The following is a 288,358-nucleotide window of genomic DNA, read 5'->3' on the forward strand; positions in this document are numbered from 1 at the left end:
TGTAATTAAAAGTTTTTATTTATTTTAATTTATTTGAAGGGGGGGAGAGAGGGAGAGGAGAGAATGGGCATGGCAGGGCCTTCAGCCACAGAAAACAAATTCCAAATGGCATGTGCCACTTTGTGCATCTGGTTTATGTGGGTCTTGGGAAATTGAACCTTGGTTCTTTGGCTTTGCAGGCAAATGCCTTAACTGCTAAGCCATCTCTGCAGCATTTTTTGTAATTTATTTATTTATTTTTTATGAAAGAAAGAGTGAGAGGGAGACTGAGAGAGAATGAGAGACTCGGCATGCCAGGGTCTCCAGCCAGGGCAATGGAGTTCCAGACATGTGCGCCCCCTTGTGCACATGTGCGACCTTGCACATGCATCACCTTGTGCGTCTGGCTTATATGGGTCCTTAGACTTCGCAGGCAACCGCCTTCACTGTTAAGCCATCTCTCCCGCCCAGCAAGCTGACTCTCGCTGCTTCCTCCCAGATGATGAGACAAGAGGGGAAACCCTGCTGTTTGTTCTGCTGTGCCTTCCCTGAAATGATGAACCGACTCCTAGAGACTGTAATCCAAAATAAACCATTTCCTTCCATAAACTGCTTCTGGTCAGGCTCTTGGTGCCAGCAACCAGAAGGTAAGTGCTATAGGCTCATACAGGCTTCCGCCAAAGAGAGAAATAATTCCTTTGTCACTGTTTGTAGAGGATTGTTTCGAAAACTTTCACTGGATCTGGAATCTCTCATAGAGAGGGAACCCCAGTGATCAAGTTCCAGTTGGTTTTACATGTTTGTGTTGAAGGCGGTTGTTTGGGATTGTAACACAATTGAAATAAAAAAAAAATAGTGCTCTGAAAGATGTCCCCAGTGTGTGTCACAGTCTGGCAACCAGGTGCCCTTGTTTTGATAAGGTACCCCGATGAATACCTGATGTCTTAATGCGATAGCAAATTACAATGCTCTGTTTTTTCCTACACAAGAGTGAGAATCAGTTCCAAGAAAGGCAACCTGAACTTTCCTCTGACTTTAAATCTCTACTTCAAATGTCAGCAAAGTGACATAAGATGAGCTATTGGCCATTCTCTGTGTCACCAGCTCTACTGTCCCACATGCACCCTGCTTGCCGTCTTGGACAGTCATCTTTATGGACAGCGTGAGTGTGTTCTTGACCACTGCCTTGCGGAGTTGGTCAGGGCAAGGCAGTGGCACAGGTCAGAAGGAAGAACTTTCAGGCTGCATTCCGCTGTGCTTCTCACCTAATCTAAGGGGTTCTGAGCGCTAGCTCTTTCTCTCTCCTAATACTTTGTGTTATAGTTACCTTCTGTTTCTGCGGAAAAAAACACCCAACAAAAGCAGCTTCATGAGAGGAAAGGTTTTATTTCAGCTTGCAGTTTTTTAAGTGTTCTTTTTATATTTTATTTATTTATTTAATTTATTTGAGAGAGAGAGAGAGAGAGAGAGAGAGAGAGAGAGAGAGAGAGAGGGAGGAATGGGCACACCAGGGCCTCTAACCACTATACATAAATTTGAGATACATGCTCCACTCTGTGCACCTGGCTTTATGTGGGTACTGAGGAATTGAACCTGGCCCTTTGGCTTTTCAGGCAACACTTTAACTGCTAAGCCATATCTCCAGTCCAGCTTAGAGTTAAAAATTTTTTAAAAATATTTTATTTTTATTTATTTATCTGAGAGAGGGAAAGGGGGGGAGACTGAGTGAGAGAGAGAGAGAGAGAGAGAGAGAGAGGGAGGGAGAAGGAAAGAGAGAAAGAGAATGGGCATGCCAGGGCTTCTAGCCCTGAACTTCAGAAACACGCACCACCTTGTGCATCTGGCTTATGTGGGTGCTGGGGAATCAAACTGAGGTCCTCTGGCTTTGCAGGCAAATGCCTTAACCGCTAAGCCATTTCTCCCGCTCCCCTGTTAAAAGTGGTTTATTTATTTATTTATTTTTATTTGAGAGAAGGGGTGAGAGGAGAGAGATGGGGGGTGTTCCTGCCAGCTGCGAGCCCCACTTTGTACATCTGGCTTATGTGAGTCCTAGGGAATCAAACCTGGGTCCTTCAGCTTTGCAGGCAAGAACCTTAACTGCTGAGCCATCTCCCCAGCCCTCCGTTTACAGTTTTGAGGGGAAGTTTCATCATGGAGGAGGTAAGCATGGTATGAGCAGGAAGCTGGCTCACATTGTCACATATCAGCAGCAGAAAGGAAGCAGCATGAATAAGCTGAGCTTGCAGCTGGGCTATATTAGCCCAATCCCCCCTCACAATATCACACCTCCTCCAGTAAGACTCCACTTTATTTTTTTAAATATTTTATTTTTATTTATTTATTTGAGAGAGGGGAAGAGATAGAGAGAGAAAGAATGGGTGCGCCAGGGCCTCCAGCCACTGCAAAGGAATTCCAGATGCATGTACCACCTTGTGCATCTGGCTTACATGCATCCTGGAGAATTGAACCAAGGTCCTTTGGCTTTTCAGGCAAACACCTTAACTGCTAGGCCATCTCTCCAGCCTCAAGACTCTACCTTAAAAGGCTCTACAAAGTTGCCACCAGCTGGGGACCAAATATTCAAAACATGTGATGCTCTTGGGGACATTTCATTCAAGCCACCGTACAGCTCTCCTAAAACTTAATAAAATCCTTTCTCAATTCAGTACTACTGCAACGTGGTGGCCTTGCCTATTGCCCTTTGAATATCAGTGTCAATTTGAGTCACAACTGTCTGGAAGGAAAAGAAAACTTTGAAAATCATTTCCATATGCTGTTAAAAATGAAATTAAGGGCTGGAGAGCTGGCTTAGTGGCTAAGGTGCTTGCCTGTGAAGCCTAAGACCTTTTGATCGAATTTCCAGGCCCCATGTAGCAAGAGGCAAAGTGACACAAGCATGCAATGTTGCCCATGTGCACAAGTGGGCACACACATCTGGAGTTCATTCACAGTGGTTGAAAGGCCCTTGCACAACCATATTTTTTTTCTCTCTCTCTGTCTCTCTGCCTCTTTCTCTCTCTCAAAAACAAAATAATAATAATAAATGAAATTAATTTATAACCTTGCTGTTTTATTGACAGAAACTATTTTCATTTAAAAGTATTTTAAAATTTCTTATGTGATTTCCTTTTTGATTTTATTGATTTTTCTGTCAATAATTAAAATAATTTATTTTTTGGTGGTAGGGTCTTGCTCTAGCCCAGGATGACCTGGAATTTACTATGAAGTCAAAGGCTGGCCTTGAATTGTTTTGAGCCGGGCATGGTGGTGCACGCCTTTAATCCTAGTACTTGGGAGACAGAGGTAGGAGGACCACAGTGAGTTCAAGACCACCCTGAGACTACATAGTAAATTTCAGGTCAGCCTGGGCTAGAGTGAGACCCTACCTCAAAACAAAACAAAAAAATGTTTTGCTAGGTGATTAGTGTTACTACAATAATATGAGTGTAAGGGAAGAGAAAAATGAGAGAGAGAGAAAGAGATTCAGTAAGTGAGTAATTATTTTTGTACATCAAAAGTATAATTTTAGGGCTGGAGAGATGGATTATCAGTTAAGGTGCTTGCTTGTGAATCCTAAGGACTCAGGTTCAATTCCCCAGTACCTATGTAAGCACAAGAGGGCACAAGCATCTGGAGTTTGCAGTGGCTAGAGGCCCTGGTATGCCTATTCTCTCTCTCTCTCTCTCTCATAAACAAACAAGTAAATGAATGCATAATTATATATTAGTTCTTTAGGTCTTATTATTTCTTTGGCTTTTTTTTGCCATGTGCACATTTGCATTTTGCATATGTGTGGGCACATGTGTGAGTGCTTACATACATGCACATGTGTGCATTGAGTGTGGAGGCAAGAAGACATTCCTCAGTTACACTGCCCACTTCAAGACAGGGCTTATCACTGGCCTGGAGCTCTCTGATCAGGCTACCCTAGTGTGGTGGTTTGATTCGGGTGTCCCCCATAAACTTAGGTGTTCTGAATGCTAGGTTCCCAGCTGATGGATATTTGGGAATTAATGCCTTCTGGAGGGAGTGTATTGTTGGAGGCGGGCTTATGGGTTTTATAGCCAGTTTCCCCATGCCAGCGTTTGGCACACTCTCCTGTTGCTATTGTCCAGATTATGTTAGCCAGGGGGGTGATGTCCACCTCTGCTCATGCCATCATTTCCCCCTGCCATCGTGGAGCTTCCCTTTGAGTCTGTAAGCCAAAATAAATTTCTTTTTCCCAGAAGCTGCTCTTGGTTGGGTGATTTCTACCAGCAATGCGACCCGGACTGCAGCACCCAGTGAGCCAGTGAGTTCCAAGCAATCCACCGGCCGACACTCCCAGCGCTGGGATAACAGGTGCAGGCTGCCTCGCCTGGCCTTTTACATGGGTGCTGGGAACTGAGCTCAGGTCCTCAGGCTTGTGAGGCAAGTGCTCTACCAAGTGAGCATCTCCCCAGCCTGGCTTATTGGCTCTTAGCGTTGTCCCTTAAATACAGCCAAGACATGGGGTGGAGTTTCAGGATTAATTACCCACTATGTAAGTTATTGAATTTCTTTTTTTGCCCTTGTCCCTTTTTTATTTTAAATCTATTAACATCGCTACAGTGGCTGAACTGTAGAAAATGATGCCATAAGAAACACTAGTTAACAGCAATCACTAACATCTCTGACAGAGCTGTACATGGAAAGATGACTAGAAAAGGTCTGATTCTTTGCAGTCTTGCTCCTGCCTTCTTGTTCTGTGCACATGGGGTGGACAGCCACATCTAAATCTTAGAAGGACCATCCATTTGCTAAAGAGAATTTGAAATTCTCTTCTATGGGATTCCTGGATTCCTTGGACAGTCCTCAAAGAATTTCTGGGAATTAATATATCTGCTTGTTTATTCAACAGATACTCGCCGAGTGTTGGCCAGATGTCTGGCACTGAGATCAGTCTGCCAAGTTTCTGCCCCTCACTCCTTCAACTAGCTAGGCCTGCCCATTCTGTGCAAAGGAGTTGTGCTGCTTAAGTAGAGTTTGAAATCTTCTGGAACATATGGAATGTCCCAGTACAAAAGAAGTTTTTATTAAGCAAAGCTATTTTGGGGCGGTGTTCTAATAGATGTTGGTGAATTATATACCAGCATGCTGATGACACATACTGGACATGTATTCAGTGAGGCTGTAATAAATGATCCCCAAAGCTCAGTGACTTTTCACATGAAAGACATAGCTCTTGCTCATAGTTAAGGTTTAAGTGTTTGATAGCACCAAAACTCAAGCTGAAACTTACTCACAATTCTAGCAGTGTTTATACATACTGTGGCAAATAGCATGAGTGATGGTCAGTAACGTCCATTTCAAATGGCTTGATTGGCTGTTGATAATACCCTTTTTAAAATTTGTTGTTTAAAGATTTATTTATATATTTGCAAGTAGAGAGAGACAGAGAGAGAGAGAGAGAGAGAGAAACTCTAGACACATGCAGCACTTTGTGCATCTGACTGTACTGGGGAATCAAACCCAGGCCTCCAAACTTTGCAAGCAAGTGCCTTTAACTGCTGAGCCATCTCCCCAGACTGAAAATACCCTTTTAAAACCATTTTTATTTGCTAGGGAAGAGAGAGAGAGAGAGAAGAGAGAGAAGAGAGACAGAGAAGATGGGCACACCGGGGCCTCCAGCCACTGCAAACAGACTCCAAATGCATGCACCACCTTATGCATTTGGCTTTATGTAGGTCCTGGGAAATTGAACTCAATTTGTTAGGCTTTGCAGACAAGTAAGGGCCTTAAATGCCAAGCTTTCTTCCTCTAGCCTTTTCAAGAATTATTTAATTTATTTATTTATTTTCAAGGAGAGAGAGAGAAAAAAAATTAGAGAGCCTTTAAGGAGTGATGATGCCGTGGGGGAATCCACCTTTAAGCCATTATTGGGGAAAAGAGAGTGGCTTATTGGAAAGTGAGTTTTGCCCCTCACCCTTTGCAGGTGCCTGCACCCCCCTCCCCACTATGGGATGATGTATCTCCAAGGCTCTCCCCAGATGTGACCCTCTGATCTTAGACTTCCCAGCCTTTAGACCATGAGCTAAAGAAATTTATGATTGTGGCAGTCTGGTTTGCTTTGCTGGTAGAAATCACCCAGCCAAGAGCAGCTTGTGGGAAGAAAAAAAAAACAAAACAAAACCTGAGGTTTATTTTGGCTTACAGGCTTAAGTGGAAGCTCCACGATGGCACAGGAAAACGATGGCATGAGCAGAGGGTGGATATCACCCCCTGGCCAATATCAGGTGGCATAGCAGCAGAAGAGTGTGCCAAACACTGGCAAGGGGACACTGGCTATAACACCCATAAGCCCGCCCCCAACAATACACCACCTCCAGGAGGCATTAATTCCCAAATCTCCACCAGCTGGGAACCTAGCATTCAGAACACCTAAGTTTATGGGGGACACCTGAATCAAACCTCCACACTGATCATCCTCAGTTCTCTTCTAGTTACAGAAAAGAGACTACATCACTCATATTCTGTGTCCGTTGTGCATTTTCTGTGGCTTTGCCTCATGGATCGCCCTACTCTGGGACGTGGAGTCAAGAACACCATCAGTCCTTGGCAGGGATGAGAGAAGGACCCAGTGAACTTTACATTGGCTCTTACAATTTCTTCCGCACGTTACATGTGTCAATGCTGTTGATTCCTCAATGGATAAACAAGTGGCTTCCCCTGATGCCATTGGCACATGAATGTGTATAATCTTTCCATAGGGATAGGCAGCAAATATTTGGGTACAATAATTCAAAGTGCCATAGTACTTAGTAAATATTTGCTGAATGAAAATCTCTGCACAATCCGTAACTATGTTCTAGCACGTTATCAGATTGAAACTCTCTAAACCAAGCTCTCAGAGAAGTCCGTGACTGTGAGCTATTTGCATGGCAGGGAGCTCTAAAATAAGCTTGAAATAGTCTAAGGTTTTTCTTGCCATATCTAAGACTTTCCAGCATTGGATAAGGAAACCACAACCCCCATTCCTCAACACCACATCTATGCTGCTTTTTGAAACATATTATCAAATGTTAGAAGGAGAAAAGTCTGGGACATCTAAGGATTACAAAGAAATTCACATCAGCAGAATGCCAGGCTGTACGGCCTCCCCCAGGAGTGGGAGAGCTTAGTTCCAGAGCCAGATTGTATAAAACAGGGCTTTAAAAGTAATCTGGAGCCGTCCTATGTAAAACAAATTTGAGGCCAGCAGGAAGCCTCTAAGGGGGGTGCAGAGGAAGGAATGAGATGGATTCCAGACTAGCATGAGGATTTTCTTGATTGAAACAAGACCAACTTACAGAATCATGCTCTGCGTGAGCTCATGGTTTCCTTTTTTTTCTGCAAAAAAGAAAAAAAAAAAAAAGTGACAGAAAGCATAAAGAATTTTTGGAGTAGCTGGGCTCCGTGGAGGAGAGCTGCTGCTCTGTGAAAGCTGTGGAGGCCTCTTGAGAGTGAGAGGCAGAAACTTCACCCCAACTAACCTTTACCAAAACTAACAACACCCAGAGGTGGACTGTGACTTTAGACATGGCTGCATCCAGGGTCTCAGGGAGTATCACCTGGACTCTCTTGCAGCCTATTTCGGTTTGATTTCTTCTACAGGCTGGGTGGACTCCACTGGACTTTTCTTCACCACGGCTTGAGAGTTGCCTGATCACACCTGCCTTGGATGAGCTTTCAGCTTTGCAGAGCTTCCTGCAAAGGAACCGAGTCTCGAGCCTGTTTCTGGTACACATAGCCTTTGCCCCCCACCCCCAGTGGATTGGCATATCTGTGTGAGCCCCACCCATGTCTTCTGCTTTTCACCCTGGGCCATTTACTGCCAGTGATCAGCTATGAGGCTCCCAGGATGTTTCTGTAGAGTGTCAGCCAGCCAGCGCTGCTCAGCCAGTGCTGTGGTCTTGCTAGGCTCTCTTCCCCCTGGGTTTACCAGATGCCCACATCAAGGCACCTGCCGTCACGGTCCCGTGGACCAGATAGTCTTCTCAGTCTCCCACAGGTAAGTCTTCAGCAGATGAGCCATGGCTTGTGACAAGGGTTAGGTTTGCTCTACTTTCTGCCCCAGACATCATCCTTTTTGTCCACTGGGCTGTATTAAAGGAGTCAACTGTATGTAAATCAGCCATAGATTCCGGTGTTTCTCTCTCTGTCTGTCTCATTCCACAAAAGCCTATGCATCTCCCTAAGGAGCAGGCATCAGATCTTGAGAAGAATGGAGTTAAGGTTGGGGGGAAGGGTTTTTAACTGATATATAGTCAAAAGAAGGCTCTTCCAGAATTCTAGGGAGTCCCTGAGCTAATGCTGGCTATCAGAGGGGGTCTTGTTTCCAAGCAGGATGAGCTATATAATTTTTAGTGCCAAGTGAAAAGCAAATATTCAGGATTCCTTATAAAATTATTATCAAAACATTCCATCAAAAATTATATCAAGACAGTGATAGCAGATATAGCATTCAACACAACAACACAGCATCCTTGTGATTTTAGGGACTGTATATCTGCATAGATCTGTTGGGCTGTAGAGTTGGGTGTGGGCTGAATCATTGCTTGGGGGCAGCCATTGGGAAGTGTGACCTCAGTGCCACATGGTGATGGACTTCAGAGCCCAACAGCCAGGTTCTCATGGACTCCAGACATGAAAAAATATTTTGTGGTTTTTGCTTTTCTTCTCTTAAGAAAGTTAAGGATAAGCATGTTATTCTCTATTTCTAGTTTGAAGGCAGGGCATGGTGGCGCATGACTTTAATCCCAGCACTCTGGACGCAGAGATAGGAGGATTGTGGTGAGTCCGAGGCCACCCTGAGACTCCACAGTGAATTCCAGGTCAGCCTGGGCTAGAGTGAGACCTTACCTCGAAACCCCTCCCCCCCCCAAAAAAAGTTTGAAGGCTTTGATCCTGGTAGAATTGATTTGTATGGATGATGTGATGTGAGGATTAACCTCAGTTGATAATCAAAATCCCTTCTGATTTAGATGCCCATTGTGTCAACTATCAGATCCTGAGTTGGTTTGAATCAGATCTTCCCCCATAGACTCATGTGTTCTGACTGCTTGGTCTCCAGCTGGTGGTAACTGGAGAGGTGGAGCCTTGCTGGAGAAGATGTGTTGCTAGGAGTGGGCTTTGGGAGTATTATTAAACAGCTTCTCCCTGCCACAGCTCAGCTCATCTTGCTGCTATCTCTCACCTGCTGTGGCAAGATGTAATGCCCCGTGTAGCTGACAGTCTCACATTGCAGGGAGGAACCTCCAGACCAGGCACAGTTATGGAGGAAGGGAATTTATATGAAGCTTACAGATCCAGAGGAAGTTCCACAGTGGCAGAAGACGCTGGCCTGCTTTCCTAGGTCCAAGGAGGGAGGGAAGGAGGGAGAGAGAGAGAGACGGAGAGAGAGGGAGAGAGAGAGAGAGAGGCCTCAAGCTACACCAGCACCACAAGCAAGCACACTTAGAAACTCCAGGCAAAGCTCAGGTACGATGCATATATTTAGATTAGAATTACAAACCTACCCCACACCTTAGGGCTAAACCCCAGGATCTGCCTACAGTGACACCTCCTCCAGCCGGGCGGCTACAGATCTAAATTACAAACTGTCATAAAATCTTGAATATATTGGGAACCATCCGTTCAAGCTACCACACCCTGCCTCTACTCTACCATCCTTCCAAATCACGATGGAGCTTCCTCTTTCCAGCAACTTTTGGTCAGGTGGTTTTTTCCCAGCACTGTGAAGGTAAGGTAACCACAACAGATTCCACAGACATCCACATGCCAGGAAGAGACAAGAGAACTGCTTTGGTCAGATGTCAGGTGAATTCACCAAAGCATCAAACGTCTTGCTCACACTCTGTGTGGAAGACCCAAAAGGGACTGGAAAGAGGGGTGCCTCAAGGTGGCTTTTGCGGGGTGGAGAGAGTGCTCAGCGATCGGAGCACTTCCTCTGCAAACACGAGGACCTGAGGCAGTTTGTGCGAGTGCTGGAGCTCAATCCTCCGCGCCCACAAAAGCATGGGTGTGGCCATGGACCTCTGTAACCTCAATCCCATAGAAAGGCAGAGACCCAAGAACTGCCAGAGTTTGTGCAATTTGTTCCAGGATTGGGAAGAGACTCCCCCGCTCAAGTAAGAACACCCAGAAGATCAGTGGAGTGGAAGGCTCCACATTCAGCTCCAGCACACCCCACGGCAGCTGAGTGCATGGCTCATTGCATGGGCACACACCAGTGCATCACACACACACACATCATGCACAAGCAAAAATTGGGAGAGAATGATGGCTTCTGTGGTGCCTAACCCACAGGTAGAAGAGCTAGGAGTGGAGTCACAGGACGATTTTCCTTAAAGAGTTACAGGTGAGTTCTGAGCTCTCCCACCCTCAAATCTGGCTGGTTACTTGCTACTCCTCCCAGACCTAAGGAAAGGGGCTCCTATAGGATCACCCAGGGAACCACTGTTTCCATTTCACAGTTGGGGATGCTGTCACCTAGTCTTTAGCTCATGCTAGAAAACCCCTAAGTTCAAAAATTTAAGGTTGTTCTATACACAAGGGCAGGCAGCTGTGGTCCTCAGTTGACCCCTGTCCATCCCAGCGATACCTTCATCATTCTTCATCTGCACTGGGCTTCACAAGGGCCTAACATCACAGTATCACCAGCTTAGAACCCTGTGCTCTGACTACACACTGGGAGGCCACAGCCAGAAGTGAGGCGGATGTAGAGACAAGTTGGAACATTCACCCTGCTGGCTGCCTCCCTCCAGGCACTTTGTGAGACAGCTGCTGGTTTCTCCCTGTGGCCGCTAATAGTGGGCCTGCTCTGCCTCCTTGGTTTCCCTACGATCCAGGTACAAGGCCCTCTCCATCCTTGTTAGCTTCAGCCTTGGCCCCCAAACTTTTATTAGTAGTCCTTCCTTCATTGACCTATCTCCCGTTTCTCATTCCAAGGGTGCCGTCTGTTCCCAATGGGTAGGAACATCTTTTATAAGACGATATTCTGGCCTTTCCTTTTTACCCCTGAATGCAAACTGATCTAATATACGATCACTTATGAAAAGTTAGAAATTACAGGCTCACTGCAGAAGAGTTGCAGGTCTTATCCAGATTTTTCTTTCCTTTTCTCTGCTAATTCTTAATACCTAGATGGTCCCATGTAGTCCCAGAACTTCAAATCTATTTGTATATCTGTATGATATGGAATCCTACATTGATATTGTATCCAGTCTTCTCTTCTGAGTCCCAATTTTGTATGTTCTATTCAATTTTGTATGTATTATCTCTAGTATTATTTTCAGTGTTGGTGGTTTATATTTATGTCCCCCCAATAGACTCAAGAGGTTATTTGTTTTTTGTTTTCTTTGCTCAGGCTGACCTGGAATTCACTATGTAGTCTCAGGGTGGCCTTTAACTTGTGATAATCCTCCTACTTCTGCCTCCTGAGTGCTGGGATTAAAGGCATGTGCCACCATTCTCAGCTGACTCAGGGTTTTATTAAAGCTTGTAACTTGGATTTCTAGCCACCTGGATAGAAGTGGTGTCACTGGGGGGTGATCCTGGGTTCCAGCCCAAAGGTGTGTTTGGGGGTGGATCTGATTACCAGCCTCAAGGTGTGCAGAGTGCTTGAGCTCTACCTGGGGCCCTGGTGCTGGATGTTTGGTTGTGTCTCTGCTTGGATCTGTGAACATGGGGACATCTTCTTTTGCTGTCAGTGGAACCTCCCCCTCCCCACCCCGATCTGTAAGTTTTAAATAAATCCCCACTTCCTGTAAACTGTGTCTTGTTTGGAGGTTCATCCCAGTAGCATGGAGCTGACTACAACAGAAATTGGTACCATAGAGTGTGGTTTTTCTGTGTCCCTGTGGATTTTGGTCTTTTGGATCTTTTGCACTGGAGGAATGAGGCAGAACTTGGTACTTGCAAATAAAGATACCTTCCAGACTGGTAAGCCAAGTTTTGTGGACTGCTTTGATGAGAGTTTGAAACTTCTAAGTGCAGAGAGAATTGTTTTTGGAGGCTTTTCTTATGAACTTTCAAGGAGTAAGGGAAGATTACAAGGAACATTGTCGGAACTGGGATACTGGCATAAGGGCTGGCTGCATTCTGCTGCCCATGCCCTGAGAGTTTGATCAGGGTTGCATTTGGAAGTAATGATGTGGCTGGTGGAAGATATAGAACTGATAAATTTAAGATTTAAAATTGGAGAAATTCAAACAAGTTTAAAATTTTCAGGCACACAGACTGGTGTTTACTGAAGCTGCTGTTGTTAAACACATTAGCAATCTTCAAATGAATCCCTCACTCCCATAAACTGTGTCTGGTTTAGGGGTTCATCCCAGCAGCGTGCCGCTGACTACAACAGGGATCAAACAGTGCATCTCAGGTAAGTACTCTCCCACTACCTGCAGGCTTCTCACTGTGTCGCCAAGGCAACCCTGGGGCTCCCTTTCATCACTTGCAGCAGGATAGTATGCCACATCACCAGAGATTGGTACTGATTTTATAATCTTAAGGAGCGGGTGTGGATGTATGTATGCAGGTTTGTACATGTGTGGGCATATGTGTGTGGAGAATAGAAGTCAGATGTCTTCCTCTTTTGTATCTTTTGTTTTTCTTATATTTATTTATTTGAGAAATGGAAAGAGGCAGAGAGAGAGGGAGAGAGAGAGAGAGAGGGAGAGAAAGGGCACACCAGGGCTTTCAGCCACTGCAAACGAACTCCAGATGCATGTCACACCTTGTGCATCTGGCTTATGTGGGTCCTGGGGAATCAAACCAAGGTCCTTTTGTTTTGCAGGCAAATGCCTTATCTGCTAAGCCATCTCTCCAGCTTTTTTTTTTTTTTTTTTTGGCTTTTTGAGATAGGGTCTCACTTTGGTCCAGGCTGACCTGAAATTCAGAGTGGCCTTGAACTCATGGCGATCCTCCTACCTCTGCCTCCCAAGTGCTGGGATTAAAGGCATGCACCACCATGTCCAGCTCTCCAGGTTTTTAAAATTTAATTTTATTTTATATATTTTATTTTTATTTATTTATTTACGAGAGGGTAAGAGGCAGAGAGAGACAGAAAGAGAGAGAGAGAGAGAGAGAGAGAGAGAGAGAGAGAGATTTTTGAGGTAGGGTTTTACTCTAGCTTAGGCTGACCTGGAATTCACTATGTAGTTTCAGGGTGTCCTTGAACTCATGGCCATCATCCTACCTCCCAAATGCTGGGATTAAAGGCATGTGCCACCATGCCTGGCACTCTTCAGCTTATTTTTATGAGATAGTGTCTCTCACTGGTCTAAGAATTCTCCAATTCTACTAGACAAGCCATTAAATCCTGGGGTGAGAGATAGGGTTTCTCCTGTTTCTGAGAGTGCAGGTGTGCACTGCCATACCTGGTTTTTTATGTGGGTGCTGAGGATCCAAACTTGGGTCTTCAGGTATTCCACATCACTCCTCCCCATCCCCTGGATCCTACGTTCTTTCTTCACCCTCTTCTGAAATGTTCCCTGAGCCTGGCGGGGAGGGCAGGGGGAGGATGATAGTGATGTCTCCTTCAGTGTTGAGCACTCAATAGTAAGTCACCTATTTTCAAGACTTTGGCGAGTCCTGAGTCTCCCCAGTGATCATTGTCAATGGCGAACAGAAGCTTCTTTGACTAAAGGTGAGAGCAGCATTAATCTATGAGCACAAATAGAGGGAAATTTGCTGGGCACAATGTATCCATTAAACCTAAACAACAGTAGTAGCTTCCCTCCTAGGGTCAATGATGATCTCTTTTCCTCTCTCATATTATCTTATTGTGCTATATTTGCCTTTCTTGTGATGATATGAGATGGCACAATGCTTATTATACCAGGAGGTAAATTTAGGTACGTGACATTGGCGAATGATGTAAGGTTAGGCTGCCCCGACCTTCTGACAACACATAGGATAATTTGTATTGGGGAACAGGACCCCGAAATATTTTCAGATTGTAGAGGACTATAAGAAGGTGAAACTGTAGAGAAAAGAGGACCACTTCTTCTTTTTTTTTTTTTTCCTGATTTATGTATTTTTAGTTATTTGTTAGAGACAGTGAGATTGGGCACACCAGGGCCTCTAGCCACTGCAAATGAACTCCAGATGCATGTGCCACCATGTGCATCTGGCTTATGTGGGACCTGGAGAATTGAACATGGGTCTCCTTAGGCTTCGCCGGCGAGTGCCTTAACCTCTGAGCCATATCTCCAGCCCTGAAGGAGGACCACTTCTTTGTATACATGTTTCGCACATTGAAAACTCTGTGGCATTTTGAACTTTGTTTCGTGGTGTATTAGGGATGAAATAGGGCCTTGCTCATGCTAGGCAAAGGCCCCACCGCTGTGCTACGTTCCTCTTTGCACATGCAAGAACAGATTCCTAGAACTGAAATTGCTGGGTGAAAAGAATCAGCGCATTGACAAGGTCTTTTATATATGCAGAGTCCTACAATATGATTTCCTTGTTTCTGAGCCATCCAGATTGAACATTCGATGACATTCTTCTTATAACTCTTAAACCTGATTTATTTTCTTTTAAAAATCAAGCACAAATGTATCCTTTCTTCTAAATATTTGCCCATATGATTTTTTAGCTTTGTTATAGTTGGTATTTCAATAAAAATCAGTAGTGCCTCTGTAAAAGAAATATCAGGAGGGTTTCTAAAAATATCACATTATTGCAGAAATGTTCAGATTTGAAAATGAAATGTGTCCATAGTAATTGAATCCCACTGCAAACCAATTCATCTTAGTTCCAAGGAGCAAGAACATTGCACAGTGAGAGTCGTGACTGCAGCATGTTACCCATGACTTGCAAACTTGAACAAAAACCAGGAGCCCAGAAATACAAAGAGGAAATTCAGGTTTTCTTCTCAAGATAATGATGCCATGTTGTATCTCCTGAAACATGATAGTGTTCTGTAAGTATTAATCTTGGGAGGGGTCATTTTGTCTGCTATGGTTGAGGTGAGTCCTCCAAAGGTTCACGCGATGGAATCTTTGTCTCTGTGTGGCAGTATTTAGGAAATGCAACTATTAAGAGGTGGGTCCAAGTGGGAGGTGGTTAAATCACTGGGTTCACTGGACCCTGGTTAGCTTCCATCAGAGTAAGTCATTGTAAAAAGAGTGAGCCTGGCCTCTGAGTCTCTCTTGCTGCCTGTCTGCCATCAGACTGTTTTCTCTCGCTCATGGGATCTAACCATGATGTGACATAGCAAGAAGGCTCTCAGTCTTGCCCTTTCAGCTTTCAAACTTTATAAATAAATAAACCTTTTCCTGTTACAAGGAAATGCTGCACATGCTTTGTCATAGCCACAGAAAACAGACCAAACATTATCTCTTGCATTTTTGTATAGCTATAGATGTTATGTTAATGATGGCTGTTGTACCAACACATTGCTGAATTTTTATAGTTTTGCTAAAGTTGTAAGGTAAATAAACATGTTACAATAGAATAGAATAAACTTATATTTGTAATTTATGGGTTTTGTATAGTTAAGCACTCCCTAAATTGGTCTTTTATTTTATTTTTTAAAAAGATTTATTTTTATTTATTTATTTATTAGAGACAGAGAAAGGGAGAGAGAGATAGTGAGTGAGAATGGGTGTGCCAGGGCCTCTAGCCACTGCAAATGAACTCCAGATACATGCACTACCATGTGCATCTGCCTTACATGGGACCTGGAGAATTGAACCTGGGTCCTTAGGCTTCGCAGGCATGCACCTTAACCTCTAAGCCATCTCTCCAGCCCTAAATTGGTCTTTGAAATTCTATATGTTTCAATGCTACACATTCTATATTTGGTTTTATGGCATGTAATATTTAGTCTTTCCAGTGCGTCTAACTCCTTCAATAGTATCAGGACGATGGCCTGCAAAATATCTAGGTATCTAAGGCAGGCATGGTGGCACACGCCTGTTATCCTAGCTAACGGAGACTAAGGCAGGGAGCATGATTTTGAGGCCAGCCTGGGCTATGGAGTAAGACCCTGAACCAACTAAATAAGCAAACAAACACTACCCCTACATATCTGCTTGTCTATTGGTCTATTATCTATCTATCTATCTATCTATCTATCTATCTATCTATCTATCTATCTATCTATCAATCAATCATCTTCCTACCTATCTTCCTAATCTATTGCCCTTCCATCAACCCATCCATCCATTCACCTCCAGCTCCCTATCTTCCTTGGAGTAAGTGACAGTGAATCAGTAGCAAAGTCTTCAGGTGACTAGACCAAAACAGGGCGATTTGCATCAGTTTTCCTCACCAGCGGAAGCAGACTGCCATCCTGGAGCAGAGTTTATCTTCAGTGACTTGAACCACATTAATCAGTCAATTACTAAATTAGTGAGCAGTCATGGGATTCAAGGCCTTATCCTCTCAACCCCCCCACCCCTTTGTCTGTGTCAGCTACGTGAGCTAACAGTGCGAGGAATTATTGTTTGGAGGGAGGGCTTTCGTGACTGGCATCAAACTTGTGATCCTCTGAACTCAGCCTCCTGAGTGCTGGGAACCCATAGTCAAATACTCAAGTAGGCAAAGCTGTGGCTGAGGGCAGACTGAAACTTTGTCCAAGCATCTCTCATGGTCAGCAGGCTGGTTCCTACCCATATTCCCAGTCTGAATATGTGTACTTGTTTGAGTCAGATGTCCCCCCCTTAAACTGTGTGTTCTAAATGATTGGCTGGTGGCAATTTAGAAGGTGGAGCCTTGCTGGAGGAGATGTGTTGCTGGTGGGGGGGGGGTTGAACCTTGAGGTTTATTAGAACCTAGCTTGCCAATGGTAATGGGCTCACTCTCTTTTTTTAAAATTTATTTTTTAAATAATTTTTTTTGTTATTTTTATTTATTTGAGAGCGACAGAGAGAGAAAGATGCAGATAGATAGAGGAAGAGAGAATGGGCACGCCAGGGCTTCCAGCCACTGCAAATGAACTCCAGATGCATGCGCCCCCTTGTGCATCTGGCTAACGTGGGTCCTGGGGAATTCAGCCTCAAACCAGGAACCTTAGGCTTCAGAGGCAAGCACTTAACCGCTAAGCCATCTCTCCAGCCTTGGCTCACTCTCTTGCTGCTGTCTTCCACCTGCTGTGGCAGAGGTGATGTCCAGCCTCTGCTCATGCCAGGCTTTCCCCTGCCATCATGAAGTTTCCCCTTGAGACTATGAGCTAGAATTAAAAAAGAAAATCTCCCCTCCACTCAGCTGCTTTGGGTTGGGTGCTTTGTCCCAGCAACGCGAAGGTAACAGCAATATGTCATGTTGGGGATTAAGTTTCGACATGAACTCTGAAAGAGTGCAAACATTCAAGGTAGAGCAGCAATCTGTCATAGTCCCCTGTAAGGCCCAGAAGAACTCCCATTATCTGTCTTTCTGCTGTCTATTTTTTTAAAATAATTATTTATTTATTTATTTGAAAGCAAGGTTGAGAGAGAGAGAGAGAGAGAGAGAGAGAGAGAGAGAGAGAGAGGAGAGAGAAAGCACATCAGGGCCTCCAGCCACTGCAAAGGAACTCCAGATGCATGTGCCACCTTGTGCATCTGGCTTACGTGGGTTCTGGGGAATCGAGCCTCGAACTGGGGTCCTTAGGCTTCATAGGCCAGTGCTTAACCACTAAGCTACCTCTCCAGCCCCCTGCTGTCTGTCTTTTGATTGATGAGTTAACTCAGTGCTGGCTCTCCCAGGGCCGCAGCAGGAGGCAGCGTGGCAGAACTGGGCCCCTCGGTACTCATGGGTGTGGCTGGATCTTCAACTGACCAGAGACCAAGGTGGCAGGGCCTTAACTGCCAGAAGACAGGCAGCTGCAGTCACTGTTGATGCCAATTAAAATTGAGTGGTAGTCAGGGATCCCCCTGCATGGAACTGTGGAGATAAATAACGGGATATCTCCAGGGGCATGACAGATGGTAAGCAAACGAGGATGTCATTTCATTTCATACACCTACAAGAAGTCAAAGGCAGGTGGGCAGGAGCAGCTGTACCATCAGCAAATCCTGTCTTGAGTCTGTTCCCCACCCCACAGTACGCCAACTGAAGGAGAGGCCAGATCTTCGCGAGGGAGGGCTTGGCCAACCAATGGCATGCATGTGCTGTGAAGATGGAGGCAAGCCTTGCCCAGCGGGAGGAGCAGCCACTCGTCTGGGTAACCAAAGCAGAGGAGAAGGTGGCCGATCTTCAAGATGGACCGAGTGATCTCACTTCTAGACTCCATGCCTCTGTGTGGTCTTCTCCAATGCCAAGCAGGCCTGAACTGCTCACCAGTGAGACGTCAGGGAAGTTGAGGGGCATCTAAGGCTCTGCTACATAGGCATGATGGCTGCTGCCTCAGTCTCTCTTCAAGACACTGCCTGTGAGGACAACCAGTTGTCAGATCATAAAGACACGCGGACTACCCATTTTAGAAAGGTTCAAGTGTCAAGACCTCCTGGCAACAGGCACTTCCTGGCAGTACATCTTGGAACGAGATCATCCAGCCTCACTTACGCTTTCAGGAATGGTAGCCCCAGGCCATATCTTGACCCTTATCTTATAAGAGACCCAGAGTCAGAACAATTCTGACCTACAGAAACTCTGTGGGTATGACAGATGCTCATGACTCTGTCAGAACACCGCATTTTTGTCACAAAGGCATAATATATGGGGATTCCCAAACACTTTGGTGACTGCACAGATGTGAAGTGATACTCAGAGACCTAATGAGCCACCACCAGTGGGGGACGAGCCAAGCGAGAAAATCAGCGGTGTCTTGGCCAAGATCACTCTATCTGTGGACTCGGGAGGTGGCTGTTGCCATAGCTTCCAAATGCGCACTCTGGAAAGGACACGTTCGGCACCCACTACAACTGCTGTGTTGAACATTTGGCTTCTGGGATAAGAAATATTATACAGGGCCACAAGAAGACCCTAAAACTGAAAGACACACACACATCTGGTGAAGAAGGTTAAAGGTTAGTGCCATCCTGACAGCCCGAAAGGATGCAGGTCCAGTGGTTTCTGTTGTCTCTTTAATTCATCGGCCTGGGCCCCGCAAAACTCCCTGGATCCTAGACAATGACAGTGTACTATTGCGAAGTCCAAATGGACCAGACAGAGCCCCAATCATAGCTAGCTGTGCCTGACATTGCATTTCCCCCTAAAATAGATGAGCATAGCATTTAATAGCTGACAGGTGATCATTAATTTGGTAAATGAGTCCCCTTCCATCACTAGCAGATAAAACCTATACGCACAGACTCCCTTGGGCTATGCGTACCCGGTGGTACATTGTCTGCAGAGAACTGAACCAGCAGGACATCCTAGAGAACTTGCCCTGTTCCATCACTTCAACGTCTCATGCCAATCAGCTGGATGAGCAGGAAGCAGCAAGTGTCATGGAGGCCTTGAGGCCTGGGCAGGAGAGTATAGCAGATAAACCCTTTGCTTCAGATGAGTGACGCTTTGGCTGTGGGATTCCAGTGTTCCGAGGCACGCTGGGGACTGCACATAAGGTCACCAGCCATTGCGCAGGCGTCAAGGAGGGACCCAGGCTGTAGCGCACACGGCCCTGATGTTGGGCTTGAATAGTTTAGCAGCCTTAAGCTACTAATGATATTAACACCGGGAAAACACTTCCATGGGTAGTTTACAGTAAGTTCCGAGGGGACAGTCCTAAAGCAGACCCCTAGGGTTCTGGGACAATGCCATGTTAACTGAAGTAGAAAACATTGCACATCCTGCAGAAAGGAGACATTGGAGAGCAGCAATCTACGTAGCATGCGCTCATTTCTTCATCTTTATATATATGTCCCTGCCTGTCCCCCTCTTGGCGGGGATGGAGGACGCAGACACAGAATCCTCAGAGATGATCCCTCCAGGGTCTCTCAGCAAGGGCTGAGTCTTCTCAGACTCACCCAATAGCCAAAATAGCTTATGTTTTTGTAGCATATTTGCATTGATTTGCATCTTTTTATCCTGGAAACAGTCCTGGGACTTTAAGATAACTGAAAGAAGTTCTCCCCTTTCCCAGGAAGAAAGCTGATGTTCCTAGATGACAAGCCTCCCACTCGGTGCCACTGAGCCAGCCCTTGAGTGACGTTCTGGTTTATTTGTTCATTCTTGGTTGTCCTCTCTGCGCTGTGGAGGGAAAACAGCCGAGTTCACCAGCAGGGGGCGCCCGCCTCTTCTTGTTTGCATCTGTCCACCTGCCTGTACCAGGGAGCTTTCGGATATCAGCCTGCAGAGTGTGCTCTGGCCAATGACTGGTGAGTGGGCTCCGTGTTTTGATGCCATTCCTCTCACTGTTTCCATGCACTGGTCACATGATAGAGTTGTCTATTGTTTATGTCCACTTTGCATGTTCCCAAGGCTCTGCAGTGGTCTGTCCCCTTCCCAGTAAGATGGGTGGATAAAGTGATTTTTTTCTGTGTAAAGGTAGAGATGGAATTTGGATTCTCAGCATCTATGGAAGCGAGACAAAGGATCTTGAGGTAGAGCAAGCTGGCTGGGTAGCCTAGCAGAATCTGCAAGCTCTGGGCTCAAGTGAGAGAACCTGCCTTAATAAAAAGGGGGAGAGCGACCAAGCACAAAATCTGGTGTTAACCTCTGGCTTTCACACATACATACATGCACATGCAACCACACATGCATGCACACACACGTACACATGCAAAAGTAAAATTTAAAAAGTTGACTTTAAAAAACAAAAGAAATGGGGCTGGAGAGAAGGCTTAGCACTTAAGGCCTTTACCTGCAAAGTCAAAGGACCCAGGTTTGATTCCTCAGGACCCATGTAAGGCAGATGCACAAGGTGGTGCATGCATCTGGAGTTTGCAGTGGCTGCAGGCCCCGGGGTGCCCATTCTCTCTTTCCTTCTCTTTCTCAAATAAATAAATAAGAATAAATAAAAACTTTTTAAAAAAGAGAAATGGATAGGAGGAGGCACTCAGCTAGCTGGTCTGAAAGCAAACTCTGTGCTGATGGTGACCTCTCCCTTCCCACCATGATCCAGACATATGACATCTCATGAAGGCTTGACTCTGTGCTGGGAATGTTGATTTTTTTCACCCCGATATTAGGACGCACACTCTCTCCAGCAGGAGCCAGCTTTGTCGCTTGTCTCTTTTCTATGTTCCCATTTATTAGGGTGAATTAAAAATTCAGGGCTGGAGAGGTGGCTTAGCGGTTAAGCGCTTGCCTGTGAAGCCTAAGGACCCCGGTTCGAGGCTCTGTTCCCCAGGTCCCACGTTAGCCAGATGCACAAGGGGGCGCACACGTCTGGAGTTCGTTTGCAGGGGCTGGAAGCCCTGGCGCGCCCATTCTCTCTCTCTCCCTCTATCTGTCTTTCTCTCTGTGTCTGTTGCTCTCAAAATAAATAAATAAATAAAATAAAAAACAAACAAACAAACAAAAAAAATTCATCCAAACAGCTCACCTTTGGCTTGCCTCTCCCAGGAGCCAGGTTCCATGAACAGAGCACTTAACCATGTCCCTGCTGTGTGGTGCCAGCGTTCTAGAAGCGAAGATGAGCAGTGAGCAAACTAATAAGGACACTACATGAAAGCGAATACAACAGAAAGAGGGGCTAGGGTGTGGGGTGCAGAGCGATGGGGCGATGTCCAGGATTTTGTATTGTATTGTATTTTCTTTAAAAAGGTCACAGAAAAGGCACACAGTCAGTCTTGCATTTCCAGGTCTCTAGAACTGTGAGAAGTGCTTTGTCGTATTTGGTTATTGGACCTGGAACTGACTGAAGTGTGGACGGAAGCAGCGAGGGTTAAACACTCTGAAGTAGGGAGGTGCTTAGTACCATGCGGAAGAGCGCAGGGCAGGGGGGCAGTTCTTAGGACGGGGGATATTGTGGAGAGAGGCAGGGACCATTGGGATGAAACATTTGAGCCATCTTTTCTGAAGGGGTTCACTGAATAGACTGGGGGCTAGGGTGTGATATGAGGAGTCCCATTTTTGTATACATAGATCAGGAGGTGAGGGGGTGGTGGCTGGAATACGATGACAAAGATGAGAGTCGTCAGTGGTCATAGGTGGGTCATGGCTTAAGGCAGAGCCCATAGGATTGGATGAGGTTAGATAAGAGTCAGGAAGGAGAGGAAGAAAGGAATGGCTGCTGGATGCTTGAGTGGACTTGAATGAAGCCTAGGAAAAGAGAATGGAGGATTGTGGGTAGATGGTGGTCTCGGGTAAAGTCTGTTATCCCGTCAGACTTCCTGGTGAAATGAACAGGTGGGGCACAGGACTCTGGATTGAGGGAAAGAGTCCAACCTGGAGGTCATGCCTGTGATGGACAGATGACAAGGACGTTTGTTTGTGGACTTCTGGGCTATTCTTGGCTGACTTCTCTTTGTGCTGTGATGACACTGATGGTAGGAGGGAACTTTAATTGACACATCTATAATGTGCCAGACACAGAGCTAAATGCTGTACGTACACATTCTCACTCCCAAATCCCTAAATAGTGCAACTTTTTTTTTTTTTATCTATTAAGTAAACTGAGGTACAGAGAGGTGAATTGTCACATTCAGTTTTGACAAATGGTCATTGTCATTTGACAAATTGTCATACTTGTGACAGCCTGCTCCCCAACATGTTAGGCTGCCCAAGTACACCAGACTGAGGAACTCTTTCTCTCACTGAACCCATTCGAAAGCTGACTGTGTGACAAGCATCAGCGTCCACACACTCTGGGGACATGGGCTCAAGTCAAGAGTCTATTATTCACTGGATGCTTTGCTTGGGGAGATGAACATGCAGTTTTCTCGGATGGCTTCCAGGCGATGTTTTTCCACGCCTTCTGCCTTTGTCTTACTGTTTCTTCTTCAGCTACCAGGCAGCCTGTGCCAGCCTCACCCCCTTCTATCCAACTCTCATTTCCTGGCTGTGCCAGCCTGATGACTTCTCAGTGTCTCCGACTGCTTCCGGCTGGTCTTGGAGCTGCCATCTGTGGAAGTGCAGACCATCTCTCAGCCATGTGGAAGGAGGAGAAGAGGAAACAGAAGGAAGCGGCTGTCACAAGCGAACAGAAGCAGCCGTCCTAGGCTCTCTTGCCCGCTGATGCTTCCGAAAGGGTAAAGTCACCCCAGTTAGAGAATGGCTCTTCTTTGACCAATAATTTGATTTGTTGATTTCCACAAAGGCCATAAGCAACTTAACTACAAAATGCCTTTAGAAAATCATTGGGGACCGACCTCGCCCCTAAGAGAGATGGGGGGCTCTTGCTGTGGGAACAATAAAACTTGAGAATCAGTGTTCTCAAGTTCATTCATTCACTTGGTCACCAAAAATTGATTTAGTCAAGTATTGCACTGGAGGGCAAATTAAAAGAGAACCAGACACAGCCCCTGCTGTCATTGATTCTGAAAGAGAAGAGAAGCACTCTTAGTAACTAACACGGAAGACTGGGAAGAACAAATGCGAAATGACTCTATGTAGAGACAAAGGAGGGGAGATTAGCTTCTCAGAGCTCATTTTCTGGGAAGGACTCCTCAGGACAGAGAACACTGGTGCTAGATGGAAATGGGTCAGAAACACCCATGTGGAGGTGACTGTGGCCTAGGTGCATGTGGGGATGAACTAGAAGAACAAACTGTGGGAATGAACTATGCAATATGGGAATGCATTGTGGCAAAGAACCGTGGGATATTTCTCATGGAGCTTACAAATCATCGTTGTGATATCATTGCTGCAAAATGCTAACTTCTTTACTTGTAACTTGTTCTAAAAATTATAACTGTGTAATTCACCTTTTTTTAAAAAATTTTTTTGTTTATTTATTTATTTATTTGAGAGTGACAGAGAGGAGGAGGAGAGAGAGACTGAGAGAGAGAGAGAGAGAGAGAGACAGAGAGAGACAAAGAATGGGCACGCCAGGGCTTCCAGCCACTGCAAACGAACTCCAGACGCGTGTGCCCCCTTGTGCATCTGGCTAATGTGGGTCCTGGGAAATTGAGCCTCGAACCCGGGTCCTTAGGCTTCACAGGCAAGTGCTTAACCGCTAAGCCATCTCTCCAGCCCTAATTCGCCTTCTTAAAACAATGTGACTAGGTTCCCTCTGCCTTGGTGTACCTTTGGCCTGAGCAGCGCAGATGACCAATATAGACAAGCACTGTTCAGAGATGCTGATCTTGAGCTATGCTCTTTGCCCAATATCTTCAGAGGCCTGGTTAGACCGACTCTCAAATCAGAGCAAACATACGTGAGTAAGAAGTGCTGATCACAGTGTCAGTAACTAAGGGCCCACAGATCTGTTGAACACAATGGGTGGGCTTATTGTGATAGCTCTTGTGATCATTGTGTGTGTGTGTGTGTGTGTGTGTGTGTGTGTGTTCTGGATCAGCAGAACCCAGCAGGTCATACCCCAAATCCCTTCCTTTGACAAATCTTTAAGGATTATCCAAGGTTGAAAGTTCCTTGCCCTTTGCTCATACAACGTAGTAGTTGTTCAAATATTTCTTACTGGTTTTTCACTGCTCAATAAAAAGTGCCAACGAGTACCCGTGGACAAGAGGGGAAGCCCCAGCCGCAGCAACGTCGGAGCAGCAGTGACAGCAGACGCAGCAGGTTTACTAGTGTCTGAAACTAAACTTCTCGTCCGTTTCCTTTTTTCCTCAAGGCTGCTGCTGGAGGAAGCTAGCCCACTCCTGGGATGGAGGTCCTAGGAATTAGCTCTCCCACCTCTCAGGCTCTGCTCCTAGAAGCAGTTAGCCCACTTCTGGATAGGAAAATTCCAGAGGTTAGTCCCTAAATTCAGGGCTGTGCCCCCCAAATAGGGCAGGTGAAGGTGTGAAAACAGGGAAGCTGAACCTAGAGGCAGATAGCTGTAATGAAAAGGCCGGAGAGACACGCAGGAAGATGAGTTTGGGCTAGCTCATCAGATAATTCCAGAATATCTAGCATGAGGGTTATATAATATAATGTTTTATATGCTAATTTGTCATATAGAACAAAGGTTCTGAAGTCATTCTTTCTTCTTTAACATATTTTATATTTATTTATTTTAGAGAGAGAGAGAGAGAGAGAGAGAGAGAGAGAGAGAGAGAGAGAGAGAATGGGTGCACCAGGGCCTGTAGACATTGCAAACAAACTCCAGATACATACACCACCTTGTGCATCTGGCTTATGAGGGTACTGGGGAATCAAGCCAGGGTCCTTAGGCTTCACAGGCAAGTGCCTTAACAACTGAGTCATCTCTTCAGCCCAAGTCATTCCTTCCTAAACAAAACCGTTTTCAGAGAACAGAGCCTGAATTCAAATGACAGCCACCAGGCCAGGCAGGGGTAGGATGTGAACTTTCTCTTGGCATCCACTCCCACTGATGGAACCAGCAGCAAGCCTCAATCAGACTCAGGCAACGGGCTTGAAGAAGATTTAGTGAGTCTGCCTTTTCTCTTCTTATCCTTTCCCTGACCTCGACCCTGAGAGGATAACTAAAACATTAAAAGGAAAGCAAGTTTCTACTTCCTTGTCTTCCACCACTTGTGGGGAGTGTTTTTTTTTTAATCTCTATAAAGCTACCTGTATGCACAATCTCTGAGATCTACCTTAGCCCGTAATGAACAAATCTCTCTAAATTGCCACAGTAGCTAATATCCTAATTTTTAAAAAATGCATCATTGGGAAACCATGATCCTCACTCATCAACCACTGGCTGATCTCTTCCTCCGCTGACACCCTCTTGGCTGCCACCTCTCTCTCTCTCTCTCATATTACTCTCATATTATCCTTTTAACATTTGATTGCTGAATTAAAAAAAAAAAACAAAAAGACATGAAAGTGATTGGATGAGCTCTGCAGAAGTTGTAGAAGCAAGGAGGTCCCTTACACATGCCAAGAAATCAAATGAAAGGTTATCTTTTTTTTTTTTTTTTTCCCAGGTAGGGTCTCGCTCTAGCACAGGCTGACCTGGAAATCACTTGCTAGTCTCAGGGTGGCCTCGAACTCACGGCGATCCTCCTACCTCTGCCTCCCGAGTGCTGGGATTAAAGGCGTGCGCCACCATGCCCCGGCAAAAGGCTACCTTTAATATGTGACGGCTACAGCAAGGAGCCACCAACAGAAGGCACCAGTCCTAACAGGACTACTTGTGGCATCTGAGTGGTTCAGCCTAGCATAATCAAAATTGCAGTTATTTAAGCTTGAAACCAGGCTTTTCTTGCCTTACTTTTCAGGTAGGTCAGACAGAACTCCCCACAAGACCCGGTGAATGGCAGTTGTATAGCAAATTCCTCTCCCCCGCCTCCCACACACCGCAAAGCACCAACGTGGATGTTGCTTGTTTTCCGAGGCATAAACAATGAAAGGAACTTTGTGCGGGAAGGAATCCTCCCTTCCAGCTCCGACGAAGCGTGATCGGAAGGTGAATTCTGCATTAGATTAGGGCACCTCAACAGGTAGCAGTTTTGTCAAGGCCGTTTCAGCTACCTTCCCTCTGGCTTCTCCCTGGGAGGATTCGCCTTTCTCGAAGGGGGTCGCGGAGAGGGTCCCTGCTGCCAGAGCAGCTGTAGCTGTAAGTGTTTATGCGAGATGAGTGCAGCCGCCACAGCGCTCTCAGAACAAAAGCAAGGGGAGCGGCCAGCGCCCGCCCGGTGCGTCCCGCAATCACGGGCGCTGGAAGGGAGAGAAGAAGGTATCAGCGTCCACGCAGAGGCAGTACGCTTCCCTCATTGTAACCAGCTAGCTACTATGATAGTGGCGGCTGTTTCTCTAACACAGCAATCGGGTCTGCACACTAGCCCATGCCTACTGCCTGATTATCACCCACCCACCCATCCATCCATCCATCCATCCATCATCCATGGTCCAGGCTCCCTACCGTGTGTCACCATCTGGGGTAAGCACCTAACCCGCTCACAGTTCAAGGGGCTCAAGAGCTTCTCCCTTCCCCCCTTCCCCTCCCCTTCCCCAGGTGGGTGAGCCTGGTGAGGGCATTCACTTCTTAAAGGTCCACAAAGCTCCAGCCGCGGACCGAGCGCACGAGCCACGCACGGCACGCCTCGGAGGCGGCGCAGAGTCCCCGCGTCTGGCGCTCAGGTGGCTCCCCGCCGCGCCCCGCCCCGCCGCCGCGAGGGTCGAGCCTGGCTGCCGCGCGCGGGGAGGGAAGGAGGGGCTACGAGGGATTTGAAAGTGCTCGGGCTGCCGAGTGGGAGCTCGCCTCTGTTCCCGCCGCCCGCGGTCGGATTAAATTTCTGCCAATTCAAACTGAATGGGGCTTTCTTCTGCTGCCTTCCAGAGGGCGCCTGCGGCAGCTCTCGGCGCGCAGCTCTCGGGCGGGAGCCGACACCGCGGTGCACGGCTAGGAACCGACGAGCCGGACCTGAGCCCCAGCCCCAGGGCCAGACGCCGGTGACCAGGGCGGAGGCACCGGAGGGTTCGAGACTCCCCATCCCCCTCAACCTCCGTCTCCCCGGACAACCCCACCGTGCCACCGGACCGCGCGCCCCTCGTGGGTCGGCGCCGTTCCCCGCGCGCTGTATATCCCGGTGACTGTCACCGGCTTTCCCGGGACCGGACCTTGGGCGCGATCTGTGACCGGAGAGGGAGGACACAGCCCACCCCCCCCCCCCGTCAATCCAAGCGAGCGTCTGTGAACGAACTTCTTGGGGGCGGGTCCCCAGTCTCCGGGTCGCCAGGGCGGTCCCTATTGTCTGCGCGCCTCGATCGGTTGGCGCGTGGGGGGCGGGGGGCGTGAACGGCGGCGGCGGCGGCGGCGGGAGACCCGGGCCAGGCGGGGCCGAGCGAGCGCACCGCGGCGGCGGCGGCGGCGGCCGGGAGGAGCCGTGAGCGCGCGGGAGCCCGAGCCGGAGCCGGAGCCGGAGCCTGTCGCGGGCCTCGGGAGAGCGAGATGCCGGCGGCGGCCGGGGACGGGCTCCTGGGAGAGCCGGCTGCGCCCGGGGGAGGCGGCGGCACCGAAGACGCGGCCAGACCCGCGGCGGCCGCAGACGCAAGTTTCCTGCCGGCCTGGGTGAGCGGCGTGTCCCGGGAGCGCCTCCGGGACTTCCAGCATCACAAGCGCGTGGGCAACTACCTCATCGGCAGCAGGAAGTTGGGCGAGGGCTCCTTCGCCAAGGTGCGCGAGGGGCTGCACGTGCTCACCGGGGAGAAGGTGAGTCACCCCCCCCTCCCCCCGACTCCCGGAGGAGAGATGAGGGGGGACACCCGGCGGGCCTCGGGGACCTGCAGAGAGCCCTGGTTCTTCCCCCCCACCCTCCCAACCGTTCCCTCGAGAGCCATCCAAGCGGGGTCCCACCTCCCCCTGTAGGGCTTTCCCATGGGATCTAGCCCCGCGCGCGCGCGCGCTCAGAAGCCCCCCATCGCCCAGGGTCTTCGGGGCTCAGGGTCTCCCAGGATGGGGCGGGGGGACACCAGGACCCGCGAAGCTGTCCCGCACGGCCGGTCTGTGGGCAGGGCGCCGTCTGGCGGACACCGGAGGAAGGGGTGGGGGCGTATGTGTGTTGGGGGGGGGTCTGCTTTCTCTGACCACTGGGGCCGCAGATCCGTGGAGAAGCTGACACCAGAGCTAGAGGGGACCAGCTCTATGTCTGGGGCGATGTGTGTGTGTGTGTGTGTGTGTGTGTGTGTGTGTGTGAGAGAGAGAGAGAGAGAGAGAGAGAGAGAAAGGGGGGGGGCGCTGGGTAGTCCATTAGCCAGTCTCTGGTGGCTTCTTAGTGTTTGACCCCTTCCTGAATTCCTGGGAGGATGTTGAGGGACGCTTGAGAACCCTACAGGTTACCCCTTCCTTACCACCTGTGGACTGAGGACTTTCTGTACAGACTTCCCCCAACCCCCACAGTCCACTAGTCCCCCCTGCCCCCTCAGTGGGCACTTCTCTCTGTCCACCTACCCCTCCCACATCTGCTATCCCCCACCGTTCCCACCCCCAACTTCTTTCTTCTCTCCACCCCCACGCCCCCAGCCCATTGCAGCTCTGTGTGGGAGCTGCGGTGAACACCCCGCTTTGGAGAGGGCCAGAACGACACAGTTGTCCTCCGCGCTTGAGGGGTTTGGAGATTAATGACTTCTTATCTTTCTGGAGGAGAGGCTGAGGGCAACGGATGCCCCTCCTCCACCCCCAGGACTTGGAGGGGCATCTCTCCTTTCCCCTAATTAGAAGTTTGAGAGCACGAACCCTTGGCCAGGCCAGGTGCAGGCAGCTATCCAAGTGTAACTTAGATGTGTGAGAAGAAACCCAAGAAAAGATGACTTACTTTGGAGGCTCAAGCAGGGAGTGACCCCAGGCTACCAAACCGGCCTCACCTCCCTCCCAGGGTGAGGCTTGCTCGCCCTGGAGGGGGAACAGCCTCTTTTTGAAGGAGAAGGGGAACTTAGAGATCCAAGTGGAAGGAATAGCAGGCAAACCCTGCTACCCATGGGTCCTCCGTCCAGCTGGCGGCCCTTGGCAGGGATGTGTTGTGAGAACTCGGGTGGTGGAGCCAAACCGTCCTGCCCACCTATCATTGGGCGTTTAGTTTTGTTTCTCCGGTGTTGTCCTAGAGACCCTTGCATTTGAGCCTTGGGCTCCAGTCATTCCTGGAACGTGTGGTCTCTTTCTATAAACTTTCTGAGCTGGGTACCTCTTTATTTTGGTAAGCAGGGTTACAGCCCGTCATTTAAAAATAAATTTTGTTTATTTTTATTTATTTATTTGAGAGCAACAGACAGAAAAAGAGGCAGAGAGAAAGAGAGAGAGAGAGAGGGAGAGAGAGAGAGAGAGAGAGAGAGGGAGAGAGAGAGAGAGAGAGAGAGAGAGAATGAGAATGGGCGCGCCAGGGCTACCAGCCACTGCAAACGAACTCCAGAGGCGTGCACCCCCTTGTGCATCTGGCTAATGTGGGTCCTGGGGAATCGAGTCTTGAACAGGGGTCCTTAGGCTTCACAGGCAAACGCTTAACCGCTAAGCCATCTCTCCAGCCTGAGCCCGTCATTTTTAAGAGTTCCTCTTGCCTGAATCTCCACGCAATAAAAAAGCTGGGGGGGGGGGGAGCTTTCAGTATGAACTGACTTGAGTAGTTCTTCAAAGGAGGGTAAAACTCCAAATCTCATTCCAGTCCAAGGGGAGAAAGCTTAATCTTTGATGGGCGTTGGGCTGCCTGCCTTACCTATTATGTCCACATATGGGCATGCAAATCCATGCAAATCGCTTCTCCTGTCTCTGTGGAAGTGGGGGACAGAAGTTCATTTTCATCTGAAGCTCATAGGATTGATTCAGTCTGGTCTTGTGGATTTCAACTGTAAAGACGTGAATCTTTGTGCTGACAACGTAGTTGCTGGAGCCCTCTTCCCTTCTACCTGCTCTGCCCACGGCTAATCCACCTGCTCTGCCCACGACTTTTAGCCTCTTGCCACTTTCTGCTGGATTGGGCCTTGGTTCCTCACAGGTGCATTTTAGCTTCAGAGCATAAAGCTTTTGGACTTGTGTGAACTGCATGGGGATGTATTTGGGTGTCAGCACCCAGAGCTCAGTGCCGGCTACCCGGCCAGTACACCATGGCTTTAGTTCAGGAGCCAAGCCCCACACCCCTTCTGTGTGTGTGAGTGTTGGGGGGAGGGCTCTCATAAAATGCAGGGAATTACTACCCTACAGTGGTCCAGGTGAGAGTTCCCATCTACCCCCATCCCCTTTCCCTCCCATCTTGCCTGTGTTTATTTATTTACATTTTGCTTGTGTGTGCACTATGTATATGTTTCTGTGTACGCGTGGGCATGTGTGTGGGGTCCAGAGGACAACCTCAGGTGTTATCCTTAGGAATCCTGGCCTCCTGTGTTTAAGATAGGATATTTCATTGGCCGGAAATTCACCAGTCAGTCTAGGTTGGCTAGCTGGCAATCTCCAGGGAGTCTCCGCTCTCCTCTTCCCCAGTGCCGGGATTATAGGCTCATGTGGCATTGGGGATCAAACTCAGATTGTCATGCCTGCAAGGCCAGTACTTGACTCATGGAACTAGCTCCTCAGCTTCCTTTCTTTAAAAAAAAAAAATTTTTTTTTGTTCATTTTTATTTATTTATTTGAGAGTGATAGAGAAAGAGGCAGATAGAGAGAGAGAGAGAATGGGCGCACCAGGGCCTCCAGTTACTGCAAACGAACTCCAGATATGTACGCCCCCTTGTGCATCTAACGTGGAACCTGGAGAATCAAGCCTGGAACTGGGGTCCTTAGGCTTCACAGGCAAGCGCTTAACCGCTAAGCCATCTCTCCAGCCCCTCAGCATCCTTTCTTAGGTCATGGCTCTCACTTCGTCACTTCGGGGAAGAGCGATTCACTGGATGTGTCAAAAACCATTTAAGTTAAAGTTCCTGGTTCTTGGTGAGGTGGGAGTGGGAAAGGGGTCTTCCCGTTGAAAGCGTGTCTCTTCCCGCTGTACTTTTCTCTCCCCAGGATGGTCTGGGCTCCGGGGACTGCAGAGCATCCTGGGAAATCTGGAGTTTAGCTCACTCAATTGCCAGCTTTAAAGTAACAATGGTGTCATTGATAGCATTTATCTCCCCAGTCCAGCGCCTTTAATGCTTAACTAATAGATGTGGGTTTAGCAGATTGTAGAGATTAAAGTGTGTGTGTGTGTGTGTGTGTGTGTGTGTGTGTTCGTGACTCTGCTTGGGAAGGATCAGGGAGTTCATGAACTCCCAGCCCCACTCTGGTTTTGGGTACTGCCTTAATGAGCAAGGCCAAAAGAAAGATGAAGGCTGCCTTGGGCTGCTTGCAAGCTAAATTCTTTGATGAAGGCTGTTTCATGGGGAAATGACTTCAAGCGTGTTGAGGAGGGACACATGCTTGTGCCCTCTGTTACTCTCTCCTTTCTTGGGATGCATGTCTCTTCTCTCCTCTCCTTAACTTATTATTGTTGTTATTATTTTGGTTTTTTGAAGTAGAGTCTCTCTTTAGTCCAGGCTGACCTGGAATTCCTTCTCTATATAGTCTCAGGCTGGTCTTGAACTCACAGCAATTCCCCTATGTATCCTATAGTATGTATGTACAGTGCATATGTGTGTGTGTGTATGTAGTATGTGTGGCATGATGTGTGCATGTATACTGCATGCACATGTGTGTATGTATAGTCTAGGCATGTGTGTGCATGCAGGATGTGTAGCATGGTGGATGTATGATGTGTGCATGTGTGCCTGTCGTATGTATAGCATGTGTGTATGTATAATGTAGGACTGTGTGTATATGCAGTATTGTGGCATGGTGTGTGTGTATAGTGTATGTGCAGATGCATATGCCTTGGTGCATGTACATTACATGTCCTCCTCCATCACTCTTCCTGTTTTATCCTTGACTGTGAGTCTTTCACTGAATCTGGATCTGTAGGCTTTAAGAAAAAATCATTTATTTATTTGTTTGTTTATTTATTTATTTACATGAGAGAGAGAGAGAGAGAGAGAGAGAGAGAGAGAGAGAGGGAGAAAATAGGTGCTCCAGGGCCTCCAGCCATTGCAAACGAATTCCAGACACATATGCCCCCTTGTGCATTTGACTTATGTGGGTCCTGGGGAATCGAACTGGGGTCCTTTGGCTTTGCAGGCAAACACCTTAACCTCTAAGCCATCTCCCCAGCCCAGGCTTTTCTTTTCATCCATCTGGATGACTTGGGGGTCCTCTGAGGCAGGAGGGTGTGGATATGTGTAGCTTTTTTACATGGGTTCTGGAGGACCGTATGCCAGTTAGGATCTCTTGTATCTTCATGCTTGCATAGTGCTCTTACCCTGAGCTTTTCTGGGAATGGTGGCACTCAGCTTTGTGTGTGTGTGTGTGAGACACACACACACACACACACACACACACACACACAGAGAGAGAGAGAGAGAGAGAGAGAGAGAGAGAGAGAGAGAGAGAGAATTGGTGTGCCAGTGCCTCCAGCCACTGCAAACTCCAGACATGTGCAATCCCTTGTGTGCATGTGTGACCTTGCACATGCATCATGTTATGCATCTGGTTTATGTGGGATCTGGAGAGTTGAACATGGGTCCTTAGGCTTCACAGGCATGTGCATTAATTGCTAAACCATCTCTCCAGTACCCCCCAGCCCTTTTGAAAAATAGATACAGACTTAAATTGTTTATGAAGTCAGATAGTGAGAAGCAGATGTGGCTTCCCCAGACCACCCTGTGTAGGATTTGGGGTAACTTATCTTGGAAATCAGTTCAGGATGGAGGAAGAGAAGCCAAGGGACACAGCATAGGCTGTGTTTTGGACCCGCCTATCAAAGTCTGCACTGTGTGGGCACTTGAAGGCATATTTGGGGCCACGTATTCCGCCGTTTTGCCTTGGTGTACCATTTCCAAAATGCTCTGGGCGCAGTCCTCTAGGCTTTGCTGGGACTTCCTGTGTGCGTCTGGATGACAAAAGGACCCCTTTCCCCTGACTTCCATTTCCAGTTAATCCTATCTCATTGAGAGTCTCCTTTTGCTACCATTAGCTGCAGGGCAGGGCAGTGGGTTACCCACTTGGCCTCTGAAGTTGTTTGTTTGGAAGTAATCCAAATCTAGATGGACCTTTTATGGCCTGAAAACAAAGGAAGGCTTGGGCTGAGACCTAGTTTTGCCCTCCTTTGACTTCAAGTGAATGCGATCTCTGAAAATCTGCCTTTCAGGACAGTCACTTGTCATGTGACCTTCTTAATTGGTACCTCTCAGTCGTGGCTGAACTAAGTTGATGCTGGGACCAGGGAAAAATGATCTGAGCATCAGATTCTGATGAGCGTCACTTGCCCGCTGTGATCCTGAGACAGGACGAAGCTGCTGGGTAGGAGCGCCGACTAATGGCTTCAAGAGACTGAGGGAAGTTGGGCTTGCTGCCCGAGCGTGGTTCTTGGATAGCTATGAAATGTCCAGTCTGTGGCCCATAAGATGCTATGATTGGGCTGGAGAGATGGCTTAGCGGTTAAGCGCTTGCCTGTGAAGCCTAAGGACCCCGGTTCGAGGCTTGGTTCCCCAGGTCCCACGTTAGCCAGATGCACAAGGGGGCGCACGCGTCTGGAGTTCATTTGCAGAGGCCGGAAGCCCTGGCGCGCCCATTCTCTCTCTCTCCCTCTACCTGTCTTTCTCTCTGTGTCTGTCGCTCTCAAATAAATAAATAAATAAAAATTAAAAAAAAAAAGATGCTATGATTACATTTTGAAACATGGATCTAATACAGCTGGAAAGGTGGCGTGAGAACAGTTTAAGCATATCTCAGACTGAATTGGTTTGGTAGGCAAACTCAGCTGAGTCCTCCATGCCAACCTGCTCATGCCACTGTTAACCTTCTTTTGTGATTAAGAGGCAAAGTTGAGTACATAAACCATTGGTTAAGATGTGTAAATATCTTGTTCCAAGTCAGTTAAAAAGAAACCCAGTTTACCACTTTCACTAAAACTATTTCTGGGCTAAAAATAAGGGTCGCCTGCTTAGTAAGTAGCCGATAATCATGCACCAAGCGCCACGGTGCTGGTACCTGGAGTGGAGGAGTTACTAAAAATACCTTTTACTATGTTTTACTCAACAGGAAATATGACTAATTTTAGAGGTGGCCTTTTGACAGATCTGTTTTTAGCAAGTATTTCTGAAACAAACAGGTGCTAAGTCCTGAATTTCTGTGTGCTAAAAATTTCCGAGTACGAGCTCTGAGGAACAAGAAATACTTAGAGAACTGGAAATTCCTCTTAATCGCCAGCAAGGCTGCTCGGCAAGATGAGGCATTTGCAGAGGCACCTGCTCTGGGTGTCCTGTGTGACAAGGCAGTGTCTATAATTTTTGCAGAGTGCAGGCCACGCAGTTGCGGGCACATGCTTTTGAACTTCCTGCCCTGCCTCATCTTTTTGAAGTACAATTGGCACGTAGGTCCTGCTGCTCCGTGTTCAGTGATACAGGCCCTGAAGACTTCAAAGGGTGCTGTGAGTCAACACCACCATGCCGAATGGCGCCCACACGAGAGGTGCAACCCCGTATTTGCTCTGCGGGTGTGGAGTCCTCGTTGGACATAACCTGTCTGACTCAGGTCTGCAAGACCGTGGCCTTCTGCCTGCTGCTGGCTGTTCCTGGGAAGGGTGGCGATCATGAGTCACGGTGGTCATCCCTCCAGAAGGAGTGGGGAGGGGTACCCATGTCCTCCCAAAGAGATGGGCTGGTTGGGTGCTTTTGCAGGGAAGGTAAAGCCTGATTTATTGATTGATTTTTTTTTTTTTATTAAAAAAATGTGTTTTGAGGGGCTGGGGAAATGGCTCAGTTGTTAAAAGTGCTCGCTGAGCAATCCAGAGGTAGCAACCCCAGCGATCATATAAAGACAGATGCAAAGCCGGGCATGGTGGTACACACCTTTAATCCTAGCACTGGGGAGGCAGAGGTAGGAGGATCACTGTGAGTCTAAGGCCACCCGGAGAATACATAGTGAATTCCAGGTCAGTCTTGGCTAGAGTGGGACCCTACGTTGAAAAAAAAAAAAAAAAAAGACAGATGCAATTTAGCACAAGCTGCTTTAAGCCCACAGTCACCCAAGGCATGGGAAGTGGGGACTGGGGCCTCCTGAAGCTCCCAGGCCAGTTAGTGTGACATTTGCAGCCTACCGTTTTGCTAACCATTGCAGTCTCCTCCTCTACTCAGTCCAGGCTCTGATCATGTCCAAGTGGGAGTCTGAATTGGATTTCGTGCCTTCTGATGGGGCTGTTGCTGGATGGCAGATTGCCAGGGGCAGCGGGCATGAGCCAAGGACCAGGCTCTTCTGTGCTGCCGCCTGTAGCAGCCTGCCTGAGGAGTTCCTTTCAGAATTTTACTAGGGGTGATGTGGAGATTCTTGTCACAGGAAAGAGTTTCAGGATGAGCCAGTGAGAAGTAGAGTTGGAGTTTGTTTAAGAAGAGATTTTTTTGTTTTGAGGCAAACCCAACAGACTGGCCTTTTATTTTTTTATGAGAGAATATGAATTGGTGCACCAGGGCCTCCAGCCACTGTAATTGAACTCCAGATGCATGTGTCACCATGGGCATCTGGCTTACATGGGATCTGGAGTGTCGAATATTAGTCCTTAGGCTTTGCGGGTAAGCACCTTAACCACTAAGCCATCTCTCCAGCCCAGGAAGAGATTTTAATGTAGAGTTAAGCAGGGGGCTTCATCAGAAAAAAGGTGCTCAGGAAAAGGACATGACACACCCAACTGTTGATATGGCCTTTCAAGGGAGAGGTGCTCTTCAGCATCATAGCATCTGCCACATATATCATTTTGGGAGTGGTGGCGCATGCCTCTAATCCCAGCACTCGGGAGGCAGAGGTAGAAGGATCGCCATGAGTTCGAGGCCAGCCTAAGACTATATAGTAAATTCCAGGCCTGGGCTAGAGTGAAACCCTACCTCGAGAAACCAAAACCAAAAATAAAAGGAGGGCAATTGAGGAAGACACCTAAATTCAGTTTCTGTCCTCCACATGCACACACATGTTCATGGACTATCCCCCCACATTTGCCCACATGTATGTACACATGAGCACATGCATGCACATGCAACAACAACAAAAAAGAAGAAGAGGAGGAGGAGGAGGAGGAGGAGGAGGAGGAGGAGGAGGAGGAGGAGGAGGGAGGCCTTGTCTCCAAATAAGGCTTCATTCTGAGGTATGGAGACTTAGGCCTCCAACTTATGAATGTGAAAGGGGCACAATGGACTGTTATTGGCACCTGACCCTTGTATATGCTTATGAGCTGGTGAGCTTGTCCACTCCCCACTAGATCACACGCTCCATGAGGAGTGAACCACTGCTTTGCCCACAGTGCCCTGAGTGGCCCCTGGCACATACAGGTATTCACTAAAGAGTCTTAGAATGGATCAAAGAAAGCTTTGATCTCCCTAAACATGGGGCAGCCTTCTGAGCGGTAATGCGCAGGTTGACCGGCTGGGCATCGTAGGCTTTTTCTGTGATTCTTCCTCACTCCCTGCTGCTACTTCTGTTTCTCCTGGGGAAGCCTGAGGTTGAGCTGGTTACCGAGAAAGCCCTAGAGATAGTGGCGCTTTTTACAGGGACTTGTGAAGGTGGACTCCGAGGCTCCTGAGAACCAGAGCAGACACATATTTTGCGGTGTCACAGGACTGCTAATGGACCCCTCAGCTTTCCCGAGAAAATGTACCAACACTGCGGCAGATGGAGAATTTGCTATTTGCAAACATACATTTTTTTTTTTTTTTTTGGACGTCTACCATGGAGATATATGTAGCTTTGGAGTCTGTCTCTTTGACTGTAATCCCCCCCTCCCATAAGTTATTAGTCTCCTAACCCAAATTCCTGCCAAGACATTCTGTAATCCTGCAGCCTTCTGCAAGAAAATCCTTGCCCATTTTGTGAGCCATTCAGTATATCTTAGTCTCCTGCCCTGCATTATCTCTGCCATGCTCACCCCCTGCTTATGGCTTATTGCTAAGTTGACAGGGCACCCTTCAACTGCTGCTCGAACACACACACACTCCCTCTCTGTGTCAGTGTACGTGTGGTGTGGTGTGTGGCATATGCACGTGTGTGTACAGATGCGCGCACCCATGTGGACACGTGCAGAGGCCAGAGGCTAACACTGGGTTCTTCCATCTCTCATCCTCATGTTTTCTCGAGCCGGACTCTCTCCCTCACCTTGTAGCTGCCACTTTTGGTTAGTGAACCCCAGTGATGCTACAGTCTCCTCCTGAATAAGAATGTGGTTACACACATGCGTGACCACACCCAGCTTTTTTTTTTCTTTTGGTTTTCAAGGTAGAGTCTCACTCTAGCCCAGGCTGACCTGGAATTCACTATGGAGTCTCAGGGATGGCCTTGAACTCACTGCGATCCTCCTACCTCTGCTTCCCGAGTGCCGGGATTAAAGGCGTGCGCCACCATGCCCGGCTCTTGGTAGCTGCTTTTGTAACTGTCCTGGTAGGACATTTTAAAGGGAGACTTGTGGGGCTGGAGGGATAGCCTCGCAAAGCAAGAAGACCCGAGTTTGAATCCAACTATCCATGTAAAAACGTGGGGCGTGGTGGCTTAGTCTTGTTATCCAGTGACAGAGGCAGAGACGGGGGGGCGTCCTGGGGCTTTCTGGCCAGCCAGTCTAGCTTAATTTAATTAGTGAGTCCTAGGCCAATGAGAGATTATGACTCAAAAAGAGGACATTATTGAGGGTAATGTCTGGGGTTGTCCTCTGGCCTGTATACAAAACTGCATGCAAGTGCACAAAAATGCACGCATGCATCAAAACAAGAGAAACTATCAAAAAAAAAAACAATAAAAAAGTGCTTGGTGGGCTGGAGAGATGACTTAGCGGTTAAGGAGCTTGCCTGTGAAGCCTGAGGACCTGGTTCGATTCTCTAGGTCCCACGTAAGCCAGATGCATGTGGTGGTGCACGTGTCTGGAGTTCATTTGCAGTGGCTGGAGGCCCTGAGCTCTCTCTCTCTCTTTCTCTCACTCTCTTTCTCTCTGTCTTTAATAAGTAAATAAAAATAAAATGAAATTTAAAAAAAAGGTGCTTGGCCTCTTCCTTCAGTTGGCAGACTATTGAAAACAATGGACACCAAAGATGTAAATGTTCCCATGGGATCCCATGCTGGGAGAAGGGGAGCTCTAAAGCCCTGGTACCAACCAGAGGAATCCTTGCTTCCCTGGGACAGTTCTGACAATTTCTCAGACCACCGATGAGGACAGACCTGAGCTGAGACAATGATAGGGCAATATGGGCGGGACCACACCTTGCCCAGGGATGCTTAAGTATGCATACCTCGTGCCCTCTATTTAAGCCTCTTGTGAGGACGCAGAAAATGGGCCTGGGCTTCACTGAACTCTGTGATTTACTCTCTTCCCAGCATAGGCCACACTGAATGAATCTCTGTGGCTGGAACCCAGGCTTTGATCTTCAAACTTCAGTGACACTCGGAGCAGCTAAAGTCAGCAATCTGTCTGTTGGTTTCAGTACTTTTTGTTTGCCTGGGAGGGGGACACTCTTGGGAGCGGAGAAGGCCGTCAATCAATAGTAGCGCTCTAAGCACATGTCTTGTGTAGGAGTCCCTGGTCGAGCCATTCTTCTATTTATTCCAAACAAGGTTGAACAAGCAGGACCTTTGCCTGGTGCATTATGCACAGCAGCAGTATGGCAGCTTCCCCAAGCTTTGCACAGCCCCTTCAGGGAGAGGGGACATGGAGGCCATGGAATGAGGAACTGCCTGGGGTGGAAGTGAACTGGCCCTGGGATCAGCAGGGTTTAGCATTTTATCTGAGCTTCAGTGGAAACAAATGGAGAAAGATAAGTGTTATCACTTATGCAATCGGGCTTTTGCTTTCGGTTGGCGGTACTGCCTCTGGGATGCAGAAGTGGAGGTTTCTAAGTGCAGTCTTTATTCCAGGTTAAAAATTTAATTAGAGAAACTGTTCTATGACTCAGTTCTCAGTTGAACATTTACGTTTAATAATGCTAATAAAGAAAGCTTGTTTTGAAAACATCAGTGCAGGTTTGTGAAGTGTCATTCCCATAGGATGACATTTTATTCTATTAAAAACTAACATTTGTGAGCAGTGGTTGCAATTTCAAGGCCAATTTGATGTAATAAAATGAGAATTTCCCTCTGGAGGGAAAGCGCTATGTGGTGAATGTACTCCCACAGAATTCAGCACTCTTGAGTTGCTTCTAGACCAGCACTGAGTGCTGTTACTACATCCCATCCTCTCTTCTTCCCTCCCTCCCTTCCTTTCTCTTTTCTTTCTTTCTCTCTTTTCATTTTTAAAAAATTTATTTATTTAAGAGAGAAAGAGGAAAGAAAGAGGCAGATAGAGAGAGAAAGAATGGTCACGCCAAGGCCTTCAGCTGCTGTAAAGGAACTCCAGATGCATGGGCCACTTTGTGCATCTGGCTTAACATGGGCAATGTGAATCGAACAGGTCCTTAGGCTTTACTGGCAAGTGCCTTAACAGCTGAGTCATCTCTCCAACCCCCTTCCTTCCCTTCCCTTCCCTTCCCTTCCCTTCCCTTCCCTTCCCTTCCCTTCCCTTCCCTTCCCTTCCCTTCCCTTCCCTTCCCTTCCCTTCCCTTCCCCTCCCCTCCCCTCCCCTCCCCTCCCCTCCCTCCCCTCCCCTCCCCTCCCCTCCCCTCCCCTCCCCTCCCCTCCCCTCCCCTCCCCTCCCTCCCTCCCTCCCTCCCTCCCTTCCTCCCTCCCTTCCTTCCTTCCTTCCTTCCTTCCTTCCTCCCCTTCCTTGTTCCAGTGTTGTCCTTCAACTATTTAAATGCCTTTAATCCCAGCACTGGGGAGGCAGAGGTAGGAAGATCGTTGTGAGTTCGAGGTCACCCTGAGACTCCATGGTGAATTCCAGGTCAGCCTGAGCTAGTAGAGTGAGACCCTACCTCAAGAATAAAAAATGTGTAAAAGTATTTTGGAGCCTAGACAGATGCTCAGTGTGTAAAGCAGTGGCCTTGCAAACATGAGTAGCCGTGTTTGGATCCCAGACCCATGGGCCAAGCCTAAAACTGTGATCCCAGCATCCCAGCATACCCGTGACCAGATGGAAGGCAGGGACAGGAGAATTTCCCAGAGGCTTGTGGACCAGCCAACTCGGTGTACCAAGTTGTGAACAATGAGAGACCCTCAAAGGAGGTGGGAGAGGAGGACTGACACCCCAAAGTTGTCTTTTTTTTTTTTTTTTTTTCCGAGGTAGGGTCTCACTCTGGTCCAGGCTGACCTGGAATTAACTCTGCCATCTCAGGGTGGCCTTGAACTCATGGTGATCCTCCTACCTCTGCCTCCCGAGTGCTGGGGTTAAAGGCGCGCGCCACTACGCCCGGCCCAAAGTTGTCTTTTGACCACCACACGCACCATGGCACTGCTCACATCCTCTTGTATGCACACAACACACACGTGCCAAAATACATTTTAAAAATATTTTTTGTTCATTTTTATTTATTTATTTGACAGTGACAGAGAGAGAAAGAGGCGGGGGGGGGGAGGGAGAGAATGGGCACACCAGGGCCTCCAGCCACTGCAAACAAATTCCAGATGCATGTGCCCCCTTGTGCATCTGGCTAATGTGGGTCCTGGGGAATCGAGCCTCGAACCGGGGTCCTTAGGCTTCACAGGCAAGTGCTTAACTGCTAAGCCATCTCTCCAGCCCCCAAAATGTGTTTTTGACTAAGTGCTTAGTATTTAAAATTTCCCGAAATCAGTCACATGCACGCTGTAGAAACTTTGAGGTATTAACGCATCCAAACACGTGTTGTGTTAACCCTGAGTGATTGCTCTTTGTTTTGCTTAAGCGGCCGCTCAGGCAGGCAGTCTGCGCTGGTAAGGCGGCCACTGGCTGTGATGTCAGACTTCATCATCCACGCCCCCTCTGTTTTGGAGCACGAAGTTTCTTTTCTGCTGAATTAAACATGACTCCCTCCCCAACTTTCCTTGGGGAACGCAGCAGACACCACCATCAGAAAAGAGTCACACAGTCCCATGACAATCCATGCGACTATTTAGAAGGGTCAGTTACACGTAATGCAGATGTGTCCGGGGCTGACTTTTGGATTACATGTATCATAAAGTTGAGATATACTGTTCACACTGGGTTGTCATTACTCTTATTTTGTTAAATATTTGTCTAAAATTTGATGGTTGCTGAGGTGTAATATTCCATTATTTGGAGTTAGTGCAATTGTGAAAACTGGTTTCCAGTTATTAGACATTACATTGGTTCAAAGTCTCCCCGCATGAATGATGTTCCCGGGACCGCCCTTGTGTGCACATCTCAGGGCCACTCCTTGCAATTAGTATTGAAAATGCTTTCGCCATATTGGCAATTTGCGCTTTAGCAGGATCCTGTCACATGACACATTGTATGAAACTGGCTTTTTAAAGATGTATTTTGATAATTAAATAGAATCCGTTGTAACTTGAGTAATTTATACTTGGTTAAAATGTATGCTTTTATAAAATATGGTTAGTGATTTCTCACTATTTCCTCCTACTTATCTTACTGGCTTTTTTAGGAATTTGTTATGGCTGTTGCACTTATTGTCTTTTATTTGGTCTTTTGCCTTTTGAATTATTTTATAGCTTTTTGTTTTTGTAAAGCAGAGGGAGACACACAGAAAGTGCTTTTTCTACTCAACCAATGAATCTTTTTTTTTTCCTGTACTTTCCTCATATTTTTTTCTTCCCTCATATTTTTTTTTTTTAAAGTTTTTTGGTTCATTTTTTATTTATTTATTTGAGAGCGACAGACATAGAGAGAAAGACACATAGAGGGAAAGAGAGAGAATGGGCGCGCCAGGGCTTCCAGCCACTGCAAACGAACTCCAGACGCGTGCGCCCCCTTGTGCATCTGGCTAACGTGGGACCTGGGGAACCGAGCCTCGAACCGGGGTCCTTAGGCTTCACAGGCAAGCGCTTAACCGCTAAGCCATCTCTCCAGCCCCTTCCCTCATATTTTTATCTTATGTAATGACTGTGTTTGTTGTTGGGGGCTTTGTAGGAAAGTGCAGTGCTGGCGTGGGGGCTTGTGACTCCCCCCCCCCCACCGTTGGATAATGGTGTCCTCCAGGCTTTGGAGGCTGATAGCTTTGTGCTTCCAGTTTTCTGCTACTCCGTACTGGAGAAGTCTTGGACCATGTATTGGGGCCCTTTTATCTTCAACTTCTCTGTCTGTGAATAGTGAAAATGACACCTTTTGGATATGTATTGGGGCTCATGTGCATACCCATATGTACACATATATGCCGTGTGTGTGTGTGTGTGTGTGTGTGTGTGTGTGTGTGTGTGTGTTGAGCTTGACCACGTACTCATCACCCTGTTGGAGAACAGATGCAGTGGGCTCTTCCCTTATTTAGACTCTCACACCTGTTTTAAAACTTAAGGTAGGTGGAGATTTAGACTCTCTCAGCCGGCAAGGCACAGACGCCCACTTTTTGTCTGGATGGGGGGGGGAGTTTCACTCTGAGGGTAAAAGGGAGGGGCAGGAGATTGGTGGAACTTCTGCCATGCAGTCACCTTCCCAGGACAGGAATGCCCCTGGGACGCATGGGGGGGGGCAGGGGGTCACATGCGTCCACATTTCTCACATTCCATTCCCCTTCTGTCTGCCTCTGTGACCCTCCCCCCCCCCCGCCCCCGCCCCCGCTTGGCAGCTTTCCTGCCTTACCAGGGGCTTCTCTGTCTCCTGGTTTTTATTTTTTGCTCTTTCTAGGCATGACTGGGCTTCCTTCCGTCTTTAGGAGTGATGACACTGTGCTAGGGCTGATCTTTGAGCCCTTACTGGCCTCACCTCCTTGTCACCTCTTGGCATTGTACATCCTCTAACAGCCAAGGCTCATTTTCAAAATGGAAGGAAAAAGAAAATACCACTGCTTTTCCATGAGCCACCGGACCAGCAAGGCTTGGAAAAGCTTGTTGGACAATTTAGTTCCCCATGTTATTCTTTTTATTTATTCATTTATTTATTTTGTTTTCTAATTTGGTAGCTCTTTTTTCCTTAACATGCAGTGAAACATGTTTCTTTTGGGAGTACCTACCTGCATCCCTCATGACCTTTTGCCAGAAGTCTCTGTCATCGCCTGTAATCTAAGAGTTCTGTTTAGAATATGGGGCTGGGTTTAGAGCATTTTGTTTTGCACTACTTCAGAATTTTTTGTTTCTAGTTCCCACAGTGCTCTGGTCTTTCTTCCCTCAAGGCTACTTTATTCTTTTTTTTATTTTATTTTTTTATTTTCATTTTTATTTTTTTTTTAATTTTTATTAACATTTTCCATGATTATAAAATATATCCCATGGTAATTCCCTCCCTCCCCACCCCCACACTTTCCCGTTTGAAATTCCATTCTCCATCATATTACCTCCCCATTACAATCATTGTAATTACATATATACTATTCTTTTTTTAAAAAAAATTTATCTTATTTTTTTATTTTAGAGAGAGAGAGAATGAATTGGTATGCCAGGGCTTCAGCCAATCGAACTCCAGACACTTGTGCCACCCTAGTGGGCATATGTGACCTTGTGCTTGCCTCACCTTTGTGCGTCTGGCTTACGTGGGATCTGTAGAGTCGTATATGAGTCCTTAGGCTTCGCAGGCAGGCGCCTTAACCACGAAACCCTCTCTCCAGCCCAAGGCTACTTTATTCTTGTACCGTTCCAGCCCCACATGGTTGCCAGTTGTCCTAGGCCGGAGAATAGGATATTGATTGTTTCCGTTTCCTGTTGCCTGTGGCACAGGAATGCTTCTTGAATTAGAGCTAAATTTGGAGTATAAAGTATTAAATGTCAAATTTGAAAGAGAACATGTCTAAGACTTCTTTGTTGTAGAAAAGAGGGCTATGCAAGGTCCAGGAGAAGGGAGAGGAAGAAAGAAATGAGGGGAAAGAAAATGATCAGTGACTTCTCCCTTTTCCAAACCTCTAAGATCTAATTTTGCACGTGTGTGTGTGTGTGCATATATGATGCATGTTTGTATATGTACGGGTGCATATGTGTGCGCAGGTGCATGTGGAGGCCAAAGGTCAACGTCAGGTGTCTTCCTCAGTTGTTCTCCACGTTTTTTTTTTTTTTTTTTTAATTTGAGAGCGACAGACACAGAGAGAAAGACAGATAGAGGGAGAGAGAGAGATTGGGCGCGCCAGGGCTTCCAGCCTCTGCAAACGAACTCCAGACACGTGCGCCCCCTTGTGCATCTGGCTAACGTGGGACCTGGGGAACTGAGCCTCGAACCGGGGTCCTTAGGCTTCACAGGCAAGCACTTAACCGCTAAGCCATCTCTCCAGCCCTGTTCTCCATGTTTTTTAACTTTTATTTTTATTTTTTGGTCTTTTGAGGTAGGGTTTCACTCTAGCTGAGTCTGACCTGGCATTCACTTGTACTCTCAGGGTGGCCTCGAACTCACGGTGATCCTCCTACCTCTGCCTCCCGAATGCTGGGATTAAAAGCGTGTGCCACCACTCCTGGCTCTTCCACATTATTTAAAAAAAATATTATTTATTTATTTGCAAGCAGAAAGAGATAAAGAAGAAAGACAGACAGAGAGAGAATGGATGTGCCAGGTCCTCCAACCAGATGAACTCCAGATGCACATGCTACTGTGTGCATCTGGCTTTATGTGGGCACTAGGAATTGAACCCCTAGGCTTTGCAGACCAGTGCCTTAACCTCTGAGCCATTTTTCCAGCCCCACCTTACTTTTTGAAACAGCGTTTCTCACTGAACCTGAAGCTTCACCAGTTTGGTTAGATTGGCTAGCTATCCAGCCCTAGTGATCCCCTGCTCTCTGCCTCTCCCGTGCTGGGTTTACAGCTATATGCCATCATGCCTGGCATTGTAAGTGGATGTTAGGAATCTGAATTCAGGTTCTCATGCCTCCATGGCAAGCACTTTACTCACGAGCCAAGTCCAGGACCTACTTCTAGTTGTAAAGTCATTTGCTGGGTGGACTGTGAGGTCAGCATGCTCTCTGGTGGGGAAATTTCCCAATTGAAACTACTTAAAAACAAAATAATGACAAAAATATGACCTTTACACAGAAGTGACCTTTTTTAAAACCATGCAAACATCAGTTTATCACGTTATTGCAGAGCTGCTAATCATCCCTTTGGACTTTTGTACCAATTAAAAAAGCTATTCCAAGACACACCAATAAGAAAAGACATCACTTGGGACAGACCAATTGGAAAAAACCAGCATCTTCTGAATGGGCTAACTTAAAAAAACAAAACAAAATAAACCAAAAACAGCCTATCCTTAAGCGGACCAGTTGGCAGTGTTAGGTTTCCTGGTTCACACTGGAGGGCTAAGATGGGCAGTTTCTTGGATCTAAGACTTTATTGTAATGGGGGAGAGGGAGAAAGAGAGAGGGAGAGAAGAAAAGAAGAGGAAAGGAGAGGAAGAGAGAGAGAGAACGTGAGAAAAAAGGGCTTTCACACACCTGTAGCAGGAGAGCCAAAATGAGAAGGAGGGAGCTGTTTTTCTTGTGGGGGGGGGGGAGGCGAGAAACTGCTCTGTGAGGGAGGGACCTTGGGTGGTGTGCACAGGTGTGGGTCGTGGGAAGGTGGCCTTCCCTCTTAGCTCAGAGGTACACTTAATTACCATACTAGAAGCAGTTCCCAAGTCCCATGGTTAATACGGTCAGGTGGTAGGCGAAAGACCGGGTAGAGAATTCTGAGACCCTTAGCGGATAGATCAGTTGAAAAAAATGTCTCATGCTGAGCAGAAGCAGCTGCTTGGTGCCGAGTCCTCCAAGTAGCCAATGTTTTTAAGAGGCAGATTATTCCCTTCCCTCCAGGGCACAGAGGGTGGCAAGCGCAGTGGGGTCTGGATTATTGCCCACAGTGCACCTTTCCCACGGGAGACTGCTACCCAAGACACCAAAGGGCATCGTGAACCTGCCCGAGAATCAGATCTGCCAACAGTGAGCTGCCTTCTAGGCCCGGAACTGAGCTGCTACAAGCAAAGCCACACTGGAGCTGTTACAATGTAAAAGAAAATGTTGCTAGAGTACTGGACACCCCAGGGCTCTAGTGAATTGCAGGTAAAAATCAACAGAATCCTTCCTAGTCCCTTTTGGCTTTAGCAGAAATCTTTGTTATTGTTGCTTTCTTTCTTTCTTTCCTTTTTTTAAAATTTTTATTTATTTATTTGAGTGACAGACACAGAGAGAAAGACAGATAGAGGGAGAGAGAGAGAATGGGCGCGCCAAGGCTTCCAGCCTCTGCAAATGAACTCCAGACGCGTGCGCCCCCTTGTGCATCTGGCTAACGTGGGACCTGGGGAACTGAGTCTCGAACCGGGGTCCTTAGGCTTCACAGGCAAGCACTTAACCGCTAAACCATCTCTCCAGCCCTGTTGCTTTCCTGATAAGAGAAAGTGAGGTACATTGCAGCATTTGGATGAGAAGGAAGTTAAATGTGCTTGTGGAGTTCACTGCTGAGAAGACACATGTGAGCAAGCGGGGTTCTGAAGTCAATGCCCTGGACCCTCAAGATCTATAACCTTCAGTCTCCGGAGTCTTCTCTCAGCCAGATACAAAGCTCAGACTTCCTGTGTGCTAAGAGCAGAAACAGCTGTTGAACCCGAGTCCGGGAGACCCCAGTCTACAAGTTTGCAGAAGGACGATGTGAAAGATCAGCTCCCGCTCCTGCACAGTTCCTTGCACGGACGAGGAAATGGTGTGACAATTTAATAAGGGGCCTGTGACAATTACAGGCAAGTGAGGAGAATAGAAAGCCAGAGTCTCAAAAACCAAAACAAAATAGGGATTTTTGTTTTCTATTTCTCTGGGAAAGGAACGTGGTGGTTTTGGGTTTCCTTGTAGGTAATCAGAGAGGCTCATTCATCTCTGTGTCATGGAAGAAAATCCCAGTGTCAGGAAAGACCCTGCAGAATTATCACTGACAGCTGGGTGGGCATGCATGCCTCACCGGTGCGCAGATAGACAGAAGCGACTTTTTTTTTTTTTTTTTCGAGGTAAGGTCTCACTCTAGCCCAGGCTGACCTGGAATTCACTATATAGTCTCAGGGTGGCCTCAAACTCACAGAGATCCTCCTACCTCTGTCTCCCAAGTGTGAGTGCTGGGATTAAAGGTGTGCGCCACCATGCCTAGCCGAGTTTTCTTTTTAATCTTTTTTTAAACATTTTTTAGTTTATTTTTATTTATTTATTTGACAGTGACAGACAGAGAGAGAAAGAGGCAGAGAGTGAGAGAGAGACAGAGAATGGGCATGGCAGGGCTTCCAGCCACTGCAAACGAACTCCAGGCACGTGCGCCCCCTTGTGTATCTGGCTAATGTGGGTCCTGGGGAACCGAACCTCGAACCCGAGTCCTTAGGCTTCACAGGCAAGCGCTTAACCGCTAAGCTATCTCTCCAGCCCTTAAAAAAAAATTTTTAAGATATAGTTTATTTATTTATTTATGAGAGAGAGAGAGAATGGCCACACTGGGGCCTCTAGCCACCACAAACGAACTCCAGACGCATGTGCCACATATGCATGTGGCTTATGTGGGACCTGGAGAATTGAACCTGGGTCCTTAGGCTTCGCAGGCATGTGCCTTCACTGCTAAGTCATCTCTCTAGCCCAGAAGAGACCTTTTAAATAGAGTTGCTTGGTGTGGCTTCTGCCTCCCCAAAGGCTTGTGAGCCTTAGCTCTGCTCACTGTAGTGGCCCTTGGGTCCTGGGAGCCTGAGCCCACACACAGGGAAGCTGAAGGTGGGGTTTCCCTACCATTCCTTTGTTCAAGTCCCAACTGCCTGGATCTGGGAACATCACTAGGTTGGAAGATAAAGTCTTTCAAGAGGTAATTAAGGTGTAGAGACGTCATAGTGCATGGACCATCATCCAATATGACTTGTGTTCTTAGAAAAGATGGCATTTCAATACAGGCATGTGCACACACAAGAAAAGACCACGTGAATTCACATGCATAAGCCCAGGGAGCGAGGCCTCAGGAGACACCGGCTGGGACAGAACCATGGGCTTCTTGGCCTCCAAACCATGAGCAAATACATTTCTGCCGTCGCAGCTGCCCAGCCTGTGGGGCACTGCCGAGGTGACGTTAGCGGACCAATTCTGTGCTTATGTTCTGGGCTTGTTCATGGGGTGATGGGACCCTCTTTCTTCTCCATGAGCTTCTTCCTGTGGGAAGGAAGCTGGGCTGTCCCTCATACCCCTTGCCTTACTGGATTCTGCTCTGTGGTAAACGCCATATGCAAGCGCCACGGTAAAGCTGCATGTAGATCTGTGGTGGAGTGCCCCAGGCTGTCTGCTTGGGTGGAGGGAGGGGAAAGTTCCTCTTCGAAAAAGCTTCAGTCCCTTTGGTGACTTCTTGTTTTCTCTGGCTAATTTGTACACCCATCAGATGAGTCACAGAGGCTGGGGAGATGGCTCTGTGGGAGCAGCGCTTGCCAACCAAGCACGAGGACCTCCATTTGGATCCCCAGAACCCCTGGATAAAGCCGGGCCTAATAGTGTACACCTGCAATTGCAGTGCCGGGAGGTGGGGACTTGATGGCTAGCTAGTCCCGCCGAGTTGGTGAGCTCTGGGTTCAGTGAGAGGTCCAGTCTTAAAAATAAAGGTGGATGGGCTGGAGAGATGGCTTAGAGGTTAAGGCGCTTGTCTATGAAGCCTAAGGACCCAGGTTTGACTCCCCAGAACCCACATAAGCCAAATGTACAAGGTGACGCATGCACACAAGGTGGCTCATACTCCTGGAGTTTGATTGCAGTTGATAGAGGTCCTGGCACACCAATTCTCTCTTCTCTCTCTCTCTCTCTTTTTCTTGCTTGCTGTCTCAAAAATAAGATGGGGATGGGCTGGAAAAGTGGCTCAGTGGTTAAAGCACTTGCCTGAGAAGACTAAGGACCCAGGTTCGACTCCCCAATACCACATAAGGCAGATGTACAAGATGGTACACGTATCAGGAGTTGTTTTGCAGTGGCTAGAGGCCCTGGCATGCCCATTCTCTCTGTGTTACCTTTTTCTCTCTCAAATAAATATTAAAAAAAAAAAAAGCAATAAGGTGGAGAGTCATTAAGGAAATCTCCTGATGTTGACCTCTGTCCTTCATACACACATGCATACAAAAACACGCACATCACCCACACATGTGCACACAAAAGAAAAGAATGAAAGAATGACAAGAGACTGAAGCAGAAGGATTGCTCTGAGTTCTAGGCCAGTCTGGCCTATGTGGGGAGTTCCAACCAACATGAGCTACAACATGATGATGCACGCCTTTAATCCCAGCCCTCGGGAGGCAGAGTTAGGAGGATCGCTGTGAGTTCAAGGCCACCCTGAGATTACATAGTGAAGTCCAGGTCATCCTGAGCTAGAGTGAGACCTGACCTTGAAAAACCAAAAACCAAAAAATATAAAAATGTATAAAAAGAAGAATGAACCATATTAAGTTCTAATTAGGGATACACACAGATATATTCCATTTTGAGGAGGCTCCAGAAAAGCATCTATGCTTGCTTACAGTCACTTCTGTGTGACTTGTAATGACTTGTAAGTTACATAGGATTTGTGTGGACCTGAATGAAGGGCTGTTCTATGTGGTGCCTAAGGCACTCACAGTGGAAATGTTGTTCCTGTTAACGGGTGTTGTGTGCACTCCTTTCCTGGGGCTGTACCACTGAGGAGCAGAGCTTAAACAACAGACAAGAGATTGCTCCTGGCTGTCAAGGCAGTGCCATCTGAGGACGGGAAGGGAGGGTCATTCTAGGCCACTCTCCCAGCTGCTGGCAGCCTCCGGTGTCCCTTGACCCTTTTCTTGAGTACATTGTCTCCCCTTTGTGTGTGTGTGTCATGTGTCCAGATGTCCCCTTGTATATCATTGCATTGAATTAGGGCTCATCCTAATGACCTCATCTTGATTATCATCAGCAGAGACCCCTTAAAGTCAAGGTCATATCCACAGATACTAGGGTTTAGGATTCCAACATCTTTTTGGGTGGGGGCATACTATTCAACTGTGGCATTGTTATGATTTTTATCTTCTTAGTCCTCCCAAAGGACTTGGGCTTCTTACAGCAAAGAGACAGGCAAGGGTCAAAGGGATGGGGAGGAGGTGTCTGCCAAGATTTATTTCAGGTTCTTGTCCCCCCACCCCCCAAAACTCTTCTGATGCTTAATGTGCAGTAAAATATTGCAGTATTTGCATATAATCTATGCAAATCCTCCGGTCTCCTCCCAGTCTCTCCCGATTACTTATAATGCCTAATACAGTGCAAATGCTATATGTAAATAGCTGTGATACGTGTTGCTTAAGGAACCATGACAAGGAGAACGCCTGTGCAAGTCTAGTACAGATGCAGTTTTTCCTCTGAGTATTGTTCATCCGCCATTATGCTCATGAGAGCAGAACCATGGACGTGGGAGGCTTTGCTGGAAGAGCTCTTTCTGGTTTCCTGGATAGCTGTCTTGCCTCTGTCCTGTGTTCCAGCCTTTGAAATCCACACTGTATTCATACTTCCTTTATCACTGAAACAATTTAAGGGGGGGGTTTATTTTGCTCGTGGGTTAGGAGGACACAGCACGATCATGGGGAAAGAAAGGCCGTGGGCATGGCTTGTGGCTGCAGCAGCTGGAGGAAGAGGCAGCTTGTTTATGTAGACCAGTTGACCAGGAATCTGGAGTGCTCACTTGGGGCAGAACTGGGCTATGCTAAAACCTTTTATTTGGGCTGGAGGGATGGCGTAGCCATTAAAGCGCTTGCCTATGAACCCTGGGGTCTCAGGTTCGATTCCCCAGTACTCACATAAGCCAGATGCACAGGGTGGCACATACATCGGGAGTTCATTTGCAGTGGCTGGAGGCCCTGGGGCACCCATTCTCTTTGTCTCTCTCTGATAAATGAATGAATAGATAAAATATGAAAAAAAACCCTTTTATCTAAGGCCCCACCTCTAAAAGACTACTTAAAGCAATGCTATCATGTAGGGACTAAGTGTTCCAACACATGAGGCTTTGAGGAACATTTCACATCCAAACATAACAGCCACTTGGGAATGTTCACTGTTAATGAGCTCATGGGGCAGTGGTAGAGTTGAGAGAGAAAGGGCGAGTGTGTGAGGAGGAGAGAGGTGCGGTGGAGGCAAGGGCGGTCATGGCACCTTCTGCTGTGTGGACACTGGAAGCACAGCAGAGCTGTGGACCCTTCGGCTGATGTGGATCCCCGGGAAGGGCAGAGAGATGAGCGACGCCGGGCAGCATTGCTCAGCATCACCCTTCGCCCACGTGCCCTGCAATGAGTTCCCAGCTGGCAAAACCATTGTGTGTGTTGTAGTTATTATTAGGACAGGCTTTATACTTTGTGGTTTGAAAATTAGGGCAAGAATAGCTGTGTTGAATATGTTACTTGCAGTTTATTATTTTTTTTTTCTAGACTCTGAAGGTCTCTTTCTCTCTCTTTTGTGTGTATGTGTGTGTTGGGGGGTGGGTGGGCATGCATGTGTGCAGGTATGTTAGAGCATGCAAGTAGAAGCCAGAGGTCAATACTGGGCATCTTCCTCAGTCACACTCCACTTTTTTTTGTTTGTTTGTTTTTGAGATGGGGTCTCGAGCTCACTGATTTGGCTGCACTAATTAACCAGCAAGTTCTAGGGACCCTCCTGTTTCTGCCTCTCCAGCATTGGGGTTACAGGGCACACACCACTTCACCTGGCTTTTAAGTGGGTGCTGGGGACCCAAACTCAGTTCCTAATGCTTACATGGGAAGCACCTTACCCACTTGACTACCTTTCCAGCTTCACAGATTTTTCTACTGTTTATTTATTTATTTTTTTCCTCCAGTGCTGAGGGTTGAATTCAGGGTCTCATGGATGTTGGGCAAGTGCTTCCTCAGTGAGCTACACCTCCCAGACTCATTTCTTGACCAACCCTCCCACCCCATTTATGTTATTTTTTAAAATTTTTTAATTTTTTTCTCCCACCCCATTTTGATCATTCTTCTTATCTGAGGTGCAGCTGGATGGGAATGGGGTAGAAGCTTCTGGGAGTATGCAGGGGAGGATGGCTGTCAGGCCAGCTGAATGAGTCTTGGAAGTTGGAGGTGAAGGAATTGATCCTAAGCCAGTTAATATGAGAGCAATGCCTTTGAGATCCACAAAGCGCCTGCCGGAGCTGCAGGGCCAGTTTGTTAGGAGCCCCCTTTCTGGACTTCATTTGTTGGGGCTGGAGAGATGGCTCAGCAGTTAAGACTTGCTGCCCCTGTGCCTTGAGGCTCAGAGACCCCTTGAATCTGATTTGCTGTCACATAAAAATCTGGGCATGGCAGTAAGTTAAAAAGGAGACATAAAGGGAAGAGAAAGGAAGGGAAGAGGGTACTTAATAGGTTGATATTGTATATATGTAAGTACAATGATTGTGATGGGGAGGTAATATGATGGAGAATGGAATTTCAAAAGGGAAAGTGTGTCGGGGGGGAGGGAGGGAATTAACATGGGATTTTTTATAATCATGAAAAATGCTAATAAAAATTAAAAAAAAAATCTGGGCATGGCTATGTGTGTCCATTGTTCCAGCTCTATAGGACAGTGGAGACTGGAAAATCACTGGGACTTGCTGACTGAAAAAAAAAAAAATCATAGTGAAAAGGCAGCTCCAGGTTGAATAAGAGACTCAATCTCGAGGAAATGGGCAGATGAGCAAAGAATGATGGGCATCTGACATTCTCCTCTGACGCATGCCCCAAGGGTGTGTACGGCTGCACACATGTGCACACACACCACACACGCCATCACATCACACACCACACCATACAAACCAAAAAGTTGAATTGAAAAAAAAGAGAGCCCGGGTATGGTATTGCACACCTTTAATCCCAGCACTCAGGAGGCAGAGGTAGGAGGATCGCCAAGAGTTCAAGCCCACCCTGAGGCAACATAGCATTAGTCAATCCCCAGGTTGACTAATTTCCAGGTCAGCCTGGACAACCTCAATAAACAACAACAAAAAGTCAGAAGAAGGGCTGGAGAGATGGCTTAGCGGTTAAGCGCTTGCCTGTGAAGCCTAAGGACCCCGGTTCGAGGCTCGGTTCCCCAGGTCCCACGTTAGCCAGATGCACAAGGGGGCGCACGCGTCTGGAGTTCGTTTGCAGAGGCTGGAAGCCCTGGCGCGCCCATTCTCTCTCTCTCCCTCTATCTGTCTTTCTCTCTATGTCTGTCGCTCTCAAATAAATAAATAAATAAAATTAAAAAAAAAAAGTCAGAAGAAACGAATCCAGTTGTGGGCTGCTTGTCTTTTGTGGCTTAGGGTTGCAAACGTCTGTAATGTGTGCTGCCGAAGTGGTTGAGATGGCCCCGTGGTGCGCCCATGGTACCCCCTCTTGGGCTGTTCTCTGCAGGCGGAGGTATGCAGTAGGGGAGCCTACTCTGTGCGCAGAAGCAGAGGAAAGGGTTTTAAGAGCCAGGTTCCAGCCACACTAACCTGACTTCGATCTGCCCTTCTTTCATTTTGGGTTGGCTTCCTGGGGCCATTGTGAGAAAGCGCCACAAACCAGAGGCAACAGAAAGTCATTCTCACCTCAGCGGGAAATCCCTGTGTCTGCCACCCTGACCTCCCTGTGAAACCTGTAGGGGAGACACTTCTTTGGACTTTGTGTTAGCTTCTAGTGGGTGCCCACAATGCTTGGCATTCTGTGGCTTTTAACTACATGCTGCAGTTTGGATAAGTCCTCTGGCATTCATACATTGAAACGTTCGCCCCAATGTGGCAGTAGGGACCTGTTGGCAGTGTTAAGAGGTACTGAGGTCGAGGGGGGCCCCACCCTCATGAATGGACTAATGCTATTCTCACAGAACTGGATTAGCGCTGGGGAGGCAGAGGTAGGAGATCACTGTGAGTTTGAGGCCAGCCTGAGACTACAGAGTGAGTTCCAGATCAGCTTGGGCTAGAGTGAGACCCTAGCTCAGCAAAACCAAACCAATAATAATAATAATAATAATAACAACTGGATCAGTTACCAGGAAAGCAGAGTGTTATAAAGTGAGGCTGAGGGCTGGAGATGTAGCCCAGTGGTAGAGTGCTTGCATTGCATGCACAAGGCCCTGGGTTCAATCCCCAGCAGCATACAACACACACACACACACACACACACACACACACACACACGCACACACACACGCCATTATCATCATGTGAAGCTCTCCTTTGCGCTTTCTGTCTGCCCATGTTCTTTACCCCTTCTGCATTTCTGCAATGTCATGGCATATAGCAACCCTTACCAGAAACCAAGCAGATGTCAGCCAGCTCTGTTCTCTTGAACTTCCCAGCTTCCAGACCACGAGTTAAAATAACTTCTTTCTTTTATGAATTATTCCGTCTGTGGTATTTTGTTACAGCCACAGAAAGCAGACTAAAGCTGCATCACTCATATTTCTGCCTCCAGCTTCCCACGGCCTTTCCTCTGTGTGTCTCTTACTCCTCCTCTTGCAAAGACACCAGTCATATTAGGTTAAGGGGTCCGCCTAAATGGCCTTATTTTAACTAATTACACCTGCAGTGACCTTATCTTCAAGGGAGGTCTCTTCCACCCTCTTTGTCCTGTTGGGTTATTTGGCACCCGTGAGTTCTATCTCTGGGTTGTGTCTCAATTTCTTTCCTACTGATCAATGTTTTCTCATGGCACAATCCATTCTGTCTACAAAAAAATTCAAATCAGGTCCCAGTTGTGCTGAAAAAAACTTGATTATCCACAGGAGAGGCTTTTCTGTTGGTTCTGTGCCCAACTGTGGTAGTGCCCTGGAATAAAGACGCTGACTTCTGGAGACATTTAAGACCAAGAAAGAGGCAGGTGTGGTGGCGCACGCCTTTAATCCCAGCACTTATGAGGCAGAGGTAGGAGGATCATCTTGAGTTCAAGGTCACTCTGAGACTACCTAGTGAATTCCAGGTAAGCCTGGGTTGGAGTGAGAGCCTTGAAAAACAAAAGCAAACATAAAAGTAAGCAAGCAAACAAACAAAAAAGACAGAGCCTGCTGCTGCTTCTGCTCTGCTAGAGCTTCTGCTGGCTGGCACTCATCGGTTGTATTTATTGCAGAACATCAGCGAGGGGCTCAGGAACTTTGATTTAAAAACATTTCTTGGGCTGGAAGGATGGCTTAGTGGTTAAGCACTTGCCTGTGATGCCTAAGGACCCCGGTTCAAGGCTCGGTTCCCCAGGTCCCACGTTAGCCAGATGCACAAGGGGGCGCATGCATCTGGAGTTCGTTTGCAGAGGCTGGAAGCCCTGGCGCGCCCATTCTCTCTCTCTCCCTCTATCTGTCTTTCTCTCTGTGTCTGTTGCTCTCAAATAAATGAATAAAAAATTAAAAAAAAAACATTTCTTGCATTGTTGCTCAAAGAAAGGGACTGAGGGACAGGACCTGTGAACTCTGCTGACCCAGAACACACATACACACCATTCACATGTTATCACTCTAAGCCAAACCTGTTGCTTTCAACATTCTTGTGGTCAATTTGTTACTTTTTTTAATTTTATTTTTCGAGGTAGGTCTCACTGTGGCCCAGGCTGAATTGGAACTCATTATGTAGTCTCAGGGTGGCCTTGAATGGTGATCCTCCTACCTCTGCCTCCCGAGTGCTGGGATTGAAGGTGTGCGCCACCACGGCCGGCTTCAATTCGTTACTTTTAATGTTCATTGCTTTAAAGGTGATCAGTACATCTCATGAAAACACACACACACACACACACACACACCTGTTTTTCTGGGTCAGGAGTACAACCAGGTCACTGAGGAGGTAGGGCAAAAAGCATGGCATAAGGTCAGGCCAGCATGCCCATCATTCCTTGTTAATACTGGTCACCTGTGATATTCAGGGCAAATGTGGCCTTGTTCTAAGCAGGCTGATTACATGGTTGTAAGATTCACTTCAGCACTTAGTCACAGTAAAGGACACGAATTTTTAACAGAAAAAGGTGCCTCATAGAAATGGTCCTAAAAAGTTACCTGTAAGGTCCCTAAGAAATATCCCACAGTTGTATGAGTTGCCTGGGTGGGGCGCTGCCCGGCTGCCCTCTGCTTTCTACTAGTGCCCATGCCATGTGGACCCTTATAGGCTGTAGAAATTCATCCCAAGAGCCTGATCATCATCTGTCCAGCTCAAGCAGTTTTCCCCACCTCTTTGCCATGACTCTGCGTCACCTCTCATATTGCATGTGGCATTCTCATTCTTTCATCCTTCCAGCATTAATGAACATTATTAGCTTCTTCATCAAATTGTGATATTTAGGGTAGAACTGGGTCATTAGCATTTTAAAAATATGCTATTTTGTGCCCATCATATTTTTTTTTTTTCTCAAAGAATAGGAACAAAGATATGCTCCATAAAACAAAGGTGCCTGTGGGAAGCTCTGGCTGACTTCTGAGGCTCTGTCATGGTCCAAAGGTTTCCTCTTTGGAGGCGGCGGGCGCAGGGACGGCCAGGTTAATCAGTGTCTAGAAGTCAGCCTTTCTCCACAGGCAGTGTGGGTGAATGGTGGCTAATGTTTTAACTTTGATGGTCGGACGCATAGCGGTTGGAGAGAATTCCCAGAGGACTTTGAGACAGAACCTTTGAGAACTGTGTTAGGTTCCTGGAACTGCCAGATGACGTATCGTGAGTGGGTGGCCTGGAGCAGCAGAAGCGCACTGTCCCTCAGTTCTGGAGGCTGGGAGGCTGAGGTCAGGGTGTTGAGAGGACCATGAGGCATCTGAAGGTATTAGAGAAGGCTCAGTTCCAGGTCTTGCTCCTGGCTGCCAGTGGCTCTGTGGCTCATGGCAGTGTAATTCGTCTTCATGTAGGACTCCCTCCTCTGTGGCCTGTGTCTGGATTTCTTCTTTCTATAAGGACAACAGTCATATTGTATAGGGGTCCACCCTGTGAACCTCATCTTAACCTATTATATCCACAACAGCTCTGATGTCAAGGACGGTGTCATTCTGAAGCTGTTTTGAGGAGATTCATCTCAGTCCTTAACCAGTGGGACCCCGGGCTCTCTTACATAGCCTGCACTGTGTCTGCTGGGTGAGGCACTGGAATTTGTCAGGTTGAAATGATCGATCCTAAAGGTGAGGGCCTGGGGAGCAGGGTGAGCGCCATCTCCATCTGCTCTGACTCCCCCTAGTCCCTGGGATCGCTTTAGGTTTGTACATTGGTGTGTTGCTGACAGCTCTCTGACTAGTGGACAACAGCATCTGGCCTGGGCTGAGCATGCAGGCGGTGGTTAGGTCAGTCCTGCTCAGCCTGTGGTAGGGACTAGGGGCCCTCTCAAAGTGAGCTTTTAAAAAAAGTTACTTATTTGTTAGAGAGAGAGAGAAAGGAGAAGAAGGAGGGGGAGGAGGAGGAGGAGGAGGAGGAGGAGGGGCTGGAGAGACGGCTTAGCGGTTAAGCGCTTGCCTGTGAAGCCTGAGGACCCCGGTTCGAGGCTCGATTCCCCAGGACCCACGTTGGCCAGATGCACAAGGGGGCGCATGCATCTGGAGTTCATTTGCAGTGGCTGGAAGCCCTGGCACACTCATTCTCCCCTCCCCTCTCTATCTGCTTCTTTCTCTGTCTGTCACTCTCAAATAAAAAAAAAAAAGAAGAAGAGGAGGAAGAAGAAAGAGAGAATGGGTGTGTCAGGGCCTCCAGCCACTGCAAAGGAACTCTAGACACGTGGGCCACCTTGTACATCTGTCTTTACTTGGATACTGGGGAATTGAACATCTGTCCTTAGGCTTTACAGGCAAGCATCTTAACCACTAAGCCATCTCTCCAGCCCCCCAGGGTGAGCTTTAGAAGTCCGGGTTGAGGACTAGTGTTAGTCACAGCTGTGTATAGCTAATGCTTAAAATTGCCAACTACCCTTGTCTGTTGGTTTAGCACCGCCCATACTGTTCCTTCCCTCGTGCACTGAGTTCTAATGATCACAAATGACTAAGTTCTCACAGTCACCAATGGATTTCTCTTGGTGGCTGAGTTCTGATTGATGACAATGTTCTGAGGGTCCATGACTGAGTTCTGATGAGCTACGACTCACTTCCGATGGCTGGCAACTGCATTCTGATTGGTGACAGAGTTCTGGTGATCAGTGGCTAAGTCCTGGTGGTGGGTGGCTGGGTTCTGATGTTCCGTTTCTGAGGTATCATGATGAGTGATTAAGTTCTAATGGTGGGTGGCTGGGTTCTGATGTTCCATGACTGAGGTATCATGATCAACGATCAAGTCCTGATGGTTGTAATTGAATTCTGCTGGTTGGTGACCAAGTTTCGATGCTCAATGATCAGGTTCTCACGATCTGTGACTGAATCCTGAAGACCAGATTGTTCCCTTCCCCTCTGTGGAGACACATAGCAGAGGCTATCTCCTTAAGAGATCAGTGGTGGGAAGATCTGAGAGTTACATTTACAATTATTTTTTCTTGCTTTTTAAAGAATATATTTTATTTATTTATTTATTTATTTGAGAGAGTCAAAGAGAGAGAGAGAGAAAGAAAGAGAGAGACCGAGACAAAGAGACAATGGGCGTGCCAGGGCCTCTAGCCACTGCAAATGACCTCCAGATGCATGCCCCCCCTTGTGCATCTGGCTTACATGGGTCCTGGGGAATCGAACCCGGATCCTTTGTCTTTGCAGGCAAATGCCTTAACCGCTAAGCCATCCCTCCGGTCCTTTCTTGCTTTTTGAAGCAGAGACTCTCTCACCCTGGCCCAGGCTGACCTTTAACTCACAGTGATCTTCGTACCTCAGCTTCTCGAATGCTGGGATTAAAGGCATGTACAAACGACCATGCTTGGTTCAGGAATTGTACTTCTGAAGTTGCTAATTTGGATAATAAGGTGTTATTCTTTTCCTTGCTCTCCTTGGCTTGCCAGGTGCTGTAAGCCCCTGCTTAGGCCCAGTACAGGTCATATCTCCCCTGTGCGTCAAGAAGCAGTTTAGATGTGAGAGCCAAATTGCAGCCCTACCATGCCCCAAGTAGAGGACTCCGGGGGCAATTTTCTTTTTTTTTTCTCCTTTTAATTTAATGCGTGTGTGCGTGAGTGTGTGTATATACACGCACGTGCACGCATGCGTGAGCCTATATGCCGGGGACACATGCATCACTTTGCATCCAGCTTAACAGCTTAACTGGGGAATTGAATCTGGGCTGGCAGTCTTTGCCAGCAAGCATCTTTAATCCCCATGTCTGGTTCCTCGTCTTCTTATTCTGAGTAAACCAAGAGCATCTCACTGTAAAGAAGCCAAGAGCTTGTTTCTCCCCTAGAAGGGTGGAGTGTGACGTGAGGCACAGACGGGGCCTTGCTTGCCAAGTGCCCCACGAATGGGACTGACCGGCCCCACCTTGGAGGGCCGCGTGGCTGCACGCTGCGCTCTCTGCGTGCGCCTTTTTCACATTGTGCAGCTGATGAAGCTGTGGGATTGTTCACATCAGTTTTTTTTTTTTTCTTGCTGATTGACAGCTCAACTGAATAATTTAGACCAGTTTGAATAGTTATTCCTCTGTATCCATGGGGGGACTGGTTCCAGGACCCCTCAAAGATACCAGACTCCGAGAATACTCAATCAAATCTCTTACATAACACGGCATAGCATTGGCAATGACCTCCATGCATCTTCTGTATGCATTCAGCCATCTTCAGGTTACTTATGACGCCTGACTCCACGGAAATGCTCTGCAGACAGGTGCTTTATTAGGTTGTTTAGGGAATAAGGACAGAACGCCAGAAGTCTGCCTATGTTGAATACAGCGCAGCAAGCCACAGGCCTCCTTATATATATGGGAATAAGACTCCAGGTGACTGATGCTCCTTCGAGTTCTAGAGAGAGACTGAGCGTCCGTGAAGTGACAGGAGGCGACAGCACTGTGTGCCCACGTGTCACTTCATGCAAGTTTTTTTCTTTCCTTTTCTCCCTCACTTCCCCCCCTTTCTTTTTAAAAAAGAAATATTTATTTGAGAGAGAACGAGAAATAGAGAGGGAGGGAAGAGGAGGAAGAGAGAAAAAGAGAAAGAGAGAGAGAGAGATTGATTGATTGAGAATGGGTGCACCAAAGCCTCTAGCCACTGCAGAAAACTCCAGTCGCATATGCCACCTTGTGCATATCTGGCTTTACGTAGGCACTGGAGAATTGAAGCTGGGTCGTTAGGCTTTGCAGGTGAGTACCTTAACCACCGAGCCATCCCTCAAGGCCCTTTCCCGTCCTTTTTGAGACAGAGCCTCACCATATAGCCCTGACTGGCACGGTACTTACAGCAGTCTTCTTGCCTCAGCCTCCCAAGTCTGGGGTCATGGTTGTGTACCACTATGCCAATCATTTCCTTAATCTTTTCCATTTGAGATCGGTGGAGCCTTTGGATGCAGACTCATGGATATGGAGGGATAAACATACTTATGAAGCTAATCAGACAGTTGCTTACATTCACAGATTGATTGATCTGGGCTGCAGAACTCTGCTCTCTGTTACTTAATTATAAGCCGACACACAGTTTGTCTTTCCTTTGTGTGATGATAATAAATGCTCACTATAATGATATCTGCACTACTGATCAGTTGTTGAAAGTATGATAATGAGCAAAGTATCTATCTTTTTTGGAGGAGGCGGGGAGGTTGGAGTTACAGCCATTACATCTTATTCCCCACGAAACTAAGCATTAAGATCCTTCCAGCCTGATTTGACATAACAAACCTGAAATAATTGGGATGAAAAAAATAGATAACTGGTGGTTGACCCAAATTCGCAGTCTGGGACCCAATAGGATAGGAGTTCATACACTGAGAGTAATAACTGCGATCGCAGCTACCGGCTACTTAAAAATAAGACATCGCAGAATTTAAAGTGCATTTTCCTACTTGGTGATTATATTCTTTTATTTGGAAACATCCCTTTGAAGTCTATGATAGCCTCCTTTCTGGAAGTGATTCTTTAAAAAAAATATTTTTATTTAGGTATTTGCAAGTAGAGAGAGTGAGAAGAGAGACACAGAATGGGCACTTCAGGGCCCTCAGCCTCTGTAAACGAACCCCATGACACGTCACCTGTGCATCTGGCTTTATGTGGGTATTGGGGAATTGAACCCGAGTCGTTAGGCTTTGCAGACACAAGCACCTTAACCACTGGGCCATCTCTCCAGCCCAAACTGGTGTTTCTTAAACAGACTCAGGTTGGACAATATTAGTTCAAAATGGTTGGTTTCCTCCTTTTGGTTTTGCATGTGTGTCCATGTTTGCCAGCCAGCGCCTTCACCGCTAAGCCATCTCTCCAGGCCCCCTGCCCACCTTTTGGTGTTTGATGACTGGTTTAGACGCTACTATACTTCAGTCAAGATACCATGAAGAAAATGAAATAAAAACAAGTGGAAAAAGTAGTTCATTTGGAGGGTCTGTGAACTTACCATTGGACAGTTTGTCACTGTAAGAGCTTTAAAAACTTCTTGCTGGGATACCGTGCCAGTCATTGCTTTTTCCTAGAATCAGCTCCGCTTTCCAGTAAACTCAACAATCAGTCACAGCTCTCTGCCCACTGGGCACATACGGGCCATTGATCACACTGGATCTTTAGGCTCCAATGTGGAGGTCTCGGATGAGTTTTGGCATGGATTTGTTTTAGGAAGTCCTATTTGGGTGTGCGGGTGGGGTCTGCTCTTTGGTCTGTTTATGTCTCTATTTTTTTGCTGTACTTTAAACAGTTGAAGGTAGAAAATAATTTTAGTTTCCTTCTGTGTGTGATGTGGTGTGTGTGTCTCGGGGGAGGTGCGTCTGTGTGTGTCTGGGCTCGTGTGGGGCACCCTGCACTCACCTGTGGTGGGATCTGCTCACCTGCGGTGGCTGGAACTTCGGATGTTCGGCTCCATCTCTATTCTGCCCACTTGTATTTGAGCCAGAGTCTCTTACTTACCTTGGAGTTTGCTGGTTTTTTTTTTTTTTTTTTTTATGAGCTCTGACAATTCTGGGGTCCCTGCTGCCCTATGAGACCAGGGTTGCAAACACACAAGGCCAGACCCAGTTGCTCATGTGTGTCTTGGGGATTGACTTAGCAGTCTCTCAGGCTTCCTCAGAGGGCTTGCGCAGGAAGTGCTCCTAACTGCTGAGCCATCTCTTCAGCCCAGAAAGGATTTTAAAGCCTGGTGAGGACTGTGGAGATGACTCGGCTGGTCCACTGCTTATGGTGCAAGCTTGGCGACCCAAATTCGGATCTTTAGCACTCATGTAAAAGCTGTGAGTGGAGGTAAATGTCAGTGCCGGGGAGACGGAGACAGGAGGATCCCTAGGGTTTGCTAGTCTAGCTGAATTAATGAGCTACAGGTTTGGAAAGGCCCTGCCTTGTAAAAATTAGGTTGTGAGTGACTGGGAAAGTTACTGGAGACACATTACTAATGGCAGCTGAAAAGAGAAAATTCAAGGCAACAAGCACAGAGTGGTGTACTGAAATCCCAGCTGGGAAAACATGGGGTAGAGAGGCAAGAAAGTTAAGGTATCGTGTTTGCTGGAAGATGTCTGGGTCTGGGGTTTGATTGGGTTCTTGATTCTCAGAGGCTTGGGCTCCTGAAGATCTGTCTCTTCCCTCCCTCCCTCCCTCCCTCCCTCCCTCCCTCCCTCCCTCCCTCCCTCCCTCCCTCCTTCCTTCCTTCCTTCCTTCCTTCATTTTTTGTTTTGTTTTCTGAGGCAGGGTCTCACTCTAGCTCAGGCTGTCCTGGAATTCACTATGTAGTCTCAGGATGGCCCAAACTCACGACAATCCTCCTACCTCTGCCTCCCGAGTGGAGTGCTGAGATAAAAGGTGGGTGCCACCGATCCTGGCTTGTCACTTTCTTTCTTACCACTGACATTTGTGAAAAGTTTCATTGACTATTATTTTGTCTCCCCACCCCTGACCCTCAAATTCATAGTCAAAGCCTTTACTCCCAGTACCATGGAGCGTGGCTATATTTGCAAACAGTGTCTTTAAGAGGAGTAGAAGTGACATCCTTAGAATGAGTCCTGTTCCAATTTGACTGGTGTCTTTATAAGAGGAGGAAGTTTATACACCGACACGTCGAGGAAAGACGCGCATAGCAGTTACCTTCCCATTGCTGGGACAACACTCTTGACTAGAAACAGCTTACCTGAGGGCTTATTTCAATAGGCTTACAGTTTCGAGGGGAAATTTCAGCACGGTGGATGGAGAATGTATGGCAACCAGCTCTCATCCTCATATATCAGCTAGAAAGGGAGAGAGGGAATGAGAATGCAGTAAGAGTGAGGCAGCTCTGAACACCCATTGGGCTGAACTAATAAACATTAAGGCCCACCCTGAATTACACACCTCCTCCAGCAAGGCTCCACCCACCAAAGGCTTTTCACCAGCTGGGGACTGAACAGGAAACTTAATCAGAAGCACTTGAGACTGTGGGAGACATTTACATTCAAACCACCACAGCGTGTGACAACGCAGTGACAAGACGCTATCTACCAGCTCAGGAAGGAGGCATCACAAGATGCTGCCTCGGTTTGCGCTTTGATCTCCAGCTTCTGGCCTTCAGAGTCATCCACAACAGATGTCAGTGGCTTGAGCCACCCGATGTGTGGCAGCCTGGGAAATATTCATGGAAGCAGCTGAGTGAACAAAACATGTTTAAGAGAAATGAAGAAAGAATAGAGATCCGAGTCTTAGGGCCTCAGTCGGGCCTTTCTCCCACACAACCCTACCCTGATCATGCCGGTGTGCAAACACACGCCCACCTCCCACCAAGTTCCCCTGTCTTCTGGTTGTGGATTCCGTGCCCTTCCTCGCCATGATCCACCCTCGGTGGGGGCAGAGCATTTAGTCTTTCATCCAGCCAAAGGAGACCAGGAGGATTTATGGAGGCCTCCCAGAAACACAAATTCTGCTTTATTCAGACCGACACCATAAATGCACATGAATAATAAATCAGAGCAGAGCGCGGGAAAAGCCTACTTTTCTCTTTCTAACCGGGGTTGCCCCCCACCCCCGCCATCGACAGGGTGTGATTTAGGTGGAGAGGAAGGAAGCCCCCTGCAGAGGGGTGTCCGGGACCTCATGGGAATGTGTGTCCAGCAGCCTGGGGAGTGACATGAGAGGGACGGAAGGACTTCTGTGTTCACAGGACACAGCTGTCAGTTCAACTGTCCTTTCCTGCCGCTGTGTAGGTCATTTGTGGGCTTTTCTCCTCCTCCCACCTCCTGTGCTGACTTCTCTGTCCCCCCCCCCCCCCGCACCACACCGGCCACTGTCCACCGGGTACCATTGTCACTTTGTTGTCACTGCTGCTTACTCAGCTGTAACCACGGGGATGGATTCTCACTGTGTGGCACTGTGTGGTCTGATGATAAACATTGGCCATCATTACTGTCCCTACATGACTGATGCACAAACTGGGGCTTATGGTGCTCAGGCTCCTTGCCTGGGATTCCTCAGTGTGGGGACTGTGACCTCGGCTAGGCTCTTACTGCGAGCGCTGGGTAATCTCAGTTGCCCTTTGCCAATGAGAAGCTGGAGTGTTTCTCATCTCTTTATGCCTCCTCCTTTTTGTTTTGCAAGTAGATGCGTGTGTGGTAGGGGTGTGTGCTTATGCATGTTCACGTGTGTGGGGGTGCTCTCGTCTGTGTGGATGCCCGTGCACATATGTGCGCATGCATGTGTACGCCAGAGGTTGACATCCAGGGTCTTCCTCGGTCACCGTACACCTTATTCTTTGAGACAGGAGCTCTCGCTGACCCTGGAGCTCACTAATTTAGGTAGACGAGCTAGCAAGTGAACTCCAGGGATCCTCTTGCTCTGCCTCCCAGTGCTGGGGTTATAGGTGCATAGCACTATAGCTGGCATTTTACCTGCATGCTGGGGATGTGAACTCAGGTCATGCTTGCGCAGCAAACACTTGGCCTTCTGGGCTAGTTCTCCCCAGTCTGTAACCCTTCATTCATTCCTTAGCCAGACTCTCTGGTTGAGAGCTAGGTCTTGCGCAGGCAGTGTGCTGGGGGACCTGAGCTCAGAGAGCAAGTGATTTGTGTGAAGCCACACGGTTAGAACTTCCCTGCAGCTCACAAAGTCACGTCTCACCATGAGTGGCCATGAGCACTTGAAACGATCCGGGGCGCAGACGTGCTGTAAGTATAAAACACGCAGGCATCGATGCACACAGGCTTGTGAGGGATTCAGAACAATGGTCCACATGCTGACATGGGAACAGTTCAGATAAACTGGGTTACGCAGAATATGTTAGTTTCACCTGTTGGCTGTTTCCCCCCACCCCTCCTTGGTTTGGTGAAAAAGGCTGGATTTCAGGACTTATTAACTGTCCCCATCTCCTCCCCCAAACAAGGAACTCTGCTACTTAGCTCCATCCCACAGGCCGGGCCTAGGACTCTGAGCCAAGGAGAGAGGGCTAAGATCCCAAGTGCGGGATTCGTGACTTCTGCAGGGAAGATCTCCAGTGTCCTAGAGAGGGAAGCTGGCATGTGGATTACGATTATTATTTTTTTTAGCAGCGACTATAGGATATGGCTGGCAGCGCTCGACATGTGGGTGAACTGTGGTTTCAATGCCGCCTCAGGGCCGTGGTCGGGCGCCGGGGGCTTCTCTTGTGTCATTCAGATGCCGGAGCCCTGGAAGACCAGAGTTTTGTTGCTCACAGGGACCAGTGGGTTTTCCTGGCCTGGTAATGAAAATTTGAAGATGGATTTATGTTACATGTTTTTACCACTATGAAAATAACTCTAAAGGTAGAGAGATGACTCGGTTGCAAAGCCTGACAACCCAGGTTCGATGGCCCAATACACACACAAACCGTATGCACAAGGTGGTACATGCATCTGGTGTGCATTTGCAGTGGCAAGAGGCCCTGGCGCACCCATTCCCTCTCTGTATGCAAATAAATAACAATAAAAAAATTACTTATAAAAAAACTTTGAAAAAAGAATGAGTAAAAACAAAGGAGCAAATACCTTACTATGACTTTATGTAAAGGCATTTGAAGAATGGAAACTTTATTTGAGCAAAGGCAGTGGAGGTAAACACGAATTGATTGAATATCAGCTAGTCAAAATAAAATTTCTATCAAGAAAAAAAAAAAGTGGAGGGAGGGAGCAGGGAGGAGACTGGCTCCAGTTCATGCAGATTTTTTAATTGTTTAGTAAGGAATTTGGCCTTAATAAAGATTTCTTGGCTCAGGTTGACTGAAAAAAAAAATTCTGGGACCTCAGTGTGTGAAGGAAAGGAGAGGGACAAGGGCACAAACACCGGACAGCCTTGTGGGAGGCCAACCTGCAGCAGCGGGGCTGGCCATAAGGGAACCTTCTAGAAGAGGAAACTTGGTGACTGATTGTGATGGGGAGAAAAGAGAAGAGAAGCGACTGCTTGAGGCATAGATGGAAATGACCAAGCTTCAGCCACAAGAGCTTTATCGGGGTGTAATGGGTGTAGATATGATCTTAGGGACACTGCGTCAGGATGACCTAGGTGTAGGATGCCCACCTTGGCACGTCCTTTGGGCAGCGAGGAAGCTGCCCATCTCCATGTGAATTCAATGGGCTGGGGGTGGGGGTTAGTCATGCAAAACCACCTCATTGTCCTTTGGATTTCAGATTATGTAATCCTGGGCTTCTTCTCTGTTGCCAATATGGGGCTGGACTGGAAAAACAGGGGCAGAAAGGACTGCTGGGGAATGGATGAGGATTGAAGAAAATCAGTGTTTAGTTATGGGGTATTCTGCATGTATATGTGGTGTGCATGTTTATGTGTGTACACATGTTCATGTGCATGTGTGTGCACACATGTGAAGGCCAAAGGATGCTATTAGTTGAATTCCTCCATAGCTCTCTACCTCATTTTTTTCAATTTAAAAAAAGAATTTTGTTTATTTTTATTTATTCATTTGAGAGTGACAGAGTGAGAAAGAGACAGAGAAAGAGAGAGAGAGAGAGAGAGAGAGAGAGAGGGAGAATATGGGCATGCCAGGGCCTCCAGCCACTGCAAACAAACTCCAGACGCGTGTGCTCCCTTGTGCATCTGGCTAATGTGGGTCCTGGGCAATTGAGCCTCAAACTGGGGTCCTTAGGTATCACAGGCAAGTGATTAACTGCTAAGCTATCTCTCCAGCCCTTTTTCAATTTTTTAAATTTATTTTCTTGCAAGGAAAGAGAGAGAGGGTGGGGGGAAAGGGGAGAGAGAGAAAAGTCAGGGCCTCCAGCGCTGCAAATGAACTGCAGTGCACCATTGTACCTCTGGCTTTTTGTGGGTCCTGGGAAATTGAACCCAGGTCGTTAGGCTTTGCGGGCAAGCGCCTTAACCACTCGTCTATTTCTCCAGCCCATCTATCTTTTTTTAAAAAAATTAGATATGGACATATTTAGTATGCAAACAACACATGTTGGTCCCATCTTTCCCTCTTCCCTAACCCTTTTCTGAAGAGGCCTTCCTCATTGGGGATGCAGGTCAACCCCACGGGAACTGTGGGTCATGCATTATGCGGCAGGGGGCAATGTCTCTGTGCAAAATGGTCCAACTTGTGGCCCTAACATTCCACCCCATCTTCCACAAAATTCCCCGAGCCACGCTGGGAGCATTTTAAATCTACTTCAGTGATGGGCTCTTAGGAGCCTCTGGGTTTGTGGTTTGGTAGGTGTTGAGTATCCTCAGTGTCTATCTCCTTCACCCTACCTACCTTATTTTTGAGACTCTCTCACTGAACCTGGAGCTTACTGATTTGGCTAGATGAACTAGTGAGGGAGCTCCAGGGATGCTCCTCTCTCCACGTCCCTGGTGCTAGGATTACAGCGTGCACTGCTACACCCAGCTTCATGTGGTTACTGGGAGTGTGAACTCAGAGTCTCAGGCATGCAAGGCTGTATTGACTGAGCTATCGCCCTTGCTCTGAACTTAGTATTTTAAAATATTATTTATTATTGCTGGGCATGGTGATGCATGCCTTTAATCCCAGCACTTGGGAGGCAGAGGTAGGATGATCGCCATGATTTCGAGGCCACCCTGAGACTATAAAGGTCAGCCTGGGCTAGAGTGAGACCCTACCTTAAAAAGGCAAATATATATAATTTATTATTTATGAGAGAGAGAGACAGAGAGAATGTGTGTGTATGTGCCAGGACCTCCAGCAACTGCAAACGAACTCCTGACACATGCGCCACCTTGTGCATCTGGCTTACATGGATACTGGGGAATCGAACCTGGGTCCTTGGGCTTCACAGGCAAGCACTATAAACAGTAAGCCATTTCTGCAGCCCACATGTAGTATTTTAACTGATATATTTCCAGGTTAGCTGCAGAGGTCAAGCATTGTGGGAAGTATTGGGATGAATTGCTCATGGTCTCTAGACACTTGTCTGTGCTGTAAGCTGGGCCTTTTGAACTTTCCAAAACGGAAGAGAAATGATGTTTTCATCACTATTTTCATTAGTCCTACTGTCTGGATTTTTTTTTTTTTTTAATACAGAAAATCTCCTTATCTCTCCACAAGATTCCTGAGTGTTTGTGAGCGGGTCTAGGCAGGCGTTTGAGTTTACTTAAGGTTTCTTTATCCTTGTGGCTTACAAAGGCATTTTGGCTACAAAGAAGGAAGACTGCATATTGAAGTAGACAGGCTTTTGCTAAGAATTTCAGCCACCACACAGCTGTCTGGGCCGCGCAGCAGTTGCCTTCCTATCTCAGAACGCTCCGTTTTGTATTTTTTTTTCCTGTCTTGCAGGAGCTAGTTTCTTGTTTCCCACCAGCAGGATGGGTTTCCAGGGTGATTTGTCCAGTGAACTGGAGCTGGAGTCGGTCATTCAACAAGAACTCCCCCCCCCGGAAAATTGGCTTCCAAACACCACACAGGTGGACATGGGAGGGTTCCCCAACTCCACAAGAGCTCACTTTGTTGTTGCTTTGTTTTCCTTTTTTCTTCTTAAAATAGAGTTGAGGTTCTTGCTTTTGCCCAGTGCCCCCTTGTTGCAACGATACATCCTAATGAACTCTGTTGTGTCAGCTGGGGAAGGAAGTTTCTCCCCATCCCCCATTTTCAAAAGTAGGGGAAAGAAATTCATTCCACTCATTTACAAAAAAGGTGAATTTTGGCTTTCTGCAGCAGGAGGGAGGCCGGAGGGAGAGCCGGGGGTCAGGAGCAGGTGAGCTTGGTTACATAAATAGCAGCAGTTAATGGGTCCCTGTAAAAGACAGTCATGTGTGGTTGCTGTCTAGCATCCTTTCTCCGTGAATCAGAGGAACATGAACATTAATTATAAAGCTGGCAAAAGGATATTTTCTGCTTCCTGTTAAATAAGTCTCCTCTACACAGGAGCACGTTCCACTCTGGTGCACGCACACACATCATTTCTGGGGAAGAAGGCGTGAAGCCAATTTATTTTCAAAACTCCCCACTGGGTCAGGCTAATCAGGGAAGTTTTCAGCCCTTTTACACTAAATTCGGGCTGGGGCTGGAGAGGCAGAGCCCTGGGTCACTTGTCAGTTTCGTCCTGGCTTTGTGGGATTCATTCCTTCCTTCCTTCCTTCCTTCCTTCCTTCCTTCCTTCCTTCCTTCCTTCCTTCCTTCCTTCCTTCCTTCCTTTCTTCCTTCCTTTCTTTTTCTCTTAATTCATGCAATGTGGCACTGTCCTATTATTGTGTGTAATGAGGTTTACAAGATAGGCCATGGTAGCAACTGTGCAAGTCTGCTAGGTCTCTGTGAAGAAATCCAGACATGGCGTTAGATAAATAACAAGTGGTGCCTTTCTCACAGTCCTGGAGATTCAGGTCCAACTACAAAGTGTTGGCAGATTTGGGTTTTTTTTTTTTTGTTGTTGTTGTTCTGCATATAACCTTCTTACTGTGTCCTTGCATGACCTTCTTGTGCCCTTCCTGAGAGGACTAGGGTGTTCTAAAGAGACACGCATTCCTCTGCCCTCCATGCTTGATCCCAGCCATTTGTTCTTACTGTGGGGAACCCTGTAGAAATGTAGGGTGCTCACGGAGCTGGTGTCTGCCCTGGCTTCTACGCAGATGAGCTAGGTGGCTTAAATAACACATTTATTTTCACATGGTTCCGGACACTTGAGGTCAAGATAAAGGGAGTGGGGTGCTGGAGAGATGGTTCAGTGGTTAAGGCGCTTGCCTGCAAAGCCTAACGACTCAGATTTGATTCACCAGTACCCACGTGAAGCCAGATGCACAAAGTTGGTACATGCATCTGGAGTTCGTTTGCAGAGGCTGGGGGCCCTGGTGCCCCATTCTCTCTCTGCTTGCAGATAAGAATAAATAGGTAAATAAAAAGATACAGGGAGGGTCATTTCCCCAGGGGCCGGTCACTTTGGTTTAGAGATGGCCATCTTCTTGGGTGTCCTCACGTGACATTTTTCTCATGTGTAATCAGAGAAAAAGAAGCCAAACTCACTTAGGTGACCTGAATCTGCTCCCCAGAACCCACATAAACAAAGGGCCGGCATGGTGGCATGAATGTCATCCCAGAACTGGGCAGTGGAGACAGGAGGATTCCCAGGATTCAGTAGTCAGTCAGTTCAATCTATTTGGCAAGCTCCAAGCCAATGAGAGACCCTGTATCAAAACAGGTGTATTAAAAACTAGCACCTGAGGGATGACATCCGAGGTTACCTTCTGGCTTACATGCGTGCGTGCGCGCGCGCGCACACACACACACACACACACACACACACATGCACATGCACTACACCCATAAAAGGAACCAAAGAGCTCTGGATAAAAAGTTCTTTTGGGGCCCATTTCCATGTAAAAAGAATTCAGGTGCTGGAGAGATGGCTCAACAGTTCAGAATGTTTGCTGCCCAAGCCTTGAGGGCTTCATGGGGCCTGAGTTCAATTCTCAGCACCCACATAAACAGCTAAGGGTTGTTATGTACATCTGTAACTCCACTCCTTTGGGATACAGAGAAAACCATAGCTCAGCCAGACATGGTGGTGTATGCCTTTAATACCAGTACTCAGGAGGCAGAGGTAAGAGGATCGCTGCGAGTTTGAGGCCACCCTGAGACTACATAGTAAATTCCAGGTCAGCCTGGGCTAGAATGAAACCCTACCTCAAAAAAAAAAAAAGGAAAACAAACAAACAATGTCGACAACAACAACAACAAAAATCTGTAGTTGTAAGCTCAGAGGGAGAGATTCTGTCAAGGAAATACACGGATGAACGTCAGGCAGAGAGGGCACTCGGTGCTGCCCTCTGGTCTCTGTGTGCACTCATTCTGGGGTGTACACATCGGCGCATACGCCTGTGCACGCCACACTTGCCATACCACCACACACATTATACGTGCACATGCACGCGTGCATGCGCACACACAAGAGTTCAGTTGCTCAGGACCTTCATTACCTGTGCACTGTGATTATTGAAAGCTTTAGAGCTCAAGAGGGCTTTAATGGACACACAAACTCCCTGGAATACAGCATCCAGTATATAATGTGTAGAACGTCTGTATGATGCTTTTGTTCTCTCAGCCACATGGAAGAACTGTTTTCCACCTGACTTTTCATTTTGGAGGTTCCATATATCACCAATTCTATTTATTTATTTATTTATTTACTTATTTATGTGTGTATGTGTGTGTGCGTGAGGGGGGGGGATGGGTGTGCCAGGGCCTTCACCATTGCAAACGAATTCCAGATGCATGCACCACCTTGTGCATTTGGCTTACGTGGGTCCTGGGGCACCAAACCGAGGTCCTTTGGCTTTGTAGGCAAGCACATTAACCACTAAGCCATCTCTCCAGCCGTCAATAGTTCTTTGATATGGCTCAAAGTCATGAGTTTTAAAGGCAGCGGGTGGGGGGGGGGAGTGAGAAAGCACTGAGTGTAAAATCCTGTTAACTCTGATCCCATGTCACACCGTCCACCAAGTCAACATTTAAACATGGCGACAGAGTCGATGGATAGACCACTGCCTTGGGATGAAGAAGCAACGCTCCTTCAGAGAATCCAAAACGCTAGGCGGTTCTGGCTTCTCATGTAGATTCAACGGTGGGTCAAGGAAATGCACATTTTTCACCCATTGCCTTGAGTGGAGTGCTTTTTTTGCTCTCCGCAGGTTGATTCATTGAAAGTTAAATGGTAATGATCCTAATGGAATCAATTTAAGGAGCAAGATACTGTACTAAGTGCTTCATGGACATTATCTTAGGGGCCAGCTGGTTCATGAGTGCGCACCATGTCTCCAATCATACGATTGTGTGCACCCTCTGATTGCTCTTAGCAACCTCTCCTCCAATGTACAACAAAGGCATTGCAGTGAATCTCTCTTATGTGACTCTTGGATGGGGTCTGAAAGGCAGCACCCTTTCCTCCTCTTGTCTCATGTTGGAGAGCAACAGTGCCATCCCATGCCAGCCAAAGCCCTCTGCCTGCTTCTTTGCCCTGCTTAGCACCCTCTTATCTTCCGTTTCTACCATTTAGTGGTTTTCAGATCTACTTGTTTCATCGTCCTGGGGCATTTACGTTCTTTCCTGGGAACTCACTGAGTTATTTAAAAGTTGGTCTGCTGGTCTCTTCCCTTCCTGGTGGCCATAGAGATTTGGACAGGTAAAGTGGAAGGAAGGCGGAGAGTTGCCATGTTGTGAGACATGCTGCTTCTTTTGTCTTCTGTAAATGCGCGTGTGTGTATGTTTACATGCATGTGGCAACGTGTGTGAGTGCGTGCGTGCGGGGGTGCACATACCCACGTGTGTGTGCATGAGGTGGCCAGAGGTCCACGTCGAATATCTTCCTTCATTGCTCTCTACTTTGCTTTTGAGACAGGGTCTCTTTTTGAACCCCGAGCTCACCAACGCAGCTAGACAGAGTAGCTTGAAAGCTCTGTTTTGCTCCAGTACAGGACTGGGATGCACCACCATGCTCAGCTTACACATGGGTGCCGGGGATCCAGACTCAGTCCTCGTGCTTGCTCAGGAAGCACTTTACTGACTGAACCATCTCTCCTGCCTGCTATTTCTTGTTATTGCCAAAGTTGAGGAATAACTTGGTTCATATGTTGGGGCTCTGCAAGACTTTCCTGTTTTTCTCTTTCCTTTTTATTTTTTTGAGGTAAGTTTTTACTCTAGTCCAGACTGACCTGGAACTCATGGTGGCCATGAACTCATGGTGATCCTCCTACCTCTAGCTCCCCAGTGCTGGGATTAAGGGTGTGTCCCATCACGCCCTGGCTCAACTTCCCTACTTTTCCTGGTGCAAACTTGGGGGCAATATTTGGAAATAGGGTGCTATGTAAAATTCTGGGAAGCTTTATGTGTTGGAGCCATTGAAGGGCTAAAGTCTTGGCTTCGCAGATCTCTTAGAATTGGCTTTTCTCAGTGTGCTCAAGACAGCTTCTAGGTGCAGACACTCCCCTGACCTCTACTCTCCCTAGCCACACATGCCAGCTGAGCACCTACGGGCGTACGTCCTCCCTACACACAGACCAGACTGTGATGTGCGCGCGCACACATGCGTGCGTGTGTGTGCGTGTGCGTGCGTGTGCGCGCGTGCGTGTGCACGTGCATGGGTGTTGAGTATACACAATTATGGCCAGATGTAGAGTCTTAGGCACACTTTGAGGCCGGAGGAGACTATCAAGGGTCCCCCTCCATCGCTCATCTGCATGGTTCCTTGAGACAGACTCTCCCACTGACTCTATGACTTGGTGATGCCATACCTAGCGCTTCTCTGGTCTCAGCTCCTCCCTGGCTTGGGGCTGCTGACATGCGTGGTCACACTTGTTTGTGTGAGTGCTGGCGAATTGGGCCTGGGCGCCTCAGGGCCCCTCCTGCTTGTGCTAGAAGCGCTCTTGCCTGCGGAGCCATCTCCAGCCAGCAGACCGGGTGTTCTCAGCTGGCGATGTTGCACACTGCTGCCCTGGTCTTTTCTCTCCCAGATTCGCTTATTTACTGTTGTTTGGTAACACACTCCCCTTCAAACCCTCCTGCCTAACACCCTTCCTTTATCAGTCAGAGCCCCATTCGCACCCTGCCTTTTACCCTGATAGAAGCAGTGGTTGATCTGTTTGCCGCAACTCTCTGATTACTGTCAAATTAAACTTGATGTCTCCCCTTGCCGATCACTGATTGCTTTCCCCTTAATTTCCCATTCATTTCCCCCCCATTTCGGCAGTTACACACGAGGTTGATTAAATGGTTCTGTGTAATCAGAACAGCCTTCCACTTTGCGTATTATCAACATAGAGCTTGTTCGCGCTGGGCTGAATGCAAACGAGCCAGTTCTTTAAAGATCTGGAGACAAGCTTCTCCCGCATGAGGTTGCTTAGCTCTTCAGGACGCTCTTGGAGAAGCTCTGGACCCGGGAACCAAGACCTTGAACGATGGAGCTGCTGTAACAAGTTACCTCCAACTTGGTGGCTGTGGTTGTTTGAATAGATGTCCCCCAGTTGATTCAGGAGTTTTTTAAAGCTTGTAATTTGTATCCTCAGCCACCAGGCTGGAGGACCTGAGTTACAGCCTAAGATATGCAGAGTGCTGGGGTTTTGCCTGGGGCTCCTGAAGGGGGCTTGCTCACTTTTGGTGGTGGTTGCTTTTCCCTCCCTCTCTCCCTCTCCCTCTCTCTCTCTCTCTCTCTCTCTCTCTCTCTCTCTCTCTGTCTTTCTGATTGGATCTGTAAAGGGGGAGGGGCAACTCCTTCTGCCACTATGGAACTTCCCCTGGATCTGTAAGCTTCAAATGTATACCATTCCTCCCATAAACTGTGTCTGGTTTGGAAATTCATCCCAGCAACTGTTATAGTGGCTCAACACAACAGAAAGCTATTCTCTTGTATCTCAGAGAAGTCTACAATCATCTTTTTTTTTGTTCTAAATCAAGGTGACAGAACTATGCTCCCACCATGGACTCTACAGGGGGCCTCCTTTTTTCCTGTTTTGATTTCTGGTGGCTGCTAGCATTCGCGGGATTGTGGCCACACCCATCTTTGCCTCATAGCCTGGCTTTCTGTTCTCCTCCCCCACTCCCTGCCCCCCCCCCATTTTAAAATTTTAAAAAAACTTTTGAGGTAAGCTCAACAAACTAGGCTTTTTTTATGAGAGAAAGAGAAAGAGAGAGAATTGGCACACCAGGGCCTCTAGCTGCTGTAACTGAACTCCAGCGTGTGTGCCAAGTTGTGTGCTTATGTGCGACCTTGTGTGTTTGTGCCACCTTGTGCGTCTGGCTTACGTGGGACCTGAAGAGTCAAACATGGGTCCTTAGCTTTGCAGTCAAGCGCCTTAATCTCTCCAACCCTCGTCCCCTCTTAAACTCACCTTTGATGACCTTTGGGACCACCCTGTTAATACAGGATAACTCCCCTCTCTCTTGACACCTTTAAGGTTATCACATCTACAAAGACCCTTTTCCCAACCAGGTAACATGTCCGCGTCCCCAGGCTTGGGGTGTGGACCTGTCTGTAGGGTACCAGGTTCCATCCTGCCTCTGTCTCTGTCAGGTGGCCCAAGGCCAGGGTTGAATGGATGCTGTGAGGATAGGCCCCGGGGAATGCTCTCCACTTGAGTCACACCACTGTCATGTCCTGTCACTTTTGAGACAGGGAAGAGGAAGGGTGGGAGGAAGAACAAGCAGTTGAGAGGAGCTGGGAGATGATTGGGAACTGCGGAGAGGCCCTGTTTTGGTTCAAGTTAAGGTGCTTTGACTTCGCAATTATGCAGAAGTGATCCTCATTCCATAGAAAGTCTACTTCGCTAGCTTGAATTTGTGTCATTTCTAAGCTAGCTATTTGTGGTGCTGTGCTCTTTCTTTATCTATGAGGGGACAGCCAATGTCCTAATGACATACCCTTCTGCTGAGATATGAGAGCGGGTGGATTAAGGGTGTTCCCTGTATATTTTGGGTACAGCATTCAATATACTTTGGGTTTATCAGACGCTAGCCTGTGGTAGTTTGAATGTGCGTCCCCCATAGACTCAGGTGTTTTATTAAAGCTTCTAACTTGGGTCTCGAATCACTTGGCTGCAGACAGTGTTGCTGGGGGTAGATCCTGGGGTGCAGCCCATAAGTGTGATTGGGGGTGGAGCTGAATTCCAGCCCAAAGGTCTGAACTCCGAGGATCCCGCTTGTTGCAGGCTTTGTGTTTGCTGCTTCTTGGCTGGTGGTGATTTTTCTATCCGTGCTTGGATTTCTGAATGAGAGCCAGCTTCTTCCACCATTGATGGAACTTGCCTTAGATGTGTAAGCTGAAATAAACCCATTCCTCCTGTTAACTGTGTCTGATTTGTATGTTCATCTCAGCAGTGTGAAGTTGTGTACTTCATAGGCCCATGCTACCTAAAGGAGCCTGTGTCTTGCTTTTGCTCAGCAGTAGAAAGTACTAGAAAAACCATCCAAGGAGTCCATGGAACTCTGGAGCTCAGCACGCACTTAGGATTTTGATAATCGCCGAGTTGAGATCGCACACGGGTTGTGGGAAGAGCCACCTGCCCTCTCCTTTCCACTAAAGAGGGGACTTCACTGTGCTAAGCACTTACTGGAATTTCATGGGGTCCTTCTTTGGGGTCCCATCTTGGAGGGAGAAGAATCCTCACAGGCTGGTTCGCCCGTGGGAGTGGGGCTCTTATGGGAGCTAGTGGTGACAAAATGAATTGTCAGAAGTTCCCAAGATTGCCATGAAGGGGAGGAGTGAGGAGCAGAGAGAGGCTGCAGGTAACAAGTGACATTGTCCACGAGGGACAAGGAGGGTCTCGCAGAGTCTGGAAACATACTCCCCAGAGATGACATGAAGCAAAGATTCTAGAGAGCGTATTAGTTTCTTGTGGCTACCTTAACATATTTTCACAAACTTGCCCTGTCACTTTTGAGAAGATTAACTTTCTCATAGTTATAGCTGCCAGAAGTCTAAATAAAATCAAAGTCCTGGCAGGGCTGGGAGTCCTTTAAGGTGGTTCCAGGGAAAGGATCTGCTCTTATCTCTTCTGGCGGCTGCTGGCCCGTAGTATTTTTTGGTGTGTGGGCTCATCACTCTTATGTCTACTTCCTCTGTGTGTGTGTGTGTGTTCATGTGTATAATTGCAGGAGTGTTTGTGTCATAACACACGTGGAGGTCAGAGGACAACTTCAGATGTTGCTCTTTGTCTTCTGCTTTGTTTGAGGCAGGGTCTCTCAAGTTCGTTCTTTCTCTCTCTCTCTCTTTTTTTTTTTCAAGCTAGGGTCTCACTCTAGTCCCGGATAACCCGGAATTCACTGCCATCTCAGTCTGGCTTTGACCTCATGGCGATCCTCCTACCTCTGCCTCCCCAAGTGCTGGGGTTCAAGGTCTGTGCCACCGCGCCTGGCTCTCTCCTTCTTTTTTATTCATCGCTGCCCATGCCGCGCTAGCTGGTCCGTGTGCCTCTGGGGGAGGGAAATTCTGTCTCTGCCTCCTAGCTCACCGTGAGCCTGCAGGGATTACAACAGCCTGCTACGGCTTCTGGCTTTTACACAGGGCCTGCCTGGGGATCCAAACCCCGGTACTCAGGCTCCTCCATGAAGCACCTCCCCAGCCCTCTCCTTTCTTCTGCACGTGGTCTTCTGCACTGTGCCCTTGTGTACGCATAAAATCTCCCGTCGCCGTTGTGGCAGGACATCTGTGAGGCTGTGTATGTGGCCCGCTGTGCCATTCAGGTTAATTTCAGCACAGAGCCCTTCCTTTGACCACATCTCTAGCCTCTTCCTCCCTCGCCCACCAAAGTCACGTGAATAAACCCCAGAGATGAGCACTTATTACCTTTGGGTGGTCATTATTCAACCCGATTCAAGCAATTAGCAAGCTAAGTAAGTTGTTCCAAGAATAACTTTAAAAAAGGCAGGTCATATTTCCGCGGATTTTAGACTACTGTTAATCCATGCGTTTTGAAGAGCTCATCACCGAAGGGTAGGATTTATGGAACAGAGGTGGAACTCCGTGGTACATGTCAGCACCTCTTCCCCGACCTCCCGGCAGGATAGAGACACCTGTCCTTGCCGAGAAGCCTGCTTCAGAGCTGCCAGGCCAGCGTCTGTGGAGTGAGTCCGGGCCATGCTGCAGACGAGGAGCATCGTTAGCTCCAGTGGGCTGGGGAGGGTAGATCTGACGCTGGGGTATGAGAACTGGGAGAGCACCCCTGCCCCCAGCTTGTCCCGGTCCCCTTCCTGATTGCCCTTGACCTTTTCTGTTCTTTACATCTTTGGGTTAAGAGCCCAAATATCCCCTATCAGGATGAAACTGGTTCTCCAGAAGCCATCATCCAGACTGAGATATTCACAGCCATTTTGCTCTGATGGTCTCAGTGGCTACTACACTGAATGGACTGTGATGTCCGGCCTGGCTTTAGCCATGAGCATGTCTTCCTGTTTATAATGAACTGTGAGGTGCGCACCAGCATTAGTTATGAGCATCTTCACCTCCTACATAGCTTGACGTGCAAGGATGCAGGAAGGAGGTTTAAGAGATTCCGTCTTAGCTATCTTTTTTTTTAAAGGGAGTTTTGGTTTTTTCTTTTCTTATTTAAGAGAGTGAGAGAGAAAGAGGGAGGGAGGGAGGTAGGTAGGTAGGGAGGGAGGGAGAGAGAGAGAGAGAGAGAGAGAGAGAATGAGAGAGAGGGAGAGAATGGGCATTCTAGGGCCTCCAGCCACTGCAAACGACCTCCAGACGCATGTGCCATCTTGTGTTTCTGGCTTATGTGGGTCCTGGGGAATCAAACTGAGGTACTTTGGCTTTGCAGGCAGATGCCTTAACCTCTAAGCCATCTCTCCAGCCCTGAGCCATTTTTGAGTTGAACTCTCAGGGTTGGAGGTTGGTATGGGTGGAGAGGGTGGCAGGAGCCCTTGGAGAGACTCAGAGCATGTTTCTGGGCAGCTGGGACACTGGAGATGGGCTTGACTGGGGGGGGGGCATGGTGAGGCTGGTGAGAAGTGAGGGTGTTCTGAGACAACAATGAAACCCAACGAGCTTCAGCAAGAAGCCAGGTGTCCGGTCCGCTGATTTCAAGGCAGAATGTTGATTTAATTCAAGTTTGCTTTTAGAAATCCCACTTTTGGCATGGAGAGGGCAGCTTAATGATTAAGGTACTTGCCTGCAAAGCCAAAGGACCCAGGTTCAATTCCACAGTACCCTCATGCAGCCAGATGCACAGGGTAGCACATGTGTCTGGAGTTCGTTTACAGTGGCTAGAGGCCCTGGCGTGCCCATTCTCTCTCCTCTATCTGCCTCTCTCTCAAATAAATATATAAATAAATAAGATATTAAAAATACTTAAAAAAATCTCACTTTCTTTGTTAAAAAAGGAATACTTCATTTTTGATGACATACATTTTTCCTGTGCTGCTCTTTACGTAACTAGTTCTTTCTTTATTCAGGGTTCTGGGCATGGAACCTATGGCCTTCCGCATGGGGCAGGAGCTGCGCCTCTGTGTGGCTCCCAGCCTTGCTATAGGTTTTACTCACCGTCTCTCCAGCTGTCTAGATGCACAGTGTGTCTTCCTGGAGTTCTGGAGCGAGAGGCTGAGGAGGAACCTCTGCAGGGTTCTTGGTTTTCACCAGAACTGTCATGCTCTTGCTTTTCACCTCAGGTGGCCATCAAAGTCATTGATAAGAAGAGAGCCAAGAAGGACACCTATGTCACCAAGAATCTGCGACGAGAGGGGCAGATCCAGCAGATGATCCGCCACCCCAACATCACGCAGCTGCTGGACATCTTAGAGACGGAGAACAGTTACTACCTGGTCATGGAGCTGTGCCCCGGGGGGAACCTTATGCACAAGATCTATGAGAAGAAGCGGCTGGATGAGTCCGAGGCCCGAAGATACATCCGGCAGCTCATCTCTGCCGTGGAGCACCTGCACCGGGCTGGAGTGGTCCACAGGTAAGGGCCGCGCCGCGCTGAAGAGCGCCCAGTCTGTGCTGGGTGGATGCTCTAGTCAGGGCTGAGTAATTACAGCCTCTTTTATAATGCTACATTTTTTTTTTCGTTCTATGGACTTGTTTATAAATGGGTGTATTAGTTACTTTTCTCATTGCTTTGTCAAAATACCCGAGAAGAGCAACTTAAGGGAGGAAGAGGTTATTTTGGCTCACGGTTTGAGAGGATTCAGTCCATCATGGCGGGGAAGGCGTGGCTGCAGGAACTGGAGGTGGCTGGTTGTGCCGTGTCCACAGTCAGAAAGCAGAGAGAGAGATGAATGCTGGTGTTTAGCTTGCTTTCTCTTTTTTTATTTTCAGTCTGGGACTCTAGCCTGAAACATGTACATTGTTGAAACATTTTTACATTGAGATATATAATTCATATCCTCTAAAATTTACCATGTAAACATCCTAATTCAGTGGCTCTCAGTAGATGCAGAACTTTCCAGCTGTGACCCCATCCAACTGTGGAATCATTGTCATCCTTCGGAAGAAACCCTGAGCCAGCTAGATTCACTCCCCACTCTGCTCTCCTGCCGCCTCTTAGCAACTGCTCATCTACTTCCTGTCTCTGTGGATTTGCCTATTCTGGCTCTCTCACATAGATGGAATCAGAAAATATGTACTCTTTTGTGATTTGTGTCTTGTACAGCATGATGTTTTTTCAGTTTCCTCCATGTTACACCATGCGTTGTATTTTCGTGGCCAAGTAATATTTCAGTATACATAGAACCTACCTCAATCTGTTTATCTCTTTAACAGTTTATGGACATTTGGGTTGCTTTGACTCCTTGACTACTATGAATAAATGCTGTGAAAAGTCTTCGTAGATGAAATTTTGTGTGATCAAATGTTTTTGCTTCTCCTTCTCTTAGAGAACCCCACTCTTAGGAGTACAGTTGCTATGTCATGTGACACTCCTTTGAAGAAACATGTATTTTTTTATTTTAATTTATTTATTTTAGAAAGACAGAGAGAGAAAAAGGCAGATAGGGAGAGGGAGAATTGGGCATGCCAGGACCTCCAGCCACTGCAAACAACCTCCAGACGCATGTGCTACCTTGTGCATCTGGCTTATGTGGGTTCTGGGGAGTTACCTGAGTCCTTTAGCTTTGTAGACAAGTGCCTTAATGGCTAAGCCATCTCTCCAGCCATTATTTTTAAAGTATTTTATTATTTATTTATTTAAGAGAGAGAGAGAATGACACAGGGAGTGTAAGAGAGAGAATGGGTGCACCAGGGCCTCCAGCCACTGCAAACAAACTCCAGATGTGTGTGCACCCTTGTGCATCTGGCTTACATGGGTTCTGCGGAATTGCACCTGAGTCCTTTGGCTTTGCAGGCAAGTGCCTTAATGGCTAAGCCATCTCTCTAGCCCCTGTATTTTTTTTTTAAATTCAACTTCAAATGGTATCTTTGATTTGTCTGAGAGCCATTCATATTTTTTGATTAGTAAGAACATAGCTTGGGGCTTTTACTTAATGAACTCTCTTCCCATGTAGACTGAGCTGGCTCCTCCCTGATGAGATTGGCCCACAGGATGCTCTTCCTTGTCACGTCTGAACTCAGGACCACGGCAGGGAGGTCCTGCTAGTCACTGCTTTGCTGGAACCAGCCCTGACTAGGCACCGTTCTCACCCCTCATTTCCTCCCTTTGAGACTCACTCTGTGTACATAGTTTTAGTCACGTGTATTGTCATGCAGTCACCTTTTGCCAGAACTCTTTGGGCTTAGGTAAGTAAGGAAGGGAACGTTCAGACATTCGCTGTAATATCCCAACAATACCTGTGCGCCTGTGGTGGCGGCCTGCCCTTATTAGGAAAAATGATGGCCAAAGGGTGCCTAGCTCTGTCTTTGTTTATTAAGATGACAGAAATGTCACCCGTGAATCAGCTTGGATTACGGATGCTGTGGGTCACAGCGGAAAATAGATCCAGAGGGAGGGCTGGGCTTTCTGTAGGACTGCGGGTGATTTTTCCCCCAGGGTCTTGAGCTGTCAGAAATACGAAGCACTGAGAAGCACTCTCAGGCTCTCAAGGACAACAAAGGAAAATCAAGTGAGTCCTGCACTTCGCACACAGGTCTCTCCTGTAGGAAATTCTCAGCAGCCCTTTTAAAGTCATTTTAACAAAGTCCAGCTCCTCTCAGTGCAATCATTGTCAGAATGTCCGAGGAATGAATTTAATAATGTTTCCATGGCAGAGACAGGATCTTTTCTTCCTCTTGTCTCCAGTCTTCTTCCTCCTCTTTCTTCTTGGAAATAGATTCACAATCCAGTAATAGTCAAGGCGGGGGTCCTTTAAAGTTAGAGGAGACTGGAAAGATAGGCATGGATTTAGGAGGATTTTTTTTTTAATTTTCTCTGTGAAGTCATGTTAATGTCTGTCACTGTACATGGACATAGTGGGTAGAGTCATCAAGAAATCCCATTAAAATGTTTGCTTAGTGTGTGTTCATATGGCTTTAACCAGATGTCTTGCTTTTCAGAAGTTCCTATGACTGATTATTATTATTATTATTTAGCATTTTTCATTTGGCAGCCATTAATAGTATCTTTTGAATGGTCACTTCCCAGTCTCCTTTTTACTGCTGTGGTGGAGAATTTTCTTCTTCAGGCTGCAGAGGAGTGAACCTCATCAATTCTTTTGAAGTTGTTATTTATCTTTAAGTGAGTAAGAGAGGATAGCATTTCAGAAAAACCTCCAAGTTTCTAGTGGGAAGATTTCTGAGCAGACAGATTGAACCATCCGACAGGATACAGAAAGGATGTTTCTGGCTACCTGGATGCAGTTCTGTTAAGGACTCCTGGTCCTCATGTCTAAGATTCTCTTGATACCGGCTCTTGATGAGGCTGGTGCTATGCTGTTTGGCCTCAGGAGCCTGATTTGAACAGCAAAACACTTGCTTCCAGTGATTGTAAATCTTCAACCTGAATGATATGCCCCCAAACTACTTAACTATCATTTCTTTATTAAAAAATATTTTATTTATTCATTTGACAGAGAACGGGGGTGGGGGGGGGAGAGAATGGGCATGCCAGGACCTCCAGTCACTGAAAACGAACTCCAGACTCGTGTGCCCCCTTGTGCATCTGGCTAACATGGGTCCTGGGGAATTGAACCTGAGTCCTTTTTTTTTTTTTAAATATTTTTTGTTCATTATTTATTTATTTGAGAGCGACAGACACAGAGAGAAAGACAGATAGAGGGAGAGAGAGAGAGAATGGGCATGCCAGGGCTTCCAGCCACTGCAAACGAACTCCAGACGCGTGCGCCTCCTTGTGCATCTGGCTAACGTGGGACCTGGGGAACCGAGCCTCGAACCGGGGTCCTTAGGCTTCACAGGCGAGCACTTAATCGCTAAGCCATCTCTCCAGCCCCTGAGTCCTTTTTTTGCAGGCAAATCTTAACCACTAAGCCATCCCTCCAGCCCTTAACTATCATTTCTAAGACACAACTTTAAAGATCATATAAATAAACCACAAGTAGAATTTTTAGAAAAGGAAACTAAGTTTGCAGAAAGCAGATTCCCAGGCCGGGGAGGTGGCTGAATGGTTAAAGGTGTATGCTCACAAAGCATGCTGGCCCACCTTCAGTTCCTCAGCACTGTGTAAAGCCAGATGCAAAATAAATGCCAAAAGTATGTGGTATGTATTTATAGTGGTGAGAGACCCTAGTGCACCAACACACACACACACACACACACACACACACACGTGCACACAAATAAGGGAATAACTTTTTTTGTTGTTTGGTTTTTCAGGGTAGAGACTTGCTCTAGCCCAGGCTGGCCTGGAACTCACTATGTGGTCTCAGGGTGGCCTCAAACTCACTATAGTCCTCTTACCTCTGCCTCCCAAGTGCTGGGATTAAAAGTATGTGCCACCATGCCGGGTGCTAGGTTTTTATTTTATTTTTTTAAAGAAAGCAGGTTTCCACCTTCATGAGAAACTAGTGCCTCTGTGTCTTTGACCATAATGGCGCTCATTCTGATTTTCACATAGGTTGAATACAGTCTTACTTCTCCATTACTGCACTTTACAATGGTCTGAGATACTCCCCATTTGAAATACACTGAGTTTGTTTTTATTTTTGTTCCCTCCAACATGCCCTCCCCGCGGGGTGCCAAAATCAGACGATTTATCTATTGTATACTTCCCTTGCCTTTTAGCATGAGCCCACAAGAACCCTGATTGTGCTGGGAAGCCAATTTGAGACTCACCTCTTCACTCCCAATAACAAAAGCCAATCAAAGTATATAGACACAACATTCCAGGGTAATGTCACACCACCGTCCTCAAACCGGAAGAGACAAGCCAGGACCAGAAGAAAGGGACCCATGATCAAAGGGAGCAAGAGTCTGTGCTTGGCTGTGTGTCAGGGTGTCAGGGCCTCCCCTCCCGGGGCTGTGACCTTCTTCATCCATCACTATTGGAAAGGGACCCTCTGCACTGACGTGCAGGAGAGGGGTCCTTTGTTCTCTCCAGCCCGACAAGAAGCCTGCAAACCTGTGCTGGTGGCTTATGAATTTCCTTTCATTTTCAAGTCTTAGCTCTTCTCACATCCCAAAGTCTTCTGTGGAGAGCAAGCACCTCTCTGATGGGGCTGATTTTCTCAAAGGTTGTATGTTTAAGTGAAAACTATGATGGCAAATGTGAGATTTTTTTTTTTTTTTTCAAAGCTGTGGCCCGGCCCCTTTGAGGACTGACATGTGCAGCATTAAGTGGTGGGGACCCTCGAGTCAGCTGGTCTACTGACAAGTGGTAGTCGGGCAGATGATTCACACTTGTGTCTCTTTACACCCAAAGTGTGATTGTCATGGGATTCTTCTACGAGTCAATCCATATAAAGCACTCAAAGCGCGGTCTCTGTGGGTGGGGCGGGTTTGCAGTGATTATTACAGTCCCCCTCCTTGCTGGGCTTGTTGGGGACTCACAGATCCACTTCTGTCCTCTGCTTCCACTGCCCTTGCCATTGTTGTCCGGTCCCAACGCGCCACGTCTCGCCCGTCCTCTGGATGAACATCTTGGTCATGCACGCCCATAGCACCTGCCATTTTCCTCCCAAATTACTCATCGTGTGACCAGCTTGTCTGGTCTCTGTCTTCTGCGCAGGCCATGGCTAAGCCCAGAGCCCAGCCCCACTGGCTCAGGAAGCAGAAAGAAATGAGATCAACGAGAGTTGGCTTTGGCCCTGGGGTGGGGGTTTTCTGGGAGCCAGTCCTAGGTTCTTTCTGGAACAGTCCATATTCTCTCCAAGAGTTTCCAATTTGTTTGTTTCTTTTTTTTTTTTTTAGGTCAGTATGCAGAGTGGCATATTCTATTTTTACTGATTAGCATTTTCATTTTTATAAACAAAATTTGTGTCTAGAACATTATAAGAATTCAATAAAGGTTTCTTTTTGATTAAGTAAATCGGTTCTAGGCTTAACAAATTACTTTTGTGTTTTTACTAACATGCCTGTCCTCTAAATAAATCAAAGATTTAAAATCATTTTGGTTTTAATGCAGAGCTTTTGAAGATAAGACCTAACTGAAAGACAGCTCCCTACAAAATGTCTGTTGCCTCAGGAGTTTGAAGCTTTTCTTGAACACTTTATTCTTGGCTTATTACTAAAATCCATCTTGTGGCCATCTCCACAGGCAAAACCTTCTCCCACAAATTTAATCCTGCCTGGGGTTTGCTCTAGCTGTCCCTTGACTCCATCTCTCTGACCTTTCATTTGGAGGACTGTGACCCTCACGCACTTCTTCAACTCATGAAAGAGAGAGAAAATAGTATCCTGCACAAGAGTCCTCCCTGACTCCCTCCTTCTTCACACCCATTTATCTGAGAGGACATTGTGGCCAGTCTCCACACACACACACACACACACACACACACACACGCACACTGAAAGTTTGGGTGCATGGGTGGAGGTAAAAGGAGGCACATGTGAACCTTGGCTGAGAGTTTAATAGAAATGACCTGTTCTTTGGAAAGAACCTAAAACAACACAGAACCATGGTTAGATGATGATTTCCATGCGTCCTTTCTGCACCTCTGGGCCCACGCACACCCCAGCCCCACTGCATGCATATGTCAACTCAGCATCAGGTCTAGCCCATTGGACATTCCTGTCCGGAAATGCCCAGCTGGAGGAGATGGCTCTAGAAGCCTGTTCTGTGCACCTCACCTTTTTTTTTTTTTGGTTTTTCGAGGTCCAGGCTGACCTGGAATTCACTGTGGAGTCTCAGGGTGGCCTCAAACTCACGGCGATCCTCCTACCTCTTCCTCCCCAGTGCTGGGGTTAAAGGCGTGCGCCACCACACCTGGCTTCTGTTCTGCGCCTCTTTTCGCTGTCTGGCAGCCTCTCAGCTGAGCTTTCTCCTTGTGTCTTGACCAATGGCTGCTCCAGGGGCTTCTCCTTGTTGGTACACTGGTGCTTCCTGGGTCCTGAAGACCCCACTCTCCTCGAGCTCTGTCCAAGGAAGCCCGTCACCTGGTGCTGCCTTGTATCAGGGCCCCATCCCTCTTCATGCTGTTCCTAAACCCTCATTTTTTTTTGAGTTCAAGCAAAATAAGTTTAAAAAGAAATATATTTTCATTTCTCTCTTCCTTTCAGAAAGACATTTTAGTTGACAATACTTCTGCACATTTATGCGGTATAGCGTGATGGTTTCAATAATGCACATAACGTGTAAAGGCCAAATCAGGGTAATTAGCATGTCCTCATCTCAAGCGTGATCATTTCCTTGTGCTGAGAATATTAAAATTCCCTCCTTCAAGCTGTCTTGAAATACACTCTGAATTGTTTTTAACTAGAGTCGCCCTACCTACTATTCACTAGACTTCCAATCCCGGATACATTTTGTATTGGATCACTGGCCACCCTGTACCTCCTCACTCCCCAGCCCTTCCCAGGTTCTGACAACCACCATTCTGTTGCCTGCTTACCTGCAGTCAGGCGCTCTGCCATTGAGCTCTAACCCAGAGTTTTCTGTGTATCTGAAGCCACACCATGGAATACTATTCAGCCTTAAGAAAATGATATGCTGTCATTTGTGGCAACATGGCAGACATTATGTTAAGCAAACTAAGCCTTCCTCCTCTTTGACTAAGATTGCCCATCCAAGAGACTCCCTTCTCTCTCCCTTTTGCTCCTGGTTATAAATTAGCACACCCGCCGCGGGGCGGAACTGTTGGGGTTGTAACATGGGGAGTTGCTTCTCATTCCCCCTCGCATCCAGAAAAACGAATTAATCACATCAGAGACAGCACTCTATGATTTGGTCTTCTGTATTCTCCTTTCCTTCCTCACCTGTGCCAGTACGTGGGTGGGCATTATTCTGTCCATAGGGCAAATCTGTCACATAACAGAGCAAAGCCTTTGGCCCTCGGGAAGGAGCTAGACTAAATGCCATGCTTTTGCGCGCTGGGCCATAGGAGGCTGATGGAGCCTGCTTTCTGGATAATGGTGGCCTCACAGTACTTTTTAAAAATTATGCCTTTTCATAATGAACACTAAAGTCTTGCTTCTTCCTTTCTTTTCAAGGTGTCTCTCAATTTTGTGTTCTCTTACGGTCATTGAGTAGCCGGGCAGAGGTCTGAGTGGCTCATGTGCTGAATGGATTCAGGGAATAATAACCTCAGGTGGTGGCAGATGCCCCCCAGTGAACCGTCTGAGAGAGACCCAGCATGTTCTTAGCACCGATCTCTTAGGAAGGGGAGCGTTATGAAAAAGCAGCTTTTAAAAGTGCGGAGACTAGCCAGGCGTGGAGGTGCACGTCTTTAATCCCTGCACATGGGAAGCAGAGGTAGAAGGATCACCATGAGTTAAAGGCCACCCTGAGACTACATAGTGAATTCCAGGTCAGCCTGGGCTATAGTGCAACTCTATCTTGGAAAAACCAAAATAAAAAAAAAATAAAAAAAAAATAAAATAAATAAATATGTAAAATTTAAAAAGTGCATACACAGACTGCCTGGAAACCACAGAGTTCTCATACACCTTATTTACTTCTGCCCATTTACATAACTCAGGTGAGTATGGGGTCCTTGTTTCCATTGGCCAGTCAACATGCATACATTAGTATTAACCAAGATATGTAGCTGACATTGGGGTTCACTCTGTCGTACATTTCTGTCGGGTTTTTACAAATCTGTGGTGTCATGTGTCCATGGCATCCAAGAGAGTAATTTGACCACCCTAAAAAAAAAATCACCTCTTTATTCCATCTTTCCTCCATTCCCTACCCCAACTCTAACCCTGGCTTCCACCCATCTTTTCAGCATCTCTTCAGTCTTTCACTGAGAAGCCTGAGGGAGGAGTTGTGTCTTTTCATGACACCCACCGCTCCTTTTACAGTGTATCAGTTTGTTTCTCTGTTCACCTACTAAAGGATACCCTGGCTACTTTTAGTTATGAGAAGTTGTGAAGAAAGGTGCTATTGTGGTGTGTGTGTGTGTGTGTGTGTACCCGTACCTTTTCACTCATTGGATAAAGACCGTTGTCCCTCTGTGGCTGCAGGTGACTGTTGGTCTCAGGACTTCCTGTGTACACCAAAATCCACCAGTGTCCCTTATCTACTAAAATGGCCTTGGATTTGCATATAACCTACTGTATACTTTAAGTAGTTTCTAGATTGCTCATAATTTCCAATCCGATGCAAACTTCTATACTGTACCGTTTGATCATATGCAAAGAAGTTGGCATCTATTCCCTACCCATGTAGTCTTTCTCTCTCCACTTGTATTCTGAGGCTGGCTGAATCCTGGCATGCAGGACTCATGAATACAGAGACCTGATTAGACTTAGGCAGAAGCAACTTTAAAAAATCGGACATTAAGCCAGGCATGGTGGCGCATAGGTGCGACTTCGGCCCTTAAGAGGCTGAGATAGGAAGATCATCACAAGTTCAAGATCAGCCTGGGTTACATAGGGGGTTACATACTCCCAACAAACAAAACAAAACAAAAAACAACTCCCTCCATGTAGAGTCCAGAAAGTTTTTCTCTAAAGCCATAAAGAACAGCGTTCCCATGTCCTCTGACATTTCAGATGACAGAGTGGGAGGTGGACCTGGGCTTGTCACCCGGGCAGGTCAAGATCACTCAGGACCTAAAGGAGGTTACCTTCCCCTCACTTGTCATGAGCCCTTCTGGCACTTAGGTAGTTCCCAGAAATCCCTGAGTGAGCTGTAAAAGGTAGCAATGCGGCTCAACAGCCGTGGTTGACCAGGTTCCTTCCATCCACTTTTCCCCGTGGCTGGGGTTGTTACGCTGGGATGCGGTGTGTGGGAAGACAGGCTTTGAACTGACTTCTGCCTCCTCATTTTGCCTAATAGTTATATTTTTACACTCCCTCCTCTGGTTTTATGAAATTTCCTTGATTTTTTAAAAAGTCTTCTGCTTGTGTCATTGTTCTAATCTCTGTAGCTGTAGTTCCCTAAGCTTTTGTGGCCCCAGAACCACACAGCTGAGTTTTATTCTAATCGATCGCTTTCTTTTATCTCGCCTCTTTCAGCTGCTTTTCTGTACAATATTTGTTCTGAACCAGTTGTTGTTGCTGGTTTTTGTTTTGTTTTGTTTTCTCTTTTAATGCTTTATTGTGCCTTCCATTCTTCCCTGGGTGAAGAGGCTTAATTTCGGTAGAAAAACACGCTGCGGCCTTGCTTTAGATTGCAATAGAACTTCTGCTATGTAATCAGCCCTCACACAATCACAGTGTGGGCTCTTCCCGGCGCGCTCTTCTGTGGATGCGTGCATGCATTTTGGAATGACTGTGTATGCTTGAATAGAAGTCAGGCTTCCGTTATGCCTTTCAAGCTCTTCAGACTAGAACGGGCACCTCTCAGCATCTCTGCAGATCATTTATGCTCTAGGGGTGCAGTTTCAGCTGTTTTAACTTCAACAAAATGCTAGTTGGAGAAGACACATTAACCTTGATTTGACTCACTGACAACTTTACGGGGACACCAGTGATCACCCTAGGTATGTGGTAAAAAAGTATGATGAAGACATTTGACATGGCTTTAATTATAACTCCTGGAAATATGGCCTCACAACTGAGATGGCTCTGGGATGTTTACATGTAAAATAATTCACAAATGGCTAACTTACAGAGATCTCACATGGATGTTTATGACTTGGGGTTTCAGGCAAGTGTGTCATATACAGGTTCAAACAATGCATTCTTGGGGCCAGGGGAACAGCTCTGTCAGAGAGCTTGCCTCCCAAACATGAGGACCTGAGTGTGACACCCAGTACCCATGTAAAAATGCTGGGCACGGTGATACGCACCTCTAATCCCACCACTGAGGATGCAGAGGTAGGAGGATTGCTAGAGCTTGTTAGCCAGGCAGCGTAGCCTCATAGGTGAGCTCTTGGCCAATGAGAGACTCTGTCTCCGAAAAAGGTTATCCTCTGACCTCCACATGCCTGGGCACATGTGCAGTGTGTCCACACACACATGTACTACAATACATGCATGTATTATAATACACACATGTACTACAATACACATGTGAATAAAAAGTATACATTTTAAAATATTTAATTTTATTCATTTATTAATTTATAAGAGAGAGGGGTCAGGAAAGAAAGGGTGTACCAGGGCCTCTAGTCACTGCAAACAAACTCCAGATGCATGCACCACCATGTGCATCTGGCTGACATGGGTCCTGGGGAATCAAACCTGGGTAGACAAGCATCTTAACCACTAAGCAATCTCTCCAGCCCCAAAGAGAGTCTTTCTTTTGATTCCAATGTAGGAAAATCAAAGCTAGGCCAAGAATAGGGTGTTTCAAAATAATGCAAGAGGATAAATGGATATATATATGCATCTGTACATATCCAGACACATAAACACATATTTATGGAAAAGTATTCTTACATATTAATATTCAAAATGTGTCTGAGGCAACAGTCTGCAATTTAAGACACCAGGGCTTATAGTTATTCACTTAGATGCTTTTGATTACCAAATATATTATTTTGTCAACATATGTGTTTTTTTTTTTCCTTTTGGAGGTAGGGTCTCACTCTAGCCCAGACTGACCTGGAATTCACTATGGAGTCTCAGGGTAGCCTCGAACTCACGACGATCCTCCGACCTCTGCCTCCTGAGTGCTGGGATTAAAGGTGTGCGCCACCACGCCCAGCCTCACATATGTGTTTTTGCACAAAGAAGCACTTTGTTTCTGAAATCTAAAAGGATGTCTTGGCTCAGTTTTTCTTTTTTCATTGTTGAGGTTATTGAACCTAGGCCCTCATGCATGTTGGTTAGACAAGTGTTCTACCACTGAGCCACAACCCCAACCCCAAACCATCTTGGCAATCTAGATTAGTTGTCAGTTACTCAGCACCCAGAATGTCTGGAACGTAGGAAGGTACAGTGAGGAGAAATGCAGACCTGCCCCCTGTCCTCGGGCACTATGGTCAGCTAGCCTGGGGGCCGTGGACACCTCACACAAAGCATGACCCTGAGTGCCGTTCTCCTGGTGCCTCCTGTCACCACAGGGTCAGTGACTGACATCACCAGCTCTCCTGGTGAACAATCTCCATTCCATCTGCGATCTCAATTCCCTGTCACCGTGTCATATCAGGCTAACATGTACTCAGACATAACACTGGGGATTAGGATGCTGACATCTGTAGAACCCATTATGCTACCCATGATAATATCTGTCTGTCAGACAGATTAGCCAGTTTGTGACTCCGAAGCTATAAGCATAGAGACCCTTGGAGGCCATGGGACTGGTGAATTGAATCAGCTTTCAAATTTTATTTTGTTTATTTTTAAGATCTTCCCCAGATCTCTTCCTGATCAAACCCCACCACATTCAAACCTCGTTGATTACTCAGATGGGACCTGTCTTGAGTTGCTTTCTTCCCATCTTGGCTCTGTTTTAGTTCTGGGTTCCAATTTATGTCTCACTTGTGGACACTTCTCAGACTTCTTCTGCCTTCTTTACACTGTGCCTTCTCTGAAATCCTGTTAGCTTTTATAGTTGATGGCAGTTAATTATGTCATGTCTTATAAATATTTGCTTAATGACTGAGTGGGTTTCGGCAGCAGACTTTATGGGTGGGTTGAAAGTGGCTCTAAAATACTTCATTTCCCTTCAGAAGCAAAATGTCATGCTGCTATTTCAAACGCTTATCTGAAATGTGGTTTTGTTTATTTCAGAGACTTGAAGATAGAAAATTTGCTACTAGATGAAGACAATAATATCAAGCTGATTGGTATGGCTTTTTTATTTAAGCAAAATTATCTTTTAAGTAAACTCTGAAAATTACCCATGACCTACATCTAAGCCCACAAAAACCTTCTAGATTAGCTTCTTGTACTTTTAATATTTATCAGTAGTTTTGAAAGTTAAAATTAATTTTAATAAATTTAATAATTTCTAATGTATAAATTAAACATGATTAGAAAGATAAAATATTGTCATTTGGGGTTGGAGAGAAGGCTCAGTAGTTAAAGACATTTGCTTGCAAATCCTGCCCGGGTTTCAATTCCTGAGTACCCACGTAAAGCCAGATGCACAAGGTGGTACATGCATCTGGAGTTCATTTGCAGCAACAAGAGGTCCTGGCACATCCATCCCTCTCTATCTGCCCACAAATAAATATTTTTTAAAAAAACTAGTGCCAGTTGATTGTGGAATGAATTTCACTGTCCTAAGTAAATATTTTTGGTCACACATTTCTTTGGATCTTCAAATTTCAACTTCTTAAATTCAGATGATGTCAAACTTTTTTTTTTTTTTTTTTTTTTTTAAATTTGGGCTAACAAAACTTCTTAAAACTAGTAGAAAATGTTTGGCTCAGAAATACTGCCCGTAGCTTTGTCATGGCTCAGTCCACTTTTCTGAGCATCTGAGGATGCCCAAACAAAGAAAAATGAAAGTGGCCTCTTTTCAATGTCATCTTTGTCCAAGCCCCATGGCACAGGGCTATGCAGAGGTGTGACAGAGGGACAGTGAAAGCACGGGTCCCTGTAAGTCGTTATTGGTCATGATTCAGGGTCCTAAGCACATTCACTCCGTGGCTCCTTCACTGGAAGAATGAGATGCTCGGTGTCCTGTTTTGCCTGCATGTGGTTGCCCTGGCTAGCCATTTCACTGCCAGCTGTTAGGCAGCACGGACTTCTCTTCCTATCTTTTCTTTCTATTCCTAACTCAAATACAAATAATTTCTTCGAACTTCACTGGTTTGGAAAGACTCACTGGACACCTTGGAAGGGCTAAGTTTCCTGTAAGGAACACACTCCAGGCCACAGGGACTCCAGCCCCTTGCTAGGGCACTTAAGCATCGTGGACAGGGATTGATGCATTTACCCATTAGCAGAAGGCTATCAATCAATGAAGAGCAAACCGTGGGGCTGGGATGTAGCTCAGTGGTAGAAAACTCTGCCCCCCACCCCCCACAGGCCATGGGTTCAGTCCCTGGCACCACAAACAAAACAAAATGTTGATGGTCAAAAGAAACCTGTCCCTTCCCCCAGGAATTTTAAAGGCTCTATTTTTAGCAGATTCTTAGGCCTCTGCAATGGTTTTCTTTTTGTTGTTTAGCTCTTGTCCCGAGGGCCAGCCGCAAACAGCAGCGGCAATGCAGGGAGGCCCTGCCCGGATGCCAGGTGCCCGCGATGCGGGCAGCAGGAGTCTTCCTGGTTCTGCTCTCTGGGGCCTGTCACAGAGGACAAGGGAAGGGGGGAAGGAGGTTGTTTTTTTTTTTTTTTTTTTTTTAATTTTATTTTTTAAGGCTTTTGCGGTGCCTGATCTGTAACTTGTGTTTGGAAGATGTGGAGGTGACAATGGCAGAGACTGGGACAGAGCAGGTCTGTGAGAGCCTGACTCCCACTACAGTCACGGCTAGAATCATTCCTGTCCCTCAGGTAGGCAGGCGGCGGCCCCGGGAAAGAGCAAGGCCGCTGCGGGGCTTCCAGTCCCTTGTATCACAGATTGGCAGAGGAATAAAATCTCCTAGAGGAGAGTTAGACGACGTGGAGAGGTTACAGTTCTCTCAGTCAGCATGGTGGTCACCTTTTGGAGATCTGGAACTATTTTACTCAGAACTCTTGTGTAGTCCTCAGCTCCTGGCCACTGGATTGACATTCAAGCAGGTATTTCCATATCATTTGGACTGTTAAGATCACATTACAACTGTATTTTAGACCATATGTGTCTTTACTTGTGATTCTAGAAGTGGGCAGCTGTCTTGACCAAAAATAGTTTGGATTTATGCCATGGGCAGCAGGTTATAGTTATAGCTGGAGAAAAGGAAGTGACGTACAGAAAACGGACGTGAGGTGTAGAAAATCGGATTGGTTACAGCTTGGAAGTCCCTCCTGTGAACAGACTTGGAACAGTTGGCTTTCAGCTCCTTGTTATAGGAAGAGGTGCCAGTCTGCTTACCTATCAAGGTGATTTATAGTTCACTACATGTGGAAAATAGAGTTTAGGCAACACTTCAAATGTATATAGAGGCAGCATTAGGCCAAACTTAATTTGACAAAACAAAACAGGCCCAGTCTATTGGAAAATGGCTATCAGAATGTAAGATATTCAAAATTGCTAGGAAGGAGGCTCTGATTCTTGGATTTTCATTAGAATTCTTCCATTAACTCCTGGTTCTCTCAGGTCCAGTCAAAGCTAAAGATCCTTAACTAATACTTTCAAATGAAAGATGCCTTGTTGCATTGCTTCCCTCAGTTTCGAGGGGAGAAGCCCACTGTCTTATGGGGTTTCTTGCCCTTAGGATAGGCAGTGTGAATCAGAGGTCCCCATTATTTGGGCTTACTTATTTATTTATTTAGTAACTCAAGGCTCTTTGAACCTCTTTTCTTCAAAGGAATTACCTAGTTGTTTTTCAAGGGCAATTAGAGCTATTACCATTTTTTTTTTCTTAATAGTTTTCCTTCCTTTGAAATAATTTGGTTTAAATAAGTTTACCTAAACCATGCTTCAAATTAACTGTATCTACCAGGAATAAGATTTGGAATCAATCAGAATTTTTTTCCTCAAAAAAAGAAGAAAAGCAGTTTTATGATTTATAAAGTTGAATGTATTCAAACTGTAAGAACCATAACTTGGAATGGTTTTCTGCATAATCCAAAGCAGCTCTCAGAAAAGTTGAGTGATAATTAGCTTATGTATTTACTAAATCTAATTGAGGCGGACCTATGTGACATTACTGGGAAGCAAATTTCTCTCTAGTTTTATGATACTAATTATAGGCATATGTGTAAAATTTTAAATAATCACAATTATAAATGTGAAGCATTCTGCTGATGATTTCTCTACAATGTATTTAAAGTCAAGTATTTAGGGCTAGATCAACACCCACCCGTAACTTCAAATGCAGATTTGAGACCTGTCTTCTACCCCCTTCCCCTCCCCTTCCCACACCATGCACTCCCCAAATCCTCCCCTAATTTATCTTCTTGAAATGTGCTGAAGATAAGGGCAGATTCTGCTCTCTAACTTGCCAGGGACAATGCTGGGTGCTCTGGTCTCTTATCTCAGCCTTCCCTCACCCTTCTTGACAGACCAGATGAGGGGGAGGGGAGCCTGGGAACTGAAGGAGGCCCCTTGGCTGCCCAGACAGAGCCTGCTGACCAGAGGAACACTGTCTTTGACTTTTAATCTTGGAAATTTAGAAACACTTGCTAAGATTCCCGTGACAACTTTCCTTCAAATGCTACCCTCAGAAACACCGCCATCTTTATTTTATGATATTGTCTTTCCAGTTTTCCATAGTTGGGGCCCTCAGCCACGAAGCAGCCCCTCCCCGTGCTAAGCGGGAGGGAGGTTTTTCCAGATGTAAAAATCCTTTCCCCTCTTTCAACAGCGGCAGCTTGTTGGGGAACCTGTCAGTCCTGTCATCTTGATCCATGGTGTACCGGCTGCACCCCCAGACCTCCCCTGCGCTGTGTTTCTCTCCTTCAGCTTTTGTAAGAGCCCATGCGCTGCACAGGTGGAGGCATGTCAGAGCCAAGAGTAATGAAAGGAGGTGGAAACTGTGCCCAGGGAGAAAGTATGGGGCTTGGTTCCAGCCTCGGAGCCCGTCTCTAACTTGCCCCGCAGCCTGCAGCGAGTCTTCTGTCTGGGAGTTAGTATTTACATTGAAGTTCAAAGGATGACTCTAGATCTTAATTCTGAGATCAACAGAGATTGAGGCAAGATAGCAGAGGAGGGCATGACACTAACAGCTCTTTAATTACCCTTCAGTTGCAGTATCTTTAAGATCAAAAGTAAAGGCAACACAAAATGTATAATAGACCCAAAGTAGTTGTTTGATGCAATTCCTTCAGCCTCTGAGAACAAAGCGCCGCCATGAGGTCACGTAGCGTATTTGGCATTGCCATCCTGCTGGCATTCTTTTCTTCAGCCAGTATGCAATGCCCTTTTAAATCATGGGCTCCCTGCCCCCACTCCATGTGCCTTTCAAATCGCCATACATACTGCATGCCTTTGGGAGGAATTTTTAGGGGGCTTTTATGACATGAAACATTGAACTCAAGAAGTCAGCTGTACGTGGCTGGTACATGTCACTGGGGTCAGCGGTACAAACAACCAGGCAAGGGGGTAAAAAAATCAGTCTTCATTCAGGTTCTCCCCTTGGGTCACTAGGAAGCCAGACTCCAAGCCTGCCTGTGCGTTTTCTCTTCCTGTTGTAGTCCTAGAAAGCACAGCCTCTCCTAATCCGGGGTGACTCATTTACAAGAGCTGATAGTTCCAAGTACTGTTAGCTCTAGCTGGGTTGTGCAGTGAGGACTGACTGATGGAAAACGACCCAGCTAGGCAGGGAAACCAGCGCGCTGCACGCTCGCCTCTGTCTTGAGACTCCTCAGAGGCTGTGGTCTGCAGCTGCTGGATTTCCTGTTGGATGCTAAATTATGTGTTATACTGAGAGAATGTTTCCTTTCCCATTGTCTTTTTTTTTTTTTCTTTCTTTCTTCCCTCCTCATTTCTGCAGTTTTCTAACTCAGAGCCCATGTTTGTCCTCTCTCTTGACAGACTTTGGTTTAAGCAACTGTGCAGGCATACTGGGTTACTCAGACCCATTCAGCACACAGTGTGGCAGCCCCGCCTACGCCGCTCCGGAACTGCTCGCCAGGAAGAAATATGGCCCCAAAATTGATGTCTGGTCCATGTGAGTTATTGAACATATGAAAGCCAGCGTTCCCTCCTGCTGTAGGCACCGCTCCTTTTTCATGAAAGAATTCCTCGGTATACGATGAGAATGCATTTAGCACAGGCTGTGGAATAGATCATTCGTGATGCTTGGAGCCTGGCTTTCTATTACATTTCTTTTTTAGGCTTTTCCCTCTGTGTACGCGTGTTATGTGTGTACACGTCTTCCTGTATGAGTGTGCAGGTATGTGTGTGCATGTGTGCGTACACATGCAGAGGCCAGAGGTTGATGTTTTCCTTGACCGTTCTCCTCATGTTTATTTCTTTGTGTGTGCATGTAGAGTACGTGTATGGCACATGCGTGTGTGTATGCCGGTGGACAGGCGCCCTGCGTGTACATGTGGACGCCAGAGAAGAATGTCGTGGCCTTTTCTTATTGATAAGCTCATCCATGTATTTCCTTGAGTCTGGGTCCCTCAGTTCAGACCTGCTGTCCATTAGGGAGCGCTTAGTGATTCTCTGGCGTCTCCACCCACCACCATTGCCTGCAGATATGGGTTACAAATGTGCCGGGCCTCACTCATCTTTGTACGTGGGTCTGGGAAGTTGAGCTTGGTGGTCTCGTCTGACTGACAGGTCCCTCACGGCTTAGGCAGCAAGCACTCTTACCCAGTGAGCCATCGCCCTAGCCCCACCTTATTTATTTATTTATTTTTGAAACGGAGTCTCTCACTGAACCTGGAGCTCACTGATTGGGCTAAATTGACTAGTCAGCAAGCCCCAGGGATCTGCCTGTCTCCACCTCCCACGCCCTGGGATTCCAGGTGCATAGCGCTGTGTTCAGCTCTTTCTGTGAGTTCTGGGAATCCAAACTCAAGCCCTCCTACTTGCTCAGTAAGCACTTTACCAACTGAGCTATCTCCCCAACCCCTGTCTAGGCTCTTCTCCATAAGCTGTCAAAATGGCCTTTGCCAACATTCATTGAGGTGCTGGGGAGGACAGAAATGCAAGTCCTGCCTTCATAGACTTCTTATTGGGGTGCCACTAACTCCTTGTGTCCCTACTTCAGGCCCCCCCTATAAAACTGGGCCCTGGTGGCACAAGGCTTTAATCCCAGTTCTTCAGGAGGCTCAGCCAGGAAGATTCCTGCCTGGACTACAGAGTGAGTTCAAGTTTAGCCTGAGTAACTTAGTGAGACCCTGTCTCAAAATAAAAAGGGGGAAAAAAAAAAAGGTCAAATGTTCTGTTTGGTTCAGCTTAGTGGGAAGTGTTGGCCTCACATTCTTTTTTTTTTTTGGTTTATCCAGGTAGGGTGTCACTCTACCTGACCTGGAATTCCCTGTGGAGTCTCAGGGTGGCCTCGAACTCATGGCGATCCTCCTACCTCTTCCTCCCAAGTGCTGGGATTAAAGGCGTGCGCCACCACGCCCGGCTACATTCTTGAGGCTCTTGCAAAAAGCCGAAACCAAACCAAACAACAAAATGAAAAGGGAAACCCAAACAGATCATGCCATGGCTTCTGAAACATCAGCAAAAACTTCCGTCTTGCTTTCGCCTGTTATGTGCTCACTACACCTTTTCAGACCTGCTGGCCTCCCTTCCACCTTTCCCATCTGCTATTCTTTTTTTTTTGGCTTTTTGAAGTAGGATCTCACTGCAGCCCAGGCTGACCTGGATCATCTGCTATTCTTTTGTTTGGAATTTCATCTCCAGCTCTTCCCTCATTCCTGTGTTCCACCATTTTTTCAGTTCTGCAAGCTCTTTCTACATTTCCTGTGTGAGGGCTGCCCCCCATGTTCTCTTCTCCCCGTTGTTTCCCCCTTGACGCCCACCCGGCCCTGCCTTTCATCCTGCTGCTTGAAAACCCCTCCACCACCCGTCTCCTCAGACAGAGAGTCTTGGAACAGTTGAATCCATTAATGCTAAACAGAAGCTAGGAAAGCAAGAATTTGTGTTCAATAAATAAACAAATAGGTAAATAAATACAAAGGACTGTGGGAGCCTGAGATATGAAGAGATCCTTGAAGGGTGTCCTTTGTGGTCACAGAGATGGCAGGAGACAGTCTCACCGAAGGGAAGGTGGTGTTGATAGCTGGGGAACAGGTGACACCTGGCTACTGAGGTCTTAAAGGGCCAGATAGTTCACGTGTCGTAATGATGAAGCTCAGCCTGAATACCCTTTCCAGATCATTCTGGAGAAGCAGGTGCCTCCTCCCAGTCTAGAATGCGTGAATGGGAAGGAGCCATCAGAGCCATGGGAGGCACGCAGACCCAGCATCTTGCTGAGTATCGCAGGACCCTATACTCGGCGGCATGGGACTTCTGTCACCTCCTGGTGACTGGGACACGGAAACAAGTCAGTTCCCCATCGGCAGAGATACAAAGGGAGCTAAAAACACAGGTTGCATGGAGGCTGGGCTGTGTTCTTGTTCCTTCTGCTAAATTGCTTGAGCAGGGACAGGAATTCATATGCATCAACCAGAGACACTGTGTTTCTGAATTTCAGACCTGATGATTAATGAAGGGTCCTGTTCCTCAGCGAAGGTTCTTTCCAGCCCCTCTGGCCCATGATTACCTGCTCCATCTCTATCAGGAATAAGCAGAGGTGATGTTTAAGGAGAAGGAGGGAGGCGACATCAGGCTGGGGTGTCTAGACACATCAGGACCTGCCAAGTCCCTCATTGTGGCCATGGCTATGTCCCTCCTTGGGCAGCTTCACAGCTCTATGGTAACCTCTACTTCATGGAATTAGTCTCTCCAAGAAGGTGACAAACAACCACAGGTACTCAGAGAAAGCTGAGGCCAAGTTCATAGTCTAGGTAAAATAAAATGTAATAAATAAATAATATAATATAATATAATAAAATAAATAATCATAAGAGCCCTTGGTAATATAATATAATATAATATAATATAACATAATATAATATAATAAAAGCCCTTGATAAGCAGCAGGGCACCATGTGGACTTTGGCATTTCAGTTCAAGGTAGCACATCTCCAGAGCTTATGGGGAAGGAGACACAGAAGTTAAGTAAGGGCAACGTAGATGTTCACTCACTGCGGTGAGAGTCGTCTGCAGCAGCAGGGCAATCTGTAGTACTAACTGTGGGTGGTTTAACTGTAAATGCCCCCCTCCCCACCCCCACCAGGCACAGGTGTTGGAGTACTTGATCCCCAGCTACTGGTGGTTGTGCTTTTCTGGAAGATGGTGGGACCTTTGGGAGGTGGAGCTTGCTGGAGGAAAGCAGTCACTAGGGACAGACCTTGAGGTATTCTAGCCCAGCCCTGCTTTTCTGTACTTCAACTCTGCTGATGTGATGATACAATACTGGATTTTGGCTCCTGTCAGGCTCTTCCTGCAGTAATGGATTCTACCCTCTGGAAATGTAAGCTGAAATAAACACTTTCCCTCTCAGGTATTTTGTCCCAGCAACAAGAAGATAACCAATACACTAATGTCTCACCAGGCAGCCCAACCATGTGGCCCAGCCTTGTGACTCAGGAGAGACTTTCTCACCTATAGCTAGGCATGTGGTCAGAAATTCTATCTATCTATCTATCTATTTTTTGTTTTGTTTTTTTGGTACTGTGACATACTTGCTTACTGCTGTGAACTGACTTGTTCTCACACTCTTCAATTAATATAATGAAGTCCTACTCCGGTGCAATATTTGGAGGTGAAGCCTTTGGGAACAATCAGATTTAGATGAGGTGAGGTGGGCAGGGCCCATCCTGGGACTAGTGTCCTTCTAAGAGACACCAGAAAGGTGTATTGTCTATGACCATGTGAGGTCACAGGGTGAAGGTGATTCTCTATCAGATGGCAATAGAGCCCCTCAGCAGAGAGAAGAAGAGGAGGAAGGGGCTCGAGTCACCCCCAGTCCCTTTTAAGAAGCATGCCTTCAATGACCTATGACTTTCATGTGGCCCTACTTCCTAAAGCTTCTGTCCCTACCAGTAATTTCACCTTAAGGACCAAGCCTTTGAAAGCACACGGACCTTGCCCAAACTATAGCATAGTCCAAGTTGACCAAGATGCACACCTACCTACATGACCCACCTGTGAAAATATGCGGTGTGTCTGGTGGAGCTGGGCGGCATTTATGCAGCTGGGAGAAATCAGGGAGGCTTCAGAGGAGAGTTTAACGTGCTTCTGAGAGCTGTGTGAAGTTGGCCGGGTGGCCATGAGGTAGAGAAGTTTTCCAAACAGAGGGTACAGCATGTGCAAAGGCCAGGAGGTGGCAGGCATATGATTGCCTTTGCTCGTGGTCTTGGCGAGGACACACCGGTTCAGAGCCTTCTTGGGGACATTCATTTTCTGCTGCTTTGGGGTATTGTGTGTTGGTACCCGCGGCTTTGCTGGTAGAATTGGAAATGGAAAACCCAAAGAGAATTTAATTTAAAAGATTGCTTAAGATGAGAGTGAAAATGGGACCAATTTTCTCCCTGGGTTAGACACTGTTATTATGAAATGACTTCTCTTTTGATTGTTGTGAAACATCACAATGAAGAATTCACTTCTAAAATCAAAAGCAAACTTCCCTCTACAGAGAGGTTTTAGTCTCTGCCGGGTGACAGGAAGTTGTTTCAAGACTTCTGAGACTTGGGGAGAGAGAGAGAGAACAGAGAAACAGCCTGTCATGCAAGGAATCCTTGGGGAGCTCTTCCCTTGAAATAGGATCTGGAGTGCCCCCCTAGAGAGGCAAGAATTAATGATGGAAATGGGGTTTGGGATATTCCTTATTTTTAATGGTCAGTGTTTTCAGGACCATAAACATTATTCTTAAAATCATTCACCTTCTTCCTTGCCCTCAGAAGGCTTAAGCATATACATACATATACCTCTCCAAATAAATTTTGGGATTTCAGACACAAAATCAAAATGTTCATTCTGGTACATCAAGCATTTATTACTGCTCATGGACTTTTCTTCCAAGTGGCATATAGCTAATTTAAACAAACAAACAAACAAACACTTCAATGCAGATTTTAAAATTAATTTATTATTATTATTATTATTATATTTTTGGAGGTAGGGTCTTGCTTGAGCCAAGGCTGACTTGGAATTCATTATGTAGTCTCAGGCTCGCCTTGAGCTCACAGCCTACCTTGGCCTTTTAAGTGCTGGTATTAAAGGTGTGTGCCACCACGCCCAGCAGTAATTGAAATTTTTAATTGAAAAATTTTTAATTTATTTTCAGAATATTGCAATGCTTATTTGAGAATTCCCTAAGGATACATAAAATGGGTATTAACTATTCTGTCCTTGGGTTGGGAAGATGGTTTGCATGGAGCTGTGAAGACCTGAGTTTGGATCCCCAAAACACATGTGGCAGAAATCACTTGCCCAAAAGCAGCTTTTGGGGGGAAAAAGGGGTGTTTTTTTTTTGGCTTACAGGCTCAGGGGAAGCACCATGATGGCAGGGGAAAATTATGGCATGAGCAAAGGGTGGACATCACCCCCTGGCCAACATAAGGTAGATAACAGGAACAGGAGAGTGTGCTGAACACTGGCAAGGGGACACTGTCTATAACACCCATAAGCCTGCCCCCAACAATACATTGCCTCCAAGAGGTGTTAATTCCCAAATGTCCATCAGCTGGGAACCTAGCATGCAGAACACCTAAGTTTATGGGGGACACCTGAATCAGAGCTCCACACCGTGTAAAGCTGGGCACGATCGCGTATGCCTATAATCCCAGTGCTCTTGCAACAGGATGATAGGCAGAGACAAGAGCACCCTCCCCGCCCCCCGGCCAGGCTCACAGACCAGCCAGTCCTTGCTTCAAACACAGTTGGAAGGGAAAGATCGACACCAAGGGTTGTCCTCTGACCTCTACTCTTGCACTGTGGCCTGTGCATGCTCCATATCCAAACCTAAGCCCAGAGAATTCTGTCGCCCAGGGACTGAGGAGGCAGTGGTCCCATAGAGCTGCTCTTTGATCTGTCCACAATGGCCCCTTGGGCAGGTGAGCATCTGTATGAAGAATGGAAGCTTGGTGGAGAGTCGTGGGCCAAAGCACCCTAGCTCCACCCCAACTCCCCAAGTCTGTTTTTACCAAGTGGAGGAAAATATCTGTCTATCCCCAGAGACTTTGGATAGACAGGTTGGGCAAGAGACACCATTTTATTTCCGGCCCTTCTGGCTTCACACAGAACAGGGTGTTCAGGAAGGGACAGTGAGCCACTGTAGTTTGGAAGGCAGCTGTACCGCCAGTGCCACATCAGAGCCTCTGTACTCTGGAGAAGAGTGTCAGATGCTCTTCCCTCCTGGTGAGGGTCCCATGCAGAGGGACTCTTTATTCATAATGAGGCATGGTAGAAGGAGAGGAGAAGGGAGAACTGTGCTTCTTTGGGGGCAGTTAAAAAAAGATTCCTTTGGCCTTGGAGAGTTTTGACTTTGGGTAGCTAGCACATGTATTTCAAATAGAAATAAGGAAGGGAGGAAGGAACGATGGATAGATGGATAAACAGAAGGAAAGAAGGAAGGAAGGAAGTAGAGAGAACAAATGTCTTGAGATCTACCAGAAAATAATTTCTTGCCCAAAACAGGCCATTTAATGGGAGAGGGCTGGGAGATTTTTGGATAGCATCTTGGTCAACTTGGACTATGCTATAGTTTGGGCAAGGTCCATGTGCTTTCAAAGGCTTGGTCCTTAAGGTGGAATTACTGGTAGGGATGGAAGCTTTAGGAAGTAGGGCCACGTGGAAGTCATAGGTCATTGAAGGCATGCTTCTTAAAAGGGACTGGGGGGTGACCAGATTTTGGGTGTCTTTTTCAATGGACTTCTGCCTTATTCTCTGAGACAGGGTCTCTCACTAAACCTGGAGCTGATTGGCTCCAGACTAGCTAACCAGGGACCCCAAGGGCTTTGTCTCCACCTCACTAGCACTGGGAATATGGGCGGACACCACCACCTCACCTGGCATCTTATGCGACTGCCGGAGATCTGAACCCAGGTGCTCATGCCTGTGTGCAAATCACTTTACCCCCTGAGCCATCTCCCAGCCTTATAAAGATAATTTAATGAAACCACAGATCACATACTTTGAACATTTTAATTTACATTAGGCCCAACATTCAGCTGTTTCGATAGTTTTGTTCCTTTGACCCTCATGGGGCCTGAGCAGTAGGCGCCATTATTATCCATATTTTATTTTTTTTAAATTTTTTTTTTTTATTTATTTGAGAGCGACAGACACAGAGAGAAAGACATAGAGGGAGAGAGAGAGAGAATGGGCGCGCCAGGGCTTCCAGCCTCTGCAAACGAACTCCAGACGCATGCGCCTCCTTTGCATCTGGCTAACGTGGGACCTGGGGAACCGAGCCTCGAACCGGGATCCTTAGGCTTCACAGGCAAGCGCTTAACCGCTAAGCCATCTCTCCAGCCCTATTATCCATATTTTAAAGATGAGATCATCACTTTGGGATGAGATGAGTAAAATCCTCTTCAAGGATTTGTGGCTCTTTTGAGCTGAAGTCCAGGCATCACCTTGGTAAAGTTATTGAGAATTCTTACAGGAACTGTTTTCTGGTTAATGGATAGACGATGTAAGCTCCCTGACACCATCTTTAAAACAAGCATTTTTCACCCTTATCTGTGGTGCAAGCCAGATAATGGAGAGAGGGAAAAACCAGTGTAAGAAGCAGTGACTTATGGAGATTTTTTAAAATCATCTTTGGAAGCAAATTAGTGATGAGGAGGAAAGCAATTTGGCATGTCCAAGTTTTATTTTTAAAGTTTTTGGTTTTCTTGAGGTAGGGTCTCACTCTAGCCCAGGCTGACTCGGGATTCACTATGTAGTCCCAGGCTGGCCTCGAACTCACGGCGATCCTCCTACCTCTGCCTTCCAAGTGCTGGGATTAAAGGTGTGCAGAGCCATGCCTGGCTCTCTCAAGTACTTTTGAAGAAAGAAATGCATGAAGGATTTTAAGTTGGTCTTCTTGGTCCATATAATTGCCAAATCCTTTCAGTGGGGCTCCCTCCCTGCCACCACCACAGTCCACTTCTCCTCACTAAACCATGATATTAAGTTATATTATTTGAAAAAGAAAACAAACAAACAAACAAACTTGTTTGTAGGCTGGGCATGATGATGCACGCATTTAATCCCAGCACTTGGGCGGTGGAGGAAGGAGGATCACTATGAGTTCAAGGCCAGCCTGGGACTACATAGTGAATTCCGAGTCAGCCTGGGCTACAGTGAGACCCTGCCTTGAAAAACAAAACAACAACCAAGAGCAACAACAAAAACTGTACGTGGAACTTTTGCTTACATCTTTTCATACCCTGTGGGATGTGTTCCACTGAATGCACACTAGAAACTTCTGCTCTGTGGATGCCTCTGCATAGGCCTTATTTATTCTTGTCTGCGCTTTTTAGTTTGTACAGTTTTATCACAGCCTCCTCGCTTCTAGCCAGCCCGAGGTACAAAAACTCATGTATCCAACTCTTACCTGAGAGGCCTCCCTGTCTTCATGCCCTTAAAACTGCCATGTCTTCTCTCAAGAAAAAGCAGTGAAGGTCGTCACTTTCTGGCTTCCCTTGTTCTAATCACCACTTGAAAGGGTTGTGTTTATTTGTGTGTGTGTGTGTGTGTGTGTATGTGTATGTGTGTGTGTGTGTGTGTGTGTGTGTGTGTGTGTGTGCGCGCGCGCACGCGCATGTGTGTTCATTGCTTGTTTCCCCTTCAACTCAAAATCCAAGATGGCGGCATCTTTCTCTGGCTCAGAAGACACCGCAGTGGGCAGCCCGCAAAACCCCGTGTCTAGCCGAGAGGCATCCGGCAAGAATCTGTGGAATGAATGTCGGCGTGTCTGTCTCCCTAACTCCGCTCTCAGTGCAGGGCAAGAACTGACCGTGCCTCTCCTGGGCGCATGTCTGAAATCTGAGAGTGATTTAAGAGGGAGCCATGGCCTCAGGTAGCTGTCATTGTCTGGAATGCTTTCATTCAGAGGCTCCTCCGTGGAGTTAGGCCTCAAGGGTCTTAATTTCAATCAATCTCATTGGCTTTGTTTTGACTGGAAATCCTACTGCCTGTGTTTAAAACATATCCCTCGGGGTGCTTTGGAACAGTGGAGACCTCTTGGCAGACAGGCATTTCTTCCCCTTCAGGAAATCCCATCAACATGATAGTCGGTCTGCACGGCAGGAAAAGAGAACCTCTCCCAGAAGCCCTTGCTGTGTTCTCCAGGTTGGCCTTGGATATAAGCAGTCAAGCCCCTCCGAAGTCTGTCAACCACAGCTGAGACACTAGGCCAGGGCCTGGTGGCAGAGTGTCACCGTAAATCATGAAACGAGAACTTGGACTAGGAAAGACTCTAGGGACAAGCCAGAGGGAAATTCAAGAAGACAAACGAAACACTGGCTCGGGGTGTGCGCGTTTGTTTTCAAAGACCTAAATGGTAACCTGGAAGCCTCGCTAGCCTGGGCCTGGTGCTTCCGGGTGGCAAGGCCTTGCCTCGCATCCTTTGATCTGGCCTCTTCCAGGGTCTGCCTTGTACGACATAGCAGGAAAGTCACAGGCTGGCAGGACCGTTTTTGTCATTCCTAACGACCCCCAGGTGTGTCTGGAATTCCTTGCTATTGACATCTTCCAGTACAAGTTAAATATCCCTTATCAAAAATGCTTGGAGGGCTGGAGAGATGGCGTAGCGGTTAAGTGCTTGCCTGTGAAGCCTAAGGACCCCGGTTCGAGGCTCGATTTCCCCAGGACCTACGTTAGCCAGATGCACAAGTGGGCGCATGCGTCTGGAGTTCGTTTGCAGTGGCTAGAAACCCTGGTGTACCCATTCTCTCTCTCACTCTCTATCTGCCTCTTTCTCTCTCTGTCACTGTCAAATAAATACATAAAAATCTTAAAAAAAAAATGCTTGGAGCCGGGGGCGCCTTTAATCCCAGCACTTGGGAGGCAGAGGTAGGAGGATTGTCATGAGCTCGAGGCCATCCTGAGACTACATAGTGAATTCCAGGTCAGCCTGGGCTAGAGTGGTACCCTACCTTGAAATAACCACAAAAAAAAAAAAAAAAAAAAAAAAGCTTGGGACCAAAATTGTTTTGGATTTTAAAATATTTGCATTAAATATAATGAAATCTTAGAGCTGGGACCCAAGTCTGATCACAGAACTGATTGATGTTTCGTATAGTGGTATACACATAACCTGAAGGGATTTTTATACAGCCCTTCCAGTGAGCCTGTCACATGAAGTCCAAGGTGGGATTTTCCCACTCGGAAACTGTGGCACTGTGTTGTTAATGAAAAGCCTGCAGAATGTGGGGGCATTTTTGGAGTTTTCATTTAAGGAGGCCAGGCCCGTGCCGTCTTCAGAGGGAAGACAGATCATGTTTTCTCCAGCTAGGGAGGTAGCCCTGGAAAGTGCCACTGCGTATCTCTGAGGTCCTTGCCAAGTCTTTATACTGTGTCCGCACCCAGCCTTGGAATGTCAGTGCCTTCACTGTGTCGCCAGGGTTCTAGAAAGATGCCTCTGAAGGGGGTCTGGGGAAGTCTCATGGACAGTAGCCATGTCAATCTTCTGTGTGTCTCCCTCACCCTGGGGCCTCATGCATCCGTGTGTCTCTCTTTCTAGAGGTGTGAACATGTACGCCATGCTGACCGGGACCTTGCCTTTCACGGTGGAGCCTTTCAGCCTGAGAGCGTTGTACCAGAAGATGGTGGACAAAGAAATGAACCCCCTTCCCACCCAGCTCTCCACAGGTAATACAGCTGCCGCTCTGGTCTCAGTGTTTTCAACATCCTTGTTCCGGCTGGTTTGGGGGACATTTGTGAAGCAGTATTTTGTTTTGCTGTCTTTTGAGTATAAGTTGTTTTCATTTTATTTATTTATTTAATTATTTGGGAGAGACACACAGAGAGAAAGAAAGACAGACTGAGAGTGAATGGGTACATCAAGGCCTCTAGCCTCTGCAAAGGGACTCCAGACACATGCGCCACCTTGTGCATCTGGCTTAAGTGGGTCCTGGATGATCGAACCTGGGTCCTTTGGCTTTGCAGGCAAGTGCCTTAACCGCTAAGCCATCTCTCCAGCCTGAGTATAAGTTTCTTCCCCATGGTAGTTTGGATGTGAAGTGTTCCCCGTGACCTCATATGTTTGTGATCCTCAATCCCCAGCTGGTGGAGCCTTTGGGATGTGGGCCTTGCTGGGGGAGGTTCGTCACTGGGGTGGACCTTGTATCTTACTAGTCAGTCCAGCTCTCAGCCCAGCACTTGGACTGCTTCCACCTCACTGTGTGACAAGATGTGAGCCAGTTCTCTGCTCATGCCATGCTTTCCTCCCCATGGTAAAACTTCCCCTCAAAACTACTAGCTTGAAATAAACCCTTTCTTTCATCAGCTTCTTCTGATTGGGTGCTTTCGTCTCAGCAACCAGAAGGTAACTGGCACACTCCCCTTGTTCAGTTGAAACCCACGGAGGCAGCTGGTTTCACACCCACTCACGTCACCTTTTTCCTTTGTAATTCTCAAGCCCCAATTCCCTTCTTCTTTGGCACAAAACAAATATATCAAAACAACCTTCTATTCTTTACTTGGAAAATAATTGCAGGCTCGATTGTTTTTAAACTCACCATATTACAGTGCTGGCTCGCAACGTTGGGTTCACGGGCACCTTTGTGTTTTGCTTTCTTTCGTCAGAATTCACTGTGAAGACAGATTCGTCTCATTCACGTCAGTTCTGTGATTTGTCTTGTCATGTGCGTGAACTTGTTCAAAGCTCTCAGATCCTTTCTGCAGGTCCTTTTGCTTCACTGAGCCACTGAACTTTAGCCACTTCAAGCTGTGGTAAACAGTTGTTTACTAAGGTTTTGTTTCAGATTCAGTCAGTGGAATTTGATCTTTCTTTTTGGTTGACCATTCTCACCATGCTCTGTCCTAAACTCTGAAGGTCCTTTAATCAGTCCCTCAGAATAAATCCAGCTTCACGGGGATAAGGCTTTTGAGCAAGAAAGGTTGATTATTTAACTTCCATTCATGACACGTGGTTAAAAATAAGAGCAATTTATTTCACCACGGTCAGGTGTTTTCCTCTTGGGCTTGTAAGGATCCATGAAGCTGACCTGGACTTGGCGCCTGGCTTCACACAGCTCTTGCTTTGAGCCAAGGGCCTGTGTTCCAGCCTCACACTGCTTGTTAGGGTCCTCACATCCTGACGCGACTTACTTTGACTTGTCAAGCGTGAATTTCATTTCTGTATCTGATTTTCCAACCAAGAAATCTGTGCCACACCCCCTTCCTTTACAATTGGGTTGCATAAATCTCTCTCCTGAACCAGGGCTTTAATCCTTTGAGCCAGGCTTGGGGAGATGTTTGCACAGGATGGATGCTTGGGGAATCTGTGCTGCCTGACTCAGCTGTTACAGCCCACATGTGGCCTGGGAAGGTGACCACTGTCTATGCATTTGATAACTCACGATCAGGAATTAGCCCCATGAGGATGAGGAGGGCCCAGAACCATATGCCAGCTGCTAAAGCAGCCCAGGGCATTATGGCTTGTTTATGGACTGAGCGATTTTTGGATTTGTGGGTCAGCTGCTACCCTTCTGAGCATCCTGATTGTTTTAATCCTTTCAATCCCACCAGGTTTATCTCCTCTCCTCCCATCCCCTGGGGTAGGGTCTCACTCTAGTCCAGGCTGACCTTGACCTGGAACTCACTCTGTAGTCCCAAGCCAGCCTCAAGCTCACAGTGATCCTCCTACCTCTGCCTCCCAAGTGCTGGGATGAAAGGCGTGCGCCACCACAACTGGCTTCTCTCCTTTTCAGCCAGTTGGGTCCAACTTTGTTCACTTACGATCTGATCTGCTTGCATCCTGAAATGCTAGGTGGCCAGTAGTAACAAGAGTAGTCGCTTGATATTGAATGACCAGTGTAGGTGTTTTTTTTATGTTATGTTTTCACTCAGCCATACAAGGTAAACACTATTGGTCCAGTAGTATTACTAATGAGGAAGCTGAGTCTCAAAGGGATTCAGAAGTTGGCTTGACTGAAGAGAGAGATCTGGTTTTCCTATTGCCCTATGCTGGTTCTCTTCCTGTTCTTATTTTATTGAACATGAATCCACCTTCCTCACCATTTGGATTTGGATGTCTTAACTGTTGTCTTGATGTCTTGTGTTTTAAGTAATGTCAATCCAAATTGAAAATACACCAATGTTACCATAGATCACTAGCACATTTCTGTCTTAACTTGATTCTGTTACTCTTCTTGGTAATGATTGAATTTGTTACATACTAGTATTCTTTTAGTTTAAGTTCAATATTTTTTTAAAAAGAATTTATTTATTTATTTATTTGAGAGGGAGAGAGAAAGGGAAAGAGGGGGGGGGGGAAATGGGCACACCAGGGCCTCCAGCCACTGCAAACAAACTCCAGATACATGTGCCACCTTGTACATTTGGCTTACACAGCTACTATGGAATAGAACCTATGTCCTTTGGCTTTGCAGGCAAGTGTCTTCACTGCTAAACCATCTCTCCAGTCCCCCCCCCAGTTTAAAAAAATTATTAATTTACAAGGAGAGAGAGAGAGAGAGAGAGAGAGAGGAGATATTGGGAGTACCAGGGCCCCTTGCCTCTGCAAACAAAGTCCAGATGCATGCACCACTTTGTGCATCTGGCTTTATGTGAATACTGGGCAATCGAACCCATGTTATCAGACTTTCAAGCTTTAACTGCTAAGCCATCCCTCAAGCCTTCATAGAAAAATTTTAAACGAATTTCACTTGGGGAAAAAAAGCATTATTGCCCTGGTGAATATTGTCCCAAAGACTCTGCCCCTTGTTTCTGTCACATAGTTGGAAGGCCTGGAGCGGTGGCAGCCTTTCCAGTTCTCTTCTAGACTGTTTCCGCTCTCTGCAAGTTGCCTCTTGCAGCTCACAGTCAGCGAATGCCTTTCGCAGCCCAGACGTTTTTCCGACAATTTGTTCTTTCATCACGGCAGCCCCGTAGCCAGGACGTTCATCATACATTCCGGTCAGTCACTGCCAGTTGAGAAGCTTTTGTGCCACAGATGCGCCCACATGAGGCTGAAGGGGAAGTGCTCGCACTGCTGCAGGTTTGGGGGCCAGTGGTGGCCTCAGATTTCCAAGAAGGTTGAACCACCGACTGTCAAAGAACCCTTTTAGCTGGGAGGTGACGAGGACACAGCTTTCAGCGAGGACAGGCCTCCGCTTGCACCTGGCGGGCTGCTGGAACTTGAAAAGTCAGGTGGCTTTGTCTTTTGCCCTCAGCGCTTGCCCTTGGCACCAGGTCTGGTGCTCACAGGGGCCAGTTCAGACTCGAAAAGGCTGAGAGCTTGTGAAGGAAAGAGTGTCTGCATCCCAGCCTGTTGTGTGGAGGTGACAGAGCCTGAATGGAGGGCCCAAGAGTCAGCTCACAGAGGTGGAGGGTGACATGGGACCCATGGTAGGTGTGGCTTTCTGAGACACTGAGGAATGGTTAGTCCCTCTTGCCATAGAAGCACGAGGGTTTGGTTTTTATTTTTATTTTTATTTTTATTTTTTGAGGCAGAGTCTCACTGTAACCTTGGCTGACCTGGAACTCATTTCTGTAGTCCAGGCTGGCCTCAACCCTCCTACCCCAGCCTACGAAGTGCTGGGAGTAAAGGTGCGCACTACCATGCCTGGCCTAGAAACAGACAAACTCCAGAGAACCCTAAGGATGTTCTTAAAGTCCTTTCAGGATAGTAATGTGACGTCTGTGACGTCCAAAGGCTTAATATTCGTCAGCAGAGACTTGAGCTAAAATTACTTTTACTAATCAAGCAGTTTGTGAAGATGCAGAGGGCGTGGTGGTGAAAATACAACTGAAACGCACATCCGGTATGCACTTAGATTTTTCTGGTTAATCATACTCCACGAAACCCCAGTGGGGCATTGGGGGCACTGTGCAGGTCCTATGAGAGTGAGAAACAGAGATATTGCAGAAAACACCCTAATTTGGCAATGCTCCAGTGTGCTTCCTTAAGCCCTTGTCTTTCCTTTTAACAACTGATGCCCCTAGTTAAGATCCAAGGAATTCTGGCTGTGTAGGGGGTCTGAGGACAGGGGAGGTAGCAGCCCACCACCAGGGATCTTTTCGTTAGATGTGTTTGCTTCCTGACCATTGAAGAACATTGTAGGCAAATTTTCTTTGGAGACCTAGTATAAAATCAGCAGTGTTAAATGTACCCTGTGAATATTATGGCATCCATTAAAAAAAAAAAACTTATTTATTTATTTCAGAGAGAGAGAGAGGATGGGTTGCCAGGGCCCCCAGCCATTGCAAATGAACTCCAGATGCATGTGCCACCTCCTGCATCTGTATTACATGGGTACTGGGGAATCGACCCTGGGTTCTTTGGTTTCACAGGCAAGTGTCATAACTTCTGAGCCATCTGTTCGGCCTTATACATTCATTTTTGCCCATTACATTTTTACCTGGAAATGACCTACTATGACCTCAGCTGCATGACCTCACAACTGGCCCCTCTTTGGATGGCTTCGTTTCACAGAAGGCCCAGCATGGGTCTCGGGAGATGGCTCTGGAAGTAAGGTGCTTGCTTTGCAAGCCTGAGACCTGAGTTTGATGTGCAGGAGGCTTGTAAAAAAGGCAGGCATGGTGCATGGTGGTGCATACCCACAATCCCAACAGAGTGGAAGTAGACACAGGTGGATCCCTGAGACTTGCTGGTCAGACAGCCTAGTCTACTTGGCAAGATCTAGGCCAATGAGAGAGCCTGTCTCAAAAAAGGTGGACAGCCCCTGAGAGGAATGACACCTGAGGTTGTCCTCCGACCTCTACTTGTGTGTACACACATAAAACACGCACATGCACATATGCTTGCACACACAAGTCCAGGAGACCTATCACTGCGACAAGAATAGTATCAAGATGACAGCTTAAGGCCAACGAGAAGGTGATTTTTTATGACCTCTCTTACAAAGCTTAGATTTTCTTAGATAACTAGAAAATAGTGCTAGAGACATGACTCAGTGTTTAAGGTGTTTTTTCTGCAAAGCCTAATGACTTGAGTTTGATCCCCCAGTTTCCACATAAAAGCCAGATGCACAAGGAGGTGCATGTATCTGGAGTTTGCAGTGGCTAGAGGCCCTGGCACACCCATTTCCGCTGTCTTCTTTCTCTGCTTGCAAATAATTAAATAAATACACACACACACACACACACACACATCTATACTGGGGGTGGGGTTGAGGTAGGGTCTCACTCTAGCCCAGACTGACCTGGAATTCACTATGTAGTCTCAGGGTGGCCTCGAACTCATGGAGATCCTCCTACCTCTGCCTCCGGGGTGCTGGGATTAAAGGTGTGAGCCACCTCTCTGGGCTTTTTTTTTTTTTTTTTTAAGCGAAAACTAGGAAATAGTTTTTGAGCAAAGGTGAAGAAAAGTTTGGAGTCAAAAGAAATGGAGGCTATTTCCTGAGACTTACTGTTGGCTAGGATAAAAATTGGAAAGCAACATAAAAGGATACTTTTCTATTGCAAGACATTCTAATAAGGTGCTACAGAGTAAGAAAATACCGTGGTAGCCAAACTCAGGCAAGCCGAGCACCTTCATTTAGAAGGCACCCCTGGGATTTTCTGTTTGTGGATATGATGCTGAGCAGCTCTGTAGCCTGAGCCCTTCCTGAGCATGTTTTCACACGCTTAGCTGTAGTCTCTCTTGGTAGGGTCTTAAAGGATGTGAACACTCAGCTCCCAGATGACCTAGCTTCCTGTCTCTAGTGTTTGCGTAGATCGCAGGCGTTCTGTGAATGCTTGTCCAGTGCAAGGAGACCAAGGCCCTTTGAAAAGTTACTTTTGCCTGGAGTGGAAGGAAGAGGGGTTGCTGGGGACTCGTATGCTTCTGTACACTCTGAGCTCAGCGTGACTGAAGTGACTGGGCAAAGTCTTCTGGCTAAAAGATGAGGGCAAGCTTAACTGGCATCTTCAAAAGGCAGTCCCTTTCCTCTGAGAGACAGCGCAGGGGATATCACATCATACTGCGTCGTATTGTGTCATATCATATCGTATGGGACATGCAGGGTGGTGCCTGCTGCAACTTTGCACAAACTAGGATTTGAAGACCCCAGACGGTATCATAGGCGACCTAATACTTATCTAATGCATGTGGATTTCTGGTGTCATGTCGTCCTCATCCCGATAAGCTTGGCTAGGTAGGCACAGGCCCTGTCTGGGTGCTGTATCATCTGTTCACTGAAATTTGGAGAAAACGTGAGTGGTGATAAAGCATGACTTTAGAAGAAAAGACCACTGGGGGTGCATATTCGTAATCACATATGCTCATAAGGCTGATGCAGGAGAATCACATGTTCAAGGCCTGCCTGGGCTGCAGAGCCAGAGCAAAGCTGGGTAACTTTGTTTGACCTTGTCTCAACATAAAAAATAAAAAAAAAATGGCTGGGGATGTACAGGTCCATGGTGGAGTGCTTGCCATTACATGTGAAGCTCTGGGTTCAATCCCTAGTACTGTAAGAACATAAATATTAGCAAGAACCTCCGTGGTCTTCACAGTGTCCCATCGCGCACTAGTTACCTTCTTGTTGCTCACATAAACTATCTGACGAAAATCAGTTTAAGGCGGGGCGTGGTGGCACACACCTTTAATCCCAGCACTCGGAAGGCAGAGGTAGGAGCATCGCCATGAGTTCGAGGCCACCCTGAGACTACATAGTGAATTCCAAGTCAGCCTGGGCTAGAGTGAAACTATACCTTGAAAAATCAAAAAAAAAAAAAATCACTTTAAGGGTTTCTGTCATTTTATAGCTATATGTTGTAGTCCATGAATGTGGGCAAGGTGTGGACTCAGGAGCTTGAGGCAGCTGGTCATGTTCAGCACACAGTGAGGAAGCAGAGTGGTGACTGCTGTTGCTCAGCCTGCTCTCTCTCTCTTTTTATACACTTCAGGGCCCCAGCCCAAGGGCCGGTGCTGCCCACAGGTAAGGTGGGTCTTCCCACCTCCACTAACCACTCAAGATAATCGCTCACAGGCATGCCCAGAGGCTAACCTAATCTATGCAATTCCTCACTGGTAATTCTTTTTAAAAAATATTTGTATTTATTTATTTATTTGCAAGGGGAGAGAGAGAGAGAGAAGGAGAGAGAGAGAGAATGTATGTGCTAGGGCCTCCAGCTGCTGTAAAAGAAATCTACACGCATGCAACACTATGCATCTGGCTTTACATGGGTACTGGTGAATCAAACCTGGGTCATTAGACATTACAGACAAGTGCCTTAACCCTTGAGCCATCTTTCCAGCCTGGATTAGAGATTTTATATGATTTTAATTTTTTTGACAGCTTCCATAATTACAGACAATATACCATAGTAATTCATCCCCCTCCCCACTTTGCCTTTGCAATTCCATTTTCTATCATATCCCCTCCCCCTCTCTCAATAGTCTCTCTTTCATTTTTATGTCATCATCTTTTCCTCCTGTTATGATGGATGATGGTCTTGTGCAGGTAGTGTCGGGCCATGGATATACAGGCCATTTTGTGTCTGGATGAGCATGTTGTAAGGAGTCCTACCCTTTCTTTGGCTGTTACATTCTTTCCACCACCTCTTCTGCAATGGACCCTGAGCCTTGGAAGGTGTGATGGAGATGTTTCAGTGCTGAGTACTCCTCTGTCACTTCTTCTCAGCACTGTGGTGCCTTTTGAGTCATCCCAAGGTCACTGCCATCTGAAAAGAGAAGCTTCTCTAACCAAAAGTGAGAGTAGTATTAATATTTGGGTATGAATATTAAGAGAAGTGCTTACTGGGCAGTTTGGTGAGCATAGTGTATACATTTAGCCAGACAGCAGCAGATATTACATCCCTAGGGCTTATGACTACCCCTGTTGTAGGTTTTCAGTATCAGGGATGTATTCCCTCCCATGGAGCGGGACTCCAGTTTAGTTAGAGAGCAGCTGGTTTCCGCATAACAGATGTGCCACTATTGCATCATTTGGCTCATTTGATCTGACTGGCCAAATATAAGGCTTGCAGTGTCTGCTGTTGTTTATCTCCACTGGTGATTTCTCTCTCTCCCATTGAACTGCATGCAGCATAGCTTTTTCCAGCTTTCTGTTAGCTGGTTTACACCAAGGAGGTTTTCAGCTCAGTTCCAGAAGGATTTTTCAGTGACCTGCAGCCCAAGAATGTGGAGTCTTTACCAATAGTACCTTACCATCTATTCCTGGTGGGAAACCAAGAGCCTTGGCAATGGCCTGTAATATTTTGTGGGCATCAGGGACCTTCCTGCCAACAATTCACTGGAAGGTATCCCATCCCTGGCACTGAATATTGTCTAGTAACATTGTATGGTTTCTGGGTGCACCATTGTCCAAAACAGGTTTCCATATGACTTACTCATATCCTTTCAGATTTTGATTAGCCCTCCCACCATCCTTCCTTTACTCAGTCTTTCCCCCTGACCTCATTTAGGCCTTTCCACCCCTGTTGATCTGCTCTTCTACTTACATATATGCAATACCATCCTAGTAAGTCTCCCTTTCCTACCTTTCTCTTCCCTTTCTGTCTCCTTTCTAGCTGACTGCCTCACATATAACTCATCACACGTTACCATGTTCAAGGGTCTAATTCAAGGGGTGTCATCCTTCCGACTTCTTCATAAATGCTAAGCCGTCTTCCTTAAGAGCAGGAATATTCCATTCACTTTCTGTCTCCAGGCGTGTCAATAAATCATCCCCTCGGCTCACCTCTGAGTGACAGTTAGGAGACACGGGTTGTACTGGAAGTATGTATGTGGCCCAAGGAGAACAAACTTAAAACCTCACCTTTCCAAAGGTGGGGACTGAACTCAGACTCTGTGAGCCGTGCATCCAGACCCTGCTGAGAGACCCAGAGAGAAGGTAGAAAGGAACTGACGGGGGTGGTGGGCCACTCCCTGTGGCTCTGCGCTGTCTGTGTCTGGGTTCATCCCATACCATGTTCGGAACATGTCTTCCAGGGGCCATCAGCTTCCTGCGCTCTCTCCTGGAGCCAGACCCCGTGAAGAGGCCAAATATCCAGCAAGCCCTGGCGAACCGCTGGCTGAATGAGAACCACACCGGCAAAGCGCCCTGCAACGTCACCTTTCCCAACAGGTAATCTAGTGTGCACGTCCTCTGGTGCCGTGGGCCAGTCCTGAGTCTCTTTGGACAGGAAGCAGTGCCGGAGTAAAGGCAATGCTGTGTTTTCTGCTTGCTGGCCTTGCCCTCTGCCAAAGCCTCACACCCACAGACGAGCTCATCTCACTGTGCAAGAGCTGGCATCACCAGGGCCCTCTTGTATGGTTGTGTATATGGGCCCTGAGGGTGTTTCCCTCTAAGCCTCACTCTCTCAGCATGCCTTGATCTGAGGCCACATCTTTCCTGAGGGTTACTTCCTTCCAGTCCTAACAGAGGGACCAGTTAGACAAGCTGGCCGAAGCATGGGTCTGTGTCTGTACGTCTGTGTGCCTGGATCCATGTATAAGTGTGAGTGCACGTGTGTGTGCACACATGTGTGATCCACTCATGAGCCCTCCCGTCAACAATAGTAGACACTCAGTCAAACCTGTGGAACTGAGTCAAACCACCCCTTAGACTCCATTGCTGCTTTTTTTTTTTTTTTTTAAAATATGTCTTTCAGCACTCTGCCCTCTGGTCTAAAGTATTAGGGGTAGGAAGAAGAGATGGCTGGATCATTTCCTTCAAGTGAGGGACCCATCAAAGTAATGTGGAGGTTTCTACCTATTTGTGTCCACAGGGAGGGACCTGTAAGTGCGGGTTACAGACAGAAACACTGGGGGACTTCCCATGGCCTTGCCTCTCCCTGCTGGAGTGCTGGCTACAGATCTGACAATTAGTGCAAGGGACGTTTCCTAGTGCTTTTTGACTCATTTGACATACTGTTAACCAATCTAAATGACGGAATGAGAATCCCGCCCCTTGACCACTTCGGGCACATATGGAGACCACTTGGCTCCAGCGCCTTCCAGGATAGCCCCTCTTCCTTCTCCTTCAGTCCTCGAGAGGCCTGCACAGCCAACCAAGCTTGGATAAGGACCAGAGGACCACTGATCAAAGAGGCAGATGTGAGACAGACAGGGCAGGGAGCGGATGTCCTCTGTGGTGTCATTTTCAAGTCACTGGGAAGGCCTGGAAGGAGGTACCACCATTCATCTGAGCAGAAGCACTTAGTTGTCTCGATAAGATGGGCAGCAGCGCAGAAGTTCTAGAAAAACTGATAGAGCCCAGGGGGGCATGCTTGCAGTCTGCATTTACACCGTTTGACCAAATTGACTCTCGCCCTGGCCATAGAGGAGGTGGTTTGGCCCAGTTGCCATCTAGAATTCTAACATTTGGCTCTTGGGCAGTCATTAGACAGTCTAGATTACTTAGGTTACCAAGAGAACCTGGAAATAGACACTGTTTTCCAACACATGCTCAAATTGGGCCAGGAATCTGAATCAGACACCAGAAACGTTATCCCATCATGAGATAGCAGACAGGGCCCAGGCCTTGTTACCAGTGAACAGCAACACGTGGGTTTGCTTTCTGTTACAGGAGCCACATTGCCAGCTACCAAATGAGTCTTTAAACTAACGTAATCACTGTCTAAATGAGCATGATCCATCCACCCGGCACAGCAGCTGGCGTTAGACATCCAGGGAGCCACATCTTCAGTGAGAGGCTCTGGCATTAGACATCCAGGGAGCCACGTCTTCAGAGGCTCATGATGTGCCATATTATTTTGTAGCCTTTCCAAGGTGGTTATTGATAGGTTTTGGTTGGTAGGTTAAACTTAAGTTACAATTCTTATAGTTACTTGGCTAAATTGGTAACTTTTTCATGTGTACTTGGTCAGAAACATAGAAAGTAAGCATTCAACTAATGGATGGCAAAAATCGTGAAGATCTTGTATGTTAAAGAAAGTAGAAGTTCTATGTCTTTCTTTTGAAATATTTTACTTTTATTTATTTATTTGAGAAAGAATGAAGCACACAAAGAGAGAGAGAGAGACAGACAAGGAGAGAATGGGCACGCCAGCTTTTGCAAATGAACTCCAGATGCATGCATCACTTTGTGCATCTGGCTTATGTGGAATCAAACCTAGCTCCAGTGGCTTTGCAGGCAAGCAGCTTAACTGCTGAGTCGTCTCTCCAGCCCTCATTCTATGCCTTCTGTCATATGAAGTCCACTGTTCTTTGTATGTTAAAAGACAAATCGGCATTTAATTAATAATTGCTTTCTGTCTGGGTGTATATGGGTGTGCACACGTCACAGTGTGCATGTGGAGGTCAGAGGACACCTTTGTGGGGACTTCTCTTCGACTTTACTTCAATGAGGGTCTCTTGCAGCCGCTGACAAGACCAGAGCAGCTGACCTGTGAGCTGTGGATTCTCCTGGCTCCACCTTCCATCATCGTAGGCAGGTTGGGATCACAGACACTTGAGCCACTTTGTGTCTAGCTTTATGAGGGTGCTGGGGAGCTCAGCCTTGTGTTGACAGGCTTTGCAAGCAAGTGCCTTTAACTGCTGAGCCATCACCCCAGCCAGAGTGTTCAGTTTTACGACAGGAAATCAGAATTCTAGACTACGAGGGTCGGGGAGAGTATGTCTTATTTACAGTCTTGATTTTTAAGTCAAAAATATACTTTTTGGCTTTACTTGTACATAATAAAAGAGAACGAACATGCAACCAAAGAAAGACACATTTTCCTTGTAAACTATGTTTTATAGCTCTCCAGTATCACTAGCCTGTGGTTAGATTAGTTTAGATGTTGTTAATGTTTTTTTTTTTTTTTTTTTCCTCTTTGGGAAAGTAAAGAAAATAAAGCCTCTGAGTTTTATGTCATTCCTCTGCAGAGCTTTCTTTTAGGTCATTTAGACATCCAACTTGATCTCCAAAAGGCAAGGTGGAAATAACTTTAGAAGAACATTTCTTGTTCAATAAATATTCAGGTGGTCAACACATGTTTGTTGGGTGACTGGACACAAATACTTGACAGGGTTGTCTCTGTTTACTCCTTTGTTCTCCCTGTGTATGGGGACTCAAAAACCTGCACTCTTCCAGTTAGTTCTAGACTTGGGTCAGAATCAGACCAAAAATGACATAAAAATAATTTAGTGTGAATTTACTTCATTTGAATTGTTCTTTCTTTTTAAATTTTATTTAAGCGAGAGAGAAAGAAGGGGCACACCAGGGCCTCTAGCCACTGCAAACGAACTCCAAAAGCATATATTACCATGTGCATCTGGCTTATGCGTGTACTGGTGAATTGAACCTGGGTCCTTAGGTTTCGCAGGCAAGCAGTTTAACCTCTAAGCCATCTCTCCAGCCCCTTCTCTCTATGTTTTTTTTTGTTTTTGTTGTTTTGTTATTTTTCAAGGTAGGGTCTCACTCTAGCCCAGGCTGACCTGGAATTCACTATGGAGTCTCAGGATGGCCTCGAACTCACAGCGATCCTCCTACCTCTGCCTCCCAAGTGCTGGGATTACAGGTGTGCGCTACCACACCTGGCTTCTCTCTATTTTTAATACAAGGTTTGGCTATGTAGCCATGGGTAGCCTGGTACCCACTATGTATCCCAGGTTGGCTTCAAACTCAAAACAGTCCTCCTGCTTCAGTCTCCTGACTGCTGGAGTTGCAAGTAAGGTCCATTGTGTCCAGACGTGTGGCGCTGGTATACATTCACAATAGATATTGGAGAGCACCAAATATATCCATTATTATTGGAAAATGGTTATAATGTGTGTTAACTGTCAGTCAAGAGTGGGATGACAGCCTGGTTTTAAGACGGGGTACCTGCCTCTTTGTGCCCCTCCTGTCACCCCTGTCCCACCCTCTCTTCCTCCTGGGGTGGCACCCTTTACCTTTCCAGCTTAACCTGCTGAGGCATCACACAGGCTGGAGGAGGGGGTCACAGGTGTAGCCTGATTAAAAGCTACACCTACATTGGTGGTACCAGACATTTTCACACAACTATGTCTTGTGTGTTAAGTGCTTTGGTAGCTTTAGTAAATACAAGTCTGTTTTTTGTTTGTTTGTTTGTTTGAGACAAGGTCTCCCTATGGAGCCAGGCTGCCTCAGAACTTGTTATGTAGTCTAAGCCAGCCTAGAACTTGTGATCCCTTGTCTTTGCCTCCTGAACAGCTGTGACAATAGGTCTGGATGTTCTTTGGTTTCATTTATTTATTTAGTTTTAACTTTTTAAATGTCAGCTTCTATACATTCATGTATGTGTTTTCATGTTCATGTGGAGGCTAGAAGTTGAGACCAAGTACCTTACTCAATTACTCTCAATCCTATTCTTTGAGATATGGTCTCTTGCTCAACCTAGAGCTTACCAATTGAACTAGACTAGCTAGCCAGCCAACCCTAAGGATCCACCCATGCCTGCTATTTCACGTGGGTGCTGGGGATCCAAATGCAGGACCTCTTGCTTGTGTGGCAAGCACTTTACCCACTGAGCTGTCTCCCCCAACACCCCCCCCACACACACACTGAAGTATTTAGAAGTGAAATGGCATGATGTCTGCAATTTAAAATACTTTAGCCCCCAGAACCCCATAAAAACCCAAAGATGAAGCAGGCATGGTGTTTATAAAGCCAGGGGAGGATTCATTATACAGTAATAATAGTTATTTCTCTGTGTCTGGTAGGGATCATTTCTAAGAACTTCCCCAGTGCCAAGACTGTGGATGTTCAGGTCTTTTATGTAAAATTGCATAATATTTGTATATAAGCTTAGTATAATCTTCCACATGCTTTGGATCACTTGCAGATTACTTTTGATACCTAATACAATATAAATAGCAATTCTACTGTATTACTTATTATTAGGGAATAGATATGATGGGAAAAGCCTTTATGGTCTTTATATTTAGTACAGATGCAGTTAAAAAAAAACATTTTATTTGTTTATTTATTTATTTGAGAGAGCGGCAGAGACAGAATGGGCATGTCAGGGCCTCTAGCCACTGTCAATGAACTGTAGATGCATGTGCCACCTTGTGCATCTGGCTTTACGTAGGTACTAGGGATCAAACCCAGGTCTTTAAGGCTTTGTAGGAAAGTGCCTTAACTGCTGAGCTCCAGCCCCAGATGGGATATTTTTCTGAATATTTTCCATCCGAGATTGGTTGACTCCTGCAGATGGAGAAACCCCTGAGTATATTTTGCCCACTGTGTGCCCCACCCTGCACTTTTTCTGTATCGTTGACACTTTTCACAATAAAAGATCAAGTGAAATGTTGAGTTACTGAGGGAACCTGACAGTTGCTAGGGACCAACTCTGTGCAGCTACGTCTGTGAGTTACTCCATGGAGCCGGAGAAGTGACGCACCTCGTTCTCCGTGTCTCTTCCCGGCAGGATCTCTCTGGAAGACCTGAGCCCCAGCGTGGTACTGCACATGACCGAGAAGCTGGGCTACAAGAACAGCGACGTCATCAATACGGTGCTTTCCAACCGCGCCTGCCACATCCTCGCCATCTACTTCCTCTTAAACAAGAAACTCGAGCGCTACCTGTCAGGGGTAAGTGGGGCCCCGCGGGAGGTGTCTTCCATCCAGTGCTGCCCAGTTACTGACACCTGATCCACACTGCCAGCTTCACCTAACGTGAGCCCGAGCTTCTTGAATGTGGGAAAAAATAGTAGCCAAACCTGCTTCTCAGGTAGTGCTGTGAACCTGAGATGGTTTTCAAATACTCCCCTGTAGAATTAAGCCCTGAGCAGAATTGTGAGGGGCTTAGGCCTCATTTTGTTAGTTGTCTGTTTTTATTTTTTAAATTTGTTCAAAGTATATTTTATTTGCAAGTGTGTGTGGGGGGGGGGTGAGGGGAATGGGCATGCCAGGGCCTCTAGCCACTGCCAATGAACTTCAGATGCATGTGCCACTTTGAGTATGTGGCTTTACGTGGGTCCTGCAGAACTGAATTCAGGTTGTTAGGCTTTGCAGGCAAACACCTTAACCACTGAGCCATCTCTCCAGTCCCCCAGCTGCCTGTTTTTATTGTGCTACATCTTACCGCTTTGGGTTTTCTACATTTGAGGCCTTGGGGTCTTCTCGTAAAGATTAAGAGGCATTGTTTAGCAGGGAAGGGAGGGATTCATCTCTGAAGTGTGTTCAGGAAAAAGCTACCATCATTGGCCCTCGGTACCCAAGGAGCCTGGGTCTGCAGTACTCAACAGTCTTTAGGAAAAGGTTCTATAACTGTACCGGACATTAAGACTTTTTCTTATTAGCCCTTAAATAATACTTGTATAAGACTTACATTGTATTGGGTATTGTGCGTAAGCTAGAGATTTGAAGTGTAGGGGAGGATGTGCGTAGTTTCTGTGCAGATACTGCACTATATTGTTTAAGGGACTTATACAGAGCTGGTATCTGAGGGGAGTCCTGGAACCAGCTACCACAGATTTACTTCTCCAGGAAATAGAATGTGTTTAGTTGTGGCACACAGTCTAGATGTTAGAAAGCCCACATGGTCCGTGTCACATGTGAGGTTCAGTTAGGAGACGTACCTGTCACCTTGATTCCCTTTATCATTTTGGCAGTTCATGTGTCCCTGGGAGAGGGCACTGATGTGCCTCAGTACCCATCGCTGATTAAATCATCTCTCTTCCAATGGTCAGTGACTTACTTGAAAAGAATTCTCTAAGACAATGTGGTTCTATACACCACTGATCCTGCATCTGCCCTGAAGGCTATATGTGAATCAGCTCTAACAGGAAGTCAGCCAAAGAAATTCAGGATTGGCCATTTGAAATCTGATGGAGTATTCACTTTCATGACGATGACCTTGGCTCTGTCTATACAGTGCCATAACGTCTTAGGGTGTCTATTTGTCTGAGCAAGAAAGACGTTTAGAATCTGGATGACAAGATCAAACTTCTAGATAGATTTCAGTGCTATTCAAAGTCACGGGATAGCCCAGTATGTCACAAAATCTCACCAGGTCATGGTGAGAAACCTTTTGAAGTCTCTGTATGAGAGCAAAATACATGAAAACTCTACCTTCATTCAGGGAAATTATATCCGGCCATGGCAGAAGTGACCAAAATAATATTCATAAGGCAAGATGGTCACAGTGTGTCTCTTGTCAGCAGATAGACTGGGGAGGAAGTTAGAAAACATTGTTCAGTATATGAAGACACCACCCAGGAGGTTTGTTAAGCATTCAGATGAAAGTACAGATGTTTCTAAGCTTCATTCAGCTTGGGATAGTTTTTTTTTTTAATTTTTGTTCATTTTATTTTATTTATTTATTTGAGAGTGACAGACACAGAGAGAAAGACAGACAGAGGGAGAGAGAGAGAGAATGGGCACACCAGGGCTTCCAGCCACTGCAAACGAACTCCAGAAGCGTGCGCCCCGTTGTGCATCTGGCTAACGTGGGACCTGGGGAACCGAGCCTCGAACCGCGGTCCTTAGGCTTCACAGGCGAGCGCTTAACTGCTAAACCATCTCTCCAGCCCAGCTTGGGATATTTTACTTCCACAAGAAATTATGTACAGAATTGTGTGAGTGTGTATCACTAAAGTAATGACATGTATGAAAAGAAACATTAAAAGGCTTTTCAACTAAGAATAGTTTTTATGTGTAAGCAGGGACGGGGTAGCACTTCTGATGGGGACTGGCTTGCAGGTTTGCTTTTGTGTAAAGTTCAGAAGGCGTTATTATAGCTTAGAGCTTCAGGAGGGAGAACTTCAAGAGAAGGGGACCTTATGGGAATAAAGAAAGACATAGTTCTTGTCCGGGGAAGTAACTGGGGGTTCAAGGAGCCCCAAACTTGCACTTTTGAGTCTGCATTTGAGATGGTACCACTGTGGGTATATCACTCATAGACAGGTTACTACAGGAGATAAATCAGTCCTGGAAAGATGGACCCTAGAGTCATGCTTTGATTGTGTAGGGTATGTATTAGTCTGTTTCTATTGCTATAACACAATGCCTGAGGATGGTTCCTACATAAAAAAAAGAAGCTTATGTGTCTCACAGTTTTGGAAGATGAAAGTATAAGGTTTGGCTTCTAGTGAGGATCTCAAGCAATATCAACTGTGTCACATGTCAGAGAAGAGGAAATAACTGCTTGTAGGTGAGCCAAGTGTGTAGAGTGGCCTTGCTTTATTACAACTCATTCTCTTGAGAAGTAATTCACTATGAGACTAGCATCAGTCCCTTCCAGGCATGATGCCCCTGAGAACATAATTGTCTCACATAGGCCCCCCTGCCTCTTAAAGGGCCTATCCCCTTTTTAACAGTGCCACCTTATAGACCAAGCTTCCGGCACATGAGCTTGTAGGGATCCCATAAGCCACAGCATTATATTATTAATATTTTTGTTGTGTGATAAGGAATGATTAAGAAAGTCTCTTGTACCATAGAGTGGATCTATTATCATCATGAAGTACTTAAAACACATAGGGAACTTGAGGCAGTTTTCATTTCTGTTTTGCAAGATCCTATGTCCCAAATCTCGTTCTTATCTTATCCTTTTTTTGGGGGGGGGTCTTTTTGAGGTAGGGTCTCACTCCAGCTCAGGCTGACCTGGAATTCACTATGGAGTCTCAGGGTGGCCTCAAACTCACGACAATCCTCCTACCTCTGCCTCCCAAGTGCTGGAATTAAAGGTGTGTGCCACCACGACTGGCTTCTTATTCTTTAACTTCTTATTTTATTATACATTTAATAGTCCAGATGATGTATTTGTACAGTGGAACATGAGAAACTGTAAATATGCGTATTCTTGTAGGTGCCTGCATACATTTTATTTTTCACTCATAGGAGTTCCAGGTTATGCCATTTGAGATCACCATACCATGGAGGGTAAAAGTCCAGCTTTCAAATAGTTCTCAAGCAAGAGGAGAGTGTTAACATACTGATTTTCTTTTCAAAATGATGAATGTTGCTCAAAAATTGAAAAGTGTGCTCCTGGCACTAACTGAATATAATCATGAAGCTTCACAGATTCTTAGAACATAACATGTACACAGACTCAGACATTTTCATTCTCTATGAGCTTGACCAAGTGACGCAGAGAGTGTTCATTCTGACAATAGTCTCCTATGGCTACTTCTGTGTTTACGCTTAGAAATCTTGGTCTTTGCACTCTTCTGGAACAAACGATGTAGCTCACCCCCAGCAAGAGGGGCCGTGTGTCAGGAGCTCTTCGGTTGCATCTTCCTTGGCCCTGGCATCTTGCTTTCTGCTGTTTCTGCGCCCGAGGCTTGTCTAGGGTCAGTGTTTCAAGTTTGCGGCAGAGCCGAACGTGGCTTTGACCCATCACAGGCATTCCGCGGGGCTCAGCTGACATGATGCAGCAGATAAAAGTCCTTGCTGTGCAGTCACGAGGGCCTGATTCACCGAGTTTGATTACAAGGCACCTGCGTACACAGCCAAGTGTGGCCACACACACATATCTGTGACCCCAGAGCTGAGACCCAGTGAAAAATGGGTCTCTCTGGGTTTAGTGAGAGACTCCATCTCAAGGAACCATGTGGGTGAGTGGGAAAAAAGAAACCCACAATCTCCTCTGGTCTCAGTGCACACGTACGTGGAGAGCACATATTTGTGTACACATGTGCATGCACACACATTTCTCTCTCTCTCTCTTTCTCTCTCTCTCTCTCTCTCTCTCACACATGCCTAGAAACTCAGGCCATACAGCTCTAACTGGAGAAGTGTTTTGTTTTGCTGTGTTCATATTAGCTCTCCAGTCTGGCCATATACACTCTCCAGGCAGCGGCTGTGTTTGATCTAGAGTGGACTGTTCCCTACAGGCAGACAGGAGCAGCCAATCTTCTCGGGAGTTCCAGATGCGCTAACTTAACTGCCCTGCAGACACTGTCCCAGTTTATCTCATCAGCCAGTCGCTCACAATTTGCATATGGTTTTGCAATCCAATTTTGTGAACTTAGAAATAAAACATTATATGCGGTCATTTCTTCTCCTCTCTTTTGCTTTCCTTTTTCTAAACCCAAGAAGCGTGCATTTTGAGCATTTGAAGTTGGAGAACCTATAAAGATAGTCATTCTTTTTTTTTAACTCCAAGGTAGGGTCTCACTTTAGCCCAGGCTGACCTGGTTTCACTATGTAGTCTCAGGGTGACCTCGAACTCATGGCGATCCTCTTACCCGTACCTCCTGAGCGCTGGGATTAAAGGCATTGCTTGTTGATAAACTCATCTGTCACTTAGCTTTCCTGGTCTCCAGACACAATTGCACCCCTGTCGTCTTAGGGTGATCCACCACCTTGTGTAGCCTCTGCTGTGATCTTTTCCCCTTGGGGTACTGTGCTTGCTGTGTTGAGCAAACATGCCTGGTCTATATCCTGCTTCCTGGTTATTTGAAAGACTGCGCTCGCCCCAAGCTTAACTGCTCGGTTTCTGCTTCACATGCATTGTTCAGCTGGCAGTACCTGAGGCCCAGTTGGCAGCAGAGACGGGGCCCAGGGTCATCTGACCTCTTGCGGCCAGAGTCCATCACAGGAGGAGGCTGCCTGACTCTGGGCCCAGGGTTCTCTTCGGGCTGTGCCCTGGGATAAGACTGTGTTGCAGTTTTCTGGCACTTTCTCAACCAAGCACTGGTTGAAAAATTCATGACTGCTTATTGGGCCCTGCTGTTTCCCGAGGTCACGCTTTTTCTTTCCTTTTCTGGTAGAAATCTGACATCCAGGACAGCGTCTGCTACAAGACCCAGTTTTACCAGATAGAGAAGTGCAGAGCCGCCAAGGAGCCTTATGAGGTGAGTGGCCCCGAGGCAAACCCAGGGGGCCTCTTTGTCCTTTTGGGGGAGGAGAGTGGAAAGAAAGTCAGTTACTGTGCAATACAGAAATACCAAAAGACAAACACCCTTGTAGCCGAGCACTGGAGAATTAGTTTAGAATTGAGCCACCATTGCCCATTTCCCAAACCACAGTTCCGACTGTGCTGGTCGCTCCTCGCTCACTGGGAGTATTTAAGCATGTGGGTGCCCAGGCCAGATCACAGCCAGGTGCGTTCTAGTCTCGGGAGGCAAGATTCAGTTTCAGTGGTTTTTCAGAGCTCCCTGGACGCTGCCGGTGAGCAACCAACCACAGGTGGGAACGGAAATGCGGTGGTCCAGATATAGCTGCCTGTCGTGCTGGGCCTCAGGAGGGAAAACGGCAGGCGAGGAGAGCCACAGCAGAAAGCAAGTGTTTCTAGACCACTCTACCTGGGGACCTGAGTTTCTCTACAACACACCTGAGAGAAAAAAAACACCGAGGTTCTTTGATTGCAGGGTCAAAACTAGTGTTTTACAGCAGACTGTCACAACCTTGGGACCCAAGTGCCATGTGTGAAGAGGTCTTGTTGTGTATTTCAGACCCATTGCTAGGAGCACAGGGCTTCCTGTTCCTCCCAGAGCATGTGAGCTTTGTTTGCTCAGGGCCTAGCCCATCCCTCTTGTTGAACTTGTCAAGGCCCCCTGACACTGGAACCTTCTGCAACACTCAGGAATCCCTTCACTGGAGTGAAGATCAAAAACAGGTGGATCACTGTGAGTTCAAGGCCATCCTGAGACTGTAGTGAATTTCAGGTCAGCCTAGACTAGAGAGTGAGACCCTACCTCAAAAAACAAACAAATAAAAAAGGGCTCTATCTTCGTCCTGGCCACTCCCTCTTTCCTTCCCTACTTCACATTTTCGTCCTAAGCCTCTGAGTACGCATGTCTGTAGGGACGTGTTCTCCCTGGGGTTTTCTTGTTCTAGACTTGTCGGGGACACAGCTAACTGTGAAAAGGTTGTGAGCTCAGGAAAGAGGCCAGCCCTGAGGGCCGAGGCTGGGGACAATGGCATATCTGTCCATTGTAGACAAAGCCCGAGAGCCAAGGAGGAGTGCTCTGGGAAGGGACAGGAGAGCCAAGGGGGAGGGTTGCCAAGGACACCATGGGGAAGGAGGGCACGCTGTGGGCAGAGCTCAGCAGAGAGAGCTGAGTAAGTCAGTGGTCTTGCGGAGGTGAGGTTGAGCTGCTTTGAGGACGTGGAGGAGGCTGAAGACGGAGGCCGCTCTGGGCCGATGGTGCTGGACTGAACAGAGGGAGTGCGGCCTCTGCGCGGGGAGAGGTCGGAGGATGAGATCAGAGTAGCTGTGAGGGATGTGGCCGAATTAGCCTTGGTCCCCTGTGTGGCTGCTTCTCTACTCTCGGACCAGCTACTTCATTTTAGCCTCCTTTTGCATGAGTAGAGATGTCTCAAATCTAATGCACCCTGAACTGGACACTTCCCTATCATCCCCAGGGGGCACAGGGCAGAGATCAAGCATCCTCAAAGCCCACTCTTCCTTCATGAAGCTGTGCTGTGTGACTTCTAAGCACCTCAAACCCTCTGCTCCCTGGTCCTCATCCTTCATCTTGGCTCAGTGTCTCCTTTCTTTTGGACCTCCGTTAGCCTGTTAACTGGACCCCCACTTTCCTGATGGCTACATACCTTCCCCCTTGCTCTTTCTCTCCTCTCTCTCCATGGTAGCTAGGGTGAGCCTGTCACCCTCCAATCATGTCACGATACTTCCCTGCTTGAAACCTTTGGAGGCTCTATGACGCGGTCACCTGTGTCGGTCAGTTTTGACTTGTTGCATCTGTCCCCAAAGCCACACCCAGTACCTCCAGCCCTGTTTGGCGCCCTCTTTCCTGTACCTAGCGGCTTGCTGCTCTCCCCATGCCTGCCAGGATTTTGGGGCACACTTTTCTTTCTTCTCCCTCCACCTTTTGCCCAGTCAGTGCTTATCTTCAGATCAGGAGGCAAAGTCAGTCAGTGTCCCTAATCCTGAGGCATGGCCACTTCCTTATGGACTCCTGCTGTCCCGTGACCTCTGCTACTAGTTCTCACTCCTTCCAGCTTAGCCGGTGCTTCTCTTTCCCACACGGGAGGCCAGTCTTATTAGCACTTTCTCATTGGCTTGGCGATTGCTGATAGATGACCTCCCAGTTTGGACGGTTAGTTCCATAAGAACTGAGGCAGTGTCCCTCGAGCTTGCATGGTATCCTGTGTGGTCTAAGTGCTCAATAAAGATTCACTAAGTGAACAAATGGAAGAATCTAGCGGACCTTGTTCTGAGCATCAGAAAATGAATGGAACAAGCAACTGGAGGAAGGGGAACATTCTTGGTGGGGGAGGGGGCACCTAGTTTGATGCCTGCAACATTGCATATGGGACGCATTAACATCTCCCGATGGCGTGGTAGGGTCTCTTCCGGTCACCTGCGCCGAGGGTAGTCACTCACTGGAGTTAAGGACTTGCAGACCTCACTGTTAACCTCCCTTGTCTCTTGGTTTGCATTAGATGCAAGTCGTAATGCTAACCGACCGAGTGCCCGGTGTGTGGCCCCCGTGTGGCCTTTATACCTTTTTGCTGATGCCCTTGTCACTTTGTCTGTGCCATCCTCACAACCCAGCCTTCTGTGGCTGTGTGCCTGACGGAGCCAGAACCCCAGTGGGAAAAGGCTCTATCTCTCATTCAATTTCTTTTTTTTTTCTCTCTCTCTCTCTGATAATTATTTCAGTTGGCTGGAGAACACATGGCGACGGCTTTAAACATTTGGTGAAATATTGAACAGTTAGGACTTAAATAGGAACACTAATGGGCAAACTGCTTTTCAATTTTCTGTGATCCATTTGTTCCTCCAAAGTGCAGTGGTACTTTTGCTAATTGAATTACAGACTATTACGACATTGCTCAGCTCATCTCTGTTGGGACCTAGAGAGGGAAACGGGGCTGGTTAGAAACTGCTAGGAAGGTCTGGGCGGGTCCAGCCTCACCAGTACAACCCGCCGAGCCACTGCTTGTCAGCTGCGTTTGTCACCGGCTGGCACAGGAGGGAAGATGGATACGCTACAGGGGCACGGGCGGATGGGGACAGGGAGATGTACCCAGAAGTTGCACTTTATGAGATCGCTGATGGGGACATAGCTCAAGGTCCCTGTCCTCCAGGGATGTCATGAAGCGGCCTCTTATTTCTCCATTCTAGTTCCTTTTCTTCTTAAAGACAAATGGATCAAATTAAGTTTATAGAAACCTCCCTTCTAGGATAACTGTGTTGTGGCTTTAAGGTCTATTTTACTTCTTCCCATAAAAGGCAGATAACATACTTGTAAATGCAGGAGATGCATCTCACCTGAAAACGCCAATACTTCTGTCCAAGGGACCCTGTGGGACCGTGGGCGTAGAAGGCCAGTCAACAGTTTTTAAACTATTGGAGACAACCTTGGGGCTGGGGAGATGGCTCGGTGGGTAAGGCACTTGTCTTGTAAGCATGAGGACCTCAGTCCGATCCCCCAGAACTCATGTAAAAATGCCAGGCACGGTGGTGTGCACCCGCAATCCCAGTGCTGGGCAGGTGAACACAGGAGAGGCTCCCTGAGGCTTGCCGACCAGCCAGTCTAGCCTAATTGGCAAAGTTCCAGGCCAGTGAGAGAGCCTGTCTCAAAGGAGGTGGATGGAAGTGAGGGCGATCTGGCTGTGACATCAGTCACCCCATTGACTGCCAGGGTTGATTCGGCTGAGCTGGCTGCCTAGGCGGGTGTCCCCTTCCTCCCTCACCGCTCCTTGTGCATCCCTCCCGAAGCTGCGTACTCGGTCAAAGAGGACAACCTTCCCCAAATAGAGGAGGACCCGTCTTTGGTCAAGGGTATGTGAGTAGCTGCACCCCCCTGCTAGAACCCCTAAACAAGCTCTCAAAGGAGGCCGATGGTGTTCCTAAGGATGGCACCCAAGGTTGTCCTCCGGCCTCCACACGCATGTGCACACACATGGCACCTGCGTGCACAGGAACATGCACACAGCATTCTTAATGCAAATGCACCATATGCATTAACTATTGGGACACAGGTCTGGGGTTGTTATTCCAACCTGGGTAAAAGATGGTTGTTCTTAAATCTTCCTTAAGTATTTTTACATTGTAATTAAATGGAACGATTATAGTTAATTTCTCTGCCAAATTAGGAAAGGAGAAAAATTGATTGTATTAAGCAGAAAAAAATTCTTTTAATAATGTTATATTGGCCAAAGAGGGGGGTCGGAGGGAGGAAGGCTTATTGTGCTTCTGTAGAGGAGGCCTGTTCTAGGTGTGTCTGGAGTCTATCTAATCTCGGTGTGGTTGGCCAAACCATGGCCGGCAGTCTACTTTTTTTTTTTTTTTTTTTTTGGTTTTTCAAGGTAGGGTTTCATTCTGGTCCAGGCTGACCTGAAATTCACTATGGAGTCTCAGGGTGGCCTCGACTCACGGCAATCTTCCTACCTCTGCCTCCCAAGTGCTGGGATTAAAGGCGTGCGCCACCACGCCCATCTCAGTCTAACTTCTATCACAATAAAAGTGACATTCTGAAAAGCAGAACAGGAATTGATACCAGACCTAGATTGAAAGCCTGGCCCTCCCACCACCTAGCTATGTGACCTCATTGTTGCAAGTTGTTGGCTGGCACCTATAGCAAGTGCCACTTCAGTGTCTGTTAAATAAATACAAAATCCCCCACCCCTGCAAAAAAAAAAAAAAGAAGAAAAGAAAAAGGGAAAGAAAATGACACATTTTAAAAATATTTTTTAAAGTTTTTATTTATTTATTTGAAAGCGACAGACAGAGAGAGAGAGAAAGAGGCAGATAGAGAGAGAGAGAATGGGCGCGCCAGGGCCTCCAGCCATTGCAAACGAACTCCAGATGTGTGTGCCCCCTTGTGCATCTGGCTAACGTGGGACCTGGGGAACCGAGCCTTGAACTGGGATCCTTAGGCTTCACAGGCAAGCGCTTAACCATTAAGCCATCTCTCCAGCCCAAATGATACATTTTTGTTGAAGGGCTGCTAAAGAACAGTGATTTTCTATTTTCACAGAACGTGGGAGGCTTTCTCTGCGATGCAGAGTCAGGTTGGGGTTTGAGGGCACCCTGTGCAGAGGCCAGCGGGGGACGGGCTTAGTCTCATCTGGCTCTTGTAACAAATTCCGCAGCAGGCAGAAATCTGTAAACCTCTCACGGTTTTAGAGGTCTCAGGCATTCCAGGTCAAGGTGTCTTGGGGCTGGTTCCACCTGAGGGCTAGAAGGGAGGATTGCTCCAAGCCTCCCTCAGCTTCTGGTGGCTGCCGGAGATCTGTGGCCTCCCTCGTCTTTAGAGAAATCACTGCTGCCTCTCCCACGGCATTCTGTGTGCACATCTGTATCTCAACTTCCTCTTTTCGGGAGGGCACCAGCCGTATTGCATGAGGGTCCAGCCTAGTAAGGTTATTTATAACTCTGTAAAGACACAATTCCAAATAAGGTCACCTTCTGAGGTGGGGTGGGGGGCTGGAATTTCAACACGCAAATTTTTTGTTTGTTTGTTTTGTTTTTTCGAGGCAAGGTCTCACTCTAGCCCAGGATGACCTGGAATTCACTATGTAATCTTAGGTGGCCTCGAACTCAGGGCGATCCACCTACCTCTCTGCTTCCCAAGTGCTGGGATTAAAGGCGTGCACCACCACACCCAGCTTCAACAGGCAAATTTTGAGAGAATACCGTTCAACTCAAAAAAGGGGCTGTATGTTTATAAGTAAATCTTCAAAACGTTCATTTTTATCCATGTGGTTTTCTAGAATGAAGAATGGAATCAGGTCAGTCTCTGCCGGTAGAAATTAGCATGGCACCTACTTTGGGGACAGAGAGGCTGGGAGAAGACTCTGGGAGAACTCTCCAGATGCTGTGTGGCCTCTGGATCTTGAGATGGGTACTGTTTCCACAGGTGTCTTTCCCGGGAGAGAAACACATTGAGTAGGTGGTTGTTGCTGGTCAACCACCCCTCTGTGAGGAATCTTAGCTTTTGATAAGAAGTTTAACTATTCAGCCCATGAATTAGGACATCTGCTGCCTGCTTGCACAATGATTTGGGGATTTGAATTCTTCATCTCTAAACATTGAATGAATAATTTTCAGTCAGAGCAGTGGGGGAAATCGCGGGGGGTAGAGCTTAATGAATGTGCAATAGATGCGGTTTCGTGAATTGTTGAAAACTGGTGCTTTTCCACAGGCCTCCCTGGACACCTGGACAAGAGACTTTGAGTTCCATGCTGTGCAGGTAAGAACTTGGGGGCGGGGGTCTCCAGAGGCACAGACACATCCCCTCTCTCATACACAAACATATTTACAGAAGGATGGATGATAGATGGATGGATAGATAGATTTGTAGACAGATGGAGCCCTTTGTTCTGTTTTTTTTTTCCTTTTTGCATATGTGGTGTATGTGTGTGTGTGCATATATGCATGTTTATATGGGTTTATAAGGCTATTAACTGATCTGATGGGCTCTAGCACATTAAGGAGGATAATCTACCTTACCCACCACTGGCTGACATAAATGCCAAATATACAAGAGTCATCTTTGTGGTAACATCTAGGCTTGTGTTTGACTAAACACTGGATAGCATGGCCTAGCCAGCTGACACATGGAATTAACTACTGTATGTGACCCTAAGGCCAGCCAGTCTCTGCCCCAGAAGCCGGACCCTGCACCTGCCCCTCATTTTTCTCACCCTGAATTAAAACACATGGAGTCCCATCATGAGGGAGTTGATCACAGTTCCCTCCTATAATTTTGGTTTTTTTCTGTGATCAGTTGACTGTTTGAGGGTCTTTGCTGTGACCACACACCTTTGCATTTCTGTCTCCTCCTGCATGAGAAATGGGGTGCGCAATAGTCCAGGGTTTCCTGGCTCTGTGGCCCCATATATGAATCAACCCCTCTTTTAAGAATTTATAGGTTGGTGTTCTTTCTTTCTCTCTCTTTCTCTTGTTCTTTCTTTCTTTCTTTTTCTCCAGCAAAATCAAGCTTTCCCTTTCATAATGAGTAGCTAGGAACTTAAACTAACCAAAACAAAAACAAAAAAACAAAAAAAACAAAAAACCACACCTGGCTTCTGTGCCCTCTAGGTTGGGAGTGGTTGGCACCAGCTTCTGATAACTCGGGACAGCTGCAGGAGACGACTTAATCATCAGGCTAACAAGCAAGCCCCAGAAGTGTGCCCAGTGAATGGGATTTAATGGAGTTTCCCCAAGGGAAACGGCAGCTTGGGCGGCCCTCAATTCCCAGGGCTACTCCTCTGTCAGAATCATTCTCTACCTCAGTCAATGAGGGGAGAGGCCAGTTTCCCAGGGATCAGTTCTTTCTCTTGCCTGGGGCGGTGGGGGATTGGAGCATCCATCCTTGTTAAGGCAGTGTGCTTGCTGCTCTGACAATGGAGCAGATGCAGAGGAGATTTTTGTTTATCCTCTCACAACTGGGAAGGACCCACACTTTTTAAAAAAATTTTATTTTAAAGACAGCTAGAGAGAGAGAGAGAAGAGAGAATTGTCATGCCGGGGCCTCAGCCACTGCAAGCAAACACCTAGTGGGCATGTGTGACCTTGCACTTGCCTCACCTTTGTGTGTCTGGCTTATGTGGGATCTGGAGAGTCAAACATGGGTTCTTAGGCTTCTCGGGCAAGCACCTTGGCTGCTAAACCATTTCTCCAGTTCCCTCCCTCCCTCTTTTTGATAGACTCCAAACACATGCACCAGTTTGTGCATCTGGCATATGTGGGTCCTGGGGAATCAAACCCGGGTCCTTTGGCTTTGCAGGCAACTGCCTTAACTGCTAAGCCATCTCTCTAGCCCAAGGACCCATACTTTTGGTAACAGGTAGGGACACACTTCCCTTATGGTGAAGTAAGTCGCCTAAGATCCCAACACCTTCCATTGGCCTGGCCTATTTTCTCCGAAAGAACTTTCCAAGGGAGCAGGATGCTAAATCTCCATAGGTAACGGAAAACAATCTACAGAGGGTCTAATCACCTGGCTGTCCGCAGGCAGGCACCCCATCCACCAGTGTTGCCAGGAATTGATTTTAGATCTCTCAACTGCCAGCCTACGACTATGGCTGGTGCCCCCGGGGCTCTAGGACTGTGGAGTTGTGCTGCATTGTCTGTCATATGCCCTCACTGGCACAGCCATAGGGAAGCGGTCGAAGTGTGACCAGCTCTCTGGAACTCAGAGACCAAGGACTTGGTCTACCTGTCTCACTGGCTACTGAAGTGAACAATACCTTCTTCATCCCGAGCCACTTTCTCTCTTCCATCTAATGATACAAGACATTAAGGAGTTTGGGGCAGATAATTCATTATGGAGGTCACATATATATATACATATCTATATACATATGTGTGTGTGTGTGTGTGTGTGTGTGTGTGTGTGTATATATTTGAGATGTCCAGTTTGGAGTTGTGGAGATGGTTCATCAGGTAAAGTGCTTGTTGTACAAGCTTGAGGACCTGAATTCGATTCTCTAAAAAAAGCTGGCTGTGGCACTGTGTTCTGGGAATCCCAGGGCCAGGGAGGTGGAAGCAGGAGAACCCTTAGGGCTTGCTGATTTGTTAGTCTAGCACAATTGACAGGCTCTGGGTCTCATGAGAGGCCCTGTCTCAAAAATAAGATGAAGAGTCGCGGGGCGTGGCGGCACACGCCTTTAATCCCAGCACTCGGGAAGCAGAGGTAGGAGGATTGCCGTGAGTTCCAGGCCATCCTGAGACTACATAGTGAATTCCAGGGCAGCCTGGACTAGAGTGAAACCCCCCAAAAAACAACAACAAAAAAATTAATAAAAAAAATAAGATGGAGTGCAATTGAAGAAGATACCCGACATCAATCTCTGGCCTCCACACGTGCAGACAGACATGTGCTCACACACACATAGTTTTTAATGTGAAGTTTTAAAAATTGTTCATGTGTGCCCCTACTGAGTGGAAATGCTTGAGAGAAATTAAGAGGCTGCCTGCATCTGATCTCACGTGATCCCTTCAGTGATCTGACGAGGGTGCGATACTGCACTATGAGGGTCAGGTACAAGGCAGAGGTGCGTAGAGCCGAGAACTTGAATTCCTCTACTGGGTCTTTGAGCCCTCATGCCCACTGAGAAGCCTGGCCAGGGCCAATCTAAGAAGCCATGTCTCTATGGGAGGCAGTATTGGCGGATGGGGTGCCTGCCTGCATGGAGGTGTGTGGTTAGTCTCTCTATAGATGATTTTCTTACATATGAAGTTTTAGCATCCTGCTCCCTAGGAAGAGTTCTTTTGGAGAAATTAGGCCATGCCAGTGGAAGGTGTCATTGAGCCATCATGTATATTGCGTGGCATGTACCGGAAGAGCAGAGGGGCCAGCTAGCGGAAACAGATCGCCTCAGAATGCTGGCTGCTCTGCGTGGACTGACCCAGAGTTGTCCCCTCACAGAATGGTCAGGAGGAGTTCTTGACTGCTCCCTATAAACTGATCCCTATGAAACCACGGATTCTAATCGGCCTGAGAAGCATGTTCTGGGAGGCCGAGGGGATATACTAGGATGGCTGCCTGGAATTTTTGGTTCTGTGGGTGAATTTCTCCTTTTCTTTTCCGATGGAAGGCTCTCTGCTTGTTGCCAAGGGCCCCTCCATTGATTACAGGAACATTTAGTCTTACAGGCCAACCTTGGTCTCCTTCCATAGCAAACACACATCTTATATACTTCCCTCTCTGGGGTGGCGAGCCCCAGAAATGTGGTAACTTAGTCCTTATGCTCTTGAGGCTCTAAGAAGGTTTGGATAGAAGCTGGGTTGACCTCACACTGTACCTCAGGGTCTACACTCAGCCTAGAGGAGCATTTGCTCATCATTCTTGAAAATTTGTTCTAAAAAGAAGAGTGCCATTTGATCTTCTCTATCAAGTGTTGTTTTAACATAGACCACAAAAGTGTGTTTAGTTGTTTTTTTTTTCTTATTTAAATTGTTGGTGTAGTAATGATGAGTTAGCATTAAAAACAGAGAGTGAGGAAGGAAGGGAAGTAGGGGAGGCAAAAGGAAGGAGGAGAAGGAAGGAAGGAGGAAGAGGAGGAAGGAAGGAAAACTGAACAAAAGAAAAACATTCTTTTCAGCTATACTTTTCAGCACAGACCAGACACGTCCATTGCATGCTTGGCAGGGCTGTAGTGTGGTGGTGGTGTGTGTGTGTGTGTGTGTGTGTGTGTGTGTGTGTGTGTGTGTGTGTGTGGTGTGTGTTCTCCTTTGCCTTAAAGAGGGTGGAAGATAGCCTGTTTGTGTTTCATGGAAACAAAGGCACAGAAAACAATGCAGACTTGTGACAGTCCCCTGTTCATCTTGACCAGGTGACTTGCCTGGAGCACAGGGTCCCCTGTGTAGCTGGCTGAGTGTTGGAGTGCATTTTCTGCTGCTATAATAGAATACTTGATACTGGGTAACTTGGGAGGAATAGAGATTTTCTTGTATTTCTGGATGCAGGGAAGTCTGAACAACTTGGTGCCCGCAGCTAGGGATGGCCTTTTTGCTGCCTCATAACGTGACGAGAGGCATCAAGTGGTAGAAGGCATGCTTGAGAGACAGAAAAATGTTCCCAAACTCATCCTTTTATGAGGAGCCTGTGATGACCAACCCACTCACGGGATCGTGGCGTTGGTTCATTCTGAAGACTGGTTCCTGCTGACTTAAGTCACCTCTATTTTCATAGAGACTGTGGTGACTGCTGAGGTGCCCCAGGAAAGATTGCGTGGGGGCTTCGGCTCTCTTTCCGTCTCACCTCTCCCTCCGCTGGCTGAGATCGACACACACACCCCCTTCCCCTAAAGCTGCTGGCCCGGAAGTGGCTCTGAAGGCCCAGCACCCCCACTTGCCACTTCTTCCCTGCTGCTCTTTCTGCCCCCCTCAAGAGGCGGCCCTAGTGAGCTCCTCTCCGCAAAGGCGTCGAGCCCCCTTGTTGAAAAGAGTGCCTTTCTGAAAGTGCAGTGACATGTTTCCTTGAGAAGCTTCACGGCTCACAAATGAAAAATAGATGAACTCCCTTGAATTGCAAACACTCTTCAAGTTCAAGGTAAAATGTGGAGAGCTGTGGCCTGCCTGCATTTAACAGTAAACATCAGTGCAGCCTTCAGGCCCAGAGAACAGATTTCTCCTGCAGCTGCTTAGTGGCATCACCCTTCCCAGAAACTTGAACTCAATTAATTTTAATTCAGTTCAGTTTCCACCAGCCCTCCCTCTTCCCTACCCGTAGCCATTTATTATGCCTTCTCTAAGTGCCTGGCTTGCTGCCAGAGGCTGTGGGGTTGAAGACATATTAAATAATCAAGCACACTACCACCAGAGAGATTATAATCTGGTTTTAGAAAGATAAAATCTACAGCAAAAATAATGGCTGCATACATGTGAGTTTTAGAATCCCAAGTAAGTGTCCCCATGCCTAGAGAGGGTGGAAAGGGCCAGAAATACACCCACATCTGTTCAGAGCCCTGTGGAGTTTTGTCAAGACCTCGACCTGACATAGGGGTCTAATGCCGAGCTACCCTGTCAAGTTTCAATGCCATTGTTGTGGTTGGGACCTCAGGGCAGTATTATGTTCATTTATTTTTTTCATTCACTAATTGAGTACTTTCTTGTTATTTTGAGAGAGAGGGTTTGTTAGTCAGTCAGGTTCCTTCATTGTTGGGACCCAGGAGAAACAACCTTGAGGAGCAATGATTTTGCTCACATTCTCAGAGGTTTCCTTCCCTCGTGGCGGGAAGAGCACAGCACAACAGGTCACGTGTTGGAAAGCAGAAGACTGAGTGACCGGGCGGGACCAGGGCAGAGTCTACTGCCAAGGACACCCCTGCCGCTGGCTCCTCTAACCAAGCCCCTCCTTTCACAGGCTCACCCACTGCCCATAGTCTACTCAGATTTCAAATCCCTCAATGGACTAAGCCATTGACTGGATTAGAGCAGTCATGATCTAATGACCTCTGAGTATGTCCCAGAAGTGTGCTTTACGAATCCTCTTCATGCTTCGGTCAGGTCAAGTTGAAGGGCAAGGTTAACCATCATCCCAGTCTTCCTGTGTAACTCAGGCTGGTCTTGGTGGTGAAATCTGCCTGTCTCGGCCTTGGAGCCTGGATGCCAGCCCTTTAAATGTACAGACCGTCTCCTGAAGTCCTCATTGGCTGGTTCCTCAACACCTGACCGCCCTCGCCCCCAGGGCGGACCATTTTGACACAGTACGGTGCAAGTGAACTAGGGACAGTCCAGGCCTAATGTGCTTCCAGGCAGAGGGACACGGGCTCCCCAGAGCATTGGCTGGGCCTCAGCTTTCCCCTCGTTCAACACAGTGGACAGCGCACGGCATCCAAAGGCTGGCATTTCTTTGATCAGGCTATCAGGGTGACTTTGGGAAAGGGAATTGCATGGCAGGTTCTCCTGTGTGCCTGAGTGTTTTTTTTTTTTTTTTTTTTTTTTCCTCCTGATTTGAAGGATGAGAAGCCCAAAGAGCAAGAAAAAAGAGGGGATTTTCTTCATCGACCGTTTTCTAAGAAGTTGGATAAGAACCTGCCCTCCCACAAACAGCCCTCAGCCTCCCTCATGACACACATTCAGAACACCAAGGCCCTGTTGAGAGATCGGAAGGCCTCCAAGTCAGGCTTCCCTGACAAAGGTGGGTCAGCGATGGGGGGCCTTTCGGGTAGCCACTTCTGTTGAGCTGTGCCACCCTCGCTGGGGGGCGGCTGAGTGGGCGTTAATATATGTGGGGCAAGGGGAGATGCATTAACAGTGGGATGTCAGCCACCCGTGCAGGAGGGATTTGTAAAGTCAGACGGGGTCTGGTGGCATCATTGAAGCAGATTGGGGCATACAGGATGACAGGAGCAAAGAATGGAATGCATGGGCTTGGGAGAGAAGCTGGGGTATGTGGAATTTTAGGAGCAGAGATAAGGGTGTAAGCTATTATGGGAGCATAGGTTGGGGTATGTGGTTTTGTAAGAACAGGGGCTAGGGTGTATTATATGAGCAGAAGTTGGGGTACATGGAATGGCATTATAGGAAGAGAGATTAGAATACATGGAATTTTAGTCACAGAGTTTAAAGTACACAGAACATAGCAGGAGCAGAGACGGGGGTACACGGTATTGTGGTACCAGAGACAGAGACATTAGGGTGCAAGAATAGAGATCTGGGCAGAGGACGCAGCGTACATCCGGGCATGGTTTCACTTAAGCCTTCCCTAGAAATGTGGCCCTTGTGAATGCAGAACTGGAGTGTGGCTGAGTCTGGGTTCTGGGGTGAGGCTAGGGTACTCAGACCCAAGTTCAAATACTGGTTGTTGTGAGCCAAAGATCTTCACTGGGTCTGTCAGTGGTGATAGTCTCCCTAGCTTTTGGAGCCACTGGGTGGATGAAATTAGATGTGTAGGTAGTAGGCTCCTCCCTTGATTCCAAATTGAGTCCATCATAGATAGCTGATAAATGTCAGTCTCTCCCTGGTTTGGCTCAAGTTTGACACACACTGGAGAGCTGTCAGGGGAGGGGACATGAGAGCAGGAGTGTGCTTGTCTGGAACCAGGAGGCAGACGAGAGCTCTTGTTACTGAAAGCTGTGGGAGGTCACAGCATCCAACCTCTTTGTTTGAGACCGAGGTTCTGAGAAGGCTGTGGTCATCTGAGGTGAACTCAGGCATGCTGGGTACTTGGTGACACTCCCAGATGTCAGCATTGTCCCTGCATTGCCTGAAGCACCCTGCCTTCCTCAGTGCAGAGGAACACAGCCGACCTCTGAGAGAAGGCGATGCTCACGAGCCAGCTGGAGCGCTGGAGACGTTAGCCACTAATGAAATTTTAGTTCTTTTCTGCCGTTGGATTGCAGGCATCTGCTGCCTGAGGAGATTTATTTCCATGTCTGGGTATCTATGTATGTAGGCAAAGGAGGATTCACAGTGCCCTGGCTGCTCCTGAAGTGACTTCCAACGGGCAGCAGGTTGCTTCTGCAGCTGGCCCGTGAGGAAGCCTGTGAAATGTCACACAGCGAAAGGAACCGGAGACAAAACTTATTCCACACGACCTCGGCTTCATTTCCCCCAGCTCCAGATCAGCAGGGGTTGACCCTCTCTCTTCTGGTACAGCCTGTGAACCTGGATCCTGGTCTGTGCCAGCTTGAGATGGAAACTCTGAGCACTGGCTGGTTGCCTTAACCATGTAGGCAAACTGCCCTGTTCAGAAATGGGTAAGGTCCCATTGACCTCCTGAGAGATCTTTAAAAAAAAAAAGGAACCCTGGCATCGGTGAACCTGGAGGCCCATGATGCTGAGTGAAATGACCTGGTCACCAGGGAACAGAAATGCTCTGACTCCACTTACATGACCAGATGCCTGACAGGAAGCCGCTTAAGGAAGGAAAGGTTTCACTCTGGCTTACAGTTTTTCATGGGGACACTTTCTATCGTGGCAGGGGAGCCATGGAGGCCAGCTGGTTACACTGCATCCCTAGCAAGGAAGCAGTGAGTGACCAGGAAGTGAGCCCCCAGCCATCAAATCCCAAGGCCTGCTTCCAGTGATCCACTTCCTCCAGCAAGGCTCCCTCTCCTTTTAAAGATACCCCAACTTTCCCAAGCGCCACCACCAGCTATGGGCTAAGTGTTCAAACATATGTGGCCCATTCAAACCACAACTGTGACATTGCCGCAGTGGTCAGGCTCATGGAGGTGGCAGAGAGGAGAAAGGGGCGTGAGAGACAGTCATAGCTGCAGGATGAAAATAGCTGTGCAAATTGATTGTCTAACCACACGAATATACTTGGTTGAAATATATATTGAAGAATAGTTACAGTGGTAAATTTTCTGCAATATATATATATATTTTTTCCATGATAAATTTTATTTTTAAAAAGTTCCTAAGGGACATTGCCTTTCCAGGGTCGGCAGTTGGAGGACCAGATGTATGAGTGAGTAAGTCAGACTCAATGTGCTTTCAGGAGTTTAATGGATGTCCTGTGAAGTATATGAGCCTTTTTATTCAGAGGCTCTTTGACAGTCTAGAATTTTAAGGAATTGAAGAAGAGCAGATGTTAAGCTGGGACATCTTGTCTTACCTTCTGTCCCCTGCATCTTAGAAAGATGGCCGGTCTTCTGCGGAGACGCCAGGCATGCATGGTGGCTGACTTCTCTCCCAGTCACCAGAGCCATGTGCTTCCGGTTTTCTCCTGTGACCCCCCCCCCACGTCACTGTTGCCCCCTGCGTGTCGTTCCTGGGGTCTGTCTTCACGGCTTGTTTTCTTGGCCTACAGATTCCTTCAGCTGCCGCAGCATTTTCCGCAAGACCTCCGATTCCAGTTGTGTGGCCTCGTCTTCCATGGAGTTCATCCCGGTCCCCCCTCCTCGGACCCCCAGGATTGTAAAGAAACTAGAGCCTCATCAGCAGGGGTCGGGAAGCTCCAGCATCCTCCCCAAGGAAGACCCCTTGATGCTGGACATGGTGCGCTCCTTTGAGTCCGTGGACCGTGATGACCACATAGAACTGCTCTCCCCTTCCCATCACTACAGGATCCTGAACTCCCCCGTGAGCTTGGCTCGCAGGAATTCCAGCGAGAGGACACTCTCCCCGGGGCTGCTGTCTGGAAGCACATCACCTCTCCAGACACCTCTGCATCCCACACTGGTCTCCTTTGCTCACGAAGATAAGAACAGTCCCCCCAAAGAGGAAGGCTTGTGTTCCCCACCTCCTGTTCCTAGCAACGGTCTCATACAGCCTTTGGGAAGCCCCAACTGTGTGAAGAGCAGAGGAAGGTTCCCCATGATGGGTATCGGACAGATGCTGAGAAAGCGGCACCAGAGCCTGCAGCCCTCCGCAGAGAGGGCCCTGGAGGCCAGCCTGCCCCCGCTGCCACCCGCAGCTCCCACTGGTCTCTCCTTTGACATGGCCGATGGCATCAAGGGCCAGTGTTAACCTGGGCCGGTGGAACCTGGTTCTCTGGAAGGAAAGCAGTGAAACAGAGCTCCGCACGTGCAGCAGGGCGTGAGCAGCCATTGTCGTGGGAACCTCCCGTATTGTCTCATCTACTCCTGTCATTCAGTGTCCAAGTCCACGGAAGTCTACTGACCCCAAGCCCGCACAGCTCCTCCTCCTCACTCAGAGACCCCTGAGATGCTGGGGATCACTGTGAGGCTGGCTTATGGGGGAAAGCCCTCACCTGGCCCCTCCTCATAGATCCCTGCTGGACTCAAGGCTAAAAGTCACATAGCTAGCTGCTGGGCCACTCGGGCTTAGAGATCATTACCTGACCTTTCTTCTCTCTGTGCTACGTGCGTGCTTCTCACAGACTGCTCGGTTCAGCTTTGGTCACAATCTCACAAGGTCCAACGGCCCTGCTAAAGCGTTCACCCAGGCTAGGGATTCCTCAGCAGAGGGAAACAGCCCTCCTTCTCCTAACAGTGAGTGCCTGTAGCCAAGCAGGAGTACTGGGCCCCAGGGACACTAGAGGAAGACGGGATGGGGCCTCAGACAAAGAAGGAACCACACAGTGAGGGCCCAGATGAAATATCAAAGACTGAGTGAGGTTTCGACAGAATTTTAAAAAAAATTTTTTTGGTTGAAATTTGCTGATAGTTGAATGAACTTGCTCAAAGAGATTTTTCTTTATTTTATTTTTTTTTCTGCAATGCAGGGTCTCACTAAGTAACTGGAGTCAAACTCATAATCCTCCTGCCTCAGCCTTCAAAGTGCTTGGACTACAAGTACCACCATTCCTGGATCGAAACAATAATTTTTTTTAAAAGAACGCGGATAGTCAGATAGATAAAAAACAGATGAAAGGCAGTTCTACCCAATTCATATTTTTCTGAGAGGATACATGCAGATCAGATGGCCTAAAATGCTGACCTGGATGGTATTTTTAGTGGCAGTAGACCGCAGCAGCCTGCAACAGGAGCAGGAGCCCAGCCACTCTGTGTTTATACAATCCTATCAGCAGAGCCTGGAAACTTCTGGGAGGCACCGGACATGGTTCCAGTTGGTTCTGTAGGAGGAGAGAAAGGATGGTTGGAGTAGAATTCTGGTGACAAGAAGTTGGCACTGCCTCTTGCGCAGCCTGAGGCAGGTGCTCGGGTGGTTTGCTATGAGCTGCAGACAGGCTTGCCTGCTGGGACTGTGATCCAGAACTTCCTAGGTTCTTCCACAAGGAAAGCAGTGTGCCCCAAAGCCAGGCTCTCAGCCCACATCATGTTTCCACACATTTGCCCCGAGATTGAACCAAAGATGCATTTCCAGTTTTGTGACTGTGCCGTCCCTGTGTGTGTGTTTTTTTATTTTTCGTGGAGCCCAGTGTTTTCTGACCCATGTCCAGCTAAAGCTTAATGGAGACCATCTCTTCGTGGATCTTGGATCCTGGCACTTGATAGAGGACCTGCAGAATTGTAAGAAAGGGAAGGATTGGCACAGGTTGGGTAGCAGTTTGCTTAGGAGATGGCTGATAGAATCTCCCAACTTTGCATTAATGCAGATGTGACCACAGTTGTGGTCATGGTACAGTACTCATCTTGGTCCATTCCCTTAAATTCACAAAGCCAGCCTGCACTTCCCAGAAGCCAGTGAGGGATGAGCTGCATCGACACCATTTGTATTTACCAGTGGAGACATCCTTTGGACCCTCACATCCCTGACTGAAGAAGAAGAAGAGGACACATCTTTATCTGACCCGGGACACCACTGAGGTGCCCTAGTCCAGGTTGACGTTGGCAAGACCTGGAATCACCCCAGCCCTAGGGTAGATTTAGAGGAAGGCAGTCTCCCAGCTTCTGCTGTTACTTCCTTGCGTGGCTTCTGACCAGCCCCAGAACTTAACATAAAAAACGGAACTTTTGAGGCAGAGAGGAGAATCATCTAGCAGACCTTCTCTCCATTTGATGTGACATTTGGTTTGTGATGGTTGAAGACTCCCTGTTTGAAAGATGACTTCCAACTGCAGCTGTCCCATTCTGCAAGTTGGCAGGATGCGTGCCTACGTGTTGTGATCGTTTTATAGCCCCTTCTGTCTCTCTTGCATTTCACTTTCCTCGCAAATGTGCGCGTTTCTGTGCCGCGGTTAGTTCACGGAGAACGTGTCTCCCTTTCTCTGCATGCTTCAAGGGCAGCAGCAGATGTTATACCACTAAGCTGACCATATTGCCATCAGTAACTTGACTCTGAACTCAGAGGTACGGTGGACCCAGTGAGAGGTGAAGCGGGGAAGGGAAGGGAGACAACCTGTGTTTTTGGTGTGTATGTGCAAGCACCTGACCAATTTATGAACCTGAGTGCGAAAAGAAACATTAAATTCTTTATTATTTTATTATATTTATATGGAAAACTTGACTATCCTTTTAGTAAGTACAAAGTGTATTGTCTGTTTGACCCATGACTGTCCTTCATCAGTCCATGCCTGTAATTTCAAGTCAGCCTGTAGCTACTGGCAGAGATGGCCAAACTGTCATTGTATGAAGTCCAGGAGGAAGAGTCCCTTTAGTTGTATGATCTGGCCATAGTAAGGATTATATTTATGTCACGATTATTAAATATTATGTACTTTTATAATGACTGTGAAATACACTTTTTCCTCACTACAACTGCTTCTTTTGTTGTTGTTGGTAAATCTTAGAACATGTGTGTTGTAAATAATACCATTGTTTAAACTCCTACCCCAGGAACTGATAGGGTACAAGTGAGAATTGAGTGGTGAGGGATTTGCGACCATTTTCTGCTCTAATACCCCTGCTTTTCTCACCTGTAATGGGATATTAACAAGAGTCTGAGGATGACATACTATAAATGGCAGCTCAAGATGACTCAGCACTTTTTGTGGAGTCACTTTTTCTCAGAGTCTGCATGGGTCAGATGAAGAATAATGCTAAGGGACCAGAGAGATGGCTTAGTGGTTAAGGCGCTTGTCTGAAAAGCCAAAGTACCCATGTTCGATTCCTCAGGACCCATGTAAGCCAGATGCACAAGGTGATGCATGTATCTGAAGTTCATTTGCAGCGGCTGAAGGCCCTGGCTCGCCCAATTTCTCTATATGCCTCTTTCTCTCAAATAAATTAATCAATTTAAAAAAAAAAAGCAGGGCTGCAGGGATGGCTTAGCTGTTAAGGCATTTGCCTGCAAAGCCAAAGGACCCAGGGTCGATTCTCCAGGACCCACATTAGCCAGATGCACAAGGGGGCGCATGCATCTAGAGTTTGTCTATAGTGGTTGGAGGCCTTGGTGTGCCCATTCTCTCTCTCTCTCTCTCTCTCCCTCTTTCTCTGTCAAATAAATAAACACAAATAAAATATTTTAAAAATAAGAAAAAAGACTGGGTCAGGGAAAGGGAAGAGCATGTGTATCTAGATTACAGGTACAAGTACAATGAAGTCATACAAGAGTGTGTGTATATACATTACAGGTACAGGTGTAATCTATGCATACAAGAGTGTGTGTTTCTACATTAGAGGTCCAATCTAGGCATACAAACGTGTGTGCAACTCGATTAGTTGTTTACATTACTCCAACTAGGACTTCATTCATAGCTGGCCATACAATATTTGCTGTAGATGCCACCTTGTGTCCTTTCATGGTGAAGGAACTTGGTGGGCACTGTAGGTCACATGCCTACAACATGGTGACGGCCCCGGTTCCCATACCACACACTCTCTGAACCCCGTTGCAATACAAAATTGATTTGTGGTCTTGACATTTTCTTTTTTTTTTTTTTTTTAATATCTTTTGTTTATTGGCAGGCACAGGCAGAGACAGAGAGAAAGGATCACCCCAGGGCTTCTTGCCATTGCACCCGAACCCCAGGTGCTTGTGACACTTCATACACCTGGTTTACGTGGGCACCAGGGAACTGAACCCAGGGCAGCAGCCTTTGAAAGCAAGAACCCGTAACCACCACCCTAGCTTCCTGACCCTAGTTTTGACCTTTTCTTGTAAGAATCACAGCCTTTTAGAACAAAGGAAGAAAGGAACCTCAGGTTCTCTGGTTCACCCCCAACCCCACTCAGCCTATTTTTTTCAAGTCAATGTCTCACCTAACCCAGGCTGGCCTTGAGCATACAATCGTCCTGCCTCAGCCTTCTGAGTGCTGAGATTAAAGGCATGCAGCACACACCCTACTATCCTAGCCCTTTTGGAGATAAGAAAACTGGACCCCAGCTTTAATGGTACCCAAGAGTCCCAAAGAAAGCTGGCACCAGAGCCAGTCTGGAACGTGGCTCCTTCTTCCAAGAACCAGGGATCTCAGCCTGTGGCTGCCATGATCAGAGAAACCCACTGACAGCAAGTCAAGCTGTCACTTCCACAGGTAATTTTGAGGTTCCTGGAAGGACCCAGTCTTTGTTTCTTGAGAAACTTCTTGAGAACCTGCACTTTTGTGAATAACTTTCCTAACTGGGGAGGTTCGTGAACATCATGCTCTTTCGATCACAGTTTCTACCACTTCCTTTTTGGACTTCTGTCTTCCTCAAGAGATCTTTGATGTCAGTGGCAACCCCCCGGGACTGCCTGCTTAATCTCGGCCAGCGGTTAAAGGGCTGTTGGGTTTTTATCAGGTTAAATCAATAAAACATTTTGCATAGAGACATAACCTAAAGTGAGACAAATTCAGAAAGAATGCAAGACTGATTTTTTTTTATTTTAAGGGGGAGTCCTGGAAGCCTCTGGGTTCCAGTATGTGTTTTCTGGATCCGATCCTCTGAGCCACAGGCATAGTGAGAACAATTCGGGGCAGTACTGGGAGCTGGTTCAATTTAATGTCACCACTTTTCAATGAAAGGAGTGTGTTTCCTGAGTAGTAAATGAGTGTATTATTTGTGGCAGCTCTTTTGTCAAGGGAGCTTTTCAGACATCTGGTTCCAAAGACAAATGGGGTGCATATTTGTACTTCTTTGCTGTGGACGTGTTTTAGCAACACACGGTTAGGTCGAGGACTTGGAGTCTGGACATGAGGGGATGGTGGGGGAGGGAGGCAGTTGGCTTTGACAGAGCTGGTGAGAAGAATCTGAGGTTCAGCCGCCCCCTCCCACAGGCACCCACATCTGAGCTGGTGCGCAGATGATGAGGCTTGGGGGGGGGTTGGATCCACATGTGGGAGCATAGGCTAGCTTGATCATTGCACGAGCTTGGGACCAACTGGAATTGAGCAGTTTGTGATGAAAATAGAGCTGGCACGTTACAGAGTGAGCCCCTCTGGGAGGGTTGTGTACGGGTACGGGAATGAATGGCTCTGACTTCGGGGGCCTGAGCTCCTCGCGTTCCCGACTCAGAAGATGGTCTGCTTTGAAAGGAACAGCTTTTGGTTACATCGAAACTCTGCACCGTAACCAAACTATTTGTTCTAGACTTACAGCAGCACGCACAGGGAGTAAGACATCTTGCCCAGAGCTGGATGGTGAGGGAGGCGAAGTTCATGGCAGGTCTGAGATGAAATGTCTCACCAGGATCACATCACACCCCAAACTCTCAGGGCCCTTCCACGTAAATACTGTTTTCTGTACAAGTTTCAGTGAGGCCTGCCGGTTCCGGAGCAGCCATCCTCCAAGTCACGTACGTGGCAATGGTCACGTACTACCCGGAGGAAAAGAGCTCGCGGGTGCCATGTAGTGACGCGGGAACCAGGGTGCTTCTGGCCTGTGGCTCCACCCACTTAAACTGGGTTTGCTTCTGTGGCTGCCGCATCCAGGAAGGGAAAACAAGAGCGTTTCCACCAGCCCTCGAGTGCTCTGTGAGGATCACAGCACACTCGCTTATAGCCTTGTTGGCTTGACCTAGGTTTTGGGCCATGCATGACGCTAGGAAGTGTGGCGGCATATGCCTATAGGGGATGTAGTTAATGTTTTGGCCACCATCAGAAAGGTACAGATGAAAAAAAAAAAAGCAAAGAAAAGAAAGGTATGGGTGCCAATCACTTAAAGTCCACGTTAAGCCGGGCGTGGTGGCGCACGTCTTTAATCCCAGCACTAGGGAGGATCGCCATGAGTTTGAGGCCACCCTGAGACTCCATAGTGAATTCCAGGTCAGCCCTGGGCTAGAGCAAGACCCTACCTCAAAAATACAAAACAAAACAAAACAAAAAGAAGGTCTGTGTTGCTTGACTTTTTCTGGGAGGTGTAAAGAAACATCTGTTCACCCCCAGATAGAGAAGACATTGACAGACCAAAGAAAGGCTTCTGCGCGAGCCCAGCTTTGTGAGCCAATGTGCATGTTGGTGTTACTTACAGGAGCATGGGAGACTCACACCAGCAGGAAGTTCTACTTGGTAAATTGTTTGCCTTTTAAAAATTATTTTGTTGTATGAGTGTGTAGCACGTGTAAATGTGATGTGTGTAGGCACAGTGTATGTGTGTGTGTCTGTGTACAGATATAAGCACCCTGTGCTCTCACACACAGAAGCCAGAGAACCTGTCCACCTCTGTCTATCTTCCATGTGGGTTTTTTGAGATGGAGTCCTGCCCTGAACTGGGAGCTCCTGTTTGAGGTCAGACTGCCTGCTCTAAAAGCCTCAGAGATTTTTCCAGAACCAAAGTTATGGGTGTGCATCGGTGCTGGGGATTGAACTCAGGGCGTCTCAGAGCCTCTCAGGCCCTCATGCTGGTTCAGCAGGTACTCTTACCCACTGAGCCATTTCCCCAGCCCTCTGTTCACCTTTCCTGAGCCAGTGAATGGGTCTCAGGGAGGGGTTTCATCAGCACCTTGAGAAGGGGGAGTGGCGAAGGACCTCTAGCTGCTGCAAACAAACTCCAGATGCATGTGCCTTTTCTTTTTCTTTTCTTTTTTTTTGCATCTGGCTTTAAGTGGGTACTGGGGAATCAAACCTGGGTTCTTAAGCTTTGCAGACAAGTGCCTTAACTGCTGAGCCATCTGTCCAGCATATGGGATAGTTTTTACATGGAGGTTATACAGACTACCAACTGAATTTGAACTGAATCTGGGCGATCAGTCTTGGCAGACAAGCACCTCCAACTGTGTGTCGACTAACTAAAAAAAATATTTTCTGCAAACTTTTTGGACAAATAAAGACACAGTTAATATTCTAAGTTTAGAGGGTTCCTATGCATTACTCATTTTGGTTTGGCTCTTTTAGTTGTTTTTAAAATATTTTTTATTGATTTATTTGTAAGGAGAGAGAGAAAAAGAGAGAGAGGGAGTGCATGCTCGGACCTCTAGCAGCTGCAAATGAACTCCAGATACATGTACCATCTTGCGCATCTGGCTCTATGTGGGTACTGGGGAATCAAATCCAGATCGTTACACTTTGTAGGCAAGCGCCTTAGCCACTGAACCGTCTCCCCAGCCCTCAAGTAGATCTTTTGATTGTCAGTTTTTGTTCTTATCTCACAATGGCTTAAAAATATGAAATCCATTCTTACGTGGTGTACATACAAAAAAACAGCTGACCTCAGTCCTCAGGACATAATTGACTTAATCTTCACGAGAACCCTATGAAGGCAGAAGAAACCTGTTTTATAGGTAAGTTCATTGAGCTCTGCCCTATACTCATTACCAGAACTTCTGCAAACTCCACAAATGCTTTTTAAGGCATTTGATCCTTAGAAGGTGGGGTGGGGCAGAGAAAGAGAGAGAGAGAATATGAATGACAGAGAGACTCTGACTCTCATTGTGATATCTGGGCCAGTGGACTTTCTGAGCTCCTAGTAATGTCTGTCAATAATATTAATGTATTGGTTGACAATTTGGCAAAATGTTTTAACCTAAGGGAAACCGGAGATAAGGAGAGACCCTGACTTTTCATTTTTACCATTCCTCTTTGTTTTCCTTTTGGTGCTTGTCTATTGTCTGTAATTATGACCAAGTACCTAAGGAAGAGGAGCCATACAAAGAAAGGAGGGTGACTGAGCTCTGGTTTCTGGTCTAAGGTTGAGATGACCTTGTTGTCACTTGTAAGGCATCACATTCTAAGCACATATGTAGGCCCTCAACTTCTGGTCTCCCTCTCTCTCTTCATAGCTCGCCACTAGTATTCAATGGTGGGGCTCATTCTTTCCAGAAGCCTGGCCTCAAAACACCACAGTGTGATTAGTTTCTCATGTTATTTTATTTTTAGCTTTTTTTTTTTTTTAATTGGGGTGGGTTGGAAAGATGGCTCAGCAGTTTGCTTGCTCACAAAACCTGCTGGCCTGAGTTTGATTCCTCAGTACCCACATAAAGCCAGATGTACACACACACAAAAAAAAAAAATCAGGGGGCTGGAGAGAAGGCTTAGTGGTTAAGTGCTTGCCTGTGAAGCCTAAGGACCTCGGTTCGAGGCTCAATTCCCCAGGATCCACGTTAGCCAGATGCACAAGGGGGTACATGCGTCTGGATTTCATTTGCAGTGGTGGGAAGCCCTGGCATGCCCATTCTCTCTCTCTTTCTCTCTCTCCCCCCTCTTTCTCTGTCTGTTGCTCTCAAATAAATAAATAAATTTAAAAAAATTTCAGGGAGGGCAGGCAGAGTCTCACTCTAGCCCAGGCTGGCCTGCAACTCACTCTCTAGCCCAGGCTTGCCTTGAGTCATGCTCATCCTCCTGAAAAGAGGGGTACTGTTAGTGTGACTGGACCCCTGAAGGTAAAACAAAGGCAGGAAAGTTTGCCCTTGCCAGAAATCAAAGATGATCTGACTTCTTATTTCTTGCTTAGTTCCCCAGACCTGTTTTTCCACAAACAATCTGGACCTCTCTGGGGAGGGAGGTCTTCTTTCATAGGATTTAAGCATTGTGGTTGATCAAGTTCAGCCCCTGGAACTTGGTGCCAGGGCTAGCCTCTTCCTGAGACAGCCCCTAGCCCCAACCAACCAGCTGTCCCTCTGGTTCACCCGAGTTGGAAGACAGCCCACCACTGAAAGGTTATAAATACCTTTGCAAGGGGAGGGCAGCTCTCTGACCACTTGGAAACTTCCAACTATGGGTGAGTTTTCCCCTCTGCTGGCCCTTACTCTCCTCATGGGCTCCTTGATCCCCTTGAGCTCCCCACATTGGGGGAGCTCCTTGAACTGTCTTTACTCTTTTCTTTCCACACGTTTTAACCAGGCCCTCCACAGGGGGTCTCTAGCCCTGTGGGTGCCTTGCCTTGGCTCTGTACTTCCCTCAATACATATAATAATTTAATAATTATCCTTCTCAGTCTTCTTTTTTATTCGATTCTTTGATTAAAATTAGAAATGAACCTCAGGTTTGGGGTTCAAGGATTTTCCTGGACCCCGAGCACCCCGTTACACTCCTGCCTCCTGAGTGCTGTGCTTAGTGCTATAAGCCACCCTGCCTGGCATTCCTTTTATTTTCTTTTTGACAATTTCCTATGTGCATATGATGTACTTTGGTCGTGGGCTTTACATTTCAGTGAGGTTCAGCCATATGTGAACCTCCACAGATTTGCACGCCTTTTGCCATCTATGGGTATGGAATGTTCCAGCACAGCTGTCTTGCCAACATTCTGCCATTACCATTTCGTCCCCACTCTGAGATTGATTCATTTTTAAAAACTATATCCATTTTTTTGCTAACAGAGGATGAGAGACAGAGAATGGGTGTGTCAGGGCCTCTAGACGCTGTAAATGAACTCCAGATGCACACGCCACCTTGTGCATCTGGCTTACATGGGTTCTGGGGAATCAACTGGAGTCGTTAGGCTTCACAGGTGAGTGCTTTAACTCATAAACCATCTCTCCAGTCTCATTCATTTTTTTAAAAAAATATTATTTATTTATTTATTTGTTTTCAAGCAGAGAGAGAGAGAGAAAATGACATGGGTCCTGGGGAATCGAACTTGGGTCCTTTGGCTTTGTAGGCAAGTGTCTTAACCACGAAGCCATCCCTCCAGGCCCTCTTTCTTTTTCTTCTTCTTTTTTTTTTAATTGCTTGTTTGTATATGTGATGTGGCATGTGTGGGGGCATATGCACGTCTATGTGCCCTTGTGGCGCATGGGCGCAGGGCACTGACCTGTAGTGGCCAGAGGCAAACGTCGGGTGTCCTGTTTCCTCACGTGGTTCCGCCTACTCTTCTTTGAAACTGGCGTCTCTCGCTGATACGGGGGTTTGCTGTCGTTTTCATGAGCCCGGGTCTCTGCCCCTCTCGCAGGACAAGGTTATAAGTGCGTGGCCATATCTAGCTGTTAACGTGGGATCTGGAGATTCAAAGTAGGAGAGCTTCGAGGAGGCCAAATCAAGTCGCGCTTAGTTACCCTTCTTGATGTTCCAGGCCCCCCAGGCCCTCATGCTTGCCCAGGAAGCGCACTGAACCACCGAGCCATCTCTCCAGCCCCGAGATTCAATCTTTCCTCATCTGTGCAAAAGACAGCGCAGAGCTGCTCTCCATTTCAAGCCCGTTTTCCACTTTTCTTTTGTGAATAGTCTCCTCTCAAAATTAAAAAAAAAAAAAAGGTCTCTTATTTGCATATAAAAAGGGAGTGTTTTTTCAAAGTCTCAGGGAACAAGTCTAAATGTAGGACTGAGTGTCACTGAATGATGTTCTTAGACAAATCATGACCATTACTCACAGCTGGATGATGACATGAGGCCAAGGGTTGGACAAGCATCCTGATAGTGAAAGACAAATTGTGTCAGCTGAGTCAGCATACCCAAGAGTCCATTCAACGTTCTCCCCACCCACGGCCACTTCAATTACATGAACCACTCTCTTTCAGAGCATTTAGGCCATATCTGAGGGCCTTGGAATTGACCTGCTTCTGGGCTCAGATTCTCAGAGTTGGAAGCATCACCAAGAAATGTAAATTCTAAGCAGGGCATGGTGATGCACACCTTTAATCTCAGCACTTGGAGGGGGGGTGGGGAGAGGGCAGAGGTAGGAGGAGCACTGTGAGTTCAAGGCCACCCTGAGACTGCATGGTGAATTCCAGGTCAGCTTGGGCTAGATTGAAACTTTACCTCAACAAAATAAAATAAAATAAAATAATAAAGAAAAGAAATGTAAAAAAAAAATTAGAATGAACACAGTGTGGCTGCATAGAACATAGGTTTTTGTGGGGGGTTTTGTGTGTGTGTGTGTTCAGGTTTTTTTTTAAATTTTTTTTACTGACAACTTCTATACTTACAGGCAATAAACCATGATATTTCCTTCTCCTCCCCCACTCTCCCCTTCACAATTCCGCAGTCCTTCATATCCCCTCCCTCTCTCCATTAATCTCGCTTTTATTTTGATGTCATCATCTTTTTCTCTTATTATGAGGGTTTTGTGTAGGTATTGCTAAGCACAGTGAGGTCGTGGGTATTGAGGCCAATTTCTGTCCAGATAGTTGTATTATAAGGAGTGGTACCTTTCCTTTGGCTCATGCATTCTTTCCGCCACCTCTTCCGCAATGGACCCTGGGCCTTGGAGGATGTGATAGAGATGTTTCAGTGCTGGACACTCCTCTGTCACTTCTTCTCAGCAATGTGTCACCTTTTGGGTCATCCCAGTGGTCACTGCCATCTGGAAAGAGAAGCTTCTCTAACCAGAAGTGAGAGTAGTCTTAATATATGAATATGAACATTAAGTGTATAACTCTGCTAATTTCCCAGAAAGACTTAAAACTAACGTGTCTTGCAGGCAGATACAAAATCAATGTGTATTCTGTGAGTTCAATTCTTTGTCTTGTTTGCTCTGGGGCATTCCAGGGGATCATTTTAGGAAGCAGAAGTCAGGTTCATCTTTTCTTTTGGAGGCCAAAATGGAGAAATAATGACCCGACAAACTCATGGCTTGTTGGTGGCAACGTCTGCCTCCCAGCTCAGTTCTTACGCCACAAATGCAGCCTCAGAGTGGAGGACAACAGAACACCCTGGCAGGCTTTGGGATGCCATGACATCTGGGGTTGATTTGCTCCCTTTTGCAGAATGTTGGGCCTCTGAGAAAGTGAACGTGGCAGTGATTGTAACAGAAAGAAATTGACTTCTGAGGAATGTCTGAAGGAAACGGGCCTCTGACTGAGCGCTCTGTCTTCCAAGTACGATTCGCTTCGCCCTCCTCTGAGTTCCCCTAGTTACTTGTGTCATCATCCTGAGTACACTGTGTGACAGTTGTTAAATTACATGGGACACTCTTGTACTCATCTTTCTGTCTACGTGCAGTGATTCACATGTAAGTGGGTAAATGGATGAATGGATGGAAGGTGCCTTTATTAGTTAGCTTTCTTTTTATAAAAAAAATTATTATTATTTATTTATTTGACAGAGAAAGAGGGAGGGAGGGAGAGAGAGAGAGAGAAAGAGAGAGAGAGAGAGAGAGAATGGGTGCACCAGGGCCTCCAGCCACTGCAAAGTAACTCCAGATGCATGCAAATCCCTTGTGCATCTGGTTAACGTGGGTCCTGGGGAATTGAACCTGGGTCCTTTGGCTTCGCAGGCAAATGCCTTAACCGCTAAGCCATCCCTCCAGCCCTTTCTTGTTGCTGGAACCAAATACCTGACCAAAACTAACTTTCAAATATTTATTTATTTGACACAGAGAGAGTATGTGTGTATGAATGCATCAGGACTTCTTGCCCTTGCAAACAAACTCCAGATGCATGTGCCAATTTGTGCATCTGGCTTTACATGAGTGCTATGGAATCAAGTCCAAGCCTGCAGGCTTAGCAAACAAGTGCCTTTAACTACTGAACCATCTCCCCAGCCCCCAAAATATTTTTAAAATATTTCTATTTGTTTATTGGCAAGCAGAGAGAGATAAAGAGAAGAGTGACAAACATAATGGGTCTGTTAGGGCCTTCAGCCATTGTGAACAAACTCCAGGTGCATGCATCACTTTGTGCAACTGTCTTTATGTGGCACTGGAGACTTGAACCCAGGTCCTTAGGCTTTACAGGCAAGTGCCTTAACTGCTGGGCCATCTCTCCTTCCCCCACAAATAATTTTAAATAAACCTTGAAGAAGGACTTGTTTGGGCTCAGTTTCAGAGGGTTCAGTGTTTGGTGGCATGGAGGGCATGGTGGAGCAGAACAGAGCAGTTCATATCACAGCAGAGAGGATGCCCAGAGAGAAGCGAGTGCCAGTGCACATTGGCTTTCTTCCTTTATCCAGCCTAACTGGGCCCCAAGCCCATGGCATGATGCCACCCATACTCAGAGTGAGTCCTCTCAGACACACAGAGAATTATGCTTTATTAATCTCCTAAGTGATGCCAAACACAGTCAAGTTGACAATAAGATTAACCATCCTATGGTAAGACCCTATTGCTGAAGACTCCACATACTTGAGCTGCAAGGCTACTGAAAAATCCTGCTGGAGCTAAGCCGAAAACCTTCTCCATGTAGACCAGCTGATAGAAAGCTGAAAGAGGCCATTCTGCATGCAGTTCAATGGAAGAGAGAGAAATATCACCTGTGAAGATACTCAACAGTGGACACTGCAAGCCTTATATTTGGCCAGCCAGGCCAAATGACCAAATGGTGCAATAGTGGCATGTCTATCATGGTGGAAACCAACTGCCCTCTAATTGGACTGGAGGCCCACTCCATGGGAGGGAATGCACCCCTGATTCTGAAAACCTAAAATGGGTAGTCATGAGCCCTAGGGGTATAATGTCTACTGCTGTCTGGCTAAATGTATATATTATGCTCACCAAACTGCCCAGTAAGCACTTGTCTTAATGTTCACACCCTTTTATTAATGCTACTCTTATTTTTGGTAGAGAACCTCTCTTTTCAAATGGCAGTGACCTTGGGATCACTGAGAAGGCATCATGGTGCTGGGAAGAAGTGACAGAGGAGTACTCAGCACTGCAATATCTCTGTCACACCTTCCAAGGCTCAGGGTCTAATGCAGAAGAGGTGGCAGAAAGAATGTAAGAGCCAAAGGAAGGGTAGGACTCCTTACAACGTGCTCCCCTCAGACACAAAATGGCCTGGATATCCATGACCTCACAGTGCCTGACACTACCTACACAAGACCATCATAATAGGAGGAAAAGATGATGACATCAAAATAAAAGAGAGACTGGTTGAGTTGGGAGGGGATATGATGGAGAGTGGAGTTTCAAAGGGGAAAGGGGGAGGAGGGAGGGAGGGAGGGCATAACCATGGGATATTGCTTACAATCATGGAAGTTAATAAAAAATAATAAAAATATTTTTAAAATGATTAACCATCCTAGACGTGTAGGTGGATGGATGGATGGCTAAGTAGAGGAGAGGATGTATGGGAGGGTAGATGGGTAGATAGCGGAGTGGACGGATAAAAATGTAGGGTTGAGAGTAAATGTGAACAGGAGTAGCGACTTAGATTGTTGGATTACTAGAGACTTAAGAGAAAAGAAAATCTGTGGTGAAAGATCTCAAATGTAGGTTCTTTTTTTTAAATGTCTGGGAAATAAATACCTTCTTCGGCAGTGTCCCTGGATTAGACCTGGTGTGGGTCCTTGAGTGTTGTAAGTCTTGAGATATCAGGACACAGGGCAGGGAGGGAGTAAGTATGGGAGTGGAGACTTTGAGACCACCATGGATGCGAGGAGACAGATGCACACCTGACTGCTGCAAGGAGAATGGGCCTGGGGCCAGGCTGATGGCCTAGTGGTCTCTAGCACAGACTTTCACAAACAAGCCAGAGGGACAGCTGGGGCAACCGGGAGTATGTCGCTGGCGGAGTTCTGGGGGGGGGGGTTATGAAACCTTGTTGTGACCTGCTATTTCCCCCCTCAAAGCACATGGATCATAATCATATGGATGGCTCCAAAACAGAACTCCACACTTGTACCCTGAAGCACCAAGCGTGCTTACTAATTCCCAGGCAAAGCCCGCATTCAATCCAAGATACCCAAAACTAGTGATCTCATCCCAGCAGTCCATCTCGTGCTGTGCTTCCTCGTTCCACGAAGGGGACTGCAGATTCCACCCAGCCCAAGCCCCAAACTGAGCATCGTCGTAGCCCATTCTAAATCTCGTCCACTCATCACTCCCCATCCGTTCTGTCTCCCTCACTAAGGTGGGTGCTCCAGAGAGGAAGGGCTAGCAAGGGCCCCTGGTGTAGGGCATGACACCCATTCTCTCCCTGCTCTTGTCATTGGGTGTGGCTCGGGGAAAGAGATTAAAGCAGGGACCTTCTGTACAACAGAGGCTGGATGTAACTGCCTAGGTGCAGGGATAAAAAGAGTACGTTCAAGACACTCGAACAGAGCACACGATGGCGGGACAGAAGAGTGAGCTGGTGTCCCGCGGTTGCCTTGCTGTGGTATGCTGTGCTATGGTAGAGTAAATGGGTTTGAATGCTCAACCTTGACCTGTACTAAAGAGCTACAAAGACCAGGCGTGGTGGCGCACACCTTTAATTCCAGCACTTGGGAGGCAGAGGTAGGTGGATCACCGTGAGTTCGAGGCCACCCTGAGACTACATGGTGAATTCCAGGTCAGCTTGGGCTAGAGTGAGACCCTACCTCGAAACACCAAAAAAAAAAAAAAAAACTACAAAGAAGTTGCCTTCCTTGTGTGTGTGTGTGTGTGTGTGTGTGTGTGTGTGTCCATGTGTGTGTCAGTGAGCATGTGCAGACATCAGAAGACAACTTTGAGGATGTTGGTCCTGAGTTTTCACATGTTCACAGACTAGCTGATGCACAAGCTTCCAGACCATCCTCCTGCCTCCGCCTGCCTTCTTGCCCTGGGCCCGCTTGGTCACAGACTCTAGCTCTACAGCACCCAGCTGTACGTGGGTTCCAGGGACCCAGACTCAGGAGCTTACTCTTGTGTGTCAAGTGCTTTATCCACAGAACCATCTCTCCAGGCCTTGTCACCCTCTTGAGGGACAGATTTCACACTGAAAGAACTTAAAAAAAAAACAGAATTGGAAACCAAACCAAACCAGAATTGGGCTCATCTTGGGAGACTGAACATGTTTTAGTGTCACTGGCTTGTTTTTCAAAATGCTCTTATGGGACGTTGTTCTGTTTGGGTCTTTGCTGCGGTTGGGATCTTGAATGTCCTCCAAAGGTTTATGTGTCATTATGGAAATTGATGGAACCTTTAACAGGTAAGGCTTAGTGGGGAGTTTTAGGTCAGCTGAGGCATACTCCTAAAGGACACTGAAGGACTCTGGTCTCTTCCTCTTTCTTTTCTACTTCCTGGCCATAAGGAGAGCAGTTTTGCTCTATTACATACTCCCAACGTGTTGAGTCACCATAGGCCCGAAAGAACAGGGTCATGGACTGAAGCCTTCATCATTGAGACAAGATAAACCTGCGCTACTTAAGTTGATCATCTCAAGCATTTGTAATAGCGATGCAACAAATCATCCTTTTTATTCTTTTTTGTTTTTATTTTTATTTATTTATTTGAGAGCAACAGACACAGAGAGAAAGAGGCAGATAGATAGAGAGAGGGAGATTGGGAAAATGGGTGCGCCAGGGCCTCCAGACACTGCAAATGAACTCCAAACACGTGCACCCCCTTGTGCATCTGGTTAACGTGGGTCCTGGGGAATCAAGCCTTGAACTGGGGTCCTTAGGCTTCACAGGCAAGTGCTTAACTGCTAAGCCATCTCTCCAGCCCCAAATCATCCTTTTTTTTTTTTTTTTTTTTTTTTTTTTTGGTTTTTTGAGATAGGGTCTCACTCTAGCCCAGGCTGACCTGGAATTCACTCTGTAGTCTCAGGGTGGCCTTGAGCTGTTAGCGATCCTCCTACCTCTGCCTCCCAAGTGCTGGGATTAAAGGTGTGCGCCACCATGCCTGGCTCAAATCATCCTTTTTAAAAAAGAAATAATTCTTTTAAAAAAACCAAAATCAACTTTTATTTGGGGATAAGTTTAGCTTTATAGAAAGGTTTCGAGGATGATGCAAAGAATTCTTTGTTTTTTCTTTTTAAATTTATTTGAGAGAGTGAAAGAAAGAGGCAGAGAAAGAGAGAGAGAGATAGAGAATAGGCACATCTGGGCCTCTAGTGGCTGCAAACAAACTCCAGATGCACGTGTCACCAGCCCACAAAGAATTTGTGAAGACCCTTCATTCAGTATCTACCCTTGTTAGCATCTCACACAACCATAGTACATTTGTGTGTGTGTGCGTGTGTGTGTGTGTGTGTGTGTGTGTGTGTGTGTGTGTGCATGTTCATATGTGTGTGGGCACATACGTGTGCGTGTGGAAGCCAGAGGTCAACATTGGCTGTCTTCCTGAATTACTCTCAATCTTCTTTTTTTTTTTTTTTTAAAAAAAAGAACAACTTTTTGTTTGTTTTTATTATTTGAGAGTGACAGAGAAAGAGAGAGAGAGAGAGAGAGAGAATGGGCACGCTGGGGCCTCCAGTTACTGCAGACGAACTCCAGATGTATGGGCCACCTTACATGGGTCCTGGGGAACCGCACCTCGAACTGGGGTCCTTAGGCTTCACAGGCAAGTGCTTAACTGCTAAGCCATCTCTCCAGCCCTCAACCTTACTCTTTAAGACAAGATTTCTCCTTAAACCTACAGCTCACTGATTCTGCTGGACTGGCTAGCCACTGAATTTCAGGGACTCCATGTCTTCTCATTCCTCCAGTGCTGGGACCCTGGACCTGCACTGCCATGCCCAGTATTTTACATGGACTCAGGTCCTCAGGCTTGCATGGTGAGCTCTTTACCTGAGCCGTCTCTGCTGCCCCACACCCATAGCGCATCTGTCAAAATCAAGACACTTGCGTTGGGCATGTCTATGAACTAAACTCTAGACATTAACACCAGATTTTCCAGTAATGTTCACTTTCTGGCCCAGGACCCAATTCATTGCTTTTGTTGTTACATCCTTCCATCTTTTGTAGTCCAAGACACTTGGCCCATTTTGGGGGCTGTTTATTTTGACCTTGAGAGTCTTGAAGAGAACTTGCTGGGGTCTGATGCTATGTGGTCCAGTCTGAGACTGTGTGCTTTCATCCTGGTCAAATGGAGTGATGGGTTTTCGTAAAGAATGCTGAAGAGGTGCTATGATAGTTTGAATAGATGGGCCCCAATATATTCAGTGTTTTATTAGCTTGTAGTTTGGATCTGCAGCCACATGGCTGGAGGCGGTGTTGTTGGGTGGATCTTAGGGTACAGGCCTAAGATGTGGTGGTGGGTTTGAGAATCCAATCTAAAGACACACAAAGCACCTAGACTTCCTAAAGTGTGCTATGCTGGGTGGCTTTTGGCTTTTGGCTTCTCTCTCTGCCTGGCCCTTCTGCCATTATGGAACTTCCCCTGGATCTATAAGCTTCAATAAATATACCTTCCTCCGTAACTGTACCTCGTCTGGAAGTTCATCTCAGCGAACCTGAAGCTGTCTGCTGCAGGCGGCCTGTCTGGTGGCCCCATGATAGCTCTTTGGATGTGAGCCCTCATCCTTTGGTTACGGTGGAGTTTGCGGCTTTCTCCACTGCAAGGTCTCGTTGTCTGCTTTCTCTAGTTTTGAAAGTCACTATATCTATCCCTCAAGGTGAAGGTGGGTGTGGCAGTTTGATCCCCCCCATAGACTCAGGTATTTTATTAAAACTTGGATTTCCAGCTGCCTGGCTGGAAGAGGTGTCACTGGTGGTGGGGGGGATCCTGGGTCCAGCCCTGAGATATGTTTGAGAGCAGATTGGATTTCCAGCCTAAAAGTGCGTACAGTGTTCTGAGCTCTGCCTGGGTCCTTGCTGTCTTGATTTCACTGTTGGCCGGTGATGGTTTCTCCCTGCTTGGAATTACGGAAGTAGCTTCTCCCGCCATTTGTGAAACTTCCCCTGGATCCGCAAGCTTGAAATGAACCCCTTCCTTCCATACCCTATGTGTGTTTGGAAGTTTATCCCAGCAATGTGGAGCTGACTCCAACAGTAGGCAAGATGGATCTCCTTCTCCTAAAGGGAGAGCATTAGCATATGTTACATGAAATTCCCTTCTAAAGATGATAGTCTCCGTCTCCCATTATGCTATACACACCCACAGTCACTCACTTATAGCCGTTCAGACTCATGGATGTTTATTTGATATTCTGGGTTTTCATCCAAAACTGTGTCATGCTCTGTTGTCCAAATTGTTCCAGCTTCGGCTGCTGGCAACTCTTTCAGCTGACTCCTGTCTCTTTCTCACTCTCCCCCACCCTCTCAATCTTGTGTTTGTGTGTATGAGACAGAGAGAGAAAGAGAGAGAGTTAGGATCTTTTTCTGGCCTAGGCTGACTTGGAATTCACTATGTACTTCTCTCTCTCTCTCTCTCTCTCTCTCTCTCTCTCTCTCTCTCTCTCTCTCTCTCTATATATATATATATATATATATATACATATATATATATATATATATATATAGTTTTGTTTTGTTTTGTTTTATTTTGAGTACTTCCTTGCCCTCTTGGCACTGCCAGATGCTCCAGGACCATCTAATATTTTCCTTGCCCCGGCCCTAGAATCAGCTGTTTCTCCAAGGAGCCCCAGTCCCATGTTCTTTAGATTGTCACCAAAGGTGGCAAATCTAATTCTTTTTGAGTGGTTATTTTAAAAACACATATTAACAATCAAACTCCTTTGAAATCATACCTAATGAAATAGATGGGTAATCAAGTGTATCTAAAAACATCTTCCATCATGAATCCCTTCTGAAAGTAATCCACAAGTTAACTCCTTTTTACCACTGAGGAGCAAGTCACAGCTGGACTTCTTTAAAAAGAAACAATTGACTTAACATTGACCGATTGCCTCAGTATTTGTGCATAAAACAATCGGATTGCCTCAACTTTTGTGTGATGAGCACCATTGGTGATGTGAAGGAAACAAATTAGCGTTGTCTTCCCCTTTGTTTTGAAATGGGTATTTTCCCAAGTCTCAGATAACACCAATGCTTTGCTTTGGATCATAATAGAAACACCCTGTTCCAAGATCCGTTACTATATTTTTTTCTTCTCGAAAACATGTGTGCTTTGTTAGTTTTGTTCTTTCTCAAACCTCCCTTGAAGAAATCAGAGCAAGTGCCAAGACTTCATACTTGAAGTTCATGATTCAAAGTCCTTGGCGAAATTTCACAGAAATTTCCCTGGTGTACCAAGTTCCCTTCCATGTGCACGAAACACGTCAGCCACGGTGCTTCCCGCTCGCTGACCGGCGCGGTGGCTTTGTTAGCATTTGCCCTGCTCTTGTGAGCGACAGGGCGGCTCCCTTGTGCTTGGCGGCTGAGCCATCTCTTTCCCCTTTTAAAACTTCTGTGACAGCACTGGAGCTTAGTGGTTAAGCGCTTGCCTGTGAAGCCTAAGGACCCCAGTTCGAGGCTCGGTTCCCCAGGTCCCACGTTAGCCAGATGCACAAGGGGCCACACGCGTCTCGAGTTCGTTTGCAGTGGCTGGAAGCCCTGGTGCGCCCATTCTCTCTCTCTCTCTCTCTCTCTCTCTCTCTCTCTCCTCCTCTTTCTCTCTGTGTCTGTTGCTCTCAAATAAATAAATAAAAATAAAAATAAAACTTCTGTGACAATCACTAACTTCTATCTTTGCCATCTGTCTTTGTCCTTCTCTCCAAATGTTCCTTTCTCGCGTGGCAAATGTTCTGCTTGCCCATTCTTTTACTTTCTATGAAATTTTAGACTATTTGCTCCTGTAGCTATCTTTTATTTTTTTTTCTGATTTTTATTATGTGTGAGTGTGTGTGAGTGTGTGTTCCCATGCATGTCATGGCATATGTGTGGAGCTCAGAGAAAAACCTACGGGTATTTCTCATCTCTTCCCATCTTCTTGAGAGACAGGTCTGTCTTCTCACTGCTGTGTGCACACACTTCTCGATTCTCTTGGCTTTGCTTCCTATTGGCATAGGAACATTGGATTACAGACATATGCATCACTTTGTGTCTGGTTTTATGTGGGCACTGATCGCTTAAAGTTGATGACCCATCTACTCAGCTCAAAATGGTCTTTTTCTTTTCTTTTTTTTTTTTTAATAACAAAGGCATGAAATAGTATGCTGTTGTAGACTCCAGAACTTCTTATTAAAATAACATAAGTTGGGCTGGAGAGATGGCGTAGCGGTTAAGCACTTGCCTGTGAAGCCTAAGGACCCTGGTTCGAGGCTCGGTTCCCCAGGTCCCACGTTAGCCAGATGCAAAAGGGGGCACACGCGTCTGGAGTTCGTTTGCAGAGGCTGGAAGCCCTGGCACGCCCATTCTCTCTCTCTCCCTCTACCTGTCTTTCTCTCTGTGTCTGTCGCTCTCAAATAAATAAATAAAATTAAAAAAAATAACATAAGTCATATGGAAACCTACTTTTTGGGACAATGGAACACTCAGAAGCCATAGATTGTTACTAGAAAATTTTCAGCACCAGGGAATGGGATACCTTCCAGTGAGTTGTTGGCCAGGGAGGTCCCTGATGCTCCCAAACATTACAGACCCCTGCTGAGGCTGTTGGTTTCCAACCAGGAATAGATAGGAAGACCTTATTGCTGAAGACTCCATATACTTGGGCTGCAAGATCACCGAGACATCCCTCTGGAACTGAGCTGAAAAACTCCATGTAGACCAGCTGACAGAAAGCTGGAAAAAGCCACACTGTATGCAGTTCAGCGAGAGAGAGAGAGAGAGAAATCATCAGTGGAGATACTCAGCAGTGGACACTATAAGCCTTAAATTTGGCCAGCCAGGCCAAATGAGCCAAATGGTGCAATAGTGGCATGTCTTTCAGGGAACCAACCATTTTCTAATTGGACTGGAGGTCCACTCCATGGGATAGAACACATGCCTGATACTGAAAATGTATGACAGGGGAAGTTGTGTGTCCTAGGAGTGTAATGTCTGCTGCTTCTGGCTAAATATATATACTATGCTTGCCAAACTGCCCAGTAAACATTTCTCTTAATGTTCATACCCATATATTAATGCTGTTCTCGCTTTTGGTTAGAGAAGCTTCTCTTTTCAGATGGCAGTGACCTTGGGATGACTCTGAAGGCAACCATGGCGCTGAGAAGAAGTGACAGAGGAGTGCTCAGCACTGAAATATTTCTATCACAACTTCCAAGGCTCAGGGTCTATTGCAGAAGAGGTGGCAGAAAGAATGTAAGAACCAAAGGAAGGGTAGGACTCCTTACAACATGCTCCTCCAGACACAAAATGGCCTGGATATCCATGACCTCGCAGTGCCTGACACTACCTACACAAGACCATCATAAGAGGAGGAAAAGCTGATGGTATCGAAATAAAACAGAGACTGATTGAGAGGTGGGAGGGGATATGATGGAGAGTGGAGCTTCAAAGATGAAAGTGGGAGGAGGGAGGGAACTACCATGGGATATTGTTTACAATTATGGAAATTGACAATAAAAAAATGAATTAAATAAAAAAACAATCATGCTGTTGTAGTCTCCCGAACAAGTTCTTGTTGAAATAAGCCTTTGAGGGGGTTGAAGAGGTGGCTCGGCAGTTAAGAGTGCTTCCTGCTCAGGCATAAAGTGGAGGCCGGAGGGGGGTTGAGACTGCCAAGTTCAGCTCCCCAGAATCCACACTAATAGCTGGGTGTGGTCACACGTGTCTGTAACTCTAGTTCTGCAGGGAGCACAGACCAGAGACTTGCTGGTGAAAAAAAAAAAAAAGACAATCCCGAATCAGTGGAGACAAGCAGATGAGTAGTGCAAGGGGAACACCCTACATTTCCCCATGGGCTGTGTGCTCGCTCTTGCACACACATGCACACGCTGCACACATACACACCCCGCCATGCCTATTACACACACGTGGCCACGCAAAATCAAATAAGCCTTTGCTTTCCACAAGTCTCCTTACACACTCTTTTGGAAACATGGAAATTTACTTCATGTGGATGGACAAATGTTCCTGGCACAAAGAATTCGAAAGAATATTGATTCTGTTCTGAGAAGCATTACACGCAATTAAGCAAAGAATACACACCCAGAAGTTCTCTGTGAAGCCTTATTCCATATAGCTCTCTCCAGTGACATAAGCTTCCCCAGTCCTGTTCTATTCTGACCAAAAAAAAAAAAAAATCCAACTTGAATGCGTTCTCGCTCTTCTTATCGCAATTTATAAAAGCTTCCTTGAAAATGTTGTGATTGAAACATATTGAAATAAAAATCACTTCCTGCATTTCGTAATACTGTTCAGTTCATCAATTATCGCTGCCTGCTGGATTCCTCTTCTGGCAAGTGGCACAAGCGGGGCACATACGTAAAAAGAAGTGCACTGACTCGTGGCTTTGCAAACCGAAAGTCTAAAGTCAAGGCGTGGGCAGGGTTGTCTCCTCTAGAACGCTGGGAGGGAGGCTGCCGCAGGCTCTCCTGGGTTCTGGTGGCCTTGGGTATTCCTTAGGCTTGTAGATGGCAGTCCAATTATTTCAAATCATCTTTCTTGTGTCTATATCGTACTCTGGGTCCAAATGTCTCTTTTTTTCTAAGGACCTCAGTCACAATAGATCAGGCTCTAAAGAACTCATCTTAACGTAACAACCTCTGTAATCAGACTCTTGTCTCAGTTAGCTTGGCTGTCCTAACAAAAGACCATTGCCCGTGTGGAGACTGGAGCATCTGTGATCAGGGTGTCGGCAGGGTTGACCTCTGGTGAGAGTCCTCTTCCTAGTTTTCAAATAACTGCATTATTTTTTATGAAACTTTAAAAAATATATATTTTTTTATTTATTTGAGAGAGAGAGAAGCAGATAGAGAATGGGCATGCCAGGATCTCTAGCCATGACAAACAAACTCCTGATGCATGTTCCACCTCATTATGCATCTGGCTTTATGTGGGTGCTGGGGAATTGAACCTGGGTTCTTCGGCTTTGCAGGCAAGCACCTTAATGGCTGAACCATCTCTCTAGCCCTTGAAGCTTTTTTAAAATTGACAACTTCCAGGAATATAAACAATGGAGCATGATCACAATCCCTTGCCACTACCCTTCTCCCAAATCCTGCTCGCTGAATCTGTTGTTTTTTTTTTTTCCCTCAACTAGTCTCTTTTTTTTTTTTTTTTCTATTTTGAGGTCATCATTTTCCCCCTCCTATTATGCAGGTCTTCATGGAGATAAACTATAAGAAGAAACTGTGGGAACGAACCATGGGAAAGAACTGAGACTATTTCCTATGGATCTTACAAATAGCTTTGTGATATCTTTGCTGTGGAATGCTAAATTCCTTACTTGTTCACTCTCTTTAAAGGGAATCTTACGACTATGTAATCCACCAGTTTAAGGCAGTGTCATTAGGTTTCCTCTGCACTGGTGTACCTTTGGCCTGAACAGCGCAGATGACCAATACTGACAAGCAATGCTTAGCGATGCTGACTCATCTTGAGACATGCTCTACGCTCCTTTCCTCAGAGGCCTGGTTGGATGCCCAACCCAAATGTACCTGCCCAAGAAGTACTGATCATACACTGAAGACAATGACGTCAGTAACTATGGACCCACAGATATCTTGCAGACAGCAGGTGGGCTTAATGTGATTGCTTTTGTGATCACTCGTGTGTGTGTGTGTGTGTGTGTGTGTGTGTGTGTGTGTGTGTTTTCTGGATCATCAGAGTCCAACAGGTCATACTCCTAAATCCCTTCCTTCGACAAATGTTTAAGGATGATCCAGAGCTGAAAGCTCCTTACCCTTTGCTCATGCGATACACTACTTGTCCACGTATCACAGGTTTTTGCCTGTTCAATCACAGGGCAGTGACTACCGGTATGCTGAAGGGAGGAAGCCTCAGCCACGGTGCATCAGAGCAGCCGTGGCCGCAGATGCAGCAGGCTAATGGCTGAAAGTAAACTTCTCTTCATCTTCTTATTTCCTCTGGAAGCTTCTAGAGGCAGCTAGCCTACTCCTGGGATGGGTGTACCAGGAGTTAGCTCTCCTACCTCTTAGACTATGCTTCTCGAAACAGTTTTCCCACTTCCAGATAAGAAAGTTCCAGAGGTTCATCTTCTCTAAATTCAGGGTTGTGCAACACCCTCCAGATAGGGTAGGTCCCATGTAGGTATGTCAGCCACTGTGAGGTCATGAATATCAAGGCCACTTTGTGTCTGGAAGACAGTATTATAAGCACTCCTCCCCTTCCTTTACCTCTTACGTTTGTTTTATTTTATTTTATTTATTTTTAAGGTAGGGTCTCACTGTAGCCTAGGCTGAACTGAAACTCACTCTGTAGCCCAGGGTGGCTTCCAACTCATTAGTGATTCTACTTCTAAGGCCTCCCAAGTGCTAGGATTAAAAGCGTATGCTGCCACCCCTGGGGTGGCTCTTACCTCTTTGCCCTCTTTCTCAATGGTCCCTGAGCCTTGGGGGAGTGTATCAGAGATGTGCACTTAGGGTTGACCACTACACTCACTTCTCAGCACTCTGGTGATAACTGCCTTCTTGCTATGCTCTCATTGAGAGAGAGACAGAGAGAGAGAGGGAGGGAGCACACTTTGTGTGTCTTTCTCTTCTCATAAGGATGCTAATCCCCATCTTGGGAGCCCCACCTCATGACAGGTTTGTACCTAACTTTTAAAAACATTGGGCTGGAGAGATGGCTTAGCAGTTAAGCACTTGCCTGTGAAGCCTAAGGACCCTGGTTTGAGGCTTGATTCCCCAGGACCCACGTTAGCCAGATGCACAAGGTGGCACATGCATCTGGAGTTTGTTTGCAGTGGCTGGAAGCCCTGGCGCACCCATTCTCTCTCTATCTGCCTCTTTCTCTCTCTGTCTGTCACTCTCAAATAAATAAATAAAAATAAACAAAAAAATAAAAATATATATCTACTTATTTGAGACAGAGAGAGAGAGAGAAGGCAAATGGAGTGAGTTAATGGGCACACCAGGACCTCTAGCCATTGCAAACAAACTCTCGATGCATGCACCACCTTGTGCTCCTGGCTTTACATGGGTACTAGAGAACTGAACTTGGCTTCTTAGGATTTGCAGTCAAGCATCTTAACCACTGAGCAATCTCTCCAGCCATAGTACCTAGTCTTTTCATCTTATAGTAGATTTTTCATTACTTGTAAGATACCTGGTGACAAATACCTGAGAGAAGCAGTTTGCAAGAAGGGTTACTTTGGCTCACTGTTTCAGAGGTTTCATTCTCTCCATTCCTTTGGTCTGAGGAAAGGCAAAATACGGCAGTAGGAGCAAGGTAGCACAAAGTAGCTCATCTCGCGGAAAACAGGAAGCAGAAAAACAGAAAGGTTCCAGGGACAAGATATAGCTTCCCCTTAACTTACCTACTTCCTCCAACTCAGACCCACCTCCTAACTGCACACTCGGTATGAATTCACCAGTGGGTTAAGTCCACTGAGGAAGTTAAGAGTCCTTGTGATCCAATCACCTTTCAGTAGCACCGACAGGATCACCTTGGGCCTCTAAATGTGAATTTTGGCAGAGGGAGACATGCAGACATTCAGTCCATCTCCAAAGAAGGTCTTTCATTCCTTCTCCAGAAATTACTGGGTCTGGGTTTGATGCTCTACCTTTTGTTTTCCCTTCTCTTTTTCACTTCCTCCTTCCCTCCCTTTTTTCTTTTGGCAGTGTTTCATGTAATCCAGGCGGGCCTCCAACTTGCTTTGTAGCCAAGGATGTCTTTCTTAGAACTTCTGATCTTAATGCCTTCACTTCCCTAATGCTGAGATTACAGACATGTGCCACCATGACTCATTTATTCAGGGCTGGCATCAACCAAGGGCTTTGCCCTTTACCACCTGACCCTTATTCTCAGCCCAAGAATATGCATATTTTGAATCCTTTTTAATTTTTTCTTTTTAAATTTTTTCTTCCTTCCTTCCTATCTTTCCTTCTTCCTTGCTTCCTTTCTCTCTCTCTTTATGTGTGTATAAGAGAGAGAGAGAGAGACAGAGGGAGAGAGAATGGGTGCACCAGAGCCTCCAGCCATACACAGGAACTCCAGATGCATGTACCATTGTGTGCATCTGGCTTACATGGGTACTGGGGAATCTAACCTGGGTCCTTAGGCTTCACAGGCAAGTGTTTTAACCACCACTAAGCCATCACTCCAGCCCTCTTTACTCTTTTTAATGACATACACATTTTTTTCTTTCCATCAGCTTATTGTTTATTTAACAAGCTATAATACATAATAAAAGCATTTGACATTGTCACTACACTGTCCCATGAATATTAATTTTTTCTGACAGTCCCTCAAGGGGCCATCGCCTCCTTGCCAGGACTGAACTATAAGAAGCAGAGAGATCTTAAAGTGACCTAGTGATATTCACTGTGCTTGAGACCAGCATGCCACTGGGTTTCCTGTGTCCTGAATGCCTCTCTGAACTTGATAACCTGAACTGGGGTTCCCTGTTGGGGCTCAGAGGTTTCCTGGAGTTTGCATGCAGCCAAGCCTCATTTGAAACTTATTGGTGTGATAAGGTCCCAGACTTGGAAGCACCAGGAGAGGAATCCAGCAGGCATTGCTAGTTTCTTGCGCTGAGAAGGAAAGCAGCAATCAGGGGGCTGAGGGTCAAGCTGATAAGGGCGGAGTGACTCTCCAAGGAGTGCGCTTGGCCTTGACATCAGGACATCAGGGCAGTTGGACTTGTGGGACCTCTTCAATTATTCCTGCTGAATGATTTTCTCCATGGCTGCCCAGGGTCATCCGGGCCTCTGACCCATAATCACAGATCCCTCCAGCCAGTTCCTTGTGGTTGTGACGTCAAAGTACCAGACACCAGATGGTCTGTCGGGATCGTGAGCCCACTCTCTCGTGATGTGGAGGCTGGAGGCTGAAAAGTTGTGCTCAAGGTATCCAAAGCCCGAGCTCTTGAGCCCTGGGTGAAGCATCAAATCACTCTGCCCTCACTACATACTGCAATAACACAGGCTGGTAAGAGCACGGGGGGACACTGTCGGTGCTCTGGGCAGACTTTGGGTCCCTTTTTCTACATGTTGTACCCCCGAGCCTCTTTGAAGGCCTCTCTGGACCTGCTTTGTCTGTCATGGAGTAGAAAGTGCTAAACGTTCACACAAGTTGCGTGAGTCATTGGCCTGTGGCCCAGGAATGGTCAACGCTCTTTGGAGGTGGCGAGTACTGGCCTTCTCGTGGTAGAATAGGACCTCATGGCATTTCTATCTTGGGCTTTGTAGGAAGCATGAGGGTACGAGGGTCCTTAGGTGGAATAACCAACTGGTCCCAGCTCACCTGAGATTTTCCTGCTTTCAGAACCATCCATGGGCTGCTTCCAGACAGCTTACCAAGATTCTACTGCCTGGGAAGCAGCCTTCCTGGATGCCCACCCTGCCTCTGGTATGGATGGATTGGGTTAATACGCCTGCTTACAGAGACAACAGGGAAGGTGGGAAAGCTTGGTTTGGCTGCCACAGACAAGTCTGGAGCTGTGGTGGAAGTGTTCAGGGGTCTCCTCCTCCAACCCCCTGACCCCCCATCCAGGCTACCCATTGTAGTGAGTCTATAGCCAGAAGTGTGTTTGGCAGGACACCCCAGGCATTGCCCCCCCCCCCCCCGCAACTTCAGGGTGACTGGTGGGGGGATTCCCGGAGGGATTCATGTTGGCAAAGCTCTGATGAAAGGCAGCTGCCGAGACATCATCATCTGCATCTAGGGACAGGCCTACAGCGCTGGCACCGGCCTGCCCTCATCCGTGTGGCGCCAAATAGCTCCTGGGTGGACGCAAACAGGAATTTCAAGGCAAGGCTTGCATTTGTGGTTCTCCCTGCTGGTTATCAACTCTCAGCTTGGGAGTTTTAAAGGCCTCAGGCAAAATATACCTGCTGTAAGATAAAAGCTTTGACCCGTGTTTCTATTTCACACAGTCCTGCTGTTTGGTTTAAAAGTCTTAGTGAACGTCCCCCAGAGTCACGCTATTGGCGGCCAGTTAAAAATCTGCAGACCTTCCTGTGCTTGTCCTGCCTAAACGGTGGTTGAATTACCTCTAAAGGCCATAACTCAGAAATGTTCCCTTTAGAACCATTACGTGAGGTCTGGGAATTTGAATTCAGGTACTCATTCATGCTTGCATGCGAAGTAGGTTATCAACTGAGCCATCTTCCAAGCCCCGAAATTTCATTTTATGGCACATCTTTTTAAGACACAGCAAAGATGTTACTTAGGGTGGAGTCATGCCATATTAGTTGGCTCTGATAGGCTTACAGCTGAAGTCAGCCACATAGGTGGCCAACTGCACCCACAAAGGACTGGGTGCTGAAGCTCAGGGGAGCATGTCTGGTTGGCAACACTTCATGAGTTTTGTCCCATCTGAGGGCTGTGTAATAACAATATTTTGACTCCATAAGGAGGGGACACTGGAAGCTCCTCATTGGGAACAATCCTAGATTCTGCCCTGTGTTCCCCTTCCCTCGAACTATTCTAATTTAATTTCCTCTGTAACAACCCATTGCCGCAAGCATCGCAGTGTCAGTGAGTCCTGGGAGTCCTCAGGATAGGAATGGGGCTCTCCTCAAGTTTTAAATTCATGTCAGAAGCGAGGCGGGTCTTGCGGATGGCTCCCACACCTTGCCTCTTCCCAAGCGAGATGAACAATACTGAGAAGAAGAGAAGAAGGCTGGCCTTGCTTTCTTCCTTGGGGCTAATTTTGGGCCTCCTCTGCTGGTTTTTTTTTTTTTTTTTTTGCTTCCTCTGTAATGGCATGTTAGGGGTCCAGGAAAATCCTTGAAACCTGAACCCTAGGTTTGTTTTTAATTTTTTGGATTTTTATTTATTTATTTGTGAGCAACAGACAGAGAGAGAAAGAGGCAGATAGAGAGAGAGAATGGGCACGCCAGGGCCTCCAGCCACTGAAAAGGAACTCCAGATGCGTGCGCCCCCTTGTGCATTTGGCTTACGTGGGTCCTGGAGAATTGAGCCTAGAACTTGGGTCCTTAGGCTTCACAGGCAAGCGCTTAACCGTTAAGCCATCACTCCAGCCCTTGTTTTTAATTTTAAAGAACTGAATAAAAATGAAGACTGAGGATAATTATCAAACTATTATATTTATTGAGGGAAGTACAGAGCCAAGGAAAGACACCCGTGTGGCTAGAGATCCCACGTGGAGAGCCAGAGGAAAAAAAGTGCGAAAAGAAAAGAGAAAAGAAAGTTCAAGGAGTTTCTGACATGTGGGAAGCTGGAGGGGGTAAAGGAGCCCATATGGAGAGTAAGGGCTAAGAGGCCCTTCCCGCTGAGCTTGGGCCCAGGCCAAGCCAGCCCAGACCCAGCAAAGGGTAAAACTCGCCCACAGCTGGAAGTTCTCAAGTGGTCAGACAGCCTGCCCTCTCCTTGCAGAGGTATTTATAACCTTACAGTGGTGGGCTGTCTTCTGGCTCAGGTGAACCAGAGGGACAGCCCATTGGTTAGGGCTAGGGGCTGTCTCAGGAAGAGGTTAGCCTGACACCAAGTTCCAAGGGCTGAACTTGACCAACCACAATGCTTTCATCCTATGAAAGAAGACTTCCCTCCCAGGAGAGGTTCAGGTTGTTTGTGGAAAAACAGGTCTAGGGAACTAGGCAAGAGATTAGAAGTCAGAATATCTTTGATTTCTAGCAAGTACAAAGTTTCCTGTGTTTTTCCCTTTCAGGGGTCCAGTCACCATAACTGTTTGCCTCCCCTCCCACCTCCTCATTGATCCTGAAATGGACCCTTCTGGGGCCAGATTTTCAGTTATCAGCGAAGTGAAATGATTTGCAGAGCGCTTGACTTCATGGAGCTCTGAGCATTTTTACACATGAGTCCAGGCAAGCCTTTCAGGTAACAAAAGGGGACCTAGGACAGTGGGGGTACATTAATACCTTTCCTTTGCTATAATTTTCCTTTGTTATAATTTGGCCCAAGTTGCAGAGCAAGCATCTCAAGGCTTCTATGAGGGCATCATGCCCAGACATCGTCTCACCCTGTCCGAGCTGTCCTACCTGAGCTGGGCCCAGCTCATCTCAGGCGCCCTCCATTCAGCATCTGGAATCAGAGGTGTGTGGGCTTCATTCGGTGCAGGTGTTTCATCCCAACAACAGAAATGAATGAAACAGGCCAGGCTGACCCTTTGGGAGAGGCATCAAGCGTCACCCAATGAGCACGCCGTGTTTGTAGGCCAATCTTACGTGGTTCGGCTTCATCCACACAAGTCCACTAAGAACTCCAGCAGTAGTTCTCAAGTTTGGCTACATACAAGATACACTGGGGAGCTTCAACAACAAAACAAAGGGAAAACAATGGCTAGGCCATACCCCAGAGCCATTCAACGAACATCTCCAGGTTTGGAACCCAAACAAGATTTAAAAAAAAAAAACTTCCCAAGGGGCTAGAGAGATGGCTTAGCAGTTATGCGCTTGCCTGTGAACCTAAGGACCCTGGTTCGAGGCTTGATTCCCCAGGACCCGTGTTAGCCAGATGCACAAGGGGGCACACGTATCTGGAAGCCCTGGCGTGCCCATTCTCTCTCTCTCTCTATCTGCCTCTTTCTCTCTCTGTCTGTCACTCTCAAATAAATAAAAATAAACACAAAGAAATATTAAAAAAAAAAACTCCCCAAGAGATTCCAGTGAGCCACATGGGCTGAGAATTTCTGAAGTAAAGTACGGAGTCTCTACGCACTCATCGGAAGTCCTCCTGTGGGAAGCGATGGGAGAGCTGTCTTCCTGCCTGAGCGCTGCTCCTTTCTGTCCATGCCCATGGCTCTGCACACCTGGACCTGGGACTCTGCCACTGAACAGACCAAGCAATTTCAGATAGATTGGGATAACTTCGTCATGCTTTTTCCAGCTGGTTTTTTTTTTTTTTTAGTGTGTGTGTATGGAGGCCAGAGGTCAATGCTGAGGTCCCAGGATTCTTTTGTCTCCACCCACTTCAGGACTGGGGTTACAGATGGGTGTGGTCACACACCTTTTTTAAAAAAAATTGTGAGGAGGGACAGGGACGCATTGCAGAGCCTCTTACTGCTGTAAAAGAACGTCAGATGCATGTTCCACTTTGCACATCTAGCTTTATGTGGGTACTGGGGAATCGAATCCAGGCTGATAAGCTTTGCAAGCAAGTATCTTTAATTGTTTAGCCATCTTCCTAGCTCCACACTGGCTTTTTTAAAATAAAATTTATTTATTTATTTGAGAGAGACAGACAGAGAGAGAAAGAGGCAGAGAGAGAGAGAGAGAGAAAATGAGCGCAACAGGGCATCCAGCCACTGCAAACAAACTCCAGATGCATGTGCCCCCTTGTGCATCTGGCTAACGTGGGTCCTGGGGAATCGATTCTCAAACTGGGGTCCTTAGGCTTCACAGGCAAGTGCTTAAATGCCAAACCATCTCTCCAGCCCCCACACTGGCTTTTTATGTGAGTACTGGGATTAAACACAGGCCATCTCAGAGCTTCATACTTGCAAAGCAAGTACTTGCCCCCACTGAGCTCTTAGACTAAGTTCCCAGCTGTTAGATCAAGTTTTTTCCTATGATAAAATTTAGTCTGGGGGCTGGAGAGACGGCTTAATGGTTAAGGTGTTTGCCTACAAAGCCAAAGGACCTTGGTTCCATTCCCCAGGACCCATGTAAGCCAGATGCACAAGGGGGTGCATGCATTTGCATTTCGTTTGCAGTGGCTGGAGACCCTGGCACACCCATTCTCTCTCTCCCTCTCTCTGCCTCTTTCTCTTTCTCAAATAAATAAATTAATTAAATAAAGTTTTTTTTTTAAATTATTTATTTATTTATTTATTTGAGAGCGACAGACACAGAGAGAAAGACAGATAGATAGAGAGAGAGAGAATGGGCGCGCCAGGGCTTCCAGCCTCTGCAAACGAACTCCAGACGCGTGCACCCCCTTGTGCATCTGGCTAACGTGGGACCTGGGGAACCGAGCCTCGAACCGGGGTCCTTAGGCTTCACAGGCAAGCGCTTAACCGCTAAGCCATCTCTCCAGCCCTTAAATAAAGTTTTAAAAAATTAGTCTATAAATTAGGCACCACAAGAGTACACACACATGCAAAGAAAAAGACCCTTCGTTATTCCTCTGAAAGGAAAACAAGCAGCAGGGTTTCCTCTGCACACGCGAGGAGGTGGAGCTCCGCCCTTCTAGGGAGAGGGCACGGTGAGGCTGTTTCAGAAATGAGTATGGCTTATTGAATTCTTAGGACAAAACAGCATTAGCAAGAGGAGGCACAGCCAGTCCGTTCTGTTTCAGGGGGTCGTGGAAGTGTGCAAGAAGGATGGGCATGCCTTGTCTTTTTAACCATGTCAGGTTCACACCAGACCCAGGTCCCAGTCCACGTCTCATGGCTCACGTCCTCTGCACACACTCTCCGGGTACTAGCAGGAAGCAGACAAACCCACACTGGGTGACCAGAGACCAATCTTTGCTATAAGGACTACTTGAAAAGGTGTGGCTGAAACCTGGAGTTAATAAGAGCGGAGAGTTCTTACCACCTTGCCTGAAGAGACAGATGCCCCTGACGGGAAGAGGGTAGTGACCCTCAAAGCTCTGCCACAGGATCTATGGCATCTGCCCGATGGATAACCAAAGAGACTCGGCAGAACTGAAGCGGGGAAAGAACTCTCCAGAATCCTGTGTCTCTTCCTTCTTGCTGACTGTACTGGTGCCTCTCACGGAGGCCAGAGTGGAGGAAGCTGGTCACCATCTACAGCAGGGCTGGCCTCCCGAGACACAGAGTGGGAGGGAAGAGGGTGGAGGGCAGAGGGGGAGCATCTGGCGTGCCCATCTATCCTGGCGTGGTCCAGAGGACTATATTGCAAGTGGGATTTTGAAAACTCCAGGCCTCTGAGTGCCATCCAGTGACCCATACAAGCCAGCCTCTTCACCCAGTCTCCTGTAGGTATGGGGGACGGCTGCCATCCTCCCTAGCAGACGCCACTCAAGAGTCTCCGCTGGGGAGCAAAACCCATGGAAATGTACTGGGCTCTTCTGAATTGTGTGCAGGCAGCCCCTCCCCCACCGGCCCGGTAGTACATACACACTCTCTGTGTATCCTGGGTCCACGGTGTGTGGCTTCCAGCCACACCGATCCTGTGTTTCCACCCTCCTGGGGAAGAGAGGCTCTGGTATGGGTGGAGCCCGCTGGGATGAAACAAGGGGGCTCTTTTCATCCATTCTTCTCACAGAAGCAAAGACTGCTCAGTGCCACCCGCAAGCCACCCCCTTACTTTGTCCTCTCCTTCCAACATGTACAGATAAGACCTCGGCCTGTCTTACAGGCGAGCTGGCTGCAGATTTGATGAACAGACACTCAGCAGATGGAAACAGCACTTCCCAGCACCTAAAACAGACAGGCCTCCACTGTGCTAGCCCAGTCTAGAATTTCACTTTTAGAGGCCCCACACTGCCCTTGACCCCCTGAGGAGATAGCACGATGTCATGAACACCCCCCTCCCTGTTTGTGTTTATTAGGGCCCTTGTCTCTCGGGTGGAGAGAAGACAGAGCTTGCAGCATGAGGGCTGTGGGGCCCCAACATGGGAAGAGGAGGGCCAAGGCAAAGGCTTTTCTCAGGGGCTGCTGAATTTCACCGGATGCCGGCAGTAGCTCCTAAAATTCTCACTTTAAACATGTGCTGGGGGGCAGGGAGATGGCTCGGTCAGTAAAGCGCTTGCTGTGCAAGTGTGAGGACTCGCTTTTGAATTCCCAGCACTCCTACAAAAGCCAGCGTGGCGGCGCGCACTCTGATCTCCGCACTGGGGAGGTGGAGGCAAGGCGATCCTCAGAGCTTGCTGGCCAGATTGTCTTGCCAAATCAGCGCTGGTGTGTCCGTTCTCTCTCTCGAATAGATGAAAAAGATTAGTCTTGGCTTTTCTAGTGATAAGAGGCTGTCTGTGCAGAAACTGTAGGCTAATTCAAGCACAGGATTGTCACTGTGGAAGGCTAATCATTCAGGTATATTTGTTAATCAAGATGATGTGAGGTCTAGTAGCTTAAGATTCCATCTTATCAACCAATCTTTACTTTCAAGCACGTATTTAGGCCTCACCAAAAGGAATCCAGAGAAAGCATTCCAGGCTGGGTCACTGTATGTTTGGAGGACTGTCTTGTGCATGATGAGATGTTTAGCAGTATCCTCGGCTTTCCAGTAGCACCCACTCCTCCCTGGTCAGTCATGACAACCAAAAAATATCTGCAGATATCATCCAATGTCTTTGGGGGAGGGGCATAGGAATGATCCACAATTAAGAACCATGTTATAAAGTAATTTTATTTGACAAATATGGTGTTGAATATGGCAGTTTCAATATTCAAACATGTTACTAGAACAAGAAACTGGAAAGGTTAAAAATGCACCAAATGCATCTTTGTCCTTTGGAGGCTTACAGTATATGCATGAAAACGTCCTAAAAGGGGCTGGGGAGATGGTTCAGTGGGTAGAGAGCCACACAAGCCTAAGGACCTGAGTTCAGATCCCAGCACCCATGTAAAATGCTGGGCAGGGTGGTGTGAACCCTGTAATCCCAGCACTGGGGAGGTGGATCCCCAGGGCTTGTTGGCTGTCTTGTCTGGCTCAATCAGTGAGCTCTGGGTTCAGTGGGTCCCATGCAGACTCTCCTTATGTTTCGTTGGCTAGCACCGGGTCATGAGAATTTCTAGAACAATCACTAGCCAAGTGGAAGGCAATTGCAGGTAGACTTGGCCAATTTTGCATCATCCTCAAAAGGGTATATTTTTTAAATATATGTATATATGATTGACAACTTCTATACTTACAGACAACAAACCATGTAATAAAGTAATTTTATTCCTCTCTCCTCCCCCAGTTTTCCCTCCATAACTCTGCTTTCCATCATATCCCCTCCCTCTCTCCGTAGTCTCTCTTTTAATTTGATGAAAAGGGTGTATTTTTACATGCCTACTCACCCATCTGCAAAATTGATTATTATTCTGTCAAGGAAGGAAGTAGAATGACTGCCTATGATTCAGCCCACAGTGTCTGTCACACCACGACCCAGGATCGGGTCCTCTCGACCTTCTCTCAACCCTTTGTTGTTACCTACAAACTACATCCTGCTTTTTGTAGTCACAGAAACTGACGTTTTGCAATGAGTGAGCCAAGTTTGGGTTGCCCATGACGATGTCAAGGTAGAATTTAGTTCACTGCGTTAAGAACAGAACAATGAAGACCTGAACTGGGTTCACCTCAGACTGTGTGCAGTGCATCGTGGTTACTGGGGGTGACTCATACTCTCACCAAAATGGCTTGCCAAAGCTCATCAGCCGACATCTGGGCTATTATAAAGTGCGTGCATGCACACACAGCACACACTGGCTCCATTCCATATGGACCTATGTTTTATAAAGAAAAGAGGCTTACAGAGCAAATGCCATAGCCCCACTGAAAAGGGTCCCCAGGGTGACAGGAGTCAGGGTGAGGGGATAAAAGAGTATAACCTGTTATAAGTTATATAAAATAAATTTTAAAAAAAGAAAAGAGGGTTGGAGAGATGGCGTAGCGGTTAAGCGCTTGCCTGTGAAGCCTAAGGACCCCAGTTCGAGGCTCGGTTCCCCAGGTCCCACGTTAGCCAGATGCACAAGGGGGCGCACGCGTCTGGAGTTCGTTTGCAGAGGCTGGAAGCCCTGGCGCGCCCACTCTCTCTCTCTCTGCCTCTATCTGTCTTTCTCTCTGTGTCTGTCGCTCTCAAATAAATAAATAATAAAAAAAAAGAAAAGAAGCTTGCTTGGCTCATGTTCTGGAGATTCAAGCGCACCACGTGGCAGATGGCATTATGGTGGCACCCGTACAAAATGAAGAAATCACCAAAGACCTAATTACCTCGGACTGGGCCCTGCCACCTCTCAATGCCACTTTGCTCCGACCCATCTGTGGAACATGCTCACCCCAGATCACCCCAGAGCGTGCTGTAAATGTCATCGGCAGCCACTGGGACTGGCATTGGAAGAGCTGTGGAGTGACAGTCTGGTGTCTGGTAAGAAGTGTGTCAGGTTGCTCCACCCACCGCTGGTACGTGTTAGGGTGTGCTTAATCACAGCCACCATTTATTGTATGGTTGGCATTTGTTCCCTTGTGCGCAGCATCTCATTGAGTCCCCCACAACCATCCTGGGGGGCAGACACGGTGCAAACTGATAGTCACATAACACTAACTCAGAGAGCAAGAGGTTTCCCAGTCACCTCATCGGCGTTGCGTCAGCGTGCCGGAGTATGCACAGCAGGGTGTCACTTTAGGGTGGGCACGTGAGAAACAAAATAGGCACCCTCTTAGGCTCAAGGACAGAGGTGGACATTTGGTGCTGAGGGTGGAGGACCAGTGTTCTCTCTCATCTTTCCCGGAGGTCACTTGATCCATGGAAACTTCTGGATTCTTTTGGTCCTGTCCTGTTGTTGACACCCCGACATTGCCTGATGACTCTCCTTTTCTCTGTGTGTTTACATGCCTGTGGGTGTACATGTGTGCTTGAGTATATGTACATGTATGTTGTGTTTGTGTGTGTAGGCCAGAGGCTGACGTCAGGAGCTTTTCTCAGACACTCTCAACCTTACGTACTGAAACAAACCCCCACTTAAACCTAGAGCTCACCGATTTGGCTACTCTAGCTAGCCCCCTGACCCTGGAGACCCCCTGCCTCTTCTGCCCAGTGACTTTTTTTTTTTATAAATTATTTATTTATTTTGAGAGAGAAGGAGAGAAAGAGGCAGAGGCAAAGAGAGGGGACACAGAGAGAGAGAATGCGTGTGCCAGGGCCTCGAGCCACTGCAAACAAACTCCAGACACCTGTGCCACCCTGTGCATCTGGGAAATCGAACCTGGGTCCTTAGGTTTGGCAGGCAAGCGCCTTCACCGCTGAGCCATCTCTCCAGCCCGTCTGCACAGTCTTTATGTAGGTGTTAAGCTTAGGGTCTCATGTTTGTGTAACAACTATTTCACCCACGGAGTCATCTCCTCCCCACCCCCTTGCCCGTCCTTCTCTTCTCTATGCACTGCCCAAACAAGTGGCACCAGATCCCAGCTTTGGGGCAGAGCAACCGTCAGCCTCGATCCTTTCTGCAGGGACTGCTCAAGCTTGGCTGGCCTCACCTACCTGCCTATTTTCTCACTCCCTTCAAAGGAGAGAACCCAACAGTCTACCTGGGTCGCTCTCCTTCCGGTCATTTTAAATGACTTCCTTTTGTTACTTGAATTCGTCTTACGATAGAGCTAGCTATAGAATATCTATCTTCCTCTTAACCTAGGTCATAGGTCACTCAAGAGGCAAACACCCTTATGTCCCTCCCTAATGCCTAGCAGAATGCTTTGAAGGCTAAATGTGTGTGTGTTTCATTGAATAAAGGTGAATGAATAGTGAAATGCGATTATTTCAAGTGACTAGGCTTCAAACTGGAAAGTCTGTAGACAGGCTACACATGCCTTAGTTGCATTTGGAATGTCTGGATCTTGTCTTAGCTCTTGACTGATGCTGTCCTGAAATCTTATTCTCAGTGCAGAGAAATTAGACACGTACTTAGATAATTTGGCCAAACATTCCTGATTCTCTGGTGCTCGGTGCCCCATCTGTGAAGTTCTCGTGGTCCGCTTGGCTCTTAGCAGTCACAGAATACCCCCCCCCCCACACACACACATTCCAAAGACACAGGAAAGTTTAAATCTTACTGCATGAGAAAGTTTTGCAAGAGAGAGCCATTCCTGTCTAGTTGGGATTGGATTGATTCAAGAATTTGGGGCATCTGGTAGATTAAAGGCGGTGTGAAGTGTGGTCTCAGCAGACAGTGAGACCTTGTTGGCCCCAGAGGTTAGAGTCGACTTCTATGGCGTTGAAACTTGGAGCGTAGTGATGGCCTGGAGTTTGGAACACACGGGGAAGAACGTGGTTATCAGAGGACCATCTGTTTGGCTTGAGTACAGCAAAGTAGGTTATCTTTTGTTTGTTTGTTTGAGACAAGGTCTCATTTAGCCCAAGCTTGCTTTGAATTTATAATCCTCCTGTTTCCACCGCCCAAGTGCTGGGATTCTAGGCCTGCACTACATTTGGCTTGAGGACCAGTGTTTTAAGGCAACTACAGCACGATCTACTTGAGGTGAGTAATGACATACACCATGTTTGAGTGACTTTTCTCGTCGCTGTGAAGTGTATATTAAACTTTTCCTGAGGAGATGTGAGCAAACATCTGCTCACCCCCAGAGAGGGCACAGACAACAGACCAAAGAAATGAGGACACCAGAGCCCAACTGGGCAAACAAATGAGCTTATTGGGATTACTTACAGGGAGAGAGGGTCACTTACAGGAGCGTGGGTGACTCAACGGCAGCTGCATCACTGAAAAGCCCAGCCCAGGCCGGGTGACAGCTCTCGCAAGCAGCATCTCTGGAGCGCGCTGCACTTGGCTTGCAGACAGCTTGGCTAACCGAAGAGTCTATCTTCCCAAGCAGTTTTGACTTCTTATGTGACCTTGTAGATTTGGAAACTTTCTGAGACATGGGAGGTCCTCAGCCTTGTTTATTTCTTGAATCTTAAGCCTCCCTCCAGGATGAATTGTTTCACGTCCCAAGAAATGGCTATAAAACATCTGACCAAACCAACTTAAAGCAGGAAGGGTTTATTTTGGCTGGCGGTTTAAGAAGGGAGTCAGCCCAAGAGGGGAGGGAAGGCGTGGGGTGGTCGCATTCCGTCCATCACAGTCAGGAACCAGAGGCAGGAATGCTGGGACTCAACTCACTGTCTCGTTTCTGTTCAGTTCAGGACTCCAGCCCACGGAATGTTGATGTCCACACTCGAGGGGGGTTTCTCTCCTCCCCTCCTTCCCTGTTAAAGCTCTCTGGAAATACCCTTCTAGACCCGCCCACAGGTGTGTTTCCATGGTGAATCTAAATCCAATCTGCAAAGAAAGTGTAAGAGAAAAGCGAAAGAGAACATGGGACTTGTTCTCCCCAGGCAGACTGTTGATTAAGAGGAACAGCGAGGGGCCGCAGCCTTCCCGCGGGATGAAGGCTGAAGCACTGAGCCAGGCTGGGCTTCAAGCTGATGAGGTGCATCCTAAGCAAAACAGACGTAACCAGCTGCAGGTCCGAGGGCAGATAAAGAACTGGAGTTATTGGTGTCCATGCTCAGGATAAGCTTTCTCAAGGCTGTCTGAGTTCAGGGAAGTTTATCAGCCAGGGGGGTTGTTGGGCCTGTCAGGGCTGACCGCCTCCACTGCTTCTTCATGACTCCTGTTAGGGATAGTTATTAGCTCTTTAGTTCCCTCTAGTTTTCAGGGAGAGCCATTAACCCTTCATAATCAAGCTGACAACGTAGCTTAGCTATCACGCATGGTAATCATTGTCTCATCACCGGTCTTCGCTAGTCTCCCCCTCCTGCCTTTTCCCCGTGACAGTGTGAGTGGTTGTCCTCAGAATGGAGTCTGAGTGTCAGACTCTGGCAAAGCGAGGCCAGGAAAGAGAATACGCTCATGTCCAATTTGATGATAGGAATCATCACAAGAAACCGTTCCAAACCGCAGCTGACTAAATGAGCCACCCAAGAGCAGCGGGCACGCAGGAAGCTATCGGGTATTACGCGATGCAGCAACCCAGGAACACTTTGTGTCACAAGCCCAGCCCCAGTTAAAGAGCTGACCATAGCTGCAAGATGGCAGGACCTACCTAGGAAGTGCTGTCAGCCGCCAGCTCCGCCAGGATGCCACGGGCAATAACGAACTCCTACAAGACAATGCCCATAGCTTTTCTTTTCTTCCCTCCCTCCCCACCCAGCCTTTTACTGTGTTCTTTAGACATACCGGAGCCCTGTCTGACCTGTGTGCTTCCCAAATCTTCACTCATTTGTTTTTGCTATTTCATACAACCTGATGACCTCATTATAAAACTTGCCGCTGGGGAATATTTTCCTCACTCATTCTGAGTTTCTGTAAACTGTTCAAGTTCGGCGTATAGCACAGTGTTTAAGTAGATCAAGCCATCACTGTCACACAGAAGGTTTCATATAATGAAATATTACTAGTGCATAGTAAAACAGTATACTCATCAACATGAAATGGAGTATGAAGAAACAAAACTGCAAGACTGATGTGAGTAAGGGTGAGGGTGAAGTTCTCGTGGACATGCAGAAAATCCTGGCTTTGGTCCTCAGCAAAGCATTAAAAAAAAAAAAAAAACCCAACTAGGTGCAGTGATATCTGCGGATCAGTACAAGGTCATCATCCTTGATTACACAGTGAGTTAAAGGCCAGCCTGGGCTACCTGAGATGGTCTAAAAACAAGCAATAACAACAACAAAATCACAAAAAGAGATCCTGACTAGGAGACCTCTACTTAAGTTACAAGTTACAGGTACGTTGTTATGATCCTGGACATTCAGGAATGACCCAAACCCCTCCTTTCCCAGGGAGAAGGAAGGAACTGATTGGTTATTTCTAGGGATTGTAGATTTTGTGTACTTGTAAGTAACCCTTCAATGTTACAGGAACAATAAACCTTGTGCATCTGGTGGTTGCCTAGCTTGGAAAAACTGGATGGTTAACAGTCCAAATAGTCATTTGTCTTTATTCCAATAATGAGAAATTAGTTTCTCTCACTCTACAATGAAGCAAGTTCACACAGTTCTCATTTCCCCTTTCCACTGCTGAAACATTAGCTGGAGGAACACATGCACGCTATCGAAAATTAACTCCAGGGCTGGAGGGATGGCTTAGCAATTAAAGTGCTTGCCAGGAAAGCCAAAGGTCCTAGGTTTGGTTCCCCAGTACCTACATAAAGCCAGATGCACAAAGTGGTGCGTGCACCTAGAGTTCATTTGCAGTGGCTAGAGGCCCTGGCACACCCATTCTCTCTCTATCCCTCTCAAATAGGTAAGTAAAATAGTTTAAAAAAATAAATTCAAAACACTTAAAATAACTCCGGATTAGAAACCTGACTATTCAAAATCTGTCCTGTTTTGAAAGCGATACTGAGCTGTTTAAGTGCTCCAACTCCCTGGTATTAACACTTAGGAAGCAGAATGTTCCAGCCAGTTCAGACCGGAGGCTTAGTTGCCAGCACTGACTCATGGCTGATTGTTCGGGTTCCGTCAAGTCTGCTCCACTTCCTCTAGCCGAGTTGGCTCCTGGATCCCGGAGTCCGTTCTTTGCAGCCTTTTAACTGTTGCCATGAGCATTCATTTGCATTCCCTGCTGTCTTCACAGATGTGTCCATGAATAATAAACCATGGTCACCAGCTTAGGGTTGTGCTTGCTGGAAGTTGGCAGCTCTTTCGCTTGTTAGATCAGCTTTGCTTCCATATTGCCACGTTAGGACTTGATTACCTCTGAAGTTCTTTCATATGTAAGCTTATTTATTTGAGAGAGAGAGAGGGAGGGAGAGCATGCATATTATCAGGGCCTCTGCCTGCTGTGAATGAACTCCAAACACATGTGTGGTTTTGTGTATCTGGCTTTACGTAGGTACTGAGCAGTCAAACCGGGGCTGTCAAGCTTTGCAAGCAAGCATCTCTAAACGCTGAGCCGTCTCTCCACCTTGCCACCAAGTTCCTTTATCCGCAGCCTTTTGCTTTTTGCAAAGGACTCCTCACCTGTGACATCACATGAGTTGTGTTCATGCTCCTTGGTAGTGGTGGCCTTTACTTGCTTGTTGCTGGCCAATATACCCATGCAGAAATGACTCATGGAAGGAAAGGGTTAATTTAGCCTTACAGATTTCTTAAAAATAATTTTTATCTGAAACTTTAAAGTATGAACATATTACAACTTGGTCTTATTCTCATTGGGTTCTCCTACGTCTCTTCTCTCCTGCCCTCATTCCATTCAGTGGGGTTATTGGGAATCACTGTGGAGTCATGAATGTGCCAGTCGATCCCTGTGGGGAGAACAATGCCTCACGGTATACCTGTGGATCTTCCAGTCTTTCCTCCCCCTCTTCAGCCATGATCTTTACGGGTTTCTGTGTGTGTGTGTGGTTGTTGTTGTTTTTGGTTTTTCAAGATAAGGTCTCACTCTAGCCCAGGCTGACCTGGAATTCACTATGTAGCCTCAGGGTGGCCTCGAACTCACAGCGATCCTCCTACCTCTGCTTCTCAAGTGCTGGGATTAAAGGTGTGCCCAGCTTCCTTGCAGTGTGGAGGGGAAGTTTCATCACAGTGGAGAAGTCACAGGAGCCGGGTGCCTCACCTTGTTACATCAGCAGGGAGGAAGCAGCAAGGGGGAGCTGGCCAGCCCTGGAGAGCGGGACTGGACCACAACACCCTGAGGCCTGCCTTCGGTGACCCACCTTTCAAAGGCTCCACCTTTGAAAGGTGGGGAGCAAATACAAGGCTTCATCACAAACACATGAGGCCATGAGGGACATTTTACATTCAGACCACCACACCAGCAGTGCTTAGCCGTGGTAGGTAGGTTCTTTCTTTTTTGTTTTGTCTTTAGAAAGGGTCTCAGAGTAACCCAGGCTGACCTGGAACTCACTCTGTAGCCCCAGCTGGCCTCAAACTCACTGTGATCTTCCTTTCTCAGCCTTCTAAGTGCTGGGTTTAAGTAGGCATAAGCCACCATATTTGGCTTTATGGTAGGTTCTGGTTTAAAAAGTAGATTTTATTTATTTATTTATTTATTTATTTATTTATTTATTTATTTATTTATTTATGAGAGTGAATTGGCATAGGGCTTATTGTTGTCTGGCTTTATGTGGATATACTGGTGTGGTGATTTGACTTAGGTGTCCCCATAAACTTATGTGTTCTGAATGCTAGGTCCCCAGCTGGTGGCAGTTTAGGAACTGGATCCTCCTGGAATCGGTGTATTGTTGGTGGTGTATTGTTGCTTATGGGTGTTATAGCCAAGTTTCCCCTTGCCAGTGTTTGGCACACTCTCCTGCTGCTGTTGTCCACCTGATGTTTGTCAGGAGATGATGTCCACCCTCTGCTCATGCCATCATTTCCCCCTGCCATCATGGAGCTTCCCTTTGAGTTTGTAAGGCAAAATAAACATTTTCCTCCCACAAGCTGCTCTTGGTTGAGTGTTTTCTGCCAGCGATGCGAACCTGACTGCCACAACTAGGGAATAAAACTCAGGCTGTCAGGCTTTACCAGCAAGCCCATTTGACTGCTGAGCCATCTCCCCAGCCCTATGGTTGTTTCATAAGCATCTGTATGTGTCAGGCTTTTCTGTGATGTCATCAAGCCCCAGTTTGAGTCAGGAAAGCAGCCCAATGTACGGTCTTGAAATTCGTGAAGCTGGCCTTTCACAAACTGAAACACGGGGTTTGACTTGCCCACTGTAGGCTTCCAGAAGTGCTCGTTTGAACTGGAATGTTTTATTTGCAGCATTTGGCCCATTGGGTCTTATTACTCCTCCATGATCCATGTCCAAACTTGAAAGAAGCACCTCATTTCAGAGTCCTCCATGAACTTCCAGGAGACAACGCGTTGTTTTTTTCTGGAAGTGTGAGCCACGGGGCCACAGCTTCCCAATAGCAAGGCCAGACATGACCCAACGACAAATGAGGCTGTGGTGACATCTCTTCTCTGTGGCTCCTGTCTCACTGGAAGCCTTGTCACTCTAACGGAAGTGCCACCGTTGTCGGGGCTCCAGCCCTGCCTCTCCTTCCTTGAGTTCCGTCTACTCTCTGTGTATTATTCTCATGTAAAACTCTTGTGCTTGGAGCTTCATTTCTGTGGAAATTAATATCGATAGCGGGGAGCAATGTCGTCAAAGTGTGCTTCCACTTGAGATGTTGCTCCTGAGACTCACCTATAAATAGGGGCAGTTGGAAATCTTATATATGCATGTATACATATGCCTCATAGAGAGCAACCTTACATAAAGAGAAATTCTGAGCCTGTCCCTAAGTAACAAATACAAGAACAGGACTGAGACCCGGGGTGTCTGGCTTGAGTCTGTGGCTTACATGGGATGGATCGAGGTATGGACAGTGTATTCAGTTGGGTTTGGGGGGAAGCCTTCCTTTCACAACAATTGAGCAGCTGGATAGTATATTGGGAAAAGGGGAGGATGCCAGGTTAGGTTTGCAGTTGGAATGGAGGAAGTGAGCCCTAAGAAGGGCTCTGTGCCAGGGAAGAGGTGGATCAGGGTTTGGGTATGAAGTACTCACCTGGGTAAGGTGCCATGAAGCAGAGTGCCCTACCCTTCCTTACCATCACTGCCACCCACCCACCTCCGTTCAGGCCATCGCCATCTTCCTCAGGGGCTGTTCCCCAAGTCTTCGTGATCTATACAACAGCCAGGGTGATCCCTGGGGAGCAGGGGGCTCCAGCAGTCCTGTCCTTGGGCTTCTTACCCCCCCCCGCACCCCCTCACACACCACACAGCAGGCACACTTGAACGCAATCTCACATACACACATGTGCGCACATGGCTTCCTCCATGCTGAAGACAAGCGTGGCTTGTAAAGGGCTGAGGTCAGGATCTTTCTGTGACTCACTCGGGAGCCCCCGCCCCATCCGGACCCCTCCTCCTCCCCCGACGCTTGCCGCCGCCTCCTCCAGCGCTTGCCTCTGCCTCCATTTCTTCATTGGCGTTTTTTTGCCTTCTGGGTCTCAACCCGGGAGTTGGAAAAGCACTTCCTGAGATCCAGGCTTCCAGCTGTCCTCTCTGCACCCAGAGCAGAGCCCAGCCTGTGGGAGGAGCTCCCCCAGTGTGCATTTACTGAATGAGAGAGAGAGCTAAAGAGAAGCGAAAAGTTATAATTTGCCCACTGGGGTCTTCAGGCAGCAGCAAGGCAGAGCCGAGCAAAGTGGGACAGAAGAGGAAAAGCGTGAACTCCAAAGAACAGGAATTCGAGGGGAAAACTTGATCATCTTGGTGGAAATGGCCAAGAGGAAGACTGGGGTTGGGGGGGGGGTTGGGAGGCAGGACGAGATGTCAGAGGGTTGGGGACAGCTCTGCTCTGGGGTTGCCCTGGAAAACCCCTTGCATATGGGCCCCACCAGGACAAAAAGAAACCATGGTTGGCAGAACTCTTAGGCTCTTCGATAACCTCTTTACGTGATGCCTCTGTCTCCAGCAGCAAGGAAGGCACGTGTGTATGTACGTGTGAGTATGTGAGCAAGAGAGAATCTCTGTGACTGTGCAAATGTGTGAGAATGTACAAGTGATTGAAAGGGTGTGTGGGTGTATGTGTGCATGTGTGGGAGTAAGAAAATGCGTGAACATGAACTTGCATGGGTTGTGAGACTGAGGGAGCAAGTGTGTGTGTGTGTGTGTGTGTGTGTGTGTGTGTGTGTGTGTGCCTCTGCTTGTGTTCATACGTTCGAGTGTGTGAGAGCGTAAGAGTATGTGGCTGACATTGTGTGAGTGGATGCTAGTAGGTACGTACGTGTGTGTGTTTGTGTAAGTGAACGTGAGCCTTGTGCGCTAGAGCACATGATGGGAATGTATATATTTGAGAGCATTAGTGAATGAGAGCACGTGAGTGTGGTGAATACATGTATGAACACATGTGTCTCTGGTCATGTATGAAGCCCATTTGAGCATGCTGGGCCCCTCTGCTCCCTTCTTCCATCAGGAAGTTTATTCTTCCCAAAACTCTGGAAAAAGATGTTTTCTAGCTGGGAACCCTGGAAAGGCATCCTGCCATTGTTCGTAGGATTCACTTACATTCTCCCCAGATCTGGCTGGAGAGATGGCTTAATTGTTATGGCACTGGCCTGCAAAGCCAAAGGACCCAGGTTCGGTTCCCCAGGACCTACGTAAGCCAGATGCACAAGGTGGTGCACGCATCTGGAGTTTGTTTGCAGAGGCTGAAGGCTCTGGCGCTCCCATTTTCTCTCTTACTGTTTGCCTATCGCTTGCTCTCAAATAAATGAAATTTAAAAAAAAAAAAAAAAAAAAGCACCACCCTGCTTCCTCCATTCTAGGCAAGGAGAGCGTTGAGGCCCTCACAGGATGGCACAGGATGGGCACAGACTCCCACGTGGGAGGCTGAGGGGATGAGAAAGGCAAAGTCCATCTTGCCATGGAGAAGAATGACAAATACACCATGAGTGGATGCTGGCCAAGGCATGATGGGAGTCCAGATGCTCCCCAGAGTCTCTCCTCGGGTGAGCTGGACCTCACTGACACGGTGTTTTCGGTCAGAGCACTGCTCTGGACCACAGTGAGCACCGCCCCCCCATTACTGCACTCCACACACTTGCCTGGGTTTCACACCCATCCCTCCATGGTGTCTGAGACATGAGCCCACTTGGTAACCAGCCCCTGCTAATATGTAGTAGGAAGTTTCTGGGGCTCCCTTGGGCACAGAGAGCCTGCATTGCAGTCCCCACAGCAGCACCGACTCTTCCACCCGCATGCAGGCCTCAAAGTCTGGTGTTTCTCTGTTATGGCACCCCTTCTCCAGGGGGTGGACGCTGGAGAAGTGTGCGTGCACACGCACATTTAGTTTGGGGGAAACGCTATTGAAACCCGCGTCATTACATAATCCAAGGCTTCTCCTGTGCAGGGTCTAGGGAGAGACGGGATGGCTGTGTAGTACCTGAACTTGCATTTCCAGGAGCCCATAATTTTTTTTTTTTTCTCGGCCTCTTTCTCTTGAAGGGGAAGATTTATAGATGCAGAGGGAGACTTATTTTTCTGGTTTAGAATTCCCTGAAGTGGTTTTGGGGTGGGGGGGTGGGGAAAGGTGAGAGGAAATTCCCACTGTAACTCTGAAACAGCATTGTGATGGAAACTTGCACACCCAGATGTCAACTCTGCACCCAGGCACACTGCAGTCAAGCTTCAGAAAGTCAGAGGCACCCTGAAAGACGCTGAGAGGGGGCGTTGCAGTCAGGTTCGCATTGCTGGTAGAACTCACCCAACCAAGAGCAGCTTGTGGGAAAAAGAGGTTTATTTTGGCTTACAGGCTCGAGGGGGAAGCTCCACAATGGCAGGGGAAAATGATGGCATGAGCAGAGGGTGAATGTCACCCCCTGGCCAACACAAGGTGGACAATAGCAACAGGAGAGTGTGCCAAACACTGGCAAGGTAATACTGGCTATAATATCCATAAGCCCGCCCCCAACAATACACGGCCTCCAGGAGGCATTGATTTAAATTGCCATCAGCTGCAGAGACTAGCATCCACAATGCCTAAGTTTATGGGGGACACCTGAATCAAACCACCACAGGGGGGAACAGAGCTAAGAGTTAGAGCAGACTTCTCTCAGAAGCCATGTGCGGTGGCTTGAATTCACCCCCTAGATTCCATATATGGGAAAGTTAATTCTCACATTTATATAAGCAATGGTAGTTGGGATATGAGTTCCTTTGCAGGTGAATGGCTTGGTCCCCTGTGAGTTATGGGGTGCATTGTTGTAAAAGTGAGTGCTCTCTAGTAATATTGGTTTGTCTTCCCACATGATGATGAAGATGCCAGGTGCCATGTTCTTGGACTGCCCAGCCCCCAGAAGCTTAAACCAGATTAGCCTCTGTTAGGGTATGGATGTGAAATGCCCTCTCTCAGGCTCACCGATTTGTCTACTTGGTGCCCAGCTGGTGGGGCTGTTTTGGGAGGTTGTGGGATCTTGAGCCATCTGGAGGACGTGGATTACTGTGGGCTGAGAGGTAGTTGGAGGAAGTGGATTGCTTTGGCAGGAGCGAGTATTATGGGTTGGAGCCTGAGTTCTATGCTTCCTGGCTGGCTATGGAGATGTGAGCAAGCCTTGTTGCAAGCTCTTGCTGTCATGGGAAGGAGTGGCTCCTGCCACCAAGCCTTCTCTGGGAAGCACTTATGAGCCTGAATAAATCCTTCCTCCCTTGAGTTGTTTCTTGTCAGCTATTTGGTCATGGTGATAAAATAAGTAACTAATACAACTTCTTTTCTCTATAACCTATTCAGTCTGTGGTGTTCTGTTATAGCAACAGAAAGTAGGCTAAGACTATCATGTGAGCAAGAAGAAAGGACAGTAAAATATTAAAGTGTTGCCAGAAAACCCCTCCAACCAAACTGCATTTTGTTTATTTGAAAGACAGGGGAAAGAGAGGCAGAGAGAGAGAGAGAGAATGGGTGCACCAGGGCCTCTAGTCACTGCAAACGAACTCCAGATGCGTGTGCCACCTTGTACATCTGGTTTACATGGGTACTGGGGAGTTGAGCCTTGGCCCTTAGGCTTCACAGGCAAGCATCTTAACTGCTAAGCCATCTCTCCAGCATCTGTATTCTGGTTTGGATAAATTCTGTAATGAGTGAAATTATGCTCTAAAAAATGGAGGAAGAAAGGCTTTCTCAGGTAAACATAAACTGAAGAAATATGTTACCAGGGGACCTGCCTTGCAGATACTGTTAAAATAATGTCTTCCAAAAGGTTAAAAAAAAATGATATATATCAGAAACTAAGATCTGTGTACCAAGAGAGTAACTGAAGGTGAAAATGACAAATGGTTGGCATGACAACATTCATCTTTAGCAAAGTCTAGAACTGGTAGAACAAGGAGAAACAGAGAAGTCAAGATACTGTGGGAACAGATACACTGGAGCACCTGGACACACGACTGACACATGCTATGACAGGTGAGGCAGGCAGTTCAGACCCAGGACCTACACCAGGGGAAGGTCATGTCGTTGTCCAGCCTGTATAGAGATCACGTAGACAGTGGGCACTTGGAGGTCAGCAATCACCTGGCCATTTGATCTGAAGCATCAAGTGGATGATCCTGGCTTGAGTGTGTGCTTTGGAAGGCATAAAGAGGACATGGAACTGTCCAGACAATGGTGTGAAGAAAACCAAATGAATGGAGAGCTAGCTCACAGGATAGAAACCAAACCAAAGGGGCTGGAGAGATGGCTTAGTGGTTAAGGCATTTGCCTATGAAGCCTAAGGACCCAGGTTTGATTTCTCAGTACCCACATAAGCCAGATGCACAAGGTGACACATGCATCTAGAGTTCATTTGCAATAGTCTGAGGCTCTGGCATACCCATTCTCTCTCTCTTTCTTTGCCTCTTCCTCTCCCCTTCTCTCCCTCTTGCTCTTACAAATAAATCAATAAAATATTAAAGCAAACAAACAAGCAAAAATTTCCTTTTCAGTGTGAGCACACCCAGCTGCAGCTTGAGTTCCAGAACTGGCCTGCCAAGCCTGCCTCAATCCCATCAGGAAGAAAATCCGGGGGAGGAAAGACGCTGGTCAGAGTTCGGAGCAGGCCTTGCGGCTTGTGTGTGAGGACCATGCGCGTGCCAGATTTTCCACCTCTGTCGAACTGTGGTGGGAAACGCTGTGTGGTAGTTTGAATTTGTGCCCCTCCCCAATAGAGTCAGGCATTTTATTAAAACTTGTCTGCAGCTGCCTAGCTGGAGGAGGTGTCATTGGGGGGCAGATCCTGGGGTCCAGCCCTAAGGTGTTACTGGGGATGGATCTGAACCAACCCCTCCTCCTTCCAAAAAGAATGTCTCTTTCATGAGAGAGAGCTCAGAAGAGCATGTTGCCACTCAGTCCACCAGGAGACAACAACGCAGAACAGAAAGGACAGCACTGAGGCAGTCACATCCTGACTCCAAGAAATATACATAATGAGATTACACGAAAATATACTTAAATTATACATACAGGGCTGGAGAGGTGGCTTAGCGGTTAAGGCGCTGACTTGCAAAGCCTAAGGACCCATGTTCAACTCTCCTGATCTCTCGTTAGCCAGACACACAAAAGCGAGGCAAGTGCAAGGTTGCACATGTCCACTAGGTGGCACAAGCGTCTGGAGTTTGATTTCAATGGCTGAGGCCCTAGTGTGCCAATTCTCTCCCTCTGTCTAAGAAAGAGAGAAAGAAAGAGAGAGGGAGAGAGGGAGAGAGACAGAAAGAAAGAAAGAAAGAGAGAAAGAAAGAAAGAAAGAAAGAAAGAAAGAAAGAAAGAAAGAAAGAAAGAAAGAAAGAAAGAAAGAAAGAAAGGGGGGAAATCATATATACACAAAAGGAGAGTTGTGTGAGACAAGATTCTAACAAGAAAAACTTGCACACAGATGAAAAGGACTTGGGTGACAGGTGGGCAGGGCTAAGCAAGCGTACTGACTAGAATGCCTGTCTACCATGCTCAAAGCCCTAGGTGTTATCCGCAGCGCAGCGTAAATGGGCCTGGTGGTAAACAGCTGTAATCCTAGCACGGGGGTGCTAGAGGCAAGAGGGTGAGAAGTGCAAGGTTACCCTCAGCTATAGAAGCATTTTGAGTCTAGCTTGGGCTATGAGAGATCCGCTCTCCTCATCACTGCTATCATCCTCATTAAGGAAGTAGACAAGTAAATTAAACAGACAACACCAAGAACTTCTCTGAGGTCTTCCACTGTTGAAGGAGGTTGGGATGTCGCGATGGGAAAAAATCAATCCCGTGAGGCCTGTGGACGCGGAGAGCTTTCGTTCCAGCGATCGGTAAGGCCAGGTTTCTACAGGAAGTAGAAGGCAGTGCCGGCGCAGCAGAAGGAGGAGGAGATAGGCAGGGTCACGAGGCCAGCTTTGGTGCTGTAGTGGGGCTGGCTCCCTTCTGACAGACACTGCAGGCACCTTCTAGCTGGGGCATCGCAGGGCATGATCTGGGACAGAACTTGCCTGGGCAGACGCTTCAAAGCCCAGCGTGCAGCCAGACGGCTTTCGCAGTGAGGTTTCTCTCCTTGTACTGCACGCTGCAGACCCGGCCTGCCGCTGAGAGGTCGTGCTTGTGTTCCTGGCAGGGAGGCAGTATCGAGCCTTGAAGAGCTCTGCCTTTGGAGGGGCCTGCCTTTCTCGCTGTGTGTCATCTTCCTTCCATCTCAAAGGTGCTAGGCTATGGCTGGACTTTTCAGCCTCGGCCGTCTCCAGCTCAGCGTAGCTCAGTGCTTGAGCGGGACTCTCGGCCCTGCACCCTGTGTGGGTGTCCTCGGCCGAGTTTCTTGACCTCTGTGCAGATCAGCTTCACTTTTATAGCTGTTGAAGTTGCCTTCACATTGCTGCTGCAAAGAACTGACCCAAAGCAGCTTGTGGGAGGAAAGGGTTATTTTATTATTTATGTATTATTTATTTATTTTGGCTTTTAGACTCAAGGGGAAGCTCCATGGTGGCGGGGGAAAGTGTGGCATGAGCAGAGATTAACCATTACTTCCTGGCCAACACCAGGTGGACAACAGCAGCAGGAGAGTGTGCCGAACACTGGCAAGGGGAAGCTGGCTATTACATCCATATCCCCAACAATACACTGCCTCCAGGCGGTTGCAATTCCCAAGCTGCTATCAACTGGGATATCAAGCACTCAGAACACATGAAGTTTATGGGGGGGGGTGTCACCTGAATCAAGCCACAACAAATGCTAAAATGTGGCACCCACTGTGCACAGTTGTTTTATGGTCATGTGACAGAACAGAGAAAGGGCACAGAGCAGGGCCGGGAACCCAGCAGAACCTAGAAACCTGTTTGTCAGCAGTGGCTGCAGCAGCAGAAACAATTTTCTTCTTGACCAAATGGAGCTCTGGGGTAGAAACATGAACCAGACCTCAAAATCAGACAAGGCAAGTGCTAGAATGGCAGAGGCTTGTCTTTTATTATTATTGTTAGTTATGTATATATTGTGTATACAGCCATGATGGTACTGTCATTAACTTTCTCCCTGTCATCCCCCCATGAGGACTGTGGGTGTTGCATTGTGGGGGTGGCCATCAGTTATGGGAGAGAGGCAGCGTCTCTGTGCATAATGACCCAAGTTATGGCTCTCACCCATAAACCATGTTGGGTTTGTTTTAGGTCTACTTCAGTGATGAGGTCTTGGGAGTCTCTGTGTCTCTGTATCTCTGATTTGGTAGGAGTTGAATGTTCTCTGTGCCTGTCTCCTTCACCCTTGTGCTGGTACCAGGTTGACCAAGAAAGTGGCTCTTACTCATTACGGCACTAACTCTATGGCATCCGCTGGTGCCCTGGTGGGGTGTGATGGGCTGATTCTCTCCTCAGGTTCTGCGTCCATCTGAAAAAGAGAAGCAAATTCTCCAACAGAGAGTGAGGTCAGTGCAGGGTACATGGATACCCATTATTATTTTAGAGAGAATTCAATAGGTGTAGGCTGTCTTGTAGTCCTCTATTGGTGGAAGCTTGATATTGGAGAGCGGGCTCATTTTTGGATATGGTTCTGACTTGTTTCCCCATTCCAAGTATGGGTTCTATTCCACTGAGCAGATCCGTTGGCCAAATCAAGAGCAGTTGGTTTCCCACCATGGCTGTGTGTCACTACTGAACTTGTGTGAGAATCATGTCAGGTTGATTGCTGCTGAGTAGCTTAGACCATGAGTTGCTTAGATAGATGTTGGTCATTTTCCCCCAATTGCTCATGTAGCATCTTCGGGCAGTAGACAAGCTAACTGTCTGGGGACTGACTCGAAGAGGCTTATGTTTATTTTGAGCCTGATTTCCTTCCCTACATATGTTTGCTCATAGCAGTGGCTCATACCACCTGCTTTCAATGAGGTAGACAGGCAAGGACGACTGTGAAGTTGTCCTCTGACCTTCACGCACATGCTGTGTCATGTGTGTGTCTGCACTCACACATGGACATGCATATACATGCACACAGGAGCACGCTTCACATAAATAAATAATAAAAACAATCAAATAAAGGTAAATAAAAATTTTTGTTCATTTTTACTTATTTAGTTGAGAGCGACAGAGAGAGAAAGAGGCAGATAGAGAGAGAGAGAGAGAACGGGCACTCCAGGGCCTCCAGCTACTGCAAATGAACTCCAGTTGCATGCACCCCCTTGTGCATCTGGCTAATGTGGGTCCTGGGGAATTGAGCCTTGAACAGGGGTCCTTAGGCTTCACAGGCAAGTGCTTAACCACTAAGCCATCTCTCCAGCCCAAAAGTAAAATATTTTGTTGATCATCTGGATGGTCTCTTTTATGTATTTGATTAAGCTTCTTACCTATCATTCTTTTAGTTTTCTTTTTATTGTTAATTACATAAGCTCTTAAAAAAGGTTTTTGTTTATTTATTTGAGAAAGAGAGAAAGAATATGGGTATACCAGGGTCTCCTGCCACTGCAAATGAACTCCAAATGAATGTGCCACTTTGTGCATCCGGATTTACATGGGTACTAGAGAATCTAACCCAGGTTGTTAAGGCTTTGTAGGCAAATGCCTTCACTGCGGAGCCATCTCTCCAGCCCCGTATTTGTAGAAGTTTGTTTTCTAGTCTGGACACAAGTCCTTCATTAGTTAGAACGCGTAGAGTTCTTATCTAGCTCTGTGGCTTTTTCTTGTACCCTTTTGATGACTAGAAATTCTCAACTTTGCGAAACCCAGTAAGCCAGCATTTTTCATGGTGATTGTTCCTTCCTGTGCCTTGTTGAAGCAATCGTTGCTTGTTCCAGGGTCAAGAAGACATTCCCTGTTGCACTTCTGCAACGATTACTTTCCTGATCTTGTTTAAGCCGACAGTGGATATGGAATTGATTTCTGAGCATGTTCCGAGGTGCAAGCAACAAAAACACTTCTCCTTACGGTCAGCCCGCTGACCTCATCTATTGCTGCGACAGAAACAGAGTAATTTAGAAGAAAAGGTTTACTTTAGCCCATGGCTCTGGGGCCAGGGGCTGTGCCCTTCAGCTTGGCAGCGAGTGGAAGGGCACAGGCACGGGAGCAGAGTGTAAGAGTGGTGGCATTGCTTTACGGCAGACACCCACTGTCACAGTAACTGACCAAGCCCCATGAGAATTAACCCAGCCCTACAAGAAAAGCATTAAGCCCTCTGAACTCCCTAATCACTACACACACACACACACACACACACACACACACACTCTTGAGAGAAAGAGAAGGAATGGGTTGTACCAGGGCTCCTAGCCGCTGCAAAGGAACTCCAGATGCGTGTGCCACCTTGTGCATCTGGCTTATGTGGGTCCTGGAGAATCAAACCTGGGTCCTTAGGCTTCGCAGACAAATGTCTTGACCACTAAGCCATCTCCTCAGCCCTCCCCAGTCACTTCTGAAAGGCTACACCTCTCACCGCACCCCCCACAATGGCAATCAATTTCAGAATGAGTTTCAGAGTGGCCAAACCATACTCAAATAGCAGTTCAAATCTTCTACTTCAACCAAAACCAAGTGTTCATCCATATATAACTCTGTAAGGGGCGCTCTGTTCTGGTCCATTGATATGCTTTATGCCAGTAAATATGGTACCTCGATTACTATAACTTTTTCTTTTTCTTTTTTGAGGCAAGCCCAACAGACTGGCCTTTTTTTATGCACAAGAGTGAGTGAACGAGTGAGAGAGAGAATCGGCACGCTAAGGCCTCCAACCACTGTCATCAAACGCCAGACGTTTGTACCACTTTGTGTGCACGTGTAACCTTGTGTGCTTATATCACCTTGTGTGTCTGGCTTACGTGGGATGTGAAGAGTCGAACATGGGTCCTTAGGCTTCACAGGCAAGCACCTTAACTACTAAGCCATCTTTCTAGCCTGTGCTCTAGGAGCTTTTATAACTGGTCTCAGCCACCAGCAAGAGAAAAATATCCATCTCTGTCATTTTGTTTTTCAGGTGTTGTCTGTTCTTGAGTGTTTGAACTTCCATGCACGTTTAAGAATCAGCTTCTCCATTCACAAATGCTAGCCTCGATTTTGCCTGTAGTTTCATTTAGTCTACAATACAACTGCACTCATGGAGTTGGAGAGGATGGATGTCTTTACCTGATTGAAACATCTATGGACACAATGTGTACTTCATTTATTTAGACCTTTTAAGTTTTGTGGGTTTTTTTTTTTTTTTGTAATGAGCTTCACATGTTTTCACATAGGGACCTTATATATCTTTTGTTACATTTCTTTCTTTTTTTTTTTTTTGTTCATTTCTATTTATTTACTTGAGAGCAACAGAGAGAGAAAAAGGAAGATAGAGAGAGAGAATGGGCGCACCAGGGCCTCCAGCCACTGCAAATGAACTCCAGACACATGAGCCCCCTTGTGCATCTGGCTAACGTGGGTTCTTGAACCAGGGTCCCTAGGCTTCACAGGCAAGTGCTTAACCACTAAGCCATTTCTCCATCCCTGTTACATTTATTTCTAAGCAATTAGGATTCTTAGTCCTGCAAGGGTTTTTTCTAATATGCCCTCTGGTTTGATCCTACTATATATGATTTAGGCATATATTTTGTGAAGATGCAATTCAACATACAAGACCATTCAAGCATCTATAAGCATCGACTCCATTAGTCTTAGTCACTGCTGCAGTTTTAATCATGAATGTTCCCCAGTGGCTGAGATGATGGCTCAGTGGTTAAAGGCTCTTGCTTGAATATCCGCCCCCCACCCAAAAAAAAAAAGCCCAGATGGTCCAGTCTTAGCTGTGGGCATGATACTGCAGGGAAGTGAGAGAACAGCTGGGAAGTAGGGTATTGTGAAGGGTCGTGGGTTACTCGGCCATTCCTTTGCAGAGGAAGATGTGACTCTGGCCTCCTTACCTACTCCTTCTGCTTCCTGGCCATGGTGAGTAGCTTTGTTTCACCCCTATGCTTCCACCAAGATGTGCTAACAATGGGGTCATCAGCCCCAGACGGGATTCTCCAACACTGTGAATCCAAGGACCCTTTCTCCTGATAAATGAGTCATCTCAGGTTGGAAAGCTGAGTCCCACATGGACCCGCCACATCCCTGCTCTGAAGCCTTCTGTGTCCATGTAGCAAAGTGTCTAGAAGATTGTTCCATCTCAGCCCTTCAGGAGTCCCCCACGTTTATACAGGGGCTGTGTAGGATTGCACAGGGTGGGAAGTGCCACCTTTCAGGGCACTGGGGAACCAGCAGGTGAGTGGCCCTTGGGGGCCAGTGCTTCAAGGCCCAGCTGCCAGCTCTAAGACGAATGGCTGGGAGAAGACCACAGCCTGTCTCCCAGGCATCAGGATCTGCTAGCGTGGACTTCCCCCTCCTGGCTACTCGCAGGAGGCTGGGGGGGGGGGGGATTGAGAGTATCCCTGAACATCCTTGCTCCCCGCCTGGGACACAGATTAATGGTGGGATGTTTTTTGAGGGGGGTAGGGTGCAGGAAGAGACAAAAGGTTCTGATTCATTTGACAAAAACCAGAGACGAAGGCAGAGAAAGGTTCCACGATGAGGTCCAGATGGTTGGATGCCCACTCTGTGCCTGCTGACAAATCCAGGACTGTGGGGTAATGCAAGATCGCCAGATGCCCTTTGCCTACAACCGTGCTTCCCCCTCAGAGGTGGAACAGGACCGTCCCCTGCCTTCGCAGGGCTCCACTTGCTTTTCTCCGTCCCGTCTTTGTTTTCATAATCCTCTCAGTGACCTCCATGCCTGAAATAAAAACCAGATGCTGGCCGTCTCGGTCCTGTGAGCGCTTTTCTAAAACTCCTCGGAGCTGTGCAAGTCTCGGGTGGCTGCTGGTGGGGTGAAGGTACTCGGAGCCCCTGCTGCAGACATCAAGCGTCACAATATTATTCTCCAGCAGGAGTTAATTGCAGTCATTTCCCTCTCCCCGAGGCAGCTGGAGAATCCTCTGTGGTGAGTGAGGATCCTGAGAGCTGGGGATGTGGGTACAGCTCAGCTTGGGTCTTGGTGGTTCACAGCCTCTGGGGAGCGCCTCTCTTCAGACTGTTTGGTCACCTGGCAAAGGTTTGTCAGCACCGAGTAGGCCAGTCTGTCCCCACCCACTGCCCAGCTAGCAAATCCCAGAGCTTTAAGAGGACACCAGTGACATAGGGTGAGGCAACTCCTCCAGCTTGTCTTCCGCCCCGCGAGATGGTTCTGTTTTCTTTGTAAATTTTTCCGACCCCAAAGCAAACATCCCAGGCTTGGAGTATGGACATGAGAGAGACAGAGAGAGAGCCGTCAGGAGACTTACCTGCTGGCCCTGGCTCCACCAGCAGATTCTTGATCTTCAACTGTACTTTCACAGACATTGACTTTCTGAGCCTCCACTTACCCATTTATTTATTCAGCTGATTATTGAGGTGTAGAATGCATGGGCCCAGCGGAGCCAGAGCTCTCTAGGGGGTCTGTAGACTAAGATGGGAGACGGACATGAAGACAAGCCCTCAAAGATATTTTAGATGCTTGGATAGAAATGTGTCGGAGTGGCCGTGAGGACCCAGTGGGAGAAACTCAGTTCTCCCTTCCCTGGAGAGACTGAGAGCGGTGCACTGAGTGTTGAAAAGTGTGTGGGCATTCACCCCCTGGCCCGAAGAGGAAGGGTATTCCTGGAGGGAACAAAGGAGCAAGGACATAGAGAAGTGCCAAGCCTGATGAGCTGGGAAGCTGCCTTCAGCTTAGCACTAGCTCGACCATGAGGAAACGAGGCCATGGAGCAGCCCAGGCAGGCCTGAGGCATGCAGAGCCTCTACTCCTAGGGTGGTTCTCCATGATGGCACCTTTGATTGTGAGTATCATGGAGGTAGAGTTGTAAGTAGCATCTACTGGGTAAAAAACCGGGAAACTATTATGCATTCTAAATATACAAGAAAGGATTTGGGAGATGGCTCAGTCAGCAAAGTGCTTGCAAGCGTGAGGATCCAAGCTCAATCCTTAGCACCCACTTAACCATCAGATGTGGTGGCCCCCACCTGCAATCCCAGTGCAGGGGAGACAGATGGGCAGATCCCTAGAGCATCTGGCCAGCCAGTTGAGCCTAATCAGTGAGCTCCAGGCCAATGGGAGACCCTGTTTCAAAAAGAGGTGGAGGGCTGGAAGGATGGTTTAGCAGTTAAGGCACTTGCCTGCAAAGCCAAAGGACCCAAGTTCGATTCTCCAGGTCCCATGTAAGCCAGATGCACAAGGGAGCGCTTGCATCTGGAGTTCATTTGCAGTGGCTAGAGGCCCTGGTATGCCTGTTCTCTCTCTCTCTTTCTCCCTCTCTCTGTCTCTAGTAAATAAATAAAAATAAATCTTAAAAAAAAAATCAATGCATTCAAAAAAAAAGAGGTGGATTCTAGTTTTGAGGATGACATCCAATGTTGTCCTCTGGTCTCCACACACATGCTCACATGCACTCACACATATAAACACATACACGCACATGGGCACTGCATATGCATGCACACACACAAACACAAAAGTTGCACAAGTCACCCTCCGTCAATGTGAGAGTTATCCAGGCCTACATATCAACAATGCCACAGGTGAGAGCCGTAGCTTCCAGCATGACAGGGGCTCTGGGAGGGTTTTAAACTGGAGGGAACAGCCATAGGATCTTTCTTCAGAAGTGCACCAAAGCAGGCCCCTAGCAGGTAAGATGAGGGGCCACACATGAAGAAGGAAAAGCGAGGTAAAAGATGGAATGACCTAGGCCCAGTCCGCATCCCACTGGTCATTTGTTCCTATGTGGCCTACACACTAATAAAACTCATTTTATGTTTTTCAATAGTTTTTTAAAAAATCAAAATCAATATATATAAATATATATACTGTGCTAGAGAGATGGCTTAATGGTTAAGGCGCTTGCCTATGAAGGCTAAGGACCCATGTTCAACTCTCTAGGTCCCATGAAAGCCAGACACACAAAGTGACGCAGGTGCTCAAGGTCACACCTATGCACAAGGTGGTGGATGCATCTGGAGTTCGATTACAGTAGCTGGAGGCCCTGGAATGCCAACTCTCTCTCTCTCTCTCTCTCTCTCTCTCTTCATAAAAAAAGGCCAGTCTGTGGGAGTTGCCTCAAAAAAAAGAGGGGGGATGGAATAACCTAAGCCCAGTCCACATCTCGCTGGTCATTTGTTCCTATGTGGCCAGCAAGCTAAGAACACACTTTATGTTTTGCAATAGTTTAAAAGTCAAAAAAAAATCTATCAATTTTAATATAAAAATTATATAAAATTCAAACTTCAGCATCCATAAATAGTTTTGTTACGATCTAGTTATACCTATTTATTGACAAGTTATCTAGAATTATTTGGAGCTATGATGGAGGAGTTGAGTAATTGTGACAAAACCATATGGCTTTAAAAGAATGGAATATTTATTATGTTGGCCCTTTCTAGAAGCAGTTTGTCAACCCCTATGTAAACTAAGGCAACCCCTATTTAAACTATGACATAACAGAAAGATATGGGTCTGGGAATGATGTAAAAGGAGCCAACGTGGGCTGCAGAGATGGCTTAGTAGTTAAGGCACTTGCCTGCAAAGTCTAAGGACCCAGGTTTGATTACCCAGTACCCGTGTAAGCCAGATGCACAAGGTGGCATATGCATCTAGAGTTCATGTGCAGCGGCTTGAGGCCCTGGTGTGCCCATTCTCTCTCTCTTAATTGGGATTCTCTCTGCTTCTCTCTCTCTCTCTCTCTCTCTCTCTCAAATAAATAAATAAAATATTTAAATTAAAAAATCTTCATGGGGGTTTCAGATTGTTGACCCATGGGTATTTTGAAGTCGTAGGATCAAGACGAAGAACTTCTGGCTTGAAGTTGAAGTGGAGCACCAAAGCACAGCTCCACACAGGCTCTTAGGGTGCACCAGCATGCACGGCATGGGGGGAAACTCAGGAGCCTGCCCAGGAGGCTGAGAGGGGCTGGCTAGAGGGTGGGGGGTGGTAGGATGCTCTGAGAATCAGGGGTCTATTCTCAGAGAAGATAACCACAGGAGAGGAGGAGTGCCTTCTAGAGGACTGGTAGTGGTCATGAGTGAGCTTGACCTAAACTTCTGGGGTGCTATGGTTTGGATAAATGTCCTCCTAAGGCCCATGTATTAAAGGTGTGGGCTCCAGCACATGGTCTCCTGGGAGATGGTGAAACCTTTAGGACGTGGGGCCTAGTGGGAGAAGGTTAGGCTATTGGGAGCATGCCCTTCACTGGGGCTATTGGGACCCTAACCTCCTTTCCATGCTTGGTCACGTGGTGAGCAGATTTCCTTTTTTCTTCTCTTTCAGTTGATCAGTGTTAGGTACTGGGTACAGTAAAGGAATGCTGACACACAGAGGGAACAGGAAAGTGGATGTGGGATGAGGCTGAGACATGAATGATGAGCCAGGAAGAGCAGAGTTCAGGCACTCACTTAGGGCATTTAGGTAGGAGAAAGGAATTCTTTATTTTCTTTTTAAAAATATTATTTATTTATTTAAGAGAGAGAGAGAGGCAGATAGAGAATGGGCACACCAGGGCCTGTAGCTACTGCAAACTAACTCCAGATGCATGTACCACCTTATGTATCTGGCTTACGTGGGCCCTGGGGAATTGAACCTGGGTCTTTTGGTTTTGCAGGCAAGTGCCTTACACTAAGCAATTTCTCCAGCCAGCTCATTCTTATTCTTCCTCTTCTTCTTCCTCCTCTTCTTCTTCTTCTTCTTCCTCTTCCTCCTCCTCCTCTTCCTCCTCCTCCTCTTCCTCTTCCTCCTCCTCCTCCTCCTTCTTCTTTTTTGGTTTATTGAGGTAGGGTTTCACTCTAGTCCAGACTGATCTGGAATTCACTAAGGAGTCTCAGGGTGGCCTCGAACTTATGGCGATCTGCCTCCCAAGTGCTGAGATTAAAGGTGTGTGCCACCACAACCAGCAAGAATTCTTTTTTAAAAAACATTATTTTTATTTCTTTATAAGGACACAGAGAGAGAGAGAGAAAGAGAGAATGAGCATGCCAGGACCTCTGTCTGTAAGTAAACTTCAGATGCATGTACCACTTTGTGAATCTGGCTTTATGTGGGGAATTGAATCCTAGTTGGAAGGCTTTGCAAGCAAGCACCTTTAACTGCTGAGCAATCTCCCCAGCACAGCGAAAGAAGACTTCTATGGCAAGAGTTGTGGAAGGAGTACATGGGCTTGAGGAACTTAGGCCTACACAGCTGCTATTGTGTTTGTCACAGGCAGGCTTCAGTTTTGCAGGATTTTGGCTAGGAGAAGCTAAAAATAGTCAAGAGAAGAGAGAAACTGAGAAATGGATTCTGGTCCAAAGGGGATATTGTAGGTATGTGTTGGGGAGTGGACAGGGCAGTGGAAAGGTCTGAAGAGTTCACTGATCACCAGGTTACCATATACCCCTCTCCTTACCCAGAAAAGCCCACCACAACCTGAACATCTTTTGTCTGTCAGCTCCCTTGGTCCTGCCTGCCAGTCTGTGATAGACACTAATCTGTGTTTTGAGCTGCCAAAATACTTCACTAAAGATGTCTGGTGTCTGAGCAATCTTTGGGCTCAAATGTATTGATGCAATTAGCTGTTTTCAAGGGAATGGAAAGGTTGATGTGGATGTTTTAATCACAGCTGTCTCATTGAGTGGCAGGAATAAAAGTAGTCATTGTAAGATGTTTGGGCAGATCAAATACACAAATGAGAGTCACAAATTATGAGCCATCTTTCACAGGCATTGCTGAATTGGAGAAATGCACTACAGGAAAACATGCATTTCTGTGACAGATACAGTGACCGTCAGCTGATTTACATTTCCAGACAATTTGCTGTAATATTCCTTTAAGTGTGGGAGAGGTTTTTTTTTTTTTTTTTTTTTTTTTTAGTAGGCCGCAATCAACCATGCCTCACAGTTTTCAGGGCCCTTAAACCTTTGAAGACTGTGGCTTGTTCATGAATTAAGTGTGGCAAAAAGGATGCTATGCCAATTGTGTCCACGTCTTTAGAAGGCCTAATGGCTTTTGCTTTTTTTAAAAAATATCAATTTTATTTATTTATTTGTGAGCAGAGAGAAGAGAGACAGACAGAGAGAGAATGGGCGCGCCAGGGCTTCCAGCCACTGCAAACGAACTCCAGACGCATGTGCCACCTCATGCATATGGCTTACGTGGGGTCCTGGGAAATTGAACCTGGATCCTTTGGCTTCGCAGGCAAATGCCTTAACCACTAAGCCATCTCTCCAGCCCAGCTTTTTATTTATTTATTTTTAATTTGGGGGAAGTTAGCTGCCATCTTGGATGGCCAAGCACCATGAGATGATCAAACCAGGAGGAAATCCGGACTAACCATGTTAGGAGGAAATGCCCCATGCTCATAACAGCGCTACCTGAAAGGTTAGACCCATGACCCACATTGAGCTATTTCACCCAGTGCAGCTTTGCAAGCTACCCAAGGCTATGCCACATGCAGCAGAAATAGGCTATCTCCCACGGACCCTTCCCAAATTGTAACAGCTTGGACATATAGTAAAACTGATGTGGTAAGACACGGAACCCTTCCCAAATTGTAACAGCTTATACATATAGTAAAACTGATGGGTAAGACACTAAATTTGGGGAACATCGTTTTGGCGCAACAAATAACAGAAACACACAGCTTTTTGGCACTTTAAAATATGCAGAATGGGAGAAAACCATGTATAGGAAAAGAATAGTCAATAGGGCTTGGGTGGGGTAGGGAGGTATAAACTTCCATGTAGATTAAGATTAATTCCAAGGGCCTGGGGAGATGGCTCAGCAGTTAAGGCTCTTGTCTGCAAAGCCTCACAACCTGGGTTTTATTCCCCAGTGCCCACGTAAAGCTAGCTGCACAAAGAAGCGCATACACCTGGAGTTTATTTGCAGTGGCTAGAGGCCCTGGCATGCCCATATTCTCTCTCTGTGTATGTCTGCATATCTCTGCTTGCAAATAAAGAATATTTAAGTCATATTATTTATTTAACTTATCTAATTAAATACAAAATAAATAAACTATTTAAAAAGGAAAACAATTAGGGCTGGAGAGATGGCTTAGTGGTTGAGGCATTTGCCTGCAAAGATTAAGGTCCCAGGTTTGATTCCCCAGTACCCATGTAAAGCCAGATGCACATGGTAGTGCATGCATTTGGAGTGTGTTTGCAGTGGCTAGAGACATTGATATACCCATTCTCTCTCCCTCCATTTTTCTATCTCTCTCCCTCTCATAAATAAATAAATAAATATACTAATTAATTCCAAAAAATATTTGTACAGTTCTGTAAGCTATAAGAATTTTCTTTAATCATCAGATTTTGGTCAGCTTGGTTGGGTGTAGGAATGGAAAGGGCATATGGTATGAGTAATGTATATTCATTGTGTAAAAACCTAAAGTCCTGAGAAATAAGGAAGAAGAGAATAAACATTATCCATATGTACCCACCCCACAGAAATAACCACATCACTTTTTGTTTATATTCCCCTAGAGCTGTTACAGTTATCTTCTCATTGGCTAGAAGTAGTGTCTAGAAGAAAAAGGTCTATTTTGAAAGGAAGTTTCCTCACACTTAAGAGCAGCCAGCTATTGGGGCACCACATGTCCACGGCAGCAGGAGAGGAGGAGTCTGAGTGGGCAAGAGAGGGTTAACTCTGTAGCCCCCCCCCAGGCCCACCCCAGTGACACACCAACTCCAGCAAGGTTCTACCTCCCCAAGACCCCACAGTGTTCCCAAATTACCACAATCTGGGGACCAAGAATTCAAAACACATGAGGCTGGCTGGAGAGATTGCTCAGTGGTTAAGGCACTTGCCTGCAAAGCCTAAGGACCCCAGTACTCATGGCAAGCCAGATGAACAAGGTGGTACATGCATATAGAGTTCGTTTGCAGTGGCTGGAGACCCTGGCACACCCATTCTCTCTCTATATATCTCTGCCTCTTTCTCTCACTCTCTCAAATAAAAAAGTAAATTAAATATTTTTTTAAAACACATGAGGTGGGGCTGGAGAGATGGCTTAGCGGTTAAGATGCTTGCCTGCAAAGCCAAAGGACCTTGGTTCGATTCCCCAGAAGCCAGATGCACAAGGGGCACATGCATCTGGAGTTCGTTTACAGGGTTGCAGGCCCTGATGTGCCCATTCTCTCTCTCTCTCTACCTGCCTATTTCTGTATCGTTCTCTCTCTCTTTCAAATAAATAAATAAAAATTAAATTAAAAAAAACACATGAGGTTATGGGGAATATTTCATATTCAAATCACCACAAGGGTGTTTCCTATGTCTGCTGACAGCCATACAACGGGCTCAATATTGTATTATTTTGTTTTCCCCTGTACTATATTATGTGGATGCTTAACATTACATCGAATGGGTACTCCATAATGTGTTTAACAAATTCTTCATTTCTAGACGTTGAGGCTGCTTCCAGCTGCTCAATTCCATGAAATGGTTCAGTGAACATCTCTGTAACTAAGTCACCATGCACAGATGTAATTATTTCCTTAGAACAAATTCTGAAAAGTAGAATTGCTTTGTAAGTAAGTTTGCATACAGTGAAGGCTTTTTGACATGAAATTACAAATTACTCTTGAGAGGAAATCATTTTTCTCCCTGATTTCTTCCTTGGCCCGCTGTTCGTTCAAAGGCATATTGTTCCGGCTCCACATATTTGTGTATATTTCCTGGCTTGTCTTGTTACTGATTTCTAGCTTCAGTCCACTGTGGCATGAAAAGATACAAAGAATGATCCCGACTTTTTATATGTATTTATTTTCTTTATTTTATTTCTTTATTTGAAAGAAAGAGGGAGCAAGCAAGAGAGAGAGATGAAAAAGGAGAGAGAGAATGGGTGCACCAGTGCTTTCTAGCCGCTGCAAATAAACTCCAGACACATGCACCACCTTGTGCATCTGGCTTTACATGGATACTGGGGAATCGAACCTGGGTCCTTAGGCCTTGCAGGCAAGCGGCTTAATGGCTGAATCATCTCTCCAACCCCAACTTCGTATGTTTATTAAGGCTTACTTTGTTAACTACGATGTGATCAATTTTGGGGATGTTTCCCTGTGCCGAGAAGAATGTGTATTTGGACTGGAGAGATGGCTTAGCCATTAAAGTGCTTGCCTGAGAAGCCTAAGGACCCATGTTTTATTCTCCAGGTCCCATGTAAGCCCGACGCACATGGTGGCGCATGTGTCTGGAGTTGGTTTGCCGTGGCTGAAGGCTCTGGCATGCCCATTCTCACTTTCTCCCTCTATCTCTCTCCCTCTTTCTGTCTGTAACAAATAAATAAAATAAAATCTTTTTTTTTTTTTAAAAAAAAAAGAATGTATGTTCTCGAAATCTTGGATGGAACATTCTACTAAATCCAGCTGGTCTCTGGTACAATTTAATTCAAAAGTATCATTGTTGATTTGTTGTTGTTGTTGTTATTGTTGCTTAGAGGACCTATTTAATTATGTGAATATGGTACTAATGTCTCACACTATTACCCATGTGTCCTTTTATGTCAGTTAGTGTTTATTTTATGAAATCTGGGCTCTCATATTTGTTGCAAAAATATTTATAATAGTTATGTGTTTTAAAATATAATGGCCCTCATTCTCTTCCTCTCTGTCTTTCTCTCTCTTTCTCTTTCTCTCCTCTTTTTCCTGAGGTAAGGTCTCATTCTAGCTCAGGAGGACCTGGAACTCACTATATAGTCCCAGGCTGGTCTCAAATTCACAGTGATCCTCCTAGCTCTCCCTCCCAGAGCTGGGACTAAAGGCGTGTGCCACCTCTCCGGGCTTGCCTCTTTTGATAAGCTTCAGTTTGAAGTCTACAAGGAAGGTAAAGGGAAATTAAAAAAAAAAAAAAAATAGTGAAACCTAATTTATCTACATGTCTATCTGCTGGAAAAAAAAAAAAAACTCAAAGACAAAAAAATTTAAAGAGTAAGAAAATAAAAAATTCTTCCCTTCCCCAGTGGTATGAGCACAACTTTCTCGGCTTACAGGTTCTTTCTAACTATGGGTTCTGCCTTTGATTTTCAAAGAAGATACTGCTTTGTAAAAATTGTTAAGCAATGTTGGTTAGGAGGCTCTTAGGCTCTGATTCCAAGTTGGAGGGGTGGGGGAAGGGCCTGGCAGTAAATCTCTTGGGTTTTATTGTCCATCAGGCAGTCAAGGCTATTAGGTGTGAATGAATATAGCCCTATAAAAATGTAAAAACATTTGGCCCATTGGCCCTGGTTTGTTGACCACTGATCTGGAGCCAGCGTCCCCTCCACCTGTAGCAGCTTCAGGAGGCCTTCTGAGAAGTCAGAATGGTGCTCCGCATGGGGCCACTCTTAGGGCAAAACTTCCCATACAAGTCCCTGGTGGAAGAGTTTACTAGAATTCTAATTTCCCCTCATTTTTTTGTGACCTATAAAAAAAAGCCCCAATCATGACTTGACATGCAGTTGGCTGTGGGCAGGGATGCGGTCCAAATGTGTACTCTGCCGTAGGGAGCATTGTGTCAACAGGAGCCTGTGGCTGTCACCTTATTGTAATGACATAAGACTCATTTTCACTGTGTATTTGACAAGATCAAAATGGGATTTTTGCATTTTGTGTAAGTGTTGCATATATGTAAAAACTGAAAGGTATGAATAAAAAGAAAAAGAGAAAACTTGTATCAATATTTTGACTAATTTTGTTATAGTTACAATAAGGGAGGAAAAAGAGAAGGGGAGGGAAGATGCAGGGAAGAAGGAGAGAAGGAAAGATATCATCGCTGTAGAACCGCAATCACGCTTGTTTACAGTGGAGCGCAGTCTGTTTACTTATCACTAGCCACGGACATCACTGGTCAGTGGATACGTGGGATGGTTAATCTCCATTGCCTATTAGGATTTAGAATCACCATGGAAACAAATGTCTGGGCAAGTCTGTGAGGGATTTTATAGATTACGTTATTTGAGGTGGGAAGACCCATTCTAAATGTGGGTGGTGCACTGTGGTCTTGGATTGCATATAAAAGGAGAAAGCTAGCTGAGTACCCAGTATTCATTGCTATCTACTTCTGGATTATGGGTGCAATGTAAGCAGCTACCTCCTAACGTCATGTCTTCCCACCATGATAGATTGAACCTCCTGTACCTATAAATCGAAATAAACCCTTCCTTCCTCAGGTTGCTTTTGTTTGGTATTTGATCATAGTAAGGAGAAAAAAATAACTAATGCAGTAAGTACTCCAGTACAAGGATGTTTGTTTTTTTCAAGGTAATTCCTAGCAAATGGACATCCAAACCTTATCTAATTTCTCAGTGTTATAAGCAATGGTACTGGCATCTTTGTGTGTTTATCAATGTCTTTACATCTTTCACTAGTTCCTTAGAAGAGAGTCCAAATATGGTGGCTGCAGTTCAAAGCGAGAGTGCAACTCATGTCTTTTCCAAACACGAGATGTGCGGAGTGATAGTGTGGTCATAATCACACCCCTGGGGAAGTTAGGTTATTCAAAACAGTGCTAATTTTGATAGGTAGAGTGATGCTTTATTGTTGGTTTAGATAACGGTTATTTAATTTCAAGTTTTTTACAGTTCTCATATGTACAAATCCCTTTGATTTCCTTTGTCAGACATATATTCATACTCCTTGCCCATTTTGTTCTTTTCCACATTTTATAATTGTTTTTGCAAGGATCCCTTTGAATATTACTTCTATTAAGCTATTGTACAGGCACCTATTTTTTATGATGCAATTCATCTTTTGACTGTGTCCAGGGTCTCTTTCTCGCATGGAGAAGTTGGCGTTTTTATGTGCTCAGTCCTGGCTGCTTCTCTGTGACTTCTCCTCTCGCTTTCATGTTGGGGCAGCTCATCTGCGGGATCATCCCCTAACCCATAGCACCTTTGAAGTTTCTTTTTTAATGGCTTTGTGTTTTATGTTTAATTCTCTAAGCCATCTGGAATTAATTTTGGCCTAGGCTGAAGCGAAGGATCTGACTTTATCCCCTGCCCTGCAAGCTAACCGTCTGATCTGGCTCTATTGACTAATCCTCTCCAAACTCTTACATGTGCACAGCTCTCTCCCGCTCTGCAGTACTGGGATGCGGGAGGGCTGGGGAGGAGAAAGGGGAAAAGATCTGGGAAAGGAGAGGAAGAGATATACTAGCCACACACCAAAGCTGTGCGGCAGAAGATGCGGCAGATACCTTTGTCCCCACTGGAATGATCCCTGCACATGATCCCCCAAGGAGGCACTGAAAATCTCCGTCCACATCGCCAACCCCTGAACAGCAATCTTCAGCCTATGCTGAATAATCAGCTTTGATGTGGGAGGCAGGGGTCTCTTTCTCAGAGAAAGGGCTCCCGTGTGCTACAGGGAAAAACCATTGGTGAAGATTTCCCTCCAATCCCCTCTCCCATGTGCATGTAAACACATCCATTACTGAAGAATTTTCAGATATGTGTCTCATCATAATTCTTTATTTTTTTTATTTTTTATTAACAACTTCCATGATTATAAAAATACCCCAAGGTTATACCCTCCCTCCCCCCACTTACCCCTTTGAAACTCCATTCGCCATCACACCCCCTCCCCATCTCAATCAGTCTCTCTTTTACTTTTGATGCCTTGATCTTTTCCTCCTCTTATGATGGTCTTATGCAGGTAGTGTCAGGCACTGTGAGGTCATGGATATCTGGGCCATTTTGTGTTTGGAGGGATGATGTTTCATGGAGTCCTGCCCTTCCTTTGGCTCTTACATTCTTTCCACCACCTCTTCTACATTAGACCCTGAGCCTTGGAAGGTGGGATAGAGATATTGCAGTACTGAGCACTGAGGTCATTTCTTGCCATCACCATGATACCTTCTGAGTTGTCCCAAGGTCACTGCCATCTGAAAAGAGAAGATTCTCAACCAAAAGTGAGAGTAGCATTAATATAAGGGTGTGAACATTAACAGAAGTGCTTACTGGGCATTTTGATAAGCATAGTATATACATTTGGCCAGACAGCAGCAGATGTTACACCCCTAGGGCTCATGACTAACCCTGTTTTAAGTTTTCAGTATCAGGGATGTATTCCCTTCCCATGGAATGGGCCTCCAGTACAATTAGAGGGCAGCTGGTTTCCTGCATAGCAGATGTGCCCCTATTGCACCCATTGGCTCATTTGGCCTGGCTGGCCAATTATACAGGCTTGCAGTGTCCACTGATGAGTATCTTCACTGGTGATTTCTCTTTCTCCCATTGAACTGCATGCAGAATGATTTCTTCCAGCTTTCTGTAAGCTGGTCTACATGGAGGAGGTTTTCAGCTCAGCTCCAGCAGGATTTCTCAGTGGCCTTGCAGCCCAAGTATGTGGAGTCTTCAGCAATAGGGTCTTACCATTTATTCCTGGTGGGAAACCAAGGGCCTTGGCAATGACCTATAATGTTTACGGGCATTGGGGATCTCCCTGGCCAACAACTCACTGGAAGATATCCCATCCCTGGCACTGAAAATTTTCTAGCAACAATCTAAGGCTCCTGAGTGTTCCATTGTCCAAAAAAGTAGGATTATATATGTTTCATTTATATCCTCTTATATTTTGATTAGCTGTCCCTCCAGACCTCATTTTGGGCCTTTTCACCCACATTAATCTATTCTTCTACTTAAATATATACAATACCATCCTATTAAGTACCCCCCTCCCTTCCTTTCTCTTCCCTTTCTATCTCTTTTCTAGCTTACTGGCCTCTGCTACTGAGATTTTTCCTTCTCACACAGAAGCCCAGTCATCTGTAGCTAGGAACCACATATGAGAGAGAACACGTGATGCTTGGATTTCTGGGCCTGGGTTACCTCACTGAGTATAATCCTTTCCAGATCCATCCATTTGCCTGCAAACTTCATAACTTCAGTTTTCTTTACCACTGAGTAGAACTCCATTGTGTAAATGTGCCATATCTTCGTTATCCATTCATCAGTTGAGGGACATCTAGGTTGGTTCCATTTCCCAGCTATTATAAATTGAGCAGCAATAAACATGGTTGAGCATGTACTTCTAAGGAAAAGAGATGAGTCCTTAGGATATATGCCTAGGAGTGCTATAGCTGGGTCATATGGTAGATCAATTTTTAGCTGTCTTAGGAACCTCCACACTGATTTCCACAATGGCTGGACCAGATTGCATTCCTACCAACAGTGTAGAAGGGTTCCTCTTTTTCCGCATCCTCACCAGCATTTATGGTCATTTGTTTTCATGATGGTAGCCAATCTGATAGGAGTGAGATGGAATCTCAACATAGTTTTAATCTGCATTTCCCTGATGACTAGGGATGTAGAACATTTTTTTAGATGCTTATATGCCATTAGTATTTCTTCTTTTGAGAACTCTATATTTAGTTCCATAGCCCACTTTTTAGTTGGCTTGTTTGATTTGGATAGCTTTGCAGGATAAAGTAGCCTTGGTTTACAGTTGTTATCTTTCAGAACTTGGAATACATCACTCCAAGCCCTTCTGGCTTTTAATGTTTGTGTTGAGTAATCTGCTATAATCCTGATGGGCTTGCCTTTTTGTAGGTAACTTGATTTTTCTCTCTAACTGCTTTCAATATTTTTTCTTTGTATTGTGTGTTTGGTGGTTTGATTATAATATGGCGAGGAGAGGTTCTTCCCAGGTTTTGTCTGGCTGGGGTTCTAAAGGCTTCCTGTATCTTCATTGGCACCTCTTTCCCAATTTGGGGGAAGTTTTCTTCTATGATTTTGTGGAAGATGCCTACTATGCCTTTGGAGTGAAATTCTTCTCCTTCTACTATGCCCTGAATTCTTATATTTGATCTTTTCATAGTGTCCCGAATACCTTGAAATTCCCATCCATACTTTTCTATTAGTTTGTCTTTCTCTTTTTTGGAATGTATTAGATCTTCCACCTGGTCTTCTAGCTTAGATATTCTGTCCTCTCCTTCATCCATTCTACTGGTGAGATTTTCTACAGAGTTTTTTTTATTTCATTAACTGTGTTCTTCATTGCTAGTAATTCTGACTGGTTTTTCTTTATTATTTCTGTTTCCTTATTTATGTCTTGTATTGACTTCTTTATTTCATTAAATTGGTGTCCTGTGTCTTCTTTGATTCCTTTGTTTTCCTCTTTGGTGCCTTTGATTTCTTCTTTGACTTCTTTGAACATATTTACAATCAGTCATTTGAAATCTTTCTCAGGCATTTCCTCTAACTTGTTCTCACTGGAGGTCATTTCTGATGCATTAATACTTTTTGGTGGATTTATATTGTCTTGAATTTTAGTGTTTCTTGTGTTATAATGTATATATTTTTGCATCTTGGATTAAGTTAATGCTTGGTTTTTCTAGTTAGCTGGATATTCTTAGCTGTATCAACTGATCTGATGTTATATATCTTCAGGGTAGGAGCTTAAGGTGTTAGGTGTGGCTCTTAAGACTCTCAGAGTATCTACAAAGGTGTTCCTAGGGGCTGGGTTTCCCTGCTATGGGAGTATTCAAGCAGGCTGAGTGGAATAAAATACAGGTAGATTCTAAAATTTTACTACACACTGTACACATTCAATCAAAAACAGTGCCAACTATTTATGCAAGAGTAGTTATTATAACAATCAGATCCTCTATCAACAAAGAGGTTAAGATTTCTGGTCTGTTGAGGGATCCAGCTTGTGACCAAGTGAGACCCTTCCCTGGTGCAATCCCAGTTACCTTTTTGGATGATTTTGGTCTCAGTTATGCTGTGCTCTGCTTGCGTCCCTCTTTGGTGCCCTGTTGGTTCAAGTAGGCTGGCTGGATTGCTGGACCACTGTTCTGTTTTCTGGAACTGGGCACAGGCTTTTCCTGTGATGCAAGCCAAGCCTGGCAGCTGAGGCCCCACAGACCTGGCACCACCGCTGCTGAAGTGGCTGCTGCTGGATCCGCTGCTGCTCTAGCCGCTGTGGCTGCTGCTGGATTCACCGCTGCTGCTGCTGGAGCTGGAGCTGCTGCTGCCACTGCTGGATCCGCTGCTGCTGGATCTGCTGCTGCTGGAGCCAGAGCCAGAGCCAAAGCCAGAGCTGCCGCTGCTGGAGCCACTTAGGCCTGCCTGTGTGGGCTCTGGATGACCTGGATCTCTCCTACTTCTCTGCTGCCATTTTAATTTCTTATACACCTCACTTTTTAGTAAAAGTGTGTATTTTCCTGGGTATTCTTTGGCTTTTTCTCCCCTAGGCTGCTTTGGTGTGGTTCCTAAGCCGCCATCTTAACCGGAAGTCATCATAATTCTTATCATCTGTCACCTGGAAACCAGATCCTTGGCCATCGTACTGTCAGCCTCTGACCCTGTTTGTGGGTTTCCACTTTGCCATGTGACTAATTTACCTCTTTATAGTGTGGAGAACCTCCCTGCACTTTAAGAAGTCACAATAAAAATGTTATGGATAGCCAGGCATGGTACCGCATGCCTTTAAACCCGGCACTCAGGAGGCAGAGGCAGGAGGATCACTGTGAGTTCAAGGTCAGCCTGAGACTACACAGTGAATTCCAGGTCATCCTATACTAGAGAGAGACCCTACCTCGAAAACTAAATGCTATGAATGTACAGATGTTGCTGTGGTTTAGATCTTGAGTGCCCCCAAAGGCCCGTGTGTTAGAGTCCTGGGTCCCAGAGTGATGCTGTCGGGAAGTGGTGGGGCCTTTAAGAGGTGGAGCCAAGGGAGAGGTCTTTAGGTCATGGGGGCATGCCCTCAAAGGCAACAGTGCAACCCCCAGCCCTTTCCATTTTTTTTAAAAAAAAACTTTTATTTTTATTTATTTTTTTGAGAGAGGGAGAGAGGAAGAGGCAGATAGAGAGAGAATCTCCAGCCACTGCAAAGGAACTCCAGATGCAGGCATCACCTTGTGCAGTTGACTTCATGTGGGTACTAGAGAACTGAACCTGGGTCCTTAGGTTTCATATGCAAGTGCCTTTACCACTAAGCCATTTCTCCAGCCCTACTTCTTTTTTAAAAAAGATATTTTATTTATTTATTTGCAACCAGAGAGAGACACAGACAGGGAGAGGGAGAGAGAGAGAGAGAGAGAGAGAGAGAGAGAGAGAGAGAGAGAAAGAGAATTGGCATACCAGACCCTCTAGCCTTTGCAAATGAACCTCAGATATATGTACAACTTTGTGCATCTGGCTTTACATTGGTACTGAGCAACAGAACCCAGGTCATTAGGCTTTGCAGTCAAGTGCCTTAACCACTGAGGAAACTCTCTAGCCCCTTCCTCTTTCTTTCTGTCCATGAGGTGGCTTTGTTCTGCCTCATGCTGTTTCTGTTGGCATCCCACCATAGGTCCAAAGCAAGGTAGACAACATGTCAAGAACCAAAAGCTCTAGAACTGTCAGCCCAAATGAATCTTTTCTTTTTAAAGGCAAATTATCTTGCTAGACTAACAGAAAGATGACTACTGTTACCCTAGGCTGGAGGGACCAGCAGAGGTCGCTGCTTAGGCCTGTGACCCTGAACTCACACATTTAACCTGTGCATGTATGGAGTCCAGGTTTCCTTAGGGATTGAGATGTTCCTGGGCAGGAGGCGGAGGCATTGCAGTGGGTGAGGGGAGTGCAGGCACCTTATAAGTTTGTGAATTTATAGGTACTGCTATAATTAGGCTTGTTTCTAGTTTATTATAAACAGAAAAAGTTACAAATTATTTCCTGGCTTCATTTCACGGTACCGGGTTAAGCAGGCACTTTGCTCAAGGTCACACCCAGGAAATGGTAACCCCGGGAGTCAACCTGAGGCCAGTGGGTTCTCCTTGACACACTATCCTGCCTCAGTTCGTGGTGCTTCATTGTGCTGATTCCATGCACCATACATACCTACTGCACTGGCTCCAATGCACCCGTGCCCATATATCACACTCTGGCTGTTATTGTCCTGGCTAGTGGCTCTGTATTAGTCATCGTTTGCTGCTATCAAAGAATACTATGGGCTGGCAAATTTATACAGAAAAGAAGATTATTCCTTAGGGACATGGAGATTGAGACGGAAGTGCAAGTTCAAAGGGTTAACAACTAGAGAGGGTCTTCTTGCTACTTCATGATGTGGTGGAGAGCGTTCAGGGTGAGGAAGTACAGATATGACAGAGAAAATCAGGTCACCTTCATCCTTTTATCAAGAGCCCACTCTTGGGCTGGAGAGATGGCGTAGCAGTTAAGGAGCTTGCCTGTGAAGCCCAAGGACCCATGTTCGACTCCACAGATCCCACGTAAGCCAGATGCACAAGGTACAGCATGCTCAAGGCTGGGCATGGGCACAAGGTGGTGCACTCAGCTGCAGTTTGACTGCAGTGGATGGAGGCCCTGGCACACCAATTTTCTCTCTCTCTGATATAAAAGAGCCCACCCTCATGGTGCACAATGCATTCCCAGGAGACCAGAGGAGGACCAGCAAGGGCCACAGATGGCAGCCTTCGGCTGTGCAGAGGGTAGTGCCTGACCACATCACCTCTCACTACTGTTACAATGACAGATGTCAACAGGAGTTTTGGAGGAGGCGCCTGGAGCCACAGCAGACCACGTGCAGGTGTGCGGATCCATCAGTCCCTCACCGCTTGCCTCCTCCACAAGCAGTCCCCCCCCCCTTCCTGCATGTCGTTGTGCAGATTAAGCAGTTTGCACAAGGTGCTTTGGCCCTCATCCCATTGGGATATAGATTTTGGTGAGGTGGATATTTACCTGAAACAGCCATTGGTACGCATAGATCATATACCACAGTAGAGAGGTCACATCTGCAAAGATTTGTATATTAGAATTATAATCCATCCTTCCAAAGGTGGATAGCTAGTTGAATAAGTTGTCTTTTTTTCCCCCGGGGTATGTATTTGTCAAAAATTGGGTGACCATCTGGGCATGATGGCGCACGCCTTTAATTCCAGCATTCAGGAGGCAGAGGTAGGAGGATTACTATGAATTTGAGGCCAGCCTGAGACTACATAGTGAATTCCAGGTCAGCCTGGGCTAGAGTGAGACCCTATCTCACAAAACCAAAAAAAAAAGATAGAAAAAAATGGATCATAAGGTTTATTTCTGAGTCCTCTATTCTATTCCATTGGTCTGTGTGTCTTACTTTGTGCCTGTACCAAACTATCTCTGTCACGGTGGCTCTATAGGATAGTTTTAGGTTAGGGATTGTAAGGGCTCCAACTGTGTTCTTTCTGCTTGGGACTGCACGGGCTATGTGAGTTGTTGGAGTGTCTGAGCTAGCTCTGAGGAAAATGTCTTGGGATCTTGGTGGGAATTGTATTGGATCTGTAGGTAACTTTTGCGGTCATGGCCATTCACACAATGTCAATTCTTTTCACTCTGGGACCACAGCACGGAAGGTCTCTCCACGGTCTGGTATCTTGGGACTTCACTGTTAAGTCTCTGCATCCTTCCAGATACCACGTGCAATTATTATTGAGATCTTGAATACCATTTTTTTTGGGGGGGGTGGTTTCAAGATAAGGTGTTGCTCTGGCCCCAGGCTGACCCGAGATTCTATGTAGTCTCAGGGTGGCTTTGAACTCACCACAATCCCCCTGCCTCTGCCTCCTAAATGCCGGGATTAAAGTGTGCGCCACCATGCCCGGTTTGAATACCTTTTTTGTTTGTTTGTTTGTTTGTTTTCTGTTTCTTCTGGACCACCATAAACCAGAGGTGAAAAGAACAAAATTCAGGGGCCATTTGGAATCTAAACACCCACTGGGCCCCCGTAACTTCAGCATGGAGGAGAGAAATTCCCATAGAAGCTAACAGGCGAGAAAGCCGGGCAAGGGGGGAGCAGAGAGTAGAAGCAGCTCCTGGGGACACGTGACTCTTGAGCGGGGGCCAGTGGGGGGGCCGCAGCTGTAGCAAACACGCCTGTGGCCTTGGACAGGGCCGGGAGCAGCCACATGCTCAGTGGCCTTGTCTGGATGCTCAGCCTATCATCCCGGCTCCCACTACGTTGCCAGGAAACACAGATTGCATCACCTCTTTAGGCAGCTCTGCTGAGAGGACTGCTGGGTGCCAGGGCCCGGCTCTCTCTGGAACTGAGCTGCGAGTTTTGATCAGAGTCCTGCGCTGCAAACAGGCCAGTTCAACTGCGTGTTGACAGGGCACGAGGAACTAACACCTGCACATAGTCTCTTTCAGAAGTTTGTTAAAATGCAGATTCCTGGGCCTACCCCATGCTCCCTAAACCTGATCAAAACCAACACTTTGTGCCAAACATTGCCATAGGCACTTTGGGCGTGTTAACTCTCTTAGACACCCCCCATCCCCCCCACCACAGCCCTGTGTGGTAGACCTCACTCTCATTGTCCTCATCTTACAGATCAGAAAACCAGCACCTAGAGGTGAGGAACTTGCTGAGGTCACGTGGCTCATAAGTCACACAGCCAGGATCAGGACCCAGACTGCAGTGGCGGCAGAAGGCTTTGCCAGGCCAGCCTGAGGCCCCTGTCCCAGATGCAGAAGCCTGATCACGCACAGCCATGGCCTTTCAGCCCCGTGGACTCATTAACGCACACCTGCGAGCCATAGGCGGCCAAGAAATGTTTGCTTTTTCTTTTCTCAAACCCAGGGCCCCAAGCACATGACCACCGAGTCATGCCTCCCAGCCTCCTTTTGCGCTAGTTTGTTTCTTTAATATTTACTAACAATGTAATAAAAATGTATCTATCTCCTAGACAGCCGTGGATACTTGTGTTTGTCAACCCTAACCCTTCAGGGAGGTCTTGGGAGACGGGAGGAATGTCCCAGGCAAGGGCATCAATAGTTACTTTTTGTTTGTTTTCTTTTTCTGAGATAAGCTCTCATGTTGCCCAGCCTGGCCTTGAACTCCTGGTCCTCCTGCCTCTACCTCTTGCTTTCTGCATTCTAGGCATGTCGCCACCACACCTAGTCATCTTGTGTTTTTTGAAAATTAATTCCTTTCTAATGGCATTTTCCTACATACTTAGCTTACCTCCCTGCTCCCCTTCCCTATCTCCTGACCCCGTCCTTGCTTACTCCCCTCGAACCCCGCATTCTCCCTTTTACTTACCTAAAGCATGCGTTTGTTACTACCCCTACCTCTCTCCAGTGAAGTTTGTTTTCCTCCCCAGCCCCTTTGTGGTTCCCTAGAAAACGTAGCTAGGGGTACCACTAGCCTGAAGAGGTTGTATCATAGGGGTTCTCGCCTTGCTGCGCTTTAAGTGATGGTATCATTTTCCTCACCCCTGTAAGGGGTTTTAAACCTCCTGGTAGTCAGTGATGCCTTTGAAAGTATGTGAAAGTATGGATTCAATGCACAAAAAGAAAGGCACCCACACGTTTTATGTAAGTACTGCATACGAACCGAGCACCCCACTGGAGCTCCAGACCCACGCATTTTATAGACGGCAGCGGGGGGCTTCCAGGAACCCTGTGGATATCAGGTTGAAAAATCCCAAGCTAGGGACCACACTTTTCTGCCCTCACACAGCCCCTCCTCTGCTTGTCTCTTCTCAAGTTCTCAGGTCAGAAAGCCTACCTTAGAAAATGATTTGATTGGAGTCAAAGTAATTAAGGCATAAATTTCCTTTGCTTTGGTACTCATAAACATTCATCTTAATTAAAGTGCTCATTATGAGACCAGAGCTCAGGGCTGTGCCAGGAAACAGGAGGAGAGAGAAACCCCTGTGCCCAGAGTAACTTTAAAAAAAAAAATTCTCTGGCAGCAGATATGGACGTGTGGGGTTTTTCTTCTTCTTCTTCTTCTTTGAAGCCAGATTTTAACATTAGCTGCAGAATTAACTCCCTGTGTTTTATTCAACAAATGTTCTTTTCCCACCATCCTGCTCAGGGTAGAGGTAGGTTAAGCAATTAGGAAACATCATGTGATGATTCGTTTTATATATCAATGTGGCACGTGGTGCTCAGTTACTTAATCAAACATGAATCTAGGTGCTGGAGTGTTGCAGATGTCCTTGACACCCATAATCAGCAGACTGGAAGTAGAGGAGAGTATCCTTGAGAACGTGGGCAGCTCTCATGCACCTTTGAGGGCCTTAGGATCAGATACGTTTCCTGAGCAAGAAGCAACTCTGCTTCAAGACTGCGATTTCAAACTTTTACCTGAGCTTCCAGTCCAATTGCTTGATCTGCAGATTTTGGACTTGATAGCCTCACAGTCATGTAAGGTTAGTCCTTAAAATAAATCTCTTTAAATAGATGATAGTTGAAATAGATAGATGATTGTTAGGTGTGTAGCAGTTTGCAGAGATAGAGGGAGGTATTGATCTGTCTATCAGCTACCAATCTGTTATCTATTGGTCTGTTATCTATCATCTATCTATCTATTATCTATCTCCAAATACATGACAGAACCAACTTAAGGGAAGAGAGGATTGTTTTGGCTCGTGGCTCTCAGGAGACAATACGTCATATTAGGGAAGGCATGGTGGCTGGGGTGGCTCACTCCATGGTGGCAGAAACTGCAGCATGGCTTGGCAGGTCAGGAAATAGAGAATAGGAGCAGGAACAGGCCTAGGTTATAGTCCTCAAGGCCTGTCCCTAGCGGTTTATATCTGACAGCTAGGCCCCATGTGTTAAAAGTTCCGTAACCTCCCAAAATAGCGCCATGAGCTGGGGGACTAAGTGTTCAAACCCGCCAACCTGCAGGAGATATTTCAGACCTAAACCCTAACACAGTCGGTTACCTGTCTGTGTGCATGCTCATTACCTCCCTCCTGTGAGTTCTGTTTCTCCCATTGACAGATACCCATTCCAAAGAGCGCAGCCATCTTTGTAAATGACAGTTGCTATTGCTTCGTAATAAATGATCGATTTACATGCCATCAGAGTGGTTGAACAACACGCCAGTGCTTCTGGCTTCCAGGAAGAGACATCTGAATGAGAATGGTGAACTGGAAACAGGAGGTCAGCTCGGTGTTTTTCAATTTTACTATGCAGCAGTATCACCGAGGCAGGGGGTTGTGGGAAATGTGGGCTTGAGAGTTTGTTTTAAAATCTAAATTCAGGGCTGGAGAGATGGCTGAGTGGTCAAGGAGCTTGTCTGTGAAGCTTAAGGACCTAGGTTCAATTTCCCAGGACCCACGTAAGCCAGATGCACAAGGGGGGGCATGCATCTGGAGTTTGTCTGCAGTGGCTGGAGGCCCTGGCCTGAACCTTTGCCCTTAGGCTTCACAGGCAAGCACCTTAACTGCTAAGCCATCTCTCCAGCCATGTAAAGAGTGCGTCTTAATACTCACCTCCCGAGCCATTCTGCTATAGGTAACCTTTTGAGAAGTACAGCTAATTGAGTGGCCTCCAAGCTTGATGACCAGACCCAAGGGTACTCTCTACCCCAGGACTTTCCCATCAGGTTCCTTCAGTTTCAAAGGGAAGGAGGGTGCCCTATGGGTCTCTCGACAAAATTAGTGTCCTGGCCTTGCCTGTTGAAGCCCCACTTCTTTTCTTAAATTTTTTGTTTGTTTGTTTTTGAGGTAGGGTCTCACTTTAGCCCTGGATGATCTAGAACTCCTTTTAGCTTTATGCTGGGCTCAAACTCCCAACTATCTTCCTACCTCTGCCTCCAGAGTGCTGGGATTAAAGGCGTGCACTATCACATCTGGCTTTAAAAAACAACTTTTTGTTGACAATTTTCATATATTTAAATAATGGATTTTGATCATAATTCCATTATCTTCTTTTGTCCACGCTCTCCTACCCCTTTCCACCAAACCCCTTTTTCTTTCCAACTAGTGAAGTCCCAATTATTTTATTTTATTTTGCTTTTCAATGTGGGGTCTCACTATAGCCCAGGCTGACTTAGAGTTTATCATGTAGTCTTAGGCTGCAAACAAATGCCAGATGCATATACCACTGTGTGCATCCAGCTTTACATGGGTATCGGGGAATCGAACTCTGGTCATTAGGCTTTAGGGGCAAGCACCTTAACCGCTGAGCCATCTCTCCAGCCCTAAGTCCCAATTCTTTTTTGTTTGTTTGTTTTGTTTTGTATTTGAGGTAGGGTCTCACTCTAGCCCAGGCTGACCTGGAATTCCCTGTGTAGCCTCAGGGTGGCCTCGAACTCATGGCAATTCTCCTGCCTCTGCCTCCCAAGTGCCAGGATTAAAGTCGTGCTCCACCATGCCCAGCTCTAAGTCCCAATTCTTAATGCCAAGGTAGGCAGGCCTTTCAGCTCCCACACTCTTACATCAGACTGTCTAGTATTTAAGTGCCAGACTGAAGTTTCATTCATTGTTCTTGCAATTGCACACTACATGACTTTTTTCGTGCAGTTGTGGTGCCATGCTCTGACACGTCATACAGTGAACTTCCTTAGCTAGCTAACCCAATAGCTGTTTCCATCCCTCCTGCCCTCATTCAGATTTTTAACAATAAAATATGAATGTTCTAACTCCTTGGAGGATTCATATTTTCATTCAAACCAGCCATGTCCTTTTATGGTTCAAACCTTACAGAGTAAATGAAATAGGGTGGAAGCCACCACCCAACCCCAACGTCAGCTCTGCATGAGCCACTTTTTGGGGGGCCATCATTCCCACCCAAGCAACCTTCCTGAGTAAGCACAGACAAGGGCGGCCCTTCTTCCAGCCAAGGGAGTTGGCCCACCTCCACCCAAACCCACGTGGGTCTGTCTTACATTATATGCAGTAAACGCTGTTTGCCTGTGTTTACAAAGGAGGAGTGGGACCTGTGTACCTACCACATGACCCGAGCTTTGTGGACGAGTTTATGGGGAAGAGAGCCATCAGGATATGAGCAGGTTACTGGGGCAGAGGAAGGAGACAAGCAGAGATAGCAACAGTCATAAAATCCGGACACAGGGAGGCACACGCCTCTGGCTACAGTGTTTGCTGGGCTCAGCTCTCCCACACTTCATAGCATTCCAGCAATAGGGTCTCCCCTACCCTCTCACACTTGCTAACTCCTGCCCCCCTTTTCTTCTGGACTTTTGTAGACCCGGAAAACATCTGGAAAACAGTGCTGGGCTGCCCTGGTTTTATGAAAAGAGGCCTCACAGAGTCTATTTCATTTTTAAGTTCAGATTTTATCTTGTTGATAAAATCCATATGGAGAGAGGAAGAAAGGGAGAGGCTTGGGAGCAGAGAACTTCAGGCAGCGATAAGAGCAGATTTGTTTCTGGGGAGAGGGGCCTCTCTTCTGGGCCTGGGGCTTTGCTCTGCGTGGGCCATTGCTCACAGTATCTCCTCAGGACTGGGAGGTGGCTCAGTGGCCTCAAAGTCCTTTCCATGCAAACGTGAGGATCTGAGTCCGGATCCCCAGACCCTTGTAGAAAACCTGATATGGTGGCTCATGTCTATAAACCAAAATGTGCCTACAGTGAGATCAGAGGCAGAGACAAGAGAATCCACAAAATCTTGTGGTCCAGCCAGCCTGTTAAACACAGTGGAAAACAAGATCCCCTATGTCACACAAGGTAGAAGGTTAGGACCAACACTCAAGTTTGTCCTCTGCAAGCCATGACGTGTGTGTGCTAACACATGCACACACACACACACACACACACACACACACACGCATACATACACATGCACACAATTAAAATCAGAAAAGAGGACTGGGGGGGGGTTGGAGAGGTGACTTGGTGGTTAAGGTGCTCACCTGCAAAACCTAAGGACCCAGAGTTCATTCCCCAGTACCAAGGTAAGCCAGATGCATATGGTGGCTCACGTATCTGGAGTTCACTTGCAGTGGCTAGAGGCTCTGGAGTGCCCATTCTCCTCTTTTCTCTCTTTATCTGCCTCCTTTTCTCTCTCGAATAAATAAATAAACATTATATATGTACACATACATAAGAGGGTTGGGGAGATTACTCAAGGGTTAAAAAGCTGCTTGCTTGCAATGCCTGTCAGTCCAGGTTTGGTTGCCCAGTAGCCATGTAAAGCCAGACTCACAAAGTGGTCATACATCTAGAGTTCAGCCTTGGGACACCCCTATTTTCATTCTCTCTCAGAAATAATAAATAAAATATAGAATATTTCTTTAAAAATAAAATAGTATCTCCTGATATCAACCTGTTTGAAAGCAAGGAATGAACACATTTAGTAAAAGAGGTGATTAAAGTCAGAGACAAACTCTAACATTGAGACCGCTACCAATTTCCTTCTAATATCATCCTCTCCTAGCAACAAAAGAAAAATTGGCCACACCTGAAGGCTCGGAAGACCGGCTCAGGGCTCCGTTTCTGCTGGCTGCGTCGTCTTGTGTGGGTTCAGTAACCTCTGGAAGCCTCAGTCTTCCCATCCAGAAAGGAGGCGTCGTGCCTCGAGCAATGCTGGGAGGACAAGCCACAGAGCAAGGCTATAAAAAGATGCCAGGTGTGTTAGGGTTAAAACTCATGTTTGGGGCTGGAGAGATTGCTTAGTGGTTAAGGCACTTGCCTGCAAATCCAAAGGACTCAGGTTCGATTCCCCAGGACCCACAAAAGCCAGATGTACAAGGCGGCGCATGTGGCTGGAGTTTGTTTGCAGTGGCTGGAGGCACTGGTGCCCATTCTCTCCCTCTATCTGCCTCTTTCTCCCCCAGCCCCCTGCTCTCTCTTTCTTAAATAAATAAAAATAAATTAAAATCCCTCATGTTTGGGTTAAAATGGTGAGGTCAGAGAACTGAAGGAGATAATTAAGACAGCTTACAGCTGAGTAGGAGACAGCCAAGCTAACTAGAGAAGAGAAAGGGCAGAGCTCTGGGAAAAACAAAGCCGGCCTTGGTGAGCCCTGGTTGACCAGCCCACAAAGCCCCTCCTTCAGGAGCACAGCCGGGGTCCCATGACCCTTTCCCCTAGGAGACGTCTCCGCTGGGTGGGTATCTACACCTTTATGCACACTCCTGCATCAAATGCATCTCACTGTAACAGACTAAATCGTGGGTAAAATGGGCTTCCAAGAAAGCTTGTACCCTTTTCCACAAAGGGACCACCCTAAGGGCAGGCAAGGGAAGGAGAAATGGTAGACCAGATACTAGAGACAGTTCTTGCTATGTGTGTGCCCCTGGCCTTGGCACCCCTCCACTCTGGTTGGCGTTTTGACTTTACATTTTTGCTTGCTCACCTGCTAAAGGCCTTTCTCTCTCTCTCTCTCTCTCTCTCTCCCTTCCTTCCTTCCTTCCTTTCTTTATTTTGCTAAGAACAGACTTTGTATGGATACACCACGGTTTGGTACCATCTTTTCCCTTCTTCCTGCCCCCATTCCACAGGGGCCCTCCTCAGTGGGATTGCTGGTATTTGCCACAGGGTTGTGGGTTATGTGTTGTGTGGTCAGCAGTCAGTTACTGGGGGAAGACAGTGCATCTGGGCTTGACATCTCAACCTGTGGCTCTTACAATCTTTCTGCCCCCTCTTCCACAAAAATTCCCTGAGCCATGGTGGGTGAGTTTTAAGTTTATCTCAGTGATAAGCTCTTAGGAGCCTCTGGATCTCTGCTTTGGTGGGTGTTGAGTGTCCTCAGGGTCTGTCTCCTTCACCCTGGCACTGATTATCAGGAACAGCATGAAAGTAGCTCTCTTGCTCATCTCCCCACAACCTCTGTGGTTTCACCTGGGCCTTGACTGAGATGCGAGGGGCCGTTTATCTCTTCAGGTCTTGCTACCTTCTGAAAAAGAAAAACAGATTCTCCAACGGAGAATGAAGTCAGCATAGGTTAAATTAGGTAAGTGTTATTAATTTAGGGAGAGTTTGATGGATGCAGTTCCTCTTTTAGCCAAAGACTAGTAGAAGCTTGACATCGGAGAGCAGAATCTTTGTCTCCATAGGATTCAGACCTGGTTCCCATTTCCACATATGGGTTTCTTTCCACTGAGCGGATCTCCTAACCAATCAGAAAGCCATTGGTTACCCACCAAGGCTGTGTGCCACCATGGCACTGGTATGTACATCTTGTCAGGGTGGTTGCTTCTGAGTAGCTTAGACCCCTGCTTGCTCACACCATCGTTGGCCATTTTCCCCCAGTAGCTCATGTAGCACTTTCCAGCACTAGACAGGCTAAGTGTCTGTGGACTGGCTCTCTCGGGATTCCAGCCAGCTCTCTCCGTGCTCTGTGTCAGCAGCACAGGGTATCTTCAGCAATAGGGTCTTGTCCTGTACCTCAGGCTGGTAATCAAGTACTTTGACAGAAACCTGTCTTGTTTTGGGTCCTCATAGGTCTCGCCAATCAACAGCTCAATGTGGGTAGCACCTATTTCTGGTACTGTGAGTTACAGGCCAGAGCCAAAACTTTTTAAGGTTAGGCTTCATTCCACCCTCTCCAGGGCCCTTCTTTTTGGGCGTTCCCCTGTGCTCCTGTTGAGGGTTGTATCTTTTAGTCTACCTTCAAGGAAAAAGTTTCTATGGTACAAGTTCATTTTGGGTTTAGTTTTGGGTTTATTTCCCCCAGCCTTCCATTCCCCTCCCTGCAGACCCTTCCATCCCTGTGGTCTGCCAATGTAGAATGCCAGCATCTCAAGCTGATCCACGTTAGGAGCCGCAAATGAACGAGAACTTGCAGCATTTGTCTTTCTGTGATTGTGTGTGTTTGCTGAATACGATCTCTTCTGAGCCCATCCATTTTCCTACACATTTCTTTGCATTACTTTTTCTTACTGCTGAGTAGAATCCCATTGTTTGTATGAATCACAGCTTCATTCTCCATTTGTCCAGTGATGGGCACCTGGGTTGATTCCAGGTCTTAGTTCTTATGAATTCAGCAGCTATCAACATGGTCGAGCAAATATCTCTGTAGTGAATCATGGAGCATTTAGGGTAAATGCCCCGTAAGGAAACAACTGGGTCTGTAGGTAGTCTATCATCATCTTTTTCCAGGAATCTCCATATTGATTTCCATAGTGGTTGTACAAGTTTGCATTCCCACCAAAAGGGAATGAGGGGGTCCTCTTCCCCCACATCTTTGCCAACATTTGTTGTTGTTTGATTTTTTTTTAAATGATTGCCATCCTTACTGGAGAAAGGTGGAATTTCATAGTTGTTTTCATTTGAAATTCCCTGATGTTTAGAGATATTGAACATTTTCTTAAGTGTTTGTTAGCCATTTGTATTTCTTCCTCTGAGAATTCCCTATTCAGTTCTCTACCTGATTTTTTGAGTGGGTTGTTTGATTTAAAGTCATAGCAACAAAAACAGCATGGAACTAGCATAAAAACAGAAATATAGACCAATGGAACAAAATTGCAGATGTAGACCTTAGATCAAGTAACTACAGCTGCTTGATCTTTGACAAAAGTTCCAATAATGCAGACTGGAGAAAAGACAGCATTTCCAACAAATGGTGCTGGACAAATTGGATAACCACACATGTAGAAAAATAAAATTAGACCCACTCATCTCACCAAACACAGAAATCAACTCCAAGTGGATTAACGACCTCAATATAAGGCCTTGAATTCTTCAACTACTGGAAATAAAAATAGGAACTCTCCATGATACAGGAGTGGGCAAGGATTTCCTGAGCAATAACCCAGTAGCCAAGGAAATCAAGCAATCTCTCAACCAATGGGATCCCATGAAGCTAAAGTGCTTTTGTACAAACATACCATAAGCAGACCCAGTAGATTACCCACAGAATGGGAGAAAATTTTCATCAGCTATACCACTGACAGAGGCCTACAGGCCTTTTTGCTTGCTAAAGTAAACCTTGGTTGCCTGTTCACTCTTCCTGTCTCACTGCAGCTGGGATTGGAAGGAAGAGGGGAGGAGGGACGCCCCCTCACCTGTAACAGATGTTTCATCTTATTCTCTAACTCTGATCAAATGGCTTCAGCTCGTAAGTGCTATGTATCCTTTTCCTGAACTCTTTGTAGGGCTGCTGGAGAATTAAACACAGCAAACTTTATGAACGCACATAGCAAATGTGATTCAAACACCACATGAATGCCAGGCCCGTCTCTGCCTCCACTGCGCTTTATTTAATTGGTGTTTGCCTCTCTGCCTGGAATATCTTCACCCCACATTTTTTCAACTTTAAAAATTCCTACTCAAGATGCATTCCCCTCACCAAGTCGCCTTCTCTAGCCTCCCCAAGCCTTTGGATATTGCCCTTACTAAATACAAGGACCTGTTGTTACTGGTCTCCATTCTGACTTCGTGATTTGAATTCAAGCTCTTCTAAAGGCAGGACCTCTGTCAGGATTCTTCATCGACCCTGGGTATAGTAGAATACTTTGTACAGAGTAAGGAGACCAGCGAATCCAATAATGGCTGGCTGACTGGACAAACAGATGACGGAGAGGCTAGACAGATGGGTAGATAGATGGATAAGAGATTGCATGTGTGGAACAGTTTTGCAGACGTGTCTTAAGAGCCATCAACGGTTGATATCTATTCTCTCAGTGCCGCAAAAACACTGACAACATGATGCCCTGGTCTCAACGGACACACATCAGCGACCGACACAGTAAGAGGAAAGAAGCTGGTGGGTGTTTTGCAAAAGGTTGGTTCATTTGACTCCACACCTAAGCCTTGGGAGATCTCAGCCTGTATTTGATGAGTCTCAGGCGACTTGACCTGCAGCCAGTTGGATGCTTGTCTTGGCTGGAAGTCACAATTATCTGCCCCACTTTTCATGCTTCCAGCGAGAACTACCATGGAAAACCCTAGAAAACAAGCCATAGCCTTGGTGACGAGAAAGGGCTTCTCGGTATCTGCTAGGAAGCTCTCAAGCTGTGGAAGGGAGTGACTATTTCTTGTTAAAATAGACCATGGTACTTAACACAGATCACTGGGTTGGAAACCAGGATAGGTGCTTTTGGCCTGGTTCTGCCACTGATTCACTCTGGGGTTTGGGGCCACCACCTTACCTCACTAGACCTCATCCTTTTGGTGAGACAATTGGGAGCTACATAGATTCCAATGTCTCAGTCAGTTCTCCAAGGTATGGTTTTGTATTCTGCAAGGCCAGAGACTCCTGGATCTTTCTCACAATTTCAGAGTCCCCTCTCAACCAGACCTGTCACTCGGCCAGGCTGTCTGCCCCAGGATTTCCCATGGAGAAGAGAACCCACCTCAAGTGGGAGCTGCTTCATCTGGTGGTCAGCAGTCCAGGGCTTGGCCCCATCATCTTCGGACATTGTGATGGTTAATCTTGACTGTCACCTTGACTGGATTGAGGAGAAACCTTGATTAGTGAGCACACCTCAGGGAGTGCCTGTGTGGACATTTCCAGAAAGCATTCATTAAGAAAGACGGACCCTGAATTTACCTAGTATCATCTCTTTGTCTGGGAGCCGAGTTAAAACAAAACACACAAAAAAGGAGGAAGCCCAATACCACAGATATTCTCTCTCTCTCTCTGCTTCCTGGCTGCTCCTATCTGCCACACCCTTCCACCCTGATGGGCAGAAACCTCTGCAACCATGAGCCAAAATAAATCTTTTTGTTTTTCTTAAGTATCTGCATATTTGCCACAGCCACACAGCGAACTTACGTAGGCAAGTTTCTTAATCTTCTGTGCTTCACTTTCCTCCTGTGTGAGATGGGATAACCCAGGGACCCACCTGCTGGGGCGATTCAAGAACTAAAGGATGTAATGTGCTTATAGTGCCTGTCATTGAGCCCAAGACACAGCAAGCGAGATGAGAGTTTTGATCTTGTTGTTTCTAAGACACTGAGGGTGGCAAGCACTCCTTAGGTCTGGCCTCCATCTGACCCATTGAGTTCTTTCTGAGAGGTGCTTCGATACCAGGACTCTCAAATCCAGCACTTGAAGCTTTTAAAGGCCTAGTCAGTGCATATGCTCCAGGTGTGTGCCCATACGAAGGATGGAGAGCCTTGGTGGCCTGAAGCAAGCCATTGTCTGGATAAAGGAGAGTCCATTCTAACAGCCGCTCACCAGGAGGCTGTGGGGTAGTGGCTCTCTCGGCTTTCTGCATACTGATTCCTCTCTGTTGCCTCGGGTGTTCCTGTGGGTGCTTTTACGTGAGCTGAGGGCTCTGGACATTTGACTTGGAAATGGCCACCCTCACTGTGCATCGCAATAAGAGGCAGAGCCTCCAGCGTCCAGAAGTGCTGCCTCGCAGGGGGATGTGCACAGGGGGGCAGCTCCCCATCTGAGCATTCCGAAATGGCTTTGCCTCCGACAAGCACGCGTCTGGCCACCAGACTCCTCTGGAGCTCTGAGCTGCTCTTTCAATCTTCCAGGGCTGCCATAGCACAGCACCCATGGGAGGCTTAAGCAATAAAGGTTTATTGTTGGAGCTCAGGAGGGTGGAAGGCCAAGACCCGGTGTCTACAGGGCTGGCTCCTCCCCAGGGCTGACAGGAGTCTCTCTCCTGAGGCTTCTGATGATTACTGGTCATCTTTAGCGTCTTCTGATTTCTAGAAGCATCTCTTTTATCTCTGTCTTCATCTTCACATGGTGCCCCCCCCCACGTGTGCACAACTGTGCCTAAATATCTCCCTTTTATAAGGACATCGGCCCTGCATGCTCAATTAGAGCTCACCTAACACTGGTATGACCTGGTATTGACTATTTACATCTACGAGAGCCCTATTTATAAATAAGGCCACATCCAGAGAAGCAGGGGGTTGAAAGTATTTGTAGTGGGGAGGCACACAATTCATCCCACAACCATGGGACAGGGTAGAAATTAGACACTTGTGTCTATCTCAAAGCTCACGAGGGACCAAGTGTCTCCTGGACCTCTAGGGAGAGGAGAGTCTGAGAGGTCGTCTGTTGATGGTCGCCTCTCTGGCATCCATGCTGGCGACCCACTGAAAGTGTAAAGACCACCAGCAGGAGCAGACCTACCACCTCTTTTTCGGGCAGATCATTAATGGAGCTGAAGTCTCTGAAGAGAGTAGCTCCATAAAATCTCTGGGTCACACAGAGCAAATTAAACAAATTAAGCATCTTTAGTACTAGCCAATGTTTCCAGAGTGTTTACAGCTTGAGAGGAGCTGTTCTCAGCAGTTCATATACACTGCCTCACTGAATCCTTACAACTGTCCCAGGGAAACAGTATTATTGTTATTGCTCCCATTACCTGGATAAGGTAGTGGTGGTCAAGTGGTTCGGTCACAAAGCCAAAAGACCCATGTTCAATTTCCCAGAACCCACATAAGCCAGATGCACAAGGTAGTACACGCGTCTGTCCAAGATCTGTCCAAGCCCAGAGTACACACTCAGCACCAGGACACTGCCTCACCCTCAGGTACAGAGCTGACCCACCAGCCTCCAGGTGACCAGGAGCCACGACTGACCCCACTCAGAGGGTTGTTGTGCCCAGGGGACACTGTCCACTGATAGTGAGGGCCGACAACCCCCTGGATCCTCTTAGAGGCCAGGAGGTCCCACGGGCAAAAATATTTCATCTCACACGTTCTTTTATTGTGGACGCTGCTCCCCTAATGGGCTGCAGCTAGGCAGGAGCTCAGAAGGCAAAAGGCCAGAGCCCCTGCTGCGAATGAGAAAGACAACTTAGGAAAGATATTGAAGATCTGGAAACTGGGGGGGGGGGGGGAAGGGCGGTGAGGAAGAGATAAAAGGGACTCTGGAGAAAGCCTCCTATAGAACAATTTCTTCCTGGGGCTCCTACAGCTATTGCTGTGACGAGAAGCTAAGGCTGTGGTTGAGGGGGACACAGAGAGGGGAGGAAAACAAACAAAATATGTTTTGAAAAATACCATAATGAAACCCAATTCTTTGTATGCAAAGAGAGAAGAAAGGAAAGACAGAGAAAGGAAGGAAGAGAGGGAGGAAGGGGTGAAGGGCAAGAAGGAAGGAATTTAAAAATTAGTTTTTAAAAAGGAAACAGGAGCTGGGGGTGGTGGTTCACACCTTTAATCCTAGCACTGGGGGGTGGGGCAGAGGTAGGAGGATCACTGTGAGTGTGAGGCCACTCTGAGACTACATAGTGAATTTCAGGTCAGCCTGGGCTAGAGTGAGACCCTACCTCAAAAAAAAAAAAAAAAAAAGAAAAAAGAAAAAAAAAGAAAAGAAAAGAAATAAAAAAAGGAAACGGGCTGGAGTGATGACTTAGTGGTTAAAACACTTGCCTGCAAAGCCAAAGGACCCAGGTTCAATTTCCCAGAACCCATATAAGCCAGATGCACAAGGTGGTACACGCATCTGGAGTTCATTTGCAGTGGCTGGAGGCCCTGATGCTCCCATTACCTCTCTCACTCTCTCTCTTCCTCTTTCTCTCTCTCTTTCAAATAAATAAATAAAAATAAAATATTTTAAAAAGATAAAAATTTTAAAAAGAAAGAGTCAAGGAGGCAAGAGCACCAACGCCCAGAGGAGGAAGGTATGGGAGCTCAGCCACAGATAAATACAGAGGTCTGAGCAAGCAGTGCTGAAGAAGCCCACAGAAGAACACACCCAGGGCATGACCACATGTGCGCGCGCGTGCACACACACACACACACACACACACACACGGGGGGGGGGGGAGAGAGAATGGCAAAAGATAGATTTATAGTAAATGTGTAAAATATGTCCAATCCTATTGGGAATGTTTCCTGTTGCTTAAAACAAAATAAAACAAAAGATCAATGAGACCTGTCAGTTTAGGACAGGTTAAAAAGGTTGATAGGGAGCTGGAGAGATTGCTTAGTGGTTAAGGCATTTGTTTGCAAAGCCTCAGGACCCAGGTTCAATTCCCCAGTTCCCATGAAGTCAGATGCACAAGGTGGTACATGTGTCTGGAGTTTGTTTGTAGTGGCTGAAGGCCCTGGTGTGCCCATTCTCACTTTCTCTCTCTAATAAACAAATAAAATAACATAGTTTTTAAAAAAAGGTTGGGGTGGAGAGATGCCTTAGCAGTTAAGGCATTTGCCTGCAAAGCCAAAGGATCCTGGTTCAATTCCCCAGGACCCACGTAAGCCAGACTCACAAGGGGCGCATGCATCTGGAGTTCCTTTGCAGTAGCTGGAGGCCTTGGCATGCCCATTCTCTCTCTCTCTACCTCTTTATCACTCTCATATATATATGTATATATATATATATATATTTTTTTTTAAATGTTGACAAAATACTATTTAAGTGAGTAGGGTCAAAGACTGGAATACTCTCTCCCCAGAGTTAGAAAGAACTCCATGATATATAAACCACAAACTTATAAAGCATAGAATACATTAATATGCGTGTGTTCTCTCTTTCTCTCCGTTTTACCTCTTGTGTATATATGGGATGTGCATATGTGAGCAACAGGCACATGCATGCCATGGTGCACATGTGGAAAACAGGGGACAACTTTGGGTGTCAGTCCTTGTTTGAAGCAGAGTGCCCCATTGAGTTCATTCACTGGAGCACTGGCCAGGAGGTCCCCCTGTCTTTGCCTACATTCTGGCCTTAGGTGTGCTGGGATTATAGACACTAATGCTTTTGTGCCCAAGAGGTGTACTGGATCTGGGAATCCAAGTCACGTACTCATGCTTGTGAAGCAAGAACCTGAGCCTCTCCATAGCCCGTTGCTCTCCTTTGGCCCAGAAGCTCCGTTTTCCCAGTGGAGAAGTTACGTTGTCCTGCAGTCATATGTATATGAAGTTCTATGTGTAAAGCTCTTCATACATCATCGTTGCGGTGCTTGTACTTGGGGAGAAATCCAGATTCATCCACAGGAGGTCAGTTGATAAATCAGATTAATAGAATAAATATTATGTAGCCTACAGGCAGGAAAATGATATATGTATAGATATACAGACATGAAAAGTTATCCAAAATATATGACCACATGAATAAAGCAGGCTGCCAGTTGACATGTATCATATGAGCCCAGTTTTGTAAAATAATATATACACATGTACCTTACAGATATGCTAAAAGTCTACAAAGATACATCAAAATGTTAACAGTGGGTGTCTCTGAAGGCGAAATTGAGGAGGTTTTCTTTCCTTTGTCAGATTCACAAATACCTTACAAAGTTTAGGTAATCTTATTGAATTAAGAGAGAGTGTCATTTTATTTCCTTTATCCTTTAAGAACAATTTTAAAGAGGTGGCAAACGGGAAGTGTGGGGAACCGGGACGCCTCCTGGCTCCACCCACCAGGCACGGACTGGTGCACTAATCTAATCTTTTGCTAATAACACCAGACCAGACTGGGTCAATTTTGAGGAAAGAGGTCTCTTTTGACTCATGGTTCTGGTTTAAGGTCAAAAGGCTGCATCTGGTGATGGCCGTTTTTCTTTTGCTAGAAGAGTCCACAGGCAGCCGTGCTCAGGGTCTTACACAGTGATGGCCAGGAAGTGTGAAGGGCCTAGTCAATTTCGCTTCCATAGCAGGCCCATTCTAGAGGCGGTCCATTAACCCACTCACACACGAGTGAACTTGTTCATTCATGAAAGTAGAGCCCCAATCACATCGCAAAGGTCCAACCCCGGCCCAAGTCATTTCATAAGGGTGATTCAGTTGTGATGAGTTTTGGAGGGACAAGCCCTATTCAGCTCAGCACTGGCCCTTTAGCTTTGTGGGACTGGGGTAAGAACGTCAGTGGGGGCCTAAGGCCCACTCCTCTTTCTGCTCTGGGTATATACTACCTGCTCTCCATCATACAAGAGCTCACCCGTGCATGTGTGTGAACTACACCTGCACACACGTGAGGGCACATACACACGCAAATACACACTTTGTGACGCCCTTCCCACATGTTGAGTTTTCTTGTCTTACATTTAACTTGGATTCATTTTGAGTGGAGTTTTGCACCTGTCGAGAGGAAATGGTCTGCTCTCGCTCTGCATGTTCATAGACCTTTTCATGCTATACCGTAGGCCTGAGGTTTCACTGTTGGGACAGGGAATTAAAGCAGACAAAGCTGTCTCCGGCGAGTGGCTAGAGAGAGAAAGAGGCAGAAAGAGAGAGAGAGAGAGAGAGAGAGAGAAAATGGGCACGCCAGGGCCTCCAGCCACTGCAAACAAACTCCAAATGCATGCACCCCTTTTGCATCTGGCTGACGTGGGTCCTGGGGAATTGAGCCTCGAACTGGGGTCCTTAGGCCTCACAGGCAAGCGTTTAACCGCTAAGCCACCTCTCCAGCCCAGCCTCAAGTATTTTTTTTAAAAAAATTTTATTTATTTGGGCTGGAGAGGTGGTTTAGCAGTTAAGGCGCTTGCCTGTGAAGCTTAAGGACCCAGGTTCGATACCCCAGGACACACATAAGCTAGATGCTGTGAGCAGCCAATAAAATAATGCATGTGAGAGTGGAGGGGCCGCAGTGGACACTCAGAATGGCAAGGTGAGCAGAGGCAGAGCTGAGGAGGGGACGAGGGGCTCCCACTGGCCAGCTAGCTACCACGAGCCCCTGGCTCTTCTAGGTGTGGGACCGGAGTCCTTGAGGACCCTGCACACACGAGGCCCGTGTGCAGCACAGTGGTCCAGACACTAGTCACTCCACCATCTGTGAAGATCTTTGCCTCTTTCTGCGTCTCTCTTTCCTCCTCTTTTTTTTTTTTTTTTTTTTTTCCGAGGTAGCTCAGGCTGACCAAGAATTCACCATGGAGTCTCAGGGTGGCCTTAAACTCACGGTGATCCTCCTACCTCTGCCTCCCGAGAGCTGGGATTAAAGGTGTGCGCCACCACGCCCGGCTCTTTCCTCCTCTTCTAAGTGGAGGGACTAGATTTGATCTTAAGGAGTGATGTGCCACCAAAGATTGTAGAACACGCTCTGATTTCCTCCCCTACCATGCCCAGTAGATGAAGGGCCTCCACATACCCCCTGGGACCATTGGCAGGAAGAGGCCAAGAGTTAGAGACAAGGAGTTGGAAGGGGGCACTTTCTCCTGTTTTGTCTCCACCCACTTAGAAGTTTCTGCCATGATAAGTCCGTCTCTGTTTCCACGCACTCCAATGTCAGAGACCCTTGCAATCACTCCCCCCTCCCACACCGAGATGCTTCCTTCCTTCTCCATCCTTCTCTACCACAAACTGCCTCCCCACAGTTGCTCGGTCTGGCCTGCCATCAATGGACTTTAGGGGTATGCTTCGGTGTCACGCTTGAGGTCTCTATAGCCAGACAGAGATGAATCAAGAAGTGATATTCTCAGAGTAGCAAAGAAGGAAGGGTGTGGAACATTAGCTTTGCAATCATCTTATTGCACTAAACTTGTTTTCAACTGAGAAATGAACCGTTTCCAAGGTCCCTCAACAATGACATACTATTTATTTTTCCATGGAAGGCAAGCAGTTTGAAAGGTTTTTATCCCCCCCCCCCCGCCCCAGCCCCAGCAAGGATGAGAACAATCTAATGAGCCAGAATACAATGCTAATTTTTTTTTCTAGAAAAACAAAAGATACCAATCTATTTATAGTGTATCAGGGATATTAAAAACTCTTTTCAGGAAAATTAACACCAGAATGAAGAGCTGTCCTTTTGTGTCCATGCTGGGTTGCTCTGTGAAGAGGGTGGCATTGTCTTGCTTTTGGCTCAGAGAGGAGCCAAGCAGACTGGTCCCATCAAAGCTAGCCCATCAAACGTTCCAGGTGAACAGACTGGGGTCAAAGTGGTAACAGATACTTATTGACAGCTTCCTGTTTGCTGCGTCATTGACGTGAATGGGTTCATTTAGTTCTCTGACACTGCCAGAAGGTGTTGGTCTCCCCACTGCACAGAGGCAGAAACCAAGGCTAAAGACAGCTCAGGTGCTGGGACAGACAGGTTATCAGCATGAACTCTGGGTGGCCTCCCTCTCATGACAGGGCGCCTTGCTCCAGGAAGGCACCGGCTCAGCCTGCCTCCTTGCCTGGAGATGCACACCTTGTCAGGGAATGGGAAGCCCGGGGAGGTTTATGAGAGAAGACTAGACCAGGGGTGACCTGAAAGCTAAGGTCAGTCTTCTGGGGCACCCCACCTGCTCTTATTGAATCACAGACCATGAGGAGGCTTGGAAGACAATCTCTGAGACCTGCAGAGGTTGCCCAGGCCACAAGAAATACGGGCTTCGTGGTCCAAGGGTACCTGTAGGTCCTGGTTGACCTCTGGCTTTCCGCCTCTCACTGTCAGCCGGCTCCCTCCATCACCTCAAGCTGCATTCTGGGAAACTCACAGCTCCACTTCGAAATGGCCATATTTTAGACATCTAGGATGTCTTTCTCAGACAGCGTTAGGGGTTGGTTGCCTCCCCTTCTGGGACTGTGGAGGTCTTTATTTCTTAGAACTCTCATAGAAGGGTAGTGCCAGGTCCAAAGACGTTGCAGAATTATGAAAATGTATGACCAGATGCTTCCAGAAATGATATATCAGTTTATACTGCTTGGAGGTGAACTGTCATCCCTTACACTCACTTTGCCCATGTGTTAGGGCACTAAAAAGGTTGAGCACTTTTTTTCTTGTACATTAGCTGACTATTTCTACTATGATAAGAATATGTGGTTCTCATTCTATCCCATTAGTTTTATACTGGGTCATTTGTCTTTTTTTTTTTTTTCTTACTTGTTTGTCAGAATTCTTTGTATTTTATGGAGAATACTTGTATTATAATATGTATCACAGCAATTTCCCAGATGTAATCTACCTTTCATGTTTTTATTCATGCTTTTTTAAATTTATGAGTAAGATTTTTTTTATAATCCTATCTCCCCATATGTCACTTTATTGATTTTTCCTTTGGGGTTTTACTTAGCAAATTTTTCCTACTACAAGTTTACATAAAATTTTACCTCTCTTTCCTTCCGATACTTTTATGTTTTTAAATATATACAAACCATATGCAAGTTATTACCATGGATGTTAAGAGAGGGATCTGGTTTTATTTTTTCCAAATGTTTAGAAAGTTATTTCAAAACCATGGCTCAAAGTTCATTCTTTCCCACTTAAGTAGAACACCATCATTAGCATATCCTAATTACTTAGGTATAATTAGAGCAGTATCTATGCTTTTTATTATGTTCTGTTTCTATTCCTGAGATAACCAATCTGTCTATATTTTGGTCCCTTTAAAATATATTTTAATATCTGGAAATATCATCCTTCTTCCTTCTTCTTTTTTTATAAAAGAAAACTAACCAGTATCATACATCCTGCTGAATCAACTTTAACATCATTGCCAAGTTCCAAAAATAACTTTATTGGAACATTTATTGAAAATTGGATGGATATACGTGGTTAGTTTGGGATTAATAAACATATTTAAAGTGTTAAACTTCCTCAACTCCACTCTTCCTGTTTTATGAAGAGTTTGTACAAACACTGTCATTCAGTAGAGTTTATGTTATTTCTGATTCTAGTCCCTGCACAGTCCTTTGTCTCACTCTTTTGCCTTCAAAATATTTTATTATTTATTAATTTATTTGAGAGAGAGAGAGAGAATGAGGATACAGGCATGCAAGGGTCTCTAGCTTCTGCAAACGAACTCCAGACATATGAGCTACCATGTGCATCTGGCTTACGTGGGTACTGAAAAGTCGAACCTTGGTCCTTAAGCTTCACAGGCAGGTGCCTTAAACTCTAAGCCATCTCTCCAGCACTCTTTTGCCTTAAAAAAGATTATTTTAAGATTTTCATTTATTTATTTATTTTTCTCTATTAGTGTGTACATACTCAGTGTGTAAACAGTCATGTTGGTACCATCATTAACCTCCTCCCTGTCCTCCCCATTCTGCAGGGACTCTTCTTGTTGGGGATTATGGGTTGTGCATTGTGGGGGTGGCCATCAGTCATGGGAGGAGGCAATGTCTCTGTGCATAATGTCCCAACTTGTGGCTCTAACAACCTTTCCTCCCCCTCTTCCACAAATTTCCCTGAGCCATGTTGGGTTCATTTTTGGTCTACTGAAGTGATGAGATCTTGGGAGCGTCTGTGTCTCTGGATCTCTGGTTTGTAGGAGTTGAGTGTTCTCTGTGTCTATCTTCTTTACCCTTTTATTGGTACCAGGGTCACCAAGAAAGCAGCACTCTTGTTCATTTCCCCAATTCCTCTGTGATTTCAACTGGGGCCCTGGTGGGTGCTATGAGCTGATTCTGTCCTCAGGTTCTGCGTCCATCTGAAAAAGAGAAGCAGATTCTCCAACAGACAGTGAAGTCAGCACAAAATAGATGGGATAAATATTATTATTTTAGAGAGAAGTTAATAGGTATAGGCCCTCCTATAGTCCAAGATTGGTGGGAGCCTGATATTGGAGAGTAAACTCTTTTTCTGGATATGGTTCTGACTTGTTTCCCAATTCCAGCTATGGGTTTTATTCCACTGAGTAGATTCGTTAACCAATTCAAAAGCAGTTGGTTACCTACCATGGCTGTGTGTCACTATTATACTGTGTGAGCATCACATCAGGTTGCTTGCTGCTGAGTAGCTTAGACCATGAGTTGCTTGGACAGATGTTGGCCATTTCCCCCCAGTCACTCATGTAGCACCTTCTGGCACTAGACAAGCTAACTGTCTGGGAATGACTCTCTTTCAGATTCTAGCCAGGTCTCTCCATGTTCCATACCAACAGTATGTGGTGTCTTTGGCAGTAGGGTCTTACCACTAACCTTTGGTGGGTAATCAAGTGCTCTGAGAGAAATAAGACTTCATTTGGGAAACCTTGTAGGTCTCTCTGATCAATAGCTCATTGTGGTTATTAACCATATCCTGGTACAGGGAGTTATAGGCCAGTGCCAAGGGAAAAGAAGGAATAAAAAGATAGGTAATATATAAGAGAAAGAGAGAAGAGGTTGATAGAGGGAGAGAGTGAGTGAGTGAGAGAAAGAGAAGGAAATAGGAGAAATAGGAGAAGATTAAGGTTTGTCTTCATCAAACCATCTCCAGAGCCCTTTGATTCAGGTGTTCCCTGTAAGGAGTTGATGGAAGTTCAACCTTTTAGTCTGTCTTTCAGGATATAGGATTTTATGGTCAGCAAAGTATCAGGATACAAAAATCAATGCACAAAAATCAGTAGCCTTTTTATATGCAAAAGATAAAGATACAGAGAAAGAAGTTAGCAACATCATCCCATTTTCAATAGTAACAACAACAAAAATAACTTGGAATAACATTAACCAAGGATGTGAAAGGCCTATATAATGAAAACATAAAAACACTCAAGAAAGAAATTGAGGAGGACTTGAAAAAATGGAAAGCCCTCCCATGCTCATGGATAGGCAAAATCAACGTTGTGAAAAAGGTAATCTTACCAAAAGCAATATGCAGATTTAATGCAATACCAATAAGAATCCCAACTTTTTTTTCACAGAGATAGAAGAAATGATATCAAAATTCATATTGAATGGCAGCAGGCCTTGGCTATCCAAGCACATCCTCAGCAAAAAAAAAACCACCTCTGAAGGCATCACCATACCTGATCTAAAGCTATATCACAAAATCAAAGTAATAAAAACAACATGGTAATGGCATAAAAACAGACAAATAGACCAATGGAATAGAATAGAGGGCCTGGATTTTTGGTCAAGTAACTACAGCTACTTGATATTTGACAAAGGCCCTAACAATGTAGACTGGAAAAAAGACAGCATCTTCAACAAATGGTGCTGGACAAACTGGATAATTATACGCAGGAAAAATGAAACTGAATTCACACATCTCACCATGCACAAAAATCAAGTCCTAATGGATCAAAGACCTCAATATAAGACTAGAAACTCTCCTTTTACTGGAGGAAAAATAGGAGGAACTTTCCTCAACCTAGGAGTGGGAAAAGACTTCCTGAGCAAAACCACAGTAGCTCAGGAAATTAAACAATCACACAAGCATTGGGATCTCATGAAGCTGAAAAGTTTTTTCACAGACAAACATATTATAAGCAGTCAATAGATTACCCACAGAATGGGAGAAAAAATTTGCCACTATACAACTGACAGAGGCCTAATTTCTAGAATCTGCAAAGAACTCAAAAACCTAAACAATAAAAAGTCAACAACCCACTCACAAAATGGGGCAGAGAACTGTACAGGGAGTTCTCAGAGGAAGAAATACAAATGGTACACACACTGAAGAAAATGTTCATCATCCATAATCATCAGGGAAATGCAAATTAAAACAACTATGAGATTCTACCTTACCCCGGTAAGGATAGCAAACATTAAAAAATCAAATGAAAACAAATGCTGGCGAGGATGTGGAGAAATAGGAATGCTCATTCACTGTTGGTGGGAATGTAAGATGGTACAACCACTGTGGAAAACAACATGTAGACTCCTAAAAAGGTTGACTACAGAGTTACCAACAGACCCAGTTATTCCCCTAATGTGTGTTTTCCCTAAAAGCTCCATGCCTCAGTTCAGAGACATTTGCCCCACCATGATTATAGCTGCTCAATTCATAGTAGCTAAGAACTGGAATCAACCCAGATGAATTCATCATTAGATGAATGGATAACCAAAATGTGGTATATCTACATGGTGGAATTCTATACAGCAGTAAGGAAGAATGACACAACGAAATTTGAAGAAAGATGGTTGAACTTGGAACAGATCATTCTCAGCACACTCACCCAATCACAGAAAGACAATCGTTGCATGATCTCACTCATCTGTGGCTCCTAACCTGAATCTGCCTTGAGATGCTGACACACCAAATAGGCATCTCGAGGACCGGGCAAAGGGGAGGATGGGGTGGGAGGGGAAGGTAAGGTGGGGGGGGGGTCACAAAACTGGATCCAAATCTTTTGCCTTTTTGTTGTGAGAGTGAACAAAGTCATTTCCTTGTTTATGTTTTTGAGTGACATACACATGCTGCTAGCCCATCTGTATCTTCCTCACACAGGCCATGGCTCCGGACCTGTAAACAGGTCACAATCATTGTCAAAGCTAAAGACTGGGCTAGAAGCTTCTTCTTATATACTCAATCATTAAAGCTTTGGGAATTCAGAGAAAGTTGCCTTGGAATCTTTCAAGACCCCTAGAAGCAGTGAAACAAAACCCAGCCATTCTGGACATCTTTGACTCCTTATGCTATGTGGAGAGTTGGAATCCATTATTCTCACTGGTTACTAGAACACCCAGAAACCATGGGCACATACCTGTGACACCCAGGTAGAGGGTTCAGATTGACCGGTCTTCACACTTCTGTGGATGTCCATGGCTGGTATAGTGACGTTGGGAGAGTAAATACAGGCACCAAGGGTAAGGATGTCTAAAACAGAGTCAGGAGATTGGATAAGGTTTGCGTCACAGTGGTTAAAAGGTTCACCACAGGCTGTCCCAGTATTCTAGCCTGCAGCATCTCTCAACTGGAAGGATGCCAGTTACCTGACCAGAATGGATTTGTAATTTAAAATTTCTTCCCATGCTATGAACAACTATGATGGAAATCTATTTAAAAAAAAGAAAAGCTCTCAAGACTATACTTTCAGGGATCATTTCATGGTTTCTTACTAGAGAAGTTTCTCTTACTGTATAGAGTACCAGATACCACAAGGAGGAGGCACAGTTTTCTCTCCTGAGTGTGAAGTTGGTGCTGGGTGTTGTTTTATGCAACTTGCCCATCACCATTGACTCAGTGAGAGATCCTGTCTTAAGAAACAAGGTGAAGAGTAATGGAGGAAGACACCCAGTGTTGACCTCTGGCCTCCACACGTTCGTTCACACATATGCATACACACACATACATGCATACACACATGCATACCTATACACACATCATACACATGTGAAGAAAGGGTAAAACTTTATTTATGTTGGCTCATGGTTTCTGAGGATTCAGGTAATGTAGTCTGCTCTTACTACTGTGTTGGGTATATGGCAAAACACCATGGAGGGAGATAAAACTGCTCACCTCACAGCGTCTAGGAAGCAGATGAGGGACAGGAAGGGGTTAGGGATCCCAATATCCCCTACGAAGGACACTCTCAGCAATCCAACTGCTCCCCCTAGGTACCACCTCTTGGAGGTTCTACCACCTCCAAGTAACACTATTGCTTGGGTACTAAGCATTGAACACACAGACTTTCAGTCAAGATGCAACAGACCACCTGGAGGTCAGACCTTCTTAGTGGTTCTCAACACTGGATGAATACTCTGATTATCTGGGGGTGCTTCAGCCTTATCCTTGGGATCACTGGTTCTACCTGTCCATGTTTGGGCATGAGGATATTTCTCTTACCTCCTGAACTCTTACCCATCAATAACAGAAGCAAACTATGAGTGACTTTAAGCACAGAAGGAAGTTATTCAAGTCACAAAATAAACATATTTTGAGAGGGTTTTGTTTTTTTTTTGAGTCTTTGAGAAGAAAAAGCAATTGGGTTTGATGTCTTCTTATCAGTGTCAGTGCCCACTTTATACCATAGATGCAGCCTGTGATTCTACTGCCCACACCTGTGCATACACATCTAGAAATAGGTCCAGGTGTTGAGAAATCATTAAAAGAAATCAAAATAAATTATCAGCAGTAAATTGGCTCAAAATCAGATATTTGGAATGAGAGAGAATCACAATAATTTAAGTTTGTTACAAGCTGACAAATAATGCAAAATTTAGAAAGTGTTATACACATAACACTCCACTTTTGACCGGTATAGTCATCCCAGGTTACTGTAACAAAGTTCATCAATTGGGTTGCTTAAACCACAAACATATGTTTCTCACAGATCTGGAAGCTGGACACTGGGGTCAGGGCACCAGCTCAGTTGGTTTTACTGAGGGACTGTTCTGGGCGTGTGTATGTGGATAAAAAGTGTATCTAGTCTTCCTACAGAAGAAATATTACCATTATGTGGGTCCCACATGCATAATCTCCTCGAAACCAAATTACTTCCCCAATAATGCACTTCAATTCAAGTCACCTGAGGGTTAGGACTTCAGCATATGAACTAGGGAGAAAGGGACACAGACTTAAACATTCAGTCCATCCAGTAACATGCTATTTAAGAGAATAAGGCTATTCAATGTCTTCTTGACATTTTGGGTGTGTTTTTACTTTTAGCATAGAAAATCTAATTTTTAAGTTGTTTACTTTTTAATTTATGTACTGTGTATTGACAATGCATAATTCTATACATATATGGAGTACAAAGTACTGTTTGAATACAATGTGGAGTGATTAAACTGAGATAATCAACATTAGGTATTAGAAATTCACTGTAATGAGAACATTTAACATTTATTCTCCCAGTGACATTGAAATGTTTAGTGCTCCCCTATTTTCCCTTTTGAAGTCACAGGTAGGGAGCTAGACAGATGTCTCAATGGATAAAGCACTTGTCATGCAAGCAAGAGTATGTGAGTTCGTATCCCCAGTACTCACATAAGGCTGGTCACTGTATGTACCAGGAGCATCTGTAATCCTAATGTACCTATGGTGAGAAGTGAGGCAGAGATGGGAGAATTCCCTGGAAGCTCATGGGTCAGCTGGATTAGGAAGTGTAGTGGTGAGTCACAGACCCTGCCTCAAAACAGGATGGGAGGCAAGGACTCACATGTGCACCCTGGCAAGTGCATGCTTGCACAAATGGACATGTGCACACATTGAAGGATGGTTGAAATAGAATCTACAAGAAAAAAAAAAAAGCTATGATAATAGCAAGAGTTCCTGCATAGTCTTCACTTATTTTCCTCATTGTCTATTTGTTATCACTACTGCTAATAAACTGTGAGCCAAGCACCATACTGTGGTAGTCTGAATAGATGGCCCCCAATATATTTAGGGTTTTATTAGTTGGTAGTTTGCATATGCAGCCACCTGGCTGGAGGAGGTGTCACTGGGTGGATCTTAAGATGTGGTGGTGGGTTTCAGATTTCAATGTAAAGATATGCAAAGTGTGCCTGCCTGGTTCCTGGAGTATTCTGTGTGGCTTTTGGCTTGGGGCTTCTTGCTTTCTGCCTGGTCTTATAAGAGCTGGTCAGCTTCTTCTGCCATTATGGAACTCCCCCTGGATCTGTAAGCTTCAATAAATATCCCTTCTTCCATAACTGTGACTGGTCTGGAAGTTCATCTCAGCGAACCTGAAGCTGTCTGCTACACATACTTTACCCGAATTCCTTAAATGCTCCCTAATTTCTGTGCCCTGCCTAAAGATCACTTCTAGAATGATGGAATCCATTTAGCCTTCCCATTGGTTTATTCTCCTTGGCTCTGGGATGGCTTCTCTGACTTGTCCTTTGTTTTTATGACTTTGATGGTTTTGAGTTGTACTGGTTGGACATCCCTCAGCTTGAGTCTAATGGTTTTATGATAGACAAGATGGGGTTATGAGTTTGAGTAATATAACCACAGAGTTGAAGAACCAATTTCATCCCATTATATCAAGGGCATGCATTGTTTTCATGACTCACCACTGGTGATGTTGACTTTGGCAGCCCGCTGAGATCCAAATTTGTTTTATGTTATTTGTATTTTAGAAAATTCTGAGGACTGAGGACATAGCTCAGCAGTTGAAGCCATTTGCTTGCAAAGCCTCCTGGCCCAGGTTCAATTCCCCAGCACCCAAGTAAAGCTAGACACAAAAAAAGTGGAACATGTCTCTGGTGTATGTTTTCAGTTACAAAAGACCCTGGCACACCCATACTCTCTCTCTTTCTCTCTCACACACACAAAATTAATTAATTCTTTTTTTTTTTTTTTTTCAGTTTTTGAGGCAAGGTCTCACTCTAGGTCAGGCTAACTTGGAGCCCGTTCTGTAGCCCCAGGCTAGCCACAGGCTCACAACAATCCCCCTGCCTCAGCTTCTCAAATGCTGAGACTAAAGGCATGAAAAACCACACCTGGCTAAATTATTATTATTTTTTTAAATGAAAGTCTCCTTCAAGACCCATTATTGAAAATAGGGAAAGCTGCAGGGTTGTTTTTAGATGAGACATGATGCTTGTTTGTGATCTGAAGATTTGAAAGACCTTCTCATAGATTTGCTTCTTTCATTCCCCTGGCTTTCACATGCATGCTCATGTGAGCATCTGCACACACATATGCTCCCAAACATGTATAAATATGCACACACACACACACACACACATCACAGAAAGAAAACAATTCAATTAGGAGGAAGATATAAAAGGGTCTGATCAAAGTGGTCACCTCTAGGTGAGACAATGGGATCCCACAGGAAATAGACATCCTAATGTGAATGTTTTCCTGAGATTTAAAGTACGCATGAGTTATCAAATCAAAAATAAACATTTTAAGAGCACTATTATCACATTACTGGCTGTCATAAATGTAGATAAAGTCCCCTTTTAATCCACGTTCTCAGCAAGGATTAAGAGATGTAACTCCATGAAGCGCATCCCATTTGAGTCTGTTATTTGATGCCACCAAAACCACAGGCCAATTTTACTCCCTCCTTTGTTTGTCTATCTTGGCACCCTCCCAAATGACTCATTTTCACAACAGCGCCCTGACTTGGCAGTGATTGCCTCCCAGTGCAGGGGAGACATGGTGTGGGTTTCCCATACCGGGTGGTAGAGAATCACTCTTGTTTCTTGCTGGGAGATTTCAGAACAGTTTCTCATGCATAAAAAAAAAAAAAAAAAAAAAAAAAACTCTTTCAGGACCAAACACTACCTCAGGTCCTGAAGCAGAATAGAGCCCTGTGCCACGTTCAGAAGACTTGCTCATTGCCCAGAGATGAAGCCCTGGGGCATTGAAAGCTCAATTGGAGGGAGGTGGGATGGAAACACCAGGCAAGAAGAGCCATGAAGGGCTCCTTCAAGGGTCTTCTGAGATGATCCGCCTCCATCGGGAAGACCAAGGATTGCTCTCTGAGAAGAAAACGTCCTTGGTAGGAAAGACAAAACCTTCCCTAGGGTGCTAGTTGAGACATTTGGCCATTGGTATAAGATGGGCTTGACCAATCAGAATAGATGTCAGCCATCACCTAAGGATCAGGTTTGCTGCCGATTCTCCTTGCCCAATGTTCTGAAACACTCCACAGGGTCTAAGAAGAGGAGGTGGAGATGCCACCACCACCCTACCTATATAAACCTGACTATGTAAGAGAAAGGGCACCTTGAACTTATTGGTTGTTTCAATAATACTGTGGTCTGAATTGCCTCCCCTCCCAGATTCATGTGAGAGCCTGTCTCCCAAGGTGATAGTATTAAAAAGTGGGACCTTGGGGGAGCATGACTTTTCAGCATTAAAAATGGGATCTACAGAGATAGTAATCCCTGAGAAGTGGCAGTGGAGTGCTCAGCACTAAGTGAAACAACTCTGTCACACCCTCCAAGGTTCAGAGACCATTGCAGAAGAGATGGCGGAAAGAATGAAAGAGCCAAAGAAAGGGGAGGAGTGCTTATAATACCGTCTTCCAGACACAAAGTAGCCTAGATATTCAGGACCTCTCTGGCTGATGCTATCTACACAAGACCTGCATAAGAGAGGAAAAAATGATGGCATCAAAATAGAAGAGAGACTAGCTGGAAAGGGGAAGGGGTTCAGTGGAGGTGGGGGGACTTGGGAAGGGATTATGATCATGTTATATTGGTTATACTTATGGAAGTTGTCAATAAAAAGTTTAAGAGGGGGCTGGAGGGATGGATTAATGGTTAAGGCATTTGCCTGCAAAGCCAAAGGACCCAGGTTTGATTCTCCAGGACCCATGTCAGCCAGATGCACAAGGGAGAGGACACATCTGGACTTCACTTGAAGTGGCTGGAGACTCTGGTGTGCCCATTCTCTCTCTCTCTCTCTCTCTCTCTCTCTCTCCCTCTTTCTCTGTCAAATAAATAAATAAATAAATAAACACACACACATATATATATATATATATATATATATATATATATATATATATATATATATATATATATATATATATAAGTTTAAGAGAAACAGAGAGAGATGCTCATCTCTTTTGCCATGAAAGGTTTTGGTGAAAAGATGGCCATCTTGGGCTGCAGAGATGGTTTAACACTTAAGATGCTTGCCTGAGAAGTCTGAAAATCAATGTTCCACTCTCCAGATGCCATGTAAACCAGATGCACAAGGTGATGCAAACACACAAAGTCACACATGTGCATAAGGTGGCACATGCATCTGGAGTTTGGTTGCAGAGGCTAGAGGCCTGGTGTGCCAGTTTTTCTCTTTCTCTCTCTCTCTCTCTCTCTCTCCCATATACATACATACATACATACATACATACATACATACATACATATATATATATATATATATATATATATATAGAAAAGATGACCATCTAGGAAGTGGACTCTTACAAGACAACGAATCCACCAGCATACTGATTTTGGACTCCCCAGCCTATTCTCTATGTATTCCCGTCCTAACAGCCTGAATGAACAACAACTATGTTTTGCCTAGAGTGAAACACAGCTCTTTAAGGGAAGTTTTATGGTCATATCCCTGGAACGAAATGCATTGCAAGGTACATAGAAAGTATTCAATAGAGATTAAGTGTAAGTTGATTAAATGAGTATGTTGGCTACCGTACTTTTTTAAAGCCTGTGCATAAGGTTCCTACACCTTATTTCAATCTTAGGGACACTCAGCATGCAGCAATTTCACCTATGTCCATTCCGGTCTAGCATGAGGAGTGGAGGAAGGGGACGTCCCTGGATGGGGCTCCTTTCCAGGCAGAGCAGGCATAGGAGCAGACCCTGCTCCTTGCGAGCTTGTGAAGAGGCTTCATGAGCATCCCAAGGAGAGGGGAAGCTTGTTCTCCTGGGAAGCACGTGGAGCCTTTGACTGTCCCTCAGCACACAGGGAGTGTCGGGTGTTCCGGGTGTGATTAGCTGCTCTCCAACCAGGTCATGCTACGTGTAGGGTCTCTGGTACCTCTATTACTCACCGTGACCAACGTGACTCAAATAGCAACTTGGCTGAAATTTTTAGTGTTTTCAGCTGGACCACTCCAGCTCTCGATTTTGGGCCTTATCCCCTGTGATGGTATTGAGAGTGCCACGCAGATATAAGGACATTCTCATTTCTGCATGACCCTCTGCCACAGATTCAACCCTCCCATCTTCCCCGGGGAGAGCCTCCTGCACCGAACAGGACCCCTGAGCAGCAAAGGACTCACTCACTGAAGAGTGCTGGCCTTTGCCCTCAGCTCAGGAGAGGGCATCTCTAAGCTTCGGGAATGTTCTACCTGCTAAGAATGTTTTTGGTTCCCTGGAGGCTTGGAGTGTCCCAAAGAGTCTGTGCTTACACGATTTATGGTGGGAACCTTGGAGCTCTCACTTAACAGCCTGGTACCAGGAGGGCCTGGAGATGAAAGCTTCTTGCACCTTCCCAGGTGGTCAACTGTGTCTACATGACATGTCTCCATGCCTGAAGAGTATCAAGGCTTCTCCAAGTCTCCTGGTTGGTCACGCTGTGGGCCACACAGTGTACCCAAGAGAAACAGTTACTTTCCCGCATCTCACACTGAGAACTCCTGGAGAGAGAGAATGGACACACTAGGGCCTTCAGCTGCTGCAAACGAACTCCAGACATGGCCACTTTGTGCATCTGGCTTATGTGGGTCCTGGGGAATTGAACCTGGGTCCTAAATTTGGTTTGTGGACAAATGACTTAACTGTTAAACCATCCCTCCAGCCCCTGTTTATCTTAATGTAGAAATGTCTCCCTCTCCCATATCATCTTCTCTATCTTACTACTGCAGGCTCATTCCTGTTTAAATGAGATTCTTTTTCTAACAGTTAGGTTCTGAATCATCAGAACACAGCACATCTTCTAGGCTAGTGTTCCCCTGTCTTCCCAGCCTAGGGATGAGTTGTCATGTACACACAAAGGGAAGTACAAAGAAACAAGAAGAACACAGGAGCAAGGCCCAGTGGCACATGTCCTTAATCCCAGCACTCAGGAAGCCAAGGCAGGAGTATGGCAAGGAGTCTGAGGCCAGCCTGGGCTACAGAGTGGGTTCCAAGTCAGCCTGGCAATTCACTATTTACCACAGGACCGCAAGTGGAGATCTTGATGTAAATTCAGAAGAGCAGGAAGACCTTGGATTGCACAGAAAGAAATGATGTGAAAATTGGTTCTGCAGCCCATGTGGACCAATCCAACAAACAAATGAAAGGAAATTAGATACTCCATTCTCATTCAATCACTCAATCATGATCTGATTAATACACCATTTACAATCGCATCATGATTTTTGCATCCCAAATTAAATGTTAGGGAAGTTCAGAAAATGACAGTAATTTGGATCAATTGGTAGACAGCTCAGTATGAGTTAGTAAGAGTTAGGATTTCAGAATATACTGGCAGAAATACAATTATATTACTTTCAAGTATTTATATAGATTTAAAAGAAAAACCAAAAGCCAATTAGAAGCCTTATGAATCAATCACAATAAGTAGATAGTGTCATATTATCTTAATCCAAATTGGTGCTACTCAATTGCTTTAACAGTGAGGAAAATAACTTCCCTTTTTTTTCTCTTTTTTTGTTGTTTTTTTGAGGCTGACCTGGAATTCACTATGGAGTCTCAGGGTGGCCTTGAACTCACAGCGATCCTCCTACCTCTGATCCCAAGTGCTGGGATTAAAGGCGTGCGCCACCACACCTGGCTTAACTTCCTTTCTTAACAGTGGTGGCTTATCTTGGTTGTCCATTTTATTGGATCTGGAATATGATAAGAGAAGGTCTGTGAGAATATTTTGTGGAAGGATTAACTGAGGGGGCAGGACTCTTGACCAGAGTGGACAGTACCTCCTGGTGGTGGTCCCATTATAAAGAAGTCTGATGAAAAAGCCAGGCTAGCCGCTGTCACTCCTTGCTGGGGAGCGCATCTACCTGGCTGCTGCCTTCCTTTGCTGATGTCGGAACGCTGCTTCTTTGGTCTTTCAGAATGGACTGAAGACCAGCAGCTGTCCAGGAACCCTCCAGACTTTCAGCGCCAGAGCAGGATTGTTGAGATGGGCAGCACCCTGGACTGAGTGGCTAGTGGGTTCTCAAACTCTCCTGTACGAAAATCTAATTAACCCCCTTTGCAATATATGCCCATTCTATTGACTCTTCCTCTAGAGAATCCTGATGCAGTGTCTAAGGTTGTTTTGTAAATGGTCAAGTAGTAATTCTTGTCTCTGATGTAGACAAAATTTGAGGGAGGATGGATGACAGAGAAATCTGAATTACTGAGGAATTACTTGAGCTGAATTATTCTATAACACGGGTTGACATCAGATAGTTCTATAAGATGTGACTTGTTTTCTACAGGTAAAGGTATTTGCATACTGAAAAATGCATGGTCCATGAAAGTACTATTTATTCTTCATCATCTGTGCATTTATTCATTCAATAGGCATTTCTTTAAGACTTGTCTCATTTCAGAACCCAAACTTGTTTCAATAATTCAAAGACATGGAAAATACTCTTATTGTCTAGAAGGAGTTCATGGTTCACGGGTGGGTCCCCACGTCCATGTGATAAGTGGAGTTTGGGTACGTTTTGTGGATGGAGGATATTCCTCTTTCTCCTGAGCATGGGGTTACTTATTTCCCAGATTTCTAGGCAGCCATGTGTGACACCAGCACTCAGTTCTCCCAAAAGAACGTACACAGAAGCCATGCCCACCTGTACCCGGTCTGGGCTTGAGGAGGTGGGCATGCCTCCTGCCTCTTTCTTTTCATTGGAACTTTGACTACATGTGAGACCAAGACCACCAGTTCTGGAGAGTGCTGGGACATGGAGCAAAGCTTTGCCAGCCTGGAAGAAATGGAATCCTTGCCCACAGGCCTGGCACCTTTGAATGGGCAGATGGAAGAGAGCTGCCCACAAACCTGGCACACTCTCTGAGCTTTTATTTCAGAGGGGGAAAAAAAAAACCAACTCTCATATTAAGCCCACTTTGTGATTGGGTCTATTTATTCATATTTACTGTGAAATTTTTTCAAACATATAGCAGAGCTTATAATATATATATATATATATATATATATTGAATACAGAGGGCATCCACATATCCAGGCATCCACAGCCTTTCCTTTCTAAAATAAACCCATCCATCTTTCCACGCAGCTATCGCTACATCGGTCCTTCTTCCCTTTGGGACATAATTCAAGGTGAATTGCTGACATCTCAACATTTCGTCCTATATGTCCAGCAGGAAGGTTATTAACTCACTACACTAACTGCTTTTCTTTGACGAAACATTTACACAGAATGAAATGCACAAATTTGGGGTGTGATTTGTTGATGGTGATAAGCAATACGCCCACATAACACACAAGCCTTTGTCCAGTCAAAGGCCATTCCATTTCTCCACAGGTCTATGAGGGTATATTTCCATTACGCAGCTTAGCTTTCCCCTAACTTGCACACAAAGAAATAATTTTAATATTAATTCCAGAAGCTGAGCAGCTGTCTGTCTGTTATCCTCTGCTACATAACAAGGTTCAGGCTAGCCTGTGACAGAGAATGACTCTGAACTTCTGATCGTCCCTCCTCCACTTCCCAAGTGCTGGGTCATAGGCATGTGTCACCATGGTGCTGGGGATTAAACTCAAAACTCAGGACATGATAGGCAAGTACTCTACCAATTGATCTCTTTCTCTGTTGTTAAAAAAAAGACCCACCTTTAATCCCAGCACTTGGGAGGCAGAGGTGGGGGGATTGCTGTGTGTTTGAGGCCACCCTGAGACTACATAGTGAATTCCAGGTCAGCCTGGGCTAAAGCAAAACCCTTCTAAAAACAAACAAAACAAACAACAACAACAACAACAACAAAAGGAAAATACATTTGGCAAAACTTCTGGGAGAACAATATTATTTTTTTTTTCTTTTTTCAAATTTTTATTAACAACTTCCATGATTATAAAAAATATCCCATAATAATACCCTCCCTCCCCCACTTTCCCCTTTGAAACTCCACTTTCCATCCTATCCCCTCCCCCTCTCAATCAGTCTCTCTTATTATGATGTCATGATCTTTTCCTCCTCTTATGATGGTCTTGTGTAGGTAGTGTCAGGCACTGTGAGCTCATGGATATCCAGGCCATTTTGTGTCTGGGGGAAGCACATCGTAAGGAGTCCTACCCTTCCTTTGGCTCTTACATTCTTTCTGCCACCTCTTCCGCAATAGACCCTGAGTCTTGGAAGGTGTGATAAAGATATTGCAGTGCTGAGCACTCCGGTCACTTCTTTTCAGCACCATGATGCCTTCTGAGTCATCCCCAAGTCACTGCCATTTGAAAAGAGAAGATTCTCTACCAAATTTCTTTTGGTTTTTGAGGTAGGGTCCTGCTCAAGCTCAGACTGATCTGGAATTCACTATGTAGTCTCAGGGTGGCCTCGAACACATGGTGATCCTCCTACCTCTGCCTCCTGAGTGCTTGGATTAAAGGCGTGCGCCACCACACCCAGCTTATCTCTCTCTCTTTTTAATAAGAGAGAATGAGACTATGGGTATACCAGGGCCTGTAGCCACTGCAAATGAACTCCAGATGCATGTGTCACTTTGTCTGGCTTTACATGTGCACTGAGGAACTGAACCGGGGCCATTAGACTTTACAGGCAAGCATCTCTGAGCCATCTCTCTAGCCTCATAATTAGATTTTTATCTTGGAGTACAATTCGGGATGCTATTGTTCAGATAGAAAATGGTACAGGAAAGAGATTAAAAAATATGAAATAGGTGAAACAGTAGAGTGTCTCAAAGGACCAAACCAGAGCAGTTACCATGGAGGTCATGAGCACAAACTGAAAAAGAGACTACAGTCTTTGTCCTGGCTGTCCCCACTTCCCAGACAGGTTTCCAGCCTGACTATTGTGAAAGGAGTCCCATACCATGCACAGCTGTGCTGAGACCTTAATCACCTGTCTGGACAACGTCATGAGGAAGTAAGAAATCTTCATCCTGTTTAAGCTGCTGTATTTTACGGATCCTAGTTGCGAGCGTTATTGTGGTTTAAATGTGGAATGTCCCCCATAGGCTCATGTATTCCAACACTTGAGTCCCCAGCTGACGGTGCACATGTGGAGGCTAGAGGACACTCAGAACGTCGGTCTTCCCCTTCCACTTTGAGACAGCAACTCTCTCGTTAGTTTTTGCTGTGAATGTCAGATTAGCTGGACCACGAGCTTTGGGACTCTCCTGGCTCCGCCTCTCATTGCCATGGGTGAGTTGGTACTATAGACACATGCACTCCTTGTGTCTGCCTTTACATCGGCCCTGGGAATTCAAACCCTGGTCATCAAGCTTGCACTTTTAACCATGGAGCCATCTCCCCAGCCCAAGATTCCCTATTCCCCCCCACCCCCCGTGGCCTTAGAATTGTTTATTCCACTCAGCCTACTTGAATACTCTCATAGCAGACAAACCCAACATCTAGGGTCCCTTTTGTAGAATTGATTTTAATGGACAACTAATAACTTTCTAGATCAGGCCATAAGGCAACTTCCAAGGAGGATATTTTGTGCAGAAAGGCAAAGGGAGCTGTGAGTAGAAGAGAGAACGGGGAGGGGGGGAGGATGAATTGAGTACATGTGGCCACTACAAAGTTGTAGGGACGCCACCCTAGCAGATGCTCACTACCCTGAAGCAGTATTCTTGGTCCGCTGACTGCTCTGTCCTCATGAGATGAGAACAGCCTGTCACCCGTCAGGGTCCTCACCTCTTCCATCCCTATTAAGAGAGGCAGTGCTGAGCACGACCAGCTGGCTCTCCTGCGGAGTCACCCTCCTCAGGCCCAGGAAACTATCAGACCCCAATCAGCGAGGACACCTGCTATCTCAATTTCTAGGAGAGCAGTGATGGTTAATCTTGATTATTAATCTGATTAGATTAAGAGACTCCTGAAATATTCTTCATAAAGCACGCTTCTGGATGTGTTTCTAAGGACATTTCTAAAGATGATTGACATGTGACAGCAACTGGGGGTGCTGGGGAAAAGACCCCATGAATGTGAGTGTTGCTATCTAGTAGGATGATGGAAGACGTGGAACAAAAGATGAAAGGAAGTGGGCTGGAGAGATGGCTTGGCAGTGAAGGTGTTTGTCTGCAAAGTCAGAAGATCCCTGTTTGATTCTCCAGGACCCATGTAAGCCAGATGCACAAGGAGTTCATTCACAGTGGCTAGAGGCCCTGGCATGCCCATTCTCTCCCCACCCTCTCTCTCTGCCTCTCTCTCTCTATCCACTTCCTTCTCTCTTCTCTTAAATAAATAAATAATATATTTTTTAAAAAACTTTTTAAAAAGATGGAAGAAGAAAAGTGTGTGTCTATTGCTGCTGACAATGCTGTGATATGAGACTCCAGTCTCCTCAGCCTTTTAACGTGCATTCCCGCTGAGACTCTCCAGGGAGCTTCTGGACCTTCAACCTCAGACTAGGGGTGCAGCATTGTTTTCTCTTGTTCACAGACTTCCAGCTTCTGGAGCTGAACAACTACTGAGTTCACTGGCGTGGGCGACCACTGTTGCGCTACCCAGCCTCTAACTGGGCAGCCTTGACAAGTGCAGCTGCCCTAATGAGCCATCACGGCCCAGGTGGCTTCAAACAGAAATCTAATCCCTCATAACTCTGCAAGACAGAACTCCAAAATGTACTTGTCAGGAGGAGCAGGAACCTTCTGAAACCCATGGGGGAGAGGGGAAGGATTGCCTCTTGACTCTCCCAGGTTTGGTAGCTTCATAAATTCTTTAACTTAGGAACGCATAGCTCTAATCCCTGACTCTATATATAGACTTCCCCTGTGTACCCTTACAAATGAAAACTAATCCTATTGGATTAGGGAATCCATCCTACCCAATATGATTTCGTTTTTACTGATTATATCTACAAATGACCCTGTTTCCAACTTAAGGTCACTTTATAAGGTATGAGGGGGTTAGGATTTCATCATAACCTTTGGGGGGTAACATTTAAACCAGAACACAACTGAACATCCATGAACCCCCTAAACAGAGCTAACAGCTCAACCAACCTCCCTCTCTCTCTCCCTTCTCTCTTGTTTCCTGCTATCCCTCCCCCTCTCCTTCCTCACCTCCCTTTCTTTACTCTCCCAGGTCTCATCTTGCTTCTATCCCTCCCTCTCTCCTATCCCCTCTCTTCCTTCTTCTCATCACCCCTGCCCTCAAATCTTCTTCTCTCCCGTCCATCCATCTGCCTGCTCCTCGGGCGGCCTCCACTGAGATGCACAGCTGAGAAATGTCAGGCTGCCCAGGACGGCCGCAGCGGGTGGCTGCTTGCAGACAGCTCCATGAGCCCTGGGGAGGGAGAGGAGGTGGCCCCGCTCCGTCTGAATGTCCTTCTGCTTTGCAAGCCCTGTCTCCAGTGCCATTTTTAGCAGCAGCTGCACTTGCAGGGACACTGCCCCAGCCCTCATGCTGTCACCCAGCTCTCCCTCCCTGCTGTCACGGGACACTCTCTGGCCTGCTTTTCTGACATTGTGAGGCATCTGCTTGGGTTGCTGAGGACAGTGCTGCAGATCTGTGGGGACCCTGATGGGGATACTGCTCGGCCCCTGGACAGGCCCGGAACGAGTGATCTAGAGGTTAGAGATGGTAGTCAGCCTTCTGGGTCTGGTCCTGCCTGTGGTCTGAAGGTCATCGCTCATCCACTCATCCACTCATTCACTCACTCACTCATTCATTTACTCACTCACTCACTCATTCACTCATGCATTCACTCACTCATTCACTCACTCACTCATTCACTCACTCATTCACTCACTCACTCACTCACTCATTCACTCATGCATTCACTCATTCATTCACTCACTCACTCATTCACTCAGTCACTCATTCATTCACTCACTCACTCACTCACTCATTCACTCATGCATTCACTCACTCATTCACTCATACATTCACTCATTCATTCACTCACTCATTCACTAACTCTCCAGGGTCTCAATTTGTTTCCCTGGTGAAGAATTATCATGTTACCACCTAATGAAATGGGGAAAAGTAGGGCTGTAAGGACCACGGACACACTGACATTTAAATGGATTATCTTACCAACAGGGGCCTGTACTGCCATGGAATTTGAAGAAGAGAGTGATGGAGAGACGGAAGAGGGATGGCACCTGATTTCTCTGTAGAGAGGGTGGTACAGAGAGGGAACAGAAGGCTATTTTGATTAAGGACATCATGATACTACCTGCAGCTTACATGACAGGTGACACCACAACACGGAGGTTCCTGTCTCACTTCCACCTCCCCAGAGTGATCTGTTAGGCTTGCCTCAAAGGAAAGAAAGAAAGAAAGAAAGAAAGAAAGAAAGAAAGAAAGAAAGAAAGAAAGAAAGAGGGATGGTATTAGTGTGGCACACCTTTGAATGTGTCTGTGAGAGTGTCTCCAGAGAGGATTAACTGAGCACCTTCTATGGATATGGGTTGTGCTGTGCCATGGGCTGGGGTCTGGACTAAGTTCAAGGGAAAAAGGAGGAAACCAGATGGGTGCCAGCATTCCTCTTTCTCTGCTTCCTGGTCTGTCAAGATATGACCACATAGCTTCCTGCCACAATGGGCAGGGGCCGGTCCCACCACTGTGCCTCTCTGTCGTGATGGGCTATATCCCGTGAACCAAAATTATCTCTCCTCCCTTAAGTTGCTTCTTGTCAGGTATGTGGTCACAATGATGAGGAAGGTAACTAAAACAGAAACTCTGTGGTCAACCTGACCATGTGGTTCATAGGACAAAACTGACTTATGGACGAAACATGGAGGAGTTTACAGTTGTGAGCAGAGATGTGCAAGAAGGCTATAAGCAGAGCTTCATGGGCCACTCTGGCGGGAGTTAGAAGGCCAGGACACAGAGAAATGAAGACAGTAGAGGCGCGATGCGTGTGGTTTCAGAGGGAAACAAAGATGACTCCAATGTGAAGTGCTCATATTGCCTTCTGGCAAAGAAGCTGGTTGCATCCTGCCCATGTACTGAAAGTTCAAATGAGGATGAATTCAAGATTCAATTTTTTCTTGACAGAGGAAATAGTACGATAGGCTGTGGCATGGTTACTGTTCACTGCTCATAGTCAAATATCTACGGTGTGAGAAAGATCTGCAAAATATACAGCCTGGTAAGGAAAAGAGGACAAGTAAGTTGTGTGTGTGTGTGTGTGTGTGTGTGTGCGCTATCTTTGTTCTCATCTCTTTATAGCTGGGCTATCTATCGATAGGTGCCACCCACACTGAGGGTAAGTCTCTCTGGCCCCTGGAAATGCCCTCACACATGACCCATAGATGTCAAGATTCAAGACCAACCATCCCAGGTGGAGTAGACCAGTTCCACAGCAGAACGGTGAGGCAAAAGGAACGTGGGTGTCTGCGTGGCCTGGCGGGCCAGATCTGCTGCGCTCTGTACATCCTCAAAATCCCTCCCCCCCAGGCAACTGAAACTTCAAAGAATAGAGAAAAACTGAGCTTTCTATTTTGCTCATAACCCTCATATGTTTATCTATGTCAAAGCAACTGCACTGATATGTCCTAACTGGGTCAACAAGTAATTGTAGCCCTGACTTTGCTTTTTGTCACGCACATGGATTGGTCACCAAAAAATCCACCCCCCCCAAAAAAAATAGTCTTCAGGGTTAAGCTTGAACCCACACTTTGTTGTTCTGCTCACAGGTCTTATGTTTTTGTCTTCCCTGATCATCACACCACTCACCTCCTTTTACCAAAGGGTTTCTTATCCAGCAAGTTGGCCCAGGACCCTTTAAGAATATTCCAGTTATCAAACAGCCCATGGGAAAGTCCACTCAAAGTGGATCATGAACAGAAAGGGACTCTGAGAGAAACTTTTGTTTCGGGAAGTTGTAAGATGGACCTTTTTTAAAAAAAATTTATTTATTTGAGAGCAACAGACACAGAGAGAAAGACAGATAGAGGGAGAGAGAGAGAATGGGTGTGCCAGGGCTTCCAGCCTCTGCAAACAAACTCCAGACACATGCACCCCCTTGTGCATCTGGCTAACGTGGGACCTGGGGAACCGAGCCTCAAACCAGGATCCATAGGCTTCACAGACAAGCGCTTAACCACTAAGCCATCTCTCCAGCCCTAAGATGGACTCTTTGACCTTGTATCTCAGACTTTTAAGATATTTTTACTTTAAACTATTCTACCCTCGTTCTAATACCTGTGTTTGTAAGTGCCTGTGTGCCATGGCTTTTGTTGAAAAATGTGGTCAGAACCCCTTTGGGTCTCTCAACAGAGTGTCACCCCTTCATGTCATTTTGTCCTATTTGCTGTCTGAGTGTCAACCCAGGAAGGTCCAACTTCAGCGGTCTCAGGACCACTTTCTTGGAGCCATTCCCTGTGGCCCACTCAGACTGGCTGTTTCTATTCTAGGACTTGAACTGAACTGCACTCATCCACAGAGAAACTTTTAAAACAAAATTCTAAGCTCCTTTAGAGATTAAAGTTTGGTTCCTCCAGCCTCTTTGCAAACTCACAGTATGAAAACTGGGTCATAGAGACACGACTGCTCTATTTTCTCACCAGACAATAGCTGCAGACAGTGCCTGGGTTCAGCTCCTTTCTGCTGCCCTCCTGGAGCCCTGGCAAGTGCTGATCCAAGTGCCCCCCCCACCCACCCACGTGGGACCTGACAGCTAGCCTGTGCCCCTTCCTTCCCAGGCCAAGGGCACTTGGTCCTGTCCCCAGTTCAAGTTTTGCTGCCCCCCTTTCTTTTCATGACTAAGTTATGCTGCTGGCCTCCAGGGGCTCCTCCTTGCTCTTACTTCTCTCCTGCTCCTCCCTCTTCCCCTCAGGATGCATCACCATCAAGGGCAAGGACATTTTATTGGGTCATGGTGCTAGGTGGGACTTTTTTTTTTTTTGGTTTATCCTCAAGGGATTAATGCTTTGAGAGTTCTATAGACGGCATTATTATCCAGAAATATCTACTGGGAAGGCAATGATCATTCCTTACTCCCCTCCCCTTTTCCCACACAGACATCAACTTTGAGATTGTGACTTGCTGTGGTCAACAATGTAAACAAAAGTCTCGTGTTGTGTCACTGGCGAGTAAAAGCTTTAAAAGCTGCCATCTGGCTTGCTGTGTGTGTCTTTTCCTCCTTTCCCCAAGTTGACGATCTTCCGGCAAGGAGCGGCTCCGTTGCCCTGGATCCCAGAGAGGATAACAGGAGGCAGAGGCACAGTTGACCCATGACGGGACAGGGAGCTTGCAGATGCAAGTCTGCGAGTGGAAGTCTTGTGAGTCGGTGACGAGGTCTGCAGCATAGCCCAGCCTCTCCTGAGCACTCCCAGAGCATGTGGAAATGGTTCCAGACTCTTTGTGTGCAGCGCTGGGTAGCTGGCTTAGCTGATGAAGCTCTGGTCCATCATCCTAAAGCTGGAGGGAGCATCACTTTCCAGATCCTAGAAAGAGAACATGATACTGAAAGAAACTAGTGAGCAATACTGGTTCTACCAAAGACTTCACAGGGAAGGAGAGAAGGTTTGTAGCTTACCCACAAAAAGAGGTAACAGAGGACTGGAGAAATGGTTTAGCAGTTAAGGTGCTTGCCTGTGAAGCCTAAGGACCCATGTTAAACTCTCCAGATCCCACGTAAGCCAGATGCACAAACGTGAGGAAAGCACAAGATCACATATGCCTACTAGGTGGCGCAAGCGTCTGGAGTTCCGTTTCAGTGACTGAGGCCCTGGCACACCAAATCTCTCCCTCTCTCTCTCTCTCATACTCTCTAAAAAAAAAAAGGCACCAGGGCCAAAACACTCAGGTTCAAATCCTAGCTCAGCCACTTTCTGTGTGATCTTTGGAAAGTTACTCACACCCTTTGCTTGAGTTCTGTCTCCTTTGGGTACAAGACAATACACTTCCCATCTATTGGAAGACTTCCTGGGGAACATCTGCTAACCCTTCACCTGTTTTCTCCTGCAGAGAATGGGGGCTGAACGGGAATAGAATGCATGATACATACTAAATGCACAATAAACCACTGCGGCATCATTGTTTCTGTTACTGAAAATGGCATCAGATACACCTGTTTTCCTAAGTCCCTTCCTCCTCACCAAGCTGTCGGTAGACCAGCCTTTCCTTTGACCTTCCCTGGCACCCTGCCTAAGCTCAAGGGCTTTGGTGTCCTCCCTTCTAGATCACGGCTTTCGCTTCTCAACCTCTACTTTCATGTAGCTGTCATTCTGGTCTTTGTGTCCTCTCCCCCTCCCCCGGCCCACTCTCTCTTCCCCTCCCTTTCTCCCTCCTTTCTTCTTTCCTCCCTCTTTCCTTTGCACCCTGGAGTCTTGGCTTTCTCAGAACTCCCTCCCAGAGAGAAGGAGATCATGGGAGAGGGTTAACTTCCCCGCCCCCAGTCTCCGCGCCAGGACCTCTGTAGGTAACAGGTCCAGCTCCTGTGCTCAGCACAGGAAACGATGCCAGCAGTTGACTCCTCAGTATCGGCAAGCCTAAGTCAAGGGTACTATCAAGACTTGTGCACGTTTGCATCTCAAGGCCTATCTCTGCTTGAATGAAAACCTAATCAAAGGCCTTTTGGGGCCATGGAAAATTCCAGTTAACCGAAGTCCACCAAATGTGGCTATGTTCAAACATCCAGCCAGTGCCCATGAGGTTGGCATTATTATTCCACGGATGAGGAGGTCCAGGGAGGTTGAAATACTTCCTCAAGGTCACGTAGCAATACATCAGTAGAGCTGACGCATGAACTTGTGTCTGTCTGCTCTGATGTGTCACGTGACACTGGCTCTTCTAGCACTTAGAATGTGCCCAGCACTGTTGCGAGGACTTCCTTCACACGCCTCGACTCACTTCGTTCTTCCCACCACCCTGTGAGGGAGACACTGTGGCTGCCCTTGTGTGGATGGGCCAGCTGAATAGGCCGAGTACTTTGTTCAAGTTCACACACGCTTGAGCAGCAGAGACAGAGCCTGACTCCACAGTCTCAGGGAGTTGTTCTTCCCCGAGTGCACCTCTGCCTCTCACCAGGGCCCCTCGCCATAGGTTAGTTCATTTGCATATATGTTGCAGTTACCATCACATTGCTCAGACCAGACACCCAACCAAAAGCGGCTTATGGGAAGAAAAGAGTTGATTTTGACTTACAGTCTTTTGCGGTCAGGTTTGCATTGCTGGCAGAAAACACCTGACCAAGAGCGGCTTGTGAGAATAAAGTGTTCATCTTTGGCTTACAGAGTCAAGGGGAAGCTCCTTGATGGCAGGGGGAAAGAGTAGCATGAGCGGAAGGTGGACATCACCTCCTGGGCAACATCAGATGGACAACAGCAATGAGAAGGTGTGCCAAACTCTGGCAAGAGAAAACTGGCTATAACAGCCATAAGAGCGCCCCTGACAACATGCTGTCCACAGGAAGCTGTAGTTCCCACGTTGCCATCAGCTGAGGACCTACCTAGCACTCAGGATACCTGAGTTTATGGGGGAGGCCTGAGTCAAACCACCACACAGTCTCCAGGGGAAGCTTTGTGATGGCGGGGCAATAAAAGATGGTAGACCAGAGGCTGGACATCACCTCTGCCACAGCAGGTGGACAATAGCAGCAAGAGAGTGAGCTGAACTCTGGCAAGGGGGAGCTGGATATAACACCCCAAAGGCCACCCTCAGTGACACACCTCCTCCAGCAAGGCCCTACCACTGAAATTGCCACCAGATGGGGACCAAGCACTGAAAACACCTAAGTTTATGGGGGACATCTGATCCAAACCACAGTATCCACAATATAACGCTTAATACAACAAAAAGGGAGCAAAGATATATTTTAACTCACAGTTTCAGAAGGTTCAACCTATCACGGTGAGAGGATGTGGCAGACCAGAGTAGCTCACATCATGGTGGCCAGGAGGCAGAGGAAGAGGATGTGAGAAGAGGTCAGGGCAAGACGTAGTCTCCAAGACACCCCTCCCCAGTGATGTACTTCAGCTAGAGGACAGGAGGGACCAACCCGGACACTTTTAATTCTGTACTGTAAGTGCACATTTGTATTTCGTGTTGCAGGGAGGAGCCTGCATGTACGCCTTAGCAACGGTTCAATAGGTAGTAACAGTTTGCTTGTCCTGAGTTAGTTCCGCAGCCCAGGTACACCTGGATAATGGCAGGACTGATACCAGCAGATACTAACCGAAACCCAGCGTCCCTGGGGAATGACTGAACCCAGCTGTTCCCAGAGACGACAGCGGGGGAGAAGCACGGAGATGATAAGGAGAGAGGTGCCAACACCATGAATCTCAGGGGTGAGGCTAACCACTGACCATCTGGTGTGTTAGAACACCCTTACCCTCCCCCTCCATATAACATGCTGGCTGGAGATGAGATGGAAGGCCATATTTCCCCAGGATGAGAGTCCCGCCACCTTCTCACATCATCACTTCTAAGTAAAGCTCCACTCAAGGAATCGATTCCTGCATCTGGCCATGGGTATTTGTGGTGGCAGGCATCACGAGTGCCAGCATTCCCAGTATATTTCCTCCCACATCTGACCTTTCACTGCCCTCTAATAATGTCTTTATATTATGAATCCATCAGGGGGTGAATCTGTCTCTCAGGTCAGAGTCCTAGTGATCTAATTGTCTCTGGAGACACCCTCACAGACACACCCATGCTTCACAAGCCCCATAGGTCGTTATTAACCCATAAAAGGTGACAATCAGAACTGTTTCCCCCGATGGGTAAGGTGCTGCCTCTCTGGAGCAGCCACAGCTCATCTGCCCTCCTCCACTCAAACCTCCTGGAGAGGGAGCCACAGCTCCGTGTCCATGCCCCCCGGATGTGGCTGTGACCTTCCGTCAGAAGAAAAGATGATGGGTTAGGTTAGCAAATTGCTACCACCAGCATGGACCAGACACTGGTTAGTGGAGAGAGGCAACACCAGCTACCAGAAAACAGCTGGAGTTCAGGGACCTGTCCCCATGCCCTACACAACATAGAGGGATCCACTTTAAGTACGAAGACGTGTATCCTTGTCTGTCTTCTGTTTCTGAGACAAAATATTGGAGATTGAGGAATTTATAAAGCATAGAATTTTATGTGCTCTGTGGTTCCGGGGTCAGGGAAGTTCACAAGCATGACACCGGCCTCTGTTTGGCATCTAGTGAGCACCTCAACTGCACCATAACGTGAGGACAACATCACAAAGGAGAGTGTACCAGCTTAGGTCACTGTTTCTTCTTTCTTTCTTTCTTTTTCAAAAAATTTTAATTTATTATTATTTTTTTGAGACAGAGAGAAAATGGGCATGCCCTGGCCCTTCAGCCACTGTGAATGAACTCGAACGTTGAGCCCCCTTGTGTGCATGTGTGACATTGTGCACTTGCATCACTTCGCGTCTGACTGCATTGGACCTGGAGATTCGAACATGTGTTCTTTGGCTTTGCAGGCAAGCCCCTTAACTGCTAATCCATCTCTCCAGCCCCTTTCTTTCTTTTTGTGTGTCAAGATGCCAGTGGAGTTCAAAGAACAGCTGCAGTAGCCGTGGGAAGATAGAAAGCGGGAGTCAAGAGGCCGAGGTCTCGGGCCAGGAGTGCTGTTGGTCATCAGAAGGTGGAGTGGGCAAGAACAGAACTACCTCCCCTGGAGGCTGCAGAGGGAGCACAGCTCTGTGCATACCTTGACCTCTGGCCCCCAGAACTATGGGAGGAAAGATTTCTATTGGTTGATGCTATTATGTTTCTGGTGGTTTGTTTTGGCAAGCTCAGGACAAGAGTGCATTCCTCTACTTCTGACTCTATAGAGAGGTAACTGAGGAGGGACATGTGGACCCTGATGTTATAAGCTGCTTCCTTCCAACAGCAGGGGCTGGACCAAGAGACCCCATCACTGTGATATGATCCCGACTACCCTTTCTAACAACCACAGTTTTCTAACGGCCCCAGTCCAACATGTCTGCCTCATGCCTCACTTAGAATAAATCATATCTCAGAGACATCCAAATATTCCTTAAAATTAGCCTTCTGGTAAGTCTGTCGCAACACACACACACACACACACACACACACACACACACACACACACACGCATTGCATTAGAGTCAATTCCATCAAGATTTTAATCCACTCACTGGGAGTGTGGCTAAATTGGTAAAGTGCTTGTTGCAGAAGCATGGGGGGACCCGTGTTTGGATCCTCAGCACCCACATAAAATGTGGGTACGGGGCTGGAGACGTGGCTTAGCAGTTAAGGCATTTGTCTGCAAAGCCAAAGGACCCAGGGTTCAATTCCCCAGGACCCACATTAGCCAGAGGTACAAGGTGGTGCACACATCTGGAGTTCGTTTGCAGTGGCTGGAGGCCCTGGCGCTCCCATTCTCTCCCTCCCTCTTTCTTTGTCAAATAAATAAATAAAATAAAATATTTTCAATTAAAAAAATGTGGGGTATGGTAGCCCATGCCTATAGTCCCAGTACTGGGCAAGTGAAGACAGGAAATCCCAAGGCACACTGGCTGGGCAGTTTAGCTGAATTGGTAAACTCTAGGTTCAGAGACCTGTCGCAAAAAATAAGGGGAGAGTGACTGAAGAAGACCCCTGATGTCAACCTCTGGCCTTCAAACACACGTGAGCCTGATGCATGTGTACTCATGAACATGTGCACGCACACCCCAAACATGCACGCATGTCTGCAAAACACACATGCACACACGCACATGCACACGCATGCACACGCATGCACACACACACACACACAGACTTGAATTCAGCATCAGTTAACCCCTGAGAGACAGCAAATGAATAGTTCTGTATTTCTAAATCTTAGCCTTCTCACCTGCAGTTTGGGGATTTCCAACTCCCGGGAAATATTATCTGTGACATGAGAGCCCAAACCAGTGACCCCATCCATAGCCCCTTCACCCAGGAAACCTAAACCATGGCATGTTGCCAGGTAGTTCTAAAACCTGGCTTTGACGTTGGTCAGCAGCACGCATAGCGAAGGACTTCAGCATTCGTTAGTTCTCTTGCCGCTGTGACCAAGCACCTGACTGACGCGACCTCACTGGAGAAGGATTCGTGTTTGTGGTTTACATCCACGAAGACTTATTTTTTTCCCAAATAGGGTCACATCATAGGTTCCAGGGATTAGGACGCGGGCATACATTTTGGAGATCATCGTTCAACTCATTGCCAACAGCCAATAGCTCTCAGACTACTTTCCAAGCTGAAAGGAGCTCCTGGCCATCCAACATGGCAGGGAGGACATGTGGCCTTTTACATCTAGGCAGAGCAGGAAGCAGAGAGCTCGACTTGAAGGGGAGCTAGCCTAGAACCCACAAAGCTTGCCATGATGGCCCTAAGTCTACCAGGTAGGCCCCATGTCTGGAAGTTTCCATGACTCCCTAAATAGCCACTGGGAAGAGACCAAGGATTCAAAGACACGAGCCTATGGGGGCCATGCTCTATGTAAAACCATAACAAGCAATAGCATGGATCACACTTTGCCAAGAATGCACGGGCAGTGAACACAGTGCCTAGCTTTGGCCAAGGAGGGACAATGGAACGCTTGCTAGTTTCCTAAGAAAGAAAACTAGTAAAAACAAACAAAAAAAAATTGGCACATACTTTTTTGGACCCCATGGTGCACAGACATAGTATACAGAGAGGTGACAATCAACTTGTCACCATGGGTCAAAAGCTCGGGAAAATTCTGTGAGTAGTCATGATCCCTGACGTCCACATGGTGGAGAATATACCACCTCAATAAATGCCGACCTCCAACCTGGATGTGTGAGACGTCGAGCACTCCTGTAGTTGCAAGTGTCCCTAAACGTTACTCTAAGGTCCGAGTGTTGTATGGCTGCTCCTGTCAGCGGCTGGTTTAATGAACAATGCCTTAAAGTGGTTTCATGCTGGCTACTTCCATCTGTGACGCTCTTTCAATGTGAAATCTCAAAAATATTTCAACCACGCAGTCCGATCTTTTCTTGTAACATTCTCACATCCCCATAAGTCTCAGTGCGCCGGAGACCAGTGTGTGCAGTGGAAATATTTTTCACATTAAAAACCCAAAGGCCGGCCTATGCTCCATCTGGGGCCTGCGTAAACAACAGCCACTTTCTGAACGGACACGGAATCCTGCTCAGCCCCAGAGGGAGCCTTGTGGTCTTCCTTTCCACTCTCCCCCACATCAGTTCCTTTGAGCAGAGGCCAGATCCTCCCCCTCCTTACAGCAGCACATGGGCCTCCCTGAAAATACACCCAGGCTTCAAGTGATAAATGTTCATCTACTTGCAGGGGGCCAAGGGGAAACCCCTGCCTTTTGGTGTATGAATCTTCTCCACTGCCCAATGTCGTCACTACAGGATCTCTCCGCAGGCTCCAGGAAAACCCTAGGGAATGTGTTTCTTACGGGAGGAATTAGTTCTCAACAGCTGCAAAGGATAACTACAAGGGTGTAGACGACACAGAAGTTTCAGCCTCGTCTGTCCTCTGCCCTCACCTCCTTCCTGCCCTCCCCTTCTCCATCTCTATCTGTGGTGTGTTGCTGTGACCTCCAATTGTTTTTTTTAACGTTTTATTTATTTATTTATGAGGAAAGAATCAGAGAGAGATAAAATGGGCACACCAGGACCTCCAGGCACTGCAAACCAACTCCAGATATATATGCCACCTTGTGCATCTGGCTTATGTGTGTCATGGGGAATCAAACCTGGATCCTATGGTTTGGCAGGCAAGTGCCTTAACCGCAAAGCCATCTCTCCAGCCCTCCAACTGGTTTCTCTATTTCCACTCTTGGCCCTTCTAGGCCGGTCTCCTCACAAAAAAGTAGAAAGGATTTTTTTTCTGCACATGTGTTTGTGTATGCATGTTTGCATATGTGTGGGCATGTGTTTGATATGGGTGCATCTTCACATGTGTGCATGTGTCTAGAGGCTACAGGTTGACATTGGGTGACTTCCTTAATTCTTTCCACCTTATTTATTGAGGCATGTTCTCTCTTTTGAACCCAGAGCTTACCCATAAGGCTAACCTCTGCGTCTGGGAGTACAGGAGGGCCACCACACCCATCTAGCACTTACGTGAGTGCTGGGGATATGAGTTCAAGTCTCCTCAGGCTTTATCCACTGAGCCACCTCCCCAGCTCCAGAGATGATTCTTTAAACCCAAAATTATCCAACATAATCCCCCCACTCCATTGCTCAGCATAGTCCTGTGTTTCTTCTCCTGTCTGAAATGAGATGTGAAGTTGGATGACACATCCCTGGCCTCCTAGAGGCTCCTCAAAGTCTCCAAACCCACAACACAGAGCCCAGGAAGTTGCCATTCCCAGGCAGACACGGCCAACTCATCCACTCCAGGCTGGTCCTGTGTAAATGCCAACATTTCAGCGACCATCTCTTGACCAGCTAACTGAAAATGGCACCTTGGTCACTTCCTGGGTCCTCCCTTTGAATCTTTTATTAAGTCACATTTAGAGAAGTGCAATAACCATTCTGACTGGTTGCGTGTTTCTATGAGCACTGGCCAATATACACAGTTATGCAATCATCTCCCCAGTCCCTTGAAGATGAGTTTATTCCTATTTTTAGTGGATTGTGCTTTTGTTGTTGTTGTCTTGTTGTAGGGTCTTGCTCTAGCCTGGGCTGACCTGAAATTCACTCTGTAGTCTCAGTGTTGCCTTGAACGCATGGCAATCCTCCTACCCCTGCCTCCCAAGTGCTGGGATTAAAAGCGTGCACCACCACACCCAGCTTTGGATTGCACTTTTGACATTCTGTTCAGAAACTGTTCTTTGCTCTAAGTTATGAGGATTTTCTTCTACGTCTCCTAAAAGTTTTATAATTTTACATTTACATCTGTGATCTGTTTAGATTTTTAAAAATTATTTATTTATTTATTTGAGAGCGACAGACACAGAGAGAAAGACAGATAGAGGGAGAGAGAGAATGGGCGCGCCAGGGCTTCCAGCCTCTGCAAATGAACTCCAGATGCGTGCGCCCCCTTGTGCATCTGGCTAACGTGGGACCTGGGGAACCGAGCCTCGAACCGGGGTCCTTAGGCTTCACAGGCAAGCGCTTAACCACTAAACCATCTCTCCAGCCCTGGATTTTTTAAGTATATTTTTAAAACTAAAATTCATTGCAGAGGCTGGAGGCCCTGGCGCGCCCATTCTCTCTCTATATATATATCTATCTGCCTCTCTCTCTCTCTCTCTCTCTCTGTCTCTCTCTGTCACCCTCAAATAAATAAATTTTTTAAAAATGAACAAAAAAAATAAAATTCATTGTTAAACATTTACGTAATCCCCTCTTACCCACCACTCTCTTTAGTCCCTCTCCCCCATCCCTTCTGCTGAGTCCCCACTTCTTTCCCCTATCTCCTCTTCTACATTGATGTCTTTTTTTTCCCACCATCCACAACAACCTGCTGGTGGACCCAATATTATGGAGGTCTTGTGCAGATAACAACAGCTGCTGTGAGTCATGAATATGACCACTTTATGTCTAGGAGACAGTGTTCCAAAACACTCCTGTCTATCATTTGGATCTCTCAAGGTCTTTCTTCCATCTCTTCCACCATCGTTCCTGAGCCATTGGAGGGTGTGGCAGAGACGTCTCTTTAAGTGCCGAACACTGAACTCACATGTTCTCAGTGCTTAGTTTCAGTAAGTACTGAATACTCAACTCCTTAGCACATTGATGAGTTTTGAGTCTTACCAGCCATCAGTACCATGTGAAAAGAAAGACTTCTTTAACAACAACAACAAAAAAAATGAGAGCAGCACTAATATAAGTGCATAACCTTAAGTATTTAGTGGACAATTTGGTGGGTACGAAATATCCACATAGCCAAGAAATAGTAGTGACTTCCCCACTAGGGTTTTTGACCTCCCCAGCCGTAGACTTTTTATTAAATTTTCAGTGTCAGGCATGAATTCTGTTCCATGGAGCAGGTCTCAAATCAAATTAGAGGGCAGTTGGTTACCCCCATAACAGACATGCCACTATTGCACTAGTGAGTACATCTTGCCTACGTGGCCAGCCAGGTAACTTGCAGGGTCCAGTGGTGGTTAGGACCACTGATGATGTTTCTCCTTCGGTAGGCTGCATAGTATTTCCTAGCTATGGCTGCTAGTCAACAGGGAGGAGGCTTCCGGCTCAGTTCCGACTTGATTTCTCAGAGTCCTTTCTAGTGAAGTAAGTGCTATCTTAAGCAATAGGGTCTTAACTATCTAATTCTGGTGGGCAACCAAGAGGGTTGGTAGTATTATGTATTATTTTTTGAACCTGAAGGACCTCTCTGATCAACACCTCACTAGGAGGTATCCAAACTCTGGCACTGACATTTTTCTATGACAACCTATGACTTCTAGGCATAGCATTTATATCCCCATGGGGTACTTTTACCTTATCTCTTTTTCTTGAGCTTATATAAGTTTTAATTAGCTAACAAAGAAGTAAATTCCCATGTGGCTTGTTCATAGCCTCTTTGGTTTTGATTAACCCTCCTCCCACCCCCATCTGTTCTTCCATCCGCCTCCCTTGACCTGTCCCTCCCTCAGACCACTCACTCCCCAGTAACCTCCCCTCCACTTATATACTTACTATTGCCCTTCACCCTTAGCCCTTTCTAGCTTCCTGGTCTCTACTGCTGACTCGTACTCCAACTCACTCTCAAATCTAAAACTTTGAAGCTAGATCCACATGAGAGAACATATGGTGCTTGACTATTGGACCGTAGGTTACCCCACTTAGTATAACTGTTTCCAGAGCCATCTATTTTCTTACAAATTTCATTTTTTCTACAGCCAAGTAAAACTCCACTGTTTATTTGTATCATGTCTTCACTATCCACTCATCAGATAGTGGGCAGCTAGGAAGGTTCCATTTCCTAGCTATTGGGGGATAGTTTTTGTATAAGGTGGATGTTCAGGTCAGGATTCATTTTAGTCTTTCTGACTTATGGACGCCCGATTGCTACAGCACCATTTGTTCTCATTTCTCCATTGAACTCTCTGTGCACCTTGTCAAAAATCAATTGACCATCTCAGCAGCTACTTTGTGGATATTGACAAACTGACTCTAGAGTTTATATGGAGAGACAAAAGACCAGAACACCTGGCCCAACACTGAAGGACAAAAACAAAGTTGGAAGACTAATATTACCTAACTTTAAAACTTACTATAAAGCTACAGTAATCAAGAGAATGTGGTATTTGGTAAAAAAAAAAAAAAAAAAAATAGACAAATAGATCAATGGAACAGAATAGGGTCCCAGAAATGAACCCACACAAATATATTCACCTGATCCTTGACAGAGGAACAAAGACTTTTCAGCAATGGTACGGGGACAGCTGAGCCTTCTCAGGCAGAGAAATGAATCTGCACACAGACTTCCCACCCTTCACAAAGTCAAATCGAATAGGTCACAGCCCTAAAGATAAAATGCAAAGCTGTAAAACTGCTAGAGGATAACATGGGCTTCCTGGACGGAGCCTTCCTCTGCCACTGAGCCCACCATGTCTTGGCGCTGGTCAGTCAGCCTCCTGGAAGGCCACCGCCTCTTCTTCAAAGTTGAGATGGTGGCAAGACCTGTGGGGGAGGGGCTCCATGAGTAAGAGCACTTACCACCCCCGACGCCACCTCAGCTGGATCCCCAGCACCCATAGAGTTAGCTGGAATAGCCAGAAACCTCTGCAACTACAGTCCTGGGGTTTGAAGACAGCAGGCTTGCTGGGGCTCACTGGTTAGTCAGTCTGACTGAAAAAAAAAAAAAAGCAAACAAAGCTGGGCGTGGTGGCGCACGCCTTTAATCCCAGCACTTCGGGAGGCAGAGGTAGGAGGATCGCTGTGAGTTCAAGGCCAGCCTGAGACTCCATAGTGAATTCCAGGTCAGCCTGGGCCAGAGTGAGACCCTGCCTCGAAAAACAAAACCAAAAAACAAATGAAAAAGAAAAGAGCAAACAAAATGAAAAGCAAAGCCACAATTTTGGGTTCGGTGAGTGACTCCATCTCAAGGAAACAACACAGAAGGACAGACACCCTCTGTTCTCCTCTGGCCACCACATGCACACACATGCACACACACCACACATACCACTCATGCCAAGCCTGCACCCCCAAAACTAAGGACCTACCTAGAAGATACAGATAAAGGGAGATGCGTGTGATGTCCCCAAGAGGGAGTCTGTATTTAACAGGTAGAAGACACAGTAACAGTGCTAGCAAGTTCTTGATTGAAAGGCTGTTAGGAATCCCTTCTACAACCAGGATGGATCTGGGCTGGAAACAAGCACCGTGAGCAGAGGGAGCTGCTCAGAGCTGCCTAATAACACCTAAAGAGAGTGAAAGTTGTCTTCGGCTGACCCCGGGAAGGGGAGCAGAGGTAATCAGAAAAATGGAGTTGAGAGCCAGGCATGGTGGTGCACGCCTTTAATCCCAGCACTCGGGAGGCAGAGGTAGGAGGATCGCCATGAGTTCAAGGCCACCCTGAGATGACAGAGTTAATTCCAGGTCAGCCTGGACCAGAGTGAGACCCCACCTCGAAAAACCAAAAAAAAAAAAAAAAAAAAAAGAAAAGAAAAGAAAAGAAAAATGGAGTTGACATAATTGTTGGCAACTGTATCATCTCCCGGGACCTCCATCTCTCTGGGGACCATGTTAGCACCTGCTGGTCTTCACCCGGGTCCACCTCTGCAGTAGTGTTGAGCACACGGCAGAGCACTCTACTGAGTCACCTGCTTCTCTCTTGGGAACACAGAAGATGGGAGACTTGAGCCAAACTTTGGGTCCTGTTTATCCTCTCGTTTCTGACAGAAGTAGGATACTTAAAGAGAGAAGAGTCATAGTAAGGGAAACCCATGTAAACAAAGAAATATCAGTGTCCTAGAGAGAGGACGCATGGGAACAGGAGCTCATAGACCCACTTGTGTGGATTTGTAAAGCATTAGACATGGTGCCACCTCAATGCTGTGTTCATGGTGACTCCATGGCACACTCTCACCAACTGTTATGGGGCACCCTCTCCTGGCCCAGATCCTTCTCCTAAGTCTTCTGTGTCAACCCCATGTACCCTTAATTGCCATTTTCCCCATAAGCATAAGCAAAGCCACATAGAGGAGATGTCAGCTGCTCAGGGCAGGGTTGGGTTGAGGCAAAACACCAGAATCACGTGTCTGAATAAACTTGACCTCAACAGAATGACTATTTCTCACAGTAAAAATACAACTGAAAGTCAACCTCACATCAGGCCTTTTTAATTTCGGAGGGTGTTTATTTTCCCTCTGAGGCCATGCAGTATCTTTTAATTTTGTTTAATTACGCACACATGAGGAAAAATGAGAAACTTGAGAGGTAGCCAGGGATTTTTATGAGAAACAGGGCTTTCTCCATCTAAAATGTGGGTTGCACTCTGGGCTTGACATTTATGTTCTGTGAGTGTGAAACTGGCACCTTGGGAAATGAGTATCAACCTGATGAAAGGTCAGGCTTCCAAACCGTGAGAGTATTTGTCAGGGTGAGATGGGTAGATGCACTGTGTTTTCAGAGGCAGAGATGAGGCCATAGTTGAACTGGTTTTGGACAAAACAAAACAAAAATTCATGCTTTGAGTGGGAATCTTCCAATATATGCACATTAGACCTAGGCTCCTGAGCCCATGCAAACTTCTTCCAAGGAAGATGTGACTTGCTTTGAGTCATGTGCACCTTTCCCTTGTCACAAATTTGTGAGTATGTACAGGATTGACTTTGGCACAGAGGAGACTGTACATAAAAGTGTTGGGGGAAGATACTTTGAAGTATTGTACACATGAAAGAAGTCAGAATCAAAATGGAGTTGCCTGTTCCAAATCCCAACAAAAAACCAAGATAAACAAAGTTGGGAGGTGGGGAAGGAGGGAATGCCAGGTGCATATATATAACAAGCGTTGTCCAGTACTCATTGGCTCCACTGAGGACTGGCACCACCTTTGTTACCGATCTTGAACACCTCTGCTATAAACTCCCATGTCCAAGTATTCTTTTGTTTCAAAAGAACAGATATGATTTTCTTTATTTTTGCCTTTGAACATTTCCCCTTACCCTATCCCCTTGAATAATGAGGGCACGGCTTCCATGACGCATCCGTCCAACACTCCAGTGTCCTTGCTTACTCCCAAATGAATAGTGCTATTCTTCTCAGGGCCTCTCTGTGGTAATGGAACATATGTGACCAGCAGCGGAATGGGGGACTGCTTGGAGAGAGAAAGGGTGCCGGCAAGATGGCGGGGTCAGGGGAGGGAGTGAATTAGAATGGAGCAGAATGACACACATGCATGAAAACATCACCAGGAAACCCCCCCCCCCACAAACTCACAGTGAACTAATTGAAAGAAAGCATACTAGTTACCTTCCTCGCATTTCTGGTATCAAACAGCTGACCAAAACCAGTTTGAGGGAGAAGGAGTAAGATAGCTTACAGGGCAATAGCCCGTCATGGTGCTGGGGAAGGCGTGGTGGTGGGAGCCCAAAGCAGCTGCAAGCAGGTCCCTGGTGAGGAGGCAGAGAAGAGGGGTGAAGTCTGGCACTGCCCAGCCAGCTCTGTTCTTAGAAATTTGTTTATTTATTTATTTAAGATGGGGGGCTGGAAAGATGGCTTAGTGGTTAAGGTGCTTGCCTGCGAAGCCTAAGGACCCATATTTGACTCTCCAGATCCCACATAAGCCAGATATACAAAGGTGATGCAAGTGCTCAAGGTTGCACATGCACACAAGGTGATTCACCCCTCTGGAGTTCGATTATAGTGGCTGGAAGCCCTATTGTGCCAATTCTGTCCACCCCCCCTTCTCTCTCTCTCTCTCTCTCGCATAAGCAAAGGCCAGCTGATTGGGCTTGCCTCAAAATAAATAAATAAAAGAGAAAGGGAGAGAGAGAGAGTATGGGTATGCCAGGGCCTCTTGCCACTGTGAATGAATTCCAGATACATGCGCCACTCTGTGCATCTGCCTTTACATGCCTACTAGGGAACTGAACCAGGGTCATTAGGCTTTGCAAGAAAGCACCTTAAACTGCTGAGCCATTTTTCCAGCCCCGTTCTCTCCATTCCATACAGTCCAGGACACTAGCCATAGAATGGTGCTGCCCACAGTCAATGGTGTCTTCCCACCTTAACTAACCTAATCAAGATCACCCCCCACAGGTGTGTGCAAAGGCTAACCTAAACTAGGGAATCTCTCATTGGTGATTCTGGCTCCTGTTAGGTTGATAGCCAACATAAGCCATTAAAGAAAAGAAAAAAATAAAAGAAAGGAAAGAAGGAAGAAAAAAGAGAAAGAAACAAAGGAAGGAAGAAAGCCAGCTGTGGGCATGAACCCCTGTCATCCCAACCCTTGGGAGGTGGAGACAGGAGGCTCAGGAATGAGCTAAATGTCATCCACAGCTACATAGGGACTTCAATGCCAGGGTGAGTTACATGAGATCATGTCACAACAAATGAAACCACAGGTTCTCTCTCTGTTAGTAAAAGTGGGTATGGGCTGGAGAGATGGCTTAGCAGTTAAGATACTTGCCTATGAAGCCCAAGAACCCAGGTTTGATTCCCCAGTACCCATATAAGCCAGATACACAAGGTGGCACATGCATCTTGAGTTTGCATTTGCAGTGGCTAGCTAGGGGCCCTGGTATGCCCATTGTCTCTCTCCCTCTCTCTTTCTCCCTCCTTCTCTGAAATAAATGAATAAATAAAAACAAATAAATAAATAAAAATATGTAGGAAGCATGGTGGCATACAGCTTTAATGCTGGCGCTTGGGAGGCTGAGGTAGGAGGATCGCTATGAGTTGAAGACCACCCTGAGACTATATAGTGAATTTTAGGTCAGCTTGAGCTAGAGCAAGACCCCACCTTGAAAAATTGGGGGAAAAAATGTTGGCATACATGGTTTGGCAGGGTTTTTTTTTTTTTTTTTTTTTTGGCTTGTGTTTTAACATGATACATGCTAAATCTACAACCTTAAATAGTTTCCTTTTACCTCAGCAATAATTTCTCAAGCTTTTTTTTTTTAAAGCAGTGAAACATGATTTTCTCAAGTGAAATTTCAAACAGATCCTGGTATAGAAAGCAGATCAATGCGGGGCTTATGCTAAACTCCTCACAAGCCACAGAGGAGAGACTAGGCCTTGACTGGCTCAAACTTTGCTTAAGTACCACTCAAGCAATAAAGAAACTCATGTAAAAGGCTGGAGAGATGGCTTAGCAGTTAAGGCACTTGTCTGTAAAGCCAAAGGACCCAGGTTTGATTACCAAGGACCCACGTAAGCCAGGTGCACAAGGTGGTGCATGCATCTGGAGTTTGATTGTAGCGGCTGAAGGCCCTGGCATACCCAATCTCTGTTTCTCCCCAGTTCCCTCAAATAGATTAACAACAATAATAAACAATCTTGGCTAATAAGAAACCCATGTAAAGTCTGAAACCTTGCATTAGGCCTCCTCACTGCCAAGCTTAAATGGCTAGAACACCAGTGAGTGAAGGGGCAAGGAGGGCTGAGAGAGATTGCACGCCCAGCCACAGAGCCCTCTCCATGGAGAAACTCGGGCAGCCAACACGCTAAGATCTTTCACAAAGCCCCATCCCGCTTCCAGGCGTCGGTCGCCCTGTGGACAGGCCCAGACACACATGCACATCTGGTTGTGATGACTGAGACCCATCCAAGATGAGAGAGAGCTGAATTTCCGGAACAGCTGTTGCCCTCCTTCGTGGCCTCCCAAGGGGAAGGGCAGCGGGCCTGTGCACCATAGGAAATGTGCTCTCCATAAAGTTCGCCTGTCAAATGAAAACACGACCAACCCCTTGTAAAGAGAGTAAGACCCACTCGGAGTGAAGTTGAGATTCTGTTAAACAAAATATTTCCTTCCCCACTTGGAGTGTTGGAACCTGTTCCACTCTTTAAGAAAGATGTCTCACTCGGAGAGTGGGCTTGGCTCCAAGTTCACGGCAGGCCTTGTCATTACTTGACTTCTCCGATGTCTGGGTCCTCTCACCAATAAAACAGGGGTCAAGACTGAGCTCCAGCTTCCCAGAGTTCTGGAACCGGAGCACAGGGCTCAGTCTATAAAAGCTCCTTCCCCGAGAAGCATTTGGCATTAAGATTCTCAGGGAAGGAAATTCCTTCCAGGAACTGTGGATGTGAGCTGAGCCAGGGCTCCTGGTCCAGATCCCTGCACTCAGAGCTCACGTTGCTCTCTCGTGTTTCCTTGGCTGGGCCACAGGATCCGATGCTGATCTAAGGTTGCTGTGAAGGCATTTTGTAGGTGTGTTAACACCCGGATTCAGTTGACTTTATGTTATGGAGATGACCCTTGATGACGTGGGTGGTCCTCATCCAACCTGTCAAAAATGGCCTGAGGACAAAAACTAAGATTTCCCAGGACAGAAGAAATTCTGCCTCAAGACTGAAATATAAGATCCTGCTTGGTGTTACACCATGATGGCCTGCCTTATAGAGTTCAGGCTTGCCAACACAATTGCATGGGCTAAGTCCTTAAAAATCTATCTTCTTTCTGTCTACAATCTATCTATCTATCTATCTATCTATCTATCTATCTATCTATCTATCTATCTCTCTATCTATCATCTATCTACCTATCATCTATCCATCTATAATCTATCACTACTCACCTAGCTATCCATCCATCCCATTGGCTATATTTCTATGGCCAGTCTTGGCTGACATCAAGCCTCTTCAAGGCAGGTAGTCTTAGATGATATTATTCTTAAGAAGAACAGACAAGACCAGAATCTAAGCTTCCTTTGACTCATACTTTATTCCATTTTCTTTCCAGTAGAACACACAGCTCTTCAATTCACTCTGCAATACCTTAAGACTTCTCTTAAAATGAGCTTCAATTTCTGAGATTACTCCAGCATTTTTTTTCACTGTGGCTTGTACGAATGTATACATCTTAGATTGTAACTCAAAACATACACATGCACAAAGATAATTTTACATACAATGAAACACAAGGAAACTCTGAATTATGTTTTTAGATATGGTATTTTGATCTTTTTTTTGTTTTTGATTTTTTTTTTTTCCAGGTAGGGTCTCACTCTAGCCTAGGCTGACCTGGAATTCACTATGTAGTCTCAGGCTGGCTTTGAGCTCACCACGATCCTCCTACCTCTGCCCCCTGAGCGCAGGGATTAAAGGCATGTGCCACCACACCCAGCCGATCATTTTTACTTTGTTGCATTTTGCTTCTTTTTTAAAAGCACTGGTCAGTCACTAAATTGTTCACAGGAGTCAAATTGTTCATTATGGCAGAGGCCTCTGGTGCATGCATCTCCACAGTCTCAGCTGAGGTGGAACATTCTATGTGAACCCAGACTCACTTCAGTCATAGCCTCCCATTTAACCATGCCGTGCGCAGCTTTGCGCTTCAAGCTCTACGGCTGTCTCGCCGTAGCCTCTGCTGTCGCCTGCACATTTAGAAAACTGAGTATCCCAGGAATGGTCCCTAATCATGTGGAAGGGCTGTTAATGAATAAATATCTACCTTCGTCTATTTTGCATTACTAAAACAGAATACCTGTGGCTGTGTGCCTTTAAAGTGAAGAGGTGTATTTAGCTCGTGGTGCTGGGGGTCTAAGAGCACGTGCTGGCATCTGCTCAGCTGCAGTGAGAGCCTCATGGCAGTAACATCGCATGATAGGAACTCCTGTGAGGAAGGAAAGTTGCTTCTGAAAAAGAGATCACAATGGCAAGGGTGCAGAGCAAAAGGGTCCAGGCTCACTCCTTTGTAACAATTTGCTCTCAGGAGATCTAACCCATGCTGCAACACCAGCATTGAACCTTCAGCAGATAGTGACCACCCAGTCACCTCCCATGACCCCACCTATTAGAGTTCCACCACATTACAATTCCCCACACTGCAGCAGGAGTTCGGGTAGGAAAAACCACACCGGAACCATGACAATGGTGCAGCCTCCCAACCTTCCAGCTGATCTTTCGGAGAGGCTTTCTGTGTGCTCCCCAGAGGACCTGAGAGCCAAGCTCCCCCCTCCTGAGAATAACATTGCAATGGAGCTGCTCCCATACTTCCTGATGCCAGGATTGCCTTCAGATCAATACCTGCTCCAAGTTGATGCCTCCAAATCTACTTCCAAGAAAATTCAAATCAAGATCTATCATCCCTGTTACTACAAGGACATTCTGTAATTGCCTTCAGAGGGTCATCCAAAATGTCCTGGGATCTCCAGGGTTGACCAGGGTTCTCACAGCCTCAGCTGAGTTTTCCATTGCTGGACAAGGCACGGGGACTGGACAAGGAAGGTAACGGTCTACCCAGAACCTCCCAGGGGCCATGCATTTTACTGGACTTTCATTCTGATTACAAAATAGTTTCTGTTGTATAAAGTTAAAAATAGGCAAATTATTGTTATAATAGCTTATTGAGATATTTCCATACCGCACAACTCACCTATGCATCCAATCGATTCCATGTTTTCTTTTTAATATTCAGGGTTTCACAATCGTCACTCAGTACATTCCAGAGAACTGTCATCACCCTCCAAAGAAACTCCGTGCCCACAACAACAACTCTTCATGTCCCTCCACACAGTAGGGTCAGGCCATTCCTAATCTAGTTTCCGTCCTCCTCTGGACACTTCGTATAAACGGAATCACACAGCATGTGGTCTTCTGTAGTTAGCTTCTGGTAGTTCATAGGGTACATTAGGGGTTCTCCTCCACTGCGGCGTATGCAAGCCCTTTATTCCTTTGTGTGTGGGGGGGGTTATGCATGAGTGCAGGTGTGCGTGGGCCACGCTGACCACGTGGAGAGCAGAGGACAACTTCCTGCATTTGGTTCTTACCCTACACCTTATTTGAGGCAGGGTCTCTTGCTGTTCACCGGGGCACACTCCAGGCTGGCCGGCCTGTGAATGTCTGTGGGATCCCCCTATTCCTGCTGGGATCATAGATAATACTCTACCATGTCTGGCTTCATGTGTGATCTGGGGATCCCAGCTCAGGATATCACGCTGGCTCACCAAGCACACTTACCCAGTGAGCCATCTTCCCAGCCTCACTTTATTCCTTCGTATTTCTACATAATATCCCAGTACATGGATGTAGGATTGTTGTATTGTATATTTATCACTTGGTGGATCTTTTGGCTGTTTCAACGAGTAGCACTTTAAGTTAAACCAAAGTCTCTCTTAGAATTCTGTGCCGGCTTTGATCTTCTAGATCAATATGTAACAAACCTTCTCCGTGATGGTATGACAGCCCCCGTAATACGTGGAGGTGCTTTCCCGTGCTAACGGCCTGTGGCTGTGGATGGGCTGTCCTGACCAGGTCCACAAGCTGGACTGACCAAATGCTAGCTTCATGGTCAGAATCAAACAGCACAGTGACTACTTTCACTTTAATTATATATTTATAGAACTAATGATAAATGACAATGACCCTGAATGGAAATCATGTATCAGACTGTATCCAAAAGAAGACACAGCTAGTTTTAATTATTTGGATATTAATATGTCTGAAAAAAAATGAGTTAGTGTCCATTCACCACAGTGACATTCCCCTTGGTGAGCATGAAGCTGGGCTTTTGTAATAATGCCATTCACTCAGGAGGCCTTTGTGAAATAGCCACATGCTGTTCTTTCCCAGCTAAGTGCCTTGTCATAGTCACTTTCAGTTAGGCAGAAGTCTGACAGAGATAGGTTTGCTGCCCCAGTATCAGAGAGAACGGAGGGGTGGAGGGGATGAAGAGAGAGGGACGGGTAAAGAGGACCCCACGGCCCTAGCTAATTTCCAAGCTGATCACTCCCACTGTTCCATCTTTGCTTTGTGAGTTTGTCTTCCACACTCTGTGCAAGGGTCCATCTTCAGTGTGTCCCTTATTTCCCACACAGTGTTTGCTAGGGCCCCCAAGAAATAAAGTATATATTCAGAAAGTACATTTGTAGAACAGGGACCAGGATGGGTGAATGCATGTGTGGATAGGTGGGTGGATTATGGATAGATGGGAAGGTAGATGGATAGATGGGTGGATGAATGACTGGCTGGATGACCAGAAGGATAGATGGGTGGAAGGATGGGCGGATGAATAAAGGGGAAAGGAGGGAGGGAGACAGATTTATAGGGGAGGGAAGAGAGACTACAAACAGAATCTTTTCCTCCTGAGGTAATAGCCTGAACTTAGAAGCTGTAATGGTGGCCAGCTACCAAGGGATAACAGTTTCTCTCAGCTGGCTGCGAAACGTATCCCTTCCACCCTCCCATATCTGTTTCAAGCCTGGGGAACCTGGGTTGTTTAGCTTAGTAATTAAGATAATGTCTTAGTCCGTTTGGGTTGCTATACCATACATTGAGTAGCTTATAAACAGAAATGTATTTCTCACAGTCTCTGAAACTAGGAAAGCAGATCAAGGCCAAGTAGATTTGGTGTCTGGTGAGGGCCATCTCCTGGTCCATTGATAGCTGTCTAGTCACTGTGTTCTCGTGCAGTGGAAGACCTGAGCCAGTTCCCTGGAGTCTCTTTTGTAGGGACGCTAATCCTGTTCACAACGGTTCTGCCTTCCTGCCCTAGTCATTTTCCAAGGGCCCTCTCTATCTCTTAAGACCTTTGCACTGAGTTAGGGTTTCAGGATATGATTGTGGAGGAACATACTATCCAGTCTATAGTCTAGGCTCTAATTATAAATCTTCATTTGGGTTTGAATTATGTGGGGCACTGAAACTATTACTTCCCTACTGAGTTTGAACATGGAGAGACAGCAAGCGTCTCCTGCCCATTAGTAGTGGGCTTTAACATGTGAAATGGCTATAGGTAGAGATGCTTCAAAACTGTGATCACCTTGCCTAATTATCTGTTTAATCAAATAAGGAAATTGGTGACAAGATTGGAGAGGTGACCTCCTAAAGGTTACATTAGCAGTCACTGATTAATTAGCACCCAAGTCCTGTGATCTCTCCTCCAACCCTAACATCTAACAGCAGCAGATTATTTCTTAAAGACCAGCAAGCCTCAGGCACTGCTATTAACCTTTAATGACATCTCTTTGACCTGACCGAGCACAGCGGAGCACAACAAAACCTCTCTTGTATTTTTCAAAGCCTCTGCGCAAGACATAAAAGTTGCATGTTATTGCTGGAACATTGCTGCAGTCAGGTCCGCGTTGCTGGTAGAAAGCACCCAACCAAGAGCAGCTTGTGGTGGGGGGGGAACAAAGAGGTTTATTCTGGCTTACAGGATCAAGGTGGAAACTCATGATGGCAGGGAAAATGATGGCATGAGCAGAGGGTGGACATCACCCCCTGGCCCACATCAGGTGGACAACAAGAACAGCAGAGTGTGCCAAATACTGGCATGGGGAAACTGGCTATAACACCCACAAGCCCACCCCCAACAATATACCACCTCCAGGAAGGATTAATTCACAAATCTCCATCACTGGGGAACCCAGCATTCAGAACACCTAAGTTTATGGGGGACCCCTGAATCAAACCACCACAAGCATCATGTAATGTCCCATTTGTGTATGCGGTGAGCAGCATCCACATCAGTTTAAGCACAGCTGTCTCCTCACACATTTATCAGTTTTGATGAAAACATTCAAGATCCTTCTAGATTTTTGAAATGTGCTTGATTATTATGGTTTGGATATGAAATGAATGTCCCTGCCCCCGCTACAAAGGACTCATACATTGAACAGAGGTGTCACGTAGCTGGTGACACTATTGAGAGCTAATCAGATCATAAAGGTGCTAAGCTCATCAATGGATTAGTCCATTGATGAATTCATAGCTGATAGACTGACTATTAGGAGGCAAGGCCTAGCTGGAGGAAGTAACAGGGGTATATCTTTAGCCCCCCACCCTCCATCTCTTTCTCCTGCCCACCATAAGGTGAGCAATTTTGTTCCGTCACATGCTTCTTGCCATGACAGTCTCCTCACCAAGGCTCGGCAACTCCAGAGCCAGTGACGTCTCCAATGACTCTGCAAGCTCAACGCTGCACTCGGTGGCTTAAAAAAGCTCTTTCACAGCACTCCCATTATTTCCCCTGGTAGAAATTTGGCCCAAAATATCCAACAGACCATTCCCAGAGCACTTTTCAATGCTGAGATGCTGCGAAGCTGGTGATCTTCCTGGGAAATGCAGCGATGGTTGCATAATAAGGGTCGTCACCTCCCTGCCAGAGCAGATTAAAATAGCCCTTGCTTAGTGGGACAGGAGATAAGAATTCATCCAAATGACCCCCTCATCAGCCCCGCCACTTACGATTTTGCTCAAAGAATGATTAAGACTAGAATTGCACCTTGTTTCTGTCCCTGGAGAAAAGCAAGACCTGGATTTGAGAGTCAGGAGTCCTGGAGGGTGGGGACACAGAACCAGTACCCAGCCACGTGTGGATGACTCAGCCGCCTGGAGTTTTCAGCCATTTCTATGGGAAACAGCAATAATAATAATAATCACAGCTATGTCACAGGCTACAGTATGAGTAGCAAAGGAATGATTCAAATAAAACCCACAGGTACTAAATGTATTCCAACATGGTTGTTGGGAAAGATTTATCACAAAAGTGATAAGGAAGCCAGGTATGGTGGTTCATGCCTGTAATCCCAGTACTCTGGAGGCTGAGGCAGGGGGATGCCACCAGTTTGAGGCTAACCAGAACTACATGGAAAGACCCTGTCTCAGAAAAAGTGAGCAAATGGAGAAACTGAGGTACAAAATCCTAAGGAAGCAGGGTAACAGCTAATTGACTTGCCATCTGATTCCATCTCGCCTCAGCATAGTCAACATATGCTACTAGATCATTCTTCAAACCTCAGATACCACAAATATTCACCTCAGGATTTCCTTTATGTTTTTAGATCTTGCACAGAAAAGATAGCAAAGCAGAGTCATGGCTCAAAATTGCACAGCACATTAGCTCGGAAGCAACTGTCCATCTTCTAACCTTCCACACGTTTCCACACCTGACTGAGAAGCATCAGGAAGCCACGTGGCCTTTCTTAGGAGATCCCCAGCTGGATCCTTCTTACTTCCTAGGCTTGCAATCCCATAGCAGATTTTTTTATCTTTTTAAAAATATTATGGTTAGGACTGGAGAGATGGCTTAGCGGTTAAGCGCTTGTCTGTGAAGCCTAAGGACCCCAGTTCGAGGCTCGGTTCCCCAGGTCCCACGTTAGCCAGATGCACAAGGGGGCGCATGCGTCTGGAGTTCGTTTGCAGAGGCTGGAAGCCCTGACGTGCCCATTCTCTCTCTCTCCCTCTATCTGTCTTTCTCTCTGTGTCTGTCGCTCTCAAAGAAAAAAAAAAAAAGAAGGAAGGCACTAAGGCCTTTGCTCCTATAAAAAAAAAAATATAGGGCTGGAGAGTTGGCTTAGCGGTTAAGGGCTTGCCTGTGAAGCCTAAGGACCCCGGTTCGAGGCTCGGTTCCCCAGGTCCCACGTTAGCCAGATGCACAAGGGGGCGCACGCGTCTGGAGTTCGTTTGCAGAGGCTGGAAGCCCTGGCACGCCCATTCTCTCTCCCTCTATCTGTCTTTCTCTCTGTGTCTGTCGCTCTCAAATCAATAAATAAAAAATTTAAAAAAAAAAGATTTAAAAAAATATATATATATATGGTTATTCATTTGGAGAGAGAGAGAGAGAGAGAGAGAATAGACACAGACAGAGAAAATGCCAGGGCCTCCAGCTACTGCAAATGAACTCCAGATACATGTACCTCTTTGTGCATCTGGCTTTATGTGGGTACTGGGGAGTCAAACCTCGGTCGTTAGGCTTTGCAGGCAAGTGCCTTTACCGCTGAACCATCTCTCCAGCCCCCATATCACTTTTGATAGACAATCCAGGGTCCTTCAGAGTACAGGTTTGCTCAAAAGTACACTTGTTACAAAAAGCAAATGATGACCCCATTTAACACGTCAAAGGAAACGGCCTCCCCGCTCACCTTTCTGACCCAAGCCCCTGCCCCCACCTCCCTGCTTTGCTGAGATGCTAGGCACAGGGCAACTTCACCTCACCAGCCTCTATCTCACATCCATACCCTGCTAGGTTTTTTTTCTTTTTTCAGTTACAACTGACATGTAGAACTTGGGACTTCAAAGAGGGAAAAAGACAGAGAAAAGCCAAATTAGGCAAATGGAAATGGGATGTTTAGAGGAGAAACGAACAGAGCAGAAATGAGCAGAACAGACAGGACTCTGTACAGGGAAAGTCAGCTCTCAGCCTGTGCCTGCCTGTTCACGTCACCAGCGGGCACAGCCTCATGTGTTAAACCCAGAGTCACTGGCCCCTCAGCGGAAAGCTGGCAGCTTCGTACAGGTCTGATGGGAATTCGTCACTAGTGACCTCCCATGAGCAGCCTCAGTGGCCTCACTCTGGGCTGAAATTAAGCCCTCTAACTGGATGACAAACATTAGCACAGTGGTTTGAAGTGTTGGAAACTTAAGGCCCAAATGTATAGGTTAATGGTATTTGGAAGTGGCTGTTGGGAGGGAATTGAGTTTAGGTGAATCCATGTGACAGCAAAAAAGAGGAAGCGAGAGCTGAGTGTGACAGAACACACCAGTCATCTCCACCCTTGGGACATGGAGGGAGGAAGTCCAAGGATCAGTAGTTCAAGGCCATCCTAGTTGTTCTGGACAAATAGGGACAGTCAGCTTGACAGCATGGAGAGTCACCTAGACGACAAATCTCTGGGCATGTCTGAGGACGTTTCTAGATGAGAGAGTTAATTGAGGCGGGAAGACCCACCCTATCTGTGGTGGCGCCGTTCTGAGGGCTATAGTCCCTGGCTGAAGAAGAGGGAGGAAGTACGCAGAGCAGCAACGTTCATTGTTCTTTGCTTCCTGGCTGTGGAGGGAACGTGATCAGCTGCTACATGGATCTGCTTCCCGCCATGACAGACTGCACCCCATTGGAACTGTAAGCCCAGATAACGTCTTTCCCCTTTAAGTTGCTTCTTGCCAGTTATTTGGTTACAGCAATGAGAAAAGTACACTGGCCTATATAGGGAACTGGAGGTTAACCTGGGCTACGTGAGGTTGTATCGAAAGCACACATACACACAAAAGAGGAAGAAAGACCCGAGCTGGCACATTCACTCTGTCTCCTCATGTGATGCCCCCTCCACAACGCAGCATGAAGCTCTCCTCAGGTGCTTATCAGGCCCAGAGCCATGTTTGTTTTTTGGACTTCCCAGATTCTAGACCAGCAAGCTAAACCTCTTTATAAATGAGCCAGAGCAATGGAAAACAGGCCAAGACAATTAGCGTCCCATAGGAATTGATTCTGAGGTCTCAGGAAGGCAGCCAGGAGGTTGGTGACAGAGCGTCAGAGGGGGGAAGTTGACCTCCAAAACTTCAAGGCATTCTCAAAAATGTTGGGTCGAAAGAAAGACGGGAAGAAAAGATGGCTCAGTGGGTAAAGTGTTTTCTGTATGAGCATGAGG

The 288,358-nt window shown here is 46.5% G+C and overlaps 1 protein-coding gene and 1 non-coding gene across 3 annotated transcripts; both read left to right on the forward strand.

The window, feature by feature from the left end:
• Nucleotides 1-27,814: 27,814 nt before the first annotated feature.
• On the forward strand, nt 27,815-146,688 carry Hunk (hormonally up-regulated Neu-associated kinase). Of its 2 annotated transcripts, none has more exons than XM_045150341.1 (11): nt 27,815-28,075; nt 79,870-80,162; nt 92,369-92,424; nt 97,203-97,338; nt 107,911-108,038; nt 117,289-117,424; nt 122,676-122,838; nt 127,965-128,048; nt 134,313-134,360; nt 140,579-140,759; nt 143,379-146,688. In XM_045150341.1, exons 1-11 carry the CDS (start codon nt 27,815-27,817, stop codon nt 144,035-144,037), a joined length of 2,145 nt encoding a protein of 714 aa, XP_045006276.1. In that variant the 3' UTR covers nt 144,038-146,688. The 2 variants fall into 2 exon arrangements, with proteins under 2 accessions (XP_045006276.1, XP_045006277.1); XM_045150342.1 differs by lacking the exon at nt 27,815-28,075 and adding an exon at nt 46,148-46,429.
• Nucleotides 146,689-244,495: 97,807 nt separating this feature from the next.
• Nucleotides 244,496-244,718, forward strand: LOC123461042. The gene has a single exon (XR_006637364.1). It is a non-coding gene; the product is annotated as a small nucleolar RNA U3 (small nucleolar RNA).
• Nucleotides 244,719-288,358: the final 43,640 nt, after the last annotated feature.

The sequence above is a fragment of the Jaculus jaculus genome, chromosome 5 (genome assembly GCF_020740685.1).
Source record: "Jaculus jaculus isolate mJacJac1 chromosome 5, mJacJac1.mat.Y.cur, whole genome shotgun sequence".
Classification (NCBI taxonomy): Eukaryota; Metazoa; Chordata; class Mammalia; order Rodentia; family Dipodidae; genus Jaculus; species Jaculus jaculus.

What these genes read in the sequence shown, in the direction of transcription:
- Hunk (XM_045150341.1), top strand. Translation starts at nt 27,815, where the DNA reads ATGCCGGCGGCGGCCGGGGACGGGCTCCTGGGAGAGCCGGCTGCGCCC. An exon ending in AAAATTGATGTCTGGTCCAT is followed by an intron (nt 97,339 to 107,910) that starts GTGAGTTATTGA and finishes CTCTCTTTCTAG; the next exon opens with AGGTGTGAACATGTACGCCA. An exon ending in TCCCACCCAGCTCTCCACAG is followed by an intron (nt 108,039 to 117,288) that starts GTAATACAGCTG and finishes CATGTCTTCCAG; the next exon opens with GGGCCATCAGCTTCCTGCGC.